A 262,503-nucleotide genomic window follows, 5' to 3' on the forward strand; every position below is an offset into this window, starting at 1 on the left:
ACAAAGAGGACCTCTGAGAAGCATGATTTTCTCAAATTTTAGTGATTTTGAACAAGCAAAAAATCTGACAAGGGGGTAAGCAAAAAACTTTTGAAAGTTTTTCTTAAACACTACATTCAAGAAAAATTTTAGAAAAATTTGCTTACCCCATTGGCAGATTTTTTAGCTTGTTTTATGCACAAAATCACTTAAATTTGATATTTTTGGTCTAAAAACTAGACTTTTTTTCTTGGGTCATTTGCTCATCAAGAAAAAGCATCTTAATTTAAGAAATGTAGATATTTTTACTAAAAATATAAAAAAAAATTCTTGAAAATAATTTTTTGCAGTGTAGGTCATTTTGCTCATCAAGACAATGCATCTTGACTAAAGAATTTGTAGATATTTCTAAGCATATTTCTATAAACAAAGCAAAAATTCTAAGTAAGAAAGTCATTTTTTGCAGTGCAGGGAACACATACGCTGATAAAAAATAAATTATACTATGAAAGTCACTTTGGATAAAAGCATCTGCCAAATGCATAAATGGACTGATAAAATGTAGACCATAACCATACAGTAACTGCACTGTAAGTGATTTTGGATAAGTGTCTGCCAAATGTACAAATGTAAATCACAGATTACTCAATATAAGATTCAGCCAAAAAATCTAAACTCCACCAACGAAACTGTTTTAAACTATCAACTTTAACAAACTTCCACAAGTAATAGGACACGTTTTGTAATGATACAAACTGAATGCAGAGCACGAGAGAGAATAACGACAGCATAGCTAATCAAAGCCAGCGCTTGGCTAAACCAATTACACATGACTGCTCACCCAAAGGGTTTTATTGAGCCGCACACCAGTTTTATACATGATTTAAGCAGACAGGGGAAGCTACTCTTAAAGTGCTACTCTGTGCTTTATTGTGAGGTTGTTAAAGAAGTTAAGTAGTGATCTCTCTCTCTCTCTCTCTCTCTCTCTCTCTCTCTCTCCCTTACTCGTTCTCTCTCGTTGGTGCTGAGTGGAATGTAGTTAGGACTATGTTAGCATGGAATTCAGTCTGATGTTTTGATGCGTTTTATCAAGGCCACAGAAGCATGGTAGTGGGTTTGCAATGTGCAGAGGTGGAAAGAGTAATAAAATATTGTACTCAAGTAAAAGTAAAGTTACTTTAATAATATTTTACTTAAGTAAAAGTAAAGTTACTTGTCTAAAAATCTACTCAAGTAAACGTTAGTCATTTTAAGTTTACTCAGAGTAAAAGTTACTTTTTTTTACAGCGGGAAGAGGTGGAGGATTCTAGTATAGTTAAAAAACGACAAGGGAATATAAATCTCAAACTAGTTGTTTTTAATTGTAGGAACATCTTTACAATTAAAGTGCAATAACAAAAAGTTAATAAAATAAAAAGCTTTTTTAAGCTAAGAAACATTTATGGAATTGTTTAATGATTTTTACATGTGAGTTATGCACTTTTGAAGGTGGTCAGCAGCTAGTAAATACAATCACTATAGTAAGGTTGTAATTTATGTATTGCTGGTGACATACATTATTTTATTAAACTATATATAGTTTAAATGAGTATATAATGAGATGAGTGCCATGGCTATATACTTTTGACACATTTATTGTCTTCTAGCTTCCCTGATCTGGGTGCCTGATGTCAGACCTTTATTCTCTCGCGAAGCTGCTGGACTGCGGAGGATAATGCGCATGGTATTAAAAACGCATTGCGCAAATGAGCGGTAAAAACGGCCATTTCGTACTCAAGAGCATGAATCCTACCTTTCATAGGAATGAAACACTCGCTTCGCGTCAGAGGAAAGTGGTCGCTTAAATATGACCAGGGGTTTCTTTCATCGTTCATTTTTCGCATTCCCCCGCCCATCAATCATCCATTGCGCGTCTTTATCACCTTGCTTTTTTAAATATTTTTTTACTCAGTAACGTATAAATGTAATGTAGCAAAGTACAATACTTTAAACAAAACATACTTAAGTAAAAGTACAGATTTTAAAAACTACTCAAAGTAAAAGTACACAAAAAACTACTCAATTACAGTAACGTGAGTAAATGTAATTCGTTACTTTCCACCTCTGGCAATGTGTCACGCACTTCATTATATGTTCATATTTATTTTGATTCAAACAACAAAACAAAACATTGATTAAAATTAAGATGCAAATAGTACAAAATGAATTCAATAGTAAATGAAATTTGCATTGTGCTATCTAGCATCCTGCTAGTGACAACCACATTTAGAGGCCGTGCACACCAAAACTTTTTCCAGTTGTTTTCAATTGTATCCAATGGAAGCGCAGCGTTTTTCAAATAAGAAAAACAGCAGCTGGCATTTTTTATGTACACTGCAAAAAAATGATTTTCAAAAAAAAATGTTCTTAGTAATTTGGTCTTGTTTTCAGTAAAAATATCAAAAAATTCTTAAATTAAGCTCAAAAAAGTTGTGGACATGGCAACACAGCAAGATACCACTCTGTGAAGCAGCCTCACAAATGTGCACCAACACACAAAGCAAAGACACAGTTTTATTAAAATTGCAGATCATATCGCTATATTATTACAAATAGCAAAATGCGAAAATCGTGCAATACATTGTCGCAAAACCCAAGCGACAATGGTAAAAAAAGCAAAAAATTTGAGAAGCCAATAATTTAAGACAAAAAAAGATTTGCCGTTTAAGTGAATGGGAAGGACTGGCGTATCTTATGCACGCCAATTTGGAAACTGCAGAATGTTGCTATGGCTACCTCTGTGTCAATCATTGCATTTTTGGGAGTGAGTCTTGTTCCATACAGACATTGTCACGATCGGGAACACGAGTAAGGACACAAACGCAGGGTTCACACGAAAGGGTAACATTTAACATAAATAACATGAAATGAAACACGAGGAACAACACGGGCAGGTAAGAACAATGACTGGAACACTGGAAACAAACATGACATCAGCGACAATCATCCGGCAAGTGCACATACAACAGGCAGGGGAATATATACAAACAGACTAACGATACACAGGTGTGATGAGGCAGGTAATTAATTAACAAGAGTCCAGGTGACGACAATCGGAACAGACACAAAACATGACACGGATTTCACCGTGACATTACCCTCCCCTTAATGAGTGGCTACCAGACACTCAAAACAAAACAAACTGGAAGTCTGGTAGGGTGGATCCAGGGGAGGGATGGAGGGCTTGGAGGCCACGACGGAGCCGGCGGAAACCGGGGCGAAACCGGCAGGGCAGGAAGCCGGGGCACGGCCGGGAGAACCGGAGTGGCCATCCCAGGTACCGACTCTGAAGACTCCACCCTCCTGGGAACTGACGGGGATCTGGTCGTCCTGGGAGTCGACTCCCACCATCCCGGGGAAAGGGGCTCCTCCACTGTGGCAACCACCCCGGGGAAAAAAAATCGAGCGTGGCGTCCGTTCTCGAGCCCCAAATCGAGCATAGTGGTGGACCTCCCAGGAACCGACCCAGACAACTCGACCAGCAGGGGAATCACCGGAACCAATATGATCCCCAGAACCCGGCTCATGTTTCGCGGCAACCACCCCGGGTAATGAATCGGGCGTGGTGATGGCTAACTCGAGCCCGGTCTGGAGTTCTGGGTGTTCCCTCCTTGAACCCGCTGCGTCCTTCACTGGCCAGATGATTCTGTCACAACCGGGAACGGGAGCAAGGACACAAACGCAGGGTTCACACGAAAGGGTACCATTTAATATAAATAACATGAAAACAAACACGAGAAACAACATAAGTACAACAACTGGAACACTGGAAACAAACATGACATCAGAGACAATCATCCGGCCAGTGCACATACGACAGGCAGGGGTATATATACAAACAGACTAACGATACACAGGTGTGATGAGGCAGGTAATTAATTAACAAGAGTCCAGGTGACGACAATCGGAACAGACACAAAACATGACACGGATTTCACCGTGACAGACATGGTACAAACATTAAAGAAATTCACTCCCGCTTTTAAATGCAGTTGTCAGTCTCAAAACGTTAAAGTGTGTACAGAGACACTCTTTAAATTAAAGGTTCCACCTTTAACATCTACAGAACCTTTTTTGTTTCACAGAAGGCTCTTTGTAGTGAAAAAAAAATATTTACACACTGTAAACGGGTAAGAAAGAAATGGTTCTTATTAAGAAGCTTTGACTGAAAGGCCAAAAAATGGTTCTTCCTCATTGGTTTTACAAGAACCCTTTGTCTTTATTTTTAAGAGTATATTATGAAAAGCTTAACTAAAAAATATGATATGGAAATAAATAAAGATGGCATGACAGAATCGGAAAATGACAACCCAAGAAGGCATTTCAAACCTCCCACTCCGAGACAAGTGACAGAATATGTCAAGAGAAACCCATGGGTGCCTCAGTAAAATTGGCATGTTTATTGGTGTACCCATTCTTTATGTCCTTTGGTTAGGAGGACTTTCAAGAGAACAGAGAATTTGCTGAAATCCATCAATAAATTCAATTAATATACATTACATATTTCCTTAAAGCTAAAATCTGTAACCTTCGCCTCTTTATTGCCATCTCTGTTGGAAATAAAACATTGCAGTTACACATACTTATTTTATGTGGGTTTAATTCAAATGACATTTTCCACAAAATTGTACCTGACATTTTAACTTACAGTATAATAAATATTATTTTAAGCTTACTCTTCCGAAATTGACTCTATGAAGTGGTTTCCAGGACAAGGTGTTAGCCTGGACAAGGTGTTTGCAGCTCAAACTTGCAGTTTAGGCTGGGACTAGGATAAGCCCTGTCCGGGAAACCGCCCCTATATGTACTTGCTTAATAACCGACTGTAGCTTAATACGGATTGCAGTGGCGGCCAGTGACTTCTTTTTTCGAGGGCGCTCAATGTGAAGTTCGTCACAACATTTATGTAGCCCATCATGTGTGTGGTACCTTACTTCAAAATATGTGTTCTGCTCGTCGAGTGATCCTATGTGCATGACGGGTCTTTGTCAAAATAAGTGCCTGCTGCAGACTCGTCTAAAGGGTTTGTGATAAAAGAGAGTGCTCGCGTTTGCCAGATACTCGCATAATCTCATGCGTAATCAGAGTTTAGTGTTAACCCAGTAAACAATTACGGTCTTTCAACGTTGAAATATGGTTGAAAATAAGTCGGTCCGCCTTGGACTGGTTTACGACGTGATTTCAACTAAGTAGTTTTGGCTGGACTGTTTGACTACGTGTTTTCAACTGACCATGTTTTCAACTCATAATCTACCAGTAAACAATTACGGTCTTTCAACGTTGAAATATGGTTGAAAATAAGTCGGTCCGCCTTGGACTGGTTTACGACGTGATTTCAACTAAGTAGTTTTGGCTGGACTGTTTCACTACGTGTTTTCAACTGACCACGTTTTCAACTCATAATCTAAGACAGCTAGATAATCTGTTATACATGCTAAAACAACGGAGAAAACAAATTTCCAAACCATGTTTATTATTATTGTAGATCATTCTTGTTAATGATTGCGCTTGCGTACTCTATGGACACTGAGAGACACTGTACTAGTGGAAGTGCGCATGAGTCCTGTTGGCGCTGTTTTATATTTCCCTGCCGGGTTGAAACGTTTAGTTTCGGTTTGTTGCCTGTGGCTGTGTAAGCTGAAAATTGAATATACACTACAGATGTTTATGTAATAAATACGGCTGGTTTGGATTTATCATGGACTCTTCACTCATTTCTACAATTATCTTAAGTAAATGTAAAGAGTTTTACATATTACGTCAAAGTTATAAAAAATATGAAACTGCGATTGAGGTGCAATGAGGATTCATGATATTAATGGTAGTTGCCAACCGCCATAAAACTTAAAGAAGAAGAAGCAAAGAGGCGGGTGAATGTGACGCAAATCTTCTACCCATCATCACAGAGAGAAGCCCAACCAACCGCCAGATTACAGAAAGCTCTGGACTGCTCATAGCAGGGATTTTCAAAGCTGTCCTGGAGGACCACCAGCACTGCACATCCCGCACGCCTCCCTCCTGTGACACACCTCATTCAGTTACCTAACACACCCAGTTCAAGTCCTGCAGTCTCTACTAATGAGCTGAAAATTTAAACCAGGTGTGTCTAATGAGGGAGACATGCAAATTGTGCAGTACTAGTAGTCCTCCAGGACAGCTTTGAAAACCTCTGGCTCATCGCATTGGACTGACCTATGTTTACTGCGCTCTGAAATCTGTGTTGGTATATGTTTATTGCACTCTGTGTTGGTTATTGGACCAACCTGTTTATTGCAGACTGTGAAATCTGTTGGTTACTTGACTGTTTGCACTATTTAAAATGTGCTGTTTTATTAAAGTTATTATAACCCTTTAAAGCTTTGTTTCATTTTATAAAATGTAATTTGGTATGTTAATGTGGTCCTGTTTTTAACATTGAAAAGATGGATGAATATGGACCAAAATTAGACGTTGAAGGTCGACCTGATTTGAACGTTGAAAAGATGGAGGAATGTGACATCTTTTCAATTTTCATTTTCAACCTTCAATGGACCAAAATTAGACATTGAAGATCGACCTGATTTGAACGTTGAAAAGATGGACGAATATGACGTCTTTTCAATTTTCATTTTCAACCTTCAATGGACCAAAATTAGACGTTGAAGATCGACCTGTTTTCAACGTTGAAAAGAAGGACAAATTTGACGTCTTTGCAATTTTCATTTTCAACCTTCACTCGACCATAATTAGACGTTAAAGATCGACCTGTTTTCAACGTTGAAAAGTTGGACAAATTTGACGTCTTTTCAATTTTCATTTTCAACCTTCAGTGGACCAAAATTAGACGTTGAAGATCGACCTGTTTTCAACGTTGAAAAGAAGGACAAATTTGACGTCTTTTCAATTTTCATTTTCAACCTTCACTGGACCATAATTAGACGTTGAAGATCGACCTGTTTTCAACGTTGAAAAGTTGGACAAATTTGACGTCTTTTCAATTTTCATTTTCAACCTTCAGTGGACCAAAATTAGACGTTGAAGGTTTACGTCTACTCAACGTCCAATAGACGACTTTTTGCTAGCTGGGAAGTGAGTGTCTTGCGTGTATTTTGTGAACGTGAGCGTCTCCTCCATCATAAACGGTTCCGACGCGTGTGCAGCAGGCACCCACCTTGACAAAACACGTGATGACCATGACGCCACAAACACACATTTTGAAAACACAAGCAACACACATGAAACTCCAAACACTTATTTTGAATTTGTGCCCCTCGTATGAGCAGTCACAAGCCGCCACTGACAGATTATTCAACTGACTCTTATTCAACTATAATGTATAAATGATAAAATATTAGCTAATTTCTATAAAACATTATCTGTGGAAAATACTAGGATTTAATGCCTAATATACTTACTATACATTATATTAAAAATTATATGAACATTATAGACAAAAGTACATATGGCAAATTAAGCTTAGCATTGTCTATAATAAATACAATATCAACTTGTATCTATCAAAGGCAATGCATCATTTTTTAAGAGACCTAACATATTTAGCATCCAGCAGGTATCGTGTTTGGTAGGAATGCCCTCTAACAACCAACAGTACAGCAACTTGGCAATCCCAAGTGATTTAATTGCTGTCAGTGCAAACGCCCCTGAAGGACTGAAAGCAAAGGAGAACATTCCCATCTCACATTCTTCTAATGCTGTCTCTGAGATCTATCCCTTGTTCCTGTGCTCCAGGCATTGCAGTGTCTCTGTTGTGAATCCCTCAGTGCCCTCTGAGACTGTTTTAATAATGTGAGCTGTTCAGGACTGTGTTGGAGTCGCTCCTCTGGAAGAGATGTACCAGAGAAAGTCTTGTAGATGGTGGTCCCTCGGGCTCTACTGAGTGTATAGTTTTATGTTTTATATAGTTTTTATGTTCGGCTTCAGTGAGCAGGTTTGTTGTTAGTAGAAGGTCAAAAGAAGGGTCACGGAAAGGTTCCTGATACTGCAGGGTTTTTCTAAGAGCCTTAGTTTCAGTCTTGAAGAAATAAAGATTCTAGAAAGGATTCTTTGCAGTGATGCCATACGATAACCATTTTTGGTTCTTCTTTTTGAGTCAAAGGTTTTTATAAGAACCACATTTTATAGTCTGAAGAACCCATTTCCACTACAAACGACCTTTAAAGCGTAACTAAACCCCTGGTCAGAGCAAGAAAAATGCAAGAAAAGTGGGCAGACACCAACGAAAGTGTGTGGTGAGTTCGTAACAAGGGCGTGGTGAGCTTGAACCTGCTTACATCACAAGGTATTTTTTGGACCCAACATCCAATAGGAAAATTCAACTGCAGTAGCCACCGTTCAACCTGAAGAGGGCAGCACTCAGACGTTTTTACACCATATATATTGTAGTTTTGAAAAACTTTATATCCAAATGTCAAAAAATCAATGAACAGCACTTATAAAGCATCATTCTTACAGATCATTAACTAAAAAAAAGTTGGTTTAGGGTTTAGTTACTCTTTAAAGGGGACATTTCACAAGACTTTTTAAAGATGTCAAATAAATCTTTGGTGTCTCCGGAGTACATATGTGAAGTTTTAGCTCAAAATACCATATAGATAATTTATTAAAACTTTTTAAAATTGTCACTTTGTAGGTGTGAGCAAAAATGTGCAGTTTTGGGTGTGTCCTTTTAATTGCAAATGAGCTGATCTCTGCACTAAATGGCAGTGCCGTGGTTAGATTAAGTGCCATGCAGATTAAGGGGCGGTATTATCCCCTTCTGACATCACAAGGGGGCCAAATTTCAATTACCTATTTTTTCACATGCTTGTAGGGTGACCACCTGCTGATAAGCCCAAGGGGGGACAAGGGGTGTGTTTCTGAGGGACAATGTGGGACACTCCCTGGCCCGGCGGTGCACCCGACCCACGGGCCGACTTATTGATAGTGGTTTACCCATTTCTAGCACATACCACCTTACACTGCAAAAAAAAACTTATTTTCTAGAAAAAAAATCTTGTATTTTTGTCTTGTTTTCGGTAAAAATATCTAAAAATTCTTAAATGGAGATGCCTCTTCCTGATGAGCAAAACGACCCAAGAAAATAAGTCCAGTTCCCAGACCCAAAAAAATCAAATTTAAGTGATTTTGTGCACAAAACAAAAAAATCTGCCAATGGGGTAAGCAAAAAAATCTTGAAAATTTTTCTAAAACACTTAATTTAAGATTTTTCCTTGTTTTATGCACAAAATCACTTAAATTTTATATTTTTGGTCTAAAAACTAGACTTGTTTTCTTGGGTCGTTTTGCTCTTTAAGAAGGAGCATCTTGATTTGGGAATTTTTGGATATTTTTATTGAAAGCAAGACAAAAATACAAAGACATTTTTTTCTTGAAAATCATTTTTTTGCAGTGTACATGGCATATTAATAATGCCCTATTCCCCTAAACATGATGTATGCGCATGAATAGGCCAACCAATGTGTATTTTTTTAAAATAAAAATTCATAATATTTTGAACATTCAATGATTGACAGATGCACTTTCACTTACGATTTACTTTAGCTATTTCATTTATTTTTCATTATAATTTATTCACTTTAAATACATTATAATATAAAATTATAGAATTAACAGGAATTGAAGTTGCTCAACAACACAGAAACCGTTAAAAAAAGTCTTAACTCACAACTCCAGAGGTTCACGGAACGAGAAAAGGGAGGAAGGATGGTGAACTTGCATGTTAGTAAAGGCAGGCGCAGGAAAAAAAACTGTTCAGGGTTTTGGAAACATCTTTAGGACTTTCAGCCACAAATATTTATTTTCCCAGTCTTTCTTGTACCCACACCTTCCATTTTTAATTGATGATGGCGGTGCAGAGTCAGACTCAGTCTCTTTCTCCATTTTTCGAATTGGAAAGCGCGCATCTAAAAGGGATGCACGTGCGTGCCTGCGTGCGGACTGCGCTGTCATGACAACAACGAAAAGTTGACAACAACCTGTCAGCAGTTCAGCTGAGGGGCAACAGTAGCGTGTGAGTAGCGAGTGGCGAGCGAGCCTGAACTGTCTAGTAATGTCCGTTTGGCTGCGTGGGGCTGAAGGATATAGAGCGACCAACTTTTTTTGAGCAAGCATTGATTATGCGTGACACGGTCTCAATTTGCGGGACGCATGAATTGGGCTTCAAACGCTGTGCGTTTACGCGCTACGCGGGACAGGTGGTCACCCTACATGCTTGCAGAGAATGGTTTACCAAAACTAAGTTACTGGGTTGATCTTTTTCACATTTTCTATGTTGATAAAAGTACTGGGGATCTAATTAATTAACACTTAAACATGGAAAAAAAGTCAGATTTTCAAGATATGTCCTCTTTAATGAAACAGAAAGCAAGAAAATAAAAAACACAAAACAAAAACAGGAAACTTTATTTTAGGGAGAAGCGTTAGAAAAAAAGGCACAAAACCATACCTTTCAGTCGCTGGGATGGTACCCTAAGGTTCCGTTTTGTATTATGTTACAAATCATAATAAAAAGTTGTACCTTTTTTAATGTGTTGTTTATCCATAAAGGTACAAAAATGAAACTTTGAGAACATTTTAAAAATGGCGGGGTTATTTTTAAGCCATGGGTAAATACTGGACCGAACACACCGCGGCGTAAATTTACCCAATGCTGGGTTGTTTTAACCCAGCATGTGTTCAGTCCAATATTTACCCAACATGGTTTAAAAATAACCCAGCCATTTTTAGTGAGAGTACCCCCCCAGTGACAGAAAAGGCATTTTTTTCTGGCAGTGTGCAGGGTAAAAGTGGTATAGTCCTAGTGTCCATCGTTCATTCAATTTGACAATCCCTTAACCTTACGAAAATTTGCTCCTGGCTCTTTCAAATGACATTCAATGCCATGTCCAGCTGTGATTGACAGATTGTGTACCTCGTTGATGAACCCTGGCCCAGGTTTTATCAAGAATGGATAGTCGGTGTTCAGAGCGAGAAGACATTGAGGCAGATTGAGCAGTGTTTTCCGGACCTCTAATGAATGAAAGGTGAGGGGCTTCTTAGTATTCCTCTGCAGAAGTCATTAGGGACTGTGAAGTTGGTTAGCGAGCTTCAGGTTAGCACAATTAAACGCCTGTCTTGTCAGCTTAGCGTGAGGGTTGCAAGTGTGAAATTAATAGGTCTCTCCTGCTTTTGTGCAACTCAGAGCTTCTAGTTTTTCCCAGGTGGGAGGGCCAGAAGCTGGAGCAGTTAGAGGAACAAGTATGGAGGGCATGGAGAGCAAAAGGAGCTGAAGTGTGTGTGGAAGAAAGCAATCTGTTTGTATTCTTATTCATTTACATTGATGCATTTGGCAGATGCTTTAATCCACAACAACAAGGTATACATTTGTTTACCAGTATGTGTCTTCCTTGGTGTTGAACCCATGACCTTTTCCTTTGTTAATGCAATGATCTACCACTTAGCTATACAGTGCATTGCCTGGCACTGACTTGTGTGTTTGTTTCAACCCATGGCTGGGTGACAACAACCCATAGGTTTATTTCTTATCCCATTGGTTGGGTTTGCACTGAACTTTTACTAATGGCCCCATCACTGACTGACCACACTAACAGTAAGGGTCATAAGTGGACCCCTTGCGGGGCAATAAAAGCCTTTAGGCTGGAGATGGGACGCATTGTGCGATCCATTTGTCTCGTAGATGGACATGATTAATGGGACCGTGATGGCAGGCTTTCGAATAGAAACTGTCACCGCATTTAGCAGCATGTTGGGGACCAATGGCATTGAGGTCATCTCTCTCGGATGACAGAGCAGGTCATCTAGGTCATGGATTTGATGCGATTTGGATTTGATGGTACAAAAAAATTGTTTTGCTCCATTGCCAGGGGATTTGATTGTCACATCAGTTTCCAGGACAACTGCCCACAATGATTTCCGGTTAGGCACATGGAAAAGTTTGAGAATAGGATTTTAAATATTCTCCCTGTGTATCTCACTCGAGAAGAATATTTTTATTTCACATTGGAAAGTTTAATTATTTTTGGTATGTACTCTTGTTTTGTTCACTGGCAGAAGTAGTCTTTACTCAATTCATGAGTAAGTTGATATATGGTTAAGAAATAACAAGATTTGATATTTGAAATTGTCAGATGCATATTGGGCTGAAAATGCAAGTATACTGGCTTTCCAACCTTGATGCGTTCTTCGACGCAAAAGGCCCTGTCCCAAAAGGCACACACTGGACTTGTAGACCTCCTCAGAGTCCACACTTGGATGACATCATAAGTGCAGACCTTAGGTACCCTTGACGCGAGTCCAAGAGGGCGCACCGGAGTCGTATTTTGGGACAGACTTGAGCGTCACGCCGGAAATAGGAAGAGAAGTTGCCCATCAATGTGAACTCCTCCCTTCCCTAGTCTGATTGGTCTGATTGCCCTTTCGCAAGGACTTCTGAGTTGGTAAAGTGCGCAAAGCCTGTTGCAGTGCGGGCTTCGCTGAAGACCACATCAAGGGTGCAAGGGGGGCGCTGATGAGCACACTTCGAAGCATAAAAATGACAGATGGGACTCCCTACGGACTTGTAGACTAAGCGAGCATGCGCAATTTAAGGCCACGACACTGGAATTCCACAAGAAGTGCAACATTTTAGACAGGGCCAAATTCGACTCCAGAGCGCCCTCATGGACTCTCGTCAGGGTTCCTAAGGGCTGCACTACATGATTTCATCAAAGTGTGGACTCTGAGGAAGTCCATAAGTCCGGAGTGTGCCATTTGGGACAGGGCCATAGTTTAAAGTATAGCAAAATATTGACGTTATAAAATAATTTAGTTAGTCAATGGCTTTTACATGTATTTGTGGTGTTATTGGTTTTAGATTCACCCACCCTTAAACCAAATAAATTGTATGTAGGCTCTCTTTAGGTATCGGTTTGATGCTTTCCTTTTGTCTAAGTGGGTTGTTTTTGTTCCAAAAAATATATATAGATATATATTCGCTGCACACTTGACTTGCCCTATGCCATTTGTCAAAAGTCAGGCTATGTGTACTAATAATGGTGCATTATTACTCAGAGCAGATTATAGTTTTCATCTCATAACTGCAATTGAGTCCCCGCGAGCATTAAGCTTTACACATTTTTCTTTAAAAAAAAATCAGACAAGGTTAAACGTAATATGATCGCACTAAGATGCAACACCTTCCAAGACGTTTCATCAAGTGCTGCTATTTTTTCAAGTGAAAGTGACACGCAGGTGAAAACATTTGGTGCTGTGACACATTTGTCTTTGCAGATGACATCATATATCATGCACAGAAAAAAATTCAACTTCTACAGTGGTTATGTTTTACTTATTATTTTGGATGTATACAGAGAGGATTTCTTTCTTAGCAGTTTTCAGCAAAAAAAAACTTCATAAAAAACAAGATGGTTTAAGTTTTATTTAAAAACATTATAAAATATGCATACTGTAAATATAATGACTATTATTTTTTGCTTTAAAAGCAAGGATTTTATTTGCAAGTTATCCCAAAGATTATCCATTTCCTTCCAGAAAGCATTGACACAATGCTGGGTTATTATAACCAATGGTTGCATAACAACAACCCAACATTGGGTCATTTTAAATCCATCAAGTGTTCTGTCCATTATCTACATAATATTGGTTAAAAATAACCCAGCCATTTTTAGAGTGAACAATGCAATATTTTAGGTCTACATATTTTTGCTGTTTCTCTCTGATTTGCCATTTTAATTATAAGTACACTTAAAATATCAGGTCAGTAGTGTCAGCCACTTTTACAGTGTTTACACACTTGTATCCCAACAGAGAGTCCTTGACCTATTAAAGGGCTTCATCAATGAGAACCGCTGAGGGTCTTCATCCTGGCCCTCTTATATCCCACGCATACACAAGAGCTCACTTTCATCTCTTTATTTACCAGAAGAATTAAAAGCCTTACAAGCTGTGAAATTATATTTCCCCTCCATCACTTTGACCTGATGAATAAATGCAAACCCAAGCAGTACAGCGCCGTTTTAAACACAACAAGGCTTTCTTGGATCTTCTTATGGTTTAACATGAGGAGAGAGTATAGAGACAGATCTCAAATAAATGAGACGTCAGAAAAGTGGCCTGTTCCTATGGAGACGTGAGAGACTCAATTCGTACAGCTTTGAATCTTTGACGTGATGTCTCGCAGGATAAACAACATGCATCATTACCAGAGCGTACACTAAAAAATAACAGCTGGAGGATATGTTTTCGTTCTTATTGTTCTCATTTGTGCAGAACCTTTGAGTAACGTCTTGTTCCCCTTTAATAAAATGCAGAAAAAATGGTCCCAAGTTGTCACTGGGGCAGTACCCTTTAAAATGTCCCTAATATATCCCATTAGATACAGATATGTTACCAATCACTGCAAAAAAATGACTTTCTTACTTAGTATTTTTGTCTTTATTTCAGTAGAAATATCTAAAAATTCTTAAATTAAGATGCTTTTCTTGATGAGCAAAATTACCTAATAAGCCTAGTTTTTAGACAAAAAATATTAAATGTAAGTGAATTTGCGCTTAAAACAAGCAAAAATATCTGCCAATAAGATTTATTTTTTCTTAACACTTAATTCAAGCAACATTTTGTCACCCCATTGGCAAATGTTTTGTCTTGTTTCAAGCACAAATTCACTTAAATTTTATATAATTGTATATTGTTTTGTCTAAAAATTTGACTTAATTTCTTGGGTCATTTTGCTCATCAAGAAAATACATCTTGATTTAAGAATGGTTTGATATTTCTACTGAAAACAAGACCAAAATACTAAGTTAGAAAGTATTTTTTTGCAGTGCACTGCAAAAAAATGATTTTCAAGAAAAAATTTCTTAGTATTTTGTCTTGTTTTCAGTAAAAATATCAAAAAATTCTTAAATTAAGATGCTTTTTCTTGATGAGCAAAACAACACAAGAAATAAAGGCTAGTTTGTAGACCAAAAATATCAAATCTAAGGGGTTTTGTGCATAAAACAAGCAAAAAAAATCTGACAATGGGGTAAGCAAAAAAATCTTAAACATTTTTCTTAAACACTAAATTAAAGAAAAAATCAAGAAAAATTTGCTTACCCCATTGGCAGATGTTTTTTTGCTTGTTTTATGCACAAAATCACTTGCATTTTATATATTTTTTGGCCTAAAACTAGACCTATTTTCTTGCTCATCAAGAAAAAGCATCTTAATTTAGGAATTTGTAGATATTTCTACTGAAAACAAGACAAAAATACTAAGTTAGAAAGTAATTTTTTTGGAGTGCACTGCAAAAAATGATTTTCAAGAAAAAATATCTTAGTATTTTTGTCTTGTTTGCAGTAAAAATTTCTAAAAATTCTTAAATTAAGATGCTTTTTCTTGATGAGCAAAACGACCCAAGAAATAAAGGCTAGTTTTTAAACCAAAAATATAAAATTTAAGTGATTTTGTGCATAAAACACATAAAAAAATCTGCCAATGGGGTAAGCAAAAAATGTGAAAATTTTTCTTAAACACTAAATTCAAGAAAAAATTCAAGAAAAATTTGCTTACCCCATTGGCAGATTTTTTGCTTGTTTTATGCACAAAATCACTTACATTTTTTTGGTCTAAAACTAGACTTATTTTCTTGCTCATCAAGAAAAAGCATCTTAATTTAGGAATTTTTAGATATTTCTACTGAAAACAAGACAAAAATACTTAATTTTTTTTTCTTGAAAATCATTTTTTGCAGTGTGTATGTACCTCTGAGGTACTAATGCGAACTGTTTAGGTAAAAACTTTTCGAAAGGGTACCACCACAGACCCTTTTTCTCTGACATTGTACTATTTAAAACATATGCACACAATGATTAACAAACACCCCCATATTGTTTCAACTAGACTGCCATAATCATTATTTCACAAATCACCTTTTTGAACTTTTCCTTGTGAACTTTTTGTCATTCTAAAAGTCATCCTTCATTTTTTTCTGTATTTTCAATTAAATACATCTTGCAATATTCAGCACATGTGCTGTCTGTACCTTTGAGACCCGACTAATCTTTGCAATTCTCATATAAAAGTGCGGCACAAATGAAGCATCTCTCCTCTGCAGATAAGGAGAGGTCATGTCTTTTAGATGAAAACGGCGTGAAGAAGAATAAAATGAGCGAAAGCTCTTAAGCATTCAGACTGTGTTTATTTGTGAAGTGATTTCACTGCTCATGAGCTCAGAGACAATGCAAAGACGATTTACAGATTTTGTTCTTATTGATTCTGACTCCACACGCTTTATGCAGATGCCGCCTGCCCTCCGTCATGACCTTTTGCATCCAACATCCCTCTTTATTTATTCTACAGGTGCGTGAAGAGATGAATTAACTGCTGTATTCGTGTAAATATGCCATGGGTCATGGTCATACACTGTGGTTATGTTGTTTTTTAAGGTAAAAGGGGTTATGATATGAATACAATCCTATAAAATTAACTTTTTGTTCAAAGTTCAAGAACATCAACGTCTTCTGTTCAGCCCTTTCAATATGAACTGGAGAGTAATATAAATAATGAACAATACAGAAGCGAAACAAATAAAAGATTTTTAAATAAAGACGATTTGAAAGGTAAGAAGGGAGTGGGCAGTATTCTCACATGAAAAACTATAGTAGATCCTATAGTATTTACTATAGTAAACTGTAAATTTTATGACAACCCACGTCATTAACCCAGAACATAATGGCGGCCTCTATAGGTTAAAATGAGTATTACATGTTGTGTTTCTATCAATGAATTTTGTAGTAGAAGGCAAATATAAAGTATTAAAGCATACACGTCTTCATATTCGAGGTACCCTTTAAAGGGCCTTTTTGGAACCATACATCTTGACAATGGGCCCTTTTAGCAACCTTTATTTGGAACTCTTTCCCCGCCAGTGTTTTTTTTTTAAAGTTGCCAGCCAGCACCAGCATTTTTCATGATTTTCACAAAAGTTTAATGCCTTCCAGAAAATGTTCTTCTTTAAATATATAAACATCCAATATATCAAATGAAAGAACGGACCCTCTGCTTTAAAAAAAACTCCCTTCATTAGTCCTATTGTAATCACTCTTTAAATATGGGAATATGTGTAGGTTTCTTCAAAAACCAAACATTTTGAGCAAAAAGCTGCTTGTGTTACTTAAGTTGCGGACGAGCGTCGCCTGGTGGATAATAGCGGTATTGCGGAAAGCCGGAAAGACACGTGATTGGCAGGGAAACGTTTTGTCATAATTGACGCGTGAACTTGTCAATGGCGGGGAAAGAGTTAAAAAATTTGTCAACCCCTTACTGTGGGTTCACACCATACGCTTTTGAGGCGGCAAATTCGCTTCTACCGCGTCTAGTTTGCCGCTTGAAAATTTTGAGTTTACTCGCTTCATTTGATCGTGAAAGCCGCGCGTAAAATTCTAGTCATCGAGACATTCACACAGAAATTCCTGGCATGGGAGGAGCTTCTGCGACTCTGGTCGCTTCCTGTAATCACGTCACTACCAGAGCAAGCTCCTAATTGGTTAATGTGGCGCGTTTTCAAATTCAAGTTCAAATTTTTCAACTCACCGTTTCCTGCGGCAAAGCTCAATTCGCACCATTCACGCAAACTAGAAGCGCAAATGAGGCGGAATCGCGTCTGCCTCGCTAAACGTCTCATTCGCGTCGCGAGACCTCCAGATGCATGTCAACGTGTCTTTACATTAACTTAACACTGAAATCACTCGCGCTTGATGCCTCTACCGCGGCTGGTCTGAACGCAGCATTAGAAAGGTCTTAGCAACCATCTTAGCAAATTAACCAGCCTAGCAACCATTCAGAAAAGCTCTTAGTATGGCCTTAATTCCTTCAGACTTTGGGTCCCTTTTCAAACAGAGCAAGTATTTAACCTACATAAGACCAAGGACTGACCAAACTTCAAACTAATATTCACACTCTTTTAAACCCAGGAAACGTTTTGTCAATCCAACATTCAATGCTTGTCGTGACAAAATGTTTCCTTTTTAATTTTAAAATGTATGAATATCCAATGAAGTGGAGACAGGGATTCGAGCCTTAGTGAGAGCAGAGTCATGTAATTACCTCTCCGTAAAGAGAGAGAGAGAGAGAGAAAAGGGGGGTCATATTTTTTATTCTTTGTACATTGAGCACAGAAAACTCACTCTGTTTTTCTGATTCTTTAGGGCAAATATAATTAGCTTTCAAATTGTCATTGCTACTTTTCTTCAAATAGAGTTTCCCCAAAATCCTCTCAAGTCTTTGAATCTACTAGCAAGCAGTTTTTCACTTATACAGTGTGTGCGTTTGTGTGCATGCTTACTCGTCACTTTCATTTACTATAGATAAATGAGACACTGGAAGATAAAAACAGTAAACATGTAAAGAGTATTTATCATGCCAGCATCTTTCACACAAAACAGGAAAGATGCAATCTGATTATAGCTGTCACAAGCGCACATACACATTCTTGCCGTTCATAACTTTTGTAATTCATTGGAGGTCTCAGTTAAGATCTTTGTCCAAAATTTTCATGTGCATTTTTTCATATTCATTATCCTAAAAATTGGTCACGCGCAGAAACCGTTGCAATTGGAGTCTTCGTAACGTTAGGACTATTTGAATGCACTATTCACTTGAGCACAATTGTGTAACCGTTTGTTATGAAAACGGTAACTACCATCCTCTTTTCCAAGCTGTTACGCAATAATCTGCCATAATCTGTCTTTAAATTCTGTCTCTGTGTATTCTGTGCTTTGTGCTGCGAACAAAGTTAATCAATTTGTTGGATGCTATTCTGGATTTTGCCGTTCAACAAATTGTACACTGTCATTGCTGCTACTACACTCTTGTACCTAAAGAGGCGGTTTCCCGGACAGGGCTTAGACTAGTCCTAGACTAAAATAAATGTAAGAGCTGTCCAAACTGAAAACAACTTGCACTGACATATCTTAAAATACATCAGTGCCCTTTGTTTTGCCTCATAATGCACACAAGAAATGTTTTTAGTAAGGCATGTTTGTTAAAACTAGTTATATTTCCTAATTAAACTAAGCCCTAGTCCTGGCTTAAGCTATCCCTCTCCGGGAAACCACTCCAAAGAGTTCATATTAGTACTGTACCTCAAAGGAACATATTGGTACCAAATTTTGTACATTCTGTATCTGTACATAATGGTAGATATTAGGACCATTAAAAGGGTACTGCCCCAGTGTCAGCTGAGGTACATATTTTGACAGTTTTTTCTAGCAGTTTACGGTGGCTCTGAATTGTCAAAACACCGAAAACACTTATCACAGAATAGTGAAACTGATCCATTTTTAATGGCTGAAAGTTTTCAAGGCGTGGTTGACGGTAGTTTCAGACAAAGTGTGCAAACTTTTTTATTTTTTGTATCAGACAGAACTTGGCACTGTCATATTACAAATATTGTTGCTAATTTTAAGTATGTGTGTTCCCAGAATGAAATCCATGACTTTTTGCACATTGCAATGCTCCACCAGTTGAGCTACAGGAAAGTTGTCAGAACGAAGTTGAAACGGTCAGCTAAATGTAAATGTACAGATGTGGCCTTTAAAAATGCGTGTCTCAGAGAGCAGAATGCCGCGAGCACTTCCGAAATTCTGCGGGATCCTGCAAAAGGGGGGTTTGGTGTGGGACGCAGGAAAAACAAAAACCTCTAGATGGCAGCCGTGTTTCATGTAGGCCATACTGACGACAATATGTGTGAGTGTCATGCTGATTGCTGAGCATAATATATGATATTGAAGTAACATGACAGGGATTCTCGGTGCTTTGGCAGTACTTTGATGTCACATGCACGCTTTTTGGCAAACATTTGGTTGGTGAAGTTTTCTTTTGCAGGTCACATATTCTTCATAAAAATCTAACTTAAACACGGATCATTTGTCTTATTTTTTAGATGCATATCCCAGACAATTTGGTCTTTGAAATATTTGAGTTTCTTGTTAAGGTCTTTTCTGAAACTCTACATGACATTTAACATTACTGAGATCTTTCTCAGAAATTTTTTTTGTAGAAACCGTAGCAAAAATCTCAATTTGCTCTACATTTAATCTCACTGCTGTCCAGGAGGAACAATTAAGATTAAAGAGATTTGTGATTCTCATTTTTTACAGGCAAATATACACCATTATTGTCCTGTAGAACTCTTTGTTCTTTGCTATCCACACACAATTAATCTCCATAAGTGTTCAATTCACATCAAAAATGTCAGGGCTTGGGGTTGCATGCTTTCCAGGAACTTACCGTAAATTATATTTGAAAAGCTTTTCACAAATACTTGGAAAGTGGCAAACTGCGTTCTTATTTGGCTTTTTTCTTCTGCAGACCTCTGTCTTATTGAAATTACTTCTCCCAAGGACAATGTGGGAAATTCAAGGTTAATCATGAACTGAAACGGAAATAAAAAATGAAAAGAAGCAATTTTCCAGAGCCCTGTTCACAGTTTCCAGATGACATGTATATATTCTCAATTCAAACGATTCAATTAAAATTGGGCCAAAGCACACTGAAATGTGTGCGTTTAGAAATTTTATATCAGTTATATTGAAGATCGGTTAAATTGAAGTGTACAATTAAACGCACAGTAAGATTTTGCATTCTGTACATTCTGCAGCGTTCATGTCTTTCATAACATTACATAAAGCAATAAAATAGCGTTGTGCCTTTTGAAAAGTGTGTTTTCTTTGCCTATATCTGAAAACTTGGTAAGAAAAACTTTCTCCAACTCAACTTTAACTTTGTACATTTATCCAGAGCATAGACTGTAAAAAAGATGGACGACGCCTGTTCGCTCTCTTCCATTGGTGAAAAGTCCCGATACGGGGCTGACATCTTGGGTCTTGAGTCTGCGCAGTAGCGATTTCGCGACCAGTCCTGCGCAGTAGTGAGCAGGAAGTAAAGCCGCAAAATCAAGAATGCGCATATCACACGATATCACAGCTGTCAATCATGACGTGACACCACCGTTTTTATATCATTAAATAAGTAACTAAAAACAAACTTATTTTAAAAACAAACATTTGAATTAACATCAGCGTGATAAAAACTACAGTAAATGACAGAAACCAGCTTCGGAAAAAAGATAATTGAAGTGTAATTACATTTTTTTGTTGGTCTCAAGTCCCATTGAATAACATGGGGAGGCGGGGTTTATGACCTATACTGGGACCAGTCACTGGGGGGCGATTGAGACGTTTTGGCTTCACTTTTCAGGGCTTGTGCGGCACGGTTGATCCAGAGATAAACCGTGAACTCGACGAGAGATGCTGTGCGCTGCGTTGCCAAGTCCTCTACTTTAAACTGTTTCAGCGAGTTGATTTTTTTTCCGTGTGTTAAAGACGAAAGGATTTTGTTATATTAGTTAATGGTATTTGGGCTGTGAATAGTCATTGGGATGCTTTTGGGCTAGTTTTGAATGTCCGTCGGGATAGTTTTGATATAACTGGCAACCCTGGCTTTGTGCTTGCGCAGACGTTTGGTTCAGATTATAGAGAACGTACACGTAAGCACACATTTTATTCAGATTGCAATGTTTAGGGTGCATGTAAACTGTACTGTCCTATCCTGCAATCTGAATAAATTCAGTTGGATTGAAAAAAAATGTATGTAAACATAATGTTTGAATGGAGAGAAATCTATCAATTTTATCCCACCCCTCTTCATAGGGTTAATTATCAATGGCGGTTACCAAGAAATATTAAGTATAGCATGTAATCATGTGTTTGACATTAAAACTAGTTAAAATTACTAGTTTGTAGTTTGGCATCTCTCCAGTGTGATCCCGTTTATCATTTAGAGAACACAACCGCAGAATTTTGGCATCCACAAACCAGCAAAGTCATAAGTGCTACTCTATATCCTCAGTGAAAATGCAAGAAAACCAGAATATAAAGAGCTTTATCTCACCCCTGCAAACGTTCTGCCTGCGTTTCATGCGCCCCGAGCACGGCTTTCCCTTATGAAATCTATTCCTTTCTGCCCTGCTACTCCCCACAGGCTGTGAAGAAGTTGAGCGCCTTATTGAAACTGCCATCTTATCCCAGAAAAAGAAAAATCACACAGACAGACCACTGCTCAAATAGACTAGTAATAAGTCTCGGTCAAGAGACGCAGACTTTTTTGAGTAGGAATTGGCCCCGGGCTTAAAATTTAAAGCAATTTTTGTATTACTCTGGTGCTCCGAATTTGAAATAAGTACAGAGAGATAGAGCTGAGGAAAATGTGCAGTCAACAGCAGCCAGTTACTAACAGAAATGCCATGATTCTGGTAAGTGAAAAAATGGCAAACGTATTTTAGACAGAAAAATGCTGAAGTTTAGGTCAGCAGATTTCCCTGGAGCTCTTCAATTTAGACAATGGCGGTGTAATATTAGTTATGATTCACCTTACATTTCTTAGGCCATCTAACCTTGCGTTTAAAGCACCAAAGCCCAAGTCTTGCACTTATATTTGAATCAAATCTTTGGCCTGGTCCCATTCCACCTTAAAAATTTTGGATTTCTCTCTGTTGAATGTTTAAAATTAAGTCAGGTGTGAGTTACAGATGTGAGTTACAGTTAAATCCCCTTTACTGTATATGTTGCAAATATAACCAACACTATAATTTATTAGGTCAGCAGAAATAGTCTAGCAAAGATGAACAGATCTCAGTGGTTTGGGGGAAGGAAAAGTGAAGTACAAATTGAGTACTAATGGAAACAGATGTTGCAATTAAGATTTGAATTTTCTACTTGGCAGCAGATATCGGGCCATTGATCTGCATTATGAGGACAGTAACTCCATGTTAGTTGTATGCATGCATGCGTGCGTGTTTGAGAGAGAGAGCGACTCTTGTCAGTCAAACTGCATGTGAAGTATAGCAACAGTTTCATAGTCACACACTGTTTCACCAACACAATTTCTCCACAATAATTGTAATGAAATTATCTGGAGCCTGTGCATTTTCCGAACACAAAAATGCAATTGGGCAAATCTATTTTCTGTCGTGACTAATGCAATTAGTGATTAATGGGTGTGAAGGCAAAGTGAGAAAACAGTGGGGTGAGTGCAGCAATGGATGAAAGGACAATATGCAAGAAAATGAAAAACTGATATTATAAATAATTGAAAACGCAGTAATAATTAGGGGACTAACCAACACAGAAATTGATGAAGATCTAACTGACTTCCTGAACAAATATGGTAGAATCCATAGACACCTTACCATAGACGATCCCAAATCGCCTTACCATAGAGAAGTAATTGTAGAGTATGGCAGTCATTCTGCAATAATGGCTCTCAAACCCCGGTTGCCCTACATTTTCAATAGCCCACACAACGTAGCTTACCACATAAAGCTTCTAGCAAGTGTTTATGCATCAGCAGTAACTGAGAGTGCTACAACACATTATTTTGCTGAATTGAAGAGGATAGCAAAGCTCAGTGGGAAAACTTTCGACGATCTCTTGAAAGAGCAGCTTCTTGCAAATGCAACTGATGTCTTTGACAATCCAGCAGATGAAGATGACCGTGAGTCAGTTAAAATTACTGGTCACTCTCCCTCTGACATTCCACTTCCAACCAAGCGAACTGAGCATTCAGATGAGAGATGGAACTCTGATACAGCCAGAAGAGTCAGTACAGGAAGTTTCTCACCCACACTTGAGACAAAAGATGTAAACCCACCTGAAGTCCAAAGAATGATCATTGAGCACATTGTAAAAAGTGAGGGAGCTTCAAACTCTAGTGCGTCATTCAGGCTAAGAGTGTTCTCAGGCAAAGTTCCCAGACCGATCAGTGAAGTTGATTATGATACCTGGCGGAACAGCGTAGAATTAATTCTCCAAGATCCTTCTCTGTCTGACTTGCATCGTTCCAGGAAGATCTTAGACAGCCTGCTGCCGCCGGCGTCGGAGATTGTCAAGCAGTTAGGTGCAAAAGCCTTACCTGCTGCTTACCTTGATGTTCTTGATAGTGCTTTTGACACCGTAGAAGATGGTGATGATCTCTTTGCTAAGTTTTTGAACACGCTGCAAAATGCAGGGGAAAAACCTTCCTTGTACTTACAACGATTGTACACCAACCTTCTCAAAGTGATGAAAAGAGGCGGTATTCCTGTCCATGAAGCTGACCGACAGCTCCTGAAACAATTCTGTCGAGGCTGTTGGGATGAGACTCTAATAACCAACCTTCAGCTTGAACAAAAAAGGAACAAACCACCTGCTTTCCCTGAGCTACTTTTGCAATTGAGAAGTGAAGAGAACAAATACTTCGCAAAAGAAAGTCGCATGAAGCAGCACTTAGGAGTACAGAGACAGAAAGCTAGTTCTCATGTCGTCACTGCTAATCCTCTTGATCTTAACCACAATGAAGTTTCAGAACATACAGAAGTGGCCGAATTAAAGAAACAAATCGCTAAACTTCAGAGCCAGCTCTCTAAGCAGAGGAACGTACCGACAAGACAAAGTGAATTGCCGTCAAATGATGCTGTTCTTGAGCTAAAGCAACAAGTCACAGAACTCCAGAGTCAGATGACCAAGCTCAGAATACAAAAGAACTCCGAGCCAAAGAGCAATTTAAGCAAATCAAAGCAAGGAAACACACAAGTTCGCAAAGACCCTCCTACAGCTGACCATAAGCAACCTCACAGGCCTAAGCCAGGCTATTGCTTTCGATGTGGCGAGGATGGACATGTTGTTTCAATTTGTGAGAATGATCCAAACCCATCCCTTGTGAATGATAAGAGAAAGCAGTTAAAAGAACGTCAAGTCCAATGGGATAGTCAGTATGGTCCAAGTGCCTCAGAAACTTTAAACACCACCCAGCTCTTGTAGCGAGACGTACGAGGGCTGTCACTTGTCAGAATAGTCTCAAGAAACCAGTGAACATGTGCAACTTGAATTCCCATGCTAAAAACCGTCCAGTTGGTCTACCCAAAGGATTAATTGGTACCAAATGCACTGCTCAAGTGAACATTGAGGGAAAACCTTGCTCTTGTCTACTTGACACAGGGTCTCAAGTGACCACTATTTCCCATTCGTTTTATGAACAGAATTTACCTGGACTAAGCATAACTTCTCTAGACGACCTGCTGGAAATAGAAGCAGCAAATGGACAAGCAGTACCCTACCTGGGGTTTGTTGAAGTGAAAATTGCATTACCCAAAGACTTTCTTGGATCTGACGTTGAGGTTTCTACTCTTGCCCTGGTTATTCCAGAAACTGGTGGCACTGCCCAACCAAAGGTGCTAATTGGCACGAACACCTTGGATCTCGCATACGACAAACATCTTGAAACAAATGATTCAGTCTGTCAAGCCGTCCCCTTTGGTTACAAAGCTGTGCTTCAGACCATCGAACACAGACGTCAGCAGAAAATAGACAGCAGCATAGGAATCGTTAGGCTTCCTGATGTTACCCCTACTGTTGTTCCTGCGGGTCAAAATGTTGTTCTTGAAGGAGTGGTTAGTGTAAAGGGACAAGTAGCTGAAAAATGGGCTGTGATGGAACCTCCTTCACGTTCACCTTTTCCAGGAGGATTGCTAGTTGCCACTTGTTTACTTAACCTACCTCGGCATCCATCACATAAAGTCCCAGTGGTGTTGAAGAACGAGACCGAGCATGATATCATCATCCCTGGGAAAAGTGTGATTGCGGATATTCATGCACTGCAGAAAGTGATGTCAGACAATGTTGTGCAACCTGATTGTTCAGAGTCAAGTGTCCATGCAAAATCCACCAAAGAACTTTGCTTTGACTTCGGTGATTCCAGTTTGCCAGAAGAGTGGAAAAGAAGAATCACTCAGAAACTGCGCGCCATGCCTGAAGTTTTTGCATTGCACGACATGGATGTTGGACAAACAAGCAAAGTAAAACACACCATCAAATTACACGACGAAACCCCCTTCAAGCACAAAGCAAGACCAATCCATCCCAACGATCTTGAAGCTGTCCGCAGACATTTAGAGGAATTGCTTGATGCTGGTATCATCCGTGAATCAGAGTCATCCTTCTCTTCCCCTATTGTCGTAGTAAGGAAGAAGAACGGCGACATAAGACTTTGCATCGACTACCGCAAGTTGAATACGCAAACTATCAAGGATGCATATGCCTTACCTAACTTGGAGGAAACCTTTTCAGCACTTCGAGGTTCAAAATGGTTCTCAGTGCTTGATCTTAAATCTGGGTATTACCAGATCGAACTGGAAGAGAAAGACAAACACAAGACCGCTTTCGTATGCCCTTTAGGTTTCTGGGAATTTAACAAGATGCCTCAAGGGATAACGAATGCTCCCAGCACATTCCAAAGGCTGATGGAGAAGTGCATGGGCGACATCAACCTCTCAGAAGTCCTAGTGTTCTTGGATGATTTGATTGTCTTCTCAGATACCCTAGAAGAGCATGAAAGACGTCTTCTCCATGTTTTGGGACGTTTGAAAGATTATGGATTAAAGCTTTCGTTGGAAAAGTGCAAGTTTTTCCAGACGTCAGTAAAGTATCTCGGTCACATCGTTTCAGAAAGTGGTGTGGAGACAGATCCCCAGAAAGTAGAAGCCATCAAGACCTGGCCAAGTCCGAAGAACTTGAAGGAGTTGCGTTCCTTCCTGGGATTCTCCGGTTATTACCGACGATTTATAAAGGACTATGCAAAGATAGTGAAGCCATTAAATGAATTAACTGTGGGATATCCTCCGCTTCAGAAGAGTTGCAGGATGAAAAGTAAGGAAAGGACTTACCTTGACCCCAAAGCACTTTTCAAAGAGCGATGGACAGCTGACTGTCAGCAAGCATTCGAAACACTCATCTCAAAGCTTACTGAAGCACCAGTGTTAGGATTTGCAGATCCTGGGTTGCCGTATGTGCTACATACAGACGCGAGCACTACTGGACTAGGTGCAGCACTCTATCAGGAGCAAGAGGGAGTACTACGAGTAATTGCGTACGCCAGTCGAGGGTTGTCAAGAAGTGAAGCCCGGTATCCTGCTCACAAGCTGGAATTCCTAGCCTTGAAATGGGCGGTTACGGAAAAGTTTTGCGATTATCTCTCTGGAAGCAGTTTCAAGGTGATCACTGACAGCAACCCCCTTACTTATGTATTAACTTCAGCCAAGTTGGATGCAACAAGCTATAGGTGGTTGTCTGCTTTGTCTACATTCTCCTTTACTCTTCAATATCGACCTGGAAAGAACAACCTCGATGCGGATGCACTTTCGAGACGACCTCATGGTGATCTGGTAAATGATCCTACATCTCAAAAGGAACAAGATCGAATACGCCAGTTTACTTTGTACCATTCACCTGAAATGACAAATTCCAGCTCTGTTTCCATGGATGCAATCCAAGCAGTCTTTGAAAGACATTCCTTATGCGAAGCAGGTGACAGTAATTGTATCACTCTTGTTGAGTCACTTTCCATGAGCCCAGATGCAATTCCTAAAGATTATGAGCAAATGGAAGGATCTTCTGTTGTTCCCAGCATGTCAGAACAGGAATTAAGAGAGAAACAGAGAAATGATCCAGCCATGCGGGAAATAATTATTCAATTGGAGTCAGGATGTACTATCTTACCTGTACTTAGACGTGAGCTTTCAGAACTTCCTTTCCTGTTGAGAGAATGGAAAAGACTTGAGTTAAAGAATGGAGTTCTCTATCGCAAAAGAGCTGTAGGAGACTGTACAACTTACCAGCTTGTCCTACCACCTGACTTAAGAGCCATGATCATGGAGAGTCTACACGATAATATGGGTCACATGGGAATAGAACGGACCCTTGATCTCATCCGGTCCCGTTTCTATTGGCCCAAAATGGCCATGGATGTGGAAAATAAAGTCAAGACCTGTAATCGCTGTGTGTGCAGAAAAACCTTACCAGAAAGAGCCGCCCCACTAGTGAACATCCAAGTTACCCGGCCACTAGAGTTAGTGTGCATGGACTTTTTGTCATTGGAACCCGACCGTAGTAACACCAAAGACATCTTGGTAATAACAGACTTCTTCACCAAGTATGCGGTCGCGATTCCCACCCCAAATCAAAAAGCCAGAACGGTTGCAAAAACTCTGTGGGAACACTTCATAGTGCATTACGGTGTGCCTGAAAAACTCCACAGTGATCAAGGACCAGACTTTGAATCCAAAACGATCAAAGAACTCTGTGAAATTGCTGGTATCAGAAAAGTCAGAACTACACCGTACCATCCTAGAGGGAACCCGGTTGAGCGTTTCAACCGCACGCTGCTAGGAATGCTCGGTACCTTGAAGGCTCAAGAGAAAACCCGATGGAAAGAATTTGTGAAACCACTTGTACATGCTTATAATTGTACAAAGCACGAAACGACAGGATTCACACCGTACGAACTAATGTTCGGACGACAACCAAGGTTGCCAGTTGATTTGATTTTCAACACTACAGTAAGTCAAGACAATCCTAAGTTCCACTCGCAGTATGTGCAATCACTGAAATCTCATCTCCAAGAGAGCTATAAATTAGTTCAGAAGAATGCAGCCAAATCTGCAGAGAGAAACAAAGTCCGTTTCGACCGTAAAGTAATTGAGTCATCTCTCGAGGAAGGTGACCGTGTCCTGGTCAGAAATGTGAGAATACGCGGAAAACACAAATTGGCTGACAGATGGGATCCCGTGGTACACATTGTAGTGAGTCGTGCTGGTGAATTACCTGTCTATACAGTGAAACCCGAAAGACAAGAAAGTCCCTTACGAACGTTACACAGAGATTTGTTGTTACCCTGTGGATTCTTATCTCCGCTGATGGAAGATGAAACTGATGTAACAAAACCTCAGAAAAAGCGGGTAACTAGACAAAACAGAGATGATGAAACCGACGAATGTCAGGAGAACTATCAAAGTTCCGATGAAGATGACTATGTACCCCAATTCTCTGAAGCTCCAACCATTACCACACGAAGGTTCATCAAAGAGTACAATGTGGTCAGGAAACCTAAAGACATTTCTTATAACTCTGATTCTGAAATTCAAACTTCTGTCCCAAGTCATGGTTCAGATACTGTGAATGCAAGAAATGTACACAGAGAAAATGATTCTTCTGAAATGGAACACTTACCTGATGTTCAATACTTACCTGAAACCCAGACTTCATCCCTTGGAACAGGACCTGTAAAGAAAAACCTGGAAGAAAGAAACAACTTACCTCAAGTAGTGCAGCAAACACTGGATGTACCTGATGGAAATGAGGACAATAACACACAAGCTGTACAAGTTGAGGAAAATGTAGCTGATGTTCCATTAAGGAGAAGCAGAGCAGAATCAGCTGAATCTACTGAACTTACTGAACCTGTGGAAGAAACAGATCAAAGTGAAAGTGAGGATGAAATTCGGTTAAGAAGGTCCAAAAGAGTGAAGCAGAAGTCAAAAAGACTGACTTACCCAGAAATGGGAAACCCAATGATATCCATTATCCAATCCCTGTTGCAAGGACTGAACACTGCTTTTGTAGAGTCACTTGCAGAACATCCCAAACCAATAAGACACCCCAAGGTCTAAAGTCTTAGGTCTTAGCTATGCAAAGGGACTTGCATAGATTTAAGAGGGGAGGGTGTAACACGGGTTAGAATTCAGCAATATATGAAACAGAGGGAATAAATATAATTTTCAAATAATTTTAATTCTAATAAAATGCTAAAAGTAGTAAACAAAAAAGCTGATTAAAGTCATTGTAGTTTAAAATAATAAATAATAAATTGATTAAAAATGACTAAATGCTTAAGTGATGTAATCAGTCTAAGCCGAGACTGCGTGTGATGTCATAGGCGTGAGACGCAGAGCAGTGAGAGACACGCATTGCTGATCGCGAGAGAAACACCAAAGTGAATCTAAGAACGGGATTATTGATATTGTCGCGGATGATTCCTGATTGAGAACCCCTGTTAAAAATCCAATGCGGGTATAAAAGTGTATGAAACCCCCCGGATTTGGTCAGGTTTTTTTGTGTGATTGGATCAAACCCTTCATATACCGTGATGGCGAGCCTCCCAACCGAACTGTTGATTTGAGAGAACTGCAGACGGAGAAATCCTTTGCAAACCCTTGGATTAGTGTTTACTACTGATCAGGTGGAATTCATTTCATTGTGTATATTCTGATCGGAGGGAAATCAGATTTTCCTTCATTGATTTCTTTGCACTACTGACTGTTGAAACACAGTTCTCATCTACACTGAAGGACTTTTGCATACACTAACATATCTTTTCATTCGGATGACAAAAGGACATTCATTTATACACAGACTGAGAAGATATTGACTGATATTGCTTGATTGTTCAAAGAGTTAAACTGTTCAATTGAACTATTGTGATGATGTACTTTTAAATGATGTACTTTTCTTTATTTTGATTGTTTTATTTGGGTAAATCTTTTCTATGAGTAAAATATAAAAGGTTGAACAGGAGAACACTAAAACTCAAATATAAGAAAAGCTCTTATTAAACTGAAAGTTAGTGAAACTAAATATCTATAAACCAAAATAGAAACTAAACAACTTAAACATAAATAAAATAACTAGAAGCAAATAGAAAATAAACTATTTAAATAGTTAAAAGAGCTCAAAGATAGAAGAAGAACAACAGAACAATTATTTCATTTGTTTCACTTGTTTTATTTTATTATTGTTGTGATTGTTACATTTGTTTCCAGTATTATTTTGCACTAACAAAAATACAATTCAGTCGTTTTTACTTACTATCTGTGTACTTGGGTGCCTTAATTACTTACCCTCCTGTAACGAACCTAATCACTGGTCCAATATCAGGTATTTAGAGCAACCTGTACCTGTTTTAGAAACTGTTGTTACACTAAGGATAATTAAGTTGGCTTCTCAGCTACCATTTTGTCCGAAGATTACGACAGGGTGGCTTGTATATTTTATATACATAATGCATGTGCAAAGAGCCCTGTAAAATACTACACAAGATGGTGGATGAGACAAAATTAATATTCATATTTATTTATTTGGCAGATGCTTGTTGCTTTTATCCAAAGTGACTTACCATGCATTCAAACTATACATTTTATCAGTATGTGTGTTCCCTTGGAATCAAACCTGTGACCTTCGACAAATGTACCCACATTTTTGCATATGTTAAAATAATAATAATATCATGCTAATGCCATTTACATATTGACATAAGGATTTTATTTTATTTTATTTTATTTTATTTTATTTTATTTTATTTTATTTTATTTTATTTTATTTTATTTATTTTATTTTATTTTATTTTATTTTATTTTATTTTATTTTATTTATTTTATTTTATTTTATTTTATTTTATTTTATTTTATTTTATTTTATTTTATTTTATTTTATTTTATTTTATTTTATTTTATTTTATTTTATAGATACTATGGCTAGACGTCTACTGTATACAATTTTCACTGAGACTATAAAATTGTTTGCTGGGTAAACCCTCATGCCCCACAATATAACAAACAAACTTTATGACTTTAGTTATGTAAGTTATGACATGACGATGAATCATTTTTGAATTCCCTGAAGCATTTATGGTCTTTTGTATAAGGATTAGGTTGCTCTTTTTTATGGCAGTAATTTCAGATAGTATAGATATAGGCGGTGAGTGAAGTCATTTTCGGTGTGCTGTTCTTTTGAGGTCACTGACTGGCTTTTGTTTTTCTTTTAATATCAAACACAGAATGCCCTGACTTTTGTATTGTGATATTACACTATTACAGAGAAAGCTATTGAGCCCGTTCACCTCAGAGAGGACATGACGGTGGTCGGAGAGTCCTTCTCTATAATAGTTTCTTTTTTCTATTATACAAAGCCGACATCGCAGCAATCAGGAAACTCATTTTCTGCAGATCGGATACGACATTTGACACTGGTATGACAAATCTAATAAATACGGCCTTTATGCGTGTGATGATTTCAATTGTGCATTCAGAGAGCGCGTATGAGGTCAGTGAGGAGAGAGCAGAGGGCAAAAATCAATCGTTAAATTATGAATGTCTTTTATAATGCTATTCAGTTCCTGAATTTGAATGTAATTTAATTTGACTTAAAAATAAAATATAAATTTGAAGAAAACTTCAAGTTTGGTACTTCAGCAAGCTGTTTAAACAAACCTGTCTTACACTACTATGTACTGTTGTATAAATGGGTTCACAGAACTTCCTATGATTCATTCATATTACAAAAAATTATTTTATGATATAACCGTATGATATATGACATAACCATAGTAATATTACAACAACCATTATGTGTTATCAATCATAATTCACTAAGCGCATTACATAATGGCGGCCTCCATAAGTTAAAATGAGTATTGCATGTTGTGATTTTTTTAAATGTTTTGTCATTGTATGGAGCAATACACTATTATAAACCATCTGGGAAATACAGCATTAGATGATATTAATAAACAATATTTGATTACCTATTATTATTGTATTTATATTGTATTTTTGAAATTTTTGAAATTCTTCACTCATCCTACAGATGGTCGCCAGGGGCCCCACCTTGTTTGGTGGGGGGCAAGCAAGTCCGCAACACAACGTTAGTACTTATGAGTATGACGATAAATAAAACGTTTCTTAACAAAAGCTATTGTTAGACAGAATTTTTTTCTCTGATATGCTCCTGTCAATCGTTGGGTTTTGCCGTCAGTCAGACATTGGGTTTTGACGTCAGTCGGACGTTGGAATTTGACGTCAGTCGGACGTTGGAATTTGACGTCAGTCGGACGTTGGGTTTTGACATCAGTCAGACATTGTGTTTTGACATCAGTTGGACGTTGGGTTTTGACATCAGTCTGCCGTTTGGGTTTTGACATCAGTCGGATGTTGGAATTTGACGTCAGTCGGACGTTGGGTTTTGACATCAGTCAGACATTGGGTTTTGACGTCAGTCGGACGTTGGGTTTTGACATCAGTCTGCCGTTTGGGTTTTGACGTCAGTCAGACGTTGGGTTTGACGTCAGTCAGACGTTTGGTTTTGACGTCAGTCGGACGTTGGGTTTTGACGTCAGTCGGACGTTGGGTTTTGACGTCAGTCGTACATTGGGTTTTGACATCAGATTGATGTTGGGTTGTGACGTCAGTCCGACGTTGGGTTTTGAAGTCAGTAGGACGCTGGGGTTTGATGTCAGCTGGACGTTGGGGTTTAATAACAATTGGATGTTGAGTTTTGACATCAGTCGGACGTTGGATTTTGATGTCAGTCAGTCGGATGTTGGGTTTTGACATAACTTGGACGTTGGGTTTTGACGTCAGTATGACATTGCGTTTTGACGTCAGTATGACATTGCATTTTGACGTCAGTGTGACATTGCGTTTTGACGTCAGTCGGATGTTGTGTTTTTACATCAGTGTGACGTTGGGTTTTGACGTCAGTATGACATTGCGTTTTGATGTCAGTATGACATTGGGTTTTGACATCAGTCGGATGTTGTGTTTTTACATCAGTGTGACGTTGGGTTTTGACGTCAGTATGACGTTGGGTTTTGACATCAGTCAGACATTGGGTTTTGACGTCAGTCAGACGTTGGGTTTTGACATCAGTCAGACATTGGGTTTTGACGTCAGTCGGACGTTGGGTTTTGACATTAGTCTGCCATTTGGGTTTTGACGTCAGTCAGACGTTGGGTTTTGACGTCAGTCGGACGTTGGGTTTTGACGTCAGTCGTACATTGGGTTTTGACATCAGATTGATGTTGGGCTTTGAAGTCAGTAGGACGCTGGGTTTTGATGTCAGCTGGACGTTGGGATTTAATATCAATTGGATGTTGAGTTTTGACATCAGTCGGACGTTTGATTTTGACGTCAGTCAGTCGGATGTTGGGTTTTGACATAACTTGGACGTTAGGTTTTGACGTCAGTATAACATTGCGTTTTGACGTCAGTATGACATTGCGCTTTGACGTCAGTATGATATTGCGTTTTGACGTCAGTATGACATTGCGTTTTGACATCAGTTGGACGTTGGATTTTGATGTCAGTCAGTCGGATGTTGGGTTTTGACATAACTCGGACATTGGGTTTTGACATCAGTATGACATTGCATTTTGACGTCAGTATGACATTGTGTTTTGACGTCAGTCGGATGTTGTGTTTTTACATCAGTGTGAGGTTGGGTTTTGACGTCAGTATGACATTGCGTTTTGACGTCAGTCTGATGTTGGGTTTTGACGTTAGTGTGATTTTGTTTTTTGTCAGTGTGACGTTGTGCTTTGACGTCAGTCGGACATTGGGTTTTGAGGTCAGTATGACATTGCGCTTTGACGTCAGTTGGATGTTTGGTTTTGATGTCAGTGTGGCGTAGGGTTTTTATATCAGTGTGACGTTGAGTTTTTACGTCAGTCAGATGTTGGGTTTTGACGTCAGTATGACATTGCGTTTTGACGTCAGTCGGAGGTTGGGTTTTGACGTAAGTATGACGTTGCGTTTTGATGTCAGTCGGACATTGGGTTTTGATGTCAGGCCAATATTGGGTTTTGATGTCAGGCAGATTTTCCAACCGAAACGGAACATCTGCCCAATGTTACAGTTTGAGGTTTTCTACCTCATCCCTTGAAATACAGACATTTCTGGTGGTTTTGGTTTGCACAATGATACACCAAGGTTTAATGTTAGAATAAGATCTGAGTAATTCACACATAATCACTGTTCACTGAAATAAACACAGAACTGCAGTGCTACCCTTGGGGCCCATCTTCATGATCTTGCCTAGGGCCCCACAACCCAATGAGCTGGCCCTGTATACATTGTCATAAAAAAGGTACAAAACCTGGCAGTGGGACTGTCCGCCCCAAGGACAGCTTTTGTTTCTTTTGTAGATTGAGAATGTTCCTGATGCCAAACAATGTTTGGTTTTGTGTTTCATTCCAAAATGATTTTTTTCTGTTGTGTTAAATTCTTTCAAACCAAAAAGCCAATTTATGTTTAAACTCTTAAATCTTGAATTTTGCCAAACCTTCACAAAAAATTATTCTTCACTTGACCATTGTAATTCTTTTTTGTTCACAAAGATTCAATTTTCATTTGACTAAAACAAGCTTTGTTGCTTCAGGTCAAAATCGTCTCAATTATTTTCACGCCTTTATCCAGCTTGATTGCATTTATTTTTTGCCGCTTTATACTTCCTCTACATAGGAGAGATGGGAACAGTGACAAAAAAATTACAAAGAGATAGGGTTTTTAAGTTAAAATCGTTAACTCTGATAGGATTAAATGAAGAGATGGATCTTGCTTATTGGAGTGCTTATTGATTTAGATCAGCTGTTATAATTTGCAATTGTGCCTATATAGTGTTTGCTATTTCACGAGCACTGAAGAAAGCATGGGATGAAACGTCTGCTCTCTGGCCTGTTTTTATACACTTTGCACTGTTGTCACTTTTCACAAAAAAAAAAAATATATATATATATATATTTATGATAGACTTTTTTTGGTCTGAATGAATTTTTTCAGTGTGCTCACTGTTTCTACAACTTACTGGGCTTAACAAACTGTTTTGTTTGTTTGCACCTGAGCAAATTTTCTGTCCCTTTTGCATTTTATATCTACTTGACTTGCAGCTTTATACTGCACGAAGTGAGCTAGCGCATGGGTTAAGTGGGTTTTTTTATTTAGTTATTTACATTTATAATCACACAATTACATAACGAAAACAAATCTCTTTGCCATGCTTAACAAGTCTATTAATGAGTAAGCACAGATTGAAGTCTGCTGTTATATCACCACTCTGGTTTCACAGTCATTATTAACAGACAGTCTGAAGTATATCTATCTATCCCTCCATCCTTACTGTTATCCAACTTATCTATTTCTCATTAACCAATGATAACAAAATGGCTGTTTAGTGCAGATATTTCCAATGGGAACTGTGGACTGATTTGGCAGATGGGAATACCTTGGAGGTGTTCTCAGTACTGCACTGTGGCCTTTCTCTGGCTCATTTACGTACATAGTTCCCATGTCTCCTGTTATATATTTGTTCTCTTTCCCCAGAACAGGATGAAAGCCATTATGTTGACGCTCTAAATGGATGTTGGGTTATAATGATCTCGTGGTCCCATATTGCTACTGTCGAAATCAGTAGCCAGACGGTGCAGCATACTTTCTTGGTATCGTCTCATTTCACTATTGCCCTCTTCGAGCTAGACATAAAGACCAGGAAGGTCATTGTATGCACATAAGCGATTGGGTTATGACGGATAAAATAAGATAAAAATTAAAATAACGCAAAATGCAAGACATTTATGAAAAAGAATAATGAGTTTATAAGGCGTTTAATTCGTTTTGCTGTTCTAATTTAAAACTAACTAACTCAAACTAAGCCGATGTGCATGATGTCACTGAGACAGTAAAACGGATGCCATAGCTCTAAGAATCCCTTTTTTCAGCGTGTTTTGAAAAAATAGCTGTGTATTTGTCACCACTAGGGGCTGGCTATGTTTGGCTAAGCCACGCCCCTTTTTAGCTCCCACCTCGAGGAGGTCCCCAAAGCCGACCCAATGACCAGACAAACACGGAAACAGGTAAGTAAAATTTAAAACAAGCTTTATTGAATTTAAATACTTAAAAGGACTGGGAAAATTTGGGGAAGGGAAATTTAAAACTAATGGGCTTCTTCTCCTCCCTCCAGGGAGACTACAGCCACGGGTAAACAGGGACAGAACAACAGGGGTGCCAACCACCGTCAACGGGGAAAGAGGGAAACGTCAGGCTCCCGCCTGGACCCTGCTAGCCGTGGCGCCCTCCTTCTCTCCTGGAGGCAGACAATTTTTGGTGTGACTGGTAGAGGTCTTTCCCACTGTCCGTGCCCAATGGTTCACTCTCGCCTTCTCTCTCCACAGGCGGCCACTAGGACAACAAAGACACTGTTACTGGACTTTGAATGTTTCTCACCGGCTCCCTGCTTACAGCTTTCTGGGTAAGTATCACGTTCACCGTCGGTTCCTCAATGATTCACTCTCGTTTTCCTCTCTCTCTCCACAGGTGATCGCTAGGACACAGAAACACTGTCACTGAACTTTGTATGTTTCTCAACGGCTCCGCTGCTTACAGCTTTCTGGGTAAGTATCACGTTCACCGTCGGATCATTAATGATTCACTCTCGTTTTCCTCTCTCTCTCCACAGGTGATCGCTAGGACACAGAAACACTGTCACTGAACTTTGTATGTTTCTCACCGGCTCCGCTGCTTACAGCTTTCTGGGTAAGTATCACGTTCACAGTCGGTTCTTCAATGATTCACTCTCGTTTTCCTCTTTCTCTCCACAGGTGATCGCTAGGGCACAGAAACACTGTTACTGAATTTGGAATGTTTCTCACCGGCTCCGCTGCTTACAGCTTTCTGGGTAAGTATCACGTTCACAGTCGGCTCTTTACTGCTTCACTCTCGTTTTCCTCTCTCTCTCCACAGGTGATCGCTAGGACACAGAAACACTGTTACTGGACTTGAATGTTTCTCACCGGCTCCGCTGCTTACAGCTTTCTGGGTAAGTATCACGTTCACCGTCGGTTCCTCAATGATTCACTCTCGTTTTCCTCTTTCTCTCCACAGGTGATCGCTAGGACACAGAAACACTGTTACTGAACTTTGTATGTTTCTCACCGGCTCCGCTGCTTACAGCTTTCTGGGTAAGTATCACATTCACAGTCGGTTCTTCAATGATTCACTCTCGTTTTCCTCTTTCTCTCCACAGGTGATCGCTAGGGCACAGAAACACTGTTACTGAATTTGGAATGTTTCTCACCGGCTCCGCTGCTTACAGCTTTCTGGGTAAGTATCACGTTCACAGTCGGCTCTTTACTGATTCACTCTCGTTTTCCTCTCTCTCTCCACCGGTGATCGCTAGGACACAGAAACACTGTTACTGGACCTTGAATGTTTCTCACCGGCTCCGCTACTTACAGCTTTCTGGGTAAGTATCGCGTTCACAGTCGGTTCTTCTGTAGGTCAGCAGGGGGGCGAAGGTCACACACCACCTCGCCGGGTCGAGCGCTGCCCTATCCCCACTGTCCGTAGGCCGATCGAATCCCGGATAGGGGCGCCCTTTCGTGGAGACCACGGGGGCGGCGGACCCTTTCGCCTCCGACTCTGCGATAATACAAACACAGGTAAGCTTACACCACAAATGCTTCTAGTATTTTACTCACAGTCCTTCACAGCTCTTGGTCTGCGTCTCGTCGTACTCTTAAAACAGCACACAGCGTATGATGGCAATGAGGTCTGAGGTCGTTGGCCCCTCCGTCCTCCGCCCAGGGAAGAGAATGGATGGTGCGGGGCTTCTCTGACAAGACACACAGCAACCCACAGCAAAATACACAGCACCACTCTAACGTGAAAAAGCTTATGATCTGTAAAGTCTCACTCACCACACTGTAAGTGCAACACCACAAGGGAAACGCCCGATATCCTCCACTGTGCTTGGGGCTAACGTAGAGGCGATGGCAAACCGACCAGACCAAAGTCGCGTTGCTGTGGCTGTATGGACGTATGCTTCTAGCGGCTCGCCCACCACACTAATTATAGGGGTAGGGCCGCCTTCCTAATCCTGGAGGACTCCAACGATCACACAATGTAAGTTTCTGCCAGTTATGCTACACCAACGGACATACTCACAGCAGATAGCCTTTGTTTACGTTGTGCAACGAAGTCAAATCCCTTCTCGCTTTACTCCTTCCAAAATACTAGTTGAACCAGAGTTCCTTTTCTACCCGAAGGGTTATTCAATAAATTCAGCCGGTCCACCGTAACTGCAACGAGAGAGGGGGGGAAGAGAGAGAAATATAGCCAGTCACCACGTCTAACAATGAGCACAGCTCCGTTCCTCAGCACACACTAGAACTGCCAACTGTCATCTAACTGTGCTTTTTATACTTCTCTTTACACTCCAGTTATCCAATTACCCGGCGATCTCTTTAACTAGGCACAGCTGTGCCCAATCGGCTGATTACAACCTTCGCGGAGCCGCCGGATGTCCGGTGTTTCTATTTTTCCGGTCGGGGCGGAAACATCCGGGCGGAACCAAACTTCCTCAACTTTTGGTTCCGCCCTGAAAAGTCGTCACCCCGTGACATATTGATGAGCTTCTGTGCTCCTATGGATTAATGTAAAAAAAACTAATAAACATTTTACAGGTGCCAAAATCGGACTTTAAAAACAGTGATGTTCACAAAATCGAATTAACCATAAAGTCACTTCCATAATGTGCAAAGTTGTGTTGTAAATCCCGATAAAACCCAATGGATAATTAAAGAAAGGTTCTCTCTTCTGAATTAGGAATCAGCCTCATTGAAATTCGCCTTGGAAATTCCCTCCAAAAAGCCATGCTGTGGTATAATCTCTCAGTATGTATGTAGCTGGGTAATGATCACACAGAGCCTGCTAATCTGGATTTAGAGTTTGAAACATTGCCACGTGCTGCGAGTCCAATCCACGGCTGTTATTTTTCACCCAAAGCTCCTCTACAGAATTTCAGCTGGCAATAAGAAGAGCTAAAGGGAATCCAGCAGTGAACGTCTGGCGGATCACACGTTTGTGGATGGAGATAGATGTCAGGATTTAGGGAAACCAGCTTGAGGAATAAGTCCATGTTTATCCTGACAAATGCAAAGGCCAATGGCTTTGTGGACACATCTGAACTGCATTGCAGAAGCTCTTTATTTTGAGATGTAATCGGATAAGTTTGAATAATATCACTAATGACTGCAATTTGCTTGTATGAAATGCAAACTGTTGAAGTAGTGTAATTTTTCTGTCTGCAGGGAAAACAAGGTTTAAAATAAGAATGACAACTTATTCAGAACATACAGTATATACAGTCAAATTCTTTTACACACTGAAAATAACTACTATAGTATTTATTTAGTACTATAGTATTTATTTAGTTACTATAACTAAATAAAGAATTTACTTAATTTTTATTTAGCAAGTTTTTACATGAATATTAAGTACATTTTTTAAGTAAAATTACAGAGTAAAATGTGATAAAAAAATGGTAACAATAGTATATATAATATTTTTACTTTAAGTACTTTTAAAGGCTTACTTCTTTATTGAAATCTTTCCTGATTTAATAATGTAAATGTTTCTCTTTTCTTTAATATTTATTATAATATACCACATTATGATCAGCACGTAAAAAAGACGTTTTGCACAGTTTTTGCTCATTGTGTGGATTAACCACTGATCTATATAAATGACTGGATTGCGCATGACGTCACAACTGTGAAGCCACCGCGCCGCCATGTTGGTATACCCAAACATTCTATTAAATCAATGGACGCGATCAGATTTTAATGATAAAACATCACTAGTCTTCGTTTTTATATCTGAAGTTACCCTGTACATTATTACAACACAAACGTTCTAAGCATGTACATAGTTATTTACTTAAAGTTATACATTTAAGTTTTGAATCAGTTATTATACATTCATCTTCATTACAGTATCAGATCAGCAGACAGACCGCAGCATATTTAGTATTAATGACAAACGTGCTCATTCTGAAATCTAAATAAATAATCATACTTTGTACCGTATGTGCATGCAATAATTTGCTGGTTTTATGTTATCTAAACTTACAAGTTACCTCAACTTATTTAGAGATATAACGCTGACCGTGTAGCTGAATGTCAAAAAAACTTTATTTATACCCGTCTCATTAACAGAACGCAGCAGACACACTCACCCTAACGTTTTTTTATAAATCCATTTTCCTGCCCGATTAAAGCATAAACATTGCAAATAACACCAGAATTAACAGTTAATTTACGTACACATATCCTAAAAATAATCTTGCGTGACTGATACGCTGTAAAGCGGGTGAATTTAAAACGTGATTTTGAATGGAAGTCAATGACGCCGTCTGCCGGTTGGGTATACCAAGATGGCGGCTCGAACTCTGCGCTGGCTTCACCTCACGCTGTTACGTTAAGCGTTCTATGCGCAATCCAGTCATCTATATAGATCAGTGGGATTAACACACATTATGATGTTCATTGTGTCACACTTTGTGTTAAAATACTTTTTAAATAGAGTTAATTCATTCATTTTATTATTTTGGTACCAGGCAAATTTTTGAAAAACTTTTTTTTTACTTTTACATTATAGTAAACTCATCAAACTATGACATAACACAAATGTGACTTTAGGAATTGACTAATGTCTAAAAGCATCCAAAATATATAAAAACTCTATTATATTTTAGCATCTTCAGTGTGGTCACCCTTTGTCTAATTTGCAAAATGTTGCGCATTTTATCAAGCGGCTTCTTTGGGAATTTTAAAGTATATTGAAAGAGTTCACATCTATTCTGGGCTCTTATTGATTCATTGAATTTAATCAATTTTTTTAAGGTAAGCGGTTGCAATCTATTTATTTAAGCTACATTTAAACAAAAAAGATTAGTAACATAAAATAAAATATAAAACTTTTGTTTGAATGTGGCTTGAATGGGTTGATTGCAGCCACTTACCTTAAAAAGGTTAATTAGATTCAATGAATAATTTTTTTCTGTGTAAGAGACAAAGGCAAGTCAAAGTTTATTTATAAAGCACAAATTTAACACAACTGTGGTTGATCCAAAGTGCTTTACAGTAACCGAAAAAATAAAAGAAATAGAAAAGAAGGGAAAACAAGAATGGAGATAAAAAACACACATCAAAATCAATCAGACAAGTTGTATAATTATACATAATAAGAAGCACCAATTATATAGACATAGTCGGTGGCGGCCGTTGACTTCTTTTTCCGAGGTTCGTCACAACATGTACGTGGCCCGCCATGTGTGTGGTTCGTAATTTCAATATATGTGTTCGGCACATCGAGTGATCCTATGTGCATCACGTGTCTTGTTAAAATAAGTGCCTGCTGCAGACCAGTGGCGGCCGGTGACTTCTTTAATCGAGGGCGCTCGATGCGAAGTTCGTCACAACATGTATGTAGCCCGTCATGTGTGTGGTTCCTTTTTTCAAAATATGTGTTCTGAGCATCGAGAGATCCTGTGTGCATCACGTGTCTTATCAAAATAAGAGCCTGCTGCAGATGCGTCTAAAGGGTTTATGATTAAAGAGACACTCGCGTTTGCCAGATAATCGCATAAACTCATGCATAATCAGAGTTTACTGTTAAGGGAGTATCTTGTGTGTATTTTGTGAACATGAGGGTCTCTTTGATCATAAACGGTTTTGACGCGTTTGCAGCAGGCACTTATTTTGACAAAACACGTGATGCACATGGTTCACATGACGCAACAAACACATATTTAAAAAAAATACGAGCAACACACATGACACTCCGAACACTTATTTTGAATTTGTGCCCCTCGGAAGAGCATTCACGAGCCGCCATTGAACATAGTATACATATACATATTAAGGTATGTGTAACTCTCTCAAATCTGCACTACAAACTTCTTCCCAATCCCATGCAGGTCCGAAGATCCAATACAGATAAGCAGGTGTGATTGCAATGTCCAGTAGTTTCAGGAAGTTTCAAATGTGAGTGATACAGAAGCAAAAATCTCGAAGGATTTTCATCAAAGTGAGAAATGAGGAAGGAAATTAAATTAGATACTTCAATTAATTTTCCATTTCTGAGCTGTATCCTCTTATATTTAAATGTGGCTAATGAAGTGATGGACAGATGTGCACGTTCAGTCCTTCGCTCCATTCTCACTTATCTATTAATGACACAAGTCATTAAAGATGTATTTAAAACCTTTAATTAAACTAATGTAGAAAGAGATGTAGTGATTTTGTTACATATGTAATGAGGTCTGAAATTGAAAGGCCGAGATATGAAATTAACAGGACAAAACTTCATCTCACTATAATTAGAAATGGCAAAAATCTCATTATTGCACAATCGGTGTTACCAGTGGGTATGTAAGTGTTATTTAATCAAACTATTAGATTTGAATATATTTGCATTTCCATCCACCAAAATGATGGGCAAATTAAATCTTCCCTGTCTCTCCGACTTCTGATTTTGGATCCAAACTTTAATCATTTTAAACTTTTAGGTCTTATGTTAAATTTAACAAAGGCATCTGATGATAGTTTTGCAGCTGAAGAGGATTACTGCTGAATGTGAATGATGTATGGATGGATGTTAAGGCTTTTATTAAATAGCTTGTTTAACTTTTAAACTTAAAATCGACTGGAAGTAAAACATTTTTTACAACATTTTCCAAAACTGTCATTGACTGTCTGTATTGTTTCATTTTAAAACTAAAGGTTCCTCAAGTTTTTTTTGGACGGTGTAGTTCCATAAAGAACTTTGAAAGGATGTGGAAACTGAGAATTGAAATTATCCTTGATCTTTTGAAAGTTATACCATAAAAATGATGCCATAGTGATGTGAAAAACCACCTCTGCAAGAGAAACAGGGTAGAAAAAGCCTATTACTTACTAATTAAGATAATTAATTGGGATTTCTTCATTTGCGGTGGCAAGTGGTGTCCCTCTTCTTTACAGCAGTTGAAATAAACTTTAAATACCAGTAAATGATCAAATGTTTGCATGCTTGCATTCTGAACAGTGAACACAATCTGTGCACTGTTAAAAAATACATTTTTGTTTTAAAATACAAATTTAGTTTGAGAAATTGCATGTGTAACCACACCCCAGTGAGCTATCATAAAAATAACTGCAACAATATAACATTTTAACACAAATTAAGTGGTAGAATATAGATTTTATGTAACATAGGAAAATACAAATTGTGTAATATTAAAGGACAAAATTGTGTCCCTCAAATTTATGCAAATAAATGCAGTCCGAATAATATTTCCAAAATATTGCTTGAACTTAAAATGATCATAATGGCAGCTTTTATTTTAGAATAAAATGCTTATTAGATGTGGTGTTACTGTCTGTGGTCTTGCTATACAACAGACTTTACAGTAATTCCACAAAAAACACAATTTTTTACAAAATTCTGCATCTTATTTGGCACCCCAATTGCATAGTGCACTTGAAGGAAAAAGCCCTTCTAACGCTATAAGTGGACGACAGAGAAAAGTGCAAAATAATAAAATAAGCCCTTTCATAACCCCTTTACATTTACAAAAAACTTTCAGTTGCACAAAAGGTTCTTTGCAGTGAAAAAGAAAGAAATGTTTTGAAGAACCTGTGACTTTAAGGGTCCTATCATACACCCGTCGCAATGCAGCACAGTGTGCAACGCAGGTGTCTTTTGCTATTAAGTCTTTTGATAATTTACATGTTTTGCGTCACGTTGTTTAAATGCATTTGCACCCAATTTTGCACCCATGGTCGTTCCGGTCTGAAAATGAGGTGTGTTCAGAAAGTTTTCAAAAAGTTAAACGTAAAGTTACACATTGTCTCAACTACTTGTGAGTTGAAACAAATCTTATCTGTAAGTATATTTAACTCACGTTTCTAAGGCAGCAGATTAACTTTTATTTCTACGTTTAACCAACTTAAAATGTTTAACAGTGTCAAGGACGACAATGTGCATTTACTGATCACATGGATGCGCAGCAGCACAAAAACGTTTTAAAATATGAAAAATCAAAGGATTAAAATGTAAAAGATTATTATTGAGTCTCTTGGACATAAATGAGGATCGATTATGAGACGTTAGAAGGCGGATAGAGCTGATTCACCTGTAAGTAATGTAATGTTTTGCTTTAAACAAATGCAAACATTGCATATATTTTTTATGTTTTTTTTTTTTAAATGCTACCCCACGGATTTATTGTATGATGAGATGAGAACCGTTTTTAACTCATTCACCGCCAGCCTTTTTGAGAAAAGTTGCCCACCTGCATTTTTGTGATTTTAACAAAATTTTCACAAAATTCCTTGCAGGAAAAATTATTTTCTATAAATATATACACATACAAATTTTATCAAATTAAAGAACACACCCTCTGCTTTCAAACAAACAATAAACAAACAAAGAAACAAACAAAATGGGGAAAAAACGTTTGATTATATATTTACTTTTTCTACTTAATTTACCACTGAAATATGGATATTTCTCTTCAAAAATACAATATTTTGAGCAAAAAGCTTATAAAATTGCGTTTTTGTAAAGAAATTTATGTTAGAGATCAGACTCAGAATGACTATCAAACATAAACGCAGTTAAAAAAATCATTAACTCTTTTTAACTTCCGTTTTGATAAATTCGTTTTGGCGCCATCTGGTGGATAAAAGCGGTATTACACTTTCACTTTGAAATTCGTCCAGAAAGGCACATTTATTAGTTAAATATGAACTCATAAATGACGAGATAACTCGTCAATGGCGGTGAATGAGTTAAGTAATTAACTAAAAAATTAATATAAAAATAAATGGTTCTCCTCGATTCTTCTTTGTAAACTGTATATCTCTTGTTTGTATTTTTAGAAAAAATATTTAAAAATTGTAAAATTATTTTTGGAGATAACACAGGTCATGAGACTCTCATTGGTTTATTGCATGTTACGCCCAAAACACACCCATTACTCATTACAAGAATAGGAACAACACTTTTCAACTATGCGCTATAGGCGCACAAATTATTTTTCTGACGCTAAATAAAGTGGATTCAGACACACCCATGTGCTTGATAATTTGCAGAACCAAACATGTATTTTTTTTCTCTGGCATTGCTGAAATCAATCCAATTAGAACCTTTATTTTTAAGAGTGAACATGTTCTTTGTATTTATTTATTTATTATTTTTGACACATATATCTTTCAACAGACACTACTTGCATATTTCTTCTTAAAGTAGTCAAACTGTAATTTTCTTTCCACACACTCTAGCACACAATAAATTGTCATAATAAATCATCAATTCAAATCCAAAAATGATATACTGCACTTAATAAGGGAAAAGCTTTTTTCATTATTTTCTCGAGATGTTGAAATATGACTCAGAGGATATAAAAAAGAACAAAATCATAGACAAGAATAATCAATTGTAGAGGATTAGTCTATTTTAAGAAAAGAGTATTTCTGTGTGGAGCATCCTCAGTAGGACAATCCTGCATAATATCTTCATCTAATAACTGACATTTCTTTAATGCTTGCTCTTCCCTACCACGCTTTTCAGAAAGGGTTTGAATGACTACCTTTCGAATTACCTGAGAGAGTCGTTTCTGTAATGGCTTTTTAATCACCTCGAAATCACTATTCCATCACAAAACTTTCTCATACGGTGAGGAGAAAGGTTTCATTTGGATTTTTAATGGCTTAGTAAAGCGTCTGTCTCAATCCGTCCATCAATCGCCAATTTTACTCAGAGTAATCTTTTTCCATTTTTGACAAATTCTAATGCAGGTCTGTTAAAGACAAAATGTGACGAACAACATTGTAAGGATTCGGTCTGTGTGTTTGCAAGACTGTTGAATGAATTCACTATATGAACAAATTTTGCATTTATTTAAAAGTGCTGACTGTTTTGTTTTAGCATCTAACGGGGTTATGCAAATAATCTTAGGTCCTGCCAAGATGCCAACAACCCAGTATCTTGTTGCATCCATTCTTGACTAACAGCTTTGCAAACCAATTAAGGACAAAAGGTGTTAAGGAACAGGATATAAATTCAGTCCGTTGTGTAAAAGAGGCCAAGTGTGACTTTGTTTGTGGCAAGAACGGAACACAATCCAAATTGAGTTTAATCCATAAATAGATGTCATTAGACTCTGGGATCAGTAAATGGCACACTGCTATAGGGGAACCTAATAGCCCGCGCTCTTTGCTTCACAGTGTTCTCTCTATTCACCAAACCTCTCAATTTCTTTCGTTGATAAACACTCACTATGCACCAACACCGTCATCAAAGAAAAAAAAATACAGAAAGAAATACAAAGCCACAGACTCCAGCTCTCCTCCTAACTTTATATGATTAGTGACGTTTCTTATGGATTATATATTTAGGATGGATATTTTGGCCTTAAATTCGGTTGTCACTTTACCTTTTAGTGTGTAATTCTGTTCTGTACCCACACACTTTAATAATTTACAGGACTGACAACCGCATTTACATTAACACTGTAGTGTCTACATAACCTAACTGAACAACTAGTTGTTAATTATGTATTTAAACATGCATCATGGACATGACAGGTCTCTCTTCTAAAAAAAAAAGTATTCTGTGTGCACAATGCAGAAAATGACAGAGGCGCGAGTGTTTGCTGACTAGTGTTGCCAGATCTTGCACGAAAAATACAGCGATAAAGAAAAATCCAAATGGAAATTAATCCAAATGATTTACCAAATGGGGGACCGGGAGCTTCTGACTTTAATAACACCAAAAACTTAAAACGGCTTTAGTGCCACAACGGTATGTAAGTACAAAAGAGACGAGGACCTGGCAACACTGCAAGACAGGGCTGAGAGAAGCAGCCTCACAAATGCATTCAATGCACAATGCCAAGACGGTGGTTTATTGCAAAACATAATGCTGTAATATTATTTTGGACAAAGCTGTAAATGATAAGCATGCGAGACAGCAGAACGTTGCTATGGTTACCCAGACAGCAGACGACTCTGGGCCGGATCCGCTCCGGATCTGTGCCGAAGTCAACAGCTCTGGCGCTGATCCAGTGCCGATCCGGCCCAGAGTCGTCTGCTGTCTGGGTATTTCTGTGTCAATCATCAAATTTCGGGAGTGAGTCTTGTTCCGTACAGACATGAAACGAACATTTAAGGGATTTACTCCCGCATTTAAATGCGGTTATCACTCCTGAAAGTTTGCAGTGTGTATGAGGCCATTGTGCATTATGGACATGACAGGTCTCTCTTCTAAAAAAAAAAAAACAAAGGGAAAAAGTATTTTGTATGCACAGTGCAGAAAATGACAGAGGCACGAGTGTTTGCTGACTAGTGTTGCCAGATCTTGCAGGAAAAATACAGCGAAAAAAATCTAATAATAAATGGAAATTAATCCAAATGATTTACAAAATGCGGACCGGCAGCTTCTGACTTTAATAACACCAAAAACTTAAAACGGCATAAGTGCCAAAACGGTATGTAAGTACAAAAGAGACGAGGACCTGGCAACACTGCAAGACAGCACTGAGAGAAACAGCCTCACAAATGCGTACAATGCACAACACCAAGACTGTGGTTTATTGCAAAACATAACGCTGTGATATTATTTTGGTCAAAGCTGTAAATGATAAGCACACGAGACGGCAGAACGTTGCTATGGTTATCTCTGTGTCAATCATCACATTTCGGGAGTGAGTCTTGTTCCGTACAGACGTGAAACGAACATTTAAGGGATTCACTACCGCATTTGGTTGTCACTTCCGAGAGTTTGCAGTGTGTACGTGGCCAATGTGCATCATGGACATGACAGGTCTCTCTTCTAAAAAAAAAAAAATGCCTAAAGGGAAAAAGTATTTTGTATGCACGGTGCAGAAAATGACAGAGGCGCAAATGCTTGCTGACTAGTGTTGCCAGATTTTGCACAAAAAATACAGCAAAAAAATCCAATAATAAACTGAAATTAATTCAAATTATTTACCTTCTGACTTTAATAATACCAAAAACTTAAAAACCCATAAATGGTTAAGCACCACAATGGTATGTAAGTTCAAAAAAGACGAGGACCTGGCAACACCGCAAGACAGCACTGAGAGAAGCAGCTTCACAAATGCGTACAACACACAACGCCAAGATGGTGGTTTAGTGCAAAACATAACACTGTAATTTTGCTCAAAGCTGTGAATGATAACCACATGAGACGGCACAATGATGCTATGGTTATCTCTGTGTCAATCACCACAGTTTCAGAAGTGGGTCTTCACTCGTGCATTTAAATGCGGTTGTAACTCCGGAAAGTTTGCAGGGGGGACGAAGCCTTTGTCCGAGCTGGTGTTCTGGAGTCATGTCACGGATTGAGTGCAACTCTTGGGGTTCATTTTTGATCTCCGATTTGCAGGATTTCAATTCATCAGCAGTTTGATCATGCTATGTGAAATCCTGATCAAATATGCTCCGAACATCTCCAAACTATACATATTTAACAACGCAAACCTCTGGCTAGATTACAGAAACGAGAGTGCTGTAGAATCTAAATGGCTTGTTTACTCTCTGCATATCTGAGAGGCTCTTACTTCTGGAAGATCTTAAAAATGTTTTGAGGCGCACTCTCTTTAAAATTGAATCAATTACTCTCCCTACATAATTTATTTTATAAAACACTGTTGATATATGTATTCTAGAGGCTTAGACCTTTCCAACAATATATAGTTTATTGTGATATACATAAAATTTATATGGAAAATGTTGACGTAAACTTAGGTGTCCCGTGAGAGGGACAGCGCCACTTAAGGAGTTAAAGATGATTGTGGAGTCACATACCATCATCACCAGAATATTCTTGAGAATCAGTTGTACCTAAAAGGCATAAAGGGCATGTCTAACGCTATTTTTATGCTATTTAAAAAAAATGCTCATTTACAAAAAAACATGTCAGATACAAAAAAGTGTCTCATGCTGTGAACAGATTTGCAGTTAAACTGAATATACACCCTTCTAGTTTAAACAATTTTAAATTGAACAACTTAAGTAATTCTCAGAAGAACTTATCAAGTTGCTGTTCAATATTTTGAAACACGCTTTCAAATCCAAGGTTGTTTCTCCGCGTTGTTTTTTGTGGCAAATCCTGGGACTTGTTAAATAGCATTCTTAAACACAATAAATATTTAATGTGTCAGTTCCTGTGCAGCAGAGTAAAACAGGGTAAAAGTTCAACTTGGCTTGAAGATGATATGGTGACTGAACGTTGACTGACTCACAAGTGCTATGGAAAACAGCAGAATGCAGAATTATATGTGCCGTGTTATATGTATGGTATATATACAGTACCACATCAAAGGCTGCTTTCATGCCTGTAGGAAGCACATGTTTCAGTCACACTACTAGGAAGCATTATGAACTGTTCAGTTTTCAACCTATCCTCCAACCCATATGATTGTTTTAGTTGTTTGTCTATTCCCCCAAATACAACCAACAGATGCGTTTACTAAATTAGCGCCTCTACCGGCATTTATTTTTGTGTATTTTTTGTGGCCAGTTTTTGCCTTTATTTAACAGTGAGTTTAGGAGAGGACAGGAAAGTACAGAGAGGAGAGAGAGGGGTATGGGATCGGCAAATGACCACGAGCCGGGAATCGAACTCGGGTTGCCGAAAGTGCGAAAGCATCACATGTGGGAGCGCTGCCCACTCACCATCAGCTCCAACAGCGAAACTTTTTTTAAGTATTTAAAATATTGAATAATCTAGTGACCCTGTGTGATGTGTTTTATATGGTTGAGAACCGGTTGGGTTTAGGGTAAGGGTGGGGTTAGATGCACCAAAATATCTTTAAAACCAAAAATGTTTATTAAAAAACAGACAGTTATGGTCCTTCATTCTGATTGGTTGAACTGCGTTCTAAGCTGTGATAAAATACCCCGGTAACCCCACGCTTCTTAAAAAACTTAAACACTGAAGTATCCACAAAAACTCATAAGTTTGGATCATCGCTCGTATTCTGAACTCTAACAAAAGTCCTTCACAAAAATGCAATTATTTCAGCGTATTGCTCAGTTTATCTCTGTATGTTTATATATTCAAAAAAATAAAAAATTTCTACACTGTAAGAAATACTTCCCTGCCTTAATTTTTTGTTAAATCAACTCAACAAAAATCAACAAAAAGATTTACAAGTCATGTCAACTTAATATTATTTATCTTGGAAAGAGATCAGTTGTTACAACTTATAAAATTAATTTGACTTTTTTCAACTATATTTTATAAGTTATAACAACTCACCTGTAGTTCTAACCACTCGTAACAGATGCTGGCACTAGCTGGCAACTTTTTAAAAAACGCTGACAGGGAAAGAGTTAAGCATGCTTCCAAAAATATTTGATCCACACTTCAACAATTGCATGATATAAATGTTAATGTATAAATTAGATGAATGTTAAAGGATTAGTCCATTTTCTTAAAAGAAAAATCCAGATAATTTACTCACCACCATGTCATCCAAAATGTTGATGTCTTTCTTTGTTCAGTCGAGAAGAAATTGTGTTTTTTGAGAAAAACATTGCAGGATTTTTCTAATTTTAATGGACTTTAATAGAGCCCAACATTTAATACTTAACTCAACACTTAACAGTTTTTTTCAACGGAGTTTCAAAGGACTATAAACAATCCCAAACGAGGCATAAGGGTCTTATCTAGCGAAACGATTGTCATTTTTGACAAGAAAAATAAAAAATATGTACTTTTAAACCACAACTTTTCGTCTAGGTCCGGTCCTGACGTAGGGAGGTCACGTGTTACATATATAAAACGCACATTTGCGGACCATTGTAAACAATAAACTGCCACAAAGACATTAATTAGTATCAGTTGACATCTAGACAAGAAGTTGTGCTTTAAAAGTGTATATTTGTCATTTTTCTTGTCAAAAATGACAATCGTTTCGCTAGATAAGACCCTAATGCCTCGTTTGGGATTGTTTATAGTCCTTTGAAACTCCGTTGAAAAAAACTGTTAAGTGTTGAGTTAAGTATTAAATTTTGGGCTCTATAAAAGTCCATTAAAATTAGAAGAATCCTGCAATGTTTTCCTCAAAAAACATAATTTCTTCTCGACTGAACAAAGAAAGACGTCAACATTTTGGATGACATGGTGGTGAGTAAATTATCTGGATTTTTCTTTTAAGAAAATGGACTAATCCTTTAATTTTTGAAAATAAACACCACAATCTTTAATCATTTTTCATTGCATCTTTGCTTCAGACCTGTGCTGCTTGGGAACTGCACTCTATTGCAGACACACTTGATTCTGAGGAACTACTTTATTTAGAATAATATTTGTGCTAATATAGTTACAACTTATTTGCTGTGTTTTATTTTATGAAATCCTGCTATGCCTACCCAGTCTCACAAATTTTCGTGATATAGTCACGTATTTTTTTTTTTTTTTTTTGTGCTATTATCACGAATTTTCGCGTTTTTCGTGATCGTATAACGAATTCCTGTTTTCGTGTGATTATCAGTATTGGTTACTCAACTGCTTTTTCCTATTTTTAAACCATTGTCGCTTCGGTTTAGGGTTAGATTTGGTGCTTGCATTAGAATGTCACTTTATACATTGGTTTATACAATTTTTTCTGATTTATTTTTTTATATGTCGCCTGCCGTTAGGGTTAGAGTTGGTTTGGTTAGGGATGTCATTTTATGTAAATCTAACCCTAAACCGAAGCGACAATGGTAAGAAAATAGGACAAAACAGTTGAGTAACCAATACGTGATAATCACACGAAAACAGGAATTCGTTATACGATCATGAAAAACGCGAACATTCGTGATAATAGCACGAAAAAAGAATAAAAAAATATGTGACTATACAACGAAATTTCGTGAGACTGGGCTGGCTATGCATATGAAGTAACCATTTTATAAAAGCAATATGCCCCGCAAAGCAGTGGTGTTACAGTGCATTTTTATAACAGCTAAGGGGGCATCGAGTCATGCCTAACAATGCCCCTTAGCTGTTATAAAATGCACTGGTAACCCACTGCTTTGCGGGGCTTATTACTTTATGAAAGTATTTGTACATTTACAAATGTATTCACAGGTTGTATAAGCTGCTGGCCGCTAGAGGGCACTAAGCACTTACGCGGCGTACCTTGACGTTGTAATAAGGTGCTTGCACAAAGGTGTCGCCTCTCTTAATAAAGTTTATCACTGTGGAAATTACCTGTTATCTCATTAGTTAAACTTTTGTAGCACCCCAAGTCAGCTCTTTACACAAATAAAATAGTGACAAACTGACAGTCAGTCTGCTTCCTATATTTAAAATTGCAATAATTTGAATTTGAATAAATACCCTCTGAAACAGACGATATCAAAGACAATTATAAAATAATCCGTTATAACTCCCTTGCTTTGCCTCTTCTCATTGCAAGGACACCACAAACCCTTTAATTTGGATACTTCTTCAACCCAGACACTTTAATTCCCTTGTTTGTTCATTTGTTTTATATGTTTAAATAAAGACTTCGCCCATGAAGGACGGCACACTCACGGTGTTTCACTTATCTCGCCACGTGACAGTTTTAAAATGAAAATAATCTTTAAAAATCACCCTCCCTCTCACATCATTGGATAGATTTGGATATGGATAATGTGGCCCTCATAAGAAAGCACTTTATAAAGTCCAGCTATATTGCGTCGTCCTATCAGAGACACGTGATTTTACAAGAAGTAATGATCCACTATAAGGTATAATGTGAATAACGGCAGATATGGATATAGGAAAATATAAAAGTCTGATAAATGGATGCCTGCTGGCTCAGCTGTTCACTGCAGGTAATAAGGGAAACGCTTAGATGCGAGAAAGTCATTCAACATAAGAGAAAAGGACTGAACGCTGTCTGAATCTATTAGGGCTGCAGTTTCTCATAGGTAAAACAATCATCTCGAGACCTAAAGAGAGAAATTCTCGTCTTATTTTAAGCTCTGATTCAGCCGAATGGATTATAAAGATATGAAATGTGCCAAAGTCTATCATCAAATGTTTCTGCATGTGTCAGTCTGGTGCATTTGATGCACTAATATACATCTGACAGTACTGCATATACATTCAGTATCTCATCGACGGCCAGGTCTTCTCACGGAGTAAGGGCTGCAGGCAACATTACACTGAATTCCAACCAAGATCTGTACAGACAGATGAAGCAACCCCGCTGTCGAGATGAACTGACAAAATGGGAAGAGATTCCGGAAAGCCGGTTGTGAGTCTGACAGGCACGTGGATGGCAGGAATAAATGGGCAGCAGTGGTTTGGCACAAGGCATGCAGGTGGGGATGGTGAGAGCTTGAGAAGAGGATTGCAGGATGCTGAATTTCAAAACGGACCAATTTATGAAGAAGTGATGCAAAATGGAAGCTCAGACTGATGCAATACTTTGACATAAACAAATTTTAAGACTCACAGGTTGTTTGGGAGATTTTACTTTGTATTGTGTGTATCTTCATTGGGAGAAATATCTTCAATATAGATTAGGAAACAGTAGGGCTGTCAAAAGATAAATTGCGATTAATTGCATACAAAATAAAAGTTTGTGTTAGCATAATTGTGTGTGTAAATATTATGTATATATAAATACACACATACATGTAATCATTTATTATAAATGCATTATATTATAATATAATTTAATATATTATATTTAATTAATTATATATATATATATATATATATATATATATATATATTATATATATTATATATATTAATATATTAGTTACTATTATATATATATATATATATATATATATATATATATATATATATATATATATATATATATATATATATTAACATAACTTTTCAATTATATTTAATAATTAATTACAAATAATAATATATTAATTATATTTATAAATACAAAATAATTATGCACAGTGCACACCACACATATATTATGCAAACACAAACTTTTATTTTGTATGTGATTAATCGCGATTCATTTTTTGACAACCCTGGTAAACATGTGATGTATGAATTATTTTGAACCCAAAATAGGTTACAACAACACAATAGAAGTGTCAGATAATTTATTTTTGGAAGGTTTATTTTATAGCTTCAATTGAAGTGTCAGATTTTTAATTGTAGACTTCAAATGAACACTTGAACACTGTTTTTGGCCTTTTATGAAACTCATGGAGACACTGAAGAGATTATTTGTTTATCTGGATAAACTTGACACGCAGGTTCACTTGTTTTTCTTTCTTTAAAAGGTTTACAAATAAGAAATGAACAAGCCTTTTAAAAAATGTGTTGTATAAAATAAAAACGTCATCAGCACCAATGCTGCATTTACAGCGCTAAGATTCATTTTATTACATTTTGATGATGGTATCTCTCTTTCTCTCGTAAACTGGACCTGATAAATCTCTGAAAAATGAATTTGTATTTTTCAGGGTGAATTACCGATTCAATATGTATATCAGGGTTGCCAAGTCTCACCCATTTGGCGTGAAACACATGCGTTGGGGCTCCATCACTCGCTTTCACTCTGCCAATCTCACACCAAATAACAATCCAGCCTAAAGAAATATAGCATAGCCAGAAATCTGCTCAAATTCTCATGCTCTGCTTAAACTCCACCTTCTTTGAAGATTTGAAACAGTAGAGATGTACCAGTCGCATTTTGACAAGTGTGCGGTCAGGGGTGAACCAGCCATCTGGAGCATGGGCAATGTGGGCCGGCTCGCTGTTATGCACATATAATAATAACAACCACAATACTGTGTTTTATATCTTTGGGCCCACTTGTAACTGGCTGCTGATATATCTGCCTGGTTGACCAATCACATAAAAGAAGCAGAGCATGATTTCCAACCAATCAAATGAAAGAAGGTGGGAGTTTCTGTTTACAGAAGCCAAGCACAAATTCCCAATTTCACATTTATTGTACTGTATGGCACTTTTCAATGCTTCTTTACAAAAAATCTTAGAAAATACATTTAAATAGCAAAATCAACATGTATATTAAAGCAATGCACTGCAAAAAAATGTTTTTCTTAGTATTTTTGTCTTGTATTAAGTACAAAAGTCTAAAAATTCTTAAAGGAGACATGTCATAATGTTTATGTCCTTGTTTAAGTGCTATATTTGGGTCCCAAGAGCTTCTATCAACCTAGAAAATGTGAAAAAGAACACCGCAGTAAATTAGTTTTGGTAAACCATTCTCTGTAAGCTGGTAAAAAAAGGTCATTAGAATTTGGCTCCCCTTGTGATGTCAGAAGGGGATAATACTAGGGATGCTCCGATCGATCGGCCGCCGATCGGTATCGGCCGATAATGGCATTAAATGACTCGATCGGTGCTCGCTAAATCTGCCGATCTCATAAACCGATCTTTCTGTTTACTTTTGTCATCAAAAGGATCCTGAATGCGGCGGCAATTAAAGACATTTTTTACGTAGCGCGAGCATTTTTACAACCTGTTGCTCATGTGCAGCGTGCAGATTTGTATGTCTCTCTTTGCCTTTACAGAGATATGCATATTTACCGGAGGACGCGCTCCGGTAAACAGCGCGAGACGTCTTCTCATCCCCATCAAACAGCGTATACAACACATATCTATCACGGACAATTGCATCCTCATGCCAAAAGTTTCTTATTTGCATGCGTCTTAAAGTTTTGAGCGTTTAAACTTTTATTTTCCTCACAGCTGCTTGTCTGCGTTCAGCCGCCGCCCACACACAGCAGCCTGTCAGCACGTGAACAGAGCGATCTCTCTCTCACGTCTTAAAGCTGCAGTAACCTAATTCATCTCTCAATAAAATCACTCTCTGCTCTTGACTAAAGATTTTTTATACTTCATACGAATGCGTGTATATTTAATTAATACAGTAAAGTCTATGAAGTGTTTTATTTTCGGTACTTTTAGGAGACATAAGCCTTTTTAAAGCCATATTAAATTTCTCTTTGCAGAATAAATATTTGTTGTGCTTATTTATTTGAGTCTCTATTAAAACAATAATATACCTAATTACTGCAAGTAATATAACAAAGGCAACATCTGTGGTATTATTTTATTTAGAAAGATTGTAACAGTTACAGTCATCAAAGAGCTTGCATATCAGCTTTAACAAAATCGGTATCGGAATCGGTATCGGCCGATCACGAAGATTACAAATCGGTGATCGGTATCGGCTGCAAAAATCCTGATCGGAGCATCCCTAGATAATACCACCCTCTAATCTGCACTATCCAACCACGGCACTGCCATTTAGTACAGAGATCAGCTCAGATTTAAAAGGACACAACCAAAAATGGCACAGTTTGCTCACACCTACAAAGTGTCAATTTTAACATGTTATAATAAATTATTTATATGATATTTTGAGCTAGAAATTCACATACATACTCTGGGGACACCAAAGATTTATTTGACATTTAAAATGTGAAATGTCTCCTTTAAATCAAGATGTATTTTCCTGATGAGCAAAATGACCTAAGAAAATCTAGTTTTTAAACAAGAAAACATCAAATTTAAGTAAATTTGTGCTGTAAACAAGTAAAATATCTGCCAATGGGATATGAAAAAAATCTAGAAATATAAGTTAGCTTTTTTTAACCCTTAAAGGAATAGTCCCTTTTCTTAAAAGAAAAATCCAGACCATCTACTCATTTACCACCATGTCATCCAAAATGCTAATGTCCCTCCCTGCCCAGTCCAGAAGAAATTATGTTCTTGGAGGAAAACATTGCAGGACTTTTCTCACTCCAATGGACTTCAATGGACACCAACACCCAACACTCAACTCAACACGCAACAGTCCTTCTCAACGGAGCTTCAAAGGTCTATAAACGATCCCAAACGAGGCATTAGGGTCTTATCTAGCGAAACGATTGTCATCCCTGACAAGAAAATCAACAAACATACCATTCCAAAACACAACTTTTCGTCTAGGTCCGGTCCAGCGCGACCTAACGCAAATGCGTAGTGACGTAGGGAGGTCATATATGTTACATATATAAAATGCACATTTGCGGACCATTTTAAACAATAAACTTACACAAAGACATTAATTAGTATCAGTTGACATACAACAACGTAGGCACGGTCCTCTTTCTCAACACTTGTAAACACTGGGGCGGAGTTTCGCGTTCGTCCTCTGTGACCTCTTGACGTCATGACGTATTGCGTCGGGTCACGCTGGCGCATCACGACCGGATCTAGACGAGAAGTTGTGCTCCAAAAGTGCATATTTTTTATTCTTCTTGTCAATAATGACAATCGTTTTGCTAGATAAGACACTTATGCCTTGTTTGGGATTGTTTATAGTCCTTTGAAACTCCGTTGAAAAAAACTGTTAAGTGTTGAGCCAAGTATCAATTGTTGGTGTCCATCAAAGTCCATTAAAATGAGAAAAATCCTGCAATGTTTTCCTCAAAAAACATAATTTCTTCTTGACTGAACAAAGAAAGACATCAACATTTTGGATGACATGGTGTTGAGTAAATTATCTGGATTTTTCTTTTAAGAAAATGGACTATTAATATTGAAATATTTTCTTACCCCATTGGCAGATTTTTTTTAACAAATTTACTTACATTTGATATTTTTGGTCTGAAAACTAGACTTATTTTCTTAGGTCATTTTGCTCATCAAGAAAATGCATCTTGATTTAAGAATGTTTAGATATTTCTACTAAAAATAAAAGTAAGAAAGAAAGTTAAATCTCACCTAAATCTTATTACAGCTAAAAGAAACAAAGTTGGCAACCCTACAAATATTTTGAGAAACATAATCTTGACAATCAGTTTCATTGATTTTGGTTTCTCCTGTTCAACTACATCTACCTTTACAGAAAATAGCTGCCAAATTGCACAAATAAAAAAAATGTTCACAGATGAATGACATGGATCAACAGTAATTGGTCCGTATTATTCTTACCTTGGTGAAAATTGTCCCAAATGGCCCTCTGTCACCTTACTAAAATGATGCCCTTCATCCTCTGAAGACAGCGTGATTGCTTTTAGACATCTTATAATCCAGGATGTAAGAATCAATACCACATGATCAGTGCACATAATGCATATAAGGTTGAGCAAAATTCCCTGCATGGTCAGAGGGAGTGTATGGATTTAACATCATTCTGACTGTATATATAAATTGAAGTGGGTTTAAAATATCTGTCTGTGTTTGCTTAGATGTTCACAAGCACACATGCTGTCACTGCATATTCAAGTTTCAAATCCCCCTTTTGCAAACCTAATAGATAATTGAAAGACCTTGACGGGATTTCATGTCAAACCCACCAGTTTTGAAGAGTTCATGTTTTATTCTCCCTCCCCCGTATTGTATTACCATTCCAGTAAAGCCCTTCAGCGCTGGGGATGAAATTAGGTTGAGCAAAAGTAATGATGGTTGGATGAACCCTACCTCTTATTCTCATTTATGGTTTCATCAGAATTTAAACCGTGATTGATGCTGGTCCAGCTCCACACATTACTTCTGGCTACGTGCAGAGAAACTCACCTGTTTCACCTGAATGGCTGAATGATGGAATATGTGTCATTACCTACGATCTGTTTTAGGCAAAACAAAGCCTGCAGACTTGGCACACATATGGCAATGCGTTAAAGACGTCATCTGGTGTAAGCCCTGTGATGGTGGTAATCAGTTGTGAAAGATGCATGAATTTTAACACAAATTTTTATGCTAACAGTGTTGACAGTATTTATCAGTATCTCTCTCTCTCTCTCTCTCTCTCTCTCTCTCTCTCTCTCTCTCTCTCTCTACTTTGTTAACAGAGTTTGACCGTAACAGAATTGACACTGACGTATGATTTCAGACAACAAGAAATCATGATTTTTAGCTATAAGACTCTTTTCACAGGAAATATTATATTGTTATAGCCTGGCTGTAACATCTTGTGATCCATGCAGATTGATTTTACGGAAAGTTGTGTTATAGTCACGCACAATTGTATTAATTTATTCGTGTCCATGGCACAAAATTCAGCTTTATTTCGTGCATTGAGTACCAATGTCTTTTTTTGTGTCACTTGCACGAACTTCTACACTGCAAAAAAATTATTTTCAAGAAAAAAAATCTTAGTATTTTTGTCTTGTTTTCAGTAAAAAATATCTAAAAATTCTTAAATTAAGATCCTTTATCTTGATGAGCAAAACGACCCAAGAAAATAAGTCTAGTTTTTAGACCAAAAATATCAAATTTAAGGGATTTGTGCATAAAACAAGCAAAAAATATCTGCCAATGGGGTAAGCAAATTTTTCTTGATTTTTTTTATTTAGTGTTTAGGAAAAAATTTCAAGATTTTTTGCTTACCCCATTGGCAGATTTTTTTTGCTTGTTTTATGCACAAAATCACTTAAATTTGATATTTTTGGTCTAAAAACTAGACTTATTTTCTTGGGTCGTTTGGCTCATCAAGAATCTTAATTTAAAAAATTTTAGATATTTTTACTAAAAACAAGACAAAAATACTAAGATTTTTTTTCTTGAAAATCATTTTTTGCAGTGTATCAATAGTTTTTTTTGTGTCCGCGGCACGACTTTCTTTTTCATGTCATTTTATGTATTGTTTTCTCATTGTTTTGTTCCTATTTTCTTACCATTGTCTCCTCGGGTTGGGGTTAGAATCACTTTCTGTACATTTTTTGACATCCTAACCTAGGGTGGCCATTTGTGCTAGTTTCACCGGACACGTCCCGGCCTGGATTTTGAGTGCGTTCTCCGGAAGTCGCGTTTGTCGACCACATACGATCATCAAGGTTTAATATTTGGGGTTCTATTTCAGAAAAGCAACCGTTAAATTTCAATGTAAGAATGAAACTACAATGATTGTCTGTCTTAAAAGAAATAAATCTTAATTTTCTAATGTATTTTAACTGAAATGTGAGAACCTCGATGATGCACAACATGACTTCCGGAAGACCCACCCAAAATGCTGGCTGGAATGTGTCCGGCGAAACTGGCACGAATGGCCACCCTATCCTAACCCCAACTCCAGGTGAGAATACTTTTAAAAGCGTAAGAAAAACATGTAGAAACCAATACATAAAAGTACATCCTAACCCAAACCCAAAATCTAACCCAAGCGACAATGATTTAAAAATCGGAAAAAAGAAAAAAGAAAACAATATATAAAATGACACAAAAAAATCGTGCTAGCGACAATGATTTAAAAATCAGAAAAAATAAAAGAGAAAACAATACATAAAATGACACAAAAAATCGTGCCAGCGACAATGATTTAAAAATCAGAAAAAATAAAAGAGAAAACTATACATAAAATGATAAAAAAAAATCGTGCCAGAGACAATGATTTAAAAATCAGAAAAAATAAAAGAAAAAACAATACATAAAATGACACAAAAAATCGTGGCAGCGACAATGATTTAAAAATCAGAAAAAAATCAAAGAGAAAACAATACATAAAATGACACACACAAAAAATCGTGCCATGGACACTATTTATAGAAATTTGTGTGACACAAAAATGACATTGTGCTCAAGGCACGAAAAAGCTGAATTTCGTGCCATGGACACGAATAAATTAATATTTTTTTCCGTGACTATAACTTACCGTGAGATCATGTTGGATCCATGACAGCGAGTACCAGATTATTAAAATAATTTATAATATAACTATTTGAAACACCCACATATAGCCAAAGCAGTGAAAACCATAAAGCATTTACCAGCTTAAAAAGACTTCAAAAGACGAGGTTAACAAATAGCTTGCAGCACCATTTCAGGTCGGTTGAGGCACTTTCAGCAGTGTTGAATTGTTAATTATGGTTAACATGCATGAGTTTTCAGTTAATATAAATTGATATTCTCAGTCATGACAACTGGACATATGGCAGCTTAATTAAAAGTATCGACTATTTCATGCTAACATTAAGAAACAGCAGTCAGACCCTGAAGGCCAAACCCCACACGGGGGAATTAAAGTTTCAGTAGGTGAAAATTTTAAACAGGCTGTTTAATAAATCCTCAAAGCTCTCATGTTAATCTTGAGAATCTAGAGTAGTATTACATCCTTCATATATCCAAAGAGTCGGGCAGAGCGAGTCACGAGCAAGCAAAACACACGAAACATTATCCCACAATCTCTTGATTACTTATGATTCACTACGTTTGTGTCGTTTACACTATATGCACTTACGCACCGATTGCCAACAAAACACATATTGATGCAGCCTCACTTATCGTCTACGACTCATTACCCGGTTGGGTCCGCCCCATTTATTAAAAATCCAGCGTTAAACAAACACACACGCGCAATTCTACTGCTACCCGGATAAACAAACTACATCCATTGTTTCCATAAGGCTGGGTTCTTTGGGAAGCTGAACCAGCTTGAATTTCCCTCACAAACAACAACACACTTCTTTGGTGACATTGATTTCGTGTCAGCTCTTGATTTGTGTGTGCGTGTGCTATTCCGGTTAAAGTGCCCATATAAGGACTTCCACTGTACTTCCTGCACTAAAATTGGCCATACAAGAAATAAAGCAATATTGTTACTGTTCAAAAAAACTTTCCGAAACTTGTGCAAACCCTGGCGAAGTGCATTCAGCACAGAAATACTGCTTTTTTGACACTTTGCCTATGTTAGCATGAGCAATCCAACTCATTAACAGTGTTAATTAGTAAAAATGCATGAAATAGCTTTACACCCCCCCTTTAACCATGACTAAATGTTTGCATTTCCTAAAAATATGTTGCTTACCCATGCAAAACTCACCGCCAAAATGCTAAAGCGTTGTGGATGGTTGCCAGGGTGTTGCTATGTGGATGCTAAGATGTTCTGGGTTTTTATGTGCATCGCTGTGCCCTTGCTAGGGTGTTCCGGCGGTGGGGGTTACGCAACACTTACTGGCTCAGTTCTTATCCCTAGATATGGCTGGGGTCTCTGTTTTAATGCCAGCAATCATAAGTCTGAATAGTAATAGCTTACTAAATGCATCTTTATTCTGCTGATTGTATGGGAGATGGTGCGGCTTAGTTGTGCTCTGTCAGCTTTGAATAAAGAAGCTCTTTTTTATAGCATCATATTCCTTACTTAGCTCTCTGATCTTAATATATGCAGCTTACATCTCTAATGAAATCTCATTATTAGCATATTAACCAAAGATAATCACGTTCACGTCTTTTGAGGACTTAAATCAGGTTCTATATGAAAAGCAGACTCAATACACGGTCAGAGAGTGCTATCTCTCCACACCTTCATATATTTCATCATGCATCTCTCAACTGTTTCATGTGCATCACCTGCCATCTAGTGTTACTGCAAATAAGACGATGGGATAAAGATAATACTGATAGAGAACACAAAGGATTATTTACACTGTAGATTTGCACATGGTCATCTGTCTGAATGTGTTTTTAATACGTGCATGTGTCACAATCACCTTTCTTAACTCCCGACTGGGGTCACATAGGCTATAATAAGCTGTCTGAATGAAAGCAGGAGATACACTGAGCCAAATCTAATCAACATTCAGCTCAGTGGAAGAGGAGCTGTGGGATCTGCCCTGTGTCGTCTATGTGGGGCGAAACACAAATGAGTTTATGGGACAGTAAATAGAGTGAAAAGGGCATTGATGTCTACCTTTAATAATTAAGTGTAGAGCACCTGCAGATGTCACTACAATTATTCAACACACATACTGATGAAGACACTTTGGATATGAGCATCTGCCGAATGCATAAATGTAATACATTTAATCACACTTTATGTTATGAGTTGAGCATAACAGATATGCATCGGCATTTGAAGGCTTTTCTTAAAGATAAAATGAAAATAAAAGGGTATAAAAGTGTCTATAAGAAACTATGGTGTCTGAATAAAAGAGGTCATCAGATGCTGTAAGGTTAGGGCAACTTTTTATAAACCTATTCTATTTTCTTTTCATTGCAAGGTTTCATAAACAAACTCATAAATTCCCACTTTATTATTTAGTAAACTTTAGGCTAGTAAATTGTAGCATACTGTAGTTTAATACAGTAATTAATAAGGCATACTATAGTATTGATAAACTGTAGTGAATACTCTATATTAGTGGTCTCCAACATGGTGGCGGTGGGCACAAGGTTGCCCGCACGAAGTCTGTGAGTTGCCCGCCAAGGACATTCTATTAATAGCCTCAATTTTAATATTTATTTAATACACATTTTTATGCTTGGCTTCTTATTTTAAACAATAATAAAAAATTAACAAGTAAAATGAAATAAAATCAACAAGTAACTAAAATGTTTCGAGTAGGCTATATAAACCTCCAGATTGTTTTATCATTGTGGTAGCCCTTTCTCACAAAAAGGTTGGAGACCCCTGCTGTATATGCTTAAATATTTAGCATAGTAAAGTTTAAACACTACACTAAAACACCATATTGGAATTTTACTTCACTTTACTATAGTAAATAAAAGTGTACCACATTATTTTTTATTTGGGTTTAGTTTAGTTTTATGAGCAGGGCAGGCTATGCAACAGCCTACAGCAAGTGTCTTGCAGTACATGATTTATAAAGTGAAAATTTGTATCTGACATCTTTTTTAAATAAAATAAAATATCTATATGTGTACAATAAAATACCTATATTTGTAAAACATATCTATAAATGTACACAATTCATAATTGCCCAATTACAACATACAAATAAAATCAAAACCAACTTCAAGCACTTAAAGGGATAGTTCAACCAAAAATTTTATGAATGATGGAAAGCACACAGCTAAAAGTTTATAGTACCCATTGACTTCCATAGGAAAAACAAATACGGTGGAATTCAATGGTTACGGCAGCTTTGTGCTTATTTATTAAAATTATTATTAAAAAAATTAAATAAAAAAACTCATGTATGTTTAGAACAACATGAGTAAGTAATTTATGACAGAATTTTCTTTTCTTTTTTTACTAACTATTCCTTTAAGCAATCTTTAGCTCAAAGTGGTTTTCAGGGTCATAAAAATCTATAAAAGTCAAATTTTTGACTGTCTGGTATCATAAATCATAAATATGACATACCTCTCCTTCCACATTACTAGATGTCGCTGTGAGCTTTGCCTTTTCTGACGCGAAATGTCCTCTCTGAGCCGCCGTGCACGGTTTATATTAGACGTTTACGCGGAAGTCCCGCCCCTTTTCCCCCCTCGCTCGCAGGCTGTGTAAGTGTTAGCAATTTAGCTCCGATAAATAAATCCGTTTAAATCTGCCTCAATCCATCATCGTACACATTTCAAACACATAGAATGTAAACTCATAAGTGTAAATGTGTTATTAAACCGAGTATTTGTTGGAAGTTACTTAGAATGATGTTATAATAAAGTCTGTTTTGCCATATTGCAGGGTCCAGTTGCAGCGGTAACAAAATGGTGAGAATCTTTTTCTATTGGAGTTGGTGCTCTTTTAAAAACGAACATTTCTTCACTTCATTTTATTTTTGTGCTGTTATGTATTCCAATTTTTAATCAGGAGTTCATAATAATATTGTTATGAAGCAAATGCCTAATAGTGGTATCGCAGCTAGCTGCTAACATCTTTCCTACAATGTAACGTTACTCGTGTTGAGTGTTTTTGAAGTCTAGTTTGTACTTTTTATCACGTTAAATGACACATTGGTTGACTACTACATGTAGTAATTGTACGTATACTTTAAGCATTTTAAAACTATTAGTGTTATTCTGTAACATAAGTTGTTTCTGTCAAAGCACACCACCTCTTAAACGTGTGTTGATGCTCTTCATGTGTAGAAGCGCACATGTTATAGCAAATATTTAAGGCCGTTAGAGGGTTAATTCACATATCACTAGTAACTTATGTTTGTACATGACTGTGTCTCATTCATGTGTTTTTCTCTGTACAGCCACGCAAAATTGAAGAAATCAAAGATTTCCTGCTTACAGCAAGGAGGAAGGATGCCAAGTGTAAGTTTAGGTTTAAATATGATAATGGCCTCTTTTTTTGTGTTTGTTTGTGCTTAGGGTGTCATAAACAGGAATGCAGGTGTATGTTGTGTCTGATCATTACTATGATTTTGTTTTATCAAAGTGCATGTTAACTTTTAAGTTGTCTAAAGTGTAAGTAATACTGATTGTTTGTGCTGATACCGATAGTCAAACAATGACTTCTACTGATAACGATATTTTTGCTTTTTACTCCTTGTTTCAACGTCTTACGTCTTGAAATCCTAAAAGTGCATGAGATGTAGTGTAGTTACTAAGATTTTGGCAAGTTATTGTATTTTTGTATACAAGTTTATTTTGTCAGTTTTGTCTATTGGAGAAATGTCAGTAGTATTAACTGAATGTACTAATCTCACCAGCCGTCAAGATCAAGAAGAACAAGGACAATGTGAAATTTAAGGTGCGCTGCAGCAGATACCTGTACACATTGGTCATCACAGACAAAGAGAAGGCTGAAAAACTCAAGCAGTCCCTGCCACCTGGTGAGACCCCAAAACACTGCAACCGCTATTAACATTGACAAGACCGTAATTGTGCACAGAAGGATTATCACTGTACATGCTTGATTTTAATTAACTTTAATTTCCTCTAAATTGTTACCTTTGTAAACCCAATTATGCAGTTGGAGATATTAAGGCAGTGGTTCCCAAACGGAGGTGCGGGCCCTCCTGGGGTGCACGAGATGGTCCCAGTATTTTATAAAATATCATCAAACCAGCGAAAAGTATAGCTAGCTATCAACCAGCAGCACTACATTGTGTAACTTAATATGGTTTGCTTTAGTTTGAGATTTCAGGTTTTATGTCCTGAATTTTCTTTGGGGCTGCCATGTAGGTATGCACCCTACACAAAGTGGGGTGCACTCATAAAAGTTTGAGAACCACTGCATTAATGGTATATACAGATTATTACACCACATTTTGGTGTTAAGTGCTTTAAACTGATATGAGGTGGATCTTGGATTATGCATTTATCATTAAACACAGTTTGATTATTAGACCAGTAGCTGTACATTTGTATTTTTGAGAGATTGTGCAAGTTGTCCAAACACTTTGGGCCTGTCCTGTGCCCACTGTGCATTTACACGCTTGCTAGAACAATGATGAACCAAGTGCTGCGTTTCTAATCTCTCTGAAACTTCAGTTCCACCGGTTCAATGACACTTATAGCCTGATGAAAGACATTCATGTATTATTCGCATCATTATGGTCATTAAAATGTTGAAAAGTTGGAATTTTCAAATGTATTTAACATTAATGACAATTGTTTTTCCTCTGGTTTCAGGTCTGGCTGTGAAAGAGCTGAAATAGATGTTTCTGTTGTACAAAAACATTGTAATAAAATTGGGAAAATGAATTCTTACTGTGTTGAAGTACTTTGTTCATGTGCCTCATATACTGTTTAAAATGATCTATTTGTGTGTATGGTACTTGCAATGAATTAGGTTATGTAGCACAATTGCATATTTTGGGTTGAACATAACAGACTGTTGATGATAATTGCTTTCTACACCTAAACCACCTTAAATAATTAATAGTCTCATACAGTTTTAAGTATATTCAAATACAAAAATTGAACGTACTATTTAGGTGCATAACTAAGTATGCCCACTCTTTATTTGCATTACAAATATGAATTAAGATATATGTTCTGTGTATGTTACAATAAGTGAATGATACAGTAATGTTTTAATGTAGTTTTAAAGTGTAGTGCAGGTTTGTGCTTCTTAAAAATAACCGTATATGTCATTCATACCCTGAGATGAAAAATTGGGGCAAACCAATGCAACACTTAAATAATATTAATTGATCCAACGTGCTGAAGCAGGTTTACACAAAAGAAAAGAAAAACTACATATGTCCAAAAGCTAAGGAATAAAATGGGTATTTAATGTTTAATTAGTTATATGTATGACTGCTCCCGGTTATAGTATTAAATCTAATAACTAAAAAAAATGTTTTTAACTATTTAAACTTTTAATGGATCTCGTTTAAACATTAAGACATTGTGTTCGTGCAAACTTTATTAGTTATTGTTTGCTGCTTGCTTATATTTATACAGTTAACATGAGCTGTCCAGCAGATGGCAGCACTGCGTCAGCTATTCATAAATGAATTACATTTGCAATATCTGCATTTAAATGTTTCATTTAAACCCAATGTTCTATTCCATCTCCCAAATAACATCATTCGCAACAAGATATTTTCAAATCAATTTTGAATGTGTTATAAATACAGTTAAATCGCCACCAAAAAAACAATACAATTGGCTCTGTCCTCCTGCTGAAGCGCGCTCCCGAATTCTCTCATTGGACGGACGGACGGAGACGCGCAGGAATGGCAGCGGCAGCACGAGACCGGGATTTAACGAAATAATTATACGTTTTACTTCATTTTCACGTGCTGTGCTTTTGCGAAATAATCTTTTATCTTCGCGTGCACCTTTTTATCACTTTTGTTTCAGTCATAAATACATTTGAGATCTAAACGCATGGCTTTTGTTTGAAAAGAGTGTGAACGGGAAAGAAACGAAACACCCAGTAGTCGGACGGATTGTCTTTATCTTGAAAAGAAAGTCATTTATTCATCTCATCTGCTTTGGAAATATAAATGATGTCTTCAGCTCGGGTAGATTATATCGCTCCATGGTGGACTTACTGGCTCAATCAGTTTCCTCACGTCAATTTGAGATTTCAACCTTTGGATCACACGTTTAAACCTCAGGATGAAAACTACCAGCAGGTCAGCATTTAAAACTTCAAACCTTTTGCTTTTACTTTGATTTCATGATAATAACGCTCTTAATGTTCTTATGTATTGCACTTATATGATCTAATATAATCTTATATTGTGTTTGGGGATAAAGTTCTAATATCTTTAAAACAGCTGTTATGCTATCACGAACTGACAACGTTTCCCATTTGCTGTGTTAAAACATGAATGAAATGCAATGCAAAAGTGTCCGATTGGTACTGTAACTATGTTACACTTTACATAAGGTCTCATTCATTAACATTAACCCATTAGGTAACATGAACTAACAAAAAGCCACATATTTTACAGGATTTACAGTAATTTTTGTTATTGTTAATATTACCCATACAAATGCATGTTGTTTACTGACGTTAGTTCATTGTGCATTACCTAACATATTAGGGTTAGTAAATGATAAACTTAAAAACAATGCTCTAAAAGTATTGCTTTTTGTAAAATGTTATGTTTTTATGTTATGTTTTATCCTTTCCACTTACAAAATGTCTATTTGTGGTAAAATTTTGAGTTAAAACTTAACATTTATATGCTGGATTATGACTTAGTCAAATGAATTTTTTTGTGTGTGTGAGGAAATTAATAGTTTTATGGTTTATCTCAAAATGACAATTTTTTTGCATGCATGGCTTTGAGGCATTAACAGTGTCCAATGTCCTGTGATGAAGCCCTGTGATCAAATACCAACATGAAGTCATGCCGAAAAGTACCCCGAAGGGTGAACTAATAAACATTAACTGTGTACTTTAGGGATTTTTCCTTAGACGGCTAAAATAGTGTTCGCAGAACGTCAAGGACTGCTGAAAGTCTCATTTCATCCATCTGTATTAGCAAAAAATAAGCCATTTAATATAAAAAGGTCTTCAGACTTGGAAAGGTCATGGGTTCGATCCAAGGAAACATGCATACTAAAATTATACCTTGAATGCATTGCAAGTCACTTAGGATAAAGGCATCTCCAACATGCATAATGTAAATGTAGTAACATCTATTTCTCAACCCTGTCTGTGATCCAATAGCAAAGTATGTTAACTCTTCCTGGTTATTTAAGCCTTAACATCACTACCAAAAATAAAATCGTAGATTTAATCTAAAATGGAGTTGCCAACATATAGTTAATCTCTTACACCTGCCCCCATCAATGCATTGATGGGTTATTGCCCTGAGCTGTATCTGTATCAGTGCATTAGAGATGAAAAGGGACGAAATCTGTAAAAGGATGGGGCGAGGGGTGAAGAGGAGTTCCCATTTCTGTAGCTGTCTGTTTCCATCAAAGGCAGATGGTTCAGGAGGCAGAGCTGACGGAGCAAGACCAGAAGGTGCGGTGCGAGATCAGGTGCACCCTCCGCAATATTTGAATCAACACGGAGCGTTTACAGATGACCTAAGGGATCATTCACGATCCATTTTCTCCAGTTTGCGAATCTAAATGCTTATTTCCAGCTGACACTGCTTTTTGATTCATTCCTAATATAGCTCTTCAGCAGAACAGGAGACAGCGGTGAAAGAAATTATCTCTGTGCTCTGTGGGTCTATAGACCGGGCCTGGGGTGATAGTGAATATGAGCTCTGTGCAAAGCTGAAAGACTTTCTAATTGCTTTAAGTCCCCTCTTCTGAAAATCATTTTTTTATTGTTGTTTATATGTCTGTGTGGTGTTTTTAATAGACAGACCATGTGGAAATTCATCATAAAATTGGGGCTGACTAAATAAATAATGCTGTTTGAAATTTAATATGGCATAAATAAATGTCATAAACATGTTAGCAACCACATCAACACAGCTGAACAAGTGCCCATCATTTGAGCCATAGATATGTATGGATGCTGCATAGACTGTTCACTTAGACTATTGCAGCGCTGCTGCTTCAGCTCTACTCTTGTGATGCGAGCAACGTATACATTGTGAAACGCGACTTATTAGCTATGTGTCTGAAACTGCTGAATGTAGCATCAGCATCTATGTACATCTATTGTCTGAGCTACAGTAATGCCAACTGTTCTCAAACTGCGAAATAGTTTCACAAACACCAGTTCGAATTTCATTGAGATTTTAATGACCTTCCTAATTCTTTAAAGGGACATATAATTAAAAACTGACTTTTTCCATGTTTAAGTGTTATAATTGGGTCCCCAGTGCTTCTATCAACCTAGAAAATATGAAAAAGAACAACCCAGTAAGGGTTTAGTTTTAGTAAACCATTCTCTGAAAGCATGTCAAAACTAGGTCATTGACATTTGTCTCCCCTTGTGATGTCAGAAGGGGATAATACCACCTCTTAATATGCACTATCCAACCGCGGCACTGCCATTTAGTGCAGAGATCAACTCATTTGCATTTTAAAGGACACACCCAAAATGGGACACTTTTGCTCACACCTACAAAGTGACAATTTTAACTTGCTATAATAAATTATCTATTTGGTATTTTCAGCTAAAACTTCACATACATATTCTGGGAACACCGAATATTTATTTGACATCTTAAAAAGACTTGTGAAATGTCACCTTTAATGAAAATGATCCATGGCCTCATGCAAAGCATTGTGGGGACCAGAAATCAACTCTTTTCTGTTTTTTTCCTTCAGATTTTGGTTCCCATTTTAGTTTTATTGTTCATGTTTCATGTTTAATGTTCATTTAACTTTAAACAAACTATTGCCAAAAAATAACTTGCATTTAAGTCTACAGTAAGTTACTGGTAAACAGCTGCCAGTAATAGTGCAATTTCTACAGAAATTTTTAACATTGTGTGTAGACCTAGATATTTTAATTAATTAAATAAAAGCACACATGTCAAGTGATGCTCAAACTGTATTCGTAACTCAGGCTATGCCCATGTGAATACATGTTTGCGCGTGGGTCACAGGCCATCTGTCCATGATTCACCTATTTCCTATGGGCCTGAATTGCTAACAGCTGTTTTTAATACAAATCTCAGGCTGAGGATGCATCTGTTTGGTTTACACGGCTTGTGCCACAGACGATTATTTTAAAGACAGCTGTAGTGCATATTTGTGGTTTTGAAGTTAGCATTACTGTAATATGCTTTCAAAAATGTGATGTCATTTTTAATAAGAACTAGGCGAGTAAGTTTCTATAGTTTATAAACGAATTCACTTTCATTTCCACAAAATTGTTCAGATTTGTGTCTGATTTTGGCTGGTTGCTAAATGGTTCCTTACTGGGTCAGGTCAAACGATCCCACTGCCAATTCTGTATCGCATCACCTATTTCATATCTGGATAAGGCTTGGGTATCTCATTCAAACTGTACACTTATGAATATGTGAATTGTGTGGGATCTAAACCCATGACCTTGGTGTCGCTTGCACCGTGCCTGTTAAGGTACAGGAAAGCTGGATATAAAAAGTTCAAGCAGTTTAATTTTTATTAGAGGAAAGCTTTATTTTTACTTTAGGTGCCTTCTCATTCATCTCTTCAGTCAACTGGGAATTAATATTTACAATCCGTTCCCGCACAGACCTCTTTTTATTGTTCAAAACAGGGGATGTAAAATATCAGCAGCTAGTAAATAACTCATATTTAGATAAACATGATTTCTATTCATCCGACTCGGAGGAAATATAAACATTTATATGTGATAATACGCACATCTGGAGTCATGAAGGATCGGTTCAGCCTGATCCTCCTCCGTGACACAGTTCCTTCCCATAGCTCATAAAATAACCAGTTTTGTTTATCTTCATTTGCCTTTTTCTTCATCGTCTTTCTGCTTTGTTTTTGTTGTTATCTGTGCATCTGTGTTGGCTTTGTTTCCTATGGTGTCTGTCTTTTTCTCTCTTCTTCCTCCCTTCTCATCTTCTTGTTTCTTTTTATAGACCAAAAAGGCCTCTTTACGTCCACAGTAAATCTTAATGAAGCGTAAGCAGCCGTATAATGGCCAGTATGTTGTGAATTGGTTTTAAAAATAGTGAGCATCTAGAAAAAAAGTGCATTACAATTGGCCAATCTGAGGAAGAACAGAGCCATTCCTGGACTACAATAAAATCTAATTTGTGGTTTTAAACGAGTCATACGTACATTATTTGGTGTAATGCAATGTGTTTACGCAGTTTAAGGTGAAAAAAACACATTATTTTCCACATGCCGTATATTATTATTGTTGCTCCTCTATGTTCCGCCTAAAGCGCATTGTGCTCTGATTGGCCAGCTATCAAGTGTGCTGAGATTGGCTAAATACCTCAAGCATTTGAAGGAAATGTTACGCCCCTTTGAATACAAAATCGCATCATATGACCCCTTTAACTCATTGCCCGCCAGCCATTTTTTTAAAAAGTTGCCCGCCAGGATTTTTTCAGATTTTCACAAAAGTTTCACAAAATGCCTTCCAGGAAAATTTTCTTTTAAAAATACATAAAAATACAAAAATATCAAATGAAAGAACAGACCCTCTGCTTTCAAACAAACAATAAACAAACAAAACGGGAAAAAACATTGTGGATTTTCCAGATGGAATAATGGATACAGTAGAGAGATATATGTTAAATAATGTTGTTTTATTAAAGAATTGTATTTAGACAGCATAAACACAATACTGGCTCAGCCTGATAACCATCAGAGGGATATGACAGCTGATGTGACTCTCCAAACCCCCAATTCCTATTCTTATAGTTTTATTGCAACTTGCAATGCACACATTTCCTGTTTTTTAACACCTTTTAATACCTAGACTCAATATTTTCCATAGCAGCAGCTACTAATTCTGCGTCTGTCACATTTGCTATTTTGACCTGACCAATTGTCTGGTTTTTATTTTCAACCTTTTAGTTTCCACCAATCAGCCATTAGATTTGCTTTGTTTGCTACAGAGCAAGTTATTTTTGTTTCAATGCAACTGCACTTTTCTTGGAAACTTATTAGGGGGCGTGCACACCAATGTTTTCAATTGTTTCCAAAAGATGTGCAGCGTTTTTCAAAACAGCCAGCAGTTAGCGTTTTTTTTTTCGCGTTCGGCACTGAGCGTTGAAAGAGATTCAACTTTGGGTGAAAAGCTCAGCTCGTCAGTGTCAGTTCTCACACAGCCGTCCAATTACAGTGGAGGAGGGGCGGGACAAGTATCACAACAACCAGACGCCTCACAGCTTAAGTATCACAGCTACCAAAGCGCTCGGCTGAAGAAAGCCTGCGCTCAGCTGAAAAAACAGTGGGCAGTCGGTGTCCTCCTGGCGTTTTCAGCCGCGTTTAAAAGTTTTGGTGTGCACACCCTTTAAGTGTCCTTTTTATGAACCGAAACTTAATAGCCAACCGTTCCATTCAGGTGACAGAAGACACATTAATATTCAACTTTAAGATATGCATTACAGTTAAAACACTTAGTAAAGAAACCATATGATAATTAATCAAATACAGTATATAAATGCAATATTAATCTCCCAAATTCTCTCACAAAACGTTTCATCCTATCTTAATTTTTTTCTCTGCTTATAAACTCTTAAATATGGGTATTTTTCTTCAAAAAGTTGAAATAATTTTTGTGAAGGAGTTTTGTTAGAGATCAAATTCAGAACCATTATCAAAACATACACAGAGTTTAAAATGAGTAAATAACATTTTGGTTTCAGTTTTTTTATAAATTGGGTAAGCCATCTAGCGGATAATCGCGGTATTGCAGATTAACAAAAATTAATCAGGAACCATTTTTTATGCAAATGTTTTTTATTTATTGACGAAAACACTCGTCAATGGCGGGGAAAGAGTTAATACATTTTGCATCTCTGCAAATCTATTTAGTGATTGTTCAAAATACAACAGTATATTTTATGATGTTGAAATTGAAGTCTCAAACTGACTGCCAGTCATATGTCTTGTGGGAATTTATTAAAAGCCACATGTCTTGTGATTTTATTTTGGGAAATATGTGGAATTTACCCTACGTTGTTCATTACTGTCGGAAGGGTAACATTTCAGCTCAGCCAGAAGACAATATCTTTTTTCTGTGCATTAATGTTGAAAATTCGTATTAAAAATAATCTAATAATGTTTTTGGGAAGCTCAGATCAACAGTATTTTGTTTTTGTTTTACACACAGTGGTACATTTACTCATTAGTCTTTGCCTATGCAGATATGATTCAAGTTATGTTTGAAGACATTGCGTCCATGTTTGATGGTGAGATGGTCAAGTTGAGAAGAAAGCGTGATTGTCAAGTTTTTGGTATTCAGTCAGAAATGTTAACGTGGACCAGGAAGGAGGTCGTGAATAGTGCTATCATTCTGTTCTCCAAACCCTTTCATTGTAAGCTTCCCTTTGTATCTGTTATTGAGACCAATGGTTGATGACACAGATCGGATCCTCACATCTGATTGGCTAATCATGGAATGAACAGGAGCCTATTTTAGAGAACAAACAGTGAGATTGTATTTGTGTTGCAGTGTTGTTGACTTGACTCTGGATTTAAAGCCAAAATCCCTACTGAAAAATCCAGCTAAGACCAGCATAAGCTGGTGAGCTGGTTTTAGCTGGTCTCCAGCTTGGTTTAAGCTGGTTTTGCTGGTGTAGGAAGCTGGTTTTGCTGGTGTGGCAAGCTGGTCTAGCTGTGTTTTGGTCACTTTTTAAGCTGGTCTAGCTGGACTTAGCTGGTCAGGCTGGAAGACCAGCTGGCCCACCAGCATGACCAGCTTTGTCGCCCTTACGAAAAAGAAGTAAACTTCAAGTTCATTTTATTAAGTATACTTAAGTAATGTTGGAGTATAGTTTTAAGTATACTTTATGTAGTAAGTGTACTAACATTTATGTTCTAGTAGTAAACTTGTAAGTGTACTGCTTGAATACCGCTTGGGACTAAATTGGCCCACTTTTAGTATATAAAAGTATACTTCTAAGTGTACTATAAGTGTAAGAGTAGTCAACTTTAAGTGTACAACTAGTGCACAATTAGTTCTTCATTTGTACTGCAAGTGAACTCATGAGTATACTAGTAGTTTTCTAGACTTATACTTCAAGTGTACATGCAAATGTTCGTTAGATTACTCTTAGTAAACTAGTAGGTTACTCATTTTGTGCTGCAGGTATACTTCCAAATGTTCTTTTAATATACTTTTAGTTAACTAGTAGTTTACTAGTCATATACTGAAAGTGTACATGCAAGTGTTCTGTTAGTGTACTCTTAGTAAACTAGTAGGTTACTTATTGTATACTGCTTGTGTAACAAAGCACTTTGACACTAAGGATCCATCTGCAGGTTTTTATTAAACACTCATATTCCAACAGGCAAGGTCAAACAACAGCAATGTCAGGCAGGCAAACCGCTCAGCAATGACAGCCGGTACAAATCAAGACTTTGCACTAACTGAATGTTTCCAGGAGTTTATATAGGCTGTCCAATGAGTTTCAGGTGTAATCAGTCCATGTATGTTGGATTATGGGATATGGAGTCCAAAATGAAAGTTAATATTCAGGGGATTCAGCCATATATATATATATATATATATATATATATATATATATATATATATATATATATATATATATATATATATATATATATATATATATATATATATATATATACAACCTCAAATCAGAAAAAGTTGGGACACTGTAGAAATTGTGAGTAAAAAAGGAATGGAATAATTTACAAATCTCATAAACTTATATTTTATTCACAATAGAATATAGATAACATATCAAATGTTGAAAGTGAGTATATAATATATAAATAATATATTTATAATTTTTTTATTTATTATTTTTGTTTGATTAGCTCACTGATAGCATATGAAAGATTTAGCTTCAAATTGAAAGTACAATTAAAAGGTATATGTCAAGTATAAAAATTAATACACAGGAACATTGTATTGTACTTTAAGTGCAATATATATATATTTATAGTATGATGTTAAGTTCACTTAAAGTAAAGTTGAGTAGTAAACTACTAGTTAACTAAAAGTATAGTAAAAGAATACTTGCAAGTATACCTGCAGCACAAAATTAATAACCTACTAGTTTACTAACACTAAAGATTCTCCATAAAGAGAATATACATTTGTACACTACATATACGTTCAAAATTTACTTCAAATATACTGTTTCTAAATGATGCTAAATAATGTATTTTATAAATATGCTGTCAGTGCATTATAATGATAACTTTAACAGATAAAGTATACCTAAAATAAACTTTAAAATAAGTTCAAATTAGTATACTTTAAAAATTGCACAGAACTTTAACTCCAAGTATATATTTTTTTTAAAGTATACTTTTAGAAAATATACTAAATTATAATTATTTTGAAATATGTGAAAAGTTTAATTGTAAACAAATATATTGTAAGCATACTTTCAATATATTCAAAGATGGTTTCTTTCTAAGTATATTTGTAATGTACTATTGCAAAGTTAAATATACTTGAAATACAATAAAGTATATTTATTTTTCACCAGGGCTATTCATATGGCTTTTTGCAGCTTTCTTGATGTAGCTTTTGTTGTTGTATTTTTACTTAATACTTTTAAGTATGTCAGTAAACAAGTATAGGTCAAGTATACTTTAGTACAATTTAAGTATATTTCTAAGAAGTACCAAAAGTACATTTTAGAGAAGTACATAAAAAGTCAACTGAAAGTATACTTTCTTATTTTAAGTTTAAAAAAAGTATACTTATAGCACACTTTAATAAACTTCTTTTTCGTAAGGGCAGGCTGGGAGGACCAGCATAAACCACCTTAAACCAGCTAAAACCAGCCACCAGCTTATGCTGGTCTTAGCTGGATTTTTCAGTAGGGATATGTGACCGTTATCAGTCTCTACTTGCACAACTACAAAAAGTCTCTTAATGTCTTGTATTTAGAAGTGATTAAGGATGTTGTGGTTTTATTTCATGCTTCTTCCAGTTCAATTAAAGATCACTTTAGAAACAAGAAGTGACTTCTGAGATCAGTCATGTCTGTCTGTGGCTAAATACGCAGAATCTAAAATATTGTTATTTGCAGCCCTGCTGAAAAAAAACAGCATACCAGCAAGACCAGCATATGTTGTGTTTTGGTGCTGGTTTGCTAGTGAACACCAGCTAAACCAGCATCAAACCAGCATCAACACCAGCATTAGCACCAGCTAAACCAGCATCAAACCAGCATTAGCACCAGCTAAACCAGCATTAGCACCAGCATCTCATGCTGGTCATACCAGCATATGTTGTGTTTTGGTGCTGGTATGCTGGTGCCACCAACTAAACCAGCAAAGACCAGCATAATTCCCATGCTGGTCCATGCTGGTTTGATGCTGTTTTTTTCAGCAGGGAGTATATTTTGGCAGAAACTATTGTTTAATATTTGGAATAAATATAAATTTTGCATGTATTTTTTGTTTGTTTCATAAATGGTTTTATATTTGTCATAATGTTTCTAGCAAGAATGCCTTTAGTGGACCTCTTGTTGGTTCCACTGTGACAACGTGCCCAACATAGTGGCAATTCCAGAAACAGCTTTAGCCAAGACATCATTTGTGCGCAATTCTGAAATATAAAAAGGCGCGTAAACATTAGTACTTTTATAGTATGTGACATGTAACTCATCTTTATTTCCTCCTCTTCCTGTTTTACTTGCTCAGAGTTAACAATGTTCCAGCTGTGAGGTTGGGCGAGGTTCATCCAAGTGCACTCTGTTGGAAAAGCCCCTCGAGGTTCCCTCCTCCAACCCATCACTCTCTTTCAAAAAGGCAAGAGTGAGCGTGATGGCTCCATTGAGATTTAAAAAGGTCCTTCCTGAAGGCTTGCCGCTGCTTCACTGTAAAAACCAGTTGTCTAGCACCTCTTGGTTTTACTGTTATATTGTTCGCTGACACCGTGGCTTTTTGAAAGATGAAAACTTGGAAAATAGTTTTTTTTTGCATGCATATGAATTTCATTTATTTTTTCACTGACTCACAACCGCATTCTTTTTCCACAGTATTTAATGCATAATGTCAGCTTACCCTCAGGTGTGCCGCTGCAATTATAAAATATGCAATTTTTTACCTCACAGAGCATAAATTTGTAGACGTGATGACGAGGTTGATGGTGTCAGTTTATCATGTAGTTCTCTTCTGTGAGTTTTACTTCTTACAGCCAGACTTTCACACAGCTGTTCTCCACCTGCTGTGAAATTCACCACTTTTAGCTCAACATTTCATTGCTCATTGGTTGAATCCTGGTTGGCAAACATCTGCCAAGCACGGTCATTTAAGGTCACAGGGTTGTTTACAGTCTGGTTTGACCTAATGTAACTTATACTCCATTTTTAGTTCTTTAAAGAACCAAATCAAAGGTACTTTCTTTCATACCTTTTTATAACTGATCTTAATTTACAATTTATTAAAAAAGAATCACTACAATGAACCTTTTTGAAGCAGACAATATCTTTGAATGTTACATGTTCTTTATGGCACCATTTATGAAACTTTACCATAAGAACCATTTTTGGTTCCCCGAGAAACCAAGGTTCTTTAAAGAACAATTTTTTTTAGTGTAAAGAAACTTTTTCATCTAAAAAAGTGACACAGAAAGGTTTTTCAGTTAAAGATTCATTATTGAACCATTCAGTCAAAAATAATTATTCTATGGCATCATGAAGGAACTTTATTTTTAAAGGGGTAGTTCACCCAAAATTAAAAATTGTTATCATTTACTCACCCTTAAAGGTCCCGTTCTTTCAGTGTTTTTGAAGCTTTGATTGTGTTTACATTGAGCAATATAACATGTGTTAATGTTTCATGTTTAGAAAAATTTGGTATTTTTCACACAATTTACTTATCTGTATACCGTTGATTTCACTGTCCTAAAAACAGGCTGTTGTCTTCCTTGTTCTATGAAGTCCCTCCTTCAGAAATACGTTCCGAGCTCTGATTGTGTAGTTTGTTTAGTGTGTTGTGATTTGATAGCAGCTTAGCTTAGCAGAGCCGTTTCAATAGGGTGGCCATTCGTGCCAGTTCCGCCGGACACGTCCCAAACATGTTTTCGGGTACGTTCTCCAGAAGTCGCGTTGGTCGACCGTATACGTCATCAAGGTTTAATATTTTGGGTTTAATTTCAGCAAAGCAACCGTTACATTTCAAGGTAAGAATGAAACTACAATGATTGCATGTCTTAAAAGAAATAAATCTTAATTTTCTAATGTATTTTAACTGAAATGTGAGAACCTCGATGACGTATGCGGTCGAGCGATGCGACTTCCGGAGAACGAACCCAAAAACATGTTCGGGACGTGTCCGGCGGAACTGGCTCGAATGGCGACCCTACGTTTGAACCAAAGCTGGTGACTGACGTATTCCTGTGAGCGGAGTTTAGTCAAAAACCTGTTTTACTGACGTCATTAAAGCAGGAAATAGAGGGCTGTAGTCCAAACCGTCCGTTCGCTGTAGGCTTTGAAAGAGGAATTCTATTAAAGAAAATATATCGCCTGGCAGTGAACTTTGAGCGTTATCATTTTACAGGTATTATTTATGCTATTATAGCAACATTACACACTAACTAGGGTTTAAAAATGGGATCAGGAAGAACATGACCTTTAAGTTGTCCCAAACCTGCATAAATTTCTTTGTTCTGATGAACACTAATGAAGATATTTTAAAGCATGCTAATAACTAAACAGATCTGGGGCACCATTTACTTCCATAATATTATTATCCCCCACTATTATTGAGAAACCAATACATGAAGTGACATAAAAAATGCATGGTATTAAGTGAACGGGAAGGACCGGCATAAAATATGCATGCAAAATTGGACGTAATGCAAAATTTTTAAAAGTAGTCCTATAGACCCTTTTACAGCTCACATGATCAAATAGCCTGCGCGCGCATTTCGGGAACAGAAGTGGTGATATTCCACATTGGTTCTAGCGTGTTAGCAACTCAGAAAGTTTATTAACGGTTTCTCAACATCAAAATGTCTGGTTGTTGTGTTTGATTGCACTAATATAATATACTAATAATATACGTATATGTATCTGGCAAGTTTATTTTTGGCCATCTGCTAACGTCTTCTATCCACTCCACTATAGTACACGGATCTGGTAGCTGTGTTGAAAAAGTTGATAAAGTCAACTTTTTAAGATAACTGTCTGTCTGTGTTGCTTCACTGCTGATTCTTGCCATACTTCTGTTGCCTAAATGCGCGCGCATGCGCTGCCACGTCATCATTGTGTACAAACAGTAAAAGGGTCTATTTATACGCAATTCATGAGAATGGGTTGATCTTATGGTAGGAGGTCAAACCATTAGTTGCTGGTCATGTTACTTTGCGTGACAGATCTTATCCCACAATGAAAACCCATATAGAGTACCGCAGGGATGATGTATTTTTGTAGGCCAACCCGGAAGTTAGCGGGAGTCACTAGGTCTCTTGGCAAAAAAACCCCACTCATTTTTCCCATAGACTTTTGGATTATTGCAAAAAAGCTCTGTGTTTAATTAAGCAATGTCGTTCTAGTAGGAGTGTGATGTGGCTCTATATCATCACGGCTGTGATTAGGCCAGAGGCACGAGGTCGTAGGCAGTCACAGCCGTGATGATATAGAGCTATATCACACGACTCCGAGAGCGATATTGCTTTTATACAACAGTTCGACGGCACACGTTTGAAAAAAGAAAACTAGAAAACAACAACGGAGTAATTTTAAAAGCCTCTTTGTTTGAGAACTACTACTTCCGCCACGGATTTGAGGGCTGCCAGAATGACAGGTAAAACTTTCGGCTGCTTTGAATCTCATATTAACTCAATGGACGGATTCGCCGTTTTTAAATATTACAATTTCTTGGTCACAAAGTGTAGTTTTAAGATTAGTTCAGTCGAGAATATATATGTATTATATTTAAATCTACAATCGATTAGTAAAGATAGCGCCTGTTTGAACGTTTGCTTAGTGAGATTCGGTACGTATGAGAACCAAAGCATGAGCGGACGTCAGTGTTCACTCGCCCCGCTGACCACCGCCCTCTCTGGGCTACATCTCTGACAGGGATTCCCTGGCTCTCATGTTGGCCTGATGGTCAAAAATTTGATCAAATCAGCAGTATTTGGTGTCATGATGAAACTATTACTTGTTTTCTTATTCATATTTAGTGTCTTTTGTGTTGTTATTGTTTTGGCGCGAGGTAAAAGTTAATAAAACTATACTTCTATAATGTTACTATTGGTTTACGCGATACGAGCACTCGGTTATTATTAGACTTTGTTCTTGTCAGTACTATATAAAACTGTTTTTTATAAGTGTCAGAGAGAAGTTTTTGCATGCTGCTTATAAATATACCAGTGGCGATATCTCATAACATGTTTTAATAGTCACGTTGCGATTAAATAAATGATCAGTGTCCACATTTAACAGCTGCTGTGCTTACCTGCAGTTCCACTGTGTTTTCGCGTCCAAGTGTTAATCGTCCACACGATGTGACAAGACATTACTCCCATTAACTTTAACGTAACATCCAAGAGCGCTGATCTTTGACGGAATAATAACTTCCGATTGGGGATTCACAGACTGAATTATGAGCTAGTGAACTAATGAGACACACGGAGAGTGATTCAAAACAGCGCGGTTGTGTGTGTCTGCAGTTTTTCCATTCAGAGATGAGCCTGTTTAGAGGACCTCCATTCACTAGGTGGTGGAATGTTACTGTGTCGTTATCAGTAGAATATTGCACGCCTCTTAGCCAATCAGATTCGAGAACCAGAAAGAACTGTTGTATAACAAAACGTAAAGACACCTTTATGTTTTGTCCATCAAGTTAATGTTGACTGATGAATTCCAATTTTGTGAATTTTGAGGTGTAAATGCATTTACTGGAAAATATAAAAAGCTGTTTTTTGACCTTAAAAGTCATCTTTGAAGAATAACTTGATCGATAAAACGTGTGTCATAATTAATAGGCTTTTTTTACGAGGCAACCAGTATCCTGATAATTTTTGCATTATCCTAAAAAATATGTCATCCCTGGCACGGCACTTTATGACATCATAGAATAGCACATTTATTGCTAAAAGAGTTTTACATAACCTCAGGCCTCTAGACACACTTTATCAAGAAGTGGAAGCTGTAATCTAGCGACTTTACATACTAATTTTAATGTAATTAATAAAAAAAGTACTAATTTATAATCTGTGCTAATATACAGTATGAATTGAATTCACCCTGTTTTTTTAATTGCACCCTATGTATTGTCAGTGCTGTAGATGTTTCCTAAAAATGTTGGGTTTTTCACTTGCTCAGACAAGCAAGCAACAATGTAAACACTACACAAATATCTTGTCAGTGACTCTCGGCTTGCATTCTTTCAAATCGCTGCCTTTCTGGATTTTCTAGGCCACTTGCACTTGTAAAAATGTTCTGTCTGGGCCTGCCGTTAGGATTCCCTGTTTGACTCTTGTTTGCCTTTGTGTACAGATCTTCCCTGAGGCAGCAAACATGACTCTCATCCTGTTTATTCTTCCAAGCTTAAAGGCTTTGGCTGTGACTGCTAGTTCACGTCCAGTTTTGTAATGAGCCAGTTTTTTTGGGGGGATTGTCCGATTGAAAAGCATAATTTATCCAGACTTCTAGCCAGCAGTGCACAGGTTGATTTGTATGTCAATGACCCCAAGGGAAATGTTGTGTATAGTGGACACACTGTGCAAACAAATCAAAGAAGCCCATAGGGCAGTTTACTAAATCACTAAATGACTGAACCATTTGCGTTTAAGAAAATGAAAAAAATTTGATTACCATTTGTGAAACAAAATTTTCCACTTTTTTATAAATTATGGTAACTTTTCATTATTCAATCATTAAAATGTTTTAAAATTGTACATATTGCTGTAAGTTATTATTTTTAAGTTTCATAACACGTCTATATATCTTTGAATGTACAGTAACTTTTTACAGACACTTTAATCCAAAGCAATTTACGGTGCAATTAAGGCTTACATTATTTTCCAGTATGTGTGTTCCCTGGAAACCAAACCAACAATCATTGATCTGCTCTTTTAAAGGGGACATTTCATGAAAGTCTAACTTTTTTCATGTTTAATTGCTGTAATTGGGTCCCCAGTGCTTCTATCAACCTAGAAAATGTGTAAAATAACAACCCAGTAACTTAGTTTTGGTAAACCATTCTCTGCAAGCATGTGAAACAACAGGTAATTGAAATCTGGCTCCCCTTGTGATGTCAGAAGGGGATAATACCATCCCCCAATTGGCACTATCCAACCACGGCACTGCCATTTATTGCACAGCTCATTTGCATTTAAAAGGACACACCCAAAATGGCACATTTTTGCTCACACCTACAAAGTGGCACATACGTACTCTGGAGACACCAAAGATGTATTTTACATCTTTAAAAAAGTCTTGTGAAATGTCCCCTTTAAACCGACCTTGCGTTACTTTGATGCTCGACAGGGTTCATTTGAATTTATATATTCTGAAAAAGTGTAAGCAATGCTTGACAGAGTGCTATGATGTTGCAATAGGTTTTTATGCTGTTATCAAGGGTGATAGGTGTTTATAACCCTACTGAAAAATCCAGCAAAGACCAGCATACGCTGGTAGCTGGTTTTAGCTGGTATAAGGTGGCAGTAGCTGGTCTAAGCTGGTTCTCCCAGCCTGGCAAAGCTGGTAAAAAAAAGCTTAAAAAGTGTCCAAAACACAGCTAGACCAGCTTGCTACACCAGCAATACCAGCTAAAACCAAGCTGGGAGACCAGCTAAAACCAGCTCACCAGCTTATGCTGGTCTTAGCTGGATTTTTCAGTAGGGAATCCAAGTCTGTGATGCTTTAGTCTCTAGATATGTTGGACATGAGGAATTTCTAACTGAGAATGAACAATAGGGACATTTATTGTACTTCCACAAGCATCACTCACGTTATACTTAACCGGACCAAACCATACCCGAGTACGATTGTCTCGACTCCCCTGCCAGTCTGCACTCACACTACCCTTTATGAACCGTTCCCCAGACCACCGTTTTTAGGCAGACTCAGGTGCGGTTCACGGGTGCGCACTCGAGTATGAAAACAGTGTTCAAGTCATCCAAACGAATCAAACTCTGGTGTCAATCGAACCCAGGTGTAGACCTGAAGTACCAGTGTGAACCCACCCTAAGGCTATGTTTACATTAATGCGTTTATCTTTTAAAATGCGTTACTTTTGCTACGTTTACGCCTTTCACACTACACCACCGTTTTCGACCCTCATAAACGGATTTGTTCGCAAACGCTGCAGACCCTGTTTTAGTTTGAGAACTCAGACGTTGCGCTGCAGTGTAAATGAACGTAGATGGAGTCTTATGTAAATGAACAGCTGATGTTAACATGGCAGCACATCATTTTGAAAGTAAAAATTATTTTTATTCAAGTAAATGTTTTGGGTTAACTCGTCAGTGGCGTGGAAAGAGTAAATGAGGTGTCATATGCGTAATTCTGCGTTATCAAATTTTAAATAAAAAACTGTGCTTGTGATAGGCCTGAAAAGTAATTATTAAAAGTTATTTAAAATATTGAAAAGTCACAAAGTAAACATGTATTTAAAGGTACATTGCGTTACCTTTTAGAAGGATCTCTTGACATAAATGCAATATAATATACACAACTATATTATCAGTAGTGTATAAAAACCTTACAAAATGAACTGTATTGCTTTTATAACCTTACTGAGACGTTTTTATCTACATACACCCAGCGTCCCTTTATATGGAAGTCGCCATTTTGTACCGCCATGTTTCTACAGTAGCCTTAAATGGACAAAACACTCTATTCAATTCAATTCAATTTTATTTATATAGCGCTTTTCACAAGTGTTAATTGTTGCAAAGCAGCTTTACATGAGAAGATGTAGAGGAGAACACAGAAATCAATAGATAATATAAGAAGTAGAGATAGCGGCTAAGGTTAATACGTACAAGCGAGCATATTAATAATGTAACGTATACAGTAAAGTGCTAAGTTAAAGGCGGAGTCCACGATGTTTGAAAAACGCGTTGGAAAAGGAGACGGGCCGACTACCAAAACACACTTATAGCCAATCAAATCAAATGCCGGGTTGCGTATGTGTGGGGCGGGTCTATCAACAGAAGGTCCAGATTCTATTGGGGTAGGGGCGTGTTTGTTTGGGTGATTTCAAATATCAACATGGCTTTCAAACATCGTGGACTCCACCTTTAAGCCAAAGTTGGCTGACTCTCCCTGGGACGAAAAACCCCCCTAGGAAAAAACCCAATGGGAGAAACCCCTAGAAGGACAAAAACCCTTGGGAGGAATTAATATATATTTATATATATATATATATATATATATATATATATATATATATATATAGATAGATACGGTAGGGATAGGAGGCGGGTAAACTATAGAGGGTGTTTTGTCACTGTTGTTTCATACGATGACGTGTTTGTCCTGTGGCGGCTTCTGTAGGTTCTTTATGTGTTTCGAAAGAAAGGGGTTGAGCTGTGGACTGAGCCGTTGGTTTCAATCTACAATCTCCCCATTAGATGCCACTAAGAAAATCTACACAAATGGACCAAAAATCGTCATTCGTATATCTCTAAAACGTTTTTAAAACTCTTGATCCACAGTTGAGTGCAAAATTCACTGGTAAACAGATGTGGGATCCCCACGGCTCAATCCTGTGAACATACACACAAGTGTCAACAGCAGCTAATTGAAAATCAACCCTACATTGTAATTCTCACTGTAGCCTGTGTGCGTTTGAATTAATGAGTCGGTGGTGAGGATGTGCGACTGTGTAAACAATTCTTTATTTCCAGAGAGGACAATACAGGTGCTCCATTATTCATGGCTTTCTGATATTAATGCACACTGTCACTGTGTGTGTGTGGATGGTTATAATGACACAAAAACCACACAATGTTTGTGGCGTGAGAACATTGTCAGAGCCTTAAAAAGCTGCATCACGTTTGTTATTCGTTTTTGGAGCAGATTCCAAATGTACTGCGAAGCAATTCATTATATTCATAATAGCCCTGAATAGTTATTATTTTAATTCATCTATTTTTTTTCCTCATTCTCCAAATTCAATTTTTTTCTGTCCTCTGCCGACCCATCTTGTTCACACTGTTTGTATCATGTAGTCATTCTTTCCTCTCCATTTCTTCCTCATTGTTTTTCCTGTCTTTGTTTCCCTTTGAATCTCTCAGTTTTTTGTCTCTTTATGACTATCTCTCTCTCTCTCTGTTACTATTTATCGATGTCTCTCTTGAGCCCTTTTCACACACAGATTATGGAAATACACCAAAAATTTTGGTTTATTCACACTGCCAGTAATTTCACACATCCCGTAAAAATCCCTTAAATACATGTGACGTGTAATGTATTTGTAAACCCAGGGTTGCAAAAATTCAAATTTCCTGGTACTCTTCAGTTTTTGGTAGCCTGAAATGAATGCAAGTAGCATTCATTTAAAAAAGACACTACTTTTAATGTAAAATATTGAGACAAAACATCTATCGAAGCACATGTAACAGATATAAAATAATCAAATTACAATCATCCGAACACTCTTGACAAGTATTTTGCGTTCACAAATACCGGTTTGTTGGCATAATCCACTAAGAGACTAATTTAAAAGCCTAATTTCACAAGAAAACCTGTCAAGAGGATTTTGCTAACTCATACCATAAATAACTCATACCATGAAGTTCAATCCACCCACTTTCTGGTCTCTTCCTTGTCTCTGATTCTCCAATATGGTAGTCATAAGATTTGGGTAATTCCAGGCATGTAATTCACATGCCGACTCATTAATTTAGTTTCTCTTTTTGTCCGGGGAAGGGCAGAGGGACCCTGGAGGTTGCCTTTGCAGTGTTTATTAATTTTTTCGGCCAAAAGCATAAAAACATAATGCCAGTCTTTCCCTTCATGTTTCCAGATGAACTGCTTTCCCCCAGTCCTTATTATCCACTCTCACAAACACACAAATGCAATCCGAAACCGCACACCCTCTCACATCCCTCTTTAGCCGTAATGAACATGCACACGGTTCCAAATATCTACCCCCTCTTCCCTCCCATCTTACCCCCCTGTGGCAGTATATGCCTCCTCCCCCCACTTCCTCATCACTGTATCTTCATTAACCCCTATTTGTCCTTCACAAAGACATGTTGGGGGAGTTCTCCATCCTCAAAATGTGGAGGAAAGGGTTTAGACAAAGACCTAAGTGTTTTTTATTGAATATGATTGCTATTAAATGCTGTTGGTTGATGATGCACTGTGCTTAAATATGTCATATTTTATTTGATTATAAGTGGTTAGTAGGCCAACAGCTATGTGTGTTTTTCTAAGGAAGTATTAAATATAATGGCATTATCATATCGAAAAAAGTCTTTAAAGAAAAAAGTCAAATGCATTTCATTTTAAGTACACACACATTGTCACAAAACAAAGAATATTACACAATAAAGTACTTAATATGTATTTACTAATAATATTTAATTGTCCTTAAAGTTGCTATAAACAAAAAGTGAGAATTATCTTTTCATAATTATTTTATTATCTAATTTGTCGATTTTTGTATAATTTGCTTTTCGATGATGCTAAGATTTAGGGGTTTTATTCGTATAATCGTACATTTTTGTACGATTTTTTTCCCGTACAAATTCATACAAATAAGTTAGTTACTAAATCTCGCAAGATAGTTACAGATTAATGTGTGACCAGGATGAATATTTACATTGTAACTATAAAATATGGAACTAATCTGGCTAATGTGTATATATTTGCAAACTGTGAATTGTACAAAAAATGCACAATAATACTAAAAAATGTGTATATAAAGAAGCCCCACATAGGGGTGTGTGATATAACGATATTTGATTGTGAACGATTAAAATGTCTCCATGATCCACTTTTTCGGAAATATCATTGTATCAGGCCTACATCAAGTACGCGACAAGCGCAAGTACGCGACAAACTAAAGCGCACGCTACATGAATGCGAGTTAAGGGCCGGGTATACCTTTTTTCCGCTTGCACACGCGTCCGCAGAGCTTTCAACGTTTAAGTTAATGGCCGTGTTCGACACATGCACAAATTACAATACAAATGATTTCTTACTCTAATTATTACTCTACCAGGCCGTTAGGGCAGCACTGATTTACAGATTTACAGTACATTCAAAAATTTAGGATAAGTGAAGAAAAGTAGCCGATCCACCATTGCAAACAAAGTTTAGCACAAACATAAAAACAAAGAACATGAATCAAACATGGTGACGAAAATGCTCTACAGCTTTCTGTTCTTGGAAGAAGTGAAAATAAACGAAGAGAAAACGATAGTGTTGGTGCAAATGTTGTCTATTTCCTTTGTGTAATTTATGTAGTGGAGTGTCTTTGTTACCTTGTAGGACTGCATTTTTAAATGGGGGCATTAGTATGGCTGTATTAAGGCTCAATAATAGTCTTTAAAATAACAACAGGAAAAAGACCCGTGATAAAAACACGAAACAGTGATTTTCCCCTTGAATAATCGTGATATATTTTCCCCCATATCGCCCACCCCTAGCCCCACACCTAAACTCAATAGCACCTGCACTATATTGGATCATACTAAAACGTATGAATGACATAAATGTATGAATTTATACAAATTAACCAACCGATAAAATAGTTAGGATTTACAATGAGATTTCGTTGAAATATTGGTGTCTGCATCTCCTACTGGGAAACTTAGTCACCCATCAGCCAGAAAGTTAAATATTGGCCTTATATAGACTAAAAATGTGGTCTTGTGTTTTTTTCCCACAGTGGATGAATTTTTCTCATAGAAATGTAGACAGGCTGACTCATTAGTCTGACTTAATAGATAGCACCAAAACAGACAGTTCAGGAAGGTGGACCACCCACAGGATAAACTATAGAGGAAGTAAATGTAACCGAGACAGGCAGTAAACAGTGAAAGTATGAAGTAGCTTCAGCCTGCTATAGCTGTCCTACTTTCTTCATCCCCTTGAGCAGAGAGCATGATGGGATATGGCATGGTGTGGTGTGTGTGGGGGGCTGCTTTCTTTAATAGTCACGGTGTCACTTCACTCTTCTTTTTATGTTGCTGCTCAATGCTTAAATTAATTTTTTTGGTTGTAGACCTGGAAATGGGGCTTAACATTAACACTCACAGATTTAATCTCCAATACAGTATAATGCCTTAACACTGTCAAAATCTACTGAGATTTTCTATGCAAATGTATCTGCATGGCTATAAGTGGGCAGTATTTAAATATACTGACATGAGATGCATGGATGAATGTGAAAATATAGAGTGGGAGCTTGATATTAAAAAAAGTTATTAAAATGTAATTTAAAAATTTTGAGTGATTTGCATGATCTGATTTCTCGCATGAGAGATCAAATACTCCCAAATGTTTTATAAAAATGCCCACGTTGGGAAGTTTTCATCCACCCCAATGGGGGAAAATCAGTGTGTTTCAGTGGCGGCCGGTGACTTCTTTTTCAAGGACACATGATACAAAGCTCTAGCGATATGTATTTAACCGATCATGTGTGTGGCTCGTCATTTCAAAATATGCGTTAGGCGCATCATGTAAACTTATGTGCATCACGTGTCATGTCAAAATACCAGCCTGCTGCAGAGGCTTTGAAGGGGTTTATGATAAAAGAGACGCTCGCATTTGCCAGATACTCGCTTAATCTAATGTGTAATCAGAGTTTAGTGGTAAGTTAGTGTCTTGCAAGTATTTTGTGAACGTGAGTGTCTCTTTTATCATAAACCCTTTTGACGCGTGTGCAGCGACTTGTATTTTGAAATGACGCATGATGCACATGGTTCCCACGACGCAAGGAACACATATTTTGACATGACGAGCAACACACACAAAACTCCGAACACATATTTTGAATTTGCGCCCCTCGGAAGAGAAGTCACTGGACACCACTTAAAGTCTGCCTGTAGCCAATCATTTTATCACTTAAAACTCATCTTTGTGCATCATAAAATCATATGTAAAAGTTTTTCCTGTAATTTCTACATGCTTTAAAACAACATATGTAATTTTCTCATTAAGTATACATGTATCTGTGAATATGCAAATTAGTCTACTCTACCGCACAGCTCGGACCATAGATATAAAAATGCAAATTTGTCCCCGCATTCATCCTTTTGTACGCATAAATAGATGCTAATTACGATAGTTTCAGACACATAACTCCCAAGTCCCAAGGCAATGAGGTGTCTTTGGAAAACTTGCCTAAACTACTCTGCAATGGTGTTGAATGATGAATTTGCACATGGTTTGTCTTAAAGCATATTAAAAACAACATGTAAACAACAATAAAAACTTGATGTTTTACCACACTGGTACTTTAAATCTGGGATTTGACTTTAAATCAGTGGGATTTGACATTCATTTTGATATAACCTTACTCAGTCAATAAAGATAATGACTTTTGCTGGGTTTTCACAGACAGGGCCACATATAATTTCCAAAAATGCATGCATGCAACTCTCCTCTCCATTATCTTCATTATCACTTCATTCAACACCCAAAATAGAGCATGCAGTACAATAAGGTGACCTTTACAGTGATGTGGTGTGTGTGTGTGTGTGTCTGTGAAAGTGTTTGTAGGTATTTTTACATAAGCACTGACGGAGCGACACGCTTGTGTCCCCATTAAAAACTGAGGTACTAAAACAGCTCATAGTTCACATTGTACACTGCAAAAAAGTATTTTTAAGAAAATATTTTCTTAGTATTTTTGTCTTGTTTTCAGTAAAAATATCAAAAAATTCTTAAATTAAGATTCTTTTTCTTGATGAGCAAAACGACACAAGAAAATAAGTCTAGTTTTTAGACCCAAAATATCAAATTTAAGTGATTTTGTGCATAAAACAAGCAAAAAAATCTGCCAATGGGGTAAGTAAATTTTTCTTGATTTTTTTCTTTTTTGATTTAGTGTTTAAGAAAAATGTTCAAGATTTTTTTGCTTACCCCATTGGCAGATTTTGTTGCTTGTTTTATGCACAAAATCACTTAAATTTGATATTTTTGGTCTGAAAATTAAACTTTTTTTCTTGAGTCATTTTGCTCATCAAGAAAAAGCATCTTAATTTAAGAAATTTTAGATATTTTTACTGAAATCAAGACAAAAATACTAAGTTTTTTTTTCTTGACAATCATTTTTTGCAGTGTATAGTTATGACATTTTTAAACCGGAAAATACCTCATATCTTATCAGTGTAATGCATTGTGTCTGTACTCCGAAAACATCTCAGGGGGTCACAACTTCATTCTGTTTGTACCAGATACTTGCATTAGAGTACAAGGACACCAAATGTGGCATGTTTGCGTTATTGTGTTGTTGTTATATTCTAGTCTTTGGTTTAGTTTTTTTTTTACTTATTTGTTTTTTTCTCTTTTAGTCTCTCATCTTTATCGGTTGTGTAGCAGCGGCCGGTCTCGGATTAAATTTGCTATGCCTGGCAATATACCTGAGCTTTCTCTGCTGCTGTCGGAAAGATGAGGAAGAAGAGGAGAGTAAGAAGTCCAATTCCTGCTGTGTCACATGGGCGGCTGTTGCTGCCGGGCTCATCTGCTGGTAAGTACGCCATGCTGGGAGGATAAACCTGATCTGCAGGCAGCATATTTAAGTGTTCAGGTGTAGGAAAGTTTGTGGTTATACGTGTGTTATTTTATTAATGCTGTCCCTGGCTTCTGTTCAGTTCATAAGAATTGGTCTCATCTCACAAGCGTGTATTGTATTGTAATGTGAGTCAATAGTCCAATATGTTTAACAGTCAAAAAAATAAGATGACATCATTTATTGTATTTTTTACCTGGCATGTAACTTACATTTGTATTGATTAGGGGTTGCATTGACTTCCCTTCGCCCCATGCATTACAAAACCCATCAGCCACTCTTGAGTACCTTATTGCTTTCGTATTACATCAATAGTAACATCCCCTATAGCAGTTAAATGCATCTCATATAAAACATTTACCTCCATGTTAATTCTGCTTCAATACAAATTATAGCTGCATCCTGTTTTCAAATTTAGTGTTAAATCTGCATATTAAAAAAGAGGATTTGAATATTTTGTTCTGTTTTCATCTGTCACACAGTTGTAAGTGTTGAATGAGTGATGAGGAAGACAGCATGTCATCCATATAGCAAAAACAAGTCCCCCTCAGCAAATTAGCTCATCACTTCTGACTGTCAAATTCTCCATTCAGTGTCTTCAGACATGCTCTCGCTCCCATCACAAAGACATCGTGATGAATAGAAACGTTGAATGCTAAAGAAAAATAGACCTTTGAAGAGACTAATAGATGTGAAAGATTGAAATAAAAAAAAAAGGGTTTATTTCACAATGTCGAATTTTTGGAGGTTAGTTACTACTTAGTGTAACTTTCAGCACTTTTTTCCCACTCCAAGACATTGGACATATTACTGCCCGCTGTTACATTCATGCATTTGGCAGACGCTTTTATCCAAAGTGACAGTACAATCTTTTAAGTATCGGCATAAAATCAATCTCATGACCATTGCGCTGCTAACACACATGAGCTGCAGCAGCATTTTAACATGTGATGTTTTAGGGCGCAGTCACACCAAAAGCGCTTTAAACGCTTGCAAACGCAAGGCGCGACGCACTGCCTTTTTTAAAAAAGAGCAGTGCGGCGCGGCTTTTCATATTGCTAAGCAACCACCGAGTCAGCTGTCTTGTCAGTCAAATATTGAAGCGTGAGCGCTCTTTTGCTGTTAACTGTCATATTAGCAGAAACTTTAAAAAGAGGACGCTTGCTCTGACCTTGTTTGAGGATGAGAGGTGCACAAACACGCAGGAGGGAGTGAGCGAGTGGAGTCCGGTTCTTCAAAGCAACTGTAAACTTCACTCACCACAACGTAAGGCCCGCCTCTCCCCTGATTCGATTGGACAATGGAAGACGCGAATGACGTCAGGCGCTTCTCCGCTCTCAGCGCTCCTTCAAAAACGCGTGCGCGGCAGGCGGCAGAAAACCGCAAGGCGCTCGGCGCGCATAAACAGCGCGCAAACGCGCCCTGCCCATAGAATATCATTCAAAAAAGGCGCCTGCAACTGCCATAAACGCTTTTGGTGTGACTGCAGCCTTAAACTGCTTTTATTAATAAAGGCATTCACACAAAAGTCTTGAAGCTCACATAACACGCTGTTTCTGGTTATCTCATGTTAATCTTGGGTACCTATCAGTGATGTGCGGGTTGAACCGAAATGAGCGGGTGCCTGCGGTCACGAGTCATCCAGAAATATTTTTAATGATATTCTGGTCGCGGACGGTCTGGTCATTTGAAATTAAGATGCCAATTAACTATTTTAAACAATTACTACTTTTAAAAATGCGGGCCAGGGAGTGGGTCGGGTACAATATTTATTTTTGCACATCGAGTTGCGGCAGGTTAGTTAAAAAGACGGTCAGGTGCGGGTTGTTTATACAATGACCCGCGCATCACTGGTACCTATAGAGAAGTATTACATCCTTCATATATTCAAAGAGTCTTTAGTTTGATCAGATTTATAAAAGACAGATCAGCTGTACCGATTCTTTCTGAATAAAGGCATACCACATGATGAGCGAATCACGAGCAAGCAACACACAAAACATTATCCCACTATTTCTGGATAACTTATGATTCACTACATGTTTGTGTTGTTTACATTAAATGCAAAAAAATCTGCAAATGGGGTAAGCACATTTTTCTTGAATTTTTCTTGAATTTAGTGTTTAAAGATTTTTTGCTTACCCCATTAGCAGATTTTTTCTGCTTGTTTTATGCACAAAATCACTTAAATTTGATATTTTTGGTCTAAAACTAGACTTATTTTCTTGGGTCGTTTTGCTTATCAAGAAAAAGCATCGTAGTTTAAGAATTTGTTTTAATATTTTTACCGAAAACAAGACAAAGATACTAAGAACAATTTTTTCTTAAATCATTTTTTTGCAGTGGATACACTGGAAAAATGACTTTCTTAGTATTTTTTGTCTTGTTTTTAGTAAAATATCAAAAAATTCTTAAAATTAAGAAAATTATTTTTTTGATGAGCAAAATGACTTAATAAAATAAGTCTAGTTTTTAGACAAAAAATATAAACTTTAAGTAAATTAGTGCTTAAAACAAGCAAAATAAATCTGGCAATGAAATAAGAAAAAAATTATTGAAATAATTTACTTTTTCATAAACACTTTTTCTTAAAATTTTTCTTATTCTTTTGGCAGATTTTTTTGGTTGTTTTAATCACAAATTCGCTTAATTTATATATTTTTTTTGTCTAAAAACTATATTTTCCTAGGTCATTTTGCTCATCAAGAAAATACATCTTAATGTATATTAGATTTAGATATTTTTACTGAAAACAAAAACACTAAGTAAGAAAGTAATTTTTTACAGTGTAAACAAACTACAGTATATCCAAGTATATAAGGCTGGGTTTCATAGGGAAGCTGAACAAGCTTAAATTTCCCTCACAAACAACAACATACTTCTTCGGTGACGTTGATTTCCTGTCAGCTCTTGATTGGTGTGTGTGTGTGTGTGTGTGTGTGCTCGCGCTATTCTGGTTAAAGTGCCCATAAAAGGACTTCCACTGTACTTCCTGCACTAAAATTGCCCATAAAATAAAGCAAGAACGGTACGCAGGAATCTTTCATGTTCGAAAAAACTTTCAGGAAGTTCTACGAACCCTGTGCATTCGGCACAGAAATACTCTGTCACACGTCCAGCTGCTTTTTTGACACTTTGCCTATGTTTAACATGAGGAATCCAACCCTTAAACTGTGCTAATAAGTGAGAATGCATACAATAGCTTGAAACGCCCCCTTTAAAGGTCATTAAAACTAGATTGACTAGTCTTAATGTTAAAAGTTGGGACCATTGGGAAAATTTAAATAAAATAAAAATGTTGGATATGACCCCTTTAAATTCACGGAAAAAAAAGACTTAAATAACTGCTCTGTTTTAACCGGATGTAACAGAAAATGTATTAAAGGGATAAACATTTTCTCCCACATGCTTTTATTCTCTCTCAGTTACTTTCTTAATGGTTCTGTGGTCTCGGTTGTCAAGTTTATTCTTCTGCTTAACACACACAACGGTTTAGTGGGGCATTTCGGGTAGCGCTGCTGTGCTCGGGTCTGCATTCCTCTGACCGGCGATAGAAACGATCCGGTTTTGTTCGGACCCCATTGTCCATCAGTTGTGATTGAGAGGAGGGGTTGTGGGAACACTCACAGTCTGACTGGTTTTTAAAACTCAACAGGGGGCATGAATAGGTCTGGGTGTACCGAGTCGGTCCTTTGACCTTTGGGGTGAGCACGACTCTTAAGTCCTCTACCTCAGTCAACTATTTTGAGTGTGAGACATTCACTTTTAAACAACTAGCATTTGAAATGGCTTAAGTTTTTATTTTACTGAAGAAAGGTGTTCGGTGAAGCAAGATAAGTAATTTAAATGTTTCCAACAAGTAAACATAAGTACATAAGCTAAAGTTTGTCATTTTCATATGATAAATTATAATAAAACTCATTTAGTATTCCAGTAGGCAAATACTCCAAGTATCCAAGCTGTTACATCATCACATTCGTAACACTTGATAGAATGCATAAGAAATGCTGAGCCCTAAAGTGCTCAATTGAATTAGTGCTGGCTATGTAGGAATGCGTGCGTATACTATGTGAATGGCCTGATGTCATTAGGGAAACATCCCATGACACTCATCTGTGTTGATATTGAGTTAGCATCTCATCTGTCTGTGGTGAGACAGAGCCCACTTTTGGGTCAAAATGCAGACATTATATGAGTTTAACAGTTTAACAATGTGGATGGGGCAATGGCATAATTTAATGCTGAGTGTACTACTTTAGGTAAACAGTATCTCAGTATTTTTGCAATATGGTAAGTAAGGAATAATTGACGACGGGCCATTGAATTATAAGAAAATAATGCACACCAAGGTGGTAATGCGGCACGACGCGAAGCGTCAGGTGTGCATTATTTTCAAATAATTCAAAGGACCGGAGTCAGTTATTCCGCTTATACCACGGTTACCACAAACATTGCTCTGGTGCCTATTTTTAAGACATTTGAAAAATTAGGTGTGCGGTTTACAGAAAAATAATCAACACCCATAGAACATTTCTCAGCCAATCAGAATGCAGCATTCAACAGACCCGTGGTATAATACATTTTAAAACATTATTTATTGTTTTGATCTCAAATGGCCGAAAAACATGATTTGCTTTCGTGTTATTTCAATCAAAATGCTGATGTTGATGTGTGCTTGGTTTGGATGTGATTGTTGTTGCAAGCCTTGTTTCTTAACATTAAAGGGAGAGTTCACCCAAAAATGAAAATAATGTCATTAATGACTCACCTTCATGTCGTTCCAAAACTCCTAAGACCTCCGTTCATCTTCAGAACACAGTTTAACCTGATAAGGAACACTGTGCCGTACACGGTACACCTCTCCCTTGCACGTGAGGCTGCATTACGTCATTGTAACTTTGAAGCATTAAATCTTCAAAATATACGTTCATGCGGCACATCGTTGTAAAGCTTAGACTTTCGGGATTCTATTAAGCGCACACACAAAGCATAATATGATTTTTAGCAGTCATAAAACTGTAATCTATTTGTTAGTTACCTGAACCGGGCGGCGCCGATTTAGGATATTTACTTACCTTCAAAATCTTCCCTTTATCAGCTTCGGTGAAATTGTCCAAAACAAATTGTTCATAAATCCCCAAAAGTCCAAGGAAATGGAATTATCCAAAACGATTTGTTCATCTCACAATCTTGAAGTTTCTGACCAAATTACGATATAAATAGTGTATACAATTAGTTCACTAAAGGACATTCGTTCGAATCTCACTTTTCATTCACGATTTATAATGAATATATTCGGATGTCACGTTTATTGTGCATCGTCTGAGGAACAAATACGCCCCCTTGTGGAATTTCAGCCGTTCCATTAGGGGCTAAGATGTTTTATATTTAGTATGATAGCTTTCTGACCCTCCAATGAAAATCTACGTACGGCAGGGCTCCAGACTGCCACCAAATGGTGGCATTTTGCCATCAAAATTTGAGAGTGTGCCACTGAATTTTACATCCAGTCGCACATGTGCGACCAGGTAATTTGACCTTTTTCTGTGATGTGATACTGAATTTGAAGCAGCACGTTGTACTTTCTGCATCTATCATCAAAATATTTATTAGTAATACAGTGGAAATTAGTAGAAATGTGAATATTTGGTTAGCATGTTGATTTATAAATTTTCTGTTTGGGGGCTACTGTGCCCCTAGTGAAAAAAGTTAGACAGGAGCCCTGTACGGTACACTGTCCATGTCCAGAAAGGTAATAAAAAGATCATCAAAGTCGTCCATGTGACATCAGTGGGTCAGTTAGAATGTGTTGAAGCATCGAAAATACATTTTGGTCCAAAAATTACATCATTGTCTTTTCTTCCGCATCTGTTGTGAAGCACATGCGCGAGACTAAAGTCACGTGTCTGCAGTGACACGGATGACGTGTTATCCTCAGACATGTTTGCGAAGTTTTTTTTTTCAAACTTACAGCGTGCGTCTCCCTCAGACTGTAAACAAAGCACCGGCGCCAAAAAAAAACAGCTGGGGCGCACCAGATAACACGTCAGCTGTGTCATACATCATCCGCGTCACTGCAGTCACGTAACTTTAGTCTATGGAAGTGAATTGTGCCCTGATTTATTTGGTTACAAAAAATCTTCAAAATATCTTGCTTTGTGAAAAGCAAAGACATTTATATAGGATTGGAACAACTTGAGGAGTAAATGATGACACAATTTTAATTTTTGGGTAAACTATCCCTTTAAGATTCATAATACAGGCAGCTGTGGTGCAGCATCAGTATCAACACAGTTTGATTTGCACAAAATCTAAATAAAATGTGCCAAGTTGATGATTTCTCAGCTTTCCACTTGCCATAAGCCCTGCGGTGTCCATTAATGGACTCTCAAAATCTTATAGGCACTTAAACAGCTTTGGTGACTCGTGACCGACATACATCATGAATCAATCTGACTTGTTGACATATCGCAGCAACCAAAACAGTCAATTGTATGTCTATTTGACTGAACAGACTACATTTACATTACATTATAAAACAAACAAACATTGCTTATAATGGTACCACTGTGGATATGATATATAGGTGGTTTAATCTGGATATTTGCATCCTGAAATTTTATACTTGAAGAATTAAATGTATAAGTGTATAATCCAGTTTACAGTAAGACTTGATTTGTAGTATACATGTATGTTTACTGAACCATAATGTTTATGCATCGTTGCAGCACTATTAAGAATATAAAAAGTATAAAAGTCTACAGTTTAATATGATACATTGGGATCTTTGGGAACTCCTAGAATCTCCTTTAATTATTTAATGTTTTTTTTAGGGAACAGGCAGGCCGTATCGGCAGACTTCATCTGCATTAAATGTTAATGTGGTCCCAGAGGTGTCACGTGTGGAAGTTTTTTTTACAGTACCCTCTATAACTATTGGCACAGTAAATAAAAAATTGCTCTGTTTGCTGTAAAGACAAGAAATGTGTAAGATGAATATGCGGCAAAAGTACAGAATGTAACATTTTATTAACATCTGCTTATGTCTAAACACATACATGCATTACCAACAAAGAACAACAATCTTTCATCCTGATTTGTTTGTGTTGCACCAAATGCAAGACTCAGACTGCAGAAGCAATGAATCAAACTGATACTACTGTACACATGCTCTACTTTTCATGTGTTAACAATTAATGCATCAGGATACAACTCATCACTTGAACTCCAGCCAGATATCAGAATTACCCCATGATTTACTCACCCTCAAGCAATCCCAGATCAACTTTTAGATGAGCAGCACACCTCTAAGATTTTGGGTTGGCTTGTATGTTTGGTGCAAAATGGGTGTGCGGGGCCCAAGCTCATATTCTTTCATAGGGTCCAAAAATGCTAGTGGCGCCCCTGTCTGCAGGTAATCGATGCGATTGTATAAGAAAAATATAAAAATTTCAAACTTTATAAACTGTAATAACTAGTTTCCAGTAACGGTGCCATCTCGGGTACGTTGGGTACTACCATGGGTACGTTGCACAGTGACTCGGAAGCTAGTTATTATAGTTTATAATGTTTAAAATATGGATATTTTACTTACAATATCGCATCGATTACTCACAAATAAGAATGTAACGGTATCAAGAATTCACGGTACGGTAGTATTTCGGTATTGCGCCCACGGTACGGTAATTATTGAAACATTTACAGGAAGGAAAAAACTAATGAAGACTTGGAAAAACTGCCATAAGTGTTTATTAAACAAGACTGAACATTACAATGTACAAAGTGTAGCGTAGTGTAGTGTTTACAATTTTCATAAAAAGGACAAAAATAATTAGACCATGAAATAAAATAAAATAAAGTTTCAGTTTAGTTTGTCAACTTTAACAACTCCCAATCAGTCAGGTTTTAAGAATTGAGTCACTCCCTCAATTGACCTAGTTTTTTAATTTATTATTAATGCTAATGAAAAGTTGTGGTTTAAAAGTACAAATTTGTTATTTTTATTGTGAAAAATGACAATCGTTTCGCTAGATAAGACCCTTATGCCTCGTTTGGGATTGTTTATAGTCCTTTGAAACTCCGTTGAAAAAACTGTTAAGTGTTGAGTTAAGTATTAAATGTTGGGCTCTATTAAAGTCCATTAAAATGAGAAAAATTCTGCAATGTTTTCCTCAAAAAACATAATTTCTTCTCGACTGAACAAAGAAAGCCATCAACATTTTGGATGACATGGTGGTGAGTAAATTATCTGGATTTTTCTTTTAAGAATTAAAAATTCCTTTAAGTTACTGTCTCTTTTATCATAAACGGTTTTGATGCGTGTGCAGCAGGCACATATTTTGACAAAATGCATGATGCACATGGTTCACATGACGCAACACATATTTTGAAAACACAAGTAACACACATGACACTCCGAACACTCATTTTAAATTTGCGCATATTTATCTCTTGCTTGAGGATGAATAAATCATGAGATAATATATGTCTGGAATATTGCTTTAACACTTGTCTGGCTTTTCCGTCTCAATATGCTCACATTAGAAGTTTTAAAATCCAAACGTGTTTCTCCATTCGGTTGGTAAATTGTATATATTGAAACATGGAAAAATATGTCTATGTCTCATATTAATCTTTTACTGTCTAGACATTTCTTAACTACACAACAAACAGAGCGATTTTGCCTTTATTGTCCCACTTTCCATTTGCACTTTTTATACAGTCTGATAGTTATTTTTTATAACATGGATGAATAAGAACCTGTGACTCATCTGGTTAATATGACTTTATGGCTCAGTCTCTATCTTTTATCTCAGTGAGACTCATATGTTGTATGAAATGATGAAGGCCATTGGGGTCCCGCATTGCTTCCGGGGTCCTGATTGGAGTCAGAATCTAAAATCATCCACCGTTAAATTGAATTTGGTTTGAGCAGCTTGAGATCAGAGTTTTGTGCATTTTTATGTCTGTTTCTCAACTTGCTATGAAATGATGGTCATAAGGAAGACAAATTATCATTGTCAGACTGCAAAATGTGAGATTCCCCATCTCGTTTCTTCTATTACTGTATATTGGTGCAGTTATTTCTTTGCCATTGAGATGTTCCCCTAATGTGCAGCTTGTGTTGCCATGGTTGCTCTGTGCTCAGACGTTGGTGCTTTTTTACAGGGGTCCCTTAGATCACAACATGAAAAGCTGAACTGCTTTGATTTAAGAAGAAATGTAATTAATAAAACACCAGTAATGACTCATCCCAGAGCGTTTCAAATGAGAATTTGTTTGAAGTTTCCTCCTAAAAAAATAAAAACTATGACAAAATGTACTCATCCCAGTGTCACTACATTTAATTTCGTTCCTCTGTGAGACACAAATGGAAATATAAAAACATCCAAACTTCTGTTCAAAATACAAGTGTGTGGCAATTCATGTTCCTCTGTATCAAAATGTAATCAAGCACCTTAAAAGTTGATCTCAAAACTCAATGCATTTTAGTTTAAGGGAAGATTATACAGTATATAAATATTGTTCTGTTCCTCACAAAAATCTGAAAATTTGGAATATAAATTGACTTTACAGTGCATCAAACCCAAGACATTGCTGTTAAAACTAGCTACAGGGTTGCAAATATGACTTTCGACCCAAACGACTTTGAAGGTTAAACTTGAGTCATATCAAGAACCAGAATAATTTAGAGATTTGGGGGTGGGCTCTTTTTACTAACATTAAAGACCTAAGCAACCCCATAGCAATGCTATAGTCACCCTAGTAGTGATGTTGACAGTGAGTTATGTGATTATCATATAAATGACTGTAAATCATGTACATTTTTAGTGTTTTTATGGTAAATAAGTAGATGAACCAAGATATAGCATACATGTAGTTTGAGGGTGAGCGACCAATATGTTCATCAGTCATGTTATAATGAATCATGCAGGACCAAGATGGCTTGACAGATGGTTATAGCTTTAGCAAACAAGCCCATCCACCCCAACCCAAACTTATGTGAGGCTTTTTATCATTTAAAGCCGGTGGTTAAAAAAAGATTCTAGATGGATTTTGCAAATCCATCGCAATGAAGCGCTGGCCCTTAGGGACGGAAACGTCTGAGGATGGTGAGAGATGAATCACATTCAGTCATAAAAGATGCCCTATTTAGTAACATAAAGAGTGTTAAATTAAACTGAACGAAGATGGTGAGAGAAAATGTAAAATGAGCGATCTGTAATAGTTTTCAAGACATTGCATTTTAAGTGATTTAAGATCACTTAAAGCATTTCCATACTTAGCCCACCCCAGTTTTACATTGGTCTTGTTAAGTTAGTGTTAGTTGTGAATAACAATAGTGGCCAAATATAATTTTCAAAATGATGCTCTTGACGACTTCTTCCCATAATGATTTGCAAAATGGTTGGTACGGAAGGAATACTAAAAAAAAAAATCGTTCCCCAAATAACCTTTGAGTCAAAGGTCCTGTCAAAAGAATCATTTCCTTCTTACCTTTTCTGTAAAGCCCTTTTCCACTACAAAGAGGTTCTGTGGATTTTAAAGGTTCTTTATTGAATTATAAAGCCAAAAAAACTTTTGAAAACTTTTCTTAAAAAAAAAACTGATTGACTAAACAATAAATCTGATCATGACCACAGTGTGGAGCAGAAGTGATGACAAGTGATATTTCAGGACATTTATTTCATTGAGATCTGTCAGATACATAGAACACAGAAATTGTATGTGTTCCTTTACATTAAAAAATAAACACTCATAGCTCTGCTTATGGGGTTTAGTAAGTTAAAGTACATTATCTCTCTCTTCATTCCTTACTAGTTGATAAAAGGAATGTCCCTTATTTTTAGCCATTATTTATGTATCTACTTTCAGGCATATTTTTGAGGCCAAGAGCAAAGCTTTATTTGGCCATGTTTTTGATCATGTAAAGGTCAAATATCTTAAGTCATTGTAAAAGCATTAGCACTTTGATTATATTTAAACTCATTCCTGTTAGCCTTTTTTAGAAAAGTTGCATGCCAGCATTTTTTGTGATTTTTCCAAATTTCACAAAATGCCTTCCAGAAAAATTTTCTTCTATAAATATATAAACATACAAATATATGAAAGAACAGACCCTTCAAACAAACAAACCAACAAAACGGGCAAAAAAAAAAAAACGTTTCACCCTATTTTCATTTGTTCTCTTTTTATAACCTCTCAAATATGGGTAGGTTTCTTCAAAAATACAAAATTTTGAGCAAAAAAAGCTGAAATAATTGCATTTTTGTAAAGGAATTTTGTTAGAGATCAGATTCAAAATGATGATCAAAACACAAAATTTAAAATGTTCTTAAATTATTTTTTGCTTCAGTTTTTTCATAAATTGGGTAAAGGCGTCATCTAGTGGATAATAGCGGAATTACAGATTACTGTAAAAACTCGTCAGGGAAGCATCATTAGCAGGAAAATTTTAACTCTTAATTAACGAGATAACCCGCCAATGGTGGGGAAAGAGTTAAAGACTTAAAGGGGACATATCATAAAAATCTGACTTTTTCCACGTTTAAGTGCTAATTGGGTCCACAGTGCTTCTATCAACCTAGAAAATGTGAAAAAAATCAACCCAGTAATTAGTTTTGGTAAACCATTCTCTTCAAACATGTGGAAAATCATTGAAATTTGGCTTCCCTTGTGATGTCAGTAGGGGGATAATACTGCCCCTTAATCTGTACTATCCAACCACAGCACTGCCATTTTAGTGCAGCGATCAGCTCATTTACATTTAAAAGGACATACACAAAACGGGCACATTTTTGCTCACACCTAAAAAGAGGCAATTTTAAAATGCTATAATAAATTATCTATTTTGTATTTTGAGATAAAACTTCACATACGCACTTTGTGGACACTAAAGATCTATTTGACATCTTAAAAATATCTTGTAAAATGTCCCCTTTAACTCTTTTGCCGCCAGCGTTTTTTTTAAAGTTGCCAGCCAGCGCCAGCATCTTTCATGATTTTCACAAAAGTTTAAAGCCTTCCAGAAAATGTTCTTCTTTAAATATATAAACATACAATATATCAAATGAAAGAACAGACCCTCCGCTTTCAAACAACAACAAAAACCGTTTCATCCTAACTTCATTAGTTTTCTTGTAATCATCTCTCAAATATGGGTAGGTTTCTTCAAAAACACCAAATTTTGAGCAAAAAGCTGAGATAATTCCATTTTTGTGAAAGACTTTTGATAGAGATCCCATTCAGCGCCATCTTTAAAACATACATGAACATGCAGCTGCTTGTCCTAGAGCGATACTTCCGGGTTTAATAAGTTGTGTTTAATAAGATTAATATTATCCACCTGGTGGATAATAGCAGTATTGCGTAAAGCCGGAAATACTCGTCACTGGCAGGGAAGCGTTTTCTCTTAATTGATGAGATAACTCGTCAATGGCGGCGAAAGAGTTACCATTGTTATTTTGCTGTTCTCATGGTATATACAAACCAAAAGCAAATGCTTATTACTCGCTCTAGATTACGTGTCAAAGCGGCATGCGAATTTCATGCTCAAGTTAAAATTTATCAACTTGCACAGAAGACATGATTGAGGCGAGTACCCCGCACTGCAAGCTGCAATTCTTAACTTCTTAACTTCTTTTTATCGCCATCTCTGTTTGAAACATAAAATTGCAGTTGTTTGCTATACGTAATTCTCTGTATGTGCATTGTGATTCGCCCTATTACTGTGCACGGACGAAACTGATGTCTGGGATCACCATCAGATTGGATATTGGCATCGACATGACAATAGTACATCCTAAAAATCATATATCTAAAAAAACGTCATCAGAACATATAATATATATTTGCCTGGATTGGTCGGACTCAAATCGGGTATGGTAAGGAGACCATTTTGAACATTCATTTTTTATGTATTTAACTATTTTTGTTTATTTTTAACTGAAAACATTACTGATTGCAGCTTTAATTTAGTCAAGAACCATCCCGTTAGAATAACTGATCCATAAACCGTTTTGGTGACAGGACCTCGTCTATTAGTCTCTCCTTTCTTTTGTCACAAAGCATTTTTTTAAATCACAGATGGAGCATGTATGCAGTTTAGCCAGAAGGTGACCAGCTAATGAGAATTTACCAAATTCCTCTGTTCTCCTGTGGCGTCAGTGTAGCGTCATGACAAAAGACAGCACATTTTGCTGCGGGGTTTGCGTATTCCTGATGTTTTTGCCTCGGTGTGGGTTTTTGATGATGAGTGTTCATGAACTCTGAGCTTTGTATGAATCATTACACTTTTAATTTTCCTTAGACATCCCCACAGGCTCTTCTCAGTTCTGACCCATTGGTGTTCCTCAACACAGGACTGGGAATTTGCATTTGATTACATCATTAGTCTGCTCATTATAGTCCCAAATGTCAACTTCATGTGTAACACAAAGGAGAATCGGCAAGGGATCGACTTTAAAGGGCAGCTTATTTCAGCAATGCATTACAGGATGTGATGTCAGCATCTAAAAAAACGTTTCCTGTGTGGTGTGTTATTGAAATATGAGCACAGATGACCGTTCTGTGTCCCTGAGGGGCTAATGAGCCAAATACCGGGAACAGAGATAGGGCTGACATCATCTTTCTATATGAGACCCTTTCCTGTTCACACAAGATTGTGGGTTGGGGAATGAATTTTCACACATTAATAATCTCAGACTCTCAACTTAGTTTCTGTTGATCATGCCAAAACAATTTACTGTCTTTATTGATACTGGAGAAAAGTGTGACTGAATGTACAATGTGCATTTGGCTCGGCTGGTCAAGTGTCTTTATTCAAACAAGCATTCAGACCGTTGTTTAAATTGGCCAGCTGTTTGCTAGACGTTTGACCCTGAATGATTTCGATTTGAGGAAAGAAGTTGTGCACATACTTTATGCAGTGAAATATTGGGTTTGTCTGCAAGCTCATATTATAGTCAGAATACGAAATATCATAGAAACCACAGGTTGTGCTTATTTAAATCGACCCTTACATCTTATAACCTGACATCCAACCGCAAGCTCCTAGCATCATGTCCTGTAAATTAAAATGCATTGCATTAGGAGTGCAAAAGTCAATGGGTCTCATTCACCAATAATAGCGTACGTTTTTTCGTATTTATATGCACACTTGAACTTCTCATGAAAAATTTCCGCCTAATTCACAACACGTGCACTGACAAAAATGGTATGTTAAATTTACTTAATTTTATTATGACAAGAAGATGCACACAATTAATTTATCTAACTCCAGATATATTTTTTAGTTGAGTGTACTTATAATTTATCAATTGAGTGTACTTATATTTTATATGTAATTTCAGATTAATTTTATTCATAATTATTTTAAGTAGAATTTGCTCAATTTTTTATGTTCAGTACACTAAAATCAATTATGTGCAAACAAATCAATTAAATGGTTTAATTTCTACATACTAAAATTAAGGTAATCCAATCGTTTTTTTAATCTCTTATTCTATTTAACTTTTCACATTTAACTGCCACATTATGTTGAGCAAGTAAGAAGAGACTCAATAGATCTCAGTACTGGCATAAGCACAGTTACTGCTTACATCATGATTTTCATCGTGTCACCTATTGTCTATACACAAGCATCACTCTTCTAAATGATGGTAACCACAAAACTCAAAACAGAAACAGAAACTCTTCTAAATCTCAAAAATAATTTAACCTGAAACACTAACAAGTCTTTCTTTTTTGTTAAAAACACAAAAATAGCGTTTAATTTCAAATTTTTCTCTCCAAATGCAGTCCCATGCAAAGCATGCTGGTAAGTATAAGCCCACTGCCTAGTTAGTTATATTTACTTAAATAATTCAAATAGTTTCAACACAAAATTTCCTTCTTAAAAATTTGGGTGGATTTTACATAATAAAATTAAGTGAAATTTACTCAATAATTTGTTAATTTAGAATTAACTTAAATTTTTTGTGTTATTTTTACTTTTTACATTTTTTAATATAATTTAATAATTTCTATTAAGTTAAATTTACTAAGGCACAGAATCATTTTTTTCAGTGTGCGTACGCACATGAGTTTGTTATATTTGTTCTTACGTTAGTGAATTTGGAGTGTTTTACAGCGGCCACGTGCACAAGGTTGGTAATTTGCATAAAACACGCCCAAATCAGCTCCATATAAGGGCTTTCCACAGCACAGCGCTGTCCACAGAAAACTTTAGGGCAGTTTTTTATAGAAGCAAAAGAATAAAAAGCGAAAGAAAAGAAATCCATGATCATATTTATCATCTGTAAAGTTCAGTTTTGCTTTGCATTTTTTATTTGGGAGGTTTTGCTGTCGCTGGAGAAAGCCAGTGCTGTCCACCGATCGGAGTAACATTAAAGAAGTATTGGATGCTTTAACAAATATGACATTTAATTAATATGACAGAGATGCGCATCTGAAGCTAAAATTAAACAGAAAGGAGATCAAGTGATTGACGTTTGGACTTTTCATTACATTTACATGACGTTTACATTAGGCATTTAGCAGACATTTTTATATAGAAAAATTTTAAAAGTGAGGAAGGAAATTGTGAACATTTGTCATTACGTGCATCTTCTTTATATGTGTAGAAAAATAAATAGGCTATAATAATGTATATAATAATAATATAGATTATGTATAATAATATATAATAGCCTACAGAAAATATTATAATATAAAATATAATCATATACATTTTATTTATCAACATTATTATAAACATTATAATTATAGACTAGTATTTGATTATAGCGTACGTACGTGATCATTGCGTACGAGTGGTTTTAGATTTTCTTGAATTTTTGCATACATTTAGAAGACATTTTGATACGAACATTTTTGTTGAATTGCTATTTGTTCGTGAAAACATCCGTGTGCACAAAATTGTGGTGAATGAGACCCATTATTTTGAGCTCATCACTCCACTGATAAAATATACCTTAAGTGCACTTAAATGCATTGTTTTAAAACATCTACCAAGTGCATAAATGTAAATATGCTCATGTATAGCTCAGTGGACTCCTAATCTTCAGATTCAAACCCGGGAAACAAACATATGAATAAAATGGGTACATTGAGTCCCTTTGGATAAAAGCATCTGCCAAATGCATAAATGTAAATGCAAATTTGGACTTGAAAACTAATATATTGTGCTCAATACTGAATAAAGTGAATGTACATGCATTAAAAAAAGTATCTATAGAGTCTGGTTGATTAATAAATCAGAAAAGAACAACAGAAATATAAATGATAATATCTAAATATCTTTTTGATGCTTATATTGTAGCCTGTTATACAATATGTAGTAATTCCAAAAGTTTCATTTGAATATCAATGTCTGTATTGTGGTTGTTAACACTTTTGGTGCGGTTTGAAATACATTTTATATTTGTTCATCATAACTCGTTCATCTTTTTCTCATCGTGGTTGTGTGCCGTGCTGGCAGAAGGCACCATCTTGTTTGTCATTTCCTCAACCCTTATGTTATTTCAGTCTGGAGAACATTACCCTCTGGCTCAGCACAGCTTCTGCTGAATATTAAAGACCTGCATGCGCCCCTCATGCACCACCCATGCCACAGTGCCTTTATTTTCCTCATTGTACTGCAGATTTATATACAGTCACTTTAATCTAAAATAATGTCTAGCTGAGCACAGGAAACATTTTCTGAAATGACATTTTCGCAGGTCTTGGTTTTGAAGAGAATTATTAAACAAACTGGGTTCGGATCGTCCCAGTTGATGGTTTTTATTTCAAAATGGATGCTTGTGTTTGTTGTTAAGTGGCTTTTTACTTGAGGAAAATGCAATTAAGTTTTCCTTAAAATACGGTAAATAACAGTTTCATGTGTAAGTGTGCATTATATGTGACACTGTCTGTAAAATCTAAGCTAAAGTCTCATAATCTAATGAAGAGATTAAGAGCATCAAAGTTTGATTTCACTCATTGATTTCAATCTTTACACGGTCAAGAGTGATGATTGCGGTGGTAAGCTAATTGTAACTTTTTTTACCTTGTGACTTCACAGTGTTGCAGTGGGAGTGGGTTTTTATGGAAACAGTGAAACAAATGATGGGGTGTACCAGCTGACCTATTCCCTCTACAATGCCAACCACACGCTCACAGGAGTGGACAGTTTGGTAAGTACAAATTTAGCAACATTAATGTGAAAATATATAACACTTTTTGAGAATTCACTTCCTGTCAAATGAACTATCCGAGTGAAGATGAGATATGCTAAGGCTGTGCAATATTGGCAAAAATAATGAAAGCAATCAATATCCGTCATTTCATTGTCTATGTTAAAGGGACACTCCACTTTTTTTTGAAAATATGCTCATTTTCCAGCTTCCCTAGAATTAAACATTTGATTTTTACCTTTTTGGGATCCATTCACCTGATCTTCGGGGTCTGGCGCTAGCACTTTTAGCATAGCTTAGCATAATTCATTGAATCTGATTAGACCATTAGCATCGGGCAAAAAAAAAAAAAGTAAAGAGTTTTGATATTTTTCCTTTTTAAAACTTGACTCTTCTGTAGTAACATCGTGTACTAAGACCTTCAGAAAATTAAAAGATGTGATTTTCTAGGCAGATATGGCTAGGAACTATACTCTGATTCTGGCGTAATAATCAAGGACTTTGCTGCCGTAACATGGCTGCTGGAGGCGCAATGATGTTGCGCAGTGCCCGAAAATAGTCCCCTTAGTAACTTTTAATAGCAGGGGACTATTTTCGGGCAGTGCATAATATCACTACGCCTACTGCAGCCATGTTACGGCAGCCACGTTATGGCTCCTGTATTCATAGGAACTAGTTTCTAACTAATTAATAATTTGATTGTTATCATAAATATAATAATATATTGTGTGTCAGGCAGTCATTCATGCAATGCAAACAAAAATATCATGATATCTACTTTAACTATTGGTACAATACTCAGCAATCGTATATTTATTCATCAAATCATTGGACACCTATTTAGCAGTTGAAAACAAACATTTTATAATTTCAACAATTATTAAAGAATGTAACCATAATTTAATTTCATTTTTTTTTATTTAATTCAGATTTTTCATTTAATCTAAATTTATGATGCCATCATGTAGACTTTTTACAAAGTATGTTACCTATTTTTTTTTACAAAAATACAAAACACTATAGTATTTTGATACAAAATACGAAGGCATTTTTATCAATCCTATCAAATACAAATGACAAAATACTATTTTGTATTTGAAATACATGTATACTGCCCATCCCTGCTATTGTGAGTAGTAGTTCTGCAGCCCTTTCTGAAGCTACGATTTTACGTTCCCTCCTTGCAAATAAAAAAACTGTCTATCAAAGGTGCTCTGCACTCCTAACCAAACCTACAGATGGACCCTGTCCCCAAAGATCGTCTAAATGCTTCTGTAATCTTTTTCTGCCATTCAGAGCTTCTAACATTGCATGGGCACCCCACTGTCTGCCTGATTGATTTTCTGGCAACCATTTACAACATTGAGAACGCGGTTAAAGATATGCGTCTACAGCCGCACTGTCTGTCTTCAGAGATTGTGAGCGAATAACTTATAAACTGGCTCTGGATGACAGGAATACTCTGAAGAAATTGATCTTGGATGTAAAAACATGCTCTCAAAACTTTTAAGACTTATAAAGAAAGACAGCATATTTGTGGGCAAATTATATAGTATTGCACAGAAGTGAAATTGCGGTGCAGAATTGTAAGAGTTAAAACACTGGATCTGATGTGTGTGGGTTACTCTCCTGTGATTTGGGGTGGTTATGGATGCCTCAAATTGGGTTTTACAGCCTTTTATATTTGTGTAGTTATTAAGAGCCCTTTTCCTTTAGTCATTGTCCCTTTACAACCCCAAAGGCTGGACCACGAACAAAACCTCATTCCTGTATCTTCAGACAAACCCAAGAGCCCTATTTATATCAGTCTCTGTTTTTGTGATTTAAATGCGTAGCGCTGACAGTGACACTAAAACCATTAATCCTGCTTCACAGGCCCGATCGGGTCTTTTGTGATTCGATATACAGGTTTTAGTCATTTTATTCCTGGCTGGAAGGCTGCAGAAGCAATAATAACTTTTTGTGTTTCTGTGTTGTACTGAACATAAAATGGATTTAATTATTACATAGTATTCAAATATATTACCCTGGCATTGATACATGGCCGAAAGGATGAGTGTTTATTTTATTCTTTTAATAAATAAATTGTTTTGGCTTAGAAAATACGCACTGCACCTTTAAGATAGGCCTGTCTGTCATAGCAACATTCAGGTCAGATTAAATATGCCGTCTATCTTGACTATGGTCCATTGCATATTAGGACAGTTCAGGCGATGGCATCAAAGCGTTTGCCCTGTATAGTGTATCACAGATGCCAAATGCATCCATCATATAAATCTTAATAAAATTTACATTGATTTGATGAATACAAACATGGTGGTAGATCACACAAACAGACTCACACCTGCAGTATTTGTATACTCGTTTAAAGGGATAGTTCACCCAAACATGAAAATCCGTCATCATTTACTTTGCCCCATTGACATCCATAGTAGTAAAAAGAATACTATGGAAGTGAATGGTGCTTCTGATTGGTTTGTTTACAAACATTCCTTAAAATATCTTCCTTTGTGTTTATCAGAACAAAGAAATGTATACAGTAACAACACACGACTGAGTACATAATGATAGAATATTCATTTTCGGGTGAACTATCCCTTTAAGCTTTTGGGTAATGTTCATGGTGTAGTATTGGAGCACACTTAACTCTTTCCCCGCCATTGACGAGTTATCTCATCAATTAAGAGAAATCATTATTTGCCTGTAAAAAAAAACGTGTTGCTGATGAGTTTTTATGGTAATCTGTAATGCCCCGATTATCCTTATTTATAAAAAACTGAAGCAAAAAAAAATATAAATTTTATACTTGTACGTTATGATAAGCGTTCTGAATCTGATCTCTAACAAAATTCCTTCACAAAAATGCAATTATTTCAGCTTTTTCTCAAAATTTTGTATTTCTGAAGAAGAATACCCATTTTTAAGATTTTATAGACGTTTCATCGGCGGCACGTGTATTCTGTTCCGAACTTTACTTCCGGTTTCAGTTTTTTTTGTGGTCTGACTAGTTGATAAACTGAACTCTTGAACAAATACCTCGTCGAAAATAACAAATGTTTTGGTTTCCTAGGCAATCTACGTGTGGTTTATTTAGCTTGTTATATAAATAAACTACGTTTAAAGTACTTTGATGTTATTTATTCTTAGCGGAGTTTACCGGAAGTTACGTGTTGACCACAAAAGCCGCTTGTTTATGTTGTTACTACTGAAACTGTCTATAAACAGAGAAATAAATAAAGATATGATGAAACTTTTTTCCTGTTTTGTTTGTTTGTTTAAAAGAAGAGGTTCTGTTTTTTGTTTGATATATTTGTTTTTTTATATATTTTTAGAAGAAAAATTTCCTGAAAGGCATGCCGTGAAACTTGTGAAAATCACAAAAAAATGCTGGCGGGCAACTTTTCAAAAATATATTTTTTTTAAATTGGCGGGGAAGGAGTTAAAGGAGAAAAGTGGCTTGCATCTGTACATCTAAATTTATGCTTTTGAAGTGGAGGATTTAACTTTTAATATCTGACCTTGAACCCGGAGATGCCCTGCCATGTTGGTTGTGCTGCCAGTGGAAAAATATGGTACATGCACATACCTGATAAAACAAAACTTCCTGTAAGTACTTAAAACCGCCTTTATTACCGTCAGAGGAGATTGTGAGACTGTGAGACTATACCCCAATAAGTCATGTTTAAATCATAACTCTTAAGCAACTGAAATAAGTTGTTGTGAAACTTTAATGGATCTCAGTTCAGAGAAACAACCGGTCCTGGCACAGATGCCATTCTGGTGTGGACTTGCGCTGAGTTCAGCTGAAGGCGGGAGGTGCTTGCTGTTTTTTTATTCCCATGTAAAGAGCAGCTTGCGTGGTATCACCCTTATGGTATAGACCCACATTGAAGTGTATTAATTAAGAAAAACATGCACATACATGTTTTTAAAGGGGTCATAGTGTGAAAATTTGACTTTTTCCATGTTTAAGTCCTATAATTGTGTCCCCAGTGCTTCTGTCAACCTAGAAAACCTGAAAAAGAACAACCCAGTAACTTTGTTTTGGTAAGCCATTGAGCAAGCATGTGAAAAATTAGGTCATTCAGAATTCGCCTGTTTTGTGAGGTAGGTAGCAAGACCAATTACAATAATAAGAGGCTATTTTAATAATATTAAACTATCCAACCACGACACAGCCATTTAGTGCAGAGAGAGAGAGAAAATAATTGACAGCACAATTGAGTTTCAATTGCAACAAACCACCATCATTGCGATCAGTGTTTGCATTTCATCAGCTCATTTGCATTTTAATGGATGTCACATTTTTGCTCTGAGCTAAAAAATGTGAATTTTAACATGTTATAATACATTATCTGTGTGATATTTTGAGCTAAAACTTCAAATACTCACTCTGGGGACACCGAAGACTTATTTTACATATTTTAAAAAATCTCATTATATGACCACTTTAAGTATTTTTTTTCTCTGATTATTGACATTTGCATCCCATTTTTTCATTGTCAATGATTGACAGACCCAACATTTATGAAATGTTGTTAAAAAAACATTAATTTTACATGAAAAAAGTTTCAATATTATGGTTTTGAACAGTATTCACATGTATGCATTTGGCAGATGCTTGTATCCAAAGTGACGTTAAGTGCATTCAATCTGTACATATTTTTTTATTATCAGTATGTGTAGTCTTAAGTATAAAACCCATGACCTTTGAACTACAGAAATTTTACAGGAACTACAGAATTTGTTTTGGTGAATTGTCCTTAATAGCTTTAAAAATAGTAGAGACCCTTACACTAATTCCCTTCCTTCACCCATTCTCTCAAATGGTACAAAGTGTCCACTGTCTGAGACTGTCTGAAATCCCAGCATGCATTGCACATAATTAGCCATGAACCCTGCAACAAAGGCCTTTGATGAAGTCACTCAAGGAAACCTTCGACTTCCAGATTGAGTCTCTTTAATGGTTGGTCCCGCCTGCCTGAAAACAATGATTAAATTTGGCATCCATTACACGCAGATGTCTGTTCTTTCTGGCGCACACATGCACGCTCGGGTTCGTTTTGTTCTCACGCTGTTTGGAAGAACTGGGCTGTTTTAGTCAGGAGAACGTTAGATTGAGAAAAAGCGATTTGCAAGCGTGTTGGGTTTTGGGTTTATTGGTCCTGGGCCATGAGGTCTCTTGTTTACCGCCTCCCTCTGTGCTTGCAAATGAAGTGTGTGGCTTCGGCTGGATCTGTTTGCCTTGCACAGAGGCACCTGAGGATGAAGGACAAAACATGACTTCACTGGCCAGATCACAGACACTTTCCAGACCTCTCTAACAAGCATTTTTCTCTAAGGCTGCATTTACACTTCAGATCGTAATGCATAGATCCGAATGTTTTGACCATATTAGTGTTGGGCGATATGCCCTATTTTCAGATCGTCCTATTGTCAGCCTGTGAGATCGGCGATACACGATATTATCGGGGGGCGGGGCAGTAATTTACTCATTTTTTTTATTTGTTAATTTTTTACTCATTATAACAAGTCACTTGATGGGTGGACAAAAAAAACAAGAGCAACACCGTCATGACCGCAACCTTCTTAAACCTGATGCCATTAATGCGAGCGCATCATTAAAACCCTATCATGATTACTTAATAACTGTAATAACATGCATCTGCGCACGCACACACACGTGCGCGCACATACAAACAATTCAATGCATTTGTTTAGTGCTGCCTGTTGCAGAAGACTACACGTGTCAAGCAGTGGTGCTCTCATGAGGTGCCTTTTTAAACGCATCGGTCCAGCTGAACGCCATCATATTTTAAACACAATCATATTTTAAACACGAGGGACGTGTTGCTACAACTCCTTGAAATGCTTATCATAAACAGGATTAATACCTAGTGATCTGACTTCAGTTCAGACAGAGCGCAGCTCTCTGCACGTACGCGAGAGTGAGAGAGAGGCGCCAATATGCAGCGGGTTTTTAAACAAAAAGTAAAGTTTGCCTCAGCTCGCATGAAACGCATTAAACTGAACAAATACACAAGGATTACTACTTTAGTTTATGTTTAGACTTCGGACAGACGCGAGAGCGCGTGCACGTGAGACAGAGAGAAGCGCAGCTGCTCATGACGCGGCGCGCTGGATTTAGTGGTAGAAGGAGACCAAGATGCGCGCATTAAGTGCAGGTACGTGCAAGAAGGAAGTCTCTCTTTACAAGCTCTGCACGTAAAGTGAAGCCCACAAACCCTCATGTGAGGAAAAGTATGCATTGTGGGTGTTAATATAAAACTATGATGATAATAATAATAATAATAATCATTCGCCAACTATCGTCATGACTATCGCCATGAAAACCTGCCATTGGCGATATGTCTGAAGATCGTCGATACACGATACTATCGTTTATCGGCACAACCCTAGACCATATCCATTTTTTTGTCCTGTCTGTTTAGAAATGCCTCATATCTAATGTTCGTGTTTACATTAAACATCTGCCAAGACAGAATGCTAGTTTAACTGTTAGCTATCTTTAAAGTAAAGGCCATTGTTATGGATTCATTTCGGCATCATCATTATCCACATTGTCTTTCTCTGTCATCACATCTTTCTCTGAAAAACTGTTGAGAACTTCGGGGGTCGGCAGCTAATAAAGTGCCTTGAAATGTGCAGCATTATTTAATGTGTTGATGTCATTTTACATCAGGAAGTCAGAAAACTACAGAGAAGACCCTCCCCCTTTTTTTAAAATAACCAATAGCGTTTAGTTTTTTTCTTTTTCTTTCTTTCTTTTCTTCCTTCGTTCCCTTCTTTCTTTTCTTCTTTCCTTACTTTATTTGTTTTCTTTTCTTTCTTTCTGTCATTCGTTCCTTTCATCTTTCCTTCGTTCCTTTCATCTTTACTTCATTCCCTCCCTCATTCCTTCCTTCGTTCCCTTCTTTCTTTTCTTCTTTCCTTACTTTATTTGTTTTCTTTTCTTTCTTTCTGTCCTTCGTTCCTTTCATCTTTCCTTCGTTCCGTCCATCTTTCCTTCATCATCTCCTTCTTTCTTTCTTTCCTTCATTTCTTCCTTCTTTCTTTACTTCATTCCCTCCCTCATTCCTTCCTTCCTTCCTTCTTTCCTTTATTCTCTCCTTCTTCCTTCCTTCCTTCCTTCCTTTGTTCCCGCTTTCTTTCTTTCTTTCTTTCCTTCTGTTCTTCCTTCCTCTTCCCTTCATTCTTTTCTTTCCCTTCTTCTTTCTTTCTTTCCTTCCTTCCTTCTTTCTTTCCTTTGTTTCTTCCGTCCTTCTTTCCTTCAATCTTTTCTTTCTTTCCTTCGTTCTTTCCTTCGTTCTCTCCTTCTTTCTTTCTTTCCTAAGTTCTCTCTTTCTTTCTTTCTTTCTTTCTTTCTTTCTTCCCTTCTTTCCTTCCTTGATTTTTTTTCTTTCTTTCTGTCCTTCGTTCCTTCCATCTTTCTTTCTTTCTTTCTTTCCTTTCTTCCTTCCTTCCTTCCTTCCTTTATCCTCTCCTTCTTTCTTTCTTTCCTTTATTTCTTCCTTCTTTTTTTTCTTTCCTTCCTTCCTTCCTTTCTTCCTTTATTCCTTCATTCTTTTCTTTCTTTCCTTCGTTCTTTCCTTCGTTCTCTCCTTCTTTCTTTCTTTCCTAAGTTCTCTCTTTCTTTCTTTCTTTCTTTCTTTCTTTCCTTCTTTCCTTCCTTGATTTTTTTTCTTTCTTTCTGTTCTTCGTTCCTTCCATCTTTCTTTCTTTCCTTCCTTCCTTCCTTTATCCTCTCTTTCTTTCTTTCTTTCTGTCCTTCGTTCCTTCCATCTTTCTTTCTTTCTTTTCTTTCTTCCTTCCTTCCTTCCTTCCTTTATCCTCTCCTTCTTTCTTTCTTTCCTTTATTTCTTCCTTCTTTTTTTTCTTTCCTTCCTTCCTTCCTTTCTTCCTTTATTCCTTCATTCTTTTCTTTCTTTCCTTCGTTCTTTCCTTCGTTCTCTCCTTCTTTCTTTCTTTCCTAAGTTCTCTCTTTCTTTCTTTCTTTCTTTCCTTCTTTCCTTCCTTGATTTTTTTTCTTTCTTTCTGTTCTTCGTTCCTTCCATCTTTCTTTCTTTCCTTCCTTCCTTTATCCTCTCTTTCTTTCTTTCTTTCCTTCATTTCTTCCTTCTTTCTTTCTTTTTTCTTTCCTTCCTTCCTTCCTTTCTTCCTTTATTCCTTCTTTCTTTCTTTCTTTCTTTCTTTCCCCCTTCCTTTGTCCCTTCTTCTTTTCCTTCCTTCCTTCCTTCTTTCCTTCATTCTTTTCTTTCGTTCCTTCGTTCCCTCCTTCCTTCCTTCCTTCTTTCCTTTGTTCCCTTTTTCTTTATTTTTTCCTTCGTTCCTTCCTTCTTTCCTTCATTCTTTCCTTTCTTTCTTTCTTTCTTCCCTTCTTTTCTTCCTTCTTTCTTTCCTTCCTTCCTTCTTTATTTCATTCATTCCCTCCTTCTTTCTTTTTTTTCTTCGTTTCTTCTGTCCTTCTTTTCTACATTCTTTTCTTTCTTTCTTTTTTCTTTCCTTCCTTCCTTCCTTTATTCCTTCTTTCTTTCTTTCTTTCTTTCTTTCTTTCTTTCTTTCTTTCCCCCTTCCTTTGTCCCTTCTTCTTTTCCTTCCTTCCTTCCTTCCTTCCTTCCTTCCTTCTTTCCTTCATTCTTTTCTTTTGTTCCTTCGTTCCCTCCTTCCTTCCTTCCTTCTTTCCTTTGTTCCCTTTTTCTTTATTTTTTCCTTCGTTCCTTCCTTCTTTCCTTCATTCTTTCCTTTCTTTCTTTCTTCCCTTCTTTCCTTCCTTCTTTCCTTCCTTCCTTCTTTATTTCATTCGTTCCCTCCTTCTTTCTTTCTTTTCTTCGTTTCTTCTGTCCTTCTTTTCTTCATTCTTTTCTTTCTTTCTTTTTCCCCCTCCCTTTGTCCCTTCTTTCTTTTACTACCTTGCTTGCTTCCTTTCTTTCTTTCTTTCTTCCTTTCTTTCTTTTCCTTATATCCTTTCTTTCTTTCCCCCTTCCTTTGTTCCTTATTTCTTTTCTTTCTTTCCTTAATTTTTTTTCTTTCCTTTGTTGATAATGATGGTAAATAGTGACTGGTGGTCTAACAATATAATAGTAGTTTGTTTTATATATATAGTGCTTTTTTAAGGATGGAACATTCAAAACAATTTAAGGTGCAAGATAAAAAACTTTTTTGTGCAAACATTGGAAGATAGTTAGCATTTCAAACCTCATGCTCACTGAAATGTGATATCTACTTGAAAAATAACCACGTTTCTGCCACTCTTCTTCACACACGTCTGGTTGGTCGACAGCAATGTAGACTTGAAGCCAAAAGCGGTTCAACCATCACATACAATACAGAAAGTTAATCAAACACTTTTTGCAAAAACATTTCAAGATGAAGTGGATTTGATTGTTGTATCTTAGTTTGTTTTTCTTTTAACCCAAGACTTTACACATTAAAAAAACTCAACTTTATAAAGTTAGTATGGAGAAGCCGAGGCTGCTGCGAGCTCACAGTAGGTGGGTTAAGACCTTTAAAGTCTTCTTCGTTGTTGGTTTCATGTTCATTTTATACTCCACAGCTATCTTGAGAGCTTCTGAACTAGTTTCCCCCGAAAAACCTCCAGACATTTCACAGTCGTTATTAGGGCAAGACCTGTGAGCTGTAAGGTCATCAAACTTTTTCTGAAATCTCTTTAAAAAAATTCTAAAAATAAAAAAGAAATCCATATCTGGATGTAGAGCAGGCACAACCACTTACTGCTTGTGCTCCATTTCACGCTTCAACTCTTCCATTCAAATTTAATTGCAGAAGCACAGCGCCTACAAAAAGCAGAGACAATCAATTAGAGCCGTGGCACAGGGAGAAAAATCTGCTATCTTAAACCGCTTCCTCGTATGCACTACAGCTGCGGCTTATGAAATGTCTGCCTTTGTTCATTAGCTGAATTATTGGATTGTGTTCAGCAGCGATATTAAACCCCCACGAGTTCACACAGAGAGCTGTGGCCACACAATAAGCATTTGCCAAAAAACACTCAAAATGTGTTCAGTGTTTAGTCTGAAATTCAAACACTTCAGTGACAACAGGACTTCTGTGTCTGAAACGAAGGATTTAGGACAATGCATCTCTTTTGTGACGCAGATTAAATCTCATGTTCAGAGCTAGCACTTGGTTCTGGTTAAACTAGGTTAAAAATGTTGCATTGAGTTTCTCACGGTGTTGGTGTGAGATCAGTCTGTATTCTTCAGTAGTGATGTCATAACCAGATGAAGGTCTGCTGGGTGTTGAGTCTGACCCATCAGTATTACATTTCAGGATTTAGAGCTTTTGCTTGGAAATCCCCTAATTCTGTTTTGTTTTCAGCCTTTAAATTTGCAGGATGTTTTGTGCTGTCTGATTTTATTTTTATTTTGGAAAAATAATTAAGACTGTTTTTGGTCTAGGTCTATGAGAAAGGAAGCACAAATCTGTATACAAAACATGCATGTGGCTGTTTTTCAGAAAAACAGCTTGAGCCTTAAAGTCCCAATGAAATGGAGGTGACATATATCCCAGTAAATGGCTTCTGAAATGAAAATAAAAACTTAAGGCGAGACTTGAATTCGTCCTTCGAGAACTGATTGGATCGGTGGAAGTTGGGTCATGTTAATAATTAATAATTGCTGCGATCTTTTTTCGGCCCCGCCCTCTTGCCATTCCTCGTGACCAGAAGAAAAGAAGGATCGTTTTGATGAGGGGAGGAGATTAATGTTTTTGCTTAAAGATTGTGAGGGCACATTATTTTTTTTTAAATAATAAAAGCTCACAGATAAGTCATTTGTAAATAAAAAAAACATATTAAAAAAAGCTTGTGACTTTAACTTTCCACATAGTGGGCTATTTTCTTCTAGCTGGTTTGGCTTTTTATAACTTAATCGTTTTTTTCTTCTTTTAAAAACACATTTTTATTAGTACTGGGCATCGGTTAATCGCAATTAATCCCATACAAAATAAAAGTGCATTTTTCCTAATATACTGTATGTGTCTGTACTGTGTGAAATTATTATGTATATTTAAACACAGACACGTACATATACACATTTCAGAACATGTTTATATTTATATATCCATTTTTATTGTTAAATAGAATATATTAAATATACATAATAATTACACACAGTACAGACACATACAGTATATTAGGGAAAAAATGCACTTTTATTTTGTTTGTGATTAATCGCGATTAATCGTTGCCCAGCACTCATTTTTATGTAATGATGTGGATTGTTTATCGCTGAATATTAAGTGTGTATTCATTTTGTAGGAATGCCATTTCAACATCATTTAAAGAAGTCAACAAAAAACTTGAATTTTTTGGGCTTAAAAGCTTTTTGATTAAGAATGAAAAGCCCTAATTCTTAAAGCAATGAGACAGAAAATGCTTTGTACTTTTTTCACAGACTTAGCTGCTGTTATAAATCACCACAACAACAACACTATTATAAAAATATACAAATTCTCAATATGCTGCTACATTTAGTCTTTTGTATATTGTCAAGCAATGGTGCCTTATATCTACTGACTTTACTGCACTTTCTTTTTATTAACAATCTTAAAATTTTTATTGTTATTTAACAATATTATATTTTTTATGGGTCTTTTATGACACATTCAAAAAGAAAAAATAATTTGGCACCCCCCTGGTGGGTGGCACCTATATGCATTGCATGCAGTGTGTTCCCTATCCCCTTTTTATTCCCCCAAATGTAAACCCCTGATTGAACTATTGAACAGTCAAAGCATTTCAAGCATCTCTAACAATGTTGTTTATCCGCACAGGTGACGGGGACTATGGGAGGAATGCAGAATGGCCTTAAGGAGCACTTGTCCCGATTGAATGAGATCTTTGCAGTGCGGGGAGACTTTGTTCAGACTTTGCAGTTCATGCAACAAATGGCAGACAACGTCATTAAGCAGCTACTGGGACTTCCTGAATGGGAAAAAGCAAAAGTAGACCTTGCCGCCATAGCAGATCAGACGGCATATGTGGAGTATTACAGGTAATATATGAATGAAATCTGGACCTTCTTTTGATAGACCCACCACACACATACGCAACCCAGGTAACAATTTCGGTTGGTAGACTTGCCCCTTACTGCTGATTGGCTACAAGTGTGGTTTGGTACTGCCCGACTCTCTTTTCCCAAGTGTTTTTCAAAAAGCATGCACCCCGCCTTTAATACTCATACTGTACTGTACATCTTTATTTTTGATAGTCTCAGTACAGTAAAACATCTGTTAAAGCTGTATTTAAGTTTTTGTAAATGTAGTGAAACATGTTAAGTGAAGATGTCAAATGTAATTGACAATAATGGTTGTATATGTGTGTCAAAGTGTACTGTAGTTCATAAAAAGAGACACATTATGCTATTCCCTGACCAGGTTTCAGTGTATGAAATATTAATATCTAAGTAACACACTCATCTATTATGGATTATTTTGGGGGTTGAAAAGCTTTTTGGAGTGACCACACCAGCACACATACACTGAATACGACTAAAGATAAGAAAACTAAAATCACATCAAGCTTTATTGTCTAGTAAACATGAGTTTACTGCTCTCACTTTAGGTATCAAAATTTTAAAAGACATTGATTGTTGATTTACTGTACATTATAGATGTGTACATGTACAATGACTATGTATATCATAGCTTAGACAGTTTGGTCTTATTGTGGAAATGAATAAGAAATGTTTTGAGACCTGAAACTCAAAAATACACACCAGAGTTTCGGGAGAAAAATCTAAGTAGGTGATTCAGCCACATCGTCGATTTTTCTCATTTCTTATAAGCACACATAAACATATTTCATGATAGCACTTTACAAACTAATGTTTCTCATGTCATGTAAAAAGGGCTTCTGTTGTTATTTAGTTTATATAGCGTGAATGTATTCTCTGTAGGTGGTTGACATACCTGCTGATTCTGATTTTGGATCTGGTGATCTGTCTGGCTGCCTGTCTCGGCCTGGCCAAACAATCCCGCTGGCTGCTCACCACGTGAGTACATAACTACATTACACATTACACAGTGGGTACAGCTCACTATTTGCATATACAGCATATATGCATATAAAATAAATTGCATATATATGGTACAAGATGGCTGAAAAGATTCATTGGTTTTTAAATCTGCAAGTGAGTTGAGACTAGCCCTGTGCCTCCTGTGCACCTGGTTTATTTTAGCAGAAAAGGTCAATGTGTAATTTCTTTCAATATTTAAACACTTTTTTATTTTTCTTATTAACAAACCAGGCCTATTATAAGACATTTTTAAGATTTTAATGACAATGAGGCATATTTTCCCTTCAAATTCCTACAGAGTAATACTTATAATGGACTTGATAGCCCAGTTCAGTACCAGGATTGTTCATCATACTAAAACAACAATGTCTATTAATAGTTTTCAGTCACATGACTGACCAGGGCGGTTGGCAGGCAAGAAAGCGGTAGTTAACATTGGGCTCTCCATAGAGAGGCAGCAAAAGCCGGTCAATTTTCGGTCTGTTTCAAGCCAACATTATTAAAATAAATTAAGATGTGAACAAAAACTACAAGTTTTGGACAATTACAATTCCTTTTCGAGGAACTCTACGCTGCATCATGAAATTACACTTTGGGACACTGCTGGCGCGAAGTGTCATTTCAAGACGCAGCCACTCGTTCCCTTTCTCAAGGAACCATGATGAGATATAACCGAGATGTTATTTACAGCACCCGATTACATATGTTATAGTCACTTAAACTTGTCAGATTAATGCCAGACCTCCACTTTGGCTATGTTTACATGTATTTCATGGAAATTAAATATATACTGCGACAAGGATTATTTTAATATTATGTTGTTATATAAAAAATACAATGATTGATATATCCAGTGTTTATGTAAGATTACCAAGTGGTCACTGTAAAATATGAGTGATTTTGTTTCCTCTCACTGGGAAAAAAGCCACATAGGTATGTCACAAAATTTTTAAATTCCTCTTGTCTGGGTTTTCGTCTCTGACGGCATTCTGTAAAAGCATAGCCCAGGCTTGTCTCCTCGTCGGTTAGTGCATTTTATTGCACAACAACTATTCAGTAATTAAGCCAAATTAAAGAAATCACTCACTTCTTAACCTGCGGTCAATTGCAGATAGCGCTCTTGCCTGTCAGGCAAGTGCATGACTACACATGAAAACTATCAATAGTTGGGTATTTTGTTTAAAGGTGAAGGCACATCAGGAAATCTGTTTACTGTATGTTGGTGTCCGGCTAGCTTTTAACAACTTTCAAATAAATGTGCACTCGTAGAGTTTGATTGGACGCTTTGGATTTAAACAACAGAAGAGATGGTATGGATTTTCTCTTTAAAAATAAAAGATTTAAAAGGTCTATTCATTATGGTGGTTTACATACTGGTTAGTTGCAATGTATTATTTTTGTTCAGTATTATTTTTCCTTGCCTATCAGAGCTGGACCCCATTTGATTTTTGTTATGTGTCTGTGTACAGAATGATGGTGTTTGGTGTTCTCACTCTCATCCTGAGCTGGGCATCTCTTGGAGCGGATGTGGCCACAGCAGTGGTGAGTTTTAGCCGACGGCCATGTCTGACTTCTTATGTATTTACCTTAATATCAATACCAAAGAAATCAGAATTACATGTGTATATCTTTCTTAAAGGGGACAGAGAATGAAAAACCATTTAACCTTGTCTTTGTTGAATAATGGTAGTCTACCCACATTCACAAATATACAAAAAGTGCTAAACATGCTAAACATCTCAGTCTCATAGAAATTCCTCTTTTAGAAATGTCAGCCAGAAAACAGCCCAATTTGAAAAACTGATGCTTATGACATCACAGGCATCTAACTGCCCCTTCACTTATTGGCTACATTTTTTGAGTGGCAGCAAAGTCAGCCAATCAGTAATGAGATTGCAAGTTAAGCCAGTAGGGGGAGCCAAATAGGTGCAAAACCACTTGTTTAAAATCCCCCACCATAATAGAGCTATCTGAGAGAGTATTTTAGGAAGCTTCTAAGGCATTACAGACCCAAACAAAACAAAAAAATTCTACATGTCACATCACAGAACAAGGATAAATTCTCCGTTCAATCATTCTATGTCACCTTTAAGCAATAGACACCTTTCCTTTTTTTTTCAAAATTAAGTTTATTTAACTAAGTTCAGGAGGTCATGTGATCCAACCAATCAGCGTGAAGAGGTGCCTTTAAATAGCTGCCCCTTACCTCTGTCCCATGACAGTTTTTGCAGCATCCCTTCTCCACCCCATCACCTCATGCTCAGCTAGTTAAAAGGGGGGGGGTACTCTGGTTTCAGGCTAAAATTTCAAGCTCTGAGTCCTCCCCTCGGACAGCACAAATCTATTCAAAAGTCAAAATCACATATTGAAAGCATTGTCTAAACCTCTCCAAACCTTTTTCCAAATCATTGCCTTAAATAAAGCCTCAGTTTTCATTGAGTTCAAAAACCGAATGCATGGACTTTTTGCTGCAAAAACAGTAACTGTGCTGCAAGCCACGGTCCAGTGCATGTTTACATAGACAATTAAAAAAGCACTTTTGGGGATTTTGGACTTTTGCTGTTCATTACGGTATATTACTGTAGGTTACTGCAATCCAGGGGCATTGCCAATATGAACATTTGGTGCACAAGTGTGAATCATTTTACTTTCATATCGGATTCGCTTTCTCTCCCACCTGCTTATTTTCTCCTACTTAAACCTCAAACTGGCATTTTAATTGCTTCTACGTGCCCATAAACCGCTACCCACAAACCAATTATACCCCTAACATGAACCAGCAATCAATGTAGTCCATCAGAGGAGCTGCTAGCTGGTGTGTGGATAAAAACTCATTGAAAAGCACATATAGAAAGATTTGTGAGTCAAGGTAGCAAATATTTCCTCATATCAGACGTTCATTTAGTGAGAAATCTAGATCTGCAACCTTCTCAGTATTAGTGAACAAGTTTCCTGTAGGCATAAAACAGAATTAATGCATATAGCAAGGTTTTAAGCCTTAGGGGGCATTTACACAAAAGCATTTAAACGCACCTGAAAATGCGGATGCTAAATGTGGGTGCTTGCCAGCGTTTTTTCAGCTAAGCGCTTTGGTTGCTTTGATAATTCTGCTTTGTTTATCAGTCGTTAAATGATGTGCTGGTTGATTGTTGTAATATTTGCCTCCCCCATCCTCTACTGTGATTGGACGGACAAGTAAAAAGTGACATTGACTAGCTAAGCGAACATTTTTTTCAACTCTCGGCACTCAACAAAATGCAGAGGGCTGGCGCCCCGTGCTCAGAACCCGCCATGCTTTTGCCGTTTTTGAAAAGCGCGGCACTTTCAGTGGAAAAAATTGAAAACATACGCTGGTCGCGGGGTAAAGGGTTTGGTGTACACGCCCCCTAAGGGGTTCCAAAGGAGGGGGACATGACATTAAACTTTCTGTTTTGAGACAGAGGACAGTGTTTAAAGCGAAGGTGATGTTGGACGTTAATGTTTTACTTTAGTTGTCCAGTGGTGGATACTCGTTGAAATGAGTGTTATTATATAATTATTTTAACTCTTTCCCCGCCATTGACGAGTTAACTCGTCAATAAAGAGAAAACGCTTCCCTGCCAATGACGAGTATTTATGGCAATCAGTAATATCGCTATTATCCACCAGGTGGCCTCTTTTGCAACTTATAAAACCCGGAAGGATCGCACTAGGGCAAACAGCTGTATATCCGTGTATGTTTTGAGGATCTCTCTGAATCAGATCTCTATCAAAAGTCTATCAAAAAACCTACCAATATTTGAGAGGTGACAAAAAGAGAAATAATGAAATTAGGGTGATTTTTTTTTTTTTTTTTTGAAAGAAGAAGGTCTGTTCTTTCATTTGATATATTGTATGTTTATATATTTAAAGAAGATTTTCTGGAAGGCATTAAACTTTGAATCATGAAAAATGCTGGCGCTGGCTGGCAACTTAAAAAAAATAGTTAATGATATGATGATGATCAGTCAAGATTGTTATGCAACATTCAGTGTACCTTCCTATTGGTTTCTTAGTTTAAGCTATGCAAATGTATACACTCTAAAACATAATACTAGGTTTTTTTTTTTAACTTTTGGGTCAAGCGTTGGGACAAATATAGCCCGTTGGGTTGTAATATAACCTACACTGCCAATAAGGATGGTCCAGAAGTGGTCCCAAGCTGTCACTGGGGTAGTACCATTTAGAAAGGTCCCAATATGTACCATGTAGGTAAAGATACGTATACATTTGGTACCAATAAGGTGTACTTTTAGTAAGGGCACTGCCCCAGTGATAGCTAGGAACCATTTTTGGACATTTTTTCTGACAAGTATGTTGTTTTACCCATTTTAGGGTCAGATATAAAAATGTTCTGGGTTCACTTAACCCAACGACTGGGTTTGTCCCTTTTTAACCCAACAAAATATTTTTCGAAAGCATTTTTGTAGTTTTCTTTTTGAAGGGTTCTTTGGGAGAACTAAATAAGTTTTTTAGAAATACGCCCAAACTCTTTACTATATTAGGCTATATTTCACACGTCTTTTTAATATGTGTTATTGTTATTTTCTGTATGGGTGCTTTGCTACAATGCAACATTGTATAAAGCACCATAGAAAATAATTTGAGTCTGTGGCCTGCTGTCCCTTCCAATGAAAAAACAAAATCACAAAATCCCCCATCCATTACAATGTATACAGTACATAGCTGGATTTTTTTCTCACCTTTTTATGTCATTGCTATATGCAAATATATGTTTGACAGGAACACACGTTTCTTCACAGCCTGAAGATGTTTGTGTGCGGGCTATGTGTGAAAGCGCGTGCATGCGTTGGCGTTTCTGCATGTCTATTTTTTCAGACATTAAACAGACATTATAGTATCACATTTCCACTGAGACCCTGTTACAGTATGTTTCCTGTTGCCTGTATGTGTGAGGTTTGTGTGGTTTGGCACATGTTTAATGTTCATTCCTGTAATGAAGATACTTTGTTTGGATTTGCACACGTGAGTTTATGGTAAAGGAGAGGGTGTGCGTGTTTGCTCCTGTGTGGATTTCCTGCCTGTGTGGATTTAGGTCCTTTGACCTGTCGCCCCAAACATCCTGAAGAGACAGAAGAGTGTTTGTTTAGTTAAAATACAACCATGCAAGACACACCCCACATAGTAACTATTACTGTATAATAATGCGTTTTCCTGAATGATTGTTAAAATGATGTATGTGATTTTTGCGGTCTAGGGCACAAGTGATTTCTGTGTTTCGCCCGACAAATATCTGATGAACCAAACAAAAGATGTTATCAGTTCGGGTGAGTGTATCTTTTTTATGAGTTTGTATGTTTGTTTGTGCTATCAATCAAGTTTTCACTTAATGGTCCAAAAAAAAAACAATTTATAAATATCATAAACATAATCAAAAATATTGGTTATTTAATTTTATGCACAATGATTTTATTTATTTTTTATCTCTTTTTAGATATCGTGCACTATTACCTGTACTGCAGCCAGACCCTCCCAAACCCATTTCAGCAGGTACTATGGTTTATACAAATTATTACATTATTTTATAACTTCGTCTGCCGTCCATATGTAGACTTCCTGTATATTTCATTATGCGTTTGCTTTCTTTTCAAATGATGCTGCTTTGAATTTAAAGTCCCGGTGAATCGGAAGTCGCGATCAACTTTACTTTCCTGTCCGAGTGAAACGGTATATCACGCGAGGGAAATAGTGGGCGTGGCTTGCGTTTCCACTATGATTTGATTGGATATAGAGAAGTAGGAATTTCATTCAGAAATTAAAGAGTAACTAAACCATAAACCAACTTTTTTTAGTTATTGATCTGTAAGAATGATGCTTTATTAGTGCTCTTTATTGATTTTAGTAAGTTTTTTTGACATTTGGATATAAAGTGTTTCAATACTACAATATATGGTGTAAAAACGTCTGGGTGCTGCCCACTTCAGGTTGAACGGTGGCTACTGCAGTTGAATTTTCCTATTGGATGTTGGGTCCAAAAAGTAACTCGTGACGTAAGCAGGTTCAAGTTCACCACGCCCCTGTTACGTTCTTACCACACACTTGGTACGAGCTTAGTTCGCCCCCTCTTTCTCCGTTGGGATCTGCCCACTTTGCATTTTTCAAATATTGCCAGTGGGTGGAGTCAGGCTCTGACCAGGGGTTTAGTTACGCTTTTAACGGGCAGAAGACAGTTGGAGGGGGCGGAGTTAACAGATGCTCCGCCCAAGCCATCAAAATGATATCACCACAGAAGGATCGCCACAAGAGGGCACATAAAAAAATAAATAAAAAAATGACCCATAAGAAAAAATATTACATTAAAAAATAAGAATAGTCAGTTTTGATTTAATTGGGACTTCAATCACACATCTAATTTTATTTATGTAGTGCCTTAAACAGATCTTTCACCTGTGTGTTGCCTTAAAACTACTGTAGGAGCCAGTAAGAACCGGTTCTCGATTCACCTCTCTGTCACTGCATCTGACTTATTGATCTTACAGTCCTGCTACTTTTTCTATCCCAGACTCTTTCTTTCTGAGTTCATATGTCTCAATGCATCCCTCAGGGATTTTAGGTCGGGCATTAAAAGGCCAGCTATAGTTGCTGTTTTAAAGTAACTGCAGACATGAGTATGTACAGAGGAAGAGAAACAAGAGATGATCATAACAACAGCTTAGAACATGACCGTAACATAATCCATAATTCAATTAAAAATGAAAACCAGAGCTTGCCAAAAAACAGTCCTTCCAGAAAATATTTTTTTGTGTGATCGTTGCAGGCAAAAATCCTTGATCTTGCGACACGTTTTTTTTTTAAATGCGATGGAATATGCGGGATATTTATGCAATTTTATGCAACGAAATTGCGGGAACTTGCAAAAACTGTTTGCAGCTTTTCAATGATGTTCACGTCACATAATCACGTCACTTCATAACGTCCCCATGGCAACAGGGCACATGGCTGCGCTTGTGTGAAGTAAATGCAACATTTTTCTACTTTCTGCCAAGATAAATGTGATTTTTGCTATGAAAATGCGAGGATTATGAAATCATGCAAGCCCGCACATTTTGAGCACAGAAATCTCCAATTTATGCTGCGAAAGTGCGGCGTATTTGAAAAAATGGTTTCCCCGCATAAATATGCGGACTTTGGCTGATTATGCGTTGAATCATGCGATCGCATAATCACGTTTTTTCTGGAGGGACTGAAAAAATTAAAAATAATCTATGACTAAAAACGTGCAATGCAAAACAACAATTCAACTCCTCTTTCTATTCATATTCTGTATTTTAAGGCTCATCTTGGCTGTAATTTTTCATCAGTGTTTATTCAGTCTCATTTGGATTCTCAGGGGTGTGTGTTTAGCTGAATAGTTCTTGTTTTGCGAGTCTTTTCTCACGGTTCCCGTTCTGTTTGTGTGTTTTGAGTTCACATCGCCTTACTGGATATTTTCACTCTTTAGCCCAACACAAGAGAGGAGAAATTACAGAGTCATCAGGTTTTGTGTAATTGTCTGTGTTCATTTACTGTTTCAGCTCTGTTAATAGTCCCTTTCACACATACAGTCTTTACTGGTAATTTACTGGTAAATTGCAGTTAACAGATCATGTGTGAACAGAAACTTTCTGGTAAATCAGTGCTGCCAATTTACCAGTAAGAGAGGCACGTTTACCCCCGCACTGTTTACAGACGTTTTCACACACACGCTGCTTAAAAGTCGAGCACACCTGCAGTTAACATCCACATTTCTTCACCAAAGTTGTTTAGGCTTACCATCTATTTGCCGAATGGCCAACGTCCTTAGCACGCCGTCTGTGAAGCCTAATGTGCAAACGCAGGTTCTGTTTGATGCAATGTTGTTTGGTCACAAGCAACTTCACAACCGTCAGCGTTTGCCACAGTTGTGAAAACAACAAAATACGGTCAGACCGTGGATATGAAGTCATAAACCGTCATTGTTTACAAATACAACACTTAGCTCGCCACACACCACAGGTACTTCCGCTTTTTCCGGAGTTTACTGGTATTTTGATACTGATGTGTGAATGATGTCTTACTGGTAAAAAAGGACAGAAAGTCACTGTGTGTGTGAACAGCACTTACTGGTGAATTCATTCTGGTAAATTCAAGGTAATTTACCAAAATTACTGCTTGAAAGAGGCTGTTGAGCATTAAAGGATTATTCCACTTTCATAAATAAATCCTGATAATTAACTCACCTCCATGTCATCCAAGATGTGTCTTTTTATGTTTAGTCCCAAAGAAATAACGCTTTTTGAGTAAAACATTTCAAATTTTTCCATTTAGTGGACCTCAACAGTTTAAAGCTTCAATGCAGACTCGAGGCATGAGGGTCTTATCTAGCGAAACTTTTCACCAATAAAAAAATAAATAAGTACTTTTAAAGGGGCCATGGCATAAAAATCTGACTTTTCCATGTTTAAGTGCTATGATTTGGTTCCCAGTGCTTCTATCAACCTAGAAAATGTGAAAAAGATCAACTCAGTTACTTTTGGTAAACCATTCTCTACAAGCACATGAAAAAATAGGTCGTTGAAATTTGGCTCTCCTTATGATGTCATAAGGAGCTCTTATTATAATAATGCTACCCCTTAATCTGCACTATCCAATCACAGCACTGCCATTGCAGAGAAAAAGAGAGAAAGAAAATAATTCACAGCACAATTGAGTTTCAATTGCAACAAACCGCTCATTTGCATTTAAAAGGACACACCCAAAATGGCAAATCTTTGCACACACATACAAAGTGGCAATTTTAACATGCTATAATAAATTATTTATATGTTATTTTGAGCTAAAACTTCACATATGTGCTCTGGGTACACCAAAGATTTATTTGAGATCTTAAAGTCATGCCCCCTTTAACCACAACTTCTCATCATGCACTAGCCGTGTGAAGCCCCAGCGCGGCCTTACGTATTACGTAATTACATTGTCGCGTGTTACATATGTGAAACACACACTTGCAGATCATTTCAATTATAAACCTTGTGACCTTTTAATGTGATTGCGTATTACGTAACGTATTATTTATTTATTTTTTTGAAAATTACAATTGTTTCGCTAGATAAGACCCTTATGCCTCGGTTGGGATCATTTATAGCCTTTTGACGCTGCATTGAAACTCTAATTTTAAACTGCACTGAAACTAAACTGTTGATGTCCACTATACGGAGAAAAATCCTGGAATGTTTTCCTCAAAAATTTCTTCTCGACTAAACAAAGATCTTGAATGACATGGGGGTGAGTAAATTACAAGGTGAATCTCACAAGGAAACATCTGGGTCTGTTTCCACAATAATTCAGGACGAATTTTTGCACTGTTGCCAATGCAAATATGATACATTTTAGAAAATGTAGGCGTCAAAGAAATAAATGAAATCAAATCAGTAAATAAACGAAACCATAAACCTTGTAATGCCTGTGTTGACTTTGCTTACATGATGGAGTATCATACATCTCGCAAGTTATTTAGGCAAAAACGACACTTAAATTCAAGTTTATTTTGGCTAGAAGTCGGCCTACATGTGGACTAGTTAACCTAGACTGTGAATTGATGGCTATTGCTTCTTTGGATGGTGTAGTATCTCCCTCTGCTGGTGATGCATATCAATATATGTGTATATTCAGTTTTAGTGAACCTGGATGTGTAGATGGATTTTGTCTTCAATTAAAGGCACTGATTCTAAATCAGTTTGTTTCACAGTCCCTGACGCTCTTCCAGAGATCTCTTACCACCATGCAGATTCAGATTCAGGGGCTTTTGCAGTTTGCTGTGCCTCTCTTCCCCACAGCAGAGGTAAGCGTGTTCAATAAAATGACATTATTTTTGTGACGAAATACACAAATGAAGTGATGATGTAATACTGGAGATGTTTTGTGGTATTCCCCCCACCCTGTTAAACATTTACAAGTGCAGTATGCTTTTGGCAGACGCTTTTACCCAAAATAACTTACTGTGCATTCAAGCGATCCATATTGTTTTTATCACCATGCGTGTTTCCAGGGAATTGAACCCAAAGTGATTTTCTATTAACTGAGCTACATGAACATCTCATTGTTTTATCAATTCACAGCTGTTGTTTATTGCTGTTGTTTCAGGGGGATTTATTGAATATTCAGCAGTTATTGAATAATTCAGAGGCCAGTTTACACCAGCTTACAGCCTTGCTGGACTGCAGAGGACTCAATAAGGTTCAGAGTTCACACAAATACAGTACAATACCGTATTTTTCAGCCTCTTGTATCTTAATAATGTTGCAAGCTTAATGAGAATTCTCTAATTAGCAGAATGGACACAAATCTCTTAATAAATACAGTGTTGTTTATTGAAATGTGTGTGTTTGGTGTTTGCAGGACTATCTGGATGCCTTGATGGGTGTGTGTTATGATGGTGTAGAGGGTTTACTGTATCTGTGTCTGTTCTCCTTGCTGGCTGCCACAGCCTTCTCCATCATGTTGTGTGCTATCCCAAGAGCATGGAGGCAGATCGCCAACAGGTACACATCTATACACATAAAGTGCATTCAGTCACAGTGTAATTAAAGGGACACTTCACTTTTTTGAAAAATACTCATTTTCCAGCTCCCCTAGAGTTAAACATTTGGTTTTTACCGTTTTGGAATCCATTCAGCCGATCTCTGGCGGTACCACTTTTAGCATAGCTTAGCATAATCCATTGAATCTGATTAGACCATTAGCATCGCAATAAAAAAATAAGACCCGGACATCCAGGGCTGGACTGGGACAAAAATTCAGCCCTGGCATTTTGGCCCAAACCGGCCCACACTACACTGCCACCATCATCATCATCACCAGCGACGCGAGTTGAAGGTCCTGCTGTGTTATTTTAACACATTTTGCAGCGTCTGCTGAAGAGCCTGTTTCTTTTGTAGCGCAGTTTGCGCCTCCCTTGCGTGTTATCTCCATCTCTCTCTCTCTCTTTTTTGACACGTGAACTGACCGACGACGCATGCTCGCTTGCACAGAGACCAAAGCGGTGATTGGGCCAGCTTAATGTCAATCAAAAACAACCAATGGGCTGCTGCTGAGTGGGCCGGTCTATCTAGGAAAAAAAGGACGATGACTGGGCTGGGCAGTCATTGGGCCAGCTTAATGTCATAAAAAAATAACCAATGGGCTGCTGCTTAAATGTCAGTGGGCCGGTCTGTCTAGAAAAAAAAGACGCTAACTGGGCTGCTCAGCAGACAAAGATAGTATGAGATGTAGCGGTCCAAAAAGTATGTCGGCCCACCGGGAAACTGCCCGGTGTGCCAGATGGCCAGTCCGCCCCTGCGGACATCAGCTGAATGGATTCCAAAAAATGTAAAAATCAAATGTTTAACTTTAGGGAAGCTGGAAAATTATCATCTTTTCATAAAAGGTGTAGTGTCTCTTTAAATGTAATTAAGCATAACAAAACTGATAAACAAGGTTCTTTTGGAGTTCAGTTAAGATTTATAAGCAGGTGTGTTAAAGGGATTGTTCAGCCAAAAATGAAAATTACCCCATTATTTATCATCATATACTGTCTGTTCCAAGCTTTATAATGTTAGTAAATGGTGCTCAGAGGTGGAAAGTAACGAATTACATTTACTCACGTTACTGTAATTGAGTAGTTTTTTGTGTACTTTTACTTTTTTGAGTAGTTTTTAAAATCTGTACTTTTACTTAAGTATGTTTTGTTTAAAGTATTGTACTTCGCTACATTTTAAATCATATCCGTTACTGAGTAAAAAAAAATTAAAAAGCAAGGTGATAAAGACGCGCAACGGATGTAAATGGGCGGTGGCCGGGGGAACGCGCAAAAAGAACCATGGAGACGGGCCAGACAGGCGCGCGCTAATGCAGACCCGCCTCAGTTCAAATCTTATGAAAGAAACTCCTGGTCATATTTAAGCGACCACTTTCCACTGACGCGAAGCGAGTGTTTCATTTCTATGAAAGGTAGGATTCATGCTTTGGGTACGAAATTGCCGACCGGATTTTTACCGCTCATTTGCACAACGCGTTTTAATACCATGCGCATTATCTTCCGAGGTAAATCAGCTTTGCGTCAAGTCAAACACAACTTTCAAATTACAACCTTACTATAGTGATTGTATTTACTTGCTGCTGACCACCTTCAAAAGTGCATAACTCACATGTAAAAATCATTAAACAATTCCATAAATGTTTCTTAGTTTAAAAAAGCTTTTTATTTTATTAACTTTTTGTTATTGCACTTCAATTGTAAAGATGTTCCTACAATTAAAAACAACTAGTTTGAGATTTATATTCCCTTGTCGTTTTTGAACTATACTAGAATCCTCCACCTCTCCCCGCTGTAAAAAAAGTAACTTTTACTCTGAGTAAAGTTAAAACTACTTTTAGACAAGTAACTTTACTTTTACTTAAGTAAAATATTATTAAAGTAACTTTACTTTTACTTGAGTACAATATTTTATTACTCTTTCCACCTCTGATGGTGCTTCTGATTTGAAGCCCAAAAAAATCCAACCATCCTTCACAGAAGTAATCCACATGGCTCTAGTTGGTTAATAAAGGCCTTCTAATAGCAACTGGTGTGATTTTGTGAGGAAAAATGACAATATTTAAAACTACAAACTAAAATAACTAACGGCCGGTAACAACCAACACGCATTCAAAAGAGACTGCGTTTCCATCTTATGATGTAGCGAATTGTACACTGTGTCCTATGTCATACGCTGAAAACGCACTCTTTGGTAAGCGCGCATAGGATGGATGGATTTTTGGGGGCTTTAAATGAGAAACACCATTTACTGCCATTATAAAGTTTGGAAATTTTTTTATATAACTCTGATTGTGTTCGTCTGAAAAAAGATAATCATATACATCAAGGATAGCTTGAAGATGAGTAAATAAGGGTGCAATTTGCATTTTCATTCATCATTCCCTCCCCACAGAGAACGGGATTATGATGACATGGATGAAGGAGACCCGTTCAACCCTCAGAGTCGACGAATGACGTCGCATCACTCGCATCCAGCCAACATGCACAGTTTCTGTAGTTACAGTAGCAGCATGGGCAGTCAGACAAGTCTACACCCTCCTACACAGGCGGTGTCCAACGCCCCTGTCTCAGAGTACATGTAAGATAAACTCAAACCCTGAGTAGGTTTTTAAGCACGATATAAATGACAATTATGTTAACATTCAAGGATGTTGGTTTTGTTTTCTCCTCATTCGTTTCTCTCGTTGTTATTTTTTTAGTGGCCAGTCTGCGCTGTTTGGTGGAAACCCACGCTTTGAAAATGTGCCTCTGATCGGTAGAGGATCTCCTCCCCCTTCGGTACGTTGGGCTCCAGCCCTTCTCATTACCACACATGCATGCACACTCTCCGAAACACAACAACGATGCACTCCAGAAATTTGATTTCTTTAAAAATATAAACACAGGACAATAATCTTCAAGTTGACATGAAAATCAAAATAGACCTGAACTTACCGTGCAGGATATCTTCAGTGGATGAGTTATTTAATAATAATGTCTTTGTAATCTTTCATCAAATTGTTCTCTCTGTTTTGACGCTTCATCACCCATACTGTCAGAAAATATGGTGCAAAAGCTGTCACTAGGACAGTACTAACATGTATCATTACAGATATGTGACCCTGGACCACAAAACCATGTCATAAGTAGCACAGGTATTTTTGTATAGACAATACATTGGATGGGTCAAAATTACAGATTTCTTTTTATGCCTAAATCATCAGTATATTAAGTACAGATCATGAAGATATTCCATAAAGATATTTTGTAGATTTCCTGCCGTAAAAAATATATATAGACTGTTAAACACGCATAAACACGCGGCTTTCGTGGTCATCACGTAACTTCCGGTAAACTCTGCCAAGAATAAATAACATAATATATATAATATTATAATGGTAATCATTAGTAATATGTGTTGCTAAGGACTTCATTTGGACAACTTTAAAGGCAATTTTTTTTCAATATTTCGTTTTTTTTTTTTTTTTTTGCAACCTTAGATTCCCAATTTTGAAATCGTATCTTTGCAGTGCTGACATCAACTGAGCTACAGAAACTATCGCTGTAATTCTAATATATTATGTTTAATAATAAATAGATGGATACTATAATAATATAAGGTTAAATATACAATTTATTTTTAAATGCTAATAATACAAAAATTATGTTAAAGACAGATGATATAGAGATTTGATGGTAGAGATTACGTTTGTATTACCAAAGCAAATATGGTCAATTTTAATTATTATTGACTGACTGCATTTTTTTCATTATTTTGTTGCCAAAAATCTCTTGTATAGACAATACATTGGATGGGTCAAAATTACAGATTTCTTTTTATGCCTAAATCATCAATATATTAAGTACAGATCATGAAGATATTCCATAAAGATATTTTGTACATTTCCTGCCGTAAAAAATATATATAGACTGTTTCAGCACTAACAACATAAACACGCGGCTTTCGTGGTCATCACGTAACTTCCGGTAAACTCTGCCAAGAATAAATAACAACAAAGTCCTTTTAAAGTAGTTTATTTTTCTAACAAGCAAAATAAACAACACGTAGATTACATAGGAACCCAAAATTTTATTAATTTAATTTTATTTTCGACGAGGTATTTGTTTAAGAGTTCAGTTTCAGCAACTAGTCAGACCATTAAACAAACAGAAACCGGAAGTTTGGACCAGACGCTTATTTCGTCACCCGATGAAATGGTCTATATATGATAATAATGACAAAAAATGTAACACACACACATATATACATATACATATAAATATACATACAGTATATATACAGTAACAACATAAACAAGCGGCTGCACGTAACTTCCGGTAAACTACACTAATAATAAATAACAACAAAGTCCTTTAAACGTAGTTTATTTATATAACAAGCAAAAAAACAACACATAGATTACCTAGGAAACCAAAACATTTGTTATTTTCGACGAGGCATTTGTTCAAAAGATCAGTTTAGCAACTAGTCAGACCTTAAAAAAACGAAAACGGAAGTAAGGTTAGGATCCAGACGTGTATCACGTGCGTCCGATGAAACCGTCTATATATATATACATATACATACATATATACATACATACATATATATTATAATAATATTATAATGGTAATCATTAGTAATATGTGTTGCTAAGGACTTCATTTGGGCAACTTTAAAGGCGATTTTTTTCAATATTTCGAATTTATTTTTTTTTTTTTTTTTGCACCCTTAGATTCCTGATTTTCAAATCGTATCTTTGCAGCGCTGACATCAACTAAGCTACAGAAACTATCGCTGTAATTCTAATATATTATGTTTAATAATAAATAGATGGATACTATAATAATTGAATGTTAAATATACAATTTATTTTTAAATGCTAATAATATGAAAATTAGGTTAAATAGAGATTTGATGGTAGAGATTACGTTTGTATTACAAAAGCAAATATGTTCAATTTTGATTATTATAGACTGACTTCATTTTTCCATTATTTTGTTGCCAAAAATCTCTTCTTTGTCCCTTTACATCTATTGGCTTTTCTATTACCTCCTGCTAATAGCTTCTTTTACGTTTTTCTTTGTTTGTTCGTTTGTTTATCTGTTTGTGCGTTATATCTTTCAATGAAAATTTTGTTTTTTGGAGCTTTACTCACAGCCATATAGAAACAGCGTAAGTTGCCTTATATTACTGTCTAACTGCCCTTGTAATTTCCCTAGTTCACCTGTTGTTTTATCCTCTACATTTAAAGAAATTATGTCTGGGTTGTTTTCCCTGTTCCACTCAAGGCATGGATACTCATGGACACCCATACACGTTGTACTGTAGTTCATGTTAGTCACATTTAATATAAATATATATTAAATGTATATATGTAAATATAGCACACCCCAATTGGTAACAAGGTCAAATATTTAAGTCCATTTTTTCCAGACACTTTCGTTGGCTCTGTGTAACCTATAGATAATCTTTCTTTCAATGTACTGTTTGTCTTTTTTAATTTATTTTGTTTATTTGCATTCATGTTTTACATTTGCAGTTTAATAATGTAGATACAGAAGGTATTATTAGAGCTGTACCATGTTAAAAGAAGTAACCTAAATCTCTCTTGGCCTGATTTGCGCTATAAAAACATCTCATTTTCATTTCACTTTTGATTAATCTGTGATTCTTGTTGGACTGAATGATCTGGATGCTGCCAATCTGTGACTCTTATATTGATGTTTTTACAGCTATTCTCCAACTATGAGAGCTACCTACCTCTCCATGACTGAGGACCAGATCAGACACTTTGGCGAGGATTTCCGGGCATAGAACTGATCTCCTTTCCCCGGAAATGTACATGTTTTTCTGGCATGATTCAGGAATATGGACGCACAGAGAACTCTTGCGTGACCTTTTTTGTGTTTGACTCTATTTGGATCGCCGGACCACAGTGTGGGAACATCATTTTGGAGCGCTCTCTTTCTCTCTGTGTGTTTGTGTCCAGATGGGTGCGTGCTTGTATGTCTGTGTGTTTGTTATTAATCCTGATGGTGCATCTACTGACACGCTACTGTGAGGTGCTGAAATGTATATTCTGTAATACTCTGTTTGTTTACTTTCTATGTTTCAATCAGGTGTATTGGTCTTCCCTATAATGCTGTTTAGGCCAATGTCTAAATGCTAGACCTGGAATGCCAACTCACATGTTTTAACGTAAATTACAGTCATAACTCAAAACTGTATGATGCCAAAATGTGGCTGTTTCCTTTTAACAGCATACATGCATAAATAACACAGCAGCTTTAAAATGTTCATTTGAGGTATGACTGTAATTTGTGTTGTAGAGCAACACGTGAGCGTAATGTTAGCCATAAACATTATTTTACTTTACCACTCTTCTGAAATCTTGCAAGTAATTCTTGAGGGAATCCGTTGCATGAATATGCAAATGTTTTCCATGTTATAAAACTACAACCTGAACATCTTTATTGCCATTACAACTATAGAAACTCTCCAATGTGAATATCAGAAACTTTCAACTTTCAAACACATTTTACCAGACTTAATACATGACCTTAAAAAGGTTAGCCATTTGTTATATTAAAAAAATAATGTACATAAAACAAATCATTGTTGACACTGGGTGAACTTTTCTAAGCAAACTGTTGCTCATGAAAAGTTGTATTATGTTGTTTTAGTTACTGTGCAGTATGAACTTTGCAGATATGTCATCTTTTTTTTTAATGATGGCTAACTGTACAGATACTAATGTATTTTTTTCCTTATTTTGATTGAAAAAAAAAATTCCAAAATGTTTTATGTGCCCAAGAACTGAAGCATTTTTGTGCCATGAGATTTTTGCATTCAAATATGCATTCCTGGTGAACAAGGGTGTTGTATAAAAAATATTTGATAGCAAATATCGACTAAAAGCCTGAAAGTTTTGTATGGCTGGGATGGTAAACGAAATAAAGTTCCTTTTTTATTCATGTAGAGCACAAACTGGTCGCTGGAGGTTTGTAGTGGCCTTTAAAGTGTTTAAATGTACTTGCATGAGGCCAACATCATTTCCCATCAAGCACAAGTAAGATGTCATTTTATGACTTTTGAGTTAAAATGACAAACCTTTTTACCAAATCATTTGTTTCAAGCAGAGCACTGAGCCAAGTCCTTCCCTTGTTGCAAGTGTTTGTCTACTAGTAGGCCTAGTTTTTATGTTTTGTATTAACATGACCAACTGTAAATAACTTGTATGATAACAAATGTTGTGTATTTTTTATTTTGTTTGGTTCATTCTTGTGTGCCACTACATGTTTGATGATAAAATCAACTACTTGGGCAGAAAACAGTGTCCTCGTTTGATATTGCAATATTGTCTTACAATTAGGGGTCCTTGTTAGCATCTTTTTATTGCCTAGTTAGACTAGTTTTTTTTTTTTTTTATACATTTTCAACTTTATTTTAATACTTTGGGTGCATGGACACAGTGCTGTCTTATGCACTGAGGTGGTGATTGAGTTCTGTCTTATTAAAAAGACAGAAACATGGTTAATAAAACAGTTTTGAATTAAACTGAATTTTTGAGTGAGAAAGACTAATTACTTTAACACGTATAACTCCTGTAGCACAGAAACTGAAGTTAACTTACTAGGTTGTAGATATTTCTAAAAACAAGTTTTTGTCGTGTTTTATTATTAAGCCATTTTAAGTCTTTAGGTGTGCTCGACTTCGTGCAGCGCTGACACGCAAGTATCGCGAGAACAACTCAAAAGCTTTCTGACAACCCCACTCTCGCGCTATTTGATGTCATAAGCCGAACGGTGTGCGAAGTAACTTTATCTTTATCCGTTGTTTGGCGCCCTCAGTCGACTGTTTTGTCGAACTGCTTTGTAACGAAGAGCAGGCAACAAACAACGGCGTTTAATCAGTCCACAAATGATCCTTACAAAATAACATTATGTTTTAGTCTAGTAACCATATTAATTCTAGTATTTTTACCATATAACCACAAACATCATAACACTGCAGCAACCGCAGCTTAATTCTATTTGTAATAAAACTATGGTAATCAATTCGCTAAAAACACTACAATAAAAAAAAACATGCAGGTTAATATTAACAATTTAAAAAAATAACAATTTTATGTGTGAATATATACATTTTAATACTATTTAGCGCTATAGTATTTAGTAGCATTAGAAGATAAGCACGACTTTTATTCTATTTTATTATAATAATAATAAAGTGTTACAAAAATTAACACGAAAAAAATTCAGTCAAATAACTGAATAATAATTACGTAAAAATAAGAAAAGCACAGTAATGAAGTCAGATCTTTAAATAAAATTCTGAAACAACAAACATCTGGTTGGTATATTTTTTCACGATCAAAGAAAGAAAATAATATATTCCCTTACATGTGACGTCACGTGCACCGCCGCCGTTGCTAGGATACGGCAAACTATGACAGACCCGTAAACTAAACTAAAACACGTAAAACTATCAAAGAACGACATCAGGTAAGGAGTGAAATTATATATTGTATTGTTTTTGTTAAACACGTAGGTTACTGTTACAGACGGATGTTTTTATGTTACGTTTATTTTTGGTTTACGTTTTGGTTTATAACTTACAGTTAACTGCTGAAATGTAAGATAATGTGTGAATTTCGGCTTTGAAGACATTACTGATATTGTGATGCCATCTGGTTGTGATTATTAGTGTATTTTTATAAGTAACCTCGTATAGGTGTCATTTACAGCAACATGTCTGTTTCATTCATTTAATAAGAAATTGTCAACTTGTCACAAACGTTTCAGTAATGCTCTGTTTTATTGTGTTATTGCTCTCTTCCATTGATCCTACACCGTTTCACTTTCTCTGTGTGTCCACCATCAATTATCTTTAGATTTCAAAATGGAGATTATGTATGTATACACCAAAAAACGCAGAGAGTTTGGCCGCCAGTGTAACTTTTCAGACAGACCGGCTGAGCTTCACGTGGACATCTTACCCGACCCTTCCCTGGCTGCCAACTTCATACTGAGAGATCCATGTGATGTAGCCGTACAGTGTGCTCAGGATATGTCTGAACACGAGGTGGGATAACGCAGTCATGTATAGACAAAGGTGTAATATCAGTACAGAGTATGTACACTGACAAAGTTTGTCTTCCTCACTGTTTAGGTGAACACAGTGTGCATTGTATCTGAATCAAGAGGAATAAACCATGTGGAGGGTGGGTGGCCGAAAGATGTCAACCCGGAGGAAGTGGAGGCGACCATCCGCTACAGAAAGAAAGTGGAGAAAGATGAAAACTATCAGAATACGACTGTGCAGCTTGCTAGTGTGAGTGTCTTTAAACATTAAACATTTTGCAGGTGAGCAATAATGTGCCAGGCTTACATTTAAATCCAGCTGGTTAAGGTGGGTAAGGTTAAAGGAAAACACCACAGTTTTTCAATATTTTACTATGTCCTTACCTCAACTTAGACAAATTAATATATACAACTTTTTTCAATGCATGCACTTTTAATCTTTGTACAGCGCCTCGTGAATGTGTTAGCATTTAGCCTATCCCCATTCATTCCTATGGCTCCAAACAGGGATGAATTTAGAAGCCACCAAACACTTCCACGTTTACCCTATTTAAAGACATTGTTACATGAGTAGTTAAATGAGTAAGTATGGTGGCACAAAATAAAACTTTTGTTTGGAGCCATAGGAATGAATGGGGCTAGGCTAAATGCTAACACATTCAAGAAGTGCTGTAAAAAGATTAAAAGTGCACCCATTGAAAAAAGATCTGCCGGTTGTACATCTCAGAGTGGATTGATAAAGTGATTATGATTCGTGTATGGTGTCGTCTTCCTATCCACTGCAGCTCATGGAGCACTGCATTAAGCAGAACAACGCCATTGACATCTATCAGGAGTATTTTGAAGATGAAGAGGTGCTTGAGGAATCAGAGGAGCAACCATTAGCTAAGACCATCAATATCTTTAGGTATGCATGTTTTCAAATGTGTTTTACTGAATTTCAAGTTTTTCATATTGCATGTGAGTTCAAATTAGAGATGCAGGGCTGCAGTAAGAAATACTGTTTCCGGGCAGTGCTTTAAGTGGCCCAAAAGAGGTGCCGGTACTCTATTTTTTTTTTTTTTTTTGCTGACTCGACTCCTATATTGAAGGGGTTTTATATTTAGCAGTCAACAGACGACCTTGTAAAAAATAATTAATCCTTTTATAAATTTGTGGATTTGCTTGAGCTAGAAATAGCTACTGAACATAAATAAAATGTGCAAAAGGATTTTGAAAAAATACCATTAGAAAGAGCTACTGTAGAAAGAGTTTTTGAACATAAATAAAATGTGCAAAAGGTAGATATGTGAGTAAAATTTTCAGCATGGTTAAATGCTAAAACTAGTGGTTCAGATAGAAAAAGCTTGAAAAAAAACTTTAAAATGACACAAAGACCATGTCTATGTGGTCAAGAATAAAAAAATAATGTCCATTTGAAACTCTAATTAAAGTCATTTATTTTGTCCCATTGTTTTCCATTTTGCGGGTGGTAAAACTACTGTGCACGTCGTTCAAATTCATTGAAATTTCGTTTACTTTTAGTTTAGCAATTAAACTAAATGTATATTACAATTTCAAGAATGTTTTCTGCACATCGCCTGAGGAAATCCGAAGTTGCGTCGAGGGGAACCAAACTGACAGCCGCGACATCGGAGATCATCACGTACCTACATAAGGCTTGCGTCTGACCTGCAGCTATCATTCTGGCTTGGTGGGATGTCAGCGAGCGAGTCTTCTGATTCTGACCTTGTTCTTTTACTACTCAGAGTCTAAAACAAGGAGGGCATATTAAGTGTTCATTGTATTTTCATTTTAACCGAGCAGCTATGGTTGCGCGTTTCACACACAAACACACACCTCTCCAGAGCACGTTGACACTGACTGAAGGACGCATGCGCTTTTAACTTGTAAACGCAAGGGTGTATGGGTAATGTAGTCTCTGCTCTCGGTGGAACGAATTAGGAAGCGTAAATTAAGGGCGCTCTGAAAAGCGGCAGCGCAGCCAAATGATTAAATTAAACCTCTGATTTTTAAACAGATGAGCGTTCCGGTACGCTAAAAGCACGTTCTGGGCGCACGTAGAGGTGGTGGTACGCTCAAGAGCTATTTTTAGAAGTGGCGGTACTGAGTACCGGGGCGTTCCGGCCCACTTAAAGCACTGTTTCCGGGTCCAACTCATTTCAATAGAGGATATTATTTAAACAGCCGTTAATGAGCACTGTTTATTCATATCACTCATAAGCAAAACATCACATCAGCCTCCAGGCTCACTGAATAAAGTTTATTTAATTAGTTTGGGAGGAGCATGGTCATGTGATCCAACCAATCAGTGCGAAGAGGTGCCTATGATAAATAGCATTCCCTGATAAATCCCATGACAGATTTTTTGCAGCATCCCTCCTCCACCCCATCATCTCGCTCTCATCTAGATTCATTTATCCTAGTAAAGATGGGGGGGTGCTCTGGGTTCGGGCTAAAATTCCGAGCACAGAGCCCTCTCCTCGGACAGCACGCCAAATATGCTTTATCTCATTCCCTATCGATTACATTTTAATGTGAACACCGACAACAATATATTAAAGGGATAGTTCACGCAAAATGAAAATTCTGTCATTATTTTCTCATCCTCATGTTGTTGTAACCATTGAATTCCATAGTGGGAAAAAAATATAATTTAAGTATTGTGATAAATGATGAAGAAGATAATTTGATAAATGATGGTAAGCACACAGTTGACGGTACCCATTGTTTTTACTACTATGGAAGTCAATGGTTACAAACAGCTGTCGAATCATTTATCAAAATATCTTTTTTTGTGTTCATCAGAAAAAAAATAATTCATACAGGTTTAAAACAAGATGAGGATGAGAAAATGATTACAGAATTTTCATTTTTGGGTAAACTATCCTTTTAATAATTCAATGAGTCCATGTCTGGTTATCTCGGATTTTGTTCATTAGTATTGGATGTTTTTGGTAGTTTTGCATGATGATAAGTGTATATTTGCATGATTTTTTGTTATTTCCCTACGACATTTGATATGGGTTGAACCCGGAAGCGGTGCATGACGTCTGACTTAACAATCAGATAAAATAAAGCTGTTGAATAATACAGTATTTGCTGTATCTCTTCCAATTTCTGCAATTTGGTTTTTGTATAGAGATCCGAATGAAGTGAAGCGTACAGCCACCACTTTGTCCTGGCACCCAGACGGCAACCAGAAGCTCGCTGTTGCCTACTCTTCCCTGGAATTTCAGAAAGCACCCAAAAACATGAGCTTTGACTCCTACATATGGGACATTGGTATTTATTACACAGCACAGCTGTTTATTTTGTGATGTCTGTTGGGTCATATCATCACACATTTAATGTATTGCATTGGAATAATCAGTTCTTTCTACCATCAGAAAACCCGAATAAACCTGAGATGACTCTTAAACCCGTATCTCCACTGGTTTGTCTGGAGTACAACCCTAAAGATTCTCACATCCTTGTTGGGGGAAGCTACAATGGACAGATTGGTGAGTTTATTCCCTTTATCTTTCTCCTGAGGATAAATTGAATTGACTTTCAAAAATTCTCACAACCTTCTGAAGCAACTTTTACAATTGTAATAAAATTGGTCTCGGTTGCTCTGGGCAGTTTAGTTCCCAATTAATGAATTGGTTAATGGAAAGTGCTTTTGTCCTTGTACGAATGACATTTGTTATATAAGGCAGATTTGGCATTTTATTAAAGGTGCAGTGTGTAATTTTTAGAAGGATCTCTTGACAGAAATGCAAAATAATATACAAAACCATATGATCAGGGGTGTATAAAGACCTTTCATAATGAACCGTTATGTGTTTATTAACTTAGAACGAGACCTTTTTATCTACATACACCGAGGGTCCCCTTACATGCAAGTCGCCATTTTGTGCCACCATTTTTCTACAGAAGCCCTTAACAGACACATTTTTTGACATGTTTATACAGTGGCGGCTACCGTAGCTTTTCCATGTGTTTCAAAAGCGAGGGGTGAGCAGTGGATTCAGCCATTGGTTGCAATTCGCAACCTCACCACTAGATGCCGCTAAAATTTACACACTGCACCTTTAAATTCAGATGTGCTCAAGGTCTAATAGTCTGTAGCTGGACTAATAGACTCTTTGAATGTTTAAGATGGCATCTTTGTGTAATTAAACATACACAAAAAACAAATAGCGTTTAAAGAAGAAATTAGCAAATTTACTTTTCTGTACTTTTTTCTTATTTGTGTAATTTGGCACATTAGTTTTGCCTCCCTGTATTTTGCCCTATTTTCAGCTTATTGGGACACACGGAAAGGGAGCCAGCCGGTAGAGATGTCTGCCGTTGAGCATAGTCATAGAGATCCTGTCTACAAAGTCATCTGGCTGCAGTCGAAAGCAGGCACTGACATCTTCTCGGCTTCTACAGATGGTCAGGTCTGTGTGCAGTAACACAACTGACTGAATATAAAGAAATACCAGCCAACATGTTACAGCATCATACTGAAACTTTCAAAAATGTGACTCTGTCTGTAAAAAACATTTTATGTGATTACTACATAAAATTATCTTACATAATGCAAAGAACATTCTGTAAAAATATAACATTAATATCTTTAATATTGGCTGAGTAAGGTCATTACAAAGATTGAAATTAAAGTGAAATCAATAACAAATAGTCAGTAGTTGCACAGAACTGAATGTCTGTATGGTAAATTGTGTTAGACTTACAGAAGAGAATTTGCGGATTTAAGAACCCTTAATCAGTGTTCAAAAAGGATATTGTTTTTAGTGTTTGGGGTCTAATAGACCCCAAACTTTTAAATAGCGATTGCATTTAAAATTCTTTATATGGAAAACTATATGCCATTTTTTTTATTTACTTCTCAACTATACATTATGCTGCACAATTACTTAACTAGGCCAAATCAGACCCCAAACACTGATTAAGGGTTAAACAATGCTGGGGATATTTTAGGGTCTCAAACCTTCCAGCAACATTGTACAATCTGCTGTACCTTAGCAATACATAAGCATGATATTGATATAAGAGTGCATCTGACCAGTTTGGTCAATGACCAACTAGGCTGTAAAATCATATTTCTGCTGGTTTTGATAGTTTGAATCATGCATAATGATGTCATTACCATGCATACTCTAGTCTGTAATAAAGCTTGCATTGGTATTATTGAAGCTGTCGTCTTAATAAAGTCAGCAGTGCCAATAAAACTCATCTGTCATCAGGTACTGTGGTGGGACATTCGTAAGATGAGCGAGCCCACAGAAAGACTCGTACTAGACCCCAGTAGAAAAGGTAACATTGAGAATGCCTATGGTGCCACCTCTCTGGAGTTTGAGACCACTATGGTAAGGATCTTATTTTTTTACCCATAGTACCCAGCATTTTACCGTCTATAGTCCGGCTACGAGTAATCCACTTCTAGCCTAAATAAACTTGAATTCGGTTATTAGCCAAAATATCTTGATGCATGAAATTCCATCATGTATGCAAAGTAAACAGTGAATATTACAAGGTGTTTCATTTTATTTCATTTATTTTTGGGTTATGCTTAGATGTATTAAATTTGACACCCTAAATCTTGCCTTGTTTTAAACGTCTTTTAAAATGCAAAATTAATTAAAATTAATTAACAAGTAATTAAAACACGTCACGTTTGCTTGGAAATTAAATATCTGTTGTTTTTCATTTCTCAAGCCCACTAAGTTCATGGTGGGCACAGAGCAGGGTTATGTGATCTCATGCAACCGCAAAGCAAAAACCCCTGCTGAAAAGATCGTGTGCACATACGGCAGCCACCACGGCCCCATTTACGCCCTCCAAAGGAACCCATTCTTTCCTAAGAACTTCCTGACAGTGGGTGACTGGACTGCCCGCATCTGGTCTGAAGATATCAAAGAGTCCTCCATCATGTGGACCAAGTAAGATCTTATTTGCATCTATACTACTAAAGCTGGCTTGTAATACATGGCCAAACCTTTACTGTATTTCAAATGTATTCCTATACTATAGGTATCACACTACCTCTCTATTAGATGGCTGCTGGAGTCCAGTGAGACCTTCAGTCTTCTTTACAGCAAAAATGGACGGAACCCTGGACGTTTGGGATATCCTGTTTAAACTGAACGACCCCACTCTCACCCTTAAAGTGCGTCCCAAATATCTAAATCTAAATGATCACACCAAAGCTTGATTCTGATTGGTCGATCCATTCTCTGATCAAATGTTTTTTTTTATATTGACTGCTAAATTGTATCATTTTCTCATAAAGGCAAATGATTTCCTATCTGTGCTTGTTTATGTCTATATCATGATTTTCTCACAGGTTTGCGATGAAGCTCTGTACAGCATCCAGGTACAAGAGAACGGACGTTTCTTGGGTTGCGGCTCTGAGTTGGGAACAGTGACCATGCTGGAGGTTTCAGCGGGCCTGTGCACACTCCAGAAGAATGAGAAAGTTTTGGTCTCAGAGGTGAGACACAAACACACATTCACGTATGCATAATTCACTCGAACCATTAAAGGTGCAATGTGTAAAATGTAGGAGGATCTCTCGAAAAGGATGTGTAACCTTTGGACTGAGCCGTTGGTTGCAATTCGCAGTCTCACCGCTAGATGCCGCTAAAACTCCCTGATTGCACCTTTAAATAAACCAGAGATGTTTTGATACCCTTTTCTCTTCCCGATTCTGATACCTGGGCTCAGGGTATCGGCCGATACCGAGTACTGATCCGATACCTGGCTGTGTATCTGTATATACAGCTGTATGTACTACTAACCCTAACAAAGAGCAGAACTCATCCTTCTCTGTCCTAGCCTTTAGGTAACTACCATGCTCTTAGGGGTGACGCGTCTTCAAATGCTTTATTAAGTTACTTGTTTGAGATGAAGCAATTGTTTTTGTTTGAAAGCAGAGGGTCTGTTCTTTCATTTCATATGTTATATGTTTATATATTTAAAGAAGAACACTTTCTGGAAGGCATTAAACTTTTGTGAAAATTATAACAAATTCTGGGGCTGGCTGGCATTTTTTTAAATGCTGGTGTGGAAAGAGTTAATATCTTTAATATTATTAACTGAGTAAGGTCATGTCAAAGATTAAATTAAAGTAAAATCAAGTTGATGTTTGTATATAATGTGTGATGGTGGCAATAGTATTTGGAATTGTGGGTAATGATATACGCTATTCAGGATGAATTTAACCTGATGTTTGCAGATGTTTGAACGTGAGACAAAGCGAGAGAAGATTCTGGAATCTCGACTCAGAGAGATGCGTCTGAAGGAACGCAGTCGCTCCGAGCAGAGCAGAGAGGATGAGGGAAAAGAGGGAGACAAGGAGGAGTCTGTGGAGGAACTGATCGCCCGTCAAGATCAAGAGTTCTTCGAGATTCTGGAAACCGAGATGAAAAATGAGAGGAATCGCGAGAAAGACAGAGATCAGGTCAGGGACAATGCCACTGTCTCGATTGTAATTTCATAGTGTGGGGTTAAGACTGTTGCTGCAATAAGATTAGGGTCCCAAGCTAAGTATATAACCCTGACACCCTGTGAAACCAGGCCTGAGAGTCCGGGTGAAAACGTTGCTAAAGACAATGATAGAGATTAAAAGTCACAAATAAGAAAAACAGATTTCGTAGTTTTTGGTCTATCTTTTCTAAGATTATTTCTGTTCTTTTCCAGGAGAAAGACGTGTGTGATGAAAAGAACATACAAGACGAGAAATAAACTAATGGTGTCAAGAAGGAACAGTTTTTATGGCTTGTTTTATTCTTCGAGTCAACATTAAAAGCTATTCTCATCTTTAACTATATATTATTATTTTATTCAGTCCTTTTAAACATTTTCAAGGATTAAAACATTTTTGGTCTTTGGATTTACATGCACTTATGATTGGATTACAACATTATCATATTTTAAAAAGCATTTATCCTCCTAAGACCCAAGTTTTGGTTTGGCTTGCATTTTAGATTTCTTCCAGCTATTTGGGGTCAGGAAGAACCAATAAATATAATAACCAAATATTTTTCTTTGAACATGAAGCAGTGTAATTGTCCACGTTTGTGTACAACAGGTTCCAGTTATAAAGAATTAAGTATTATGGTGCAAACAACAAAAAATGTGACTTCTCTCTATTATTTTTGGTCCAAGAGGTTACTGGTGTTTTCTTTATCTGTCACTGACCACAGTTAACTGCTTTTCATTTTATAAAATGTAAAAGTTTGTGTAGCTCTTTATGTCCGGTAAATATAATAATAAATCTATTTACTAGTTAAGTAATTAAAAAAGTGCACATATGTAAATAATTATCTGTCATTATATATGAAACTAAAATAATAAAATATTGGCTTTATGCAATGTATCAATGATGATTTTGTGTCCAGGTTTATTTAAAAAATAGGTATCACATTAATTAAAATGATTATTTTTATGCATATAATTTTTATAAAATAAAAAGATAATGTTAAATGTCAAATCATGGAAAAAACCTGTGTGTGTTTGTGTGTGTGCGTGTGTTATGTTGTGTGTGTTGTTGTGTGTATTTGAAAGTTTTTCTGTAAATATTTAATTTTAAGGGTTATTCTGGGATTTGAACACACACACACACACATATATATATATATATATATTATTTATATATATATATATATATATATATATATACATATATATGACATTTGAATATGTATATATAATACATTTCTTCACACAAACAACTATTAATATATCTGTATATTTTAGCTTACAGTAAACATAATTTAGGGGAAATATATAAATTATGTTATATATATTTCCCCATAATTTAGGGGAAATATATATATATATATATATATATATGAAGAGTTTCGTTGCAAAACGAGATAAATCCATTTTTTTACATTTTTGTCAAAACATGTTTATTATTATGTTATCATGTTATTATTTTGTTTTATGGTGCTGCTTACCTGTATTTTTTTAAGTTATGAAGGTTTAAATCAAAACAAACCAACTGCAGTTGAATTTATATTAATTGGAATGCACAACCAAAAAAAGAGATTTCTGAACAATTAAAAAAACGGTGGTTATCTCGTTTTGCAATGAAACTCTTCATATATATATATATATATATATATATATATATATATATATATATATATATAGTACAATTTAATATGTACAATTTAATATATACAATATAGTGCAAATATATATATATATATATATATATATATATATATATATATATATATATATATATATATATATTTGCACTATATTGTATATATTAAATTACAGTATTTATAAATCTTTGTTAATGTTAGTTAATAGAAATTAAGCTTTAATTGTTTGTTCATGTTTAATAAAGTATTAGTATTTTTGGAAATTAACATTAACAAAGATTAATAAATGCTGTATAAGTGCAGTTCATTATTAGTTCATGTTAACTAATGTAGTTAACTAATGTTACCTGATGAACCTTATTGTAAATTCTTACCCTTTTGTACCTTATTCGTGTAACCAACCGAAACATTACAATATGCATCAACGGGTGTTATATATATGCTGCAGTATCACACCTGAACAACAGGTGTCGCTAAAAGCCCACAGTCCCCGATTCTCTGCCCACCTGCAGTCGAAGCCTCAAATGCGTCTCATCGCGCGCTTTACTGCTGCCGCCTGATCTCTAGGGACATCAGAAACACAACACACGCGCACGCACACGCACGCAGCTTTACTTTACGCTCACATCCTTCTCAAACATGTACCTGAGGCGCTTCACAGGCTTTTAAGAGCCTGGAGACGCGTTTATCGTTCAGTGTTGTTTTATCAAAGCGCAGGTGAATTTAGCGTGAATGCGTCACGCTGTACCGGGCACGCGAGTGTATCATGATAGTGTGGCGTAGGTTACGCATGTCTAATGTAACGCGCGTGTTTTAATTGACAAATAACCGAGCAAAGCGTTACGATGAAGGACACCGGAGAATCAAAAGATCAGCAGCTGACTGTAAGTACAGGGAATTATTGTTCATTTCAGTATTAAAGCTGCATTCATTTTTTTCTGTTTAATGTATACATTATTATTTACTATAGTAAAATTACCTATAATAATATGTGAAGAGTTTCGTTGCAAAACGAGATAACCACAGTTTTTTTAATTGTTCAGAAATCTCGTTTTTTGGTTGTGCATTCCAATTAATTTCAATGCAACTGCAGTTGGTTTGTTTTGATTTAAACCTTTATAACTTAAAAAATACAGCTAAGTAGCACCATAAAACAAAATAATAGCATGATAACATAATAATAAACATGTTTTGACAAAAATGTTAAAAAATGGATTTATCTCGATTTGCAACGAAACTCTTCATGTGTAGATGCTGTAGTGTTTTTAAAGCTGTACCATAGTAAATATTAAAGTATTTACTACAGTTTATCAATTCACTATAGTTTATAGTACAGAATATCATAGTAAAATGTACTATACTGTGTGTATGTACAGTATAAGTATAGGCTACTGTAAATATATGACCTATAGGTTGTATGTATTTGTATCATAAGCGTTATGTTTACTCTTTGCTATTGATGGGTGCAGTCTGTCTATTCAAACCCACAGGACAGATTTCCGTCTGACAGTCTGCCCTAAATTTAGACTCTGTGGGATCTTAATACCGGTTTTAGTGATCTTTTGCCCCCCATCTTAATAATTCACAGGAGCAGTCTGACTTCCCTTTCTCTTTTTCCACTGTAAGACGTCATCCCATGTTTTAGATCATTTACATGGGGTACAGTGATGTACTTTTCCTACATCAGTTTTTATGTGATCATAGTACTATTTTTAATTGTAAACATCTGCCACAATTTTTTAGGTAAATACGTCTATTTTGGGGTAACTTTATAATAAGAGCATTGGCTATAAGCAACAAAGGGACTGTTATTGTTGTATATTAGTAAGCATAGCATATAAAATGCCTCAATATATTCAAGCAGTTTATTGTCATGCCAGTAGGAATAGCAATTTAGCTGTAACAATCAGGCTATTAAATCTACTAAGATTTCAAAGCTGCATCATTGCATGATCGTGGACCGTCAATGTTAAAATCTATTGCCGTTGCATGAGTGATTAAAGTAGATGAATGTTGCCTAATACTATCCCCTATTATTCTATTTTTAAAGGATTACTCCACTTTCTTAAAAAAATCCAGATAATTTACTCAGCCCCATGTCATCCAAAATGTTGATGTCTTTCTTTGTTCAGTCGACAAGAAATACATTTTTTTTTTAGGAAAACATTTCAGGACTTTTCTCAGTTTAATATACTGTATTGGACCTCAACAGTTTACAGTTTCAATGCAGTTTAAAATTGCAGTTTCAATACAGCTTCAAAGGGCTCTAACGGCGCATTCACACGGGGCGTCAGCGTTAACGCTTACCATTCACTTTTAATGGGTGACGTCACGCGTTGCCGAACTGAATTGTGGATCCGTCAGCGCTGCGTCAGTGCCGTTGCTCGCGGCAGAAGTTGAACATTTCTCAACTTTTCAAGCGGCAACGCGTGCGTCAGGCAATCAGATCGCCTTATGCAAATTACCTAGACAAGGCCAGCCAATTACGTTTATGGAAGAACGGAGCATGTGTAGCGGCCACTGTGATTGGCTGTTGGCCACGCTTCATACAAGCCCTCCATTAAGCATTAACGCTGACGCCCCGTGTGAATGCGCCGTAAACCTTTAAACCACAACTTCTTGTCTTGCACCAGTCGTGTGATGTGCCAACGCGACCTCACGTAATTTGTCATCACGTCGAAAGGTCACGCATGACGTATGGAAAACTACGCCCCAGTGTTTACAAGTGTGGAGAAAGAGGACCATTCTGACATTGTTGTATGTCTAATGGTACTAATTTATGTCTTTGTGTCAGCTTATTGTTTAAAATGGTCCGCAAATGTGCGTTTCACATTTGTAACGCGTGAACTTTCGATGCGCTTACGCATTAAGTAAGGTCGCACGGTTGGTGCAAGACAAGAAGTTGTTGTTTAAAAGTACAATCATTTAAAATGTCAATCATTTTGCTAGATAAGACCCTTATGTCTCATTTGGGATCGTTTAGAGCCCTTAAATGAAGCTGCGTTGAAACTAGGGCTGTCACAGTGATTAAATAATCGTCTCATCGCGGTTATTTGACCTCATCGCGATGATTTCAGATTACCGCAATGATTGCACATCTCCCAAAAAAACACAAGGGGGAGCTGCAGTGCCTGTATAAATGAGACAGTATTAGATGGTGTTCCTTAAAGCTCACGTAACACACGCTGTTTCTGCATTTCTGATATTAATCTGGAGTACCTATAGAGTAGTATGACATCCTTTATATCTCCGAAGAGTCTTTAGTTTAATCAGATTTATAAAAGAAAGATTAGCTTTACCGAATCTTTCCGATAACGTACGATAAAATGAAGGAGGAGGAGTTATAACACGGGAGGAGCGAGTACGAGTCATGCAACACTATACAACACTTTTTTAACTTATGATTCACTACATGTTCGTGTCATTTATATAATATACACGCGCCTATTTCCAACATAAGACAGAAGTCTTACTTACCACGTGTAACTCGTCATGACCCGGTTCTGAAAATCCACCACATCAAACACACACGCAAAACTCCGCTGCTAATCCGGATAATAAACTATATCCATTGTTTTCATAAGGCTGGATGTCTTCTCCTTACATCCAAAAACACACTTCTTGTTGTGCCATTGTTGACTTTTGAAATTAAACAAAGCTGAGTGGCGTGATAAGCTGTTAGCAAGCTCTAGCGTCTCCCGCTGACTGACGGCTGGGCGGTGTTTTCCGGGGGAAGTTTTCCGGTGGAAGCCCATATAAAGAAGTGATGCGTATCGAAAACCCCTGAAACGTCAGTTAGAACCGTAATCGAAAAAAATTAGCCGAAACTTGTACGAACCCTGGCGAAGTGCATTCGGCACAGAAATACTCTGAAACACGCCCAACTGCGGTTTTGACACTTTGCCTACGTTTAGCATGAGGAAACAACTTTATAACTGTGTTAATAAGTCAGAATGCTTGAAATACCATTAAACCCCCCCTTTAACTGACAGTGTAACGCGATACATTGCAAAGCCATTTAATACAGGTGGAAAAACAGACTTTTAAATTAAATTAAAATTGAAAAATGTATGACAATTAATCGTCATAACCGTCAAAGCCTTAAAACAGGCAATTCATTATTATTATTAGGGAATTAACTGTCAGACAAATTTCATAACCGTGACGGCCCTAGTTGAAACTGCAATTTTAAACTGCATTTAAACTGTAAACTGTTGAGGTCTAATAAAGTCTTAAATTGAGAAAAATCATAAAATGTTTTGACTTTCTTCTCGACTGAACAAAGAAAGACATAAACTTCTTAGATGACATGGGGGTGAGTCAATTGTCTGGATTTTTTTAAGTGGAGTAGTATTACTATACTGAAAAAAATTGTTGTTTTTAAAATAACTCATCAATATAAATTAAGCATTATTAGCTTTTGTATACATTATCATTATTATAACTAATCACCAGTGAAGATATTACAAAACTGTAGCTAAGTTTAAATGACTTCACAGTCAATTTGATCATACATAAAAATTAAGGGAGGAACAATTACAGTGTACTACAGGAACTATCTTAAAAAATATTTCTTAAAAAAAGACCTTTTCAAGAACTAGCTTTATTTTTCTTAACTATTTGTGACCTTTACTCTTCGTGAAGATATTTAATTTTGTTATTTAGTGTTTTGTATAATGTAAATAACATTTTGTGTTAATATTACCTTGATATCTTAACTGAGTTTGTAATGATTTAATTAGACTATGAGTCACATTTTTTTCTATGACTTTAAATAAAAATATTGGTTTAAATGGAAACATGAAGTCAGTTTTCCTCAAGTTCACACAGGTATCCTAGCAGAATAACCATGTGTAGTGCATCATATGAACCACGGACATTATATTTTTGTTTTTTTATGACAACTGTATGAATTTTGATCTGTTTTGTTTAAAAGTTTTTGGGCTTTTTTACTTTAAAGGTGGCCCTGCGGATTCGCCCACTGAGCGATGCAGAACAGGAGGAAGGCGCCACAATAATAGCTCACAAAGTGGATCATCAGGTATGAAAAGCCAGTGTATTATGCATTGTGTGTGTTGTTTGTGTGGGATAAAAAGTGAGATGTACACAAAGTACATTGTATATGTTAACAATACAGTACAGTGGCCCAACACTGGCTTGAGCGTGTGTTCAGGTATTCAATCTGTATTTAGTACATTTTGTGTACTCAGGGGGTGTGTTTGTGGTACTTACATCAATTTGGTGGATATCTGCTCTTCTCGGTCTGAGGGGCAGACTATTGAATCAGATCTTGGGTACAACCTCTTTAAATCAGCTCTCAGTAGAGCACCACTTTAAGTCCAGTCCTTACATTTTTCAGAGAGGAATACTGAAGCCGTGCCCTTGACAGAAAACTCGGATTTAGGATATTTCCCAGCTCATCTTAGAAATAAAGTCTGGAACGGCGCTTTTTAATGTTACAAAATACGTTTCATGTTACTTAATCTTTTCCGGTTCTTAGGTGGGAAATATCCTAAATCCAAGTTGTCTGAAACATAGCATAAGGTCTGGCTATGTGACACTAGTGCCTGATACAAACAAACTATACATAATGTATGATTATATACAGTATGTCTCGCCATCCGATGCTCTTTCAATGGTCCATTCATCTCCATGTCTAATTTTAGAACCTTGTTTGAAAAAGTTTTGAGTCTTGTCATAGGTGACGTTTTGCGTTTGTGCTTTGGGGCCTACTGGCAAACAGTGGTACTGCATGTAAATATGGTTTAAATTAATAAAAATGATTGTATCCTTAAGTTACTCAGTCTACCAATTAAAATATTAAGATTAGACAAATATATCATATTTCTGTTTCATTAATAGATTAGACAAAATCCCAATTGACTCTGGTATGGGGGGGCAGTGCCACCCTGCCCGCCCCCAAACTCCACCTATGGATCTTGTTGATGGAAAAATGTGCACGATCACAGGCTAGTGTCTCTAGGGCTCTCATTGACTGTAATGTCCAGATGCTAACCTAGGCATTAGGGTCCTGTTTTAGTTGAAGTTGAGAGTGAGGTCATGTGGTCTGTCTCAAGGGTTTAGGTCACAAGGACAATTAGACAGCGCTCTGAGACCTCAACATAGTGTGACATCACTTTGTTTAACTACCTGCTTTTGCCACAGCTAACCATCATTAGGGCTGTCACAATTATGAAATTTGGCTGACAGTTAATTGTTTAATAAATTGTGATGATTATGACGGTTAATTGCTTGTTTATTTCTTTGACATTTTATTCTCATAAATTTTTTTGTTTATGAAATAATTTTCACAAATTGCTGTGGTTATTTAAATTAAATATTTTGTAAGGTTTATCTGGCAGTAAATATTTATACACATCACACATTTTTAAAAGTAATCTGATACTGTCTTGTTTATACAGGCGCTGCAGCTCCCCCTTGTGTATTTAAGAGAGATGTGCAATCATTGTGGTGATCTGAAATCATCGCGATGAGGTCAAACTATTGCGATGAGACGATTATTTAATCATTGTGACAGTCATCTATTGATTATTTGATACAAACTACATTCATGTCTCTTATATTTATATGATGTTTGCCTGCTACATAACAATATACAGTAACAGCATTGTTCACAGTAGTGTAAAATAATTTAATTTTTATGTACCATGTCATAAAAATCAGTAGGTTTTGAAACAGACAAAGAGTTGTTTTTCGCACAATTTTGTCAACATAAAAACGTTTTCTCAATCAAAACCACATGTTTGTTGGTACTGTATGTACCCCACACAATATAGCTTACAGTATCTGCAAAAAATACAAATGTTTTGATGATAATAAACAAACACCATGAACACGTTTTAGCTCGAGACTGTGGACCTCATTGTGGCTATCTGTTTTCAGTTAGATACAGTGTATTATTGAATAGATGGAAGGTCAGCTGATGTGTTCGTGTTTACAGTCAAGCACTTGACAATGCAAACTGGTTATGCAAGCGCTGATGGGATTAGTGGCAAATAGAGAAAGGTTTAGATGATGTGTATTATGTTTGTACAGTCATCGTGAATAGGACAGGACTTCCAGTACCAACATATAATTTGGTTAAATAATAAAAAACACGTGAACACACTCTTAAATACACACATTCATGCTCATGGAGATATTTTGTATGCAAACATACAGTACATGCACATACAAGCTGCAGTTTGATGCAGAACCTCTTCCGGAATGAGATTTATGATGCATTTATGTCATTGTATAATTTGATCTAGATGTCAAAAAGTGTCCCAATTTACCTGAATTCATCCTGTATTTATTGACATTCCATGTTTTGAGGTCAACTAGGAACATTAGGAGACTATGCGTGTGTGCTTTTCGAGTTTAAAGCAACACTAAAGAGTTTTTTTACGTTAAAATAACGTTTCCAAAAAAGTTCCACTTGTTCATCCACTCGAAACAGGGTGAATGTTATTTTCACATTCGCTTTGCAGCCCTCTATTGGCCAAAACCACACTAAAGAAGTTTCCAACCGTCGGGTCGCGGTCCTGTAGTTCGAGTGAAAACTACAAAAACTTGCTTTATGGCAGACCTATAATCCAATCAGAGCCAGCTTTGCTGCAGTATTTACGACAGTGGTAATGGACAATTTCGCTTCTAACCTGTAGGGGGAGCAAAGAGCAAAAACTCTTTTTCAAAAAATAATTTTCATTAGGGCTGCACGATATTGCCGTAAATATTGCGATAGGAATAATGCGATCATTTTAATGGATTGTGCTGCCCTGGTTTTTATATACATCTAGAAGAAATCTTGCAGTGCACATTTTAAATGAATTATGATAGGTTAAGGGCAGGGTGGGATTTCATTAGATGTGTTTTCAGTACAGATTTGCACAAAATTTTGCATATTTTCTAAACGTTAACAAAAAACTAATTCGAATTAATTGATGTTATGCGACTAAAATGTACTGTTGTTGTCTCGCGATAAGTCATTTAAAAAGCCACGCAGATAGATGTGAATGTGGATGACATCGAAATACAGCGTGACCGACTCGAAAGCATAAAATCAGTCGACTTCAGAATCGCTCTTGCTGTATTTTGATGTCATGCCTTGTCAGTTCTTGTGACGCCACATGAAGTTGAACAAACCCTTTCGATCTTCTACTCCAACCAGACATATTGTGCCATATTTAACTTTTCCCTGCCATTGAGAAAACGCTTCCCTGCCAATTACGAGTATTTACGGCTTTCCGCAATACCGCTATTATTCCCCAACCACAGCTTAGCAATGGCATCAAAGTATTATTTTGTTTTTGTTTGTTTGTTGATCACGAAGTACAAAGTAGATGATGAAAACTAGGATTCTGTGTATTCAACGCAATGCCATTGTTGTTTACAGTGCGTGGAATGGTGCACTGTGATTTGTTGAGAGGATTTATTGCATTCTACAGAAAAGGAGGAGTGGCGTTTATTGCGTTTTGGGAAAAAAGAGAGAAAAGATTACAGAATAACACGGCGGATATTGGATTTTGCGTAAAAGTAAGAATTTACTTTTGAATACTGACCCGATGCAATACTGATTTTGGTGGTAACTCGTTAAAAAAATGGGGTTTAGGAACCAAATATATCATATTTTAAGAAGAACATTTTCTGGAAGGCATTAAACTTTTGTGAAAATCATGAAAAATGCTGGCGCTGGCTGGCAACTTTTTTTTTTTAAACGCTAGCGGGGAAAGAGTTAAAGAATGATCATGTGACTTTTACGCACGCCTGGTGACCCTTAAATGTAGAAAAACTTGTTTCCATTGCAGCTATTCAATATATTCCTCTTTCGAATTGCCCGAAAAACCACTTTTTTAAATTAAAACCTCTTTGCAGTATATGGGCGTTTATGCAAATTGCTGATTCAATTGGCCACATTTTCAATGCGTGCATTTTGAAGTGTAATGGATGATTAATCGTGCAAATGCACGTTTTCTGAATGAATGAATTTGAATGAATTATGGTGAAAAGCCAGAAGACGCTCTCGTGCAAAAACTCCATTTGTGCCACAGAAGAAGTAGCATTACAAGCGCTATTCCAGGAAATGTCTATAAGCAGATTTACATCGCTGTTCTTCAAACTGTTTCAGGTATTTTCATGATAATAAAGAATATTTTGAATGGTTGTGTTTGACGAGTGTTGCTTTTTTAAATATACGTTATAAATGACTCAGACTCGTAATGATTTTAGATTGATAAGGACTTCCTACTGATCAAAGACCTGTAGTACACGCACAAGCTGCACATGAAACACAGAATCGAAGTCTTGCGATCCAGAATCGATTTCAGACCGGCATTTTTAATAGGAAACGTGATGCATCGTCACAGCCATAATGGAAACACAAATATTTATGCTTTTCCCTCTTATTTCTGCTTTTGTACGATTCACTTTGTATGAATTCATACAAGCTACCCGATGTAAACAACCCAATGTGAACAACTCAACATGAACGGCCAGAAACCCAATGAATTGTTAAGCAAGAAACTATTGCACCATCAAGCACAAACACATACAGAAACTTGGCCTCCCCTCAACTTGATCATAAGTAATTATCCAAATTGCCGACCAAACAAAGCCCATTTATCTGTTTGTGTCTAAGCTGCCATATGGCTGCAGGTAGAGTGAGACTTGTTTTTGGTTTAGTTGTGTTGATTCTCCCTCTGGACTGGCAATGTTAAGGGAGGGGTTAACCTTAAGAGGATGAGCTCATCATGAGGGGCTTTAGATGGCTTAGACACCAACCACCTGCACTTCTGAACCTCCAGCCATCTGACGGCTTTAGGATCATGCCAGCGTTTCTGCACCAGCAGTTTCAAAGATAAATCTGATGGGTACACTTAATCCAGACTTTGGTTAGATGATAAAATAGCTTATGGATTCAAAATTGTTCTTTCATTAGCCAAATACATCAAATTACAGCTTGGTTTAATTTAGTCTGAACTGCAAATCCTGAACTCATTTGTTACGTGATGTATGGAAAGCTGGAACATATTTGTATTTATTAAAGTCTGCACATTAATGGATTGGTCAGCAGTATAAGTGTAATTTAGGTTTGATATGTCTGTCTTTTTTGTTTTTGATCTTAAAGAAATATTCAGTCACCCTTATGTCATTTCAAAACTCGTATGGCTTTTTTATTACTTAAAGGATTAGTCCATTTTCTTAAAAGAAAAATCCAGATAATCTACTCACCACCATGTCATCCAAAATGTTGATGTCCCTCTTTGTTCAGTCGAGAAGAAATTATGTTTTTTGAAGAAACATTGCAGAATTTTTCTAATTTTAATGGACTTTAAAAGAACCTAACATTTAATACTTAACTCAACACTTAACAGTTTTTTTCAACGGAGTTTCAAAGGACTACAAACAATCCCAAACGAGGCACAAGGGTCCCATCCAGCGAAACGACTGGAACCCCTGACAACAAAAATAACAAACATACACTTTTAAAGCACAACTTCTCGTCGTGTAGATCTGGTCGTGATGCGCCAGCTGACCCCACTACGTCACCGCAATACGTCATGACGTCAAGAGGTCCCAAAGGACGAACGCGAAACTCCGCCCCAGTGTTTACAAGCGTCTTGAAAGAGGACCGTTCCTACGTTGTTGTACGTCAACTGATACTAATGAATGTCTTTGTGTCAGTTTATTGTTTAAAATGGTCCGCAAATGTGCATTTTATATATGTAACACGTGACCTCCCTACGTCACTACGCATTTACGTTAGGTCGTGCTGGACCGGACCTTGACGAAAAGTTGTGGTTTAAAAGTATATATATATATTTTTATTGTCAAAAATGTCAATCGTTTCGCTAGATAAGACCCTTATGCCTTGTTTGGGATTGTTTAGAGTCCTTTGAAACTCCGTTGAAAAAAACTGTTAAGTGTTGAGTTAAGTATTAAATGTTGGGTTCTATTAAAGTCCATTAAAATTTGAAAAATTCTGCAATGTTTTCTTCAAAAAACATAATTTCTTCTGGACTGAACAAAGAAAGACATCAACATTTTGGATGACATGGTGGTGAGTAAATTATCTGCATTTTTCTTTTAAGAAAATTGAATATTCCTTTAAAACACTAAAGGTAATAAAAATAAAAAACATACATTTTTCTTAATAAATAAATAAATTATGTACTTTATTAAAAACCATCATTTTAAATGCAGCTTTGACTAAAGTTTGGAGTATAGTCAATTTTTACGCATAGTCGAACACACAGCCTTTGAAAGTATAGCTTATTTAAGTCGTACGTGTATACAGACGTTCGAAGCATGCGTATTGTTTAAAAAATCCAGCGGTGCGCATACAGTACACCGAAAATTGCAACACGCGACATTACTTTGGCCTTAACAGTATATGGCCAACTGTCATGACATTTTTCTGGATTATTTGAAACATTACATTATATATTTTCCCGACTATAAGTCACACTTTTTTCATAGTTTGACAGGTACTGGAACCTATAGTCAGGTGGCACTTATACGTCAAAATTATTTCATATGAACCAAGAGAAACCATTAACGTCTACAGCCGCGAGAGTCTGCTCTATGCCGCTCCTGTATTTATGTAATTCAATGGATTCAGGGATGCAGAATGACTTCGGGACCTTTTTGAACTTGATTTGGCTTGTCGTGTTAATTTAGCCTATTCAGCCTTCCAGGTATGTTCTGTATGCTATTGTGTCTGGTGAATAAATGGTAATATTACATTAACATGTACAGACACCTATTCAGCCTGCTGTTCATGCTATTGTTTAGTTGAATAATTTGCTTTTCCAGATTAAATGTCTGTTCTTCGGCTTGGATTTTGCGAAATCATTTTCTAAATAAACGCGATGTATAGTCCAGTGCGACTTATATATGTTTTTTTCTCTTCAAAACGCATTTTGACTGATGAGACTTATAATCCGAAGCGACTTATAGTCCGAAAAATATGGTAATTTGTGTTACATATAGTGGTTTATAGATTGAACTATTCCTTTAAGAAATGAGACGCATGTGTGCAACCATACAGAAGAATACAGATTTGTGCAATGCATTTGCATTTAGCAAATGCAAGCACAAAGTCTCTCATACATACGTAAACACAAACTCAAGAGACTGCACCTTATGGTCACCTGTCCTTACCTGTGTGTCATTATACATTCATGATACATATCAATGAGGCAACTCAGCACCTCGCCTGTCTACTGTGACTTGCTTTGAAGAGTTCACCAAGACTATAGCATTCCACGCAGACGTCACACAAGGTTTTGTTAAAGCATAGATGCGTATATGTTAATCATCACATTTGTCAATGTTTATCGGAGTACCCTTCCGCTAAACCTAAAGATAATATACAGATGAACACCCGTGACAGAGTCATAACTCTCTTATAATCACATAAGCTCATTGTGGAGCATAAACGATTATTATATTAAGATTTATTATTTTGTAATACATGTTATCTTTGTTCCTTTTGAAATAATAGACATAAACAATTGTTGGACCTTTGCAATACCATAAATGTAAACTAGACCCATAAGCTGTTATTGCCTTGCAAGATTTGCAGATACTGTACATGGGTCAGTGACAAAAACGATTGACAAAAATGAGAAATTGACAAGATGAGAAATTCAATAAATGCAGAGTGTATTTATGTTCATTTTTATGCAATATAAAATTACATTTGCACCATTTTATGAAAGTTAAGAATGAATGGACCTGAAAATGTCAAATGGTGTAACCGCCAATTGCGGCAAAGAATGAGACATATTAAATATTTTATCCATCTTGATGGCATGTACGCGTAATCATCAAAAAAAAAAAAAAAATTTTAAAATATCATTTTATTTGTTATTTCTAAATGTAAATTTTAATGCGTTTTTGTAATATTTGTCCTGACATATGCTGAAAGCAGCTCTGTTTTCTAAATAATATTTTACAAATGATGTAAAAATTTATGTAAAAAATACATATTACACTAAACTAGATGATTATATTTTATTCCACATTTTTTATGAATATATTTATATTTTAATAAAAAAATACTATTACACCAATTGACACAGACCGGTTACACCACATTGACATTTTTGCAATTATCCCCCAAATATTCTTTCAAAATGAAATAAAACCAGAAATTTTAGACTTGATCCTCAAAAAAGAGAGTGTATGCAAGTAATCTGCATATTTATTTAGAAATTTTAACCCTTTAATGTACATTTAATTTATCCATACGGACACAGAATAATTAACGTCACGTCATTGACCCACATATTAATGATTAAATAACATTATAATTTGCATATTTAGTAGGGAATTGTTTATTTGCAAGTAGATTTCTACTGTATTTTACTAAACAAAGTCTGTTTGGATCAAATGATAATGAAAATCACATTTTACACCACATACCAAGCTATATATTGTATACTTCTCATAGTCTGCTCAGCTACAGTATATTGTGCAGCCTGGTTTGTCATCACTATGAAAGTTCCAAGGTCAGATTCTGTCGTGTCTCCGAACACTGACCTGGGAACAGATATTAGACAGAGACTGGAAGCCCGAAATGTCAGAGGAAGTCAGAAATCACTTTGGCTGTAATTACACACGCGGTATGTTGCCGGTGACATTGGTGTTGAATGAGTTTTGGATGCTGTGAGGGATGTTTCTCCTTTTACTTTTAAAGGCTGTTAACTGCTCTCCTCAGCAGGGCTCCTGTTTTCACCCGCTCCCCTACAAACTATGGGCTGTGCCCGTCGTCATGACGACACATAGACAAGGTCAGGGCATTGTTCGCCTCACTTTCCTCGCCCCTCTTCGAGACAGAGCCTAAATGCTGATGGACTTGGCGGCGCTGGGGTCTTAGCTCCCAAACGATACCCCCTAACAACAAATATGTTATTAATGGGTTTTTAGCAGTAGTGCACTTTTGAGACGCTCCCTTTGTGTTGAAGAAATTGTTCACTTACATTCTGTCTTTTTGCAAATTTTAGTTGAAAGACTGTATTACATACATGCAAGAAAAAAATATTTGGAGGGATGTCACATGGGTATAAGTAAATAATGGCAAATTTTTAAGTTAAAAAAACTTTAACACAATGAACTTGAGCTCAATGTTAACTATTACATTTCTTGATCAATTATTTAAAGTTCACGAAAAGGGAGCCAGTGCCAGCTTGCATTGAAAGCACAGACGTAGATATTTACCCATGATGCATCTGTTGTGGGTCCTAGCACAGGTGGCTTGGGCACCGCACCCCCTACAAAAAACCAAGAGGGATAACAGAACACAGAGTTTCCCTTTATAGACTTCGGTGAGCAAACAAAGGCCCGCATTCATCCGAGCTCGGGCCGTACCTGATAACATGGCAAATTCTCTCCTTTGTGCACAACAAAGCCACCGCTTTGGACCTTCTGTATTCAGTTACTGACGTCTTTCAAGATTCCTGCTTATGTGTCCGTGACCAGATTCAATTTGCTCTCACCTTCAGTCCTATCACGAAATGAGTGAATTAGCAGAAAGATCCCCCTCGTGGCATCCGTCCTGATCAAGCCTGGATCACAGATATTCATATCTGCTATAATTACGGTTATGGGCTTTCAAAGCAGTAGATGTTCCCTTGTGCTTTTTCTCTGGGTTTGCACTCGACGGCCCGACTGTTATTTTCCAGGGTTATTTTGGTAGGGGGAATAAGACGTTTGGGGCCGGTGGAAGAATCTAACAGAATAGAGTTTGGTGCCATTTACAGGCGCACTGTTTGAATAGGCTCGGAGAAATAGTTCTCCAAACAAAACCGGTATTCAACAGACAAGATTTAGGCGAAGGACCGCTGGGGAAAATGCCAACTGTTAGACTCGTCTCTTTTACTGGTTGACTCTCTCCATTTGTGTTTTATGGCATACACAACCTGGCTCGCTCTGTAAATGTCCATCACAGCAGCTTTGCCTATGTACACGGGCTATTACAGTAAATAGTTTGCCACTCCTTTTCTGCTACTTTTAACCATGACAAAGATTTATTTCTTTTTTATTTCCTTTCTTTTTATACAGGGTATGAATGACAAATTTTATGTCACATTAAAATAAGTTAATTTCTAATACAACCTGGCTTTACCAAACCAATAATACAGACGCGCCAGTACGTCCTCTTGTTAAGAGAATAACTACTAGACAGTGTGTAAAAAAGATTGTTTACAAGCTAGCCACACTAATACACTGTATGAGCTTAAAGAGGCTCGGTTGGACATCTTTAAGTGGATCAACAATTGCTTTCCATACCGACCCAGACTATTTTGGACTGGTCGCCTGATCTTCCTCTATTTCTCTTCTTCCTCCTCTCTTAATCATGTGCAGTAGTGTGGGCTGTGTTAATAAGAGGTTGGTGGGGATTGCAGGTTCTTTCTTAAAATATGAGACCTTATTATGGTGCGTTTACACCAACCGCGTTTCAGGCGTCAAAATCGCGTCTACCGCGCCTAGTTTGCCGCTTGAACAGTCTGAAAGCATTTGCGCGTGCAGAGTGGAGTAGACGTGCGAAAAAAGCAAGCATTTGACGCGCATCAGAGGCAAAATCCGCTTCTTGTGGGAGGGGCAAGTGCTATGCGTTTGTCTGTTTGCAAGATGACTGATGTTGATTGTGTATTTATCGAGAGAGTTACCGGTTTGTATTTGGTAACCTTACTATAGGGAGAAAATAAACGGCGCGGGTCGATAAACGTCACATGACTCAAAAGTGAAATGTGTATTACAACTTACTAGGTTGCCCAATGTCCTCACTGACACTCTTCCAAGTGAGGTCATTTTTATTCCTGTCTCTATAGACATAAGATATTGTGTCGTATAGCTCCGGGTGACTGCTTCGGACAATATCAAGCGTTCCTTCAGGTTGAATGAGTGACTCCGGGCGGGGCTGCCTCCACAGCAGCAAGCAGGCTTCTGATTGGTTAACGCGGCGCAAAATTCCGTCAAAGTTCAAATTGACTTAACATTGAAATCACGTGCGCTTCACGCCTCTACTGCGGTTGGTGTAAACGCAGCATTAGATATCTGCTTTGGTTTATAATGAATATAGAGCTAAATGATTGATGTGCTTGATTTTGATTGGCCAGGTCAATTTTTTCCCGATGGTGACTGCTCGATTAATAATTACACACAAATTTCATCTAAATCTGCATAATTAATAGCATGCGCTAAATATAATGTGGTATTAACTCAGTATTGCCTTGAAAGCTAATCTTCTAAATATGGTAAGAAGCGTCACATTTCCGGATGACGCTGGAGGTATGCAGCGCACTGGATAGCTGGCCAATCAGAGCACATCGCGCCTTTCAGAATGATTAAATGTACAAACGAATGTACCAAATTAATGTGTAAGGAAGAGCGGGGCACAACCTAATGCTTTTTGGTTTTGACTCAATCATTAAAAAATATTTGAGTTTGATTAAATATATTTTTACACAAGCAACACACACATCTTTGCTACAAATGGCCATTTGAAGTTTGTTTCTAGTACTTACCATTCATGGACAATTACACTAAACGTGACAGAAGTTCAAACCTTACAACTTACCCCATAGGTGAGGTTAATTGTAACAGGCAGGGGGTTAGTTGTAACTAATAAAATAAGTTTGCAGGCAAATATTTCAATACTATTTTGTCTATATAGTTGGATATAGAAGTGGATATTGTTTATAAATCTGTCTACAGGTATTCACACTGTATTCATTCATCCAGCCCTTTTCTAACAATAGTTCATATAAATGGATGCAAATGTCTAAATATGTGAGAAAAAGCAGCACAATTATTACAATTTTTTTTATATGTAACCCAGTCTGTAAAAACCATAATAAAGTCTTAAAATCAAATTCTGAGATAATAAAAAAGTCTGGGTACACTTTTCCAATATGTGTGTTTTCTGGGATTGACTGAGGACATCAACCACTTGGCAAAATCAGGAAAGCCTAACGCAATGCTCTACCAACTAAGCTACAGGGGCAGCACAAAGGCACTTGTATTTTGTTGAGTTAATGAATGATAGTGTGTTTGGTGTATGTCCATGTTATTGTAAATGTTACATGCCACAGTGCCCAGTTCACCAGCTCGAGGAAAGTCAAAGTGAAAGTGAAATGGTTCAGTTTGATCCCTTGTGGCCCTCAATTCCTGATATACAAGTTATGGTCTGGCTTACTGTAAATGTATCATTCCCTATTCGACTGCTTTGTCTCTTCAGGGAGTGTGTTTCATTAAAAGATGGATAATAAACAATGAATAAGGGAAACAGAACAACTGGGAAATTAAGGAGGAGTAAAAATGACCATGGCACTGTGGGGGCACATGCTGTTGGTCCCTCAACACCCCAAATCCCAAAACCAGGACAGCGAAACTTCATAAACAATGGCCTCCCCTATGAGTCTTACTCAACTTTATTATCAACTTGCAACACTTATAATAGTGTGTTTTCAAAACATCAGTGGCACACGTGTCTGGTGTTGGTGGTTTCGATTAAACTTCTTGCAAAGTTGCAATAAGTTTTGCGTTTGACTTGAACGTGCATGCTGTGTGACTAGATTTACTTCATACTGTGTATGGATTCAAGTATATACTGTTTAAGCATATCACAACAAGTCCCACTGTAAGTTTGCAAAACATGCAAAGTAGTTTTTTTTTGCTTTCAGATGTTTTAATAACACGATCTGGAGACTTTACAAAATGTATGTAATACCATCATATAACAGTTTTCCTCAAGTTGCCATCCCAGAGCTATACAAGAAATACTTTTCAGAGCTTTTCAAGTCATCTAGGGAAGTCTCCAGTATTTCGCCTACCGCAATAAATAAATAAATAAATATACCCGAATACGATACACACATATAAAGATAGATGGATGGATAGTTTGACAAATAGGCACACAGATAGATGGATAGATAGATTAGATGGATAGTTCACCCAAAAAATGAGATAATGTCATGAATGACTCACCCTCATGTCGTTCTAAACTCGTAAGACCTCCGTTCATCTTCAGAACACAGTTTAAGATGTTTTATATTTAGTCTGAAAGCTTGTTGACCCTTCATTGAAAATCTACATACGGTATACTGTCCATGTCCAGAAAGGTAATAAAAACATCATAAAAGTAGTCCATGTGACATCGGTGGGTCGGTTAGAGTGTGTTGAGGCATCGAAAATACATTTTGGTCCAAAAATTACAAAATTACGTCTTTATTCAACATTGTCTTCTGTTCCGCGTCTGTTGTGGGGCGCATGCGTGAGACTAGAGTCACGTGACTACAATGACACGGATGACATACGATGCGTCTGACGTGTTATCTGGTGCGCCCCAGCTGTTTTTTTTGTGTGCCCGAACTTCGTTTACAGTCTGAGGGAGACGCACACTGCAAGTTTGAAAAAAAAAACTGTGCAAACATGTCTGAGGATAACACGTCATCCGCGTCACTGCAGTCACGTGACTTCAGTCTCGCCCACGCGCCCCACAACAGACGCTAAAGAGAAGACAATGCTGAACAAAGTCGCAATTCTTGTTACTTTGAGACCAAAATGTATCTTCGCCGCCCCAACACATTCCAACCGACCCACCGATGCCACATGGACCACCCTAATGATGTTCTACTACCTTTCTGGACATGGACAGTATACCGTATGTAGATTGTCAATGAGGGTCAACAAGCTCTCGGACTAAATATAAAACATCTTAAACTGTGTTCTGAAGATGAATGGAGGCCTTACGAGTTTGGAACGACATGAGAGTGAGTCATTAATGACATTATTTTCATTTTTGTGAACTATGCCTTTAATAAAACTACATAAGAGAAGTCAGAGAGGGAAATTCAAGAGTAACACATGGGGCTCTTGGGTTGGATTAAGCTTCTTCACTCTCGTAAGAGCCCTCAACAATGTTAGTCATGGTCATCTGAGACAATAAAGCTGTTTTGAAGCTCTCCGTGGTCTTAGAGGGCTTATTATATGGGCTGTTATTTGGTATTATCTTGAACTGAAGCCAGTCCCTCAGCAGCACCTCTCTACTGTCCTGCATGAGCATTCATAATGAGCCCTGTGTTTGTCTCACACTTGTTAGCCAAAATGAGCACGCTTGTGTTTTTCTTATCATTTCCCATGTCCCGTGGGCTCAGTAGCATATTTGTCTTGCTGTTGAAAGGTGCTTGTGTGCAGTTTGGGGGCATGAGCATGTTTTTTGGAAGGACATTTTGCTAAGAAAGATGATACAGCACAGCTTTGGAGGAATTGCTGCGTCCGTCATGTTCTGTTTTGCTGTGTTTTATGTAAGACTATCTGGTAACTAAGAAATGTGAAGGGAAACGTGATGATTTCTCAAAAGATGGCATTGGTAAGGTCAGGTCGGCCCATGCTGATAGAAATACAACAACTCAGCACTGCCTAAATTTAATTTGATATCCAGAGTAGAGCTGCACCCTTTCAGCCCAGCGTGAAGATCTCTCAAGTCTCTTTTTGTTTTGATTTATAAGAATTGAAAATGTTTCTTTCTTTTGAATAGATTTTTAGATTTTATTGGAATTTGTAAGATGTTTTATCCAAAGCGACTAACAGTGCATTTAATATACATTTTATCAGTATGTGGCCCCTGTGGAACTAACTTAGTTATTTTTATTTATTTATAAAAAAAATATTTAAATAAAAATTATAAAGAATTTCATAAATTTCACTCATAAAAATAACAATAACAATAAAAAAGATGAACAGTATTTAAAATCTGCATTTATTTAAAAGTATTTGCAGTATCTGCAGTATTTAAAATCAGCTACATTAATTTTATAATAATTCTTTTAGATGTACTGTTTTATAGCCTCATGGTGCGTTCCCACCAGACGCGCATAAAGTATTAAGTATGTTAAGTTAATGCAAAGACGTGATTAGACATTCTGCGATGCAATTCGTGCGCGAATTGAACGTTTCAGGCGCGTAACGCGTGAGTTGCGGGAATCTCACTAGTTGAAAAATTTGAACTTTGGCGGATATTCGCAACTTGAATAACCAATCAGGAGCTTGCTCTAGTAGTGACGTGATTACGACGTAACATACAACGTAGAGGCAGAAATAGGAAACAACAATGGAGGACAATATCATCAATCAAAATCATATAAGCATATCATGTAATGCAATATGTCAACCTAGCCATGAAAAAAGTTTTTTACCAAAAGTTTTTAACCATAATATCTCAGATGTCAATATTTGGTGGCTTAAATACCAATGCGAGGTCTCTGGTTAAGGTTTATTATTTTCCATAGTTGGTTAAGTGCAGCTTTCAGAATAGTCACATCCATAACAGAAAATGTCACATATGTAATGTTGTTTTTCCTCATGAATACACACAAAAAAGCATTCCTAGAAACGTTTGTTCTTTTTTGTCACATCTATAACACATATATTTCCCTTATCCAAACTAGAAAACATGAGTATGGACTAAGGGGGCGTGCACACCAACGCTTTTACACCCGCGGCCGGCACATGTTTTCAATTGTTTCCAATGGAAGCTCGGCGTTTTTCAAATAAGCCAGCAGCTAGCGGTTTTCTTCCGCGCTGAAAACCGGCGCCCGGCGGTTTTTCCGCGCTCAGCGATGAGCGCCGAGTTGAAAACCATTCAACTTTGGGTAAAAAGCTCCGCTCGTCAATGTCAGTTCTCACGCGGCTGTCCAATCACAGTGGAGGAGGGGCGGGACAAGTATCACAGCAACCAACCGTCTCACAGATGACGTATCAGAGCTACCAAAGCGCTTAGCTGAAGAAAGCTGGCACTCAGCTGAAAAACAGCTGGCATTCGGCGTCCTCAGGGCGTTTTCAGGTGCGTTTAAAAGTTTTGGTGTGTCCAGCCCCTAAGGGTGTAAGAAAATACAGATATAAGTGAGTATCGTAATATTTTGTTCTGCAATACTGTATCGATAGAAAATCATACAAGATTCATAGCAGTTGTTTTGTTTGGAGTTAGCATAGAGGCGCGCCATACAGTAATTTATTTGGCTATGGTTTGCATATGGTGGTGTGTTCTCAATGACAGTTTCCTAAAATTAATCCTATTATATTCCAAAGAAAGGAAATACCCCAATATCCAGCCTCGGTTTACAGTATTGCATCATATTTAGGGCTGTGCAAAAATATCGATACAGCTAACTATCATGATAGTTAGCTGTATCGATAGTGTATCGATATTTCGATCTCTGGTATCTGTATTTTAAAACCCATCAAATCCCTCTATGTGCATCAAACGACCTCCTCTGCCGCTGCTGTAGTTGTCACTGTCCAGTTGTCTGCCATTTACGGCCATTCGGCCAAAGAGCTGCAGGTGTTCAGCTCAATTTTTTTAATACATTTTTTAATAAAAAAACGCATTGCATTGTATTGTGATACGCATCGTATCATGACTAGTGATGCACCGATGCATCGGCCGCCGATATTTATCGGCCGATTTTTGATGGATTTGAAACCATCGGCATATCGGCAATAGCACGAGAAAGGCCGATACCGATTGTTTATTAATTAACCGCATAAAGGCAATGACTTGCATGTCTGTTGTTCAATTAAAATGATTTAATGTTTGGGTGTGCACTAGGACTGTTCCGAATACCATTTGAGCTTCGAAGCTCTAGTAGAAATCAAATCAAATATTCAAAGCTTCGGAAGGAGGGGCTGAACATATTTTTCTCTTTAATAAAGGCAGGAATCTGTGTGTGTATGTAGCGGCGCGTGCCTGTCACGCGTGCTGCGAGAACAGCATTAGTGAAACAAAACACCAGCAATACTTTTAATAAGGTAGCCTAACATTTTTCTAACAAACAAACACTCCCGTATCAGAAATTAGAAGCATAGTAATTATTTATTACGTAAAGGGTAACTTAGGCCATTTAAATAAAACAACGTAAATAAATGAACGAATTAATGAAGTTCAACAAACTGTAATAAAACGGTAGCATACTTTCAAAATCAAGTTTATTTACTAACACTTACACCATCCAATATGTTTTTTCATCAGTAAACCAATAAAGAAGATATTTTGCAGAAACCCCAGTGCTCCGTCATGCAAGTCAACCGATCCGCCACTTTAAGCATATATATCTAATACAAAAGTAATCCCCCATAACTCCGTGTGACATATTGACGTCTTGTGAAGCAAATCAATCCGTTTTTGCAAGAAACTGAACGTTATTTACAACACTATTAGCGTGAATGCCAAAGCAGGAAGCCCGCTTTCCGTTTGAGGCGATCTCTTCTTCTACTGGCTGCGTTTGATGGCTGTTGGCTATGGATGTTGGTCTCTCTGCGCCACCTATAGAGCTGGAGCGTGAAGCGCACTTCCTGCTTGGCAAAAGCATTGCATTAACGCTGTAAAATATATATATATTCGAATCTCAAAACTGAAAATCAAAACGGAACGAATATTCGAACATTCTGGTCCAGCCCTAGTGTGCACTATACTTAAGCACAGACAGAAAACCTTTGTTGAGCTGGCTCAAATGTCTTGGACAATAAAAGAAACAGACTGCACAAGAAGTCCAACTTTTTTTGAAGTAGCAATATACTCTGTTTAAAGAAATAGCACTGGCATTATTTATGTTTATTAAAGAAATCCATTATATGTAAAAAATAAATTTTTAATGTTGTTAATAAAAGAAATGCTGAGTAGCAAAAACCACCTTTGAAGGTTGTCATGTTGTCTTATTATATTTGTTTTAGCTTAATTTGTGCCTCTTATTATGTTGGTCAGTTGAATGTTAATTAGATACTATCCATGTTCAGTAAAAATAATTTGATGCAGAAATAAACTAGCTATTAGAACAACTGTATAGTGTTGTAAAGTGTTTAATATCGGTATCGGCATCGGTATCGGCCAGAAGTTGTCTGTTTAAATCGGTATCGGTATCGGCCCAAAAAATCCTATCGGTGCATCCCTAATCATGACCCATGTATCGTGATACGTATCGTATCGGGAGGCCATTGCCAATAACCAGCCCTAATCATATTGCATGGTACTTGGTATTTTTTTCTGATGTCTGGATTATCAGGGGTTTACAAAAAAAACAGATGGTTTAATATATTGGTGATAAAAACATTCTCTGAAAAATTATATTTACATATTTGACAAAAAAATGTCACATCCATAATGCTGTAATTGTATTTATATTAATAAATTAAATGTTCGGCTTAGACAAACAAAGAGAATGAATTCCAGTCTTACAGTTTTGGGTCAAAATGTTGTTTGCTTCCTCTGGTGTTAGTACAGGCTTCAATGTTTTGTTTTACTTTTACTGCACTCTATACAAAAGTTTGTTGACAATACACTTAAACTGTCTAGGCCTTGGGGTGCAAATCTCTGTGATGTGGTCTCAGCCGTCAGTCATTGTCCCATATTGTTTTGCAATGTCTTGACCTGAAAGTGACATCTGAACTTGTTCTTTTCTGGGTGGATGCTTCTTATCCCAGCTGTAAAGTTGTATAAATGCCAGGGTAATCTCAGGCAAATACGATGCATTAGCACGGGTTGTCACATATGCGCAGTACATGAGTGTTTGTGTCTGGTTGTGTTTTACCTCCTTTAAAGTTCATTGTTAAGAAGAGCTTGGAGATCAGCTCAAGAATCTAAAAATATTGCCCTGTTATCTCTTTGGTTATCTGTGTACCAACAAGGTTTTACTGGTTTGCAGATACAGTATGGTTAAATGATCACTCCCAATTTAATTTTATCTTTGCTTGGATTATATCGGTGACTCCCCTGCTCATTGCAGGGCTTGTCCGGGCCTGTTTATTCTGTAATGTTTTCCGCCTCTTTGTGACCTGATGCATTGGTGCGTGAATCAGCTGTTGACACCACAACCTGTGTTAAATCATATAGTAGCTTGTTTTTTTAGAAGTCTTGTTCAGTAACTTACCTGCTATTAAGGCTTTAAGGTTATAAGAGTGGTTGTTTATCTGGACTTATGAAGTGTTTTTAGTAAGTTGCCAGGGAACAGTACTCAGACCAGTGACAATGTAAGTGCAAGCACATGGTTTAAGCCAAGACATAAAGCACGTCTTCATTTCAGTCTCCAATATTCTCTTTGAAGTACTTCTGTAGGTAGACATTTTTTTACTTGCATACTGTGTGTAGCAGGAAAGTATGCACATTCAGGTGCAAGGTGTTTACGGCCTTGCGTAGTCTTGAGCAGTCTACCTCTCTGTGAACCATAGATGGATTACGTTAAAACCAAAAAAGGAACAAGCACCATTAGGCACCATGTATCAGGTTGGCAGCAATAAAACAGAGGAGGCACTCAAGGACCTTGTAAGAGGAGATGCCATTGTTGGGGTACCGTGTAGGAGAAGGAAAGAAGGGATGGTGAAATGGAAGAGTGAAATGAAGGGGTGGCTGGCCCATCAGATAGCTTTCACCTTCTGAAAGGATGGCTCTTGGCTTTGAAAGACCCACTCAAAGGTCATAGCCTTTTCAAGACTCAGAGCTGCATGGTTTGTTTTTTTGACGTTTGGATCTTTTGTTTAACGGCGGTCTGTAGACGTCATGGATGTGGTCTGAGCGTGCGGCTTTATGAATCGCCAGCGCTATCTACAGAGAACAGCGTCATTTGGAAACCTACGCTTAGCCTGTGGCGTTTCTAGATGAAGGTTAAAGGGATAACTGATCATTCAGCCTGTGAAAACAAAACAAAAGACTGCTTTTCGAGGGTCAACCATACCATTTCTTTATCACACTGACAAAATAATTTCTTTCCCTCCGCTGGGAACAATGTAGAAAGTGAACAGTGATGCTCATGCAAAGTTGTAGGCAAGTCTACTACCTGTACCATGTAACCAATAGTACAAAAGTAATGAATTCAGGGCCTGTTTACACGAGAACTGCATAAAAGGGATAGTTCGGCCAAAAGTGATGTTGAACCCATGATGCTCACCCGGAAGCCGTAAGAGATGCATACGCTTACGTCCATCATTTTTCAGACAAACACATTTTCAGTTATTTTAGAAAATATCTTATATCTTTCAGCGGCTAAACAGTAAAGTGACAGGGTCCACGTCCTAAAAATTCGAATCCATCCTTCCCCAAAGAAATCCAAACAGCTCCAGAATGATAAACAAAGGCCTTCTGAGGGTTATCCGTGCGGTGTTATTGTAGAAATATCCAAATTTAAAACTTTATAAACAAAAATAACTAGCTTCCGATAACGCTGCTATCTTAAACTCCTCTATATTCAGGAGAGAGTATCAGCGTAGTGTACGCACTTTTCTTAGTGACGCATGACAAATGTGGAGGATGGGGGCACAGAGGACCAGCAGAGAAACTTTCACAAACTGCGTACGCTCTCATCTTAAACGCGGACGCGACTAAGATGGCGGCATTATCAGAAACTAGTTATTTTCGTTTATAAAGTTTTAAATGTGGATATTTCTACAACAAAACGCAGTGGATTACCCCCAGAAGGCCTTTGTTTATCATCATGGAGCCGTTCGGATTTATTTTGTGAAGGATGGATGCACATTTTTTGGACTTGAAGAACGTGGACCCCGTAACTTTACGTTTGATTAACTCAAAGATCTAAAACATTTTCTAAAATAACTGAAAATGTGTTCGTCTGAAAAATGATGGACATATGCATCTCGGACGGCTTTGGGGTGAGAAATCATGGGTTTAATATAATTTTTGGCCGAACTATCCCTTTACAAATGATCTACCGTCACGTTGCCGTCTTAAGGGTAAAAACGCAAAAGTCTGTTCACGGTGGCCCTCGTCGCGTATGCGTTTACGTCACAGTTCAGGAAAATAACAACAAACATGTCGGATTATTTCCATACGTTGGACCTTCAAGTTGCCATAGCAGCTCCTATAAATATACAAGAGTATTTCCAGCAGTTGTACGAAATATTCACAGCTAGTATTACTGATCAGAGAAGGTGCATTAATTACTTCTATCAAATTGTTGATCCGCCAATTCGTCAGAGGCAAACCAGACAGCTTTGGACGAGAACTGGGAGAACAAGGAAGAAGGTTGTACGCAGGAGTGCGGAATTGGTGTTGTTGTGTGTCAGTGCTTCACATTGCCACCTAGCCGCCTGGAGTGCATACTACATCGAATATCACACACTTTTGCGTCACCATATGCACGAAGATTACCCCCTTAAAACGCTCGTATAAAGGCGGAAAAAAGGGATCTTTTCAGATAGTTTCCGTGTAAACGTAGCCCCAGTCATTTATGCATTTATTTGGCAGACACTTTTATCCAAAGCAACTTACAGTGCATTGAAGCTATAGTATATTGCAGATTGTTTTATCAGGTTGTGTGTTACCTGGAGCTCAAGCCTGAATTCAATGCTCTACCAGTTGAGTACTCGTGAGATGCATTCATAGTCCAGAGTTATTTCAGTCTTGTCTTAACTAAGTATCATTGGTGTAGGAAATGAGGAGAGTGATGTGTAAGGTGTGAAACTGATCAACCTAATATAATGTGACATCACACCTGCAGAGCTGTGACCAAAGTCATCAGGGACCATTAAAGGTGTGCCAGACATATGACACGCATGTGTGCGTGTGTGTGAGAGTGTGCATATATAAGTCAAATCAATGCAATGTGAAGATGCACCATAGCAGGTGTCTCATGAGGTAACCTTGGTTCATTCCAGTGAATATTATATTATTTATTATTAAATATTAGAAATGAAAGACATGAAAATGTTATAGTGCCTAAAATCACCATGATTATCATTATCATGGTTTTGTTAAAAATTTCTAGAAATTGTAAAATTGATTTTATATGTAAGTGCACTCAAATAAACATCAAACAAATAAATAAATCTTAGCCTATTGGGGTTGTGGGGTAGGTTCAGATAAAACACCAGTGAGTAAATCAGATTTTCATATAAACACAGAACAAATCAGCATATCATCTGTCTGCATGAAATCAGTGGACTTTAGGACCCAGGAGTAAGCTGCACGACACCTGTGCTCACAGCAATCGCGGATGAAACAAACAGAGTCAAAAAGGGCTTTAAACTCATCCGATCACATCATTTAATGGAAAATTAATAGAAAAGGTAGATCTGTCTAAAGAAATATTAAAGGAACAGTATGTAGGATTGTGGCCAAAACTGGTACTGCAATCACACAACTGGTGGCCAATACACAAAATGACCACATAAACATCAGTTGAGGGCTGCAACTCCACAGTTTAAATGACAATATCCTGGCCAGACCACTGTTATCAGTGTTATAAGTATTTGAAATGAAAATGATTTCTTAATGTCTAGTGACATATCAGGGCCATTTTATGATTAATTGATATACATTTCTTACATACTGTTCCTTTAAGTAAACATGTGTCAGTACAAGATTTCCCTGAATGTAAATTTTCTTTTTTTAAATTCAGTCAGTGAAGCACAGTCATCACAAACACATGGGAACACACATAATGATAAAATGTCTACCTTGTAATGCAATGTTAGTCCTTTTTTATTTATTTATTACACAGGGAGCATGCATATGCCAGAGTTAGCTATAAAGCTAGTTTGCATTTGCAGTCCCCTTGCAGCTTTGGATAAAGGGGTGATTCTCACGAAATCCAGATTAGGAAGGTGCCCAGCATCAGAATTTTTAAAAAGCCCTTGAAGCCAATTTTTTTGCACATATAAGATTAGGTCTGAACTTACTATAACCGTTTTTTTAGAGGATTTAAAAAATATTTCCTATAGAATTATTTACATTTTTTAGATTATCATAATTAAAAAGTAGCATTGCCGCAACATAATATTACATTATATATATGCATTTACAAACTCATGTTTCGGTAATAAGAACTAAAAAGTTGTCTAGGTGCTATGACAAACAAAATTTCAACTTTTATTTGGAGAGAAAAAATAAGAACTGCTTACCTGGTAGACATCTTGAGTCTCACAGTCAATTATGTCCCTTCAAACATTTTTTTTTTTTTTTTGAAAATGTTAGTTCCTTGACGGCTAAAACAATGAATGAAAATTGTTGCGGAGGATGAGAAAATTGGTCTTGAACACATTTTAAATCCTTATTATTGTCTCTACATTTACCAATGATCACCAAATACCACATGTTTCTTTACTGTAAATGTTTATAGTATAACATGCACTGAAGCTTTTATTTTTTTATTATAAATATTTCCATGTCAAAGAACTCAAATTCAGTTATGGACACATTGCGGTAATGACAATTTTCCTTTTAAATGTGGAAAAACAACATAATTGGTTTGTATGATGCCATTTATGTACAAAATAGTACATGAAGATATCTTTGTAACTGTATGCTTCTTATTATGATACTCTTACTTTGCATTTACTTTTTTTATCAAAATGTTTCATGACACCTCATAAGTCTAATTTCGCAAGAATCACCCAAAGGCGTCTGCAAAGTTGCATAAATGTAATGATATATGTTTTTATCAGTATTTTCCCAGGGCTTGAATCCATACCATTTATTTTGCACTATATAGTTGCAGTGCCTTACAATGAGTGCCCTTACTCGCCGTAGTTGAGTAAAATCAGCCAATCAGATTAGAGCTTACTGTATCGAGAAAGTCTTCCACGACATATAGTATAAAAATATACATCATCTCCTCTTATGGTTATCATTGAGGGTCTGTTCTCACCAAACCCTAGACAGAGCAGCAGGACAGCCATCTGTCAATGATATACTGCCTGCAATGTGTGTGTGACAGCATTACTCAGTGAGTTACAGCCCTGCCTATTTGTGTGTGTGTGTCTTACCCCTCTGAGGCCCCTATACAGCCCCCCTCTCTCCATTAGGCTAATAGCAACAGGTGTCTGTGAATTGGTCCACACCCACCTCACTCACTGTAGCCATGACAACTAGCGTGTCACCAGGGGCCGTATGATAAAGAGAGGGGAGACACACACCCATGCATGTGCACAGGTCTGCATTCATGCATGCTTTATCACCAGCATCCACACGCGTGCATCTCTATGGGTTACGGGCAAACAGTAAAGTGCACATGATTGGGAGACGGCACACAAAGACAAAACATCTGTCCACGGGCATTTAGAGATCTAGCTCTGTGCTATAATATAGGCTAGATACACTCTACAGTGCTTTATATGTGGTGTTGTGGAGAAGCAAACTCTCTGTTATCTTAAAACATGGCTGACTACTTCTTTCACAATGGTCGAATTAATAATATGGAGGGATCATATCGCACTCTCTCTTCTAAAGTGTTAGTGCATAATCGGGGAAATCTGACACCTTGATCACTGGGCTTCATCTAACTGCTACATATGCAGTCAGTAGCATCTCAACCTTCTTCATTTTCTCTATAATCTTGTTTTTCTTTTTTTTTGTCTACTTAGAGTGAGTCAGTTTTATTTTTTAAGACGGAGCTCATCCTGTTCTCCATTGGGGATTATCCTGCCAGGTCAAAACACAAAAACAATCTAAGCCGTCCGTGGCCTGGCAGGTAGCATCTCCGTTTTAGATGTGGAGCAGTCTTCACCTGCCTTTTTTGCTACTGTTTATTGATTGTTTGTAAGCTTTTATGGTAAGAAATTTTCAACCAAGCATGTTCAAAAGATGCTAATCGTTATGGCGGTTTTTGGTCAAACATTAAATATGACATAGCATTTGTCTTCAGATAAAACCAAACAACCTGTACCGTATTTTCCGGACTATACACTCTTAGAAAGGATGTGTTAATTTTTTACACATCTTTTTGTGTTAAGCTTTTAACACATTATGTGTAATTTAAACACATTATGTGTCAATTTGTGTTGATTTTGTGTTAAAATGAAACACAATTTGTGTTAAAAATAAAACAAAATGTGCATTTAGTGTGTTGTCCCAGAATCAACACTATTGTGTTGTTTTTAACACATTCGTTCTAAGAGTGTAAGTCACACTTTTTTTCATAGTTTGGCTGGTCCTGCGACTTATAGTCAGGTGCGACTTATATGTCAAAATCAGTGGCGGCTTGTGACTGCTCATCCGAGGAGGCGCTAATTCAAAATATGTGTTCGGATTGTCACGTGTGTGGTTCCCTTTTCCAAAATATGTGTCCTGCGTGTCGAGAGATCCTGTGTGCATCACGTGTTTTGTCAAAATAAGTGCCTGCTGCACACGCGTCAAAACTGTTTATGATAAAAGAGACGCTCGCATTCACAAAATACACGCTAGACACTTCCTTAACAGTAAATTAATTCACTCTGACTAACATGAACCAAAAGAAAACATCACCGTCTACAGACACGAGAGGGCGCTATATGTTGTTCCTGTAGCCTAACCCTGAAAAAAAAACTGTTAACTGAAACATTAACTTAAAGACAACGGAGAAAGACTTAACAAACAAAATGCCCCCAAAAAGAATAATAATTTTTGTAATAAATGCGACTTATAGTCCAGTGCGATTATAAATGTTTTTTCTCTTCATGATGCATTTTTTGACTGATGCAACTTAATGTCCGGAAAATACTGTAGCTTAAATTACCTGACAAAAGTCAAACACGCGCTCATTATGAAATGTCATCACAGACAAAAACAGCTAAAACTAGTTGGCTGGCTTTAGCTGATCTCTCTGGCTGGTTTTAGCTAAAAAGTTAGCTGGTCATAGCTGGAATTGCTGGTTTAAGCTGGTCTCCCCTGCATGTCAAAGTTGGTCAAGCTGGTGTTCAGCTGGTTTTCCTGGTGGGTCATCTGATATTCCCACCTGACCAGCTTATGGTGCGTTTACTCCAGACACGGAAGAGGCAGCAAAAACACGCTATTCGCGCGTAGTTGGACGCTTGAAAATTTTTAGTTTACTCGCTTCATTCGTGTGTGAAAGCCGCGCATGAAATTCTAGTCAGTCGAGACATTCACGTGGAAATTTACGTCACGGGACGTGCTTCTTCTGCCTCGGCTCGCTTCCTGTAATCACATTACTTCTAGAGAGAGCTCCTGATTGGTCAACGTGCCGCGAATATCCGCCAAAGTTCAGATTTTTCAACTCACGCGGTTCCGGTATCAACGTTTAATTCACGCGGAACGCGCCTTTCACGCCGCACCATTCGCGCGTATCGCGCCACAGGATGCCTATTCGCGTCTTTGCATTGACTTAACATGTAAATCACTCGCACGTACCCCCTCTTCCGCGTCTGGTGTAAATGCCCAGTAAAGCTGGGTTTACACCAGCCACCGTAGAGGCGGCAAAAACGCACTATTCGCGCGTAGTTGGACGCTTGAACATTTGAGTTTCCTTGCTTCATTCGCGTGTGAAATTCTAGTCATTGGAGACATTCACGCGGAAATCCGCATCATGGGAGGGGCTTCTGCGACTCTGCTGAGACTACTAGAGCAAGCTCCTGATTGGTCAACGTGCCGCGAATATCCGCCAAAGTTCCGATTTTTCAACTTGCACGGTTCCGCCGTCAATATTCAATTCACGCGGAACGCGCCTTCCACGGTGCGCCATTCGCGCGTACCGCGCCATAGGATGCCCATTGCGTCTTTGCATTGACTTAACATGTAAATCACTCGCACTTACCCCCTCTTCCGCGTCTGGTGTAAATGCCCAGTAATGCTGGGTTTACACCAGACGCCGTAGATGCGGCAAAAACGCACTATTCGCGCATAGTTGGACGCTTGAACATTTAAGTTTCCTTGCTTCATTCACGTGTGAAATTCTAGTCATTGGAGACATTCACGCGGAAATCCGCGTCATGGGAGGGGCTTCTGCGACTCTGCTGAGACTACTAGAGCAAGCTCCTGATTGGTCAACGTGCCGCGAATATCCGCCAAAGTTCCGATTTTTCAACTCGCACGGTTCCACCGTCAATGTTCAATTTACGCGGAACGCGCCTTCCACGGTGCGCCATTCGCGCGTACCGTGCCATAGGATGCCCATTGCGTCTTTGCATTGACTTAACATGTAAATCACTCGCACTCACCCCCTCTTCCGTGTCTGGTGTAAATGCCCAGTAATGCTGGGTTTACACCAGCCGCCGTAGATGCGGCAAAAACGCACTATTCGCGCGTAGTTGGACGCTTGAACATTTGAGTTTCCTTGCTTCATTCGCGCGTGAAATTCTAGTCATTGGAGACATTCACGCGGAAATCCGCGTGATGGAAGGGGCTTCTGCGACTCTGCTGAGACTCCGCTCGCTTCCTGTTATCACGTCACTACTACAGCAAGGTCCTGATTGGTTAACGCGGCGCGAAAATCCGCCGAAGTTCCGATTTTTCAGGATGCCTAATTGTGTCTTTGCATTGACTTAACATGTAAATAACCCGCGCTTGTCCATGGTTATATCAGCCTTGGTGAAAAGCCAGTTTTAGATTTTTTAGCAGGTCTATGGGGTCCACGAAAGCTGTTCTCATAATACTTCAGTAAGTTCATACAGTGCTATTTGTGAATTTTTTTTGGAGGAGCCACAACCAAACCCACCCAATCCCCTCCTTTAAGACAAATTACAACCACTGATGTGTTTTAATCAGTTGGATAGATTTCAATATTCCCCTCTCTTTGCTGATAATCCTCACCTGCCGGTTAATTGGTAACTCCATCCACCCGAATGACTTGGACTGTCGCCCCGACTACAGTGCCATTATTTGTGCTCATTTAAATAACACCATATTGCTAATTGATTTCATGCCGGTGCATTAGCAGGCTGTTGCATACACCCTGGCTGATCTTTGCTGCTGGTTAATATTTCACTTTTTATTTTAGCACCCTCGCCTTTGTAAACGCATGGCTTGTTTTGTTTTTGTGCATCGGCTCGAAACGTTTCATACGAGCAGCTACGCTTTTGCGTGCACTCATTAGCTCGCCTTTTAGAACCAGGGGAACGTTTGATTGCTATTTCATAAGCGTTGGCAAGGTGTAATAATATCTAAAAGGTCTTTCTGTTCTTGTGTCACCTTTATGAAGGTATAAATTAATCAGCGGGCTAGTCATGCAGTTAGTGACCTGGCAGGTGAAAGCCCTCTGACTTTTGTGAAGGGGGAAACCAAAGATGGGTTTCCCAGATAGTCATCAGCTCTTTAACAGGGTCTCTCTCTCTTTCTTTTTCACACACACATCTCTTTTACTCCTCTGTGATGTTGTATGTGAGAGGGGAAACCTCAGACTCTGACATATGGTTTCAGATCAGTGATTATTTTCAGCTGGTTCAGACAGGCTTGTATGATGATACCTTTTAAAAAACAAGTTTTAAAATCTTTTTAAAAAGCTAAAACACAGAATTCTTAAGAATTTAAGAAAGAAATTATTATTATTAACTCTTTCCCCGCCAGCCTTTAAAAGAAAAGTTGCCAGTACCAGCATTTTTATGATTTTCACAAACGTTTAATGCCTTCCAGAAAATGCCTTTCTTCTTTAAATTTATAAACATACAAATGATAGAACAGACCCTCTGCTTTAAAAAAAAAAACCAATTTCATCCTATCTTCATTTGTTATCTTTTATCACCTCTTAATATTGGTAGGCTTCTTAAAAAAAATAAAAAAATTGAACTAAAAGATGAATTAATTGCATTTTTATAGAGGACTTTTGTTGGAGATCAGATCTGGAGCGATGATCAAAACATAGAGTTTTTACTGTTTTTAAAACCGTGGATGCTTTATTGTTATATAATTTGCTTAAGAGCGCCACCTAGTGAATAAAAAAATTGAAATATGGATTGCCGTAAAAACCCCCAAGTTTCCCAAGTATTAAATGTTGAGTGACCGACCTTTCAAATTATACACAGTTTGGTGTGATAAAATATTTATTGGAAATTTTGTCCAGTGACATGTGACAATCGCACTGCAGGTTAAGAAATTAAGTTATCCACAAAATAATAAAACCATTGCTACAAAAATAATGATTTTAAATTCTACATGTTATTGCATTTTAATGGTCAATAAATCATCAAAATAATAGTCAGATTACTTCATTATTATTAGTATAATGAGCAAATGGCTATAGAGGGTATGCTCGTGACGTCACCTTCGGCGAAAGTGATTGCGGTTACGCCCAGTGAGTGGCAAAAAGTTTGAGCGACAGCATTAGCATAGCGTCTAAAATGGGAAAGGTAGTTGTGTGATCGATGGTGCTAACAGATTCAACAAAATTTGGAGCATTCTTTATCCAGACTGCAAAAAACACTCAAAGGAGAAGTAAATCAGTAGCAGTAGCCATATGTCAGGTATGTACAATTTTGGGATAAAAATATACCAATGAATACTCTTATTCTGTATAATTGCAAAATTTTGTCAGTGAGCCTTCATTAAAAACATTCATTATGATGAGCCTACAAAGGTGGGATGGTTTAATAATGTTAGTCAAGACAAACATATGTGTCAGGAAAAGCAATGTCTGCCCATATGCCAATGTCCACAGACTACTGGTTGTTTGGCAAGTTGTTAGGGTCACTGTTAAGGCCAACTAAATTCAATTTAAGCTGATAATAGCCAGTTTTACTTGCGTTTATGCAGCAGCCGCTATGAAAACCAGCCATTTTGTTGAACGTTTTAGTTAACTAGTGGCTAAACTGACCTCTGCAACAAATACTTTGTTGGAAATAAAATACATTGTATGTTCTTTGTAATTGAATCTGTCATTTCTATGCAGTTTTATTTTTTTTTTAGTTGAAAATATTTATATTATTTTCATTGATTATTAAAATATCTGGAGTGTATTTTAACTATTAATCTTCTGAAAGGTATCAGCTGTATATTTCTTACAGTATCAGTCTTAAGTGTGATGTTTTAGCTAACTTGCAGGTTCATTCAGACATGCACTTTATTGGTTTCCTGTTTTCCTCTCTTAATGGAGCGTTGCTTGGCAGCGATCAAGCTGATATTGACAGCAGCTTGTCTTTTTCCATTGGCCCACGTGATACGTTGGTTGTCAGGGTTTATTTGCACAGGTATGATTATTACTGTAGACACAAGCACACAGGGGCTTTAGGGAGAAAAGTAATTAAAAGACCAGTGAAAGATAAATGCCTTTCTGCCCCACAATGCATCTGATACGCCTGGTAGGTTTCATGGTGACTCCAGAACTGCTTGTGTGTGTGTGTGTGTGTGTGTGTGTGTGTGTGTGTGTGTGTGTGTGTGTGTGTGTGTGTGTGTGTGTGTGTGTGTGTGTGTGTGCAAGTACAGTAAGTGCATTTGCTGTGCACATTTTTAAAGGGAATATGTGTATATGTGGTTTCTCATGAAAATCTTCTGTGCACACGGTTTGACCTGACACACCCTGTAAAGCTGATCGAATCTCCTTTCCGTAAGAAACTCTAAGCCAACATAAACCTTTACTTTGTTGCACAATATTTTGTTTGAAAGTGTTCATGTGGCTTAGTTGGTAGAGGGAAAGTCATGGGTTCGATCCCAGGAGACAAACAGACCAATAAAAATGATTGAATGCACTGTACATTCTCAGAAATAAAGGTACAAAAGTTGTCACTGGGACAGTACCCTTTCAAAAAGGTACACCTACCCAAAAAGTGTATATTAGTACTTCAAAGGTACATATTGGCATGTTCAAAGATACATATTTGTACCTAAATAGTACACAGCAAAATCACTGGTGTTAAAATAACACCCACAGTGTCAAATTTAACACCGGCAAAGTGTGTATATGTGTCCACACTACACTGTGTTAATTTAGTCAAAAGTGTAGTGTTAATTTAACAACACCCATTATATGTTAATTTAACACTCAATATTGTTAAATTTTACACTTTGTTCAACACTATTCATTGTTGTTTCCACACTACACTGGTGTTGGCACAGAAATACAGTGTTAAAAATTAACACTCCTAATTTAAGGTCAACACCAGTGTAATGTGAATTCAACAATGTTAAGTGTTAAAATACTGAGTAATAGCCACTTTTGTTGCTAATGGGTTGTTTCTATAAAAGAAAAATGACAAGAAATATTGCAAAACCTCTTTTTATTAATGTACATCACATTTAATATTTACATTGATACACACAACACTTTGCATTTAACACTGCTTATTTAAATACCACAGCTACAATTAGAAAAAGAATACAGTATGGAATAATGAAAGATATCTTATACCACAGCGCAGTGACATGAAAACCACTTATTATAAAGGTCTTTAATAAATCAAATGAGAGTTAAAAAAAATTAGCCACCCTACTCAAAACTTGAACATTAAAATACATGCAATTACCTTATCGGCAAGCAGAAATGCTTATCCTTCACAAAACTAACGATTTTTCCATAACAAAACAGACATTTCAATTCAAAAGACGTTTCATTTTTCTTAAACACGTTCCAACCTGGTATTTAGTTCTGTAGTTGTTTTACTCATGATGTACAGTAGTGGAAGGCTGCATCAGTGGTCTTCATCATGCAGGGAATGGCTTTTTGGTCCAGAATGATGCAAAAATTCTGGATGCAACTTTTGTTCCCAACGCAGAGCAGGCAGGGCTGTGCTGATCCATCCACCTCAAAGCATGGATTGATGCTCATCACCTAAGAGTGCTTTAAAAGAGTGTATTTGATGAATGTATTTGATGTATATTTTTGAACTTGTATGCATTTACATGGGGTGAACAATGCAAGCAAACTAACTGCTGAATAAATAACTAGAACAAAATACCAAAAAACTTACACAGCACAATCAGTAGCTTCAGATGCACATTGACCCTCTCCAGTCTTTCTTCCTTTCACAAATGAAGGCAAGAGGTGAATGAGCCAGGGAAGAGCTGCCACATCACTGTCCCGTCCTAGCAAAACAGAATTTAAACACCATGAGTATACAGTTAAACTTTAAAACTGTAAAAGTAGCAAACCCATTTACACTTACCATATTTAAACTCCTGTTGACCAGACAGAGGGTCATCCATATTGTTGTATGTTGGCTATTTTGCAATACATCACCTCAGCATATTTCTGCAGATTTTCAAAGACAAAAAGAGTCAAGAAAATACCAAAAAGGGTACAGTTTTAACCGTTATTTGAATCAAAATCATCTCAGTATAATCATGTTAGAGACAGTGTACAGTACTAAAGTACTGTGTGTACTCACATAACTAGTTGGTAAGCTCTTATCCTCCAAACTGGGTTAAGGAATAACAGTTCAGAATTCATGGGTATGCCGTATTCAAATATAGTCTGGTAGGGTCCTATCACAAAAAAAATGACAATAAAGACTCTGAAAACTCAACATTCTTTTTATATTAAAAACAGCACTCAAGACAATATGAATCTTCAATTATACATTTTCAAAATAGTAATCAATTTGATTGCTATTTAATATGATATCAATAGCAAAACGATGTATGAGAAGATAATATATTTTTATTAAAGTTGGCAGCAGGTCATGTGACTTTCTTGCCTGATTAATAACCATAATATGTACAAAACTACATATACTAAAAAGATTGGTTAACTGTTCAGTTATGTCAAATAAAATGATTTATAATGTATAAATATATAAACTTACCTTCTGTAATGAATTTATATAAGTAGCAGTCGTCATTGGAAGTCATCCATGTCAGGTCTTCTTTAATAAACTGCCCTAAAAACTGCCCTAACCCTAATCTCTTCTGAATGATTTGAAGCACTCAGTGTGTACTTTCACCAAACTAGCATCTATAATGACAGAAAAACAAATGTTCGCCATACACGTTTTACACTTTCGTAAGTATTTGCTATTTGCATCTGTCTGACATCTAGTGCCACGAAAAGCTTACAACACACAATGCATCCAATCTGTGCATATACAAATGATGATATATTCTGAGGTAAAATTAATTGTTGGTTTGGCGATATTTCCCGTTTGCATACATCTTAAAAAAAACACATGACGATGCGGTTGCGGTTTTCTCCGTGTTTTTCAGTAATTTGAATAATTAACCGATATCCGTGGACTCACGTGCATGTAAACGACCTCGTTAACTCACGGTATATAGCCTAGCCTATATATGATTACCTCATAACGAGCATCATATGGTGAATAAACGAGCTTTCATTTAACTTAATTTCATACCTTCAATTTGTAGTGCATGTCGCGTTTTATCATGGTTCAATTCTTTCATTCATTCATATCTCAAGTTAATATTATACTTCTTGGTTAAAACTTTTAGCTAGCAGTTTAACTTTATACCAAACTAACAAGGGAACAACGTAACACAAGGTAGTTCTGATGAAACTGAACCAAATAACGAACAAAGGGGAAATAAAATGGGACAAATATCTTATTTAGGTTTTTTGGCATATGGCTGCGTAGAGTCAGACAGAGAAATAACAGTTTAATTTAGCTAAATCATGTGAATATTATGAGATTTACCTGCTCTCTTCAGTCCTCCTTTGAAAGAAAATGGCGGTAAAATCCCTGACAGGAAATGTTTAGTGGAGGCGTGGCTTGATTTACACCGCTCAGAGTGAAATCTGATAACACCCTTGTTTTACACTGACACTGTCGTGGATATAACACTGGCCTAGCAATGGCAGTGTTATTTTATTACCAGATAGTGTTAAAACAGCATCAACACTGTGTATTTAACACCATCCCTGAAAATTTAACACTGGTGATTTTGCTGTGTACATATTAGGACCTTTTTTAAGGGTACTGCCCCAGTGACAGCTTTGTACCTTTATTCTTGGCAGTTTAAGTTGCTTTGGATTAAAGCGTGACTTTACATTGACCGTGAATTTACATAATGTGACTTTACATTGATGTATGGTTTGTTAGGATAAGACAATATTTGCCCCGTGATACAACTATTGAAAAATGTAGAATTTGAGAAATCTATACTTTGAGAAAATCGCCCTCTTTCCCCACCATTGACGAGTTATCTTGTCAATTAAGAGAAAACATTTGCATGAAAACAAACGTGTCTCTGATGAGGTTTTATGTTTTACTTTTAAGGTTTTACTAACCCAATTTATAAAAAATTTTTTTTTTACTAATTTTAAACACTGTGTTTTGATAATCATTCTGAATCTGGGCTGCGTTCCCCGAAACCTTCTTAGCTCTACGTCGTTCTTAAGTTGTACCTTAAGCTGTACCTTATCGTTAATACGTGTTTCCCGAAACGTTCTTAGTTACGTATCACTTCTGTAAGTCGTTCGTTCGGAAGGTTGGTCTGGAGCCCTCTTAGCTATACCTTATCCCACTTGACTCCGCTAGGGGCCATGACTGTGATAAAAGCTTGTGTAGATTGCAGTCTATATAACTAAATATCTGTTTAAAAAAAAGTTGAAGTACACTCCGTGTTAAATTAGGCATTTTTTATTTATTTAAAGAATAAAACATTCACATAATTAGATACTGATGGTTGTTAGATTTTTAATATTTTTTTCCAAAGGAACATCAGCTGTGAACTATTATTACAGGCTAAAGAAACTATTAAAAAAAGATTTTGGGTGGAGGAGTTGGTGAAACTATGGCAGGCAGCTATACAGCGAATCTTACTATTTTATTTGTGTATTTCATATCCGTTAAATCTTTAGTTTACCGGCTATTTTAGCTGCAAATAAAACAAATCAAGTTAAAAAATTGCATGCCACGGGAGCACATTCATCACGAAATCATAATTGTTGATTTTCCTTAATATTATTATTGATGTTAATTCAACTTTGCATCGAAGTTTTTTGAATGTTTTATAACTTTGAGGCAGCTGCATGCCAAATTCTTTATAAACATTAAAAAGAAAATGCTCCACTTGATAATTGCTTGTATAAGGTCAACAAATTTTCCACATTAAAACTAATTAAAGCTTAAACCTAAAACATTCATACTATATATTTATATATCATATAATATATATTTTATGTTATATTTAAGGTAAACAGACAGGCGCGGCTCCAGAAATGCGTCAATTAAGCGTTATCCGCATTGTAAACGCGCTGCTTGCGCAGTGTCCAAACACATAAACGCTTGAACTAATGAACAACAATTTGTTTTTCTATATTTTAAGTGTAATGCCAAGCCATGTGACTTGCACGACCCACCTTATTTCCCTGTGCAATGCATTTATTGGGAACCCCTAATATAAATTATCCTTTAAAGTGAAGGAATAATGGATGCATTGGAGCAGTTTATGCATTATACTTTTGGACATGAAGTTGCGAGTTTTGCACGGGTTTGATATAAAATAAAATATACAAGGTTTATATTTAGTTGTTTGCAATTTGAAATATTTTTACCAGATATTCCTAATAAATGTAACTTTTTCTATTTCTGAAATGTTTCTTTAATAAATAACACCGCTCTCTGATAAAGCAGCGAAGTACCTATTACATAAAGTGAACAATTGATTGTCGAGCAATCGATATCAACCTATTCAGCACCATCGCCATGGACAGCACCTGGTAACGTCGTACGTAAGAAAGTATACCTTAAGAAACCCGCTAAGGTACAGTTCGGGAAACACGCCTAGAAAAGGTAAACCTGTAGTTAAGGTTTAACTTAAGCGTCTTCGTAGCGCGCTAAGAGTCAACGTTATCGGGAAACGCAGCCCTGATCTTTAACAAATTTCCTTCACAAAAATGCAATTACTTCAGCCTTTTGCTAGCTTAAATAAACTGATTGCGACCACTTACCTTAAAAAAATTGAGTAATTAATCATTTTTTCCCTTTTTGAAAGCAGAGGGTCTGTTCTTTCATTTGATATATTTGTATGTTTATATATTTTTAGAATACATTTTTCTTGGAAAACTTTGTGAAAATCACAAAAAATGCAGGCGGGAACTTTTCAAAAAAAGACTGGCTCGGAATGAGTTAAAGTTGTCTAAATGAAGTCCTTAGCAACACATATTACTAATGATAAATACATACTAGACTATGAAATTAATAAAATATCTACATGGAACATGATCTTTACTTTATATCCTTATGATTTTCGGCATAAAAATAAATTATTTTGACCCCTAAAATGTATTGTTGGCTATTGCTACAAATATACCCATACAACTTATGATTGGTTTTGTGGTCCAAGATCACAAAGGTAAATGTCAACGTAAAATATATATGTATCATTTACTAACTATCAAACGTGCAGAATAAATAAAATATCATCACAGATTTTACATATTTATTGACATGCCAACATTAGAGAAAGCAATGAAAATATCATGATGTTCATGATCCTAAAATGTTTCGATTATAAAGATAATTTATAATCACAATTATTGTGTTGTATTGTATGCGCTCTTTTGCATTCACGTAAAAAAAATTTTTTTTTTTTGGTAACTTTAACCTATTTTTATCTAAACGTGCCATTGCATGAGAACAAACAGGTGTACAATATTGGCCTTATAACATGGGGGATCATTTCAGGTGAGTGCAACCTGATCAGTGATCCAGTACCGATTACAGTGCGTCATTATCTCGAACAACGTAAACCATACTGGCACTGATATCCTAAAAACATTAGGACGGGCCAAACTGCCACTCTACAGCTGTCACTGTAGGAAACTACGGTAACTTACTGTAAACTTAGGTAAGCCATATGGTCGAAAGCATTAAAACTGAATAAACCAAACTTTTACACACATACAACGAACGCTATAACACAGAAATGTTTCATGCATATTTCCTGAGACATAGTCACCATTTACATGCTTGTAAACATGCTGACATCATTACATTTGTGTTTTCCTTATAGAAAGATCACAGCATCATAAGCAATATGTTTTTTTATTGATCTCAGGTGCAATGAATGAAGTGCATGTTTATCATATTTATAGTCTTGCATGCATGAATTCAGTTTTAAACAAATGAACCAGAACAGTTTATAGACTAAGTCTGTTGGAAAAAACATATTAAAATGCATGAATTACCTAATTTTACTTCAGTTTTTAACCAATTTTAAAATTGCACACATAACCACACCTGACTTTTTCACCGCCTATCTGTGTTGGCAACAAGCTAAATATGTCAGAAATTAAGGCAAATTATTACAAAACATATTTTATCCATTCTCTTATTTTCTTTTCTCCTCTCTCCTGTTTGCAGAGAGACTCTATGTTTGCATTGTGGGCCGATATAATTGGCCTCTTTTAAAAGTCAGATCTCCTTTGCTGCATTTCAATTGAGAAGCTTCAAAGCGAGAGCCGTGTTTGTGTGTTTGAACGAGCCATCAAACGATGTGTGTGTGTGCCTGGCCCCTGAAAACGGCCCTCCACACCCCGAGACCCTGCAACACGTGTTGGGCTCTCGATGCAGCCTTGTGTTTACATCATAACATGACATAACATTGTACTCCAGTGTTGCTGTTTCTCAGTTGATAGGCATGACGCTAGCAACACCAAGGTCACGGGTTTGAGTCCCAGAAAACACGCATTGCATTCATTGTTAACATTATGGTTCGCTTTAAAAAACGACATCCACCAAATGCATAAATGTGAACGGGCATAATTATAGGTGTTAATACGGTACTTTCATCATGATGCACTCAGCATCCACGTTCGCTTTTAAGCCACAATATCCTTCATTATCCATCATTATGATGTCTATATTTAGAGAAATAAGTATAACCATAACTAAAGTAAATAGCCATATTAGCTAATTTGAGGTGATAGGTGTGTTTATTATTAGAATGACTTGTAAAAGGGTTTGATTATACAGAAGGCTTTAAAGGGGACATTTCACAAGACTTTTTTAAGATGTCAAATAAAACTTTGGTGTCCCCAGATTACATATGTGAAGTTCTAGATTAAAATACCATATAGGTAATTTATTATAACATGTTAAAATTGCTAGTTTGTAGGTGTCAACAAAATGTTTTGGGTGTGTCCTTTTAAATGCAAATTAGTTAAATGCAAATGAGCCGTGGTTGGATAGTGCAGATTTAGGGGGCGGTATTATCCCCTTCTGACATCACAAGGGGAGCCAAATTCCAATTACCTATTTTTTCACATGCTTGCAGAGAATGGTTTACCAAAAACTAAGTTACTGGTTTTCTTTTTCACATTTTCTAGGTTATAGCAGTTAAACATGGAAAAAGTCAGATTTTCATGATATGTCCCCTTTAAAACTGAAACACATTAAAGCCATGAAACTTCAATTGCGATTTCATGCTGTATTTAAAGACAGATCACACATTCACGGCATCAATATTTTTCTCCTGTTTCAGATGGTGGTTTTAATGGATCCCATGGAAGATCATGATGATATTCTTCGTGCTCATCGATCCAGAGAAAAGACTTACATGTTCGACGTAGCCTTCGACTATACAGCCACGCAGGCAAGCCCATTCTGTGTTTGTGCGTGTGTGCGTTTGTAGGGACGGGTGGCTTTAAAAATGTGTGTACTCATGCTAAGTTAACATCACGAAACTGTGTATTTTTTTTAAAGGCTGTGTCTGTGTAGAGTCTTTTCATCTATAGCTGTATGCTTAACTGTAATTGTTATTTTGTAGAAGAAAAGAGTTGAAGTGAATAATAAAAAGCAACCAATAAGAGCACATAATAGATGGCAACCCCTTTAATGCTGTTTAAGAATTATGCCAGTTTGAGATTTCAAGAAGTTGGTTGACAAAATGACAAGAACATTTTATTGGCAAAGGGTGGCTACATTGAAGATAAAATGTATGGTAACAGGTTTTTTTTGTCAAAACATAATTCCCATAGTTACATTTGTGTTATTCCCTAGTTAAGATGAGTTCATCAAATGTAAAAATAAAATGAATTAAGAATGAATAAATTACACTAAACTTTTGAAGAGTAGTGAATGTTCAACAGATGTGAAATTATCATGATATAACGTTAAACATGTTTTATGTTTTTTATAGGATGAGGTGTATAGATCCACCACAAAAGGCCTGATTGAGGGTCTCATATCAGGGTACAATGCCACGGTCTTTGCCTACGGACCCACAGGTTAGTATAGCTTTTATATATTACAATAATTTAGTTAAAATACTGCATGGGGAAAATACATCTTGTGATCCTGAGATTGAAAGAAAATGTGTTTATAACACAAATATATCTCTTTAAATATCTACTTATCTGTCTTCATTTATGTTTTGCATCTAAAGTTGGCATATGGTCCATGTTGTGATAATCACAGACAGTCGGGCACGACCAGGACACCCGGATAAGCTGTATCAACACCCTGATCTTCTTTTCTTCCTACTATAGTACAAGTTTAGACAACATAGTTACATGCATTAAATTGACAGCCAGCAATGTAGTTTATTATTAAGGTTGAAATATCAAAACAATGTTACCGATATGCAACAGGTCTCATTAAAGCAATACATTTTATATTGTTTATATATCAATACCTATCATCTTTTAAAGGAGTACTTCGACTCGCCTGAAAAGTCCGCTCCCCTTCTCACTCTCATAATGGGAGAGGGAGGGTGTTACTGCGCCGAGTAGAAGTACTCCCAAAAGTGCTATTACGCCATAAAATATAGTTCCTCTTTTAAATCCGCTTAGAAAAGTGCTACGTTTTATTTTGTACCACCAAACTTGCTCGTATAACTACTCGTCTTAAATAGGAAAAACGTTGATGTGTTTGGTCACTTCTAACTTTATCTCTAAATGGTACCATTGAATGAATGGGGCTAAGCTAAATGCTATCGAAGCGTCGCAGCGCGCTCCAGCGCTTACGTGCACACACACACACACAGATGATAGAGGGATGTATCAACAATTCTTAGTTAAGGTAATAACATATTTTAATATTGAAAATGAGTAGACTATTCCTTTAAGGAGCGTCTGATACTGTTTTGTTTATACAGTCGCTGCAGCTCCCCCTTGTGTTTTTAAAGAGATGTGCAATCATTGAGGTGATCTGAAATCATCACAATGATGTCAACAATTGTGATGAGACGATTATTTAATCATTGTGACAGCCCTACATGCGAGTTGTTGCTGTTACACACCTAAACCGAAGTGAACTTGCAGTCTGTTTATTCATCAGTCTGGCTGATCTCTGAAACAAATACGTTCTCGAAAATAAAATGTTTTGGTTTGCTAAAGAGGAGAGGAGACGACGAGCATGGATCACAACTGTTTGGAAAGGTTTAGAAGCCAGGCAAGAATTCAAGGAGTGTTATATACATTAATTTTTCACAGTAACGTTAGCTCAGTGTAGTAGTTGATACGCATTAGATATGAAATATGAATGAAATATGTCATTTATTTCCCTTGTTATCAGAAATAAATTAAGGGCTTTGTTGTTGTTGCTTCAATGTGGAAGTCTACCGGAAGTGGCGTTTAGTCCACGAAAGCCGTTGTTTATGTTGTTGCAATTGCAAAACAGCGCAATGTCTTGTACTTAAAATGAATACAGGTTAATTTAAAAAAAGCTCTCCAAGTGGCATTGTTGCACTTTTGACTTTTAATCTGCCCTTAAACTCTTCAAGACTCTTCCTGTCTGTGACTCCGGCTATATAAAGCTTAAAGGTCAGAAAATCTCTGCTTAGCCGGATGAAGATAAAAGCCACCCGTAAACATCATGTTTCACTTACTGTGACTCATCTCACATCTGTGCCTCTTCCTCATGAAGATATGCTAATGCTGGGTTTTTCAAACTTTATAATGCCTCTCAATATGATATGATATAATACGTTTTGTGAGGGACCCCCTACTTAAAATGTATTTAGCAATTTATATATTTTTATATGTAACAAATATTTAATTGGCTACACTACTGGATGCATAAACACAAAGAGATACATGTTCAATTCAAATGTATTTTTACTGCAGCAACTTTGACAATAAATCTTGTTTCATAGCAGCTTACAAGAAATCCTGCCTTATAAACCCCAATAAAAGAGATAAAGGGGAATGTAATAAGAAAAACACACTAAAATATTAATAATTCTGAAAGGTATGTAGCAAGAAATGAGAGATAAACGCCTATGAATTAATTGCATTGTACAATTTTTGGGGGGCTTTTTTCTCTGAAAAATTTGGAGGGCCCCCTTGAATCTCCTGGAGGCTTCTTGGGGGTCCCCGGAACCATTTGTAAAACCTCTGTGCTAAATCACTTATTTGTACATTATATAAGAGAATCTTGCTTTTTCTTTTATTATTATGCTTTTCCTAGTGTATCAAGCAAGAAATAATGGTAAATTATGGCTCTGTGTGTTTGTAGGTTGTGGGAAGACATACACAATGTTGGGAACCGACAGAGAACCCGGTATCTACGTTCGCACTTTAAACGACCTATTCAAGGCTATCGAAGAAACCAGCGATGACATGCGGTACAGCGTTTCAATGTCCTACCTGGAGGTGAGATTTTCACTGGGGTGTTAAATTGGATCATCATATTTCACCTGGAGTTTAATACATGCCTAAATAAATGCATGTCGTAAAATAAATGGAAATGTGATAAGATAATAAACACCCACGAGGAGCGACCAAAAGCACATCTGGTTATCAGCCTTGTCTTTTACAAGAAAGGATGAGGGAGATTTGTCCGCCTAGTGACTATCTGAGTATCTTAGAGATGTATTGATAGGAGAAAGGTTTTTATTGATGATAGGGTTAGGATAAATTGCTTGTTATGTAAAACGTGGTTGGGACACTTTCACAGTTGAATACGTTTAAAAGGGAAAGAGGAGTTAATTGGATTTCTCCAGAATAGATGTTTAAACACCGTGTCCTCGTATATTGCTTCAATTTTCTTCTCCTTCTCTGTAAGAAAAGAAACTATTGTGAAGGTGAAGAAAAACACTGTCAAGCACCAGAAAAGCTATTGAACAGACTACAGACTTTGATTGACAGTATGATATGAGCAAGGATGTTATAAAAGAAATAGCTTTGTTCTCTCTCTCTTTCTCCCTCTCTCTCTCTCTCTCTCTCATTTAAAAGACAATCAAAAATAAAATATTTTTTTCAGCTGGTACAGTACATTTGACCTATGGAGGTCGTATTGGGAGGTGATGCAGTTTTATTTCTGTAGCACTTTTTTACATTGTTTCATTGCTTCAAAGCAGCTTTGCAAGAAAGATCAAGAAAAACAAGCCACAGAAAAACTGGGAAATTATTAAATATATAGTATATACAGTAAATAGTATTATTGCAAATTTTGCTGGCCTTATAAATAGATTATAATCAAATGAAATTGTATAAACTTTTTACCTTTTCTTCGACTAAAAATGCATAAAAGCCTGTGATAAAGCACACAGCAACAAGTGAGCAACCACTTACTGTAGATCACCTTAGCAACCACATAGTAACAACCTGACAACCAACAAAAAAACTTCAGCATCATGTTACTAAGTTTAAGTAGTTAAAGTTATCACTGGTATAAAGTTATCTTGTATGTTTTTCCTCTTGAGACAAACACATTAAGACACAATATTTTGGTTCACTAATCATTTTAATGGCCTAATATCATACTGTTGTATGTATTGTATATTATCACGTATTGTATATTATCAACAATATTTATTATATAAATATTATTATATAAATAATATAATATCACTTTACTTGAAGGGGTGTTCATAAACTGTCGTGACACATTCATAATCATGACATGACATGTGCTATGAACATGAAGGAGATTTTATGCACGTTTATGACAACTGTCATTAAAGGATTAGTCCATTTTCTTAAAAGAAAAATCCAGATAATTTACTCACCACCATGTCATCCAAAATGTTGATGTCTTTCTTTGTTCAGTCGAGAAGAAATTATGTTTTTTGAGGAAAACATTACAGGATTTTTCTAATTTTAATGGACTTTAATAGAGCCCAACATTTAATACTTAACACTTAACAATTTTTTTCAACGAAGTTTCAAAGGACTATAAATGATCCCAAACGAGGCATAAGGGTCTTATCTAGCGAAACGATTGTCATTTTTGACAATAAAAATGACAAATATACACTTTTAAACCACAACTTCTTGTCTAGATCCGGTCGTGATGCGCTAGCGTGACCCCGCGCAATACGTCATCATGTCAAGAGGTCACAGAGGACGAACGCGAAACTCCGCCCCAGTTTTTACATGTGTTGAGAAAGAGGACCGTTCCGACGTTGTTGTATGTCAACTGATACTAATTAATGTCTTTGTGGCAGTTTGTTGTTTAAAATGGTCCGCAAATGTGCGTTTTATATATGTAACACGTGACCTCCCTACGTCACTACGCATTTACGTTAGGTTGCGCTGGACAGGACCTAGATAAAAAGTTGTGGTTTAAAAGAGCATATTTTTTATTTTGCTAGATAAGACCCTTATGCCTCGTTTGGGATCGTTTATAGTCCTTTGAAACTCCGTTGAAAAAAACTGTTACGTGTTGAGTTAAGTATTAAATGTTGGGCTCTATTAAAGTCCATTAAAATGAGAAAAATCAATGTTTTCCTCAAAAAACATAATTTCTTCTGGACTGAACAAAGAAAGACATCAACATTTTGGATGACATGGTGGTGAGTAAATTATCTGGATTTTTCTTTTAAGAAAATGGACTAATCCTTTAAGTGTCATTCATTCAATTATGTCATTTTTAATACAAAGATGACATTGTTTGAGATATCTTTGTGATGACATCTTGACATTACCTATACACCATAACTTGTCATGACAACTTGACATTACCAAGACAAAATAACTGACCACTTTTTACCAGTGATACTAATTAAATTTGTCATTAAAATGTCATTAAGTGTTAATACTCTGTCAGATAGTTTTATAACACATCATGAATATTCTTCAGTTCATAATGTTTTTTTTAATTTCCTGCATGTGTTTAAAAATAAAATCAATAATTCAATAATAATACTAATAATAATTAAAATTGATCAAATTATATTTTATTGCATTTGGAGATAGATTCACCTAAAATTAAATGAAAACAGTACAATAATGGGTTAAGTCATACAGCGTTGGCTCTATATCGCTGCAAAGTTAATTACATTAAATTAAATTGATTAAATGTTTCGTTAGTTTTTCAAAAAATGTCAGAATCCTCTGTGTGAGAAGTTATGTAAGTTGTCAGTTTTTTATGTATTGTGCACATACATAAAGTTAAGTATAATATTTAGTTGTGTCCGTTGCATTTTGTTAAGGTATTAAGAAATAATTTGACATAGTATTAACACTTATTGACATTTAAATGACAGTTTATTGTTAACCCATAAAACCACAGTAGGTAGTTTCTTAAGTATGATAATTATTCATGTTTATAACAGGTTTATGTGGTATTGTTATGATGTATTTGTTTATGTCAAGTTGTCATACCATAGACAATTCAAACAATGTCAACTTTGCATTAAAAATGACATAATTGTACAAATGACACTTAATGACAGTTGTCATAAATAAGCATAAAATCTTCTTCAGGACACGTGTCATGTCATGGTTATGAAGGTGTCATGTCAGTCTTATTAACACCCCCTCAAGTAAACAAAGATTAACAAGATTTATAAATGCTATATTGCCCATTGTTAGTTCTTGTTAGCTAATGCATTTACCAATACAACCTTACAGTGAAGTGTAACCAATAAATGCTTTAAATATTATCCATACTATATTTTAGGTTAGAATATTAGTAGCATGCTTAATTCAACGACTCACATACTATTATCATGTTATACAGTAAATGCATTCATTTTGCATTTTCAATCCAATCATATGCATTTTGGGTACTTATACTGGAATATGCATTATGAGTACTGAATACTAAGGTACTATGCCATATACATTTTACTATGCAGTCAGTGGCACACAGTATGTCTATGCATCACACATTCAAACACTTCGACTTGTTTAGGTTACAGGGCTGTATGAGTAAGCCACTCCGTCCACACACGGAAACACAGCGTGCAGTAAATAGCACAATGCCCTTCTGTCCAATGCTTGTCTTACACCTTCACATTAAAAAAGACCTGTTTACATTGGACTGTCCAAATGCATGGACGGAGAGAAAGCCTTTTCATTCTCAACCTCGGTGGTTTTAAGTTTAGACCTCCCAGTTCATCCTGTTTTGTTTTTCTCTTTCCGTCATATGTATCTATAGCAGGTCTTCTCGCCGTCCTCCGTCAATGGCCTCCATTCATCACCCTAAAATTATCACTTGCTTACTGTACATCACAGTGACCTCACTGACAGTGATGAAATGTTACGCTTGGATTTACTTTGAGAGCTTTTGAGGTGACCACAGATGGAGTTCAGGATGTGGCCTTGTTCTAAACGGGGTTGAATGAAGCTTATTGAAATATTTTGAAACGTTAAATCCTCAAGGCTCACATTCAGCTCTTCACTAGAAATATGGGAAAAGTAAATAAATTCAGTATCATTGTTGATTTTTTTATTTGGATTGATTGGCAGTTGTAAAAAGGGTGTTGATTAATTCAAATAATAATTAATTAAGTTATTAAAAACACTAATAGTATAACTCATCAAATCCATGGAATAACACAAACGTAACTTTTTGAGAAATTGGGAATTATGTGATTAAAAAATTTATTAAATCAAAACTATCATATATTTTAGCATCTTCGAAGAAGTCACCCCTTGTCCCCCTCTTGTCGTTTTATCAAGCAGCTTTTTAAGATCCCACCATGAGATAAAAAAATGTCATCTTTAAAGGAATATTCCATTTTCTTAAAAGAAAAATCCAGATAATTTACTCACCACAATGTCATCCAAAATGTTGATGTCTTTCTTTGTTCAGTCGAAAAGAAACTATGCCTTTCGAGGAAAACATTGCAGGATTTTTCTCATTTTAATGGACTTTAATAGACACCAACATTTAATTCTTAACTCAACACTTAACAGTTTTTTTCAATGGAGTTTCAAAGGACTATAAACAATCCCAAACTAGGCATAAGGGTCTTATCTAGCAAAACGATTGTCATTTTTGACAAGAAAAATAAAAAATATCCACTTTTAAAGCACAACTTCTCGTTTTTTTTAAAGTCCATTAAAATGAGAAAAATCCTGCAATGTTTTCCTCAAAAAACGTAATTTCTTCTCGACTGAACAAAGAAAGACATCAACATTTTGGATGACATTGTGGTGAGTAAATTATCTGGATTTTTCTTTTAAGAAAATGGAATATTCCTTTTAATGGGCTTTTATTCATAGGTGGAGTTTGGGGAGGAGAAGGAGGGGCACTGCCCCCCCAAACTAGAGTCAATTATGATTTTGTCTTGAGTTATTAATTAAATAAAAAAATGATAATTCATTTTAATGGGTAGACTAATTAACTTAAGATTAAAATAGTTTTAATTCATACTTACCATATTTAAAAACCATGAAACGCATTTTCTCACTAATCTCAAAGTATTACAGTACTCTGATATTGTTTGCCAATAGGTTATTATGTAGTCCAAGTCGACCATTAAAGAAAATATATATTTTTTGGATAAAGATATTGTTTTCTAATAAAAGAAATTACAATGTTTGCACATACATTTTTTTGTTGACATAAGTAATTTCAAACATTTAGGCATACACCTTCAAATGAAAAGATTTTAGTCAAGCATTTCTAAACTTTTGAAATGTATAAATGTCCAACCTCAAGCATTAATCATAGTCTTTTACTTTACTTAATTTTGTATGTAATTTTTGTTTTACAGATCTACAATGAGATGATAAGAGACTTACTGAATCCATCTTCTGGATTCTTGGATCTTAGAGAGGATTCAAAGGGAGAGATACAGGTCGCTGGAATAACAGAGGTCTCTACTATCAATGCACGAGAGGTTAGTTATACATTATTGAATCCCGTCTAAAATACCTAGGGGAAAGTTTAAAATAATATTTACAGTAAGTGCAAATAGCATTTTTGTTGGCGAACACTATGCTCTGCCTACCAATGTTGTCAGACCAAAAAAGTTTTAAAAAGACGTATTGACATCAAAAGCTTTTGACGCAATGTCGCTAGTTCGAATCCGCTTTTTGCCAACCTTGCTCTTTTCCTTTTCCTATCACATATCACATTGAAAAGGTGTTTATTTTCAATAAAAATAATGAAAATGTTTGAAAAGTGGAAATAACGTGTTTTCATTAGGCGTAGGTTTAGGGGTCGTAGTAAGGAGGTCTTTTACTTGGGACAGGGCTTTTTTTTCTGACCGAAATCTATAAAGCTCCATGTTGAGTTTTTTCATTTTCTCAGATAATGGAGTTGTTAATGAAAGGAAACAAGCAGAGAACTCAAGAACCGACTGCAGCAAATCAGACGTCGTCTCGCTCTCACGCCGTACTGCAGGTGGCCGTGCGGCAACAGAGCCGATGTCGAGACATTTTGCAGGAGGTGCGGTTTGGACGGCTCTTCATGATCGATCTGGCGGGGTCTGAGCGTGCTTCACAGGTGTGTGTGTGAATTTGTACTTGAGATCATCAATTTCAGGTCTATTTATCATTTGGATACTCAAATAAACGTGCAGCAGGAGATCTGTCCATGCATTTGACAATCATTGATATTAAAGCTATCAATCTTCCTGCTTAAATGAAAGCTGGCACAGTCTGCTTGAAATATATTCGAAATCATAAATCAGTAAGTGACAAAAAAACAATTCAAGGGTAATTTAAGTATGACTCGTAAACATGAGAAAAATGACTTTTAAATTGAAAAAAGTATTGTTGGATGTAGATCGTTTTTTAAACCATTGTCATTGTCACAAGTCAAATTAGGTTTTTGTCATTCAAATAAATCATGAATAATATAAAACACCATTTCCCATTAAAGCATGAGACAACCATATATTCACCATGGAAACTGCAAAAAAAATGTTAACTACTCAGACACCCCATCATGGGTTTAAACATGCATGTGACACAAAAGCAGCAGATCAAGTTGTTTCTGCTTATGGGGTTATTGTTGCTCAGAAACAAGAGTGCTTATTTGTCCTCTATTGATGGGAAAGACAAGCCTGTTGTACAGCTCTTCAGCAAATGAGATGAGCAAGAGCTCCACCTGCTGGAGGTCTAACTCTTGTCTTTAATAGATACGTTTATAACACTTTACAGTAAGGTTGTGTTTGTCAAAGGGATAGTTCACCCAAAATGAAAATTCTGTCATCATTTACAGAATCAATAATTTATGTTGTTCTAAAACTGAGTTTTTTATTTTGATAAACACAAAAGAAAATATGTTGATAAATGATGGTTAGTACGTAACCATTGACTTCCATAGTAGGAAACAAATAATATGAAAGTATTGTGATAAATGATAAAGAAGATATTTTGATAAATGATGGTAAGCACGTAGTTGACGGTAATGATGATGACAGAATTTAAATTTTTAGGTGAACTATCCTTTTAACATTAGATAATGCATTAGCTAACAGTGGCGGCCGGTGACTTCTTTTATCAAAGGCGCTCGATGCGAATTCGTCACAACATGTGTGTAGCCCGTCATGTGTGTGGTTCCTAATTCAAAAGATGTGTTCTGCTCGTTGAGTGATCCTATGTGCATCACGTGTCTTGTCAAAATAAGTGCCTGCTGCAGACACGTCTAAAGGGTTGATGATAAAAGAGACGCACGCTCGCGTTTGCCAGATACTCACATAATCTCATGCGTAATCAGAGTTTACTGTTAAGGAAGTGTCTTGCGTGTATTTTGTGAACGTGAGTGTCTCTTTTATTATAAACAGTTTTGACGCTTGTGCAGCAGGCACTTATTTTGACAAAACACGTGATGCACATGGTTCACATGACACAACAAACACATATTTTGAAAACACAAGCAACACACATATTTTGAATATGCGCCCCTCGGATGAGCCGTCATGAGCCGCCACTGTTAGCTAACATGACAACACAGTCTCACGGGAAGTCGTGTTGTAGTAGCGAAAAATTTTGATTGGTTTGTTCGTGTTTGATGGCACGGGTTTCCGCTGTTTTTCGTGTCTCTGGAGGCGAGTGTCTTTTTCGTCCTTCCCATCACGAATTTCTATCAATGGCTGTTCGTGTCTGTGGCACGACTTTCTTTATCGTGTCATTTTATATTTTGTTTTCTCATCGTTGTTTTCCTATTTTTGAATCATTGTCGCTTGGGGTTAGGGTTAGATCCGGGGTTTGCGTTAGGATGTTATTTTTTGCATTGGTTTCTACATGTTTTTCGTCCACTTTTAAAACTATTCTCGCCTGGAGTTGGGGTTAGAGCTGGGGTTGGGGTTAGGAAGTCGCAGAAAGTGATTCTAACCCAAACCCCAAGCGACAATGGTCAAAAAATAGAAAACAACGATGAGAAAACAAAATATAAAATGACACGATAAAGAAAGTCGTGCCACAGACACGAACAGCCACCGACAGAAACTCGCGCTGGCAAGGACGAAAAAGACACTCGTCTCCAGAGACACGAAAAACAGCGGAAATTCGCGTCATCAAACACGAACAAACCAACCAAAATTCTCATCACTATAACACGACTTGCCGTGAGACTGGGTTGAACATGAACTAACAATGGACAATACTTTTACAGCATTTAAACTTATTTAATTTAGTTCCAGTTAATTTCAGCATTTACTAATACATTTCTTAAATAAAATAAAAGTTAACTTTTAGTTAATGCACAATGAACTAACCACTTGTATTGGTTGTAATCTGATAAAATTATAACTACTTCCCCTTGTCTTTCAGACACAGAACAGAGGTCAGCGGTTAAAAGAGGGCGCCCACATCAACAGATCTCTGCTCGCTCTGGGGAACTGCATTAATGCCTTGAGTGAAAAAAACGGCAACAAATACGTCAACTATAGAGACAGTAAACTTACTCGATTGCTTAAGGTACCACCAGACAGATTTGTGACATTTATACTTAAACGTTGAATTATTTGACACAGTCTTTAATTCCTCACAATTGCAAATGTGGTGTCTTTAGGATTCTCTGGGAGGAAACAGTAGGACGGTGATGATTGCCCACATAAGCCCCGCCTCTCTTGCCTTCGAAGACTCACGAAACACCCTGACCTACGCCGACCGTGCCAAAAGCATCCGCACACGGGTTAGTTCAGTGCACACAAACTCACACTGCTGTAATCTAAAGGCTTATGCTTGAATGTCTGAAATTAGTTTTCTATAAAAAATAACTATAAAAACATATTTAATAAAGATGGCTTTGACTAAATAGCCAATGAAATCCCATCCTAGATACAGTAGAAATTCCTTTATTACTATAAAGGATACCAGGGTGAGACTTCAAGAACTTGGGGATAATAAAAAGCCTTTTTCTATGCAATCATGTATTTATAATAGATATAGTATTATTTATCTGTCATAAATCACGTACAAAAGAGGCCAGAAATGTATTGTACGTCAAGCATAACTGTTAGCATAACTCTTTAGTGTAAAGTTAGGAAACCTGTTGTGTGCCATCTTTCGGTGCTATAAATCTGTCTCTGTCTGTCCAGGTTAAAAGAAACCTGTTGAACGTGTCTTATCACATCGCTCAGTACACCAGCATTATCTCGGACCTCCGTAGCGAGATTCAGCGACTAAAGAAAAAGATTGCGGATCAATCCAGCAGCAAGCAGAACCCAGACAGAACAGACATCCGACATGTGCAAGGTAAAATCCTACTTTTTTATAATGCTATTCCATATCGAGATAACTTTCTGTTATTTCCCTAATAGATTGTTATTCATTAAAAATCGCTTATTTATTCCTAGAGGTTAAAACTACAAAAGCCATCTTTCAAATATCATGTGCATGTTGCCATTTGCAAACCACAATGTTAAAGCTCACATACATGTAACACACACCGTTTTTGCCAGTCTAATGTTAATCTTTGTTACCTATAGAGTAGTATTTCATCCTTCATATGTCCTTTCGTGTAGTCAGATTATTAAAAGACAGAACAGCCATTCCGTTTTTTTATGGAAAAAGACAAACACTTGAAGGCGTACGGTTGGCAGAGCTAAAGAGTTATGAGTATGTGCAGCCTTTGAATACTAATTTAACAGCTGTGACATCGATGCAAATCAAACTTTAATAAAACCTTTTTTTTTTTAATATAACTGGCTTACAGTCCGATACAGCCTTACACATATGATCAGGATCAGATACTGAGTTAGTAATTGATCAACAGGAACAACAGCAGCAACGATTACAACAGGACGTCTCTATCTGGTAATAAATCCTTGTTTGTTTATCGCTATTTTAATAATAAAAATGCAACGTAAATCTTGATGTGTTTTTCTGCATTTGCCCATTTTTCGTGTTGTTTACATTACATGCACGTACGCGCCGACTGCAAAGAAAACATGTGAGATTTCGATTTACTTACGCCTGTGGTTGCGACTCCTAAACAGGGTTGGGACCGCTCCATCAGTTGTAAACAAGTGGCAAATCCGGCGTTAAACTGAGCATTGTTCATAAAAAAATCCTCTCTCCGAAATACAGCCAGGGAACAAATATAAATTACGTTGCTGTCTGGGAAAAATGAACTGCACTCACCGTTGTCTTAAGAAAGGGAAAGCTAAATACGTTTTTCTTCTCTTTACATCCAAAAACACACTTTTTTGTCGAACCATCTTGATAAAACAAAGTTGTCGTGTGCTGTGCAGTGATACCGGTGACTTCTACTCCACAGAGCAACGTTAATGCGCGTTCTCACTCTGACGTGCACGCGTGATTTTCCGGGTGGAAGGGCCCATAAAAGGAATATGGGGTCAATCAGCCATAACGGATACCCCGTTCAAAAAAAAAAACTTTCACAAACTTGTAGGATAAAGGAGGCGTAAGTTTAGCTTGAGGGTTACAACTCTTAAACTGTGTTAATAAGTCAGAATGCATGAAATAGCATTAACCCACCCCCCCTTTAATAAATATACTTAAGTGATGTAATCTCCCACCACAGATAGGAAAATGTGTGGCTTAGCAATACTGATTTCTGCTTTCCTTCAGCGGAGGTGCAGGCTCATTCATCTCAAAAGAGTCGAGCTGAGATGGACCAACTGCGTGAACAACTGATCGATGCGTTCAGACAGCAGATGGACATCAGAAAGCGACTTATGGAGCTGGACAACAGCAACATGGAGATCCAGATAGACACATCCAAACATCTGCTAACAATAGCAGAGTGAGTCTTTATTCACACACACACATAAACCCAAGCCTCATTTCATGTAATACTTACGGTATAGTACATATATTTTCTGTCTGTGTCCAGCTGGGAGCAGGAACGCTTTAGGAGAAGAAAGAAGTGGCAGGGAGAGAGGAGGAAGGAGAGTTTCAATAAAGACGAAAGCGAGAAAGACTCGGACTCACCTGAATCTTTGCCGGACAGCTCAGAGACACAAGAGGTGGCCATTGCCAGAGAAAACCTGGTTACTCTCATGGCCGAGCAGAAGAAAATACAAAAACAGAAGGTAATGCCTGTCAATAGCCACTAGAGGGAGTTGCAGTACTTCCCAGAAAAGTAAAGCACTAATAATAATAAAGGTTTAGATGTATTGACATCATAGCCCTCTTATCTTCTCAGGCTGGTATGGAGCAGCGTCTGGTTGAGCTGAGGGAGAAAGCTCGGCGTCTGGAGGAACTTCTTCCTCGCCGGGTGAGCTCAGAGGAACAGAGAGAGGTGCTGTGCCTTCTTTGTAAGGTCCATGAGCTGGAGATCGAGAACGCAGAGATGCAGTCCAGCGCTTTGCTCAAGGACAACGTGATCCGACAGAAGAACGTGGTAGTTCAGAGATTCGAACAGCACAGGAACCTTTGCCACGAGATCATCCAACAACAACGGCAGTTCATTGATGGTGAGTCATTCATTTGAATCAGAAATGATGTACGAATCTCAACCGGAGATGAATCAGACCTAACTGTTGCATGAATTTTAACAAATATTTTTTGTAATGGGCAACCGATTCAATAATCAGAAACAAAAATAGATTCACTTTTATCAATTCGAGTTATAATTCACACTTAGCATCACACAATTCCTAATTGTTATTATTTTATCTCAAGTAAATTTTCCAAAATACATAATAAAGTAATAAATAAAAAACACAAGGGAATGAGTAGTTGTGTTCCAACTTAGGGCTGTCAAAAGATTAATTTTGATTAATCTGATACAAAATAAAGTTTGTTTTTTCATAATATATGTTTGTGTAATTATTTTGTATAAATTCACACGCACGTGCATGTATGTATTTAAGAAACATTTACATGTATATGTACCGGTATTTGTTTGTTTGTTTGTTTATTTCGATTTTGATATATTTTATTTTATTTTATACAGTATATAAATAAATATATAAAAATACATTTTTCTTATTCTTAAACTTATACATGTATGTGTGTGTTTATATATGCATAATAATTACACACAAATATATTTTGTTTACCATTTTTTTGTTAAGATTAATCTTTTAACGACCATAATAAATAAATAAATAAATTATACTAAATTATATTATATAAATTATACTAAATTATTAATGAGATAACTCTGATTTTGTCAAAACATATCTATCATTATGTTATTATTTTGTTTTATGGGCGCCGAGTTATCTCGTTTTACAAAGAAACTCTTCATATATATTATGGTTGTCAAACGATTGATCTTAACAAAAAAGTATATATAATATATGCATAAAATTTTTCTTAAGTTTATACATGCATGTGTATATTTATATATACATAATAGTTACACACAATAAATACACAAATATATTATGCACAAACTTTTATTTTGTATGCGATTATTCCCATTTAATCTTTTGACAGCACTAAATATTAATTCGTTTTTGATAGATTTGATAGATTTCATTATATATATTAAAAAAATGCATTAAGAAATTTTTTCTTAAATGTATACACATATATGTGTATTCATATACGTTATACATAATAATTACACACAAATATATTATACAAACACAAACCTTTATTTTGTATGCGATAACCACAATTAATCTTTTAACAGCCCTATTAACATTTAGCGTACATATTTGTTTTCAGGTTATAAGAAGCTTTGTGAAGGTGATATATTTTGATGTTGTTGTAGATCACAGTCTCTTGGTCCCTCCACACCTTCAAGAGCTTTATGAGATGTATATGAAGGAAATGGATGAGAAGAACTTGGACAGAGTCGTGGCCTTGGATAAATTCACCATTCGTACCCTCAAGGTACTTTAAAAAAAAACAGCTTCCCAGAGGATTTTAAAGCAAAGTCCTAGGCGGCCATGTTTGCAAAGCCTCCAGGCAGTTATTTCAGTCTAAAGGCATATCTACTTTAATGGGGAAAGACAGATATCTCTTAAATCTAGACTAACAATTAACCCTTACATTAGCTGTACCAAAACATTTGTTTCTTAAGCTCAAATTGCACTTAATAAATACCTTTTATAGGTTTAGTTTTTGTAGAGAATCCCTATAGAGTCTTTATTGATTGATGATTGGTTCTTTTAACTGGAAGGCGGGACTTTTGTCACCAGAGTAGCCCCATATTAAGCCTCCCATTGTCTTTTATCTTGTTATATCAAAAATTTTTGCTTAGAGTCAAATTGTATTTTATCCTGACTTTATTTTCTAAATGCACAATTCTAGATTCTGCATTAGTGTGCATTATTTTAGCAAAATTTGCATTTTATTGTACAAAGCTCACATTTGAAAATTCAATCATCTTTGATGGCCAAAACCTCTTTATTCCCATTAAAGGGCACATATCATGCAAAATCCACTTTTACAAGGTGTTTGGACATAAATGTGTGTTGGCAGTGTGTGAACACAACCACCCTACAATGAAAAAAAAAACAAAGCAGTCTCATTACTTGCTGTTTTAAATGTCTTTTGTTAATGTGACGACACACTGTTTAAGCCCCGCCCCCACGGCCACTGACTGACTGGTTACTTGTACTCAAAAACAAAATGTGTTTGTTTGCACACTGTAGCTCTAATGTAGCTTAGGATACTATTGCCTCAAACTGCATTCACATGAATCAGATCTATTTTTTAACAGAAAGGACTCTCGCCCAAATAGGGGCATTTTGGACATGCTAAAATAAATGATTTGTGGGGTATTTTACACCCATAGTAATTGTACATAGTACATGTGTGATAATAGGAAATGCTGTTTTATCTAAATGAATGAAACGATTAACAGTACATTTATCCCCTGTGGTCGTGAACATGTTCACACATTATCTGACATATGTCTGTTTAGGAGGGTTCCCTGCCCAAAATCACTCTCCCCAGCAGAGGTCGTGATCCTCTACAGGAGATGGATTCAGATCAGGAGAGCGTTCGCACTTTGGGCTCAGATAACAGACAAGGTCGAACCAAAGTGAGGAGACACACGCTCCCTCCAATACTCCCAGAGTCTGATGGGTAAGATGTCTCTCTCTATTTCTCGCTTTCTCTCTCTCTATTTGTGAAGTATGATGCCAAATATTCATCTTTTTGTATTTAATATTCCAAAATTATTTTAGCTTTTCCATCTGTCTTGCATATTGACAGTGGACTTTTAAAAAAGTATTTGAAAAACACCTAACTTAGGGAAAAAATGAAAAAAATATTGGTGGAAAAAAAGAAAAAAAATATATTGATGTTTTTAATTTTATCTGTTTAATACAGGGACAGTAATCGAGTATTTAAGAGCAGTCACAAACAGATGAAGAGCTCTGAAGTTATGACTCCACCACCAATTCACATCAATGGCTTGGGCAACAGAGAGGTGAGATTCTGAAATTTGTTTTAGTTTTTTCTTCTTATTATTTAAAAAACTATTGCCATTACAATTTAATCAAACCCAGTGGTTTGGTTGTCCATATTTGACCCAGCCATGGGTTGAAACAATCCAGTAATTTTTTATGGGGAACACCCATTAATGAAAAAAGAGAGGTCCCGCACACTATCCACTTGCAAAAATAGAAGGGTTTATTGCTTTGTTGCAACGCTTCGATCTCTCGATCTTCTTCAGGCATCAAACATATGTCTTCATATACATCAATATATGTTTGATGCCTGAAGAAGATCGAGAGATCGAAACCTTGCATTAAAGCAATAAACCCTTCTATTTTTGCAAGTGGATAGTGTGCGGGACCTCTCTTTTTTCATTTGTCGATACTTGGACTTTCGTGTCCTGTTCTCCTCATACACAGGTGTGTGACGTTTATGTGATTGAACACCCATTAATAAAATGTTTACCTTGAATGCAAGTCGCTTTGGATAAACGCATCCATCAAAAGCATAAATGTAAATGTCATGTGAAAGAGAACAAATTTGGCTACTGTTTAATACATTTTCATGCATTGTCTTTGACCAAGTGATGTAAGTACTTCTATGTCTAATGCCCCCTCTGTCTGTACTGTATCTCTACAGCTGTTACCATCTGTCCTGGATGATACATTGAGATACAGTCATCTCAGTCACAGTATGAGCAGTCATCTGGATTCTTCACCTGACAGCAGTGACGCACCACTGACACCCAAAGGTAAGAGTTCATCATCAATGGCATATAACCTTTCATATTTATTACAAAGCTCTCTTTAACATGGATTCTCAATTTTTCCACTTTTCACCCCAACACTATTTAAAGGCATCCCCTCTCACATTTTCAACCAAATAAAATATTCATAACTAAACAGGCATAACTAGGCAGAAGTATATTTGTTACAGACTATGAAATTGTTTAAGCTTATTTTACTGCTTGTTATTTATATAGTGTGTTTCATGATTTAACATTATTGCAAGTAGCTTTATAGTTAATACATTTGTGATCCTGTCTGTGAAATCCAGGCTAAAGTCTCATATTGATGAGATTAGGAGCATCATTCAATGTTTGATTTCATATTGATTTCAATCTTTGGCATGACTTTCAACATTAAAGATATTGAGGTTATACAGTATTTTAACAGCATTTACATGTAAGAAGCACAAAATGACTTTAGAGACTAGGTCAGATATTAGAATAATTTAATAAGTAAGGGATAATGTAGAGGCAGCCGGTAGTTATCGGGAAATAAGCCCCGACAGTGTGATCAGGCTACTTGCGAAAAAAACTGGACATGAATATGAATTTGAAACATTTTATTGGCATATTTGTTTTATATTAACATTTTTATCCTTCCGCAAAACTTTTCACAGATGCATAAAATGATCGTAATACCTTATTCCTCTGCTTCATACTTGTCTGTCTCCATTTTTTTCTCTTTTAGCCAGTCTTTGAGAAGTTTTAATGCCCATTCTGTATTTTTTTGTGTGTTGGCTTCGTAGCTGTGCTCTATTTTGTCAAGTTCAGTCTCTGTGTCTTGTCGTTTTTCGTTCTTCTATACACTGTTTAAATGTTTTGTTTTTTCCGTACATGTTAAAATTTATTTTCCATTCTTAATTGTGGTTGTCCAGTGTTTGTCACAAGATGGCGCCAAACAGTAATCTTTGTTGGCGCGGAGGGATTTTAAACATACAAGTAGTACCGGCTATGCATTATTACTTTGGAGCGGTTATTATTTGAAAAGAACGAACCTGCAAATGTCTCAACTGACCAATCAGAACCGAGCATTCCAGAGAGCCGTGTAATAATATATTATATTATATAGATGGTTTCATCGGACGCACGTGATACACGTCTGGATCCGAACTTTACTTCCGGTTTTGTTTTTTTAATGGTCTGACTAGTTGCTAAACTGATCTCTTGAACAAATTCCTCATCGAAAATAACAAATATTTTGGTTTCCAAGGTAATCTATGTTTTGTTTTTTTGCTTGTTATATGAATAAACTACGTTTAAAGTACTTTGTTGTTATTTATTATTAGCGGAGTTTACCGGAAGTTGCGCGCGGACCGCGACATCGGCTTGTTTATGTTGTTACTGCTGAAACTGTCTATAATGATGTAATAAGATGGGAGAGACAAAAGCAAAAACCCAAAATGATATAAAATACATACTGTAGGATACAATAATAAAACGTATACTGTAGGTATAATTTGCTTTTTCATAATATGAACATTTGCAATACTAAATGTGATCTGTATTGAAAACGTGACTATTTGCAATGTTATCCTTTAAAAGGTTCCCAGACTATAAAGACTTGTATAAATGTAATACTTTATATTTACCTTCAAGTACTAAAATGAATTTATAGAAAGACACAAAAATATTTTAATTATTTCAAAAAATATGGAAATATTACTACAGTTTACTATAGTAAATAATATGGTATTTCATGTGAGATTTTTTTAATTCTTACTCAAACATTCTTACCTCTCAGAACACTTTTATTTAGATTTTCTTTCATTAGTATGTTTTCTGTATTATTCTTAAAGGGACATTCCACTTTTTTTGAAAGTATGCTAATTTTCCAGCTCCCCTAGAGTTAAACATTAGATTTTTAAAATTTTGGAATCCATTCAGCTGATCTCCGGGTCTGGCGCTACCACTTTTAGCATAGCTTAGCGTAATCTATTGAATCTGATTAGACCATTAGCATTGCGGTAAAAAATAACCAAAGAGTTCGGATTTTTTTAGTTAAAACATGACTGGCATAATAATCAAGGACTTTGCTGCCTTAACATGGCTGCAGGAGGCGCAATAATATTACGCAGCAGCCAAAAATAGTCCCCTTAGTAACTCTAAATAGCAGAGGACTATTTTCGGGCAGTCCGTAATATCACTACGCCTGCTGCAGCCATGTTACAGCAGCAAAGTCCTTGATTATTACGCCAGAATAAGAGTATAGTTCCTAGTCATATCTGCTTAGAAAATCGCAACTTTAAATTTTCTGTCAGTCTTAGTACACGATGTTACTACAGAATATTCAAGTTTTAAAAAGGAAAAATATCGAAACTCTTTGGTTATTTTTTAGCACGATGCTAATGGTCTAATTAGATTCGATGGATTGTGCTAAGCTATGCTAAAAGTGCTAGCGCCCGACCCGGGGATCGGCTGGATGGATTCCAAATTTTAACTTTAGGGGAGCTGGAAAATGAGTATATTTTTTTAAAATGGAGTGTCCATTTATGTTACTTTCTGTGAAAAGACTGAATAGAACACCTAACGTTGTATTTTTAATGAAATGCGGACTAAATGCCGCCACCTGCTGTCTGTATGCATTTATAAATCTCATCTTATGCTTCACATAATTTTATAATTTACTTATTGAAGACTTATTTATCACGTTTACCTCACTGTAGCATTATATATATAAGAATGATGTTATGTATAGTGTAAGGTGACCAGACGTCCCCGTTTTCCGGGGACAGTCCCGTTTTTTGGTGTTCTGTCCCCGACTGAAGCTGTCCCCGGAAATGTCCCCGTTTTACAGCATGCCCAAAACAACCAGCAATTACACTGATAAACCCGATCAACATAGCGTTTGTAGTACCATACTGGAGCAATCATGTAATGATTATTTTCACCAGCAGAGGGGGCCGCAAGCTACTGATTACTTGCGCACCCCACTGATTTAGCGATGTAGAATTTACAACGAGACACATGAGAAAGCATCATTATCATCACTCAAGTTATCATAAGATATGAAAACAGTTAAAGTTGTGGGGGTTTAAGGTACTAACTACTCATGTTAAATTAAAATAATAAACCAATGAAGTGAACTGATCACAGTATGTTACGGAGCATTTGTTTTGGGTAGGCTAAATATGTGTACATTTTGCATTATTCCTTCTGTTCTTCACGTTTACAATGTTATGAAATCAGCTGAAGTAGTACCAGAAGTCATTTTTGATGAGGTATGTCTCTTGTGTAAAAAACGGGAGAAAATAGATTTTTAGGCTACAGAAATTGTTCAATTAATTGAATTAGAAACAATGCAAAAATGACTTTCTTATTAGTATTTTTCTCTTGTTTTCAGTACAAATACAAAAAAAATCTTAAGTCAAGATGCATTTTCTTGATGGGCAAAAAGACCTAAGAATATAAGTCTATTTTTTAGACCAAAATATCAAATTTGTGCTTAAAACAAGCAAAAAAAATCTACCACTACTTAATTAAAGAAAAATATTTTTGTATGTTTTAAGCACAAATTCACTTAAATGTATTTATTTTTTTTGTCTTTAAGCTAGATTTTTCTTAGGGGATTTTGCTTATCAAGAAAATGCATCTTGTTTTAAGATTTTTTAGATATTTGTATTGAAAATAAGAAAAAATTCTATTAAGTAAGAAGAAATTCATTTTTTGCAGTGAACCCACAACAATAAAAAAGAAAACTTAAAAAAAAAAATTTGTCCCCATTTTTTAATTTATAGATAACAACAAATGAGATTTTAATGATATTTTCACCATTTAACTAGAAAATGTCCCCGGTTTTCATTTAAAAAATCTGGTCACCTTAGTATAGTGATAAAAAAGAAAATAGCATTTTTTAAATAAAACTATGACATTGTACAGTTCTTTTCACGTCCATATTGCCAATCCCATTGTTAATCTATTAAACCATACATGTGTTTATAACCCGGGTATACCTTTTAAATCTCACCAGAGAGACAGCAGATTCTGAGGGGTGTGCAGAACATTGCGGTCAAGGCTGCCCGACGCCGCTCGAAGGTCCTGGAATTAGATGCCCTCCGATTACCCCCACCGCCCTCTCCCCTGGACCCCAAAAAGCACAAGAGTAATCTGTCTCTGAGCGATGCGCCCCCTAAAGGCCCACCGCTGCGACGCGGGAGACAGCCCAGCCCAGAGCTGCGTCATGCCACCTCTGATGACAACCTGTCCAGCAGCACGGGTGACGGCCACGCCCCCAACAGCACGTGGACGCGGCCGCGGAACCGTCAAGCCGTAAAGAACGCCGCCCCGCGGGAGCAGGACTTCGAGGGTCGCAGGCGCAAGAGGAGATCTCGATCATTTGAGGTTACAGGACAAGCAGTGAGTTTTGAAATTAAAGATAAAAAAAGTAAAATAAAATGTCTTTGGAATGAAATACACATATACATTTTTTATCTGTGAATACCCATCTGAATTTTTTTTGTGATTTACATTTTTATATACAATATCAAAACAAACTTTCAATTTTCTCAACCGTCCAGTTGTCTCAGGCGAAGATCACCAACCAACGATTTCGACCCCTGGACAGCACATCTGATCCCCATCTACACATCAACGGTCAACCACCGGCCCCCCTCCTGCGTCCCCAACACAGAGCTCAACTTACAAAAGGTCGACCCTCCCACAACATCCACCAAACAGGTCCGAATTCAAGCAGTTTAAGTTCTTATCCGAGGTATGTTCCTATAAACAACTTTGGTGATCAGTGTCCTGCTTTTGTTTAAACTCTACAGGATCAACAGCGGATGTTACTTCCACCAACTTGCCCTCCCATCTCCTTAAACGTGGACCCCAAACCAGGCAACTTCAGCCTCTGCTGTACGTCACCACCACTGGGACAGGTGCACAGCGTACCCGCAAGCACTGATGGCATTCAGGCTTTTCTGCATAGACTTTTTGTCCTGACCAAGCACTAGCACGATGGATCCCCTTAAAAATTATTTTATTGAGACCAAGTGGAAGGTTTCTTTCTTTGATCCGAATGGAGGAGCTGTACCATTAGTTAAAACTTTTTGACTTTGAAATCTGTACCTTGTGCTGATCACAAGTAAACCAGATTGAAAAAGAGGACCCGTACCGTGTCGTATGACCAGCTTATATCCTTAGAGATTTTGCTTAAATGCTTGTAGCTTTTTTCTGACTTGCGATGTCAGCTTATTTTTTATTTATTGGCCATTGTAATTGGCAAAGATTGCCATGAATTCAGCAGCCTTGCTTTATGTTAAAACTATATTCCCTTAATGATATGCAAAAAATTCCAGAGCTAAATCGACAGGGGATAAGTCCTGCCTCAAAATGCCTTTTGGTTAATTATTTATATCTGGACGTAAGCTTATGAAAACGATTAAACAATTCGTAAGAATGTTGTTGTTTCTTTTGAAGTAAAACAGAGATGTTTGTTTATGTAATTGGAGTCACACCCGTCACCTTCCATAGGGAACAATATATATTTCACAGCTACTGTATACTGTGAATGCATTGCTCCCTCAGGCCTGGCATCAATGAATGTACTGTCGTATTACTCATAAATCATATTTCTGTCTTCTGCGAATGTGTTTCTGATGATGCACAATGCTCCATTTCTGATGTCATTTTGTGTTTACTGGGAAGAATCGATGTTATTTTGCCTTCACTGTTATTTGGGTTTCGGCGTTTTCCTTAAAAATCCTTATGGGTTTGTGTTAGTTTTTAGTACCAGATGAGGTGGCATGTTTAATGTAGTCGAGACCCTCAATGGATTGTTTTTAAATCTAAAAGAAAAAAAATACTGCTGCCTTCACTTAAATGTACTTAAAAATGTTCAAAGTTTCTGTATTTTTTTCATAATTATACATGCATAGACACTTTTTCTACTCTTAATTTTTTACCTTTTTTGTAACCAAAATAAATTTGATCGGCAAAGTGATCACCTTGTGTATTTTTTTTTCTGATCAGCATTGTACATTTGACCATAACATATGAGATGCTGTCTGTGAAATCCAGGCTAAAGTTTCATGATCTAATTTTGAGATTAGGAGAATTAAAGTTTGATTTTAATCACTGATTTCTCATTAATTTCAATGACCTTACTCGTCAATATAAAAGATATCAAGGTTATTTTTCACACAACTTTCTATACATTATGTACTATATTATGTAGACAACAGTAAATCACAAAACAATGATTTTAGCAGGGTTTTTACAAGCACACAGGGTCACATTTTAAAGTACGGACCCCCTAAGGGGACATGGAGAATAAATGTAATAAAGTTTAGTTTCACATGCGCACGTAAAACTATCGCGTGCGCACGTGAAAGCAAAAGGTTCATGTGCGCACGCGAAACTATCTGCTCATAAAGGTTTCGCGTGAGCACGCAAAATTTTTACGTGAGCACATGAAACTAAACTTTCGATTTTTTTACTCCAATGTCACCTTAGGGGCCTGGTATTAAAGGGATAGTTCACACAAAAATTAAAATTCTGTCATTATTTACTCATTTTACCCAAATTACCCTTAACTCAAACCCTAACCATTTTTACCCCTTAAATTAGTTTGAAATTACGGAAGCCATGAAGCGCAACGTAAAAAAGGAAGATTAAAAATGCTCAAGTTCTTCATCCCTAAGATCCTAAAAAAAATGTCTCTTCAATATCATTTTTTTCTTTTTTTAATATTTTTTCTCTTTCAATTTATTTACTCTTTCAAAAAAAGTATTTCTTTTTTTTACGTTGCACTTCAGGGCTTGAGAATAATTTTTGAAAAACCTTAGGGGCTTTAAATCTACATATAACAATCTGCCAATTCCTCCAAAATAACAGCATGATGCTCATTTGAGAATTTATAATTATTTCAGACAGAAATCTTTTGAATTAGTTTATTGCGAAATTGGGACAAATAATGAACAGTACCGCTTTGTGGCAGCGCAGCACAATAATTTTAAATTCATGTAGTATTTTAATTTTAAAGGGCGCCTATTTCATTGCTAAAAACAATGTTATTTTGTGTATTTGGTATAATACAATGTGGTTGCATGGATTATGTTTCAAAAAACACATTATTCTTCGCATACCATTTTTTTTTTAGCTCCACTGTCTTCCTGAAACACAAATTTTGTACAGAACTCGCTGTTCTGAAAAGTGCTGTACATTCTGTACATTGTGATTGGTTTGAATACCTCTGATGTCAGCCGGAAATGTGACGCTCTTTAACATGTTTGAAAGATTCGGTCACAATGCAGTGCTAACAGGAGTTAAATGAACAGGCTGTGAGTCCAAAGCGAGAGGAACACTGAAAAAAATTATTCATTGAATTTAATCTTTTTTTTTTTAAGGTAAGTGGTTGCAATCAATTTATTTAAGCTACATTTAAACAAAAGATTTATTACTTTATTTTACTTTACTAATCTTTTTTGTTTAAATGTAGCTTAAATAAATTGATTGCAACCACTTACCTTAAAAAAATTGATTAAATTCAATGAATCATTTTTTTCAGTGAATAATGTTAATGTCGGTATTGTCTACATCAACATGCCCAGGAAGGTAACTGTTGCCTTCAATCCGTGTGTTTGTTGTAGTCTAAGAAAAGAGATTTACGTTGGAGACAAAAACCAACCCAGCCCTCCAATTCTGATGAACACAAAGGAAGATATTTTGAGGAAAGTTTGTAACCAAACTGATCAGAGACCACATTGAGTAAATAATATGGAAGTCAATGGGGCCTCTGATTGGTTTGGTTACAAACATTCATCAAAATATCTTCCTAAAAGAAGTGAACTTCAATTTAAGACTAGTGTCTGCTGCATGCAGAAAGTTAGTAGTTCATTAGTTCAATTTGTTCTATCAACAACAATAGATATAATATATAAGAACAATAGTTTTTCAGAAACAGTAAGTGATATTCTTTACATGCTCTTGATAACATTGCTGTACTGTCGTCACATTGTAACGTAATCATATTTTCCATTCAGTATCAGGATTACATGTCAATGTTTCAGTGTAAACTATTTCTCCTGTTTCTATTGACTAAGCAAAACAATGCAAACAAACAGTAATACAATATCTGTGTGTATTGAATCATCATTGAATCATATTTTTCTGTACTGCTGAACTGCGTAATTTCCCCACATGCTTGTTCCATAAATGTACATTTTCGCATTTGGCAGACAGTTTATCTGGAGTGAATTTTGACCTATGAATTTTATGAATGTGTTTTCTCTTTCTGGTCCCGTTCCGAACCCACCATGACCTTTGCACGGCTAACACAATGCTCTCTGAACTGGGCTACAGGATTGTAATACATAATTTATACAGTCTAATTAATATAACACATTTTCTTAATTAGCCTATATAGAATTATAAATCAGGGGCGTCAGTTTGTGTTGAAAAGTGGTGGGGACAAAAGATCAGATGAAAAAACATTACAGCAGGACGGGGAAAAATATTGAATAACGGCGCATCAAAAATGGGCATAGCGTAGGCCAGTCAACAACACGAAAAATACTCAGCATAACACCATAACCACACAACTCAACATATGTGACCCTGGACCACAAAACCAGTCGTACACTGCAAGAAAATGATTTTCAAGAAAAAAATTCTTAGTATTTTTGTCTTGTTTTCAGTAGAAATATCTAAATTCTTAAATTAAGATGCTTTTTCTTGATGAGCAAAATGACCCAAGAGAATAAGTCTAGTTTTTACACCAAAAATATAAAATGTAAGTGATTTTGTGCTTTATACAAGCAAAAATATCTGCCAGTGGAGTGAGCAAAAAAATCTTAAACATTTTTCTCAAGAAAAATTCAGATTTTCAGATTTTTTTGGCTTGTTTTATGCTCAAAATCACTTACATTTAATATTTTTGGTCTAAAAAATAGACTTCATTTATCTTAATTTAAGAATTTTTAGATATTTTTACTGAAAACAAGACAAAAATACTAAGACATCTTTTCTTCTTACTCATTATTTTTGTCTTGTTTTCAGTAGAAATATCTAAAAATATCTTAAATTAAGATGCTTTTTCTTGATGAGCAAACTGGCCCAAGAAAATAAGGTTTTTAGACCAAAAATATCAAATTTAAGTGATTTTGTGCCAATCTTGAAAATTTTTCTTAAACACTAAATTCAAGAAAAATTCAGATTTTCAGATATTTTTGCTTGTTTTATGCTCAAAATCACTTAAATTTAATATTTTTGGTATAAAAACTAGACTTCATTTATCTTAATTTAAGAGTTTTTAGATATTTTTACTGAAAACAAGACAAAAATACTAAGAAATGTTTTTCTTGAAAATTTACCTTCTAACTCATTATTTTTGTCTTGTTTTAAGTAGAAATATAAAAAAAATCTTAAATCAAGATGTATTTTCTTGACGTAAGAAAATAAGTCTAGTTAAAGCAAGCAAAATTATCTGCCAATGGGGTGAGGAATTTTTGCTTGAATTAAGTGTTTAAGAAAAAATAAATCTTATTTAACGATTTTTTCTCACCCCATTGGCAGATATTTTTGCTTGTTTTAATCACAAATTCACTTAAATTGTATATTTTTTGTCTAAAAACTAGACTTATTTTCTTAGGTCGTTTTGCACATCAAGAAAAAGCATCTTAATTTAAGAATTTTTAGATATTTCTACTGAAAACAAAACAAAAATACTAAGTAAGAAAGTCATTTTTGCAGTGTGTTGCACAGGTATTGCTTGATTTTTCACAACATTTTAACCAAATGCTTTCAAAAAGTGGTGGGGACAAAACCAGCCATTTCTTTTGTTGAAGAAATTATAAAAGTGTATATTTGTTATTTTATTGTCAAAAATGACAATCGTTTCGCTAGATAAGACCCAACAAAGAAAGACATCAACATTTTGGATGACATGGTGGTGAGTAAATTGACAAATCTTTTAATACCTACTCTGAAGGCGGAGTTGAGACTCTTGTTGACCAATCAGTGCCGTGCTACAAGTTCCAAGGTCTTGTGATTGGATAATATGAAGCGGACCAACCACAAGTCTCGGAAGGGCTGAGCTGATTTGTTGGCTTGGAGCTCGGTCCAGCTGATGGCAGGGGCGCGAGCGGTGTTAATATCTGACTGGATTTTTAATTCGTGTTTGTTTATTTATTTATTTATTAAGGATATTTAAGGGACAACGACAAAGCGCATTTGGAAGAAAGGAATGTTATGCTTTAATGTATTTTATCCGTAAGTACATTTCCTCGTCTGAGCTTTAAGGAGCTGTTGTTAGCGCGTTAGCGTTAGCTGTTAGTGTTGACACATCGACATCAATGAATAAACCTCATTTTGGCGTTGACACTTTGTTTATGTGGCTTTAATGGCTTAAGTATGAACATAATAACATTAATATAATACACAACATTAAAAGGGAAGGTCAAAGGCGCGGATCTGAGCGCGCGAGCAAGAGCAACCTGTCAGTGGCGCGCTTGCGACCTTATGCACGCACTATAAGATTGTAGGATAATAATAATAATAATGAAAAACTGCTGTGGAAGCTGATTTTGTTGTTTATCGTTATCACGCTGCCGCACTGCATAAACGTGCATTGTTATCTGTGCTTACCTTTGCACTCACCTTCACTGTAAGACATGTCGATCACACGTTTTCTTGTGTTTTGTTTTGCAGCTGTGTCTGATACATGTGGCAGTCAGCTGAATAATGCTGGAAGAATGCAGCCTGTAAGTAAAAGAGATGCTGGAGTTTGGCATCAGACGAGAAGCCTGCTCTACAAAAACCTGCTTATCAAATGGAGGACCAAACAACAAAGTCTTCAGGTGCCTTTCATCTGTCAATCACATGAGTTTGTTGGTGCACTATAAAAGCTATTCTGTGTCTTTTTCTATTGGAAATGATAATACCATCCTTATGGGATATACATTATGGTTGTTATAATAATTTTTTTGGAAGTGTCTGCTTGCATTACAGTTTTTGGACATGTAGTACAATGGTTGATGTATGAGGATGGTAACTGGAAGTTAATGGTTTTTAAATAAGGATGCTCTAATTGAATATGCTGACACTTGTACATTTTCTGTTCTAGTTTTTGGAGAAAATCTGCAAACGGTTTTTACTTGTGGTGTAATATGTTACGAAATGTAAAACCTGTTGTTTTCCTGTCGCTTAGCTGACAGCATTGTGTTCGACTCAAAGGTTGTGGGTTCGATTCCCAGGAACATACATGCTGATAAAAATGTATAGCCAAATGTACAGTAAATTGCTATTGATAAAGCATCTGCCAAATGCATAAATATAACTGGATTTTAAAATATGCCTGCTTTCTCTGATTCCCAACCTAATATGCGAGGAAAAAAAACTGAAATATGTTTTTATGAGCTGTCGACCCCCCCAAAAAACGAGCGTTTAAAAACACAAAAGTGGATCACCGACTACCTTTCCCTCCAGTGGGCATAGTTCCAAATAGTAGTACTATGAAAAGTTGCCCGAAACCACTTTTGTGTCTTTAAACTAGGGCTGTGCAAAAAATCGCCTGCGATTCTCATGTGTGTTTCATCAGTAAAGCAAGTTCTGGATTAGAAGTAAATCACCCTTAGCTGCTTTCAGATGGAGCGGCATTTACTACACAGAGCCGTAGTTCACAGAGGAGCTAGGCAAAATCGCATAGATTATCGGAATAGATTTTCCTCGATTATAAACACGATTTTGCCTAGCTTCTCAGTGAACTATGGCTCTGTGTAGTTCAACTTTATTTATGAAATGTAATGGAGTAAAACTTATGATAATATGCTTTGGAATGTATGTTTTCCAAAGAAAAACACGCATAAAATACAAATACTTGAGAAGGACTTTTAAGTAGAAAGTAAAACCTCTGCTTGATAGTGACCCTAGCAACTTATCAACCCACCTGTGGTCTGTGGACGTTGGCATGAACGATCCATTTACTTCTTTAGGTGTTTTTTGACAGTCTGTAAAATGATAGCTCCGAAATTCTTGTTAATCTGTTATCGCACAACAGCTTTTTCCCATTTAGATGCGTTTTCGCCTATTTCACACTGTACTCAAATGCTGCCGCTCTGTCTTTTGCCACTCAGTGGGCATAATCACAGTCACTTTTGCCGAAGGTGACGTCATGTGCACGCCCTCTATTGTGGATTCATCAAGTCACTGCCGTTGCTCGCGGCAGAAATTGAACATTTCTCAACTTTTCAAGCCAAAAGCATGCCTCAGCCAATCAGATCACCTTATGCAAATAACCTAATGCAGAGCCAGCCAATTAATGTTCATGCAAGGTCGGAGAATAGAGGGGCATGTGTTGCGGCCACTGGGATTGGCTGTTGGCCATGTTTTTAGACAGGCCTTCCATCAAGGGTTAACGTTTACGCCCCATATGAATGTTCCGTAATAGACTGTAAGTCTATGAAAAAATAAATAAAATCATCTGAATGACTTTTTATAGTCTTAATGCACAATTTCCAAACTATATAAAATAAATAGATTAGCTTTAATTCTATTGTTACATAGTAATTCTGCTTGGTCTGATGAAATTATATTTCACTGCCTTCACTAACACTTTTACAGCCCAGCAGGCATCTAGTCTCTGCTTTCTAATCCCTTTACATCCTACACACCCTTTCTTTTCTTATGTTCATGTGTTTATTAATTTTTTATTTCTTCTTATACTTTAAGGTAACTTACTCCAATGTATATTTAATGCCTTTTAAACTTGCACTTGTTTTACAATGTCCGCATAAGAGTCTTTTAGAATTGAAAGGTTGGTAATGGATGAGTTTTTACTGTCTGTAATGTCTGCACTTGACATCAATACTTTTAAACAGACATCATAAAGTGAAACTTGTGATTATCCATCATTGAAAGCTTTCCCAATGGAACAAAGTAAATTATGCACTAGTCATGGTTAGGCTTTTTGCCCACAAGTGATATCACAGCTTTATTGATTTTTCTGAGGGTGGAAATACAGAAGCAGGTTTTGTTGTGTTCAGATGTTGGTTATTTTGAGAGTATGGCCTGTGGTCAGGGCTGGTATATTGGCCAAACAGAGGTTGTGACTTGCAACAAGTGTTAAATAGAAGAGGGACAATAATTGTGGCCAGTATATATTCACAGCTGTCTTTTTTCATATTTACTAAAAGTGCCCAATAATTCTGACCAGGGGTGCGTTTCCCAAAAGCATTGTTTGCCGCCAACTATGGTCACAAGTTTCATTGTTACCAGCATAGTTTAATGAAACCATCATGATATATATGTGGCAGTGTGTATTTTTTTCTGTATTTTCTGTATGTGAAGGTTGAACTGTTGTTATTTTGATGTGTAGGAGCTGATCCTGCCCTTGCTCCTCTTGGGTCTTCTTATCCTCATCAGCATGCTCAATCCTCATGTGTCTTATGGCAGTATTGACACCAAAGAGCTGGATCATGAACATGACCTGCCAATCAAAGGTCTCGGTTACACCCCCATCAGCAACGTCACCAATCACATTATGGAAGAGGTTGCACGGGAACTGCGTGAGTCACCCTGATTTGTTCTTCAGAGATGCACAAGAATTTACAGATTCAATATTACACTATATTGTATTACATGCGAGACTAGGATATTCATTGCTTTAATCAAAAATTATAAGTTTTGCATGGTGTACTATATATGTGCTGATGTACACATGTCAAGATGTAGTTTGTTTTGATTTCTCAGCCATGAATGAGCTTCGGTTGGATATGTTTTCTACCGAGGAAGATTTGGAGAATGCCAGTCTCTATGAACCCAATGGTTATGTGGGGGTGGTCTTTCTGGACTCCATGTCATACCGTCTTCGGTTCCCATACAGTGAACTTCCTCTTCCTAGTGATTTTACAGAGTCCATAAGTAAGTGTGGCATCCTATTTAACCTCCTCTTAGGTTAATAAGTTACAATTTTCATACCAATGGTATTCAGTAGAGAAGAGTGTCAATACTGCCGTTTTATCTCTGATCTCCAGCAAGTTGTTACACAAACTATAGAAACTGCCGTGCCGCCAACTATTGGTACTCTGGGTTCGTACGCCTGCAGTCCCTGATTGATGCTGCGATCATACAGGTGACATACATAAATAATTCAACTGCATTTAAGCATGCCTGATGTGGGAGATGAATGTGACTTTGACCTTTACACCGTAGATATCAAACCAGCTATCTGAGCTAATGTGTTAGTCTACAATCATTTTTCCTTTCTAGATGCAAACCAAGCGTTCAGTGGGGAATGAATTAAAGGTGCGTGCTGTGATGATGGGACATCCAGGTTCTGTGGAGGTCCAGAAGTTCCCTCATGCCCTTATCTCCATCTATTTGGTGGTGGCATTTACGCCTTTCGTCTCCTTTCTCATTGTCAATGTGGCCGCTGAAAAAGAGCAGAGACTCAAAGACACCATGGGCATGATGGGATTGTATGATTCTGCATTCTGGTAAGTGCAGAACTTAATGTGAACTTGTTCGTAGTTAACCTTGCGTAATGTGAGTTAAGTAAAGTTGATTACTTGGTATGAGATAGATAAGGATAAAACTTTCTATTACTTTAAAACTTGTTATATTTCTTAAAAAAAGCAAGATCTAGTAAAGCATTTCCTTTAATCTTCCCCTCCAGCATTTTTTACAATTTTCACAAAAGTTTAATACCTTCTAGAAAATACTTTTTTAAATATATAAACAATCTATATTTCAAATGAAAGAACAGACCCTTTGCTTTTAATAAAAAAAATCAGATTTAGAATGAATATCAAAACAAACAGAGTATTTACTGCTTTTGGATCCATATATGATGTGGTTTTATAAGGTGGGTAAGAGCACCACCTAGTGCATAATAGCGGAAATATGGATTGCGGTAAACAGGGTTCCTACGGGTCCTTGAAATCCTTGAATGTTTGTGAATCTGGGGAAAAATTCAAGGCCCTGGGAAGTTTTTGAAAATATACATACATAGATACAGGTCATTGAAAGTGCTTGAATCTATTTTATGCAAGAATTTTTCTGGAAACAAAATCCATATTATTCCCTGTGTAGTGTAGGATAATATCATAAAAATTCTAGCCTGTTAACCACACGTGCTAAACTGTTCGCTTTAAATGCTTACATCTTCTGTATGCGAATGTTGATTCATACCGAAATGCTTTTTTGCATAGTTGTGTTTGACACATGGAAACGTGTCGGTTTACATGTAACTGTTGTTCCCTGAGAAGGGAATGAGACCCTGCGTCTCCCTTGCCATACTTCCTGCGTCCCTGTAACGCCATCTATGACAATATTTCAGATATCGGTATACTTCCTGGCTCCCGCATCACCCTGTGTTTGTCGTTAAGCCTCGTCATTGGTTGAATTTGATCTGCACTTTCAGACGCACTTACCCCTGGAGGCGTCCCCAAAGTGTGTATATATATATGTATGTATGTATTTTTAAAGGGGTCATATGATGAAAATGTTAGCATTGCCACTTTGTAGGTGTGAGCAAAAATTGGTCATTGAAATTTGGCTTTCATTATGATGTCATAAGGATATCTTATTAGAATAATACCACCCCCTTAATCTGAACTCTCCAACCACTGCACTGCAGTTTAGTGCAGAGAGAAAGAGAGAGAAAAGAAGGACTTGACAGCACAATTGAGTTTGAATTACAACAAACCACCATCATTGTGATCAGTGTTTAAACTTTATCCGCTCATTTGCATTTTAAAAAACACACCCAAAACGACACATTTTTGCTCGAACCTACAAAGTGGCAGTGCTAACATTTTCATCATATGACCCCTTTAAGTTGAAAACATTGTAAAAATATATATATTTTTTTTAATTCTTCTTAAAAAATATCCTACAGAAAAAAAGGCATTAAAACCCCATGCGGAGCGCTGTCTGAGTCAAATCCTTAGTTTCAAGTCGGTCGTTAGTATGAATTCATTACTGTTTGATCTTACATACATTATATTATACCAAATATTATACACTAACCCCAAATCTAAGCGAAGTTTGAGGACTTGACAAAGTAGGCTATCATCATTTAAACAGACTCAAAACACCAAATAAGAGCCCGGAGCAAACGAAAAAACACATCTGCATAACCGACTACTCAGTCGGCATATAAATATCTTCTCAGTTAAGTTTGACATGTATTTGTGAATAAAGAAACCACTTCTTCTGACTAACTTTAGATACAATAATGCCAGTGCTGCCGAGAAAACTCTTCCTCGTGATGGTTATCCGATAAAAACAACAGACGGATTGAACAAGATTGAATATCTGTATTCAACATTATTTTACAAATAACGTAAGCTGGCTCGATACCTTATTGTTGACTGTGCAAAGTTACTAACGTTAGCTTAATTTAAAAACATTTCACAAAAACGGAGCTTTGCTTTTAAACTGCCATGTGCAGTCATCCGGTTCATTTTCGAAAGAGCACCGCATATAATAAATGTTCTCCGTGTCTGTCTCGTTATTAACAAAATAAAGTAGACTTTATAACAGAAAGCTTACAAATCTCTCATGATGTGTTGATGCGGGCGGCGGAGAAGCACGTTTAATAACACGTGAACCCTCGCCGCGGACAAACCCGGAGATAAAAGGAAAAACTTAAATTCGTCTGCAATCTGCATTGCCAAACAATCAGAAATACATACAAATTATTGTTCATGTATATTTTACATTTAAGTCTGTAAAAGATAGTATAGATGAAGTGAAAAAGCATTAAATAAGTCGTAACCCTTTGGTGGCACATTAAAAACAAACAAACATTCAAATAGCATTTTTTAAATTCGAATTATTATTGCCGATCGAATATTCGAATATCCGTGCCCATCCCTAGTTACCGCAGTGATGCAGCCCGAGTTCCCTCGAAAGGGAATTGTAACCATATATCTTAAAAAGTAACACGATGTTACCTTGGTCTCGCTTGAAATGTATCCCCACATTTAGTCCTTAAATTTGAGGATATTGGACCTGGAAAGTCCTTAATGGTCCTTGAATTTGAAGTTAACTAAGGTGTGGGAACTCTGTGTAAAAACTCGTCTTTGGGAGGGAAGCGTTTTCTCTTAATTGACGATAGTTAAAAAGGAAATCAAGTAAATTTTACTTTACTTGTGTCATTTAAAACAATTTTTACGTCTGAGTTTGTGTGAAAGTTTGCTTTTTTGTGTGTCTTCAGGCTTTCGTGGGGTCTCCTCTATGCTGTGCTGGTGACGACTATGTCCATTCTTATGGCTGTTATAGCAACCTGCACTCCACTCTTCTCCAACAGCAACTTCTTTGTCATATTCCTGCTAATTTTTCTCTATGGAATATCCTCTGTAAGTCCTAGCAATCCTCCGGTCGCTTGTCTCTTGTTCTGAGCAATGCCGTTTACACGCATTAGAGGTTGCAAAGTCATTTAAATGCTTTTAAAAGCAACGTCTGCTTAGTCTTTATTCATTCATGCAGTTAGGATTAGTCATGTAAGTAGCAGGCTAATTTGAACTTTGAGTTTTCAGCTTTCCATTTTCAGGGCTTTGTGGGTATTTTAAGTTTTTTTTTTTTTATGAATCAGCTCTATTTACATGCAATTTTGAGCTGTGGCAGAAGCTTTTCATTTTAATGTATTTGGCATTAAAATTAAACCAAAATTGACGAAACAGAACTTAGATTTATTCATCAGAAACTGCTTGGATAGTGAAAAGGGATCCGTCTATGACACCATGTTGGGAAGGAGCTAAAAAATACAAGGGCTTTGTGATGTCAGCCATACAGCACAAACTAGTTTTTGAAGCACATTTTGATGTAAGATTTTGATGTCCTTATGTTTTCTTGTTTTAATCCTACAGATTTTCTTCTCCTTCATGTTGACGCCCCTGTTTAAGAAGCCCAAGTTTGCGAGTACGGTTGGGTCCACACTGACGGTGGTGTTCAGCTGTCTGTCTCTCTTCACTGTACTGATGAGAGATTTTCCTCAGCCTGTTGTCTGGCTCCTCTGCCTTCTTTCTCCCAGCGCGTTCTCCATTGGTATCGCCCAGGTAAAACATGCACGCACATGATCACATTTATCTAGTCTTTGACATTATTAGTATTTTTAAAGTTAAAGAACTGCAAGATATGAACTTGACATGATGTTTGAAAAACTATTTGGTGCGTGTTTTTGAATGCTTTTAGGTGGTGTATTTGGAAGCTCAGGGTGATGGGGCAGTGTTCTCCTCTTTGCGCGATGGTCCTCACGCCCTCTATGTTCCAATGGTCATGCTATTTTTGGACTGCATTCTCTACCTGCTATTAGCCATTTACTTGGACCAGGTGCTGCCAGGTGACCTAAAATATACTGCGTAAGCACAATTTAGCATCTCAGAACTGAGATGGCTTGACCCTTTTATTCAAAAATCACAATTTCCAACCCCAGGTGAGTTTGGCACACGGCGCTCAATGATGTACTTCCTGCAGCCGTCCTATTGGTCAAAGAAAAGGAAGCACTATGTGGAGGTGAGCTCTGTCTTTGAAGGAGATGTGAACGGAGCTCCTGTGATTGACGAGTCGGCGGAGACCGTTTCTCCTGAGTTTAGAGGCAAAGAGGTCATCAGGTACAACCTTCAATGGAAATGAATACTGCTGAATTATTTGCATGATGAGATAGTTGCAAATGGATCAATAGTGTAAAGATTAAATGACTTGTCATATTTTCAGTAAGGATTTTATGATCAGTGGGACATTGTTGTGGTGTGTGCACTTTAAAAATGAATTTAATTATTGGAGAAGATTACTTAAGTCAATGCAAAGACTCAAATAGATGTGAATTTGTGCCAGGCAACACAAATTGGGTGATACGATTGCAGTATTTCAAATTGAGCAGAAAATTAGCATAATGCGCTGTTTCACAAGCTAATCAGCGAAGAGCTTATTGACACACACGGTTTGACACGTCTGGTTGTATCATTCGTGAAAACAAGTCATCCCCGAGTAATCTAGAGCGAGTAATGCAATGCGTGTATTTTACTTTGCTTTTGGTGTGCACACACCATGAGAAATGCATTTTCAGTTTGCTCCACTTAAGTGTAACAAAAACAGCAATGCAATGTTTTCTCATGCTAAGCTACTACTTTTTGAAAAAGTGGCTTGTTTGTTAGGTCAGTTAAAGTTACTTCTATACTCCTTGGTATTTTGGTGTTCAGACCAGTAAAGTGATTTTGGGGAGGAGGAGAATGATATTTTTAGAGCAGATGTATGCAGAAAGCCCAGAGAGATTTGGTCAATGCGGCATCATCCTCTGGGAAAGAATTGGGGTTATGCCAAAACTGCAATTTAATATCCATCACAAGCTTTCTGAGTGTGTCTGTCTTTGCTTTATTAGAATCTGCAATATCCGTAAAGTCTACAAAGATAAAGACATCACGGTGGAGGCACTGAGAGGTGAGATGTCATACCTGTGTCCACATCATGTGACTCATTTGGGCAGTGTGCAACATTTTCCTCGGTATTTTTCCATGCTATGACTAATCTGTTTACTTGCATTATGCATTCTTAATTAAACTGGATGTTCACAAGAAAAAATGGGGAAGTAAGGCAATTTTTATCTCTCATAATTTAAAGCGTCCATAGCACACGCTGTGTCTGCATGTCTGCTGTTACTCTGGAGTACCTGTAGAATAGTGTTACATCCTTTATATCTCCAAAGAGTCTTTAGTTTTAGCAGATTTATAAAAGACAGATTAGCTTAATAGATTCTTTCCGATAACGTACGAAAAACTTGGGAAGGAGGAGTTATGAACGGCGAGTCATGAGTCAACACTTTATACAACACTGACTGGATATACTGCAAAAAAATGATTTTCAAGAAAATAATTCTTAGTATTTTTGTCTTGTTTTCAGTAAAAATATCTAAAAATTCTTAAATTAAAATACTTTTTCTTGATGAGCTAAACGACCCAAAAAATAAGCCTAGTTTTTAGACCAAAAATATCAAATTTAAGTGATTTTGTGCATAAAACAAGCAAAAAAATTTGCCAATGGGGTAAGCTAATTTTTTTTCTTGAATTTAGTGTTTAAGAAAAATGTTCAAGATTTTTTTGCTTACCCCATTGGTGGATTTTTTTGGCTTGTTTTATGCACAAAATCACTTAAATTTGATATTTTTGGTCAAAAAAACTAGACTTATTTTCTTGGGTCGTTTTGCTCATCAAGAAAGAGCATCTTAATTTTAAGAATTTTTAGTTATTTTGGCGCATGCAACTCATGAGTCCTGGTTAGGACTTTTTAATGAAATCCAGCGTTAAACAAACACACACGCAAAACTCTGCTGCTACCCCATATAAACAAACTATATCCATTGTTTCCATAATGCTGGCTTTCTTCTCCTTACATCCAAAAACACACTTCTTCTTTAATGCCATTGTTGAGTATTTTATAACTCCAGATGACCCTAAGTAAATTGGGTGGGTATTGCCAAAGCAAACATTGCCACTCCTGTGATAGTAAACAATCCCATAATGCACTGGACAAGAACACATTCTCATGTGTTCTACGGTATAGGTGATTAACTTTGTCTTCTTTCCTTTGGATAATTTAAAGGTTTGACTTTTGACATCTATGAGGGTCAGATCACAGCCCTGCTCGGACACAGTGGAGCGGGCAAATCCACCCTAATGAACATTCTTTGTGGCATTTGCCCTGCAACAGAAGGTCAGACATTTGATGGCTGTCATGCATTGGACATGAACTTCTTTTGTTTAAATGTGTGCATATCACTTATGTGAGCCATCCAGATTTCTTCACCTTACAAAAACAAAATATCCCTGACCTTCGATGTTTTAAACCTAGGCACAGCCACCATCTATGGCTCCCCTGTGGCAGAGATCGCGGAGGGAGCTGAGATGAAACAGCTGGTCGGTATATGCCCCCAGTTCAACATCATCTTTGATGTGCTCACCGTACAGGAACACCTGAGGATTTTTGCAGCCATCAAAGGGATTCTGCCCTCTGATATCGACGGCGAGGTAAGAAGTAGAACATCCAGTGGATGACGACAGCCAGATGCATGTTATCCTAATGAGGAAATAGATGTGAAAATAAAGAGCATTGATGTGTTCTGATCCCAAATGCATTAAGATACTCATTTAATTGCATTCATTGTTTTGAATAATGGCTGGCCGTGGTCCAGGCTCAAGTAGCTTCCTTTTTATTTTCTTCATAGGGATTTAAAAAGTTGATTTAATTCACCTAAAAAGACAAGTTGAGATAAATCTGAAGATTATGAGAAAATAAAATCACAGTGTTGAGTTCAGACTTATTTTATGAAGCACTGCAATTGATGTATTCAAATAAATAAAAAGACAGAAACTTCTCTGATTGGTCGATCACTATTTTCAAGATTATACGTACAGCGGGGAAAATAAATATTTGAAACATCAGCATTTTTATCAGTAAGAGGATTTCTAAGTGGGCTATTGACACAAAATGTCCACCAGATGTAGCCATCAAGCCAAATATTGAATTCATACAAAAAAATCAGAACATTTAAGTATACAAGTTGAGTCATAATAAGTAAAGTGAGATGACACAGGGAATAATTATTTGTCACATGAAGAGAACAAGGTGCAAAATGGCATGGAAAGCCAGGAGATCATCCTGAAATCTGTCAGTTTTGAAACAGAAACCCTGCTCCCTATCAGTATTAATTGATATCAGCTGCTTTATGTCAGTTTGTAACAAATACTTATTTTCCCCGCTGTAGTGTAGTTCTTCACTGAAACAACATTTTTGAAAAATTATTGAGTTGCATTATGGTTTGTTTTTATGAGGTTTAAGTTTCAAAAACCCTTAGTTTTACTGTGTTATTTTTTTAAGGTAAGGAAGGTTTTAAAAGATTTGGATTTGGAAAAAATTATGGATGCCCAGGCGAAGAACCTGAGTGGAGGCCAGAAGAGGAAACTGTCAGTGGCAATAGCAATTCTTGGTGACCCAAAGGTAAATGGTTTTACCGTCACAACCTCTGTTGTTGACTTCATCATTCATTTGCTTATTTATCTTCAATTTTCATCTGTTTTGATGGCTGATTTAGATTCTTCTTCTGGACGAGCCAACAGCTGGTATGGACCCAGTGTCTCGTCATCAGGTTTGGTCATTACTGAAGAGCCGTAAAGCAGGCAGAGTTACTGTACTCAGCACTCATTACATGGATGAAGCAGATATACTTGCAGGTAGTTTGTCATATTTTTTCTCCCACCTCCCTCCCACATTTCCATCAGTCATCGGTGTGTCAGTCTTACACACCTCGTGTTTTCTATATCACAGATCGTAAAGCAATCATCTCTCAAGGGCAGCTAAAATGTATTGGCTCATCTTTGTACCTGAAGACCAAGTGTGGAGTTGGTTACCATCTTAGGTCAGTTGTACATCAAGATTTTTTTTTTGTTTTGAGGAGTTTCGTTGCAAAACGAGATAAATCCATTTTTTAACATTTTTGTCAAAACATGTTTATTATTATGTTATCATGTTATTATTTTGTTTTATGGTGCTACTTAGCTGTATTTTTTAAGTTATGGAGGTTTAAATCAAAACAAACCAACTGCAGTTGCATTGAAATTAATTGGAATGCAGAACCAAAAAACGTGATTTCTAAACAATTAACAAAACGGTGGTTATCTCGTTTTGCAACGAAACTCTTCTTTTGTTTTTGTAGTGAATATTATTATTATTATACACAGGAATCAGTTTATATTGTCAGTCAAGTTTTGTTGGTGGAGGAGTATATCAGACAGGCAAATATTTGCCAGAAGTGGTTGTTCTTGTCCCTGTAAATGGTAGTTTAAAAAAATTGTAATGATAAATTTGTCCTGTTTCATGTTATCTTATGCATACAACCTCTTATTTTTTATTATTAGAAATTATTTGTTTTGTTGCATGAGAATTTTCCACTATCTATTTTTATCAAATTTACTGCTGTACATTTTAGTCTTTGTAAAGTTAATGGCGTTTGTTTTGATTGGCTAACCTCACCAAGTTGTAAACTGCATTCATTTTACTCTGTAATTATGGGCTGCCTTGTGTTAATGTGCTCATGGTGCTGATGTCACATCCATGATGGTTTCAGTTCCATAAATTTGAGAATTGTAAGAGTTTTTGTGTTGCCTTAAATGTGTCTGCCTGATGAATATAATATATTTTTTCATGATGCGTCCCCTTTTAGACTAGTATGGATAACATCTATTTATATCTGTTTTTTATGTCTATTTATAATATTTCTTTACACTGTCGCTCCATTAAAGCTGTTGTCCTAAACTGTCTGCAGGATGTCGGTGACTGAAGGTTGTGAGGTTGAGAGAGTCACATCACTGGTCAAGCAGCATGTTCCCAAGGCACAGTTGTCACGGCAGCAGGAGGCTGAGCTCACGTTCACGTTGCCTTTCGAGAGCATGGAAACTTTCCCAGGGCTTGCTTTGACTTGCCCTCATATTACCATATGCCATGCACCCACTGCCATATGTCCTGGAGAGCAGAACAGATTGTGTCATGCTCTCCTGCTGATTGAGACTCCTTTTTTTATTTAAAATTAGTCTATAGTTCTTTTTTATATGTAGTCTCTGGTGTGAAATGGTTCTAGAGCCATTTAAATTAAATTAAATGTATGAAAGATATAATTGAAAAGCTCTAAATGATTTTTTTGTCCTTTTCCTGTAATCATGATTGGCTGGAAATATGAAATTTTCATAAATACATTGGTCTGGGAATGGGACCCTGACAGAACAACTGCAATAGGATATCATCTGATATCTAACATTAAATCGAACCATTGATCTATGTTTTGATATTGAGTATCAGTTATTTTCTTAGTTAACGCATCAAATGTTTATCTAATCCGGTCTTTCCCAGGGCTTTTTGCAGAACTGGACTGTCGGCCTGACCTAGGTGTCACAAACTACGGTGTCTCGATGACAACATTAGAAGATGTATTCTTGCGTCTGGAGGCAGAGGCGGAGGTGGATCAGGCCGGTAAGAGGAACACCTGCCTGAACCTGTTCGGCTGTGCAGTCCAAGACATTAATACTGTATATGAAAAACTGGTCTTCGATCAGTGCTTAATTAATCAGCACAATAAAGTGCAATTTTTCTTAATTATCACACTTCATCCAACTAGAAGCAAAGTTTTCATCAGCCTGTAGTATTTCTTTTCACTTTAAACACAGCAGAAAGATAAAATCACAGCCAATCAGAACAGTTTTTGAAGTTTTATTATATATATATATATATATATATATATATATATATATATATAGCATAGACCATAGATATTTTGCTGTTTGTTGGGCTGTCCTCCACAACATGTCGGAAATAAAAATTAAAACCATGTGTTGTCACATTTAATAAGAATAAATCTCACATCAACATGACAAAGATTTGGCATGGCATTGTGTTACACCTGGTTAGGATACAAAAGCATTTCCTACACTTTCAATGTTTCTAATCTAGACTCTCTGTTCTTTACTGGTAGACTACAGTGTGTTTAACCATGAGAAGGTGGAAGAAGAAGGAGATGCCTCATCTCTGGATGATATAGACCAAAGGCTGCTTACTTTCTCAGACAGCAGACAGGATGCAGTAACCTCCCGTGCCCTCTGGAGGCAGCAATTCAGCACGGTGGCCTGGCTGCACATGCTTAACCTGCAGAGGGAAAAGAAGCCCATCATTTACAAGTAAACAAACTCTGACAAATGTTATGTTTTTTGCTTTGAAGTACACGCATTTACGGGTCAGTGACAAAAATGGTTTGGCAAGATGAGAAATAAAAAAAATATTTTTTAAAAACTTGTTTTAAAAGCACACATCAGGTTTGTTTCAATGCACATAGTGTATTACTGTTAATTTTATGCAATAAAAAAAACATTTGCAAGTAATCAGCCAATTTATTTTGATATTTTAACTCTTTTACATTTAATTGAACCATACAGACCAAAAATAATTAACGTCACGTCATTGACCCTTGCATGTCATTATTCCACACACATTTAATATGGTAAAATTACTGTATCGCACCTCTTGTTGGTTATTTTTAACACATATTTGAAAAACTGACGTTTTAAAATCTATTTTTTTCTCCCGTTTCATCCCCAGTGTCACCCTATATCTGGTTTTCTTGTCGGGAGTGCTTATTTTGTCTCTGGCCACAGGAAACATTCAGATTCACTCTCCCGAAAGACTGTTTTCGCCCATTTACTTGTTGCATCGCAACGAGGCTCCTCGCAAATACGCCACAAGTCTGCTTGTCCAAAATTCGACCGGTCAGTGACAGAAATCTTGAATCAACAAGTATCCTTTCAATAGAGATGTTGATGATTCAGTGCACAATGGGTAATTTGGTGAATTTGTGTGTTTAGATTCTGACCTGTCAGGGTTCATCCGTAATGTAGAGAATCAGGACATTAAGGTAGAAATGATGAGAAAACCGGATTATATGTCTTCTGCACCTGTGAGCGCCGCCATCAATGTGACGGGATCTAGTAAGGTAAGAAACCTTTAAGCATTTATCTTCCTTGGTTACTCATACATTTTCTTACCTGCCTTTGAACTGAATAAATCTTAGTTTAAAATTCTCTTTCTGTTTGGGTGATAAACAGGATCATACATACATTTTAGCATTTAACAGTACCACAGTGCACTCTCTACCCATGGCTGTTAATGTGCTCAGTAATGCCCTCCTGAGAGGCTTTAATGGCTCCGGACGCATCAAAACGTGGAGCAAGCCTTTCGACTACGTAAGTGAACTGCTTGAATATTCTTATGTCATTACATGTTTATTTCTGTTGTTGCATGTTAAACATATAAAGAACAATTGACGACCGGTCGTTGAACTTTCCGAAAATAATGCACAACCGAGGTGGTAATGCTCAGGTGGGTACAGTAATCCATTATGTCATTTATAGAGCACCTATTATCCGATTCACAATTTTACATTTCCTTTGGTGTGTAAGTGTTAATGATATGCAAAAGCTAAAAATCTCAAAGTAAACAATGACGCGAGTTATCGTTTTCAACTTAAATCTCTTTTCTTGGTCTACAACGAACACAAGGATTGTAGGCAACAGTTTACTGTTGACGTAGGCACGAAGGTCATTATCATTATTCCGACCACTTCTGACTCGCAGCCTGTAAGTTTTCATGTTTAAAAAATGTACTACTGACTAAACCATGATTTAACCACAGGTTTTGAGCAGTGCATAGTAGCGCTTGTTGTTTGGTGTTTTGACGATCACAAATGCAGATATGGTTTTAATGTTTTAGTATCCTTACCTTACCAATCTGTTATATTCTGCTCAAGCCGCACTTGCAAAGTCGATCGATCAGCTTGGGCATCTGCAATTTCGGGATCAGATTGATAAGTTAGTAAAGACGATATTACCGTATATACCCGAATATAAGACGACCCCCCATTTTCCAGACTTATTTTTGGGGAAAAATGAGATTTTGTGGAAAAAATCTGGTTTTCAACAGACAATTATTTTATTTGAAAATTCTAGTGATACTTCATTGGAAAAACATTTAAACACCATTCATTAAATATTTGGCTTTATTTGTCACAAAGTGCACTCTGTCAATCAAGTTCAGAAATGAATAACCTTTCCACAAAAATGCAATAATTATGTAGGCCCATGTATGTATGTACTGTGACGATAGATAGAAAATAACCAGCTGCTTTAAATCAAACACATCTAACCTATCGTGTTGGTGCCCTCTACTGTTTCCCCGTGATTTTTTTAAAATTTTACAAAAACCTCGTCTTATATTCGGGTTGATACGGTAACTCCTGTCAGTACTGCATTGGGAATGGATCTTTCAAACATGGTAAGGAGCATCATATTTCCGGCTGACGACAGAGGAGGTATTCAGGCCAATCACAAGGTACTGCTTAGTTGGCCAATCGCAGGACACTGCACCTTTCAGAACAATAAGCTTTGTACAAAATCAATGCATTTCAGGGAGGCATTGCATAGAAGAGCAACAATAATGTACGGTATGTTGGAACTAATGTGTTTATAACCATAAACCACGCAGACACAGTGTATTACAACAAATACACAAAATAAAGTTTTTAGCGACTTAACCCTTATATGTTGATGGGGCCATTTTATTTATTTTTGTCCTAATTTGTCCACAACTTTCTCTGTGTTTCAGCAAATGGAATGATTTTGGTGACAAATCTTATATTTACACATTTTAAGAAAATACTTTGAAGTAATTTTTCAAAAACTCAACAATATGCCATCGGCAAATTTACTACACTTTCGTGTCGTTAGTGGCCAGAAAAGGCCTGCAACTACCAGGTGTTTACAGGGATTCCGTGATTTTGACCCTTTGATTGCCAAGTTCAGATTTGGGGGAAAACACAAAATGACATTTTTCAATATAAAATGTGATTGTGGACTGGATTTTATTTCACATGCATTTATTGATGCATTTTTAGTTTATGTGCAGCATCAGATTTTATTTTTTTCTTCATCATTTATGGTTCGTGGCCATTTTTGCCCCACTGACATCCATTATAACAATGTTTTTTGATTGCAGAGGCATACTCCATATAACTCAATGTACAAGCCAGAAATTAAGCTTTGTTTTTGCACAGGCCTACCATAGGGTTAATGGTGCCACATGGTGATCAACAGTAAAAATGACACATTTTACCTCTTAGCGAAAGGAAAAACCGCCAACAATCAAGAATGCATGATTATATGGTTTCAAATTTTTTCAATAAGGGCAAAAAAAGCCATGAACAACTAATTAGGGAGAAAAAAAATCTAATGCTGCACAAAAACTAAAAATGCATCAAAGCCAATGTTTTTACTAATCTTTGACATGCCCAAGACTGTGAAGAGAGTTGGAGGAAAATCCAGTCCACAATCGCTTTTTATATTGAAAATCTGTCATTTTGTGTGTTTTTTTCCCAAATCAATGACACCACTTATAAACGTGGCAATTAAAGAGTTAAAATCATGGAGTTTTTGCAAGTATTTGGTAGTTTTGATCAGTAGATTTATGCAAAAAATTTAAAAAAATATTAATCTAATACAATTTTACAGCCGTTTAATTTAATTGCAACATGAAAGGGTAGTGAATTTGAACAATGCACAAGGGTTAATAAGTGCTCTTTAAACTTGGTGTAGTGATATGGAACTGTAATGCAGTCGACGGACCTAGTGTGCGTTTTACAGAAAAATAATCAACACCAGTCAAAGGTTTCTTAACCAATCATAACTAATCATTCAACAATCCCGTGGTATTAATTTGCATGTTACATCTGCATTTTAGCAAATCCCAGACACAACTTCCTATGTTCTGATCTACATTGAGTCAATCCTTCTGGGAATGCTGGCTGCTGGAATGTCTGCCTATTTTGCAATGGACCACACAAAAGACATAGAGGTATAGCACGCTTATAGACACGTAGAAAAATCATTTTACTTGTTGATGGTGGATATATGATTTTGGCTTCACCAGAAACATTTAATGAAATAAACACTGTGTCTTATTTATCAGCTGAAGTGTCGCTCAACCCTGAGGATCTCTGGTCTGGTTCCGTCCGCATACTGGTGCGGTCAGGCAGCTATTGATGTTCCCTTTTATTATCTCATCTTAATCTGTATGACCAGCACTCTCTTTGCTTTCCATTCCACAAACCTTCTGACCGCCCATAACGTCATGGTCGTGGTAAGACTATACATCCCGCATGCTTCAGTACAGGCTAAGATCAACCTAAAGATGCACCAAAGGAGCTGAAAACACCCTAACACATGATCTCTGGTCCAATCGCAGGCTCTTTGTGTGATCGGTTTCTCTCCAGCCATGGTTCTCTTCACATACTGTGTGTCCTTCTTGTTTGTCAAAGTCCAGAGCAACAGGGACTTCTTCTCGGTGGTCTCCATGATGGTGAGTCCTGAAGAAACTCTCATGCAACCTTATAACTTTTTTAGGAGCATTTAAGAAAAAAATGTTTTCTTTGTTTATGCTTTCACAGATTTGTATACTTTCTGCATCCATAGTCCAGTTGGCTCTTGTGAACCAAGACGAAGGTCTGGCTCAAATCCTGCACAATGCGTTGTGTTTCCTCAGTCCACTTTACCCTCTTATGGGCTGCCTTACATGCATTACCGTGGTAATACTTTGTCTCGCTGGAATCTGTTTAGAAGTGGAAGTACTAACTTATTGTGAAGCATATATTGAGGAATCCAGTTTGCTCTTTTCAGGCCACCTTCCTTCAGTCTACGCATGAGGTGGATTTCCTGTGGACGAACCTCTTCATCTCTGTAATCGCTGTGAGTTAAATATCACTTAATCTTAATGTTAGAATCACACATTTTTGTACGCTAAATCTTTGTGATGGTCTCCATAGCCGTACATCCAGTGTATTTTGCTGATCATCATTCTGAGATGGTTGGAGATGACTTATGGAGGGAAGACCATGAAGAACGACCAGCTATGCAGGTCTGACTTTTTGACACTTCCTATTTAACCCTAATAAGTCCCTTGGGGTCAATCTTACCCCCAAGCCACTTTTCTTTAGTTTAAAACCATGGTTCCCTTCTTCTCCGTGGAATAAGATTTTGTGACTTTTCTAGACTATCGGTCAATATTCATATAAAAATCCTGGGCTTGATTCGGTCGTTCTAAAGATGTGTAAAAAAAATTACCAAAAGAGGCCCTTTGGGGGTAAAAATGACACCAATTGAAATGAACGGGAAATGCAAAAAATCATTTTTTTATTTGTCAAAAAAAAGCAATATATCTCGAATAAATCAGAAAAGTAGGCCTGGTCTTAGAGCACAAATGCAATATAGAAAAGACATGCTGAATCACACACACAAACACAAAAGTATGATTGCCACAGAGAGCATTTTTTACAGAATTTGGCAAAAAACAGCCACAGATGTAAAACAAAGATGTAAATTGGTGGGCTCTATTGCTCTCTCTCTCACACACACACACACACACACACACACACACACACACACACGCGCACACGCGCACACGCACACACACACACACACGCGCGCATGCACACAAACACACACACACACATGCACAAAGTCACAGTAAAACCTGCACACATAAAGACGTGTACGCATACACACACACTTAAATTCAGTCAAATTTCTGTGGCATTTTTTTAAAACAGACATTTTCAAATGCATCAAAAACTACAAAAAAATTACTATTTGAAATAATATTTATTTTTAATGTCCTTTCTGATGTTTATAAACATAAATTCACAAAATGTATCACTAAAGTAGTGATTTGAGCAGTTGGCCACATCCAGTAAAATGAATGGGTCTATGTGGGCCTCTGCTGGTCAAAATGATTTATTTCGTAAACGGTAATTCTTTTATGAACACCAGATGACCCAATTTAACACATAACATCTGGATCAATATATAAAAACAATTTAAATCAAATTTAGATTATCATTTATGTAAATATTTGAATATGTAAATAATGTAGATATTTTTTTTATAGGCAAGCTAATGGTGTAGTTGAGGAATTTAATGGTAAATGGGTACAAAAGTACTTCATATCTCCCAAAACACAGCATTAATATACAGATGGGAAGTAAACAAAAAAAATCAATATTATTTGTATCATTAAAAATTTATATTTTTTTTAATCACTCTTTTAAATTCTGGGGTATACAGGAAAATCGGAGCTTATGAGGGTTAAGTAACAAATTAAATAAAAAATCAGTCATTTCAGACACTTCCTTGTGAATTTCTGTGTTCATCACTATAAATAACAAAAATAAGTCTGTGATGATCTTCAACATCATCCCATTGTCATCTTCATTACAAAGATGATAGAGCCCTAAAGATTTTTTTATTATAAGTCCTGATAGAGACGAATTGTTTAATATATTAATCTGGATAACAGAAGGTTAGCAGGCAACTTAGGTCTGTCTTACTTTTGCCTACTAAAGGATTTCCTCAAAAACAAAGGACAAAGTTCAGAAGAACCCAGACGAGAACGTAAGCGAGGATGAGGATGTGCAAGTGGAGAAAGCCAGAGTCAAGGAGGCGTTGACCTGTCAATGCTGTGAGGAAGTATGTTGCTTTTTATCTTTGTTTCTCTCCCCCTTTCATGTCACTTGGTTATCTTAAATATTAAAAATGGACTGACAAAAAATGTACAGAAACCAGTGGTGGTGGTGAGCGAGCTGAGGAAGCAGTACAAAGGAAAGAGAGAAGGCTTCTCGCTCACCAAGAGAAGACAAGTTGCCACCAAGAACGTCTCTTTTTGCGTTCGCAAAGGTAGAATCCGCCTCTGATTGGCTCTTAAGAATGATGTCAGAGAGCACAATCAAGCATTTTTAAAAATTGCATCCATTTTCAGGTGAGGTTTTGGGTTTGTTGGGTCCAAACGGAGCTGGAAAGAGCACCATCATGCATTTGCTGTCCGGAGACCTGGAGCCTACTGCTGGACAGGTTTGCGCTTTTAATATATACTGAACTTGGGGGTTCGTGGTGTGCTGACTGTGTACTACAAAATAGTATTTCTCCTTGTTTTTTAGATCTTGATGGGGGATTATGGCACAGACTTTCAGCCAACAGAAAACCCCCTGGAGCATGTAGGTTACTGTCCTCAAGTGAACCCTCTGTGGCCTAGAATCACCCTTCAGGAACACCTGGAGATCTATGCTGCCATCAAGGGGCTACATGAACACGATATCCCAAACATCATTAAGCGGTACCTGTCTAGGGTTTCTTTTATGGGGACAAAATATTGTAGATAAATTACTTATAATTTTCAGTTGTGAGTTGACAATGCTCATCTTTCAACTCTTCTCAGTGTTGTGAAGGCTCTAGAGCTGAAGGATCATCTTCATAAACAGACCAAAAACTTGTCTGCAGGACTAAAGAGGAAGGTAAGCCAAAATGACTTTCTTACTTTGTATTTTTGTCTTGTCTAAAAAAAAATTAAGATTTTTAAAGTATTTTCTTGATGAGCAAAATGACCTAGGAAAATAAGTCTAGTTTTTAGACAAAAATATAAACTTTTAAGTAAATTAATGCGTAAAACAAGAAAAAAATCTGCCAATGGAATAAGAAATTTTTTCTTGAAATAAGTTTACATTTTTTTCATAAACACTTAATTCAAGAAAGTTTTTCTTATTCCATTGGCAGACTTTTTTGCTCGTTTTAAGCACAAATTCTCTTACATTGTATATATTTTATATCAAATTTAGTCTATATTCAGTGTCAGTACACGGCAAAAAATGACGTTCTTACTTAGTATTTTTGTCTTGTTTTAGTACAAATATCAAAAAATTCAAAGATCAAGATGTATTTTCTTGATGAGCAAAATGACCTGAGAAAAAAGGTTTTGTTTTTAGATAAAAAATACCTAATTTACTTGAATGTTTTCTTATAACTAGCAAAAAAGTTTTTTTGTTTGTTTTGTTTTGTTTTATGCAAATTCACTTAAAGGAATAGTATGTAAGAAATTTACAACCCCAAAACAGAAAAAGTTGGGACACAGTAGAAATTGTGAGTAAAAAAGGAATGGACTAATTTACAAATCTCATAAACTTATATTTTATTCACAGTAGAATATATATAACATATCAAATGTTGAAAGTAAGATATTTTGAAATGTCATGCCAAATATTGGCTCATTTTGGATTTCATGAGAGCTACACATTCCAAAAAAAGTTGGGACAGGTAGCAATAAGAGGCCAGAAAATTTAAATATACATATAAGGAACAGTTGAAAGACCAATTTGCAACTTATTAGGTCAATTGGCAACATGATTGGGTATAAAAAAAATCTCTCAGAGTGGCAGTGTCTCTCAGAGGTCAAGATGGGCAGAGAATCACCAATGCTGCAGCGAAAAATAGTTTTCTGAGTTTCTCAGAGAAAATTGCAATGAGATTGAAGTTATCATCATCTACAGTGCATAATACCATTCAAAAATTCAGAGAATCTGGAACAATCTCTGTGCGTAAGGGTCAAGACCGGAAAACCATACCGGATGCCCGTGATCTTCGGGCTCTTAGACAGCACTGCATCACATACAAGAATGCTACTGTAATGGAAATCACAACATGGACTCAGGAATACTTCTAGAAAACATTGTCAGTGAACACAATCCACCTTGTCATTCGCTGTTGCCAGCTAAAACTCTGTAGGTCAAAAAAGAAGCCATATCTAAACATGATCCAGAAGCGCAGGCGTTTTCTCTGGGCAACGCTCATTTAAAATGGACTTTGGCAAAGTGGAAAACTGTTCTGTGGTCCAACAAATCAAAATTTGAAGTTCTTTTTGAAAAACTGGGATGCCATTTCATCCGGACTAAAGAGGACAATGACAACCCAAGTTGTTATTAGCGCTCAGTTCAGAAGCCTGCATCTCTGATGGTTTGGGGTTGCATGAGTACGTGTGGCATGGGCAGTTTACACATCTGGAAAGGCACCATCAATGCTGAAAGGTTTATCCAAGTTCTAGATACATATGATCCCATTCAGACGTCGTCTCTTTCAGGGAAGACCTTGCATTTTCCAACATGACAAATGCCAGACCACATACTGCATCAATTACAACATCAAGACTGCGTAGAAGAAGGATCTGAGTACTGAAATGGCCAGCCTGCAGTCCAGATCTTTCACCCATAGAAAAGATTTGGTGCATCATAAAGAGGAAGATGCGACAAAAAAGACCAAAGACAGTTGAGCAACTAGAAGCCTGTATTAGACAAGAATGGTACAACATTCCTATTCCTAAACATTGGTCCTCCTCCAGCTGTTTCTTATATGTACATTTAACTTTTATGGCTTCTTATTGCTACCTGTCCCAACTTCTTTTGGAATGTGTAGCACTCATGAAATCATAAATGAGCCAATATTTGGCATGACATTTCAAGATATCTCACTTTCAACATTTGATATGTTATCTATATTCTACTGTGAATAAAATATAAGTTTATGAGATTTGTAAATTATTCCATTCCTTTTTTACTCACAATTTCTACTGTGTCCCAACTTTTTCTGTTTTGGGGTTGTATATTAATTAATCATAAAATGTGCCTGATATGTCACTAGACATTAAGAAATAATTTTCATTTCAAATATTTATTTCACTGACAACAGTAGTCCGGCCAGGATATTGTCATTTAAAAATTTGTAGATATTTGTTCTTAAAACAAGACAGAAATACTAAGAAAGAGAGTATTTTTTTGCAGTGTATGACAGCTTGACCTAATATTGCTTTGGATTAATCAAGACTTTGCCATAAGCTTCGATTTTTCTCTTGTTTTCATACTAGCTGTGCTTCGCACTAAGCATGCTGGGAAATCCTCAAATAGTTCTATTGGACGAGCCGTCTACAGGGATGGATCCCAAATCAAAGCAACGCATGTGGTAAAATTTGCTATAGTACTGGCCACAACTTTTCAATGTTTTAGTTTTTGTATCACAAATAAATGGAGGTGTACATGTATGTTAAGAGTTTGGTTCCAAAACGCGATAAACGGCATTAAAAAAATTTTTTACCACCAAAATCAGTATTGTATCAGGTCATTATTAAAAAGTAAATTCTTAATTTTACGCAAAATACAATACAATTTTTTTTACCCAAATTACTCAAAATGGATTTATTGCGTTTTGGAACCAAACTCTTCATATGTTTTACTATTTTATAAGATCTTTGTACAAATATCACAGTCGCTACAGAAGTTGAAATTGTTGGTTTCTTTTCTGATAGGAGGGCGATCCGTGCCGCCTTTAAGAACAAGCAACGAGGGGCACTTTTGACCACCCATTACATGGAGGAGGCAGAGGCTGTGTGTGACCGTGTGGCTATCATGGTTTCAGGTCAACTACGGTAAGAAGTTATTTGGTGGCTAGATTTGGTGCGTGCAGGTAAACCAAACAGGGATGTGAAATGTTGGGTTGTATTGCAGGTGTATTGGTTCCATTCAGCACCTGAAGGGGAAGTTTGGGAGAGGTTACAGCCTAGAGATAAATCTCAGGGAGGAGCTCACAGGTCTTCAGCAAGCTGATCTGTTGCACAAAGAGATACTGAAGATATTTCCCCATGCTGCTCGTCAGGACAGGTGAGGCATTGGCAGATTTACTTGGATTGTTTTATGCACAGATTCACTTAAATTTGATATTTTTGTCTAAAAACTATACTTATTTTCTTAGGTTAAAATGCATCGATTTGTGCTAATTTTAGATATTTGTACTTAAAACAAGACAAAAATATTGAGTAAGAAAGTGTAACAGCTTGGTTCCCAGTTTTAAAAAAATCTGTCATTCACCTCCATCTCTCATTGGCTATTGTGAAAGTACTGACATAATCATCCTGATTTAAAATCCTAAAAATCAAAAATGTTTTATATGATCAGGGTGGCCTACATAACCAGATAGTCTAAGCCAGGGGTAGCCAACGTCGGTCCTGGAGTGCCGACGTCCTACAGATTTTAGCTCCAACCCTGATATTTATTAAAAAAAAGGGAATATCCCGCACACTATTAGCTTGCAAAATATAAAAAATGTTTATTGCGACGTTTCGATCATAAGATCTTCCTCAGGCATATAAATCCTGTAGTGTGAGCCTGGCTTTAAAGGAAAACCGTTTTTCAATATTTTACTATGTTCTTACCTCAACTTAGACAAATTAATATATACCTATCTTTTTGAATGCATGCACTTAATCTTTTTACAGCGCGTCGTTAATGTGTTAGCATTTAGCCTAGCCCCATTCATTCCTTAGGATTTAAACAGGGATTAAATTAGAAGCCGCCAAACACTTCCACGTTTTCCCTATTTAAAGACTGTTGCATGAGTTATTATACAAGTAAGTATGGTGGCACAAAATAAAAACGTGGCGCTTTTTTAAGCGGATAAAAAATGAGAACTATATTGTATGGCGGAAGAGCACTTAGTTTGCAGCATTTTGACCTTGGCGCGCAGTAACATCATCACTCCTGACTTCTACCCCTCGCGCTCAAACTTTCGTCAATATTACTGCGCCTGTAACTCATAAATTCATCCCTGTTTGATCCTAAGGAATGAATGGGGCTAAGCTAAATGCTAACACATTCATGACGCGCTATACAAAGATTAAGTGCACACATTGAAAAAAGATAAGTAAGTAATAATTTGTCTAAATTGAGGTAAGAACATAGTAAAATATTGAAAAACGCTGGTGTTTTCCTTTAAAAGAAGCATTGCTAATATGTCTTGGATTTTTGCAGTTTTGCCACCCTGATGGTGTATAAAATCCCAATGGAAGATGTGAAGTCACTAGCCAAGGCTTTTTCCCAGCTAGAGAGTGGTAAGAAGTAAATCATGTAATTTAACAAGTACTTCCTGGTTCTTGTATGTGTTAACTTAATCAGCTAACAAGTTGTTTTTTTGCCTTTCAGCTAAACAAAACTTTAACTTTGAAGAGTACAACTTCTCCCAGTCAACTCTTGAACAAGTATGTGTGCCGTCATGGTTTCTTAATATAGTCATAAAAAATTGTCTTTATATTTCTCCATGAAAAATGTACAAAGTAGACTAACTTGAAAATAAAACATGAAAAAAACTGATTTATCAGAGAAATATTAAGATGTGGAGTTTTTGTCGTGTTAGATCTTATTTTTTATCTCATTCATTCTTAATGTCGAGATGAGTATCAGACTTATCTACATATCTTTTACTTATCTCATCTTCACGTCAGTCTAGCTCATTTACAGTTAATCGGGTAAGATAAAGTACATTTTTTTGCAGGTTTTCATGGAGTTCGCAAAAGAGCAAGAGAATGAGGAAGAAGAGGTGGGCTCTCTCAGCACAACCTTTCAATGGCAGAGGCTGAGACAGGATGGCTCAGTGTCCATCAATCACGCAGACAGCGTAGTACACCAGCTATGAGCCTGTTCCTGAACCGATGTGCCCTCTTCTGTCTGCATGTGCCGTCTATTGCCTTAAAAACCTTAAGCCGATGGTCACAGCCGACTGGACCTTGGAAACGTGTCCACTTTTACACATCCAGAACGAGTGTGGGCCGGCCACAATACTAATGTTGGCCCTAGTCCTGGCACATACTGGGGTCCGATGCATGACTCGTGCGTCAATGACTTTTAAAAAAAGAGATTTCATTTTTAATCTCTCACCGAGAGAGCATTTTAACATGTACATTGTGTTCACAAGTATCAAGCTCGCCGTCCTCCACATACACCACTGGAAAACGAATTGCATGGAGCGGGTTCCACATTAGCAAAACGGTACCAAAGTCTCACGTCGATGTCAAAAGGTGGCTTTGGTGCCTGTAGCATGGATATAAACTTTCATCTATGTGTGTTCCAGCTATATAATGCATAATGTTAATATAAAAAACAAACTTTCAGACAGGAGAATCTCATTTCGGCTGTTGCTAGTGCTCAACAGCACTGACGCTGAGGTTTACCAGCATGCATGCGGTGGGCGGCTCTTGTTCCTTATACCCTCTTTTGGGAGAAGCAGTCCTGCAGGTGCGTGAAAGCCTTCTGTCTTTGCTTTAAGTTTTTAAAGACTCACCAAACACGTTTCTGACTTTCACACACAGCTCTCCAAAGAAACACAGGGCTAAGCACTCGCATTGATAAAGCCAGTCACGTCATTTGGTGGCCTTCTTTTAGAAACCAATTTTTAAAATCAGTAGCTTAAGAATGTAGTTCACACAGTCTGCACTGATCCATGTAGCACTCCGATTTAGTCACATATGGCTGAGAAGTGTTTATATTTATGTTTTATTATTATTTAAAGAAATGTACCAATGAAGGCAGATACTGTAGTGCTTTTGGGACATTGAGCCTTGGATGTACTATGGTATTTTTGGTAAAGGTTTTTAAACTGTCCGGTGTAGCACAGAGATTTTGTGCATCAGAAACACAATTGTTTATATTGCGTTTGATTTGTTTGTTTGGTCGTAGCTCATAGGGGCGTTGTGACCATAGGGGAAATAAGCTACCGTCCTTTTAATATGTACATTTTATGTTTTATGGTTTTTCTGTTCGATGTAAAATAACAAGATCTCTTTGATGAACCAATAATAAAAACTCTTAAAATTCAGTTTATCTGGATATCTTTTGGTTTATTTCAATATATGATTTTACTGATTTGTATTAACCCTTTACAAATCAATCTAAAATGATACACTGCAAAAAATGATTTTCAAGAAAAAAAAATCTTAGTATTTTTGTCTTGTTTTCAGTAAAAATATCTAGATATTCTTAAATTGAAATGCTTTTTCTTGATGAGCAAAACCACCCAAGAAAATAAGTCTAGTTTTTAAACCAAAAATATCAAACTTAAGTGATTTTGTGCATAAAACAAGCAAAACAAATCTGCCAATGGGGTAAGCAAAAAAATCTTGAACATTTTTTAACACTAAATTCAAGAAAAATGTGCTTACCCCATTGGCAGATTTTTTTGCTTGTTTTATGCACAAAATCACTTAAATTTGACATTTTTGGTCTAAAAACTAGACTTATTTTCTTGGGTCGTTTTGCTCGTCAGGAAGGCATCTTGATTTGGGATTTTTTTGATGTTTTTGCTGAAAACAAGACAAAAATACTATTTTTTTTTCTTGAAAATAATTTTTTTGCAGTGTAATTATAAACCTTACAAAGAAAAAAAGTTTACTTGGTATTTTTGTCTTGTTTTTAGTGGAAATGTCTAGGAATTCTTAAATTTGAGATGCTTTTTCTTGATGAGCAAGACGAAGAAAATAGGTCTAGTTTTTAGACCAAAAATATTAATTTAAGTGATTTTGTGCATAAAACAAGCCAAAAAAAAAAAAAAAAAAAATCTGCCAATAGACCCCTTCACGGTTCACGTCACAGGCTGTTCCCACTGCGCATGTCGGGGTCAGAAAAGTCATTACAGCAGATTGAGTTGCGTATTATAAGGTATCGTCAAAAATGCCTACTTACGTCGTGGGCTGTGAAAATCGCATCAGATCTTCCGTTAAGTTTTCGCGATTCATGCAGAATCTCAAAAACAAAAAAAATACAACATCTGCGTCTGCAAGCAATTAACGTGCAGACTGGGACAATGCAAAGATCAAAGAGGCTTGTGTTTGTAGTGCTCACTTCATTTGAGGTAAGTCATCATTTTTCAGCACTGTTAGATTAAATTATAAAGCCTAAATGGTATGAACAGTTCGACCCCATGCTGCGCACGCACCCGATAGTCATTCAATGTTTACAAACCCTGAAGGGGTCTATAGAGTAAGCAAAAAATCTTGATCATTTTTCTTAAACATTCAATTCAAGAAAAAATTTAGAAAAATTTGCTTACCCCATTGGCAGATATTATTATTTTTGCTTGTTTTATGCACAAAATCACTAAAAACTCGACTTATTTTCGTTGTTTTGCTCATCAAGAAAAAGCATCTTAATTTGAGAGTTTTTGGATGTTTTTACTTAGAACAAGACAAGAAATCTAAGAATTTTTTTTCTTGAAAATCATTTTTTGCAGTGTAAGCAGTACTAGATCTTACCTCTTATTGGTGACCCTTTTGCCATTAAAACCTTAAGATAATTTGTTTCCTACTACATAATGAAGTACGTAAAATCATAATACATAATGTAAAGTTTTGTGAAAATATAACATTTATTTCTTTTAATACTAACTGAGTCATGTCAAAGATTAAAATGTTGAAATCAAACTTTGAAGCTCCAAATTTTCTAATTTGATTTTGAGACTTTTAGGGTCACATTGATGGATAAGTTGGTTGAAGGACTCCAGCAAATAACAAAATTTATGCATTGTGTGTAATGTATATTATATCATCTTCTCTATAAAAACATGTATGCGTGTTGTCTTACCAGTCTGTTTCTAATTAACCATTTTGACGACATGTTTCAGCTCTTTGGCAGTGTTGATGCAGATTTACAAGTTGATACGATGGACTGTATACCCAAGTGCTGTTTCTCTTGTTGGTAAAGATGTTTGCTAGATGATTCATGGCATAATAATCAAACACTCCTGCCGTATTTTAGTTTCAGACAATCTGTTGTACATACTTGAAGTTTCTAAAAGGTACTTTTTGGTTGGGATGTACAACCCTAGCTAAATCTGAAAAGGGTGTAAATAATATTGTTTGGATCAGTCCTCAAAAATTTTACTTTGTGCCAAGATGGCATGTTGTGTGAAATATGCTTTGACAGATGTAAGTATTTTATCTTCTTGATTTCTTTTTAGAAAGGCTTCATCTACCAGACAGGGGTTGTGATTAGTTATTTATGTTTTTGTTTTCTCCCTTCATGAATAGATAAATAGTATTCATGAATTGTAAATTCAACCTCTTTTTTTGCACCTGAAGACACAAAGTTTTCAACTTAATGAAACTAGACAAACACAGAAAAGTGTACCCTTTTGCATAAAATACGCATATAACCTGCCACCATTGTACTACATTTCTGTGACATCTAACACTGTGTTTTTGTTTGTACATTACTGGGTTGGGATGGGGCTGTGATTATATTTAACAATATATCTATTTAACCAAGTCCTTTATTTTATTTAAAATGCAATATATAAATGTGTGAGTGATTAATGCATTATAGTGTCAATTGCAAATTGCAATACTACTGTTGTCTCTCTTGTGAACATATAGGTGTCTTGCAGTACAATGTAGCCACAACTACATAATCTTGTAGAACGCTTTGCACTCTTTTCCCCTATAGTGCCCGTTTCCTGCCCTCTGTATGCAAAAATTTGTTTGGAAATTTAACTTTGGAAATGTAGGTATTTGGGATGTTGTAGTGGAATGAAATAACCTTGTATGTATGTATTTATCTTTCCTACTGCAATATAAACGTATGAACACATATATAACCTGTGCCACATATTTTGTATTTTTCAAACTGTTAAGATGAAGTGCACTTTTTTAAGCCTGTTCTTGAGATTTGTTAATGGTAATTGTTTCACTCTTTCACCATGTTTACCCTTTAAATGATTTAAATAAATAGGGTACAATTTCACAGCTTCGGATGCTGTTTTTTTTTTATTCTCAACATTTGTATCTCTAATGCATTATAATTACTGATGTCATTCCAACCAGCTGTGAAAGCAGATGTTGGACTTTTTATATATAATGTAGTTGTGTCTATTACAGCTTTTTCCAGACGCTAGGATACATTTCTCAATACTGTAGGTCACTTTTGAAAAACTCTTCACACAGTTTTCCTAAGCTTGGCAAAGCTGTTCATTTCACATTTAAAATAACTACTAAAGCAATTTATTCCGGTCTCAAATCAACTCATTTTTCCAGAACACTAGCAAAGTTTGACAGCCGACAGACACACTTTGTCACCTAAAAAGTAATGTCCTAAAAAACACTAACAAAATGTAGCATTATATAATATTTTCTTGTATAAAACAAGGTTTATAATTCACTGCAATATGTAAAAGGAATGAATCAGAAATTATGCAGAATTCTTTAATATTTTATGTTGTTTATTTATTTTTATGTTTTTGCACTGCGTAATTCCAAAATACAAGAATTTGTATACACACACCATCCACTGATACAGATACAATAGTAATGCTAATATACTCGGCTGTTGACAGATGTGGCCGGTCCAATTGTCCAGTTGTTTTTAAAGCATTCAATTTTAAGATTTAAAATATATTTCATTAAAATATTACTTTTAAAATGGAGCAAATTGCTGTCTTATTCAGTTTTTGTATCATGTTATTGCTTTAAACATAACAGTTTTGAAAACAGTATGTAAGCATTTGAAAATTGGTCTGTACGTACAAAGAGTTTTGGCAGTTGTTGTGTCTGAGTGAGAAAAGAATTCATGAAATTTGAGAGATGTAGTCAATGAATGCGTTTTGTTCCAAAGCAATGATAATTGATTCTCAGTTTAGCCCACATAGAGGTGTCCTTATTGAAAGTTGTAGACCCTTTCAAACCATTTGACCATTTTTCTGACAGCGTAGGGCGGGGTTGCCCAGCCCTGTTCCTGGAGGGCTGCTGTCCTGCAGATTTTAGCTCCAACCCCAATCAAACACAGCTGAAGCAGCTAATCAAGGTGTTCAGGGTTGCTTGATAATTACAGACAGGTGTGTTGGAGCTGGGTTGGAACTGAAGTCTGCAGGACGGCAGACCCCCAGGAGCAGGGTTGGACACCCCTGGTGTAGGGTAAATGGTACAAATATAACAAGAAATATATATATATATATATATATATAACTTCAGCCAGCTCCTTGTTTCCTGTCTGCCATTATTGGACAAACTGATTAATCCAGGTGTGCCTGACCTCAGTAGTCAAAACAAAAATCAGACACACCTGGATTAATCAGTTTGTCCAATAATGGCAGACAGGAAACAAGTAGCTGGCTGAAGTTCAGGAAGTAGTGCAGCTGGGCATAAAGCCTATTGCATTTATACTTTCTTATGGTCCCTCAAATGTTCAGGCTTAACAACAGGACAGTGAATTCAGTTGTCCTGTGCTGTGTGAACATAACCACACAGAACTAACATTTCATGTTCATTTCAAAATGTAGACCATACATGCATAAACTTCTAGTAAGCATTAGTTAATGAGCAAAAAACTAGCATGAATGAACAATGCACAACTGTATTTGCATTGATTAAAAAACACTGTAAAATATTGCTTGTTGGTTCACATTAGTGAATGGATTGAGGTTACTGAATGAGACCTTGTTTTGCAGTGTAATGCTGTTTAAGGAAGTAAACTTAGTAAATGACAGACATATTTGTGTGGAAAAGCAAGCGTTACGGTATTGTAAAGATGCTTCTGTTCCAGTAACAATCCTCCCACATTGTAAAAATAAACAACAACTAAGACCTGCATTTCAGCATCACTGACGCTGCTGGAAAGATTAATCTCTGTGAGGTTGCATCATAATATCAGGTTTAATGTTAAAAGAAATACAAGTAAACTTCCTTTCGTGTGCAACACTTCAAAAGCTTTCAATTTTTCAAATTTCAAGCATTTTTTTAGTCATCACATGACAGGGTGCAGATCTATGGACTTCCATGACACTGCTTTTACTTCTATGGGTCCACTGGTCTGGTCTAAAGGAAATCGGGTAAAGATTTAGTTTACATTTATGACTTTGTGCTAATGCCATACATTCTTATTTTTATTGTGTTCACTGGGAATTACACCCATGTCATTTGTGCCTCTACAGAAACACTTTATTCTTATTTAATTATGCTCAGTGCACATTATTATGGTACAAATTATGCAGGTTTTGTCATGATGCACTGAACCATGTGTTTTCTTTGCACAGATATTTTGTCCCCAAAACAAATAAAGAGATCTCAGGTGCGGTTCCATGCCTTCATCATCATCTTCTAGCAGAATTTGACAAAGAAAGGCTTATTATTATTATTTTCTTTATGCATATCTTTTGTGTGTAGCCTATTTACTACATTGACAATAACTTAACTCGCACTGAACCTAATTAAACTTTTTTTTCAAAATTGATTTACAGTGATAAGGTTAATGATAATGGGTTTTATGGTGTCTCCTGTCCTGGGTCATAATTTTTCCTATGGTGATATGAGAGTAATTGATTATTGTTTTTGACTTTTTTCCCAACTTTTAACACTTTCTAAACACAAATTAAAGAGTTTCCTATATTATTATTATTTTGCTGCTTGGGAAAAGGAGCAGGATTGTCCAATAATTAGTAATATTGGTTGATATTGATGGTAGTATGGGCATTTTCAATGCTTTTGTCATTTTCGTATAGTCAATAATAAATACAAATGAATTGCAGAGCGCAAACCTACTAAATTGCGTTGCGTGATTCATTTAAATACTCTCCTCCCATATATTTTGTGTCTGGAAATGGAAACTCCTACAAATGCATTCAATGAGGTCAGTTGCATAAACAACTGTGGCTATGCCTTTCAGCAGTAATTGTTTTACTGTGTGTTTTAGTAAATCCTGACAATGTGTTGTTTAACAGCAAAACCTGTTAGCACTGCTGCAAGCTGTTAAATTGGACCCTAAATATCAAACTAACAGGTTGAACACTGATTCGTTCAAACTGCTGATTCATTCAGGAATGAAGCAAATAACTAAATGTGAAATCGTATGCTAGTCTTATTACTTCAACCACACATTTATATGGCAAAAATAGTATGTCAGTATATGCAATTCTGAATTTAGCTATTTTTATGAATGAGTCTGAATCAGTGACCGCTTGTTGAATCGCCGCTTGTTGTTGCTCGGAGACATTTGATAAAGTAACTGGGTGAAATATTGAAATCCAATTAACGGAAGGCAGGGATAAAGACAAAGACAGAAGAGTAATAAAATATAATAATGAATTTAGGTCTCATACCTGGAGGACGTGCAAGACGTGTGTATTGTGTAGACAAAGAACAGTGACTAGGCAAGTCAAAGGAATACCAAACATAATTTCAGAGTGACTAAGAATGTGACAGTGTCTTGGGGAAATTTTTTTTAATTATTTTTGAATTTGAATTTGAACTATTGTATGTCAGTAACCGCAGTAATATCACTGTTGTAGTTGCGAGATATGGCTATACATCAGCATTGCGACCTCACACCTCTGGTCTAATCACAGCCATGCTGGTATACAATAGAGCTTACATGACTACTCTAGTGATATTGAGTTTATACAACAGTTTAATGCACAAGTGTGTAAATAAATCAAAAACTTTAAAAGCCTCTTTTGTGTGAAACTACTTCCTTTCTCCACGGACTTGATGCCCTGGGTGACGGGTAACCATTTCAGCCATTTGTCATAACTTACTAAAACGTATGGAGTTTTCATAGCACGTGAATGAACCAGGAAGAGCGCGAGACTGCAGGCAGCCTAAATGATACAAACTGTGAAGCGATTCTCGTTGTGATACTGGAATATTGCTTGGCTGGGAAAGACTCCCAGTCAGTCTGATTCGAGAACCCGAACAAACTGTGCCCTCCATAAGTATTGAGAAAATAAAAGGAAATTGCTCTTTTTGCTGTGGATTCATTAAAAGATTAATTTTAGACAAAAGTAGGCCTACAGAAATCTGTTTTAAAGGTTTCCTATAGTCAATAATTTTATCAGTTAAAATTAATCTTTGAGCATCATAATAGATAGAGTTTTACATCTCATAGTAATTTCTTTGTGGTTTAAATAGCACCTAATTTATTGCTAAAAAACAACATTCTTTTGTGTATTTGGTATAATACAATGTGTTCACGTGGTTTGAAAAACACATTATTTTCCACATATCAAACATTTTTGTAGCTACAGATATACTGTCCTCCCGAAATGCACTGATTTTGTACAAAACTCATCAATTTGAAAGGTGCTGTCTCCAGCAGGAAATGTGACGCTACTTACCATGTTTGAAAGATTTGCTCACAATGCAATGCTAACAGGAGTTAAAGCAACACTAAAGAGTTTTTTTACCTTAAAATAACGTTTCCAAAAAAGTTTCAGTGGTTCATCCACTCAAAACAGTGTGAACGGCACTTTCACATGGGAGAAACAAAGCTTTTCGAAGCTTCGAATCAATTGAACCAATTGCTTCGAAAATTTATTCAGTTTTTCGAAGCAGTTTGAAACACCACACGCTGGCAACTCCTGCTGGTCAAAATAGTGTAAAAGCAGATATGTCCAAACATTTTACACTTTTTTTTACAAAATAATAGCAAGATTTTGATTAATATGTGTTTTAAAAAATTATTTAACTTAATTATGACATAATTTAAAGTGTATTATGTGTTTTTTAGTTTTATTTATTATTTATATTAAATCTGTCTATAAACAAAAAGTAGACAAAATGGTAGTGTTATTAGTCCGAAGGATAAATGTTTTGATGAACTTGCATAATAAAACTGACCAGAGTTCACCTAAACATATTAGACACTTGTCATGTGATCAACTCCCCTCTAGTGGTGAACCATCTGATTTTCGAAACGTTTCGAAACAGTTATGACGTAATGAAGCCTCGTTTGCTTAAATCAAGTGACTTGGGCCAGTTTGAAACACGCTCCGAACTAATGATTCGAAACAAAAGATTCGTAAATGTTTCGAAGCCTCATGAAGCAGTGCTTCGAAAACGACCAGCACTACTTTCACATTCGCTTTGCAGCCCTCTATCGGCCAAAACCGCACTAAAGAAGTTTCCAACCGTCGGGTCGCGGTCCTGTAGGTTGAGTGAAAACTACAAAAACTTGCTTTACGGCAGACCTACAATCCAATCAGAGCCAGCTATGCTCCAGTATTTATGACAGTGGTAATGGACAATTCCGCTTCTAACCTATAGGGGGAGCAAAGAGCAAAAACTCTTTAGTGTTGCTTTAACTTACAAGTTGTGAGTCCATCTGGGAGGAATTATGATACCTCACCAATCCCAGGAAGTAAACTGTTGCCTATAATCTGTGTGTTTTTGTAGTCCAAAAAAAAAGAGATTTATGTTAGAGACGATAACTCTCATCGTTGTTAACATGTACTAATACACGCTTACACACCAAAGGAAATTTAAAATCGTGAATCATGAATCGGATCATAGGAGCTCTTTAAAACAGCTTGAATGTAACTACACCCTTGCCTCATTTAGTAGGCTATATGCAGATCTATGAATATGCAAATTAGTCCCCGCTTCTACTCTTTCTACTTAGTTTGGACCAGAGATTTAAAAATAGATGCTATTTGACAGTTCAAACACATAACTGCTACTGTAAGTTCAGTTTCACACAATGCATAAGTGAACTGTGCGTTTGCAGCACACATTTTTTAGCGCTTTATGTTAACAGGAGCATTTACACTGCATGTTGTTTCAGCACCAGGTCTATCAGCCATCCATACATTATGTCTATAACTCCAACTACTAATCCACACATTCAACTGTGTTGATGTGATTGGTTACATGTTTGTGATGATGGAAACCAAGGGGATTTTAAACCACAGGAATGAGATGTAGAAAATACTCAGCAATGGTGTTGAATGATGATTTTGCACATCGTTTGCCTTTAAACATATTAAAAACACTACATAGACACTACAAAACCCGGTTTCCCCCAGAGGGGGACTTAAACATACAATATACCAACTCAACTGAACAACATGTTTGAATTTTAATATATTGATCTAATATGAGCATATTGAGACAAATGTCTAAATATAACTGCACTGTGCGTGCGTGCGTGCGTATTTGTAAGCCACCATTGTATTTACAGTTTTCATCATGCAAAAAATGTGACTAGGTCACATGTAACCCTTCACAATAAGGTTGCTAGTTAACATTAATAAATGCATTAACTAACATCAACAAACATTGATCAATATAGTTTTTCATGTATTAATTCTTGTTATACTATGGGTCTGTTGAATATTTGAATGTGATTGGCTGATGAACAGTTCTGAGGTGTGCAATTATTTTTTGGGAAATGCATGGCGAACGTCATCCCAGCAGCTCTGTTGACTGCATTACAGTTCCATGTCACTTCACATAGTTAACTGTAATAACGGATTAACAAAAACAACATGACAGACGATTTTCCGAGGTAATAACAGCGCTGTTTAGAGACGCAGAGGTGGAAGCCTCGTTCACACAACCTCTCTCTCTCTCTCTCTCTCTCTCTTTCTCTCTCTCCCACAGGAGCTCTCTTTCTAATAACTACCTTAATAACTGCATTAGAATGCTATCAACGGCTCAAGCCTCCATTGCCAGCTTTAAAATGACATTTTGGAACAAGCAAAAGAGCCGTTGGATGAGACGCGGAAGAAATAGTCCTATTTACAATAGCGATTTAAGTAAAAAAACGGACGAATCCCTTTAAATATATCATGTGATCGATTTGAAGGTTTGGTAACCATAGTATAAGTGGAATAATTTACTTCGGCCCGCTGAATTATTGAAAAATAATGCACACTCGAGGTGTAACCAATTTAACAGCCCGTAGTTAATCTTACTATAGTTGTTAGGTCATGGTGCATTAATTGATGTTGATTTAATATATTAATACATGCCAAATTTAAAATGATCAAAAATTTATAAATGCTGTAGAAGTATTGTTTATTGTCAGTTCATGTAACTAAGACAAATGCAACCTTATTGTAAAGTGTTACCAAATAATCTTGAATTACCTGTTACTTCAGTTACGATTAAAGTACATTGTGTTGTCATGTTGTTTGTTAAAAGCTGCTTGGTAGCATTTGTGACTCCGGTTCTGTTAAAAATAGACTTGGTTAGTGCTTTAATGTTTTGTGAATGCAAGTGTCAGATTTCTGTTCATCAAGCTTCATATTTTTTTTGTAAATATGAATATGTATATTTTTATATTTATAGCAGATTTACTCATGCATATTTAAAATCAAACGTATCTGTTATCATTAGTTGATGAGCAATAAACTAATGAACAATGCACAGTTGTTTTAACAGTATATAAACTAATAAATGTTGTAAAATATGTTGCTTATTGTCATGTTAGTAAATAAATGAATTAATGTTGCTTCTCTTGCAAAAAAAAAAAAAAAAAATTCAACACAATTGGCAAAAGAGCATTTATTTTAAACTCACAATAGATTGGAATAATTTACATGCAGCCATTAAATTCATTATTTTGGTTTTTGTTAATTTAGTATTTTTGTCTAGTATTTTTTTATTATTTTTCTATTTTTCTTTGTTGATAAATTATTGTCACTGGTATTCGATTTGATGTTTATTTATAGTTGTATTTTGTTAATCTATTACTGATAATTTGTGTTCTTTGGTGGGGTAATTTTTAATTTTTGTTTTGTCACTTGTTTGTTTGTTGTTGTAACGTTAACTGTAATTTTGTTATGTTTTTGTTATTTTATTAAGATTGTGCAACTTTAAATGTTAGGACCCCTTGAATATGAAATGGTACATCTCAAGGGTTTTATCCTATTAATAAAAATTGTTAATGAATGAAAGCTGGTAGAACTTACTACATACTGGTGATGTCAGTCATATGCAGTAATGTGTGTGTGAAAAAATCACTGTATTATAAAGACAAGAGGTACTTCTGTTCCCATAAAGATCCTCCCACATTATTTAACAAAAACAAAGAAACATCTAAGACACAAAAAATCAGCATCACTTTATTCTGGAGAAACAGCTGAAGAGAGATCTCTGTGAGGTTGCTCTGCAGGGTTTGTATCTCAGGTATAAAGTCTCGGGTATAGTTTTGTATTTGGTTATTTCGTACATGTTTTAAAATAAGATTACTTGATATAAGTGATGTAAATGTGCAGTGCAGGCAGTTAAAAATGGTACTGTATACATCTGGTGTGGTAAAAAATGCCTTATGAATTTATTATTGTAATTGTATATATTTTCTTGCAATCAATTTTATTAGCAGCAGCAATTTTCACAACTTGATCTGTGTAAATTATTTACCCAGATAATTGTTGTTCATTGCTTACTGATTATACGTAAAAGGTGAAATGAAAAAGTAAAAAATAAATTGCAAACTTTCTTTGTGCAGATTAGTTTGAGATCTTCAGAAGAAATCTGAAATAATGAGGTTTCTAATTTCATTGTGTGTGCCGCTACTGTTGCTGGTTAATGGTGAGAAGAATCTACTGTATCACATTTAAAACAAGACATTGTTGAAGGTGAAATGACTGAATGTTGCTATTAAAAGTAATGCTTAGATTTGATGTTTAACAGGTGAAACAACCAATGGGTCAACGTCAGGTACAGTAGGCTAATAGTTCTTCTGTGATTTATTATAATTTGATTTGATATAATTTGAATATGATCAAATATTTTATATAAAATTGTATATCTAATCAGATATTTTTTTATAACATGTTAAACAGGTTTAACATCTATGCTCAATGCTTCTCATAGTGTATTCTGGATGCTTTTCTTCTCAGTCGCACTATTACATGCAAGTTTATCATGAACCTATTCATGGATTTCAGGCACGTGACTTTTTTATTTGGTCTCCGTCTTTAGGACCATTGCTCTATGCAAAACGCAGTCGTGCCAACCCTACACCCAATTTTCTTTCTACAAAAATGTACGAATGTGGTCGTACAAATGAATACAAATGAGCCATTTCATAAAATATGTACGAATTGCCATGAGCCAGTTTTAACTACCGTTAGCTAGCCCAACTGGAAATGTTAACCAAACATTATTTGGTTATGTTCAAGTTTATGTATATATATAGTGACCTCTCTTGGCACTAAACACATCTTGAGCGTTTTTGAGTAAAATGAAGTAAAAAGACTATTAGAAATTAGGATTTAATTTTATTTCTGTTTAAGAGATCCTGCAGTTTACTCCTATTGCTCAAGTGGAAGGGGACTTTACCCAAAAAAATTTGACACATCAGTTTACATTTTTATAATTTTTTTAATATAAATTTCCTGTATTTTCTGGATGTATTCTA

At 36.6% G+C, this 262,503-nt stretch overlaps 5 protein-coding genes and 2 long non-coding RNA genes across 10 annotated transcripts; 6 read left to right on the forward strand and 1 right to left on the reverse strand.

Annotated features, from left to right (window-relative positions):
- The first annotated feature begins 64,635 nt into the window (after positions 1-64,635).
- Positions 64,636-66,862, forward strand: rpl38 (ribosomal protein L38). Its single transcript, XM_055176131.2, has 5 exons — positions 64,636-64,708; positions 64,890-64,915; positions 65,407-65,467; positions 65,866-65,988; positions 66,791-66,862. Exons 2-5 carry the CDS (start codon positions 64,913-64,915, stop codon positions 66,814-66,816), a joined length of 213 nt encoding a protein of 70 aa, XP_055032106.1. The 5' UTR covers positions 64,636-64,708; positions 64,890-64,912; the 3' UTR covers positions 66,817-66,862.
- A 932-nt stretch (positions 66,863-67,794) lies between these two features.
- On the forward strand, positions 67,795-140,139 carry ttyh2 (tweety family member 2). 3 transcript variants are annotated; one of them, XM_073867137.1, is made up of 15 exons: positions 67,795-68,247; positions 91,632-91,807; positions 108,912-109,023; positions 120,838-121,058; positions 121,962-122,057; positions 123,551-123,623; positions 127,318-127,387; positions 127,555-127,610; positions 131,815-131,919; positions 132,222-132,314; positions 132,477-132,619; positions 135,047-135,232; positions 135,354-135,432; positions 137,783-137,804; positions 138,366-140,139. In XM_073867137.1, exons 1-15 carry the CDS (start codon positions 68,116-68,118, stop codon positions 138,449-138,451), a joined length of 1,650 nt encoding a protein of 549 aa, XP_073723238.1. In that variant the 5' UTR covers positions 67,795-68,115; the 3' UTR covers positions 138,452-140,139. The 3 variants fall into 3 exon arrangements, with proteins under 3 accessions (XP_073723238.1, XP_073723239.1, XP_055031868.2); XM_073867138.1 differs by having other exon boundaries at positions 67,797-68,247; positions 131,827-131,919; positions 138,366-140,137; XM_055175893.2 differs by lacking the exon at positions 137,783-137,804 and having other exon boundaries at positions 67,797-68,247; positions 138,371-140,137.
- An 867-nt stretch (positions 140,140-141,006) lies between these two features.
- dnai2b (dynein, axonemal, intermediate chain 2b) lies at positions 141,007-149,480 on the forward strand. Its single transcript, XM_055175890.2, has 13 exons — positions 141,007-141,141; positions 141,531-141,721; positions 141,809-141,970; positions 142,506-142,627; positions 144,863-145,005; positions 145,110-145,223; positions 146,008-146,147; positions 146,955-147,077; positions 147,427-147,650; positions 147,742-147,877; positions 148,055-148,201; positions 148,946-149,170; positions 149,410-149,480. The coding sequence occupies exons 2-13, from the start codon at positions 141,539-141,541 to the stop codon at positions 149,452-149,454; spliced, it is 1,764 nt and encodes a 587-aa protein (XP_055031865.2). The 5' UTR covers positions 141,007-141,141; positions 141,531-141,538; the 3' UTR covers positions 149,455-149,480.
- A 1,749-nt stretch (positions 149,481-151,229) lies between these two features.
- On the forward strand, positions 151,230-218,097 carry kif19 (kinesin family member 19). Its single transcript, XM_055175895.2, has 20 exons — positions 151,230-151,711; positions 155,788-155,868; positions 193,918-194,028; positions 194,575-194,662; positions 196,893-197,029; positions 202,327-202,452; positions 202,866-203,060; positions 205,334-205,480; positions 205,575-205,697; positions 206,104-206,260; positions 207,599-207,773; positions 207,864-208,062; positions 208,176-208,446; positions 209,697-209,818; positions 210,855-211,018; positions 211,265-211,364; positions 212,012-212,123; positions 216,127-216,512; positions 216,674-216,833; positions 216,926-218,097. The coding sequence occupies exons 1-20, from the start codon at positions 151,673-151,675 to the stop codon at positions 217,057-217,059; spliced, it is 3,027 nt and encodes a 1,008-aa protein (XP_055031870.1). The 5' UTR covers positions 151,230-151,672; the 3' UTR covers positions 217,060-218,097.
- LOC129425469 (uncharacterized) lies at positions 186,367-189,388 on the reverse strand. Its single transcript, XR_012369131.1, has 6 exons — positions 189,126-189,388; positions 188,280-188,428; positions 187,863-187,959; positions 187,641-187,726; positions 187,446-187,560; positions 186,367-187,306 (listed from the first exon to the last, which is right to left on the reverse strand). It is a non-coding gene; the product is annotated as an uncharacterized lncRNA (long non-coding RNA).
- Positions 218,098-222,192: 4,095 nt separating the features above from the next.
- abca5 (ATP-binding cassette, sub-family A (ABC1), member 5) lies at positions 222,193-250,195 on the forward strand. Of its 2 annotated transcripts, none has more exons than XM_073867139.1 (39): positions 222,193-222,365; positions 222,804-222,952; positions 225,469-225,658; positions 225,843-226,013; positions 226,127-226,224; positions 226,362-226,588; positions 229,315-229,456; positions 229,967-230,155; positions 230,292-230,439; positions 230,533-230,710; positions 231,478-231,536; positions 232,695-232,805; positions 232,944-233,119; positions 233,970-234,089; positions 234,184-234,322; positions 234,417-234,507; positions 235,414-235,544; positions 235,986-236,114; positions 236,614-236,815; positions 237,234-237,400; positions 237,497-237,624; positions 237,737-237,874; positions 240,423-240,536; positions 240,651-240,821; positions 240,927-241,040; positions 241,129-241,266; positions 241,358-241,426; positions 241,504-241,595; positions 243,079-243,202; positions 243,292-243,409; positions 243,492-243,583; positions 243,670-243,845; positions 243,948-244,023; positions 246,420-246,514; positions 246,858-246,977; positions 247,057-247,209; positions 248,356-248,435; positions 248,527-248,582; positions 248,876-250,195. In XM_073867139.1, the coding sequence occupies exons 1-39, from the start codon at positions 222,353-222,355 to the stop codon at positions 249,014-249,016; spliced, it is 5,025 nt and encodes a 1,674-aa protein (XP_073723240.1). In that variant the 5' UTR covers positions 222,193-222,352; the 3' UTR covers positions 249,017-250,195. The 2 variants fall into 2 exon arrangements, with proteins under 2 accessions (XP_073723240.1, XP_073723241.1); XM_073867140.1 differs by having other exon boundaries at positions 241,129-241,263.
- A 10,954-nt stretch (positions 250,196-261,149) lies between these two features.
- On the forward strand, positions 261,150-261,811 carry LOC141363648 (uncharacterized). Its single transcript, XR_012369132.1, has 3 exons — positions 261,150-261,266; positions 261,589-261,671; positions 261,774-261,811. It is a non-coding gene; the product is annotated as an uncharacterized lncRNA (long non-coding RNA).
- The last annotated feature ends 692 nt before the right edge of the window (positions 261,812-262,503 follow it).

Source organism: Misgurnus anguillicaudatus, chromosome 4 (assembly GCF_027580225.2).
Source record: "Misgurnus anguillicaudatus chromosome 4, ASM2758022v2, whole genome shotgun sequence".
Classification (NCBI taxonomy): Eukaryota; Metazoa; Chordata; class Actinopteri; order Cypriniformes; family Cobitidae; genus Misgurnus; species Misgurnus anguillicaudatus.

Bases quoted from the DNA above. Each gene is read 5' to 3' on its own strand.
- dnai2b (XM_055175890.2), top strand. From the start codon at position 141,539: ATGGAGATTATGTATGTATACACCAAAAAACGCAGAGAGTTTGGCCGC. The intron at 145,224-146,007 runs GTGAGTTTATTC...CCCTATTTTCAG, and splicing joins AAGCTACAATGGACAGATTG to CTTATTGGGACACACGGAAA. The intron at 147,078-147,426 runs GTAAGGATCTTA...TCATTTCTCAAG, and splicing joins TGGAGTTTGAGACCACTATG to CCCACTAAGTTCATGGTGGG.
- abca5 (XM_073867139.1), top strand. The intron at 243,584-243,669 runs GTTTGCGCTTTT...CTTGTTTTTTAG, and splicing joins TGGAGCCTACTGCTGGACAG to ATCTTGATGGGGGATTATGG. The intron at 243,846-243,947 runs GTACCTGTCTAG...AACTCTTCTCAG, and splicing joins ATCCCAAACATCATTAAGCG to TGTTGTGAAGGCTCTAGAGC.
- rpl38 (XM_055176131.2), top strand. The intron at 65,468-65,865 runs GTAAGTTTAGGT...TAATCTCACCAG, and splicing joins AAGGAGGAAGGATGCCAAGT to CCGTCAAGATCAAGAAGAAC. The intron at 65,989-66,790 runs GTGAGACCCCAA...CTCTGGTTTCAG, and splicing joins CAAGCAGTCCCTGCCACCTG to GTCTGGCTGTGAAAGAGCTG.
- kif19 (XM_055175895.2), top strand. From the start codon at position 151,673: ATGAAGGACACCGGAGAATCAAAAGATCAGCAGCTGACT. The intron at 151,712-155,787 runs GTAAGTACAGGG...TTTACTTTAAAG, and splicing joins CAAAAGATCAGCAGCTGACT to GTGGCCCTGCGGATTCGCCC. The intron at 208,447-209,696 runs GTGAGTCATTCA...ATGTTGTTGTAG, and splicing joins ACAACGGCAGTTCATTGATG to ATCACAGTCTCTTGGTCCCT.
- ttyh2 (XM_073867137.1), top strand. From the start codon at position 68,116: ATGATGTCTTCAGCTCGGGTAGATTATATCGCTCCATGGTGGACTTAC. The intron at 68,248-91,631 runs GTCAGCATTTAA...TTTCTCTTTTAG, and splicing joins AGGATGAAAACTACCAGCAG to TCTCTCATCTTTATCGGTTG. The intron at 132,620-135,046 runs GTACACATCTAT...CCCTCCCCACAG, and splicing joins TGGAGGCAGATCGCCAACAG to AGAACGGGATTATGATGACA.